Source organism: Ursus americanus, chromosome 18 (genome assembly GCF_024610735.1).
Source record: "Ursus americanus isolate L20-20 chromosome 18, mUrsAme1.1.p, whole genome shotgun sequence".
Classification (NCBI taxonomy): domain Eukaryota; kingdom Metazoa; phylum Chordata; class Mammalia; order Carnivora; family Ursidae; genus Ursus; species Ursus americanus.
Window position 1 is genome coordinate 51,321,246 of NC_142144.1, and position 288,358 is coordinate 51,609,603.

The following is a 288,358-nucleotide window of genomic DNA, read 5'->3' on the forward strand; positions in this document are numbered from 1 at the left end:
GATTTAATGTAACAGGAGAATGGTGAATAAAACTAAGCCTTTCTTAAAAAAAAAGATTTTATTTATTTGTCATAGCACAAGCAGGAGGATTGGCAGGCAGAGGCAGAGGGAGAAGCAGGCTCCCCGGTGAGCAAGGAGCCCGATGTGGGCTCAGTCCCAGGACCGTGGTATCATGACCTGAGCTGAAGGCAGACGCCTCACTGACTGAGCCACCCAGGTGTCCCAGAACTAAGGCTTTAATACTGAAAAGGAGTTGTTCTAATAACTGAAAGTGGCCAGGAAGGTATGGAATCTGTCCCGGATGTCACTGAGGGATCTACTACTCCGTGGAAAAGGGGCTCAACAAAATCAGGGGCCATCCGCTGAAAGACATTAATCTCTTGCCTGCTTATACTGCGAGAGATTTAAAACCCCTAGATAAACTGGGTGTAGCTGGGGAGGGTCATGGGGACTGTCTTGGCAATTGCAATCCAGCATCCATTCTCCTTCTCCTGGCAACAGGTCCCTGAATTTGCTTTGGAGAGCTCTCTCCCTTGTCATATATTCCTGTGGGACGGTCAGTGGAGGCACCAACTCTCTGTTCGCCAGAAACGGGGCATGTGGTGTGAGTAAGGCCAGAAGGCCAGTCCGTCATGGGAAATTTAACCTCGAGAAGAGAGACCCCAAACTTAAAAGTGTGGAGCTCCTTCAGTGTGGGTCCCACCCTGAAGAGACTGTCCCTTAGTTTCGGTTCCAGATCCCAGGTGGCATTTGTTCCTGTCTCTCCTGAAGCCTGATGCATTTAAGTCACCGATCATCTATTCAGTCAGTATTTATTGTATATTATTTGAGGTCCTGGGGATTTGGGGTTGAACTAGACAGGTAAGTCCCCACTGTCATGGGGCTGACGTTCTGTGCTGGTTCTTCAGCTCTTCCTCACTCTTGGAGCTAGCCCGTATTCTTCCAAGAAATTCCTTCTCTGCTTATCTTAGCCAAGCTGGTTTCTATTGCTCGTAGCCACAACCCTAGCCGACCTTCCAGATCTGGTCCAGCCCATGCTCATCTCACCGCATTGCCAGGCACACCCAAAAGCCCAGAGATACCACATTGTAGCAGACCCTTGGCATTTGCTGGTTGTTTTCAGATTTGACTATTTGACAAGGACACAATGGAATCCAAGTCACAGGTATTTTCCCGGGATTTAGCTCTGGGTACTTTCTCCTGCCTCTGTGTTCTTTCATAGTAGAATGCTCTTCCCGTTCTACAGTTGTCTGCCCAAACAAAATTCTGTCCTTTAAGATTTAGTTCAGACATCAGTGGCATCTCTACAAACCATAAGAGACTCTTAATCATAGGAAACAAAGTTTCCTATGAAGGTTGCTGGAAGAGAGGGGGGTGAGAGGATGGGGTAACTGGGTGATGGGCATTAAGGAGGGCATGAGGTAATGAGCACTGTGTGTTATATAAGACTGATGAATCACTGACCTCTATCTCTGAAACCAATAATACATTATATGGTAATTAATTGAATTTAAATTAAAAACAAAAAACAAAAACCCGAAACAACAACAACAACCAAACATCGGTGGCATCTCCAACCTCTACCTTGCAAATTTATTCGGTAACAGAGGCAAGATCACGGGCTTTAGAACCTGTCTAATTCATTCACTAGTTCTGCATCCTTGGGCAAGTTACTTACACTCTTTGAGCCTCTATTTTCTCACACGTAAAATGGAAATAATAATAGCTGTTTCATTGGGCTCTTAAGAAGATGGAATGAGATGACATACGTAACATGCCCAGCTCAATGCTTGAGACAGAGGCACTGCTTAAAATATTTTTGTTCCCAGGGCACCTGCGTGGCTCAGTCTGTTGAGGATCTGCCTCTGGGTTTTGGCTCAGGTCATGATCTTGTGGTTGTGGGATTGAGCCCCACGTCGGGATCTGTGCTCAGTGCAGAGTCTGCTTCAGATTCTCAATCTGTCTCTCTTAAATAGGTAAATAAAATCTTAAAAAATATTTTAGTTCCCTTTTGTATCAGTTAGGTCCCAGCAGAAGCAGATGACCCACTGAAATTAGGATAATTTACAAAGCCGGGCAGCGTATAAGGGAAGTACAAGGAGCGGGTGCAGTGGTCCGGGACCAATAACAGTGGAGAGGCAGCTGATGCCAGGCTGAAGGGTTGAGGGGAGGGGGAGGGTTCAAAGCAGAGAGTCTTGGAGAGAATGTGGGAGGAGCAGTGACCTACGGTGGAGGGACATAGCTATGTGACCTTGCAGAGAGGGAGATGGGAATACATAGTGTCACTCTGTTCTCCTCCGTGCTCCTGTAGGTGTTCCCAATGGGAGGCTGGAGGGCCAGGAGACTGTTGATAAAACCCACAGAGGACAGCTTTCCAGGCTATAGAACAGGGGGAGAAGAAAGGAAGACTGATTGGGAGAAGTAGACCGACGATCTCCTCTGTGCCCGGCCTTTACGTAGCAAGGTTAATCATTGAATCTTACTATACTCATGTACAGAGAACTGAAACGTTGTCTAACTGATCTGATCTTCCTTAGGAACCCCTACTCCATTCTTTCAGGTAGAACCATACAAAATTGCTGTTTTGTCAGTCAAAACGTGTTGAATATTGATACTTTCTCATGGTCAACCCGGTAGTAAATTCGTCTAGGTATAATAATTTAAACAGTCTCTTTATGCCTGGGTCTGTTTGTAAGCTCCCACTGACACCCCAGCCCAGCCCCCCCTTTCTCGTACACTACATTGAATATTATGCATAGCTGAAGGCTAAGGTTCATCTCTGGACCACGATACGATGCTTGAATAAGGTGGGCCACCAGCTCCAATGTTCTGGATGTTTCTGAACTCACCTCATCTTCGAGGTAGCTGGTGGAAAACGAAAGATATCTGGAGCTTAACTGTCTCGCTTTACCTCAGTTTCCCCTTCTGTTCTAGCCGTTCATCAAGGAAGCCTGGTGTTTCTGTACCTCTCTTCCCTGACTGGCTGGGACTTCGCCTCTGTCATTTTCTCCTCCTTCCCCACCTCATGGTTTATTTACCCTTTATGATAAAAAGGAATCAGGAAGAAAAACTGGCTTCTCCATTAAGGAACAAAACCAGGAGGCAATTAAAAGTATTTGCTATATTTGTCCCTGCCTATGAGGCAGGAGCCCCTAGAATAGGTAACATATTGGGTCACATCATTAATTTTCACCTTAGTGGAACAAATGATCAAAAATCCTTTTTTTTTTTTTTTTGAGAGTCCTTTTTGATGGAAGGAGGGGAAAAGAAACATTGAAGTCAAAAGTATCTCTGACCAAGAAGAATGCAAGTGTGAGGGGTTACGGAGATAAACTTGGCCCACTTCCTGTTGAAGATACAGAACGGGCGTGACGTACTGGTAAAAGTCCTGTTTTCTCCTTTAGATTCAGACACAGTGTGGGACCAGCCCTACTCATTTATCTGTTTGTAACCATGCCCCATTCTGCTGTTTGGAGCTAAGTCAGGAGTTTTTAATTCATCCCCTAGCATGCCATTGATAAGAACACTCTATTTTCCTGACACTGGTTTTGACAGACATTTCCAGTCTGTGCATTGCCTGGTCTGGCTTTTGTCAAGAAAAGACAGCCCATTCCGGCTCTTGCCAAACATCAGATACCGATGGCTGACCTTCTTTATGCTCCCTTGGGGGTAGCACTTTGAGAAGAACTCACGGGGGAGGCATTGTGTGTGTGTGTGTGTGAGAGAGAGAGAGAGAGAGAGAGAGAGAGAGCATGTGCACACACGCACGTGCGGTCACGCACATGACGTCTTTGGTTTCTTTACATCTCATTTTAATACTTGGTTGGGGAATGAGTATGGGAATTACCTGGTCATCCACAGGAAGGGTGAGGAGGCTAGAAAAGTGGTCTTCATGTGTTTGGGCATAAATGAAATCCTGACAGCTCTTCATGCACTTAGTGGTGGCTTATTTTTTCTGATCAGGAACACCCCTACTAGTGGAAAAAGCCATCTTTCGTCTTACCAGTGGGTAAAAGCCATCTTTCTGTGGGAGTGAAAGGGAATAATGCATTGCTTTAAAAAATGTGGGCTCATGGCTATTACTTGTTGGATGAGAAAGGCATAGATAGTCTTTGGGGTCAGACCTGGATTTCAGTCCAGGCTCCATTCCACACTAGCTGAATGATTTTGGGCAAGTAACTCACCTCCTCTGAGTTTTAATTTCTTCATGAGTACAAAGGCAAAATAACACATACCTCACAGAGTCATAAAAGAGGGCTAGTTACAAAGCCTGGGACCTAGAAGGGGTTCGGCGAACTCCCTGTCTACCATCGGTGTTGCTTTTCTTTGCAAAGAAAAAGCAGCTGTTGTAAAAATCCGGAAGAATCAGCTCTTGTAAAGACAACCCACGAGAGCTGATTTTTCTGTTACTAATTACCCACAGTAAATGGCAGGTGACTATTTTCTCAAAGCAGGAGCTTCATTTTATGAACTCCCTTTCTAAATAATCTTAAAGTGCTCTCCAAAAATTCGGTGAGACACTTCACAACTCGTTGAAGCTGGTTTTAGCAAAATGCAAGTTGCAGCTGGTGTTGAAAAGGAAGAGAGTGAGAAAGAGCGGCCTACACATAAAAATGGCGTCTTAGCTCAGACTGCTCTAACAAGGCACTATAGACTGGGTGGCTTATAAACAGCGGAAATTATTTTCTCACGGTTTTGGAAGCTAGAAATCTGCGATGAGAGTGCCAGCATGGTTGGGGTGTGGTGAGACCCCTTTTCCAGGTTGCAGACTTCCATATTCTGGTTGTATCTTTACATGGTAGGAACAGCAAAAGAGCTCTCTGGGGCACCTCTTCTAAGAGCACGAATCCCATTCACGAGGGGTCTGCCTTCATGACCTCATTACCTCCAAAATGCTCTACCTCCTAGTACCGCCACACTGGGTGATGATCGGGTTAGGATTTCCATACATGGATTTGGGGGTGGGGTGCAACATTCAGTCCATAGCAAATGGTGATTTCATAACAAACTTGTCCAAATGTAGTAGTTTCTCCTTGGAAAGGAAATCACCAATAGCAGAACATCTACTCCATGCTGCGTATTTTCCTATACATACCCTCTTTCTAATCTATATGAAATACGTACGAGAATTGGTTTTTAACTTAGCCTGTGATCCTTAGCAAGAAATACGTTTTAATTACGTCTGTGTATACGTGTATATGTAATGTACATATATATCATAATTATACACATAGATAAAATGGAAGAAAGATTTCATGAAACGGTACTTACCTTATGAAACATGTAATGCACCCTTGATATTGTCTAGTCTATATATCTTCCATTTTGTGAAAATGTTGAGTGTGCCTCGACATCATGTTATGACCTGCTAATGGACAGCAACTGGCATTTTGAAACATTCTGCCCTACATTCTATGTACTAGAATCTACATTTTGTGTTTTACATCAGAATTGGACATTCAGAGATTATGTGGCCACAAGCAGGAAGTGTCAGTTTAGGGATTTGAATGCAGAGTTTCGATTCTGAAATCTGTACTGCTTCCATCACACTATGTGGTTTTTTGTGAAACTTTCCTCTTACTTTTGTGTGTGTTTATCTGTGTCCCAAATAATCTTAGCTGTTCAGAGGCCATGAAACCATTTGTTAAGCCAGTCCTGGGAGCAATTAAAACAAAACATGCACTAGACATGAAAGGCATAGCTTCTAGAACTCTCTTCTTTGCTGTGGTCTCACTGAGTGTGCTCTACATGCAGAAAACCTGGTCTCTTTATTCAGATGTTTTAAAATAATAGTTTTGTTTTTCTTTTCCAAAGGAGGCACAAGCTGCTGGCCGACACTGAGGAGAAAAATATCTACGTAGTGTTTGCCTTTTCATTTTGCACTCATTTGGCCCAGAGAGTGAACAAAATCAAGGCAACGTAAAGAAGGCAAAGTTGTACCCCTGGATTCATTTTGTTGATTTTTTACTCACACCTTAAAGCAGACCAGAGAATACTTCACAACCACACGTCTGTCATGTTTTTCCAGTGGCATGTTGCTTTCTGGAATTCTTAAAAATAATAAGCTTTGTGAATCCAATGTAAAGAATTGCTAATGTGTTTATTTTAAAAAACCTTGTATTCAGCAAGTCTGGAAAGACTGTTATGTGGCCTTGCCCCCACTTGTAGTTAAATGGAGGGACTTACCTTATCTGGGAGATTTTTCACTAAAGAGCTCCAGGAGTCTGACAAACCAAAGCCTCCAATGCCTCACAGAGAGTAACTCCCCAGAAGCTCAGTTATGTCCAGCCCGAGGTAAGCCTGCTGAAGGCAGGCATCGATTCTGACATTCTGAGACTAAGCCTTCTTACTCAAATTGCCAGAATGTAGAAGTGATTACTGTAAAATTCTGTAGTTTGTTTTTTTTTTTTAAAGATTTTATTTATTTATTCAACAGAGAAGAGACAGCCAGCGAGAGAGGGAACACAAGCCGGGGGAGTGGGAGAGGAAGAAGCAGGCTCCTAGCGGAGGAGCCTGATGTGGGGCTCGATCCCACAATGCCGGGATCACGCCCTGAGCCGAAGGCAGACGCTTAACCGCTGTGCCACCCAGGCGCCCCTGTAGTTTGTTTTTTTTAAAAAAGGAACAACAACAACAACAAAATGAAGAGAGATTGCAGGCTTTGATATAACTCAACAGCCACTAAGGATTGGACGCCTGCCCAGAACACCAGAAAAATCTCCATTTTGACAGGTCATGCATTCAATCAGTCAATAAATATCAGGTATGTGCTGTGCGCTGGATACAAAGGCAAGCCGTTGACCCTATTCTCTAGAAGTGCACCCATTGCAAAGTTTATTTCTTTATATGTCCTCTGTTCCAGAAAGAGTTTGGGTGACTGGGAGCTCCCTCTGAGTTGAGTTTCTGGTTCTGATACACTAGGCAATGGCATGTCATGGAAGGTCACTGGAGGCAGAGTTGTGGGGATGGCAGACGTGGAGGTGAGCAGTCTCGTGGCTTTTTGTTTAAAGGGTACGTCTTGAGATATGGAGAAATAGACCTCGTTCCCTTTCTTCATGTGGCTGAGAACAGTGACTTTGACATTTACTTGGTTCTGTAGAGTAAGAACCAACCTTTTCTTAGACTTTTAGAACCCAGAGAAGGTTTGGGATTATGGTTATAAACTAAAGGGGATCCTAATTATTTACAGTCTGTGTGTGTGTGTGTGTGTGCGCGCGCACACGCGTGCGTGTGCATTCTTTTATTTTTTTAAAAAACATAAAACTAAAACCAAAACCAAACATCCCTGCCTTCAAGGAGCATCCGTTCACGTTTGACGCAGTAGTGCCGAGTCCAGGGGCTATGTTCCTTGGGAAAACTGTTTCATAGGCTTCTTTACAGTTTTGGTTTCTCTGGAATGAAGGATTCCAGAAAAGTGTGGGCTGTGTACAAGAGCCCAACAGACCTTCAAGGTCCCCTGGACAAGCCATTGTGTTGCAACTGAGTTTTAGGGCCAGGATCAAGAGCTCTTCTTTTAAATAAAAAAAAGTTTTTGAGCACCTGCTTTGTCTGAAATAGACACTACAAGGGCATAGTACCTGGAATACAGTAGAAGTTCAATGAATATCTTTTGAAAAAAAATACAGGGATGGTTAATTCATGGTCCTAATCTCAATGAAACTTGAAATCTAGTGTTGTAAGCAGATGTCGACTTTCAGCGAATCATTTATTCAACAAATATTTATTAGGTGTCTGGTACCGACAGGCACTTTCCTGGATTCTAGGCAACAAGGTTATGGTAACAGTGAGAAAAGATCGCCAAGTTGAAATCTCAGTGTCATAGTAACGATAGTCATAAATAACTATTGTTCCGTGCTCATTATGTTCTAGCTGCCATGCTAAGGGTTTTACGTAATTATCTTGCCGAATCCCCGTCACTCCTGGGTGGTGTTGTTATACTATTTTAACTATTACTCTATTTGAGAAAACCGAGGCTTGGAGAGGTGAAGTAACTTACCCAGAGGCATAAAGCAAAGAAGTCGTACAGCCAGGATTTCAGTCTTTGTGGAACTTGCTCGTTCCTAATGGCTTTCAACCTAAAGGTTCACAGTAACCCTTTGTCATTAAAAAGTCACCTAATATTCTTTCACTGAAATGATTCTGTAGGAGGAATGAACGACACATCGGTTGGTGCTTATCTTGCTCAGGCTTATTAATATGGGAGTGCTGGTCAGGCCGGTGCCTACGTCGGAGACCTTAGGTGATACTAATGACTGCTCTTCAGTTAAACCTTGGCCGTCTGTGTAAATCTCATCCTAAATGAGACTGAGACATGTTTTGAAATATTCCTTGTTTTTTCAAGTTCTTAAAGGCTTTTCCTGCCAAATCTAGAGCTTTTAATTAAAAGTGCGGTGCCCTGGAAGGATGAATGCTCTCCCGGGCCCTGCTCAGACCTGCTGTTTACCCTCTGGGCAGAGGAGAGGGCGGCCTTGCAGCTGGGACAGGAGCCAGTGCTGGTGAGAGAGAAGTGAGGTTTCCTTCCCTTCCTACTCCTCTAGTCCTCAAGCACCCGGTCCCACTGCTGTGGTGGCTAGAAAGCACTGCTGGGGTCGAATTTACTGGATGGCGAGAGGCTGAGGAGGGAGACTGGTCTGATGACTGGGGACAGTATTTGGGACCTGCAGTGGTCTTGCTTCTCACAGAGGGGGTGGATTATTGATATTTATCATCCTCTCTGCTGGGCTGATAATTACTTCCTTGGGTTAAACTCTCTGAAGCCATCTACTCTATCTCAATGTGGCTTTTCCCTCTGAAGGTCAAAGAAAGGTCCAGCTGAGTTTTCATTTGGGATGGGCCAGCGTGGCTCGGCACCTCTGCCTCTCGTCTCCATCTTCTGTCTCATGCCCATCAGCCCCTTTCCCCCATTCAGTTAGAGCAAAGCCTTTCTTTGTTTGCTGCTCAAATGTCTCTTCTGTAGAAGTATCTACCTCAGACAGCTGCCATGAGAATGAAATGAAATAAATTAAATGATTGAAGAATTTCTTAAGAGTCCTGCAGATGTCAGTGGCAGGACTGAGGTGGTGGGTGTATGACCTGTGCCTTTCTCCAGGGACCTGTGCCTGGAAGAGCCTGTGCTTAATTTAATGCCCTGCTGTCACTCTCTGGAAAAAGTTTTTTTATGCTTTTTAAAAAATTTATTGGTCAGAGAGGGAGTGCACAAGCAGGGGGGAGCAGCAGGCAGCGGGAGAAGCAGGCTTCCCCTGAGCGAGGAGCCCAACGTGGGACTCGATCCCAGAACCCCAGGATCATGACCTGAGCCAAAGGCAGATGCTTAACCAACTGAGCCACTCAGGCCCCCGACTTTCTGGAAATTCTTAATAATTCCTGAAGCGGGGGCCCCTCATGTTCATTTTGCACTGGGTCCCACATATCCTGTATTGGTTCCTGCTTAGCTGTAGGGAAGCCAGACCATGCTCTTCCCTAGCACTGTCCTTCAACACGATCTTGGTTGCTGATGACACTATGACACATCATGTCCTAAACATTTACCTTTGTGACAGTGTGTTAGGACACCAGCCTTTCTTTCCCTCTGTTGCCACTACAAGAAAGCTAAGGATTAGTTGCTGGGTGGTGGGCTTCAGACATAGCTGGCTTTCACATACCACAAACAAATTTGAGCTCCTTCAACGTCAAAGGATCAACATTACTAGGGGATTTACTGCATTTTCAGAAAGCACGCCACCAGCTTTCACCTGCTTTTCTGATTTCCTAGGACGAAGGAAATTCTGGGGAGAAGCAGTGAGACCCTGTTCTTATGTTACAAAAAGAACCGTTGTGGGTGTCATCTTTATATGAATCCATAAATCCCACAACTACGTCCATGGTGTCTATGAGGCGCAAGACACTCTCTTACTCACCATGCGCATGACAGACCTGGCCTTTGTCCTCCCCGAGCTCCCAGTCTAGTGGGAGAGATCAGATTTATAGGAAGAGCTGTGTATCGAGTACGTGAGGAGCCTAAAGCAAGCTGGAAGTCAGGGGGAGTTCTGGAAGAGGGGACTGCTTAGTTGATACCGGAAGGATGAAAGGACAGGTGGAATATGATCCCTTTAGAGCTGACTTTAGTGATAGGTAGCCCGGGGGTGTGAGAGAACTTGGGTAGAGCTACCGGAGGGATGACTTTCAGGTCCAGTTGACCTGAGTGTGAGCATTCTTTCTGTGGCTAACTAGTTATGTCACCTCAGAAAAGTTACTTGGCTTCTCTGAGCCTCTCTTTCTCGTCTGTGAAATGGGGATAATTATGGTACCTAGTTCCCCGGGCTGTGATAAAGATTAAGGGGCTCATTTCTCCCAAATCTAGCACAGTGCTTGGCAAGGCTAAGTGTTAAATGAATATTGGCTGTGTTATTGCAAGACACGTTAGCTGCTTTCCCATTTCAGACGTGAATTTCTGAAGCAACACTGCAGAGACTGGTTGAATAATAAGCGTGGTTTCTTGCCGTTTATAGCGTAGCCACGTACTCAGTGCTCTCTCGTGCTCACTGTACCTGACCAGCCTTTCCCCTTGGGAGGGGAAGGAGTTTTCACTTGTCAGTGTGGAAATGCAACAGGCAGGAACCTGGATGAGAGGGTCGGTCAAGACCTGAGATTTGCTGTGGTGGGGAAGAGATCCCAGAGAGAAAGCCAGCGATTGTGTTCCGCCGAGCGGCCAACGGGAAATGATGTGGTCAGTCTCATAGGATTAAAACCAGGGATCCTTATTAATATGGATATCCGAGATGCTGAAGTCATAGCCCGAGGAAGGAACTGGGAACTCTCGTAATTGCTTAGACGCTGTGTGTTTGTGGTTCTAGCAGATAGCATCGGGAGGAGGCTGACACATGAACCTCGGTGCTCACCCCTCTTGCTCGTCTCCTAATTATTGCCATCTGTTCTTACCCCGGAGATCCCCGTGCCCGAGTCGTGCTCGCTCCGCGGTGCCCTGAGCAGGTCAGCCTGAACAACAGCAAAAACCGTGACTGTTGTCTGTGGCACTTGGCCTAACAGTCTGCTCATCAGAGAGTCAATTTCCTCTCAGAAACAGGACGCAGGACTGTTTGGTTTTTCTGGCCTGAGGTTTAAAGATGTTCTGAGCATGGGGCCAGGGGCCTTTGGCTCTGATTCGGATCATCTACTTTGCAGAATTCATTCTGAAATACCAGCTTTCTTAAAGCCCTTTGGATTTCCTGTCTTAGCTTTTTTTTTTTTTTTTTAATACTTCGCATTCATCCACTGATACATAATCAAAGCCTCTGCCCAAAGCACTCTGGAAAGAGGCGGCTCTAGTCTGCGATGGAGGAGGTGCAGTCTGACTGCAGAGGAGCACGCTTCTAGGAAAGGAGCGTGCCTGCTATGTGGGGTGTTAAATCTCTCAGTTAGGGGCGCCTGGGTAGCGCAGTCGTTAAGCGTCTGCCTTCGGCTCAGGCCGTGATCCCGGCGTTCTGGGATCGAGCCCCACATCGGGCTCCTCCGCTATGAGCCTGCTTCTTCCTCTCCCACTCCCCCTGCTTGTGTTCCCTCTCTCGCTGGCTGTCTCTCTGTCACATAAATAAATAAAATCTTAAAAAAAAATAAATCTCTCAGTTAATAAAATGGAGGATGGGGGGGCGCCTCGGTGGGTGGCTCAGTCAGGCCTCTGCCTTCAGCTTGGGTCGTGATCTTGGGGTCCTGGATTCAGCCTCGTGTTGGGCTCCATGCTCAGCGGGGAGTCTGCTCGTCCCCCACTCTCCCCCCACTCATGCTCACCCTCTCTCTCAAATAAATAAATAAAATCTGCAAAAATGTAAATAAAATGGAGGGTGGCATTCATGCCCTAGCCTTGATTAACATATGTAATCCTAGGGTATCAGTGGTCTAGAATCCAAGGCTCTTATGTAAAAGCCTGATTCACCACGTTGCTGAGTAAAAGTGAGTATTTAGCAATGTTGATGGTGATGATGGTGATGACACGTAGGCTACCTGCTCTTTATCCAGCGCACGTCTCAGTTTTGGTACATGTAATCTTCCCAGCAGCACACACGTTATTATTCCTTTTCACTGATGAAGCAACTGTCTCCGAGACATTGAGGTCACACAGCAAAAAAGTGGCAAATCCAGTGTTGGAACTCCCGTCGAGCAGTCAGTGATTCGTGAATTGTGCTGCTTCTTCTCTGTGTGGTGTTCTGCGTGTTGCAGACACCTTGAAGCCCTCATTTCCTTTTCTGTAAGATGAGATAAAAAGATAACTGGGTTGTTGTAAGGATTAAAAGAATCAATAGATCTAAAAGGGCTTAGAAAGGATCACCTGGGTGGCTCAGTCAGTGAAGCGTCGCCTTCGGCTCAGGTCATGATCTCAGGGTCCTGGGATCAAGTCCCGCATCGGGTTCCCTGCTCAGTGAGGAGTCTGCTTCCCCCTCTCCGTGCCGCTCCCCCTGCTTGTGCCCTTGCACGCTCTCTCTGACAAATAAATAAAATCTTTAAAGAAAAAAAAGGGCTTGGAAAACTGTGGAGTGCTTATTAATGTGTATCTTAATATGATAAAACTTACAGGTAGTTTCCCAGACTCATGTTGGGCTGCTTTATGCCAAACCAGGCCTGGGCTCCCTATATTAGAACTCTCTGGTGACCTAGCTCTCCACAGGTTCAGCAATTTTTGTTGCATCTGCTGCCAGTTGACGGGGTCACTCATTTAAGAAACACTTCCTGAGCCCATTTGTGTGTCAAGCAAAATGCTGGGTCCTGCCTATATGACAGGACATACATAGTCATGACTGCCACCTTCATGGAAGTCATAGCTCCATGGGGGAGAATCGGATTAAAAACATAGAAACATAAACAAAAAATGTATATAACTGGAAGTTTTGTTGCATGCTCTAAGAGGGAAAAATGTTCTGAGAGAAAACCAAGAGGGTAGGCGTAATTAAAATGGGCCAGGAAGTAACTTTTGAGGAAACGATTTGTAAACTGGAAGATGAGTGGGGGAATTAATTGGGTGTGGAGCAGGCAGAGTGCTCCAGGCATAAGAAAGAGCAAATTTTAAGGCCCAGAGTGAGGAAATAATGATACTTAATTATAGTGATTATAAAAGCTAACATTTCGTGAACTCTCATTATGTGCCAACAACTATACCAAGGGTTTTTCTAGTATTACCCCATTTTATCCTCAGATGCCCTCTGGGTAGATGCTGTTTTTATTCCTAATCTACAAATGAGACCATTGGGGCTGGGGAGATTAAGTGATTTAACTAAGGTCATGGAGCATGGAAGTGCCGGAACGCGGGTTCAAATTCAGCCAGGGTGATTAACCACTCCCATTCTAAACTGCAATCGTGGTTCAGCTAAATAACTAAACGTTGGTCAGTCCATCTGTTAGGGTTCAGTTGCCAACAACAGAAACCTCCTTAGCTAGTTTAAGGGAGAAGAGACTTATCAGGTACTCAGCAACATACAGAGTGCTGTAGGAACTGGAAGAAAGACTCTTGGGCATACAGTCCAGGCAGACCTTCCAGAGACAACGTCCTGCTCCCAGAACCACGTGTTTCTTCTATGACTGGGAAACTACTGTTGGCTGCAGGAAGCCACCCAGTCTGGCACTTCAGAACTGGGCTGATTCTGGCTCAGTCTACACCAGCAAAATAGATGCCTCATCCCCTGCCTCTCCCCTGCTTAACTGAGCCCCAAAGTCAAGTGCTTGTGATTGGCAGGATGAAACCAGATACTGGTCTCTAGCTGCAAGGGGAGTCTGGGAAATGTAGTTCTTAGGTTTCCCACGATGCGAGGCATGGGTAGATGGCCCACAGGCTCCGAGCGACCCAGTGGGGCTGGAGTGCAAGGAGTGATAGGGAGGGGAGAGATGTAGTCAGGACCACATCAGGAAGGCCTTTGGGCCATGTTAAGGGATTTATAGTCTATCTGCAATACAACGGGAAGCAGGGCACTAGCATAATCAGATGTTTTTAAAAGAAGATCAGCCTGGCTGATGTGTGGGAAGTCGGTTGGAGAAGACAGGAATGGATGCAGGAAGACCATTTACAGCCCATAAGATGTAAAGAATTTGACAGATTTTTTTTTCTCAAAGATTTATTTATTTGAGAGAGAGAGAGAGACAGAGCAAGTGAACTAGTGGGGAGAGGGGCAGAGGGAGAGAATCCTCAAGCAGATGCCCTGCCGAGCACTGAGCTGGCCACGGGGCTTGATCTCATGACCGGTGAGATTGCAACCTGAGCCGAAACCAAGAGCTGGACATTGAACCCACTGAGCCACCCAGGTGCCCCAAGAATTTGACAGATTTTAAATGTTTTGGATGTTGAATCAATATGATATGGTGTTGAGTTATGGGAAATTGTGGAAGAAAGATGTCAAGGATGACAAGTTTCAGGCTTGAGAAACTGGGAAGATGGAGAAGCATTTACCGAGGCAGAAAAGACTGGGGAGTGACTTGGTTGCCTGGGAATCGGAGGAAGAAGTGGAAAATCAAGAGTTCCGTCTTGTAGATCTCAAGTTTGAGATGTGTCTTAGACAAGCTAGTGGGCGTGTTAGGTGGGCAGTTGTGGATGACCCTGGAGTGCGGAGAATCGGGACCAGAGATAGAAATGCAGGAGTCATCAGCAGGTCTCTTTGAAGTCGAGAGACTGGGTGGGATCACATCTGCACGTGGTGCAGTGGAGGGAGAGAAGGGGCGTGGACGGAGCTCTGAGGCACTCCGAGAAGCAGAATTTGGGTAGAGCAAGTGCGACCAGGAAAGGAGACTGAGCAAGAACAAGAAAGGCAGGACAGAAACACATGGGAGTTCAACCAGGCGAAAGAGAATATTTCGTGAAGGAGAGTGTGGTCTTTTTAAGATGATGGTTTACTGGACTAGACAGGATGGATGCTTTGGTGACAGTGTTCTGGAGAGGGCTGAGACAAAAGGTCTGTAGGGAACGTTTCTGAGTCTTGGCAGAGGAAGAGAACAGCTGACGGCCATAGGGGACTGTGACATCAGGGGGCTTTGTTTTGTGTGTTTTCGACTGGATGATAGGAGAGCCTCTAGAATGCTCCTGGGAATGGTCCTGTGGAAAGGAAAGGGGAGGGTTCTGCCAGATGAGGGTCAGCAAAGTGAAGGACTAAAGTTCCTGAAAGGGGCGGAGGGGACAGGATCCTGGCCCGGCATGCGAACTCTCTTACTGGGAAGGAGTTAACAAAGGGGAGCCACAGCCACAGCCTGCCCAGACATTTGGTGGCCAAAGCATGTCGGAAGGCTTGTCTGTTGGTTTCTGTTTTCCCACTGAAGCACGAGGCAAGGCTGGGGTGTCAGTAACCACAGGAAAACCTCATGGTCTGTCTGTCCGAAGAGTCAGAGCCTGGGGCTGCTTACACCCTCCCAGCCAGAATAATGTGCATCCTTTTGTTTAACGTTTTAGTAACTAACGGACCATTCTGGAGCCTGACCCTGATAAAAGGCTTTCTATATCGACAGGAGTTATCCTTTCCATCTCTAGAAACCAGAATCACCCAGCAAAACCCAAACAGCCATTTCCTTGCTATAATAAAAGAATTGAAGTTCTCCTTACCGGGCACACCAGTCCCCACGTAACATGTATTTACTGCGGACGCTGAGGGCTCCCACTGGAGCAGGGACAAATAGGAATACAGAGAACAGTACAATACTGAGCGAGATGGGAAGTCCTGGGGCGGGAGGGGGTGAACGTCAGGCATCTAGAGAACAAGGAGGACACCCAGCCCATTTATTCACAGGCATATTTTGGCCCCCCTCTTTCGGCATTCTTTCTAAAATCTCCAGCTGCGTTAGTCACAGCTTCCTTCTTCTTTCCTGCTGGGTAGAGATACTCGCTAATGAGAAATATGAGAATATTCAGAGCAGAAGGCAAGCGTCACAGAGACTCTTCTGGCAGTGGGTCCTAATAGGATGGCGTGCAATGTCTCAAAGTGGAGAATAAAAATATCCCATCGTTGGAGGCACTGGAAAGGAAACGGAGCAAGTAGCTAGACTCCGTAGATGGGGTGGGGGCACCCTGCCTGGGGCCCCACACAAGAAGTCCGAATGACTGTTTCCAATTGGAACTTTCCAAGATACTGTGATTTAAGTGCTTGGTAAAAGGCCCGTGTGAGCTGTGATTGAATATGAAATGGGACACATGGTTTGCTTTATAATCCATCTGAAGCCCTTACAAAGGCCAAATGTTTTGGCCGATGTTAAACGTTCTGGCAAAGGTCATAAAGTTCTAATGGGCAGGAAGCTCAGGCAAACTTATGAAAATATCTGTTCTTATTTCATTCCCTGAACTAAAAGAAACCATGGGAGCAAGAATGGGAGGAACCCAGGTAATTATATTTCATTGCTTTTTCCATTCTCTTTCTTTGATTTAGTGGTCAGTCCTTTGTAGAAACTGCTTCTGCTATTATGTTAGCAGTTGGCTTGTTCGCTTAGCAATGGGTGGTGGGAAGACACCTTACTAAAGCTGTCTCACTTGGATGGTTTCATGGGTGGTTTTCCTCCCTCCACTCCCCCCCTGCAATATTAAGCATCAACTTTTCTGCTACTTTTCAGATTTGTCATTGTTTGGTATGTGAATTTGAAAAAAAAATCCTTTTTTTTTTTTTTTTAGTGTTTCCTTCCGTTTTTCTCTCTAATTCTTCTTGTTGGACGTCTCTCTGGGATTCCTATTTTTGCATTTTCCCCCTTCATAAATCACTTTGCATAGGTTTCTGTTGAGCTGAAATCCCCAGAAACTGGAGTAGAGGAAGATTACTTTTTTTACTCTTCTTTTCAAGGCCACTACTTAGTCCTTCTTTCAGCTTTTTCTAATAGGTCCAACTTTATTTAAAATACTCTGAACATTTCTCTGAGGGTATATCGGCCACTTTTTGCCATCAACTGAATTCGTTTTAGCAATAAGAACCAAGGAGGTCTGATTATCAAGGTGCTATCCATCAGTATAGATATTGCCTTTTGTGAGCCAAAGAATTTTCTAGAGTCCTCCTAGAAGGTTAATCAGGACTTTAACTTGGCACAGTGTACCTCGTAGAGTCTCCATGGAGAGAGGATTCCCTTTTCCAAGGTACCCCCTCAGCAGGGAGAATTCACGGTTGAGTTCAGAGTTTCCTTCATGTGTTCCCAGACCATGCCATGTCCATCCCAGGGTCCTGCTCAACAATATCCCTCAAACCCCTTTCTTGCAAAAGCTCACCCAGCTCTGTGTCCATTGGAAAATGGCTAGGTTTTGTAACATGCAGAAAGGTACTATTGTAAGGAAACCGTTCTTTCCCATAATCCTTACAGATAGGGGCCGTCTCCTGGCAGATGGGAGGAGGGGCAAGGTGACTCAGGCCATAAGGCATGTTTCTGTCCCTGTCTTTGAATTCAGTTCTCTTGTAGTGTCAGGAGAGTAGCCTGAGTGCTACTTGAAGGTCTCTGGAGACTTCCTTGCCAAGCTGTAGATAGCATGTGCCCCTTCTACTCCAGGCTTATTCTGCCTTCCCTTGGGCCTCCTCCTCTCCCTGGTGTGAAACACAAACAGAGGCAGGAGTTTTTCATTCCCTGCTACTGCAGAACTTGTCACATGGAGAGAGGACGGTGAGGTAACAGTCAGCTCTACCTTTCCATTAAGGCTAAACGAAGAACTGGGGAGCAGTGCTCATTTCCCAGCCTAAAGCAGGAATGGAAGGGGGTCTTGCAGGCAGGTGGAAGCTCTCCACCACCAAGCTCAGGGTCGTTGGAAGTTTCTCCTCACTCTTCTGAACTTAGGCCCTCATAACCCCCAAACGTCCAGTTTCGTTTTTAGGGTATGTGAGGTTTTCTGTGGGCTGAGGGGTCATTCTTGGGCCCTTTGATGCCTGTATAACCACACCCACTCCTCCCCACAGCTGTGTAGGGTTCAGGACAATGAGGGAGCAGAGGAAGGACTGAGTGATCAAGATCCTGGGGTCTGGTCTTTATTGATTTTTCCCATTGCGTACAACTGTGCATGTGTATTAGGTAGGATCTTTGTGCATGTGTGTATGTTTTTATAATAGCAGTATTATAATAATTACACACTTTGGAAATGGGTTATCCTCACAGATACGTGTGAAGGAACGGGGTGGATATGCAATGCCACCGTCAGACTTCCTCCCTGGCCCTGGTCACCTTTGAGAAGCCAAAGCTGCCTCCCAGTAGGAGCTGAAGCAGAACCCTTGTTTCCTCTTGGCCTGAGCTCCTGGAATTCCCTAAACCTCCCCCCAAACACACCACAGACAGAAGAAACAAGAAGACAATTAATAGCATGAGAGTAAACATTTCTGGTTAGGGGAGACCGAGACCATCCTCTTCAGAGGATGTGGTAATGCGAGAACGAATTTATTTTCTCTAATTGCATTTCTCAGAAATTTTGCTGGAGGTGGAGGGTGGAGGACAGTTTTCTGGCTGAACAGAGGAAGCACACCCCCCGACCCAGAGTCTGGGGCTCTGGTGAACATGGCCTGATGGCTGGGGTGTCCTTGGCCTGGGCCTTCAAGGCCAGGCTGGGGGCCTCAAACACAGTTGCTGTGGAATTGTGCCGTCGTTCTGGGTTTTCTGACTTTCTCTGTGACCTGCATAGTAATGCTTAGGGCCTTCAGAGCCTCCGGTTCTGTTCAAAGGCAGTGGGATATGGTCCTCAGCCCTGCCTTTACTCGGGGAAGAAAGCAGCGCTGTCACTATAGGAATGTGTGGATTGGGCTCTGCCGGGTCCTTGAGTTTCTCCTCGAGTAGACTCCCTGTCTTTGCATGAGCGCCACACCCAAGCCCGTTTCTTCCTTAGCATCGGGCCAGTGATGGACTCGTTCTTCATGACCTTCAGTATTCCCTCTGCCCGCAGAGGCAGCTCTACTGTCTAGTGGGCCTGGGCTCTGCGCAGAGGCGGACACTGGGGAGGCTTTGAGCTGTAGATCTTTTTGTCCCTTCGCTCTTTGCCAGGGATGAAGCCTCTGCTGCAGATGCCGCTGCTATTTTAAAATTTGATCCTCTGGCAGGACCTGGGCCTCAGGTTGGGCTTTCCTTGTTACGTGCCTCTCCTTGAGGGCCTCTGCTTTCTGAGGACCAGCTCTAGGAACTGCCATCCTGGGGGCCCTGGGACCTCACGGAGGGGAGAGATGAAAGTTAACCTTTTGGAACTGGGGGTTGAATAGCAGAACCTTTCCTTTTCTTTCTTTTTTTTTTTTTAACAAGCTTTTATTTTATTTTTTTATTTTATTTTTTAATAATATTTATTTTGTTATATTAGTCACCATACAGTACATCCCCAGTTCTTGATGCAATGTTCCATGATTCATTACTTGCATATAACACCCAGTGCACCATGCAATACGTGCCCTCCTTAATACCCATCACCTGCCTATCCCAATCCCCCACCCTCCTCCCCTCTGAAGCCCTCAGTTTGTTTCCCAGAGTCCACAGTCTCTCATGGTTCATTCCCCCTTCTGTTTACCCCCCCTTCATTCTTCCCTTCCTTCTCCTACCGATCTTCCTATTTCTTATGTTCCATAAATGAGTGAAACCATATGATAATTGTCTTTCTCTGCTTGACTTATTTCACTTAGCATAATCTCCTCCAGTCCCGTCCATGTTGCTGCAAATGTTGGGTAATCGTTCTTTCTGATGGCTGAGTAATATTCCATTGTATAAATGGACCACATCTTCTTAATCCAGTCATCTGTTGAAGGGCATCTTGGCTCCTTCCACGATTTAGCTATTGTGGACAATGCTGCTATGAACACTGGGGTGCATATGGCCCTTCTCTTCACTACGTCTGTAACTTTGGGTTAAATACCCAGTAGTGCAATTGCTGGATCATAGGGTAGCTCAATTTTTAACTTTTTAAGGGACCTCCACACTGTTTTCCAAAGTGGCTGTACCAACTTGCATTCCCACCAACAATGTAGGAGGGATCCCCTTTCTCCACATCCTCTCCAACAATTGTTTCTTGCCTTGTCAAATTTTGCCATTCTAACTGGCGTAAGGTGGTATCTCAAGGTGGTTTTGATTTGAATTTCCCTGATGGCTAATGATTTTGAACATTTTTTCATGTGTCTGTTAGCCATTTGTATGTCTTCATTGGAAAAGTGTCTGTTCATATCTTCTGCCCATTTATTGATTTGATTATTTGTTTCACGTGTATTGAGTTTGAGAAGTTCTTTGTAGATCTTGGATACAAGTCTTTTATCTGTAGTGTCATTTGCAAATATCTTCTCCCATTCCGTGGGCTGCCTCTTAGTTTTTTTGACTGTTTCCTTGACTGTGCTGAAGATTTTATCTTGATGAAGTCCCACAAGTTCATTTTTTCTTTTGTTTCATTTGCCTTTGGAGATGTGTCATGAAAAAAGTTGCTGTGGCCGATGTCAAAGAGGTTGCAGCCTATGTTCTCCTCTAGGATTTTGATGGATTCCTATCTCACATCAAGGTCTTTCAACCATTGGAGTTTATCTTTGTGTATGGTGTGAGAGGGTGGTCAAGTTTCATTCTTTTTGCATGTAGCTGTCCAATTTTCCCAGCACCATTTATTGAAGAGACTGTCTTTTTTCCACTGGATGTTTTTTCCTGCTTTGTCAAAGATTAGTTGCCCACAGAGCTGAGGGTCCATGTCCGGGTTGTCTATTCTGTTCCATTGGTCTATGTGTCTGTTTTTGTGCCAGTACCATGCTGTCTTTGTGATCACAGCTTTGTAGTACAGCTCGAAATCTGGCATTGTGATGCCCCCAGCTTTGTTTTTCCTTTTCAACAATTCTTTGGCGATTCGTGGCCTTTTCTGGTTCGACACAAATTTAAGGGCTGTTTGTTCCAGTTCTTTGAAAAATGTCATTGGTATTTTGATTGGGGTGGCATTGAAAGTGTAGATTGTTCTGGGTAGCATAGACATTTTAACTATGTTTAATCTTCCGATCCATGAGCATGGAATATTTTTCCATCTTTTTGTGTCTTCTTCAATGTCTTTCAAGAGTGATTTGTAGTTTCTAGAATATAGATCCTTTACGTCTCTGGTTAAGTTAATTCCTAGATAACGTATGATTTTTGGTGCTATTGTAAATGGAATGGATTCCCTAATTTCTCTTTCTTCAGTCTCATTGTTCGTGTATAGAAATGCAGCTGATTTCTGAGCATTGATTTTGTATCCCGCCACATTACTGAATTTTTCTATAAGTTCTGGTAGTTTGAGGGTGGAGTCTTTGGGTTTTCTATATAGAGTATCATGTCATCTGTGAAGAGAGACAGTTTGACTTCTTCTTTGCCAATTTGGATACATTTTATCCCTTTTTGTTGTCTGATTGCTGTTGCAAGGACTTCTAGTACTATGTTGAATAATAATGGCAAGAGTGGGCATCCTTTTCGTGTTCCTGATCTTAAGGGAAAGGCTTTCAGCTTTTCCCCGTTGAGAATGATATTCACTATAGGCTTTTCATAGATGGTTTTTATGAAATTGAAGAATGTACCCTCTATCGCTGCACTCTGAAGCGTTTTAATCAGGAAAGGATGCTGTATTTTGTCAAATGCTTTTTCTGCATCAATTGAGAGGATCATATGATTTTTGGCTTTTTTCTTGTTGATAAAATCTATCACACTGATAGATTTGCGAATGTTGAACCACCCTTGTGTCCCAGGGATGAATCCCACTTGGTCTTGATGGATAATCCTTTTAATGTACTTTTGGATCCTATTAGCTAGGATCTTGTTGAGAATCTTGGCATCCATATTCATCAGGGAAATCGGTCTGTAATTCTCCTTTTTGATGAGGTCTTTGCCTGGTTTGGGGATCAAAGTAATACTGGCCTCATAGAATGAGTTTGGTAGTTTTCCTTCTGTTTCTATTTTTTGAAACAGCTTCAGGAGAATAGGTATTATTTCTTCTTTGAATGTTTGGTAGAATTCCCCGGGGAATCCGTCAGGCCTTGGACTTTTGTTTTTGGGGAGGTTTTTGATCACTGCTTCAGTCCCTTCATAGTTAATCGGTCTGTTTAAGTCATCAATTTCTTCCTGTTTCAGTCTTGGTAGTTTATAGGTTTCTAGGAAGGCATCCATTTCTTCCAGGCTGTTGATAAAAGTTTCTAATGATCCTTCCTATTTCATTGGCATTGGTTGTGATCTCTCCCCTTTCATTCATAATTTTATTAATTTGGGTCCTTTCTCTATTCTTTTGAATAAGTCTGGCCAGTGGCTTATCAATCTTATTGATTCTTTCAAAGAACCAGCTTCTAGTTCTGTTGATCTGCTCTGCTGTGCTCCTGGTTTCTAATTCATTGATCTCTGCTCTAATCTTGATCAGCTGCCTTCTTGTGCATGGGTTAGGCCTATTCTTCTGTTCCAGCTCCAGCTTCTTGAGGTGAGAATATAAAAACTGCATTTTAGATTTTTCCATTCTTTTGAGTGAGGCTTCGATGGCTATGTATTTTCCCCTTAGGACCGCCTTTGCAGTGTCCCACAGGTTTTGAACTGATGTGTTTTCATTCTCATTGGTCTCCAGAAATTGTTTAAACTGATTTTTAATTTCCTGGTTTACCCAATCATTTTTGAGCATGATGGTTCTTAGTTTCCAAGTGTTTGAGTTTCTTCCAAATTTTTCCTTGTGATTACGTTTCAGTTTCAAAGCACTGTGGTCTGAGAATATGCAGGGAATAATCTCAGTCTTTTGGTATCGGTTAAGACCTGTTTTGTGACCCAGTATATGGTCTATTCTGGAGAAAGTTCCATGTGCATTTGAAAAGAATGAGTATTCTGTTGTTCTGGGGTATAGTGTTCTATATATATCTATGAGGTCCATCTCTTCCAGTATGTCATTCAAAACTCTTGTTTCTTTGTTGATTTTCTGCTTAGGTGATCTGTCTATTGCTGAGAGCAGAGTGTTGAGGTCCCCTACTATTAATGTATTATTATCTATATGTTTCTTTATTCTGGTTAAGAGTTGGCTTATGTATCTAGCTGCTCCCCTGTTGGGGGCATAGATATTTATAATTGTCATGTCCACTTGTTGGATACATTCTTTAAGAATAATATAGTGTCCTTCTGTATCTCTCACTGCAGTCTTTAGTTTAAAATCTAATCTGTCTGATATGAGAATTGCTACCCCAGCTTTCTTTTGAGGTCCATTGGCATGAAAAATGGTTTTCCATCCCTTCACTTTCAGTCTGGATGTATCTTTAGGTTCAAAATGAGTCTCTTGCAGACAGCAAATGGATGGGTCATGTCTTTTTATCCAATCTGCAACCCTGTGGCGTTTATGGGATCATTTAGGCCATTCACATTGAGAGTGATTATTGAGAGATATGATTTTAATGATGTCATGTTTCCTGTGTAGTCTTTGTTTCTATAGATTGTAAATTTCTGTTCTGTCTCACTCTTGGGGCCTTTTTACTTTTATAGAACCCCCCCTTAGTATCTCCTGCAGGGCTGGTTTGGTGGTTACAAATTCCTTGAGTTTCTGCTGATCCTGGAAGGTCCTTATCTCTCCATCAATTCTGAACGACGGCCTTGCTGGATAAAGGATCCTTGGCTGCATGTTCTTCTCAGATAGAGCTTTGAAAATACACTGCCAACCCTTCCTAGCCTGCCAGGTCTCTGTAGACAGGTCTGACGTTATTCTGATATTTTTCCCTCTGTACGTAAGGATTTTCTTCCCTCTGGCCACTTTCAATACTGTATCCTTGGATCTAATATTTGCGAATTGTACTATGACGTGACGTGGTGTAGGTCTGTTCTCATTGACCTTGGGAGGGGTCCTCTCTGCTTCCTGGACACGAATGCTTGTTTCCTTTGCCAGATTAGGGAAGTTCTCAGCTACAATTTGTTCAAATATCTCTTCTAGACCTCTCCCTTTCTCCACCCCCTCGGGGATGCCAATGATTCTGACATTGGAACGTTTCATTGAGTCAGTAATCTCCCATAATATACATTCTTGAGATTGGATTTTTTTGAGGCAAGATTCTGTTTCACCTTTCTCTTCTACCATCCCATCCTCCAATTCACTAATTTGTTCTTCTGCCTCATTTACCCTGGCTGTCAGAGTGTCTAGTTTAGACTGCATTTGATTCATAGCATTTTTAATTTCTGCCAGACTTGCTCTCATTTCTGCCCTTAGAGATTCTATATTCTCGTTAATATTTTCATTAATAGTTTTTTCAAGCCTGCACATCATCTTGACCACTGTTACTCTGAACTCCATTTCTGACAATTTGATTATATCCATATCCATCAGTTCTGTGGCAGAGGCCACAGGCTCATTATCTTTTCTTTGCTGGGGGGGATTTCTCCTTCTTGTCATTCTGTTGAGGAGAGGTTGTGGGGATGCCCAGAGCCCAAGTTATTGACCAGGACACAGGCAGTGCGCACTTGTTTTATAGGGATCTTAGGGATGTCGGCTTCCTGATTTTTCAGCCTGCCTTCTGGGTGAGGGGCCTGCCACACTGATATTCAGGAAACCCTGTTTGGGTAGAGTTGCCCTGTCCCCTGCGAGGGGGGATGGGGATGGGCACAATGTGAGCGGGTATTTCCAGGCTTTTGTTCTCTGGCTGCTTTCCCTGGCGGCTTTCTGTGCCTCTTCTGAGAGTCAGAGCAGCAGTGGCCCTATGCTAGCGTCTGTCTCAGAACAGAGAGATCACAGTCTGCTCTCCACTGAGCTCTCTTGGCCACTTTAACTCTGTTACTATCAGTGCTGCTAAAAACCCTGCAGCGACCGGGGATGTGTGGCCCACAGCCTGTGTCCCAGCCCTCACTTCCAGGTGCGGCGTGTCTCTGTCCTTTGAGCTTCTAACACCGCCCGACGCCCCCGGTTCCCACGCGCGCTCCCGAGCTCCCTGTTTCAGTGTGGTTCGCGTGCACTCTGGAGCGCCAATTTTCAGTGTGGTTGCGTGCACTCCCAAGCTCTCGGTTTCAGTCTAGTTCGAGTGTGCGGTCTGGAGCTCCTGTTTTCAGTTTGGACACGCGCACACTCCCGAGCTCCCAGATTTAATCTGGTTCCAGTGAGCACTCCGGAGCTCCGGTTTTCAGTCTGGTCACGTGCGTTCCCAGGCTCAGGGTCTCAGTCCGCTCTCTCGCGGGTGCCGGTCCACGAGTCTGCCCGCTTCCTGGCACCTGAGCATGGAGGCTCCCTCCGCCTTCCATTTATCTTCCTGTATCTGTGCACGGATTCACAGCTCCCCGTTTCGTACCTCAATATTCGGCGCTGGAGATGTTCGTTTGTAGAGATCCAGATCTATCTTCCTACGTCTCAGGCTGATTCCATGGGTGTTCAGGATGGTCTGGTAGGTATCCAGCTCGACTCAGGACCAGTTGAGAAAGGGTCTCCTACTCCTCCTCCATCTTTTCTCCTCCTTGCAGAAAGTGGTCGCTTTTCTATTCATAGAGTTTCTGCTACTCTTTTCTTCATTCTCCAGTTGTGTTCATAGGTATTCAGAATGGTTTGGTAGCTCTCTCGCTGAATTCCTGGGACCAGACGAACTTTAGGGCTCCTGCTCCTCTGCCATCTTGGAGCACCGAGCTGGAGCTCAACTCCTGGTTTTAAACTGGGTTCCTTGCAGAAAGTGGTCGCTTTTCTGTTCATAGAGTTGCTGCTATTCTTTTATTCATTCTCCAGTTGAGTTTGTAGGTGTTCAGAATGGTCTGATAGCTATCTAGCTGAATTCCTGGGACCAGACGAATTTTAAGCCTCCTGCTCCTCCGCCATCTTGGACTCCTCCCCCCGAACCTTTCCTTTTCCAGCTCCCATTTTGTTCTTTCTGCCTCTACATTGATGCTGAGAGACAAGAAGAATGAGAGTCTGAGACCCACTTTTCACTCTCCTCTTTCTAAGCAAGTTGAAATTCTTCATTCTTGAGTGTATTATGTGACTTTGTGCATTGATTTAATTTTGATCTGTATTCTTTCCATGTTATTCATTGTTAAGGTAGATGAATGTATTTTCTACTAATCCTTCCTGGAAAACTCAAAGGAGCATTTTCTGTATGTGATCCTCATTGATAGTTCAGAGAGAGGTCCTCTACTGAAGAAAGACCCAGAATCTCAAATCTCCAGGAACATCTGTGCTCCATTTTGTAGGCTTCTGCTTTCTTAGGAGAGATGGGGTGGTATCTGATCAGAGGCTTTCAGGGGCTCAGCATGGCTCCTAGATCAGTTCTAACAACATGGGGAGGCTGGGCCGAGTGACACTGACGTGGGAAGACAGCTGCTGTGCCAGGCTGAGGACCTGTTTATTTCATGTGTTCTGAAGTCTCCTAAGAAGCCGCACTGAAGCATGGTGTTTGGGATTACTCTGGAGCCCTCTACCAGGTACCCTCTTACAGGCAGGTGGTCTCTGAACTTTGGAAAGAAGCCCAGGTCCCCCTTGCCCTGCCCAAATTGTTCTCTTAGCCTAGATGTCCTAATCTTTCCCTGGAGTTCCCATTCCTGATTATGTCTGTTTCAATAATTGATTTAGAGAACAGGAAGGCAAAGAAAAAGAAAAAAACAAGCATCAAACTCTTCTGTGAGCTGGACCTAGAGCTCCCCTACCTGATTGGTATCATGGTCTTTTTTAAATATTGGATTCCACTTGAGGCAGTAACAAGATGGAAAGAAGACCCCAACCCCACACACGTTATATAAGATAGAACCAAAGCCCCAGGACCCATGAAGAGACAGAAGAAGTCAGCCAACATGCTCCACCATCGGCAGCACACCCCCATCTCGGGCAATGGGGCCACAGCGAGTGCATGCTCTAGTCTGAGCTCCCAGGCTCCCATCTGAGGGTTATGGGGCAGCCACAAAGGGCCCTTGAGTACAGATGAGGGACAAAAAGAGGACCGTGAACCCACAATCTCTCTCCCACCATCCAGCCAAGCAGGATCAACCACGAGCTCACGGCCACTAGATTTCTCCCCTCCCCTAGTCTTCCGTATTTTCCTCAGTATATCATATATATGCATTTACCTAAGTGTAATTTTCTCCTTCCCTCCCAATAACCCAGATATTAGCTGGTTCCCCTTTACTTCTTAGAGATACAGACTTGGACACCACCACTTCCAGAGCCTTTGGTGGTCTGAAGATCTCTCAGGAATTTTTACCAATTCCCAGGGACTATTTTTTTTTTTTTTAATTTCTCTCTCTCTCTCTCTTTTTTTTTTTTGGAAGTACAATATAGTTGTGATGTAATCATGTGTAGAATATGCAGTGTGTTTACTTGGAAATCAATCCTACCTGTTAAATTTGTAAGGGTCTTGTATCCATCTTAATAATGGCCCTTTTAAATTTCCCCATTTCTTCAAAGTGTTTTTCTTCTACCATAACCAGCATCTCCAACATTCCCCACCTCTCCAGACTTTTCCATTATATGCCTTTCTTTAATGAGAAAAACAAAAGATTTTCTTCCAAGAGAGTAAATTTCCAGAAGATTTAGATATTATTGTTACATTTCCCTGGGTTGGGGGATAGAAGTAAATATTTGCAGGTTGTGGAAATGAACTAGGAACGAATCGCTTTGTGCAGATGGAGAAATGTCAAGGATGCATTCAGTTCTTTCTGGAAGAAGGTGGACGTGCATATGCACATACATAAATACATATTGAGTGAAGTGGGGATATCTGGCAAGTCGACATTTTCCTTTCCATGTTTTCTAACTCCGTTAGTTCACAGACTCTGTTTTGTAATGACAAGTATCCACCCAGATCCCATCAGAAATGAGCAGTTCTGAGTGCTCCCCAAACTCCAGTTACTCCATGAGATTCTATGGGATGGGAAAGACTGGATAGCTCTCATTCAGGTGTTCAGTTGGTGTACCCTAGTTAAGTCTTTTTTTCTTTTCTTTTCTTTTTTTTTAGATGGTATCCTTTATCACTGAGTGACAAAACAATTAGGAGAATAGAAGCTCTTAGAGGCAGTGAAAGCCTGTATGTCATGAAGAAGACTGTGAGCCAGCATCACATCCGTCATCATGGGTAAAAGGTCTTTGATACTGCCTGTGTAATTACGTACATGGCTCGAGTTTATGATATATAGAGATCAAATTACAGTCCTTGGCTACACACTTAATAGAGTTTTTGCTGTTGTCTGCATCAGAAAGAAATGTTAAAGTTTGTGACTTGAATACTATGTATGTCATAAATTCCACTGGGTTTTTTTTTTTTTCAGTTTGTTTGTGTGCAGAACCAGCTCTAGCGACCGAACAGTTTGTGCTTCTATTTCTTTGTATTTGCTGGAATAGGCAGTTGTTACTCGCTTAACTCCAAGAATAAGAATTTCATTTGTATTGCAGGAAAAATACTGACTGGTGTCTAGTTTTATTATGGTGTGTTTTTCAGTAAAAATTATTAAAACATGTCGATGATGCTTGCCAGTGGTAGTTGGGAAAGTGAGAAGTCACTGTTAGGATTATCATTGAACCAGGGATCTCTTAGTTTCCTGAGCAGTTTTGGAGGCTGCAGCACTATTCCAGAAGCTCTCTAGCCAGTCGTGGGTGTTGTAACGGACTGGTGATGGAGAAAAGAGTTTGTGCAAAATTGTGTGAAAGAATAACGTCAAGGGCAGGTGAAAGCTCAGGAAGTCAGCAGGACTCTGATGAACCCACAGAAATTGTGTTGGCTTTTTCAGGGATTCTTCTATTGATGACATTTAAAAAAGAAAAAAAGAAACAAGTAAACAAGACAAACAAACCACCAAAATTCCCCCAAGAAAAAACAAAAATAATAAAACAAGAACCTTCCCATACATCTGCACCCCCACAGGAGATGAGGCGCTCCTTGGCTTGTGGCTGCTCAATTCCAGTGTCCGTCTCTGTGGTTACGCTGCCTGCTCCTCTTCTTGTCTCGTCTCCCTTTGCCTCCTTTTTATAAGAGCATTTGTCATTGAATTTAGGACCCACCTGGATGATCCAGGTAATCTCTCTATTTTCAGAGTTCGTAATGACACTTGCAAAGCCCCTGTTCCCGTATCAGGCCATATTCACGGGTTCCAGGAATTAGGACCTGGATGTCTTTGTGGGTCAGCATTCAGTCCATCCTTCTATCTCTGTTCTCTCTTTCTCAAATAGGATTTGGATCAACTCTCTTCTTTTCCTTACTTTAAAACAATTTTTTTTTTTAGATTTTATTTATTTGAGAGAGAGAGAGAGGGAGAGAGGGAGCAGGAGCAGGGGGAGGGGCAGAGGGAGAAGAAGGACAAGCAGACTTCCTGATGAGCGAGGAGCTTGATGTGGGGCTCGATCCCAGGACCCTGAGCTCCTGACATGAGCCGAAGTCAGACACTTAATGGACTGAGCCACCCAGGCGTCCCTCTACTTTTCTTCTCTCTCCTATTTTCCTCATGTGTCTTTGTCTATTTTTTTTTCTCAATTATGTTTTCTAAACCTTCTTTTGAAATTTTATTTTTTAAAAGATTGATTTATTTTAGAGAGATGGAGACAGAGTGAGCAAGAGCGAGCGAGTGAGAGCAAGGGGGGGGCTGTTTTCAGTTCTGTTGAGTCACTGTGATGCTTGAATGGGGGCAGGTAATGCACAGGGGGAAATGGCCCTATTAAAGATCATAGGCTTTGTCTCAGACAAGCCTGGGGTCTGTTGTGGTGGCTCAACCACAAGCTTTGTGGCCTTGAGTGAGCTTCCATTTATTTATTTATTTATTTACTCACTTACTATACTTGGTCGTGATTTCTTTTACATGTAATAAGATATACAGATCTCTGGTACCTGGGTGGCTCAGTCATTTAAGCATCTGCCTTTGGCTCAGGTCATGATCCCAGAGTCCCAGAATCGAGCCCCACATTGGGCTCCCCACTGAATGGGGAGTCTGCTTTTCCCTCTGCCCCTCCCCCTACTCATGCTTGCTCTCTCTCTCAAATGAATAAATAAAAAATCTTAAAAAGTAAATAAAATAGCATGCTCAGATCTCAATGCATGACCATGGATTTTACATACGGTATACATCCATGTGACCAGATACGTGCCCCTCCCCCTCAGGTATAACAACTATTCTGATTTATGGCACAGGGGATTAATTTTATCTTTCAAAATTAATATAAATGGAATCGTACAGTAGGGGCTCTTTTGTGTCCGTCTTGTCTTGTTCAATGAAATGTCTTTGAAATTCATCCATGCTGTTGTGTGTATCAGTTTGGGAGTTTGTCCTTTTTAACAGCTGAGTAGTATTGCATGGTGTGGATATCTCACTGTTTATCCTTTGTGTTGTTTCTACTTTGGGGCTATTATGAATAGAATTGCTACAGTTGCTGTAAATATTTTTGTACACGTCTTTTTTTAGACGTCGGCCCTTAATTCTCTTGGGAGCATATCTAGGAGTAGAGTTGCCGTACTGTGAAGTAAGTGTAATTGGTGAAGTTGATAAATGTGAGCAATGTGGTGCATTCACAGTACCGACTGAGATGGGAAGTATGTTAAGACCTGACTTGAGTAAATCTTTTAATCTTTGTGAACCAAGTCACGAATCTAAAGTAAAAATAATACCAGGCACCTGGGTGGCTCAGTTGGTTAAGCGTCTGCCTTCCACTCAGGTCATGATCTCAGGGTCCCAGGATTGAGCCCACATTGGGCTCTCTGCTCAGTGGGGAGTCTGCTTCTCCCTCTCCCCCTCCCCCCTGCTTGTGCTCTCTCTCTCTCTTAAATAAATAAAATCTTAAAAAAAAAAAACCAAAACAATAATACCCACCCTGAAAAGTTGCTGTAAAGATTAGAATATGTAAAAAGCATACAGTGCCTGGCATAATATCTGGGGCCTAGTAGGGTATTCACTAAATCAGAACTGTGGTGGTGGTGGTGATGAAGATGATGATGGTAATATAATCTCTTCATATGCACTGATGGGTTGACTTGTTGAGTTGAAATATAAACCTAACCTCTTTCTTTTATCCTTGAAAAAATATTTGAAAACTTCCAGCAAGGTCCCTCTTGTACAGTGGGTAGACCGCTGCTTCCCACAGGATTCCAGCATCGTGCCCCTGAAATCCTGATTTAATTTCAGATGGGGCGCGGGCATCTATTTACTTTAAATGTGCCTCCGGTGAGGTGAATCTGTCGGGCCGAGGGCCCGTGCTTTCAGATGAACCCATTCACCTCCCGTCTCCTCAGACTTGGCCGCTCTTCTGTTCTCTGAGGTAGCTGACTGGTTGCATTCCTTCTACATCCTTCTCCATGCCGAGAACTTCACCTTAGACCCTGAAACCACCTCTGAGATTTCTGTCTTCCTGGGGAGCGTCCTCTCTTCCTTTCCTCTTGTTTCCCTAATGGATCGCAAGCCATTGACAGTAGAGGGTGTGCCTACACTCCCCCTTTGCTGCTGGGTTTCAGTATGCAGTCTCAGTCTTCTCAAATGTCACCTTATCAATATTTTCTTCTTGTGTCTCCCTCTGTTGTTACTTTTTTATTTAAAATAAACACAAATACGGCAAACTCCTACAGCCTCTGACAGCTGGCAGCCCACACGCTTGGCTGCTTCCACCTTCGACGTGCCGATCACTCTGGCAGACTGTTGAAAGTTGTTGTGACTTAGGGAGCAGCTGGTTTTTCTTCTCGTTCTTTCTTCCTTTTTTTTTTTTAAACTTTAGTGCATTTTCTCTCTTAATTATCAAGGTAATATATGTTTACGGTGGCAGAAGATTTGAAGAGTTTAAGTCTAAAGATCCAAAAGCACGACCAAACATCTTTCATGCAATTTTCTCCATATATGGTCAGTAGCCAATTTCAGCTCCAGCAATTCCTGCATGTGTAACCTTGGGACACTCCTTTTCTCTGGGTCTGTTACCTCATATGTTAAAGAGGGATGATAACAAAAATTCGATAGGACAATTGGCAAAAGACATGAAACGTAACTCACCAGGAAGAGATTTAAAATAGTCATTAAACATATAGAAAAACATTCAAGTTCACTCGTAAGAAAAATGCAAATTAATGGCAAAAATTTTAAAGCTGGACAACATGCTTTGTTGGTGAGGCAGAAGAAAAACCAGGCATTCCCATACACTGCCAGGGAAAGTGTAGGATGGCACCCCCTTATAGAGGGGAATTTGGCAATTTCCAGACTACTTATGTTTATATTTTGATCCAGTAATCCCACTTCAAGGAATTTACTCTGAAGATGTATCTCAACAGTCTGAAAATACATATACATGGGATTACTCATAATAATGCTTCAGTGTTATTCATAATTGCAAAATACTGGAGATAACCTTAATCTCTAAACATAGGAAATGTTTATGGAAGAAACTATGGAATATTCATATCAAGGAGAATTATGCAATTGTAAGACAGAAGGAAAAAATAGCTCCATAAATCAAAATGGAGTAATTTTCTGTGAAAAAAGTGAAAGTCAGAGGAGTATGTATAGTCCGTTATCTTGTGTAAGAGGCAAAGTCAATAACAAAGTATTTATTGCAAACACACACACAAAACAAAAAAACCAGAACTTTGGTTTTTAAATATCATACCATATTAAAAATAGGTAGTGCTGCTTGAATTTATGGTAATGGCTGATTTCAGGTCCAGGGAAGAGAAAAACCAAGATGAGCCTGGAACATCTTGGATAAAAGGAAGAATGTACTTTAAAAATAATGGGAAGAGTGACTAGGTGACTCAATTGGTTAGGGGTCCAACTCTTGATTTTGGCTCAGGTAATGATCTCAGGGTCATGGGATCAAGTCCCTTGGACTCTGCTTGAGGTTCTTGTTCTCCTTCTGCCCCTCCTCCTACTTTCTCTCTCTCTCCTTAAATACATAAAATCTTAAAAAAACATAACGGGAAACTGCATTACTTAGGGTTTTCTAGAGAAACGAACAGTAGGAGATAGAGATATCTAGGACACATATCACATATATAATGTTCTTGCCAAAATGAAGACAAACACAAGGAGAAATCAAGTAAATATTTATATATTTGTATATAATATAAAAATTGTATATTATAAGGAATCTAAGAATGTATTTATTATACATGATTGGTTCATGTGATTATGACCACTTGAGCAAGTCCCAAGATCTGCAAGGTGAATCAGGGAGCTGGATATCCAGAGAACAAATGTTGTAGTTCCAGTCTGAGTCTGAAGGCTTGAGAACCAGGAAAGCTGATTGTGTTCCAGGCCAAAGGCTAGCAGGCTTGAGACCCAGGATGTGCCAATGTTTCAGTTCAAATCCAAAGGGAGAAAAAAGCTGATACTGCAGTTTGAAGACTATCAGGCAAGAATAATTCTCCTTACTGGGAGAGGGTCAGCATTTTTGTTCTGTTCAGGCCTTCAACTGATTGGATACGACCCACCTATATGGAGGGCAATCTGCTTCACTCAGTCCGCTGATTTAAATGTTAACTTCATCCAAAACACCCTCACAGAAACATGCAGAATAATGTTTGACCAAATATGTGGGCACCCCGTGGCACAGTCAAGGTGACATGTAAAGTTGACCATCATAGGGCCTATGAATAAAATAGGAATTGTGTGTCCATAGAAATAATAAATAAAGAAATGATAAATAAGTAAAAGAAAATCTCTTCCTTAAAGGAGAAAGTCAGGAATGATAAAGGTAGTCCACCATTTTATGACCATACAGTAATAGCTGATTCAGACAGTTATCTATAAATAGTACAATAGTAGATGAAAGTTTGATGAAGTGATGCGTTTATACACACTTATAAGTGTGTAAAATAAAAAAAAAGAAAGGTAACTTCACAGTAGAGAAACTTGACACTACCTAATGGCTTGGGCCGCATTTAACACACCAATAACGTGATCAGCTGACATCCTGTATCTACTGGTGTGATTCGCCGAAAAGGACATGATATCACCTACATCGTGTTCTTGCCAAAATGAAAACAAACACTGAGGGGAAATCTGCAAAATGCATGGCATATTCACTTAAAAATGTCAATGTCATGAAAAACAAATGCTGAGGAACTGTTTCAGATTAAAGGAAAATAAAGAGACATAACATCTGAATGCAATGAATGATCCTGGACTGGATCCTGGATCTGAAAAAAAGTTGCTCTGTAGGACATTATTGGGGCAATATAATCTATAAAATATTAGTGCAGAAGCATGAACTTTCCTGATTTGATTATTATACTGTGGTTATATAACAGAATGCCCTCATTCCAAGGAAACACACAGTGAAGTATTTAGGAGTAAAGGGTCATGATGTATGTAGTTTACTCAAATTGCCCAGAAAATGTATGTGCCTGCATCAAGAGAGAGACTGACAAAATGATACAAAGAGAGAAAGGTACAGTAAATGTGGCAAAATGTTAATTGGTAAGTCCAAGTGATGGTAGAGGAGAATTTTTTGTAGTGTTCTTGTAAATTTTCTATAGTGAGAAGTTACATCAAAACTGTTTTAAAAATTAAAATAAAAGGGGCATGTGGGTGGCTCAGTCAGTGAAGCATCTGTCTTTGGCTCAGATCATGATTCCAGGGTCCTGGAATTGAGCCCCACATCGGGCTCCCTGCTCAGCGGTGTGTCTGCTTCTCCCAATCCCTCTGCCTCTCCTCCAGCTTGTGCATTCTCTCTCTCTTGTTTACTCTCTCAAATAAATTAAAAAATCTTTAAAAAATCATAAATTTCTGTCCCATTTCCTGATAGTGTAAGGATAGGGTCCTTGAAGTATATTGCAAAGTCAAAGGGACAGACTTTTAAAAACTCTTAGTTGACAGGTGCCTTTCCAGAAAGACTTCCCTATTTTCTTTTGTGCTAGCAGGATATGAATGTGTCTGCCTTATCTCTCCTCACCAACATTGCATATTATCAATTATTTTACTCTTTAGGAGCTGATTTTCAGGAACTAAACTGGGTGGTAGAATTTTGCTATATTTAAAACTTTGTGCTTTTGTCTATTGCTTGACATTTTTCTAAGATGAATTATAAAGAAAAACAATGAAATAGTTTTCTAAAAAAAGATGATTTTGTGGGCCAAAGTAATAAAGGAACCAACGTAGGCTGTATGGTTTCCATATATACAAAGAAAATCTTGCTGTCACACAGGCAAATTAGTTTCTTTGGGTGACTGTCCCATGAGGACAACTGGTTTTTGGCATCAGATAGACCTGGGTTCAAGTCCTGGTTCTTTCATATCTTAGCTTCTGACCTTGGATAGGTTATTGGACCTTTCTAAGCCTTTATTTTCTACTGGAAAAATAAGGATAAACGTACTCTCCTCTCGGTGTTGTTGGGAGGCTTAAGTGAGATAATGCTGGAAAGGTGCTTGCTTGGTAACTTACTAGGCGCTTTATAAATATTAGTTTTAAAAATTCATTATGCAATTGTTGTCAGCTCTGATCTTATTATAAATAGAATAATGGGTATTGTATACGGATACAGTGTCCTTTTATCTAAGTCAGGAGGAAAATACTGCCAAAGAGCAACCCACAGAAAGTAAATTATCTGAGAGATTAGAAGTTGTCCTGGGATTTGGATCTATGACTACTGTGACTGTAGCGTAGTAATGAACTGAACTAAGGGTGTGCAAGTCAAATGACCACATCCTAAATTCTTGATTATGTTCCAGAAGCCCACCACAGAACAGCTTCCTGCTGATTAGATGTCAAGCCAAGACTTTTAGATGGGAGAGCTCGGTTTGATTCTGAAAGTTACAAAACCAAGCTTTGTTTGTATATAAAAATGCTGTAAAATGATATTTAGATTACTGAGGAATCAGACATGTTTGAAAAGCTGTGGCCATTTCAAATTTCTTTAAATCTGTTTTGCCTTGGGGGCAGATTGAAAAAAATATGTAATATATCCCGTCACGAAAAGACCTCCTAATAGGGCAATCCACTACTTGTAAGTGGCTATAAAGGAAATACATGTCCCCCAGTACTAGGTCATGATTGTAAAACCAGACCATTAATTGGAAAAGTTCTGTTAATTTAAGGTTTAAAGGAGTGGATATTGAAAAATTAAGGGTTTTTTTTGTTTTTTGTTTTTGCCCCTGTTTATCTCTCTGGAAACAGTCATCATAAAATACATCCCCTTGCCTCCTGATAGTTATCAGATGCTACTGTATCCTCACAAACCAGAGCCCTGTGGGGGCAGAATCTGCCATAAATGTCTAAGTTATTTACTGGGCCAAGAATTTATGTTACACATTGAAATAAAGTCTAATCTTAAAAGAAATAATCCATGTAATGAATACTTTGGCACACCCGTGGATAATTTGAAAGCATATGCTACAAATTTCTAAGGTAGAGTTGGAAGGCCATGTGCTAACGTTATGCATTGATGCACTGAAGTGAGCTCAGAGGGAAGAGAGCAGAAATTCCTACCCTCTTTGGATGGTGCCTGTTTTCTAAATTCCCATTTCAGTCTGTGGAGCGGGGGCCATTAATTTACACTGATGGTAACTTTTTAATTCCGAGATAAACTTGGGGCTGCGTGAAAATAACCAGTGTGAAGGGTCTTTCTTTGCAGGAGGCTATGAAAAGGGATGGGGAATTTCTTCAGCCACTCTGGTGAAATGGTTTTCTCTCACTCTCCAGCTCTCCAGGACTGCTTTATTGTGGCAGGAGTTTGGGGAGTGTGCAAAAACACCGTAAATAGCATTTTCAAAGCTTGCTTTCTCTTTGAATTCTTTGACAACCAAATGGCTGGGTCTGTGACTGTGATGGTTGGCCTTTCGAGAAAGGGGATGTCTGATTATTTTGACTAAAGCTAAATGGCTGCTGACCTGTCATGACTTGCTTAAGAGAAAGTCCAATGTAGTGTTGACTTGCCATTCCCTTGCCATCCAAGGGCACTTCATTGAGAGGTTGAGGGATTTTCCCCTTTCTAATCTCTTGTTTTGTTCCATCATTCACTTACAAAAACAGCTCCAAAGCATCAGCATCTGGCCAGTTTATATTCTTCTATTTTAATCATGATGGGGTGGCTTAGGATTCCCTAGTCAGATTTAAGAAAGTTGTTTCAGAAGAAAAATTCTTACCTTGCTCTCTATTCCAGCTCTCAGACCCCGCCTCTTCTCTCTAATTCCACATAGTTTTAATTATAATAACAAAATGACTAATAACCATCTGAATTTTTTCAAATATAAAAGTCGGAAACTCACACTTCAAACGTCTGATATTTATTTGGAGATGTCAAAAAAGCTCCTTGTTAGTCCAAGGCATTGATGTATTTTAAAAGTGTTTGATTATTCATGAATAAATATTAAAATTCTTTCATATTTATGAATATTTGCAGTCTTCCTAAGAACCATGCTGTTTATCTATGTTAAAGATGCTTCTAATTACCTGGTTCAATCACTTCAATTTATTGGCACTCCTGTGAATATAGAAATAACAGAACTTGTCTTCATGATTTAAGTCTCTCATTTAGCTACCCCCAAATTGAAACTAAGATTCTTCTCTCCTTAAAACCAGATCACTTTATTTGTCAAAGAGAATTAAAGTTTTACATTTAAATGTCATTTTTAAGTGATTTCTGAAATTAAAAGTTAGCATGCCATTAGTCTCAAGCAGAAATGGAAATGTCAGGCATCACTTAATCATCAGTTTAAGAAATTAATCAACTTGTGGGGAAAGCCCATCATACTGTGCGGAGCTTTAAAGAAAAACATGAAATTATCAGTAAATCACAAAACAACATCTGATCTTAGGAAACAGTGACAAAATCTGTTTTTCTTTTTTTAATTTAATTACTGTTTTTTAAAAAAAATTTATTTATTCATTAGAGAGAGAGAGATTGCAAGCGAGCACAAGCAGGGGGAACAGCAGGCAGAGGGAGAAGCAGGCTCCCTGCTGAGCCCGATGTGGGACTCGATCCTGGGACTCTGGGATCATGACCTGAGCCGAAGCCGACTCTCAACAGACTGAGCCACCCAGGCGCCCCCCCTTTTTTTAATTTAAAAACTCACTTGGTTCTCATAAGATATTTATGATCAGTTTGCTGTGTTAAAGACAGCTTCCAGTCCTTTCATGGGTTATATAAGCTTACCTCTTAGTTCTGTCCCAGCAGATATATTTGCTTCTAATGCATATTAGACCATGTTTTATCCTTGAAAGATAAAGGTATTTCCAGAAAGTTAGCCTCTCTTAAGTTACTTTCAGGTTTGGTGAAAGTAGGTTTTAGAGAAAAGATGATCTTGACTTTTTGGAAGGAAAAAAATGTCAGGGGAATAATATTAAGAATCATGGGTTTAGGGGTGCCTGGGTGGCTCAGTGGGTTAATCACCTGACTTGCGATTTCGGCCCAGGTCATGATCTCGTGGGTTGTGAGATCAAGCCCCGAGTTGGGCTCTGTGCTTAGTGGGGAGTCTGCTTGAGCTTCTTTCCCTCTCCCTCGGCCCACCCCCTTAAATAAATAAATAAACCTTAAAAAAAAGAGAGAGAATCATGGGGTTAGGGGCTCCTGGGTGGCTTAGTCGGTTGGGTGTGGGACTCTTGTTTTCGGCTCAGGTCATGATATCAGGGTCGTGAGATCCAGCCCCAGATGTGCTTGAGATTCTTTTCCCCTCCTTCCCCCCACTTGCTCCTCCCCTGCTCCCACACTCTCTTGCTCTCTCAAATAAATAAATAAATAAATAAATAAATAAATAAATAAGATATTTTAAAAAAGGAATCATGGGGTTATAAAATATTTCAGATTCAAAGTTTATTTGGAGAATACCTAGATACAATACTTTTATTCTTCTACATGGAAAGCACACTAGACAGGGAGTTATAAACATCCCAGTCCAGCCAGTTGAACTTGTGGTCATGGATCAATCATGTAATTTCTTTAGGTCACTTTCTTCATCTGTAAAATCTGAAGAATAATGCCTTTTCTATGTAAGGATTAAATAAAAAACATGAATGTAAATATGGAGTCATGAATTGTGACACTACCTGTGGAGACATAAAAAAATATATGCCCAATATTCTTTGAGGAGAAAGTGTTCTTTACACTCTTTAATTCTTTAATTCAGTTTTTGGCTTTCATTAGCCTTATTTTCTTTGATTCAATCTTGGACTAATATTACTATGGCTAAGGCCAGACTGTTGATCTGGGATTTGTTACGTAAGAAGATTGAGAAGGTTTGCAAGACATTTGCTTAGATCAGTAGTTCTCAAAGTTTTTGGTTTCAGAGTTGCTTTACACTCTCAAAAAAATTACTGAAGACCCTAAAAAGCTTTTGTGTATTTGAGTTACATTTATCTATATTTAGAGTACTAGAAATTAAAATGGAGAAATAGTAAAATATTTGTTTATTTCAAAGGAGCAACAACGAATTCATACAAGTTAACATAAATATGTTGGTGAAAAATAACCATAATTTTGAAAACAAAAAAATAATTTAAAAAGTGGTGGTTTACATTTTTGCAAATCTCTTTAATGTCTGACTAAATGGAAAACAGCTGGATTTTCACATCTGCTTCTGCATTCAGTCTCTTGCAATACCACATGTCAATTAGCCTCTGAAAAACTATGTTCTATACTCAGGAGAGGATATGGATGAATAAGAGAAAAAAAATCTTATTATTGTAAAAATAATTTGATGTCCTGGGACCCCTGAAATGGTCTTGGAGCCCCCATATTCCTGATACTTCGAGGACTGCTGGCTTAGAAGATACTAAGACATACATTGCATCCTGTGTTTTGATGAGGGTACATCCTATCAGAATGATACCTGAATCTGATTTAGCAATCGTAAAAATGTTTCTAGGCTGTTGTTTAAAGATCTGGCGAGTTAATGATAATCTCCTATGACCTTAACAATTATTCTGTTTTTTAAAGAATTGAGGTATAATTGAGATATAACATCGTGTAAGTTTAAGGCATACTATGTGTTGATCTGATATATGTTGTGACATGATTACACCACAGTGTTAGCTAACACTTAACAACTATTCTTAGAGCTAAGCATGCTGATTTGTTTTCAGGGGAACTGAGTTTCCTCTACTTCCCTTGTATAGGAAGGGATTAAAAATATCTTTTTATAGTCAAAAAAAGTAACAGGACACCTCTGACTTATTTCTCTATTGGCTTATTTGTATAATTGATGAATAGATTACAAACTTCTTTCTTCAGACAACTTAAGAGGAACAATTTAGTTTGACACAAGTGTAAGATGGTACTACCGTGCAAGCAGGGGGAGGCGCAGAGGGAGAGAATCTCAAGCAGACTGCCCACTGAGCGCAGAGCCAGACTCGGGGCTCAGTCTCATGACCATGAGATCATGACCTGAGTGAAATCAAGAGTTGGACACTTAACCGACTGAGCCAGATGCCCCTCAGAATATGTGTTTAAAATATCCTAAAGCTAGTACTTTTTCCAGAAAACATTTTGAGTCTGTATTGTGGGAGAAAATTTACTACACTAAGTTTTTCAAAAGTGTCCTGTTTTCTACATAAATTGATTGTTAACGTTTATGGCGAATTTCTTAGGCTGTACTTATCACATGAGTACTTTGCACACATTAGCTAATCAAATAGCATTTGTTCGTCGCTCCAGAGATTACAGGAGGACTTTTTGAGCATATTGTTTCAAAAATTCATGTTAGCTCCTAGAGGTGTCTGAGGGGTTAATCCTCATTGTATACACCAGGTAACTGAGATTCTGAAAGATAAGGACACTTCTCCACAGTCACACTACTTGTAAATGCCAAAGCTTTCCAGCTATCTGTGATTCCATGCATGGCTAAATCACTCTGTTGTTCTTTTATAGATTGATTTTATAACACTAATCTGGTGAATTCAGAATCTCAGGCTTCTTGCAGGTGCTTCAGTTGTGAACAAGTGACATTTTATGTTGAAGGTAGAGCTTTGAATGTGGGAGTCAACAGCGGGAGTAGTTAGAGCTGGGCTGTGGTATACAGCCCATTTTTCAGCAGGATGGAGCAGTAGGGACCCCCGCACACTAAAGACTGCTTGAAACCACTCCAGATGGAAATGCTGAGATTGGCGAGCCACTCCTGCTTGTCTTATCTTACGGAAATTAAAAGTCATGGACTATATCGCAAAGGCACAAGCTACAGAATATGGAACCCTGGCTAGGATTCAAAGGACCTGAATCCATGCTTCACTTCCATCATGAGTTTTGGGAACTTGGGCATATCTCTGGGTTTTGAATTTCTCTTTTGTAAAATCAAGACATACCACCGGTTCATCTCTATCATCCCTTGAAACGCTGTGAATACATTCTGGACCAGAAGCCTTAGAGACAGCCTCTTGGTACAGAAGCACAGCGGAAAGTCATTGATTTTTCTATCTGTGAGATGGACAGAAGAGTAATGTCAGAGTTAGAGTGTTTATAGTGATCAAACAAGTTAATGTCTATGAATTAGCTTTGGAACTGGAAGAAGCCTCCAAAACATTGTATCATGTATTATTTGCAATATTCAGTTAGAATAATGAATGCTTATCTGAAGTCAGATACATTGGAATAAGTTAGAGCAGTCACATTTTTTTCCTCTTCACGTGCTAAAAGTGATGCCCATTGGATGCCGCATGTCTCCCGAGCTGCAGTTTATGCATCTATAACCCTAAGTGAGGGTCACTGTAAGAACCCGGGGTTACAGTACACTCGATACCATGCACTTTCTGTTAAAGATGGTGAAGAATCAATTCTAGAGATGTCTACTATTTAAGAAGATGAAAACATTTGACGAATACCCCTTTGGTTCTAAGGTGCCTTTGCAGAAGTCGAGCAGGATAAGTGATCAATGGAAAAGCATGGACCAGATAGGTAATAAATTCCTACTCCAGTCACTGTGGCCATGAGCACTGGGTTTGCTGACACGTGGCTGGTCAGACGTTTCATGAAAAGTGTGCATTGAGGAGTAAATTTAGGTTTTGAGTTTTTTTTCTGGGATGGAATTTCTGGGATCCATTCAGGTCTTTTTGATCCCTGGTAATCATAATTGTGACAGATTTTGGGGGCCATTTGCAGCATTTGGAGATGATAAAGTATCTAGAGTATGTTTTCTGTTCAACAGCTGGTGATGTGTAGCTAAGTGTCCCACTAGATCCAAGTTCAAGAATTCTAGAAAGACTTACATTCCCATTCCTCATAAATAAATGATTAAACATTTTAGCATGAAAATAAATGGTAAGTTATTTTTCATCCACGATTAGAAACTAGCGTTTGTACTTATCCCAGGCATCCAGTGCCTCTGTCAACAACACTTACGCTAAAAATGCTCTGGAGGGACCATAATAAGAGAAACAGAAGGCGTCAGGAAATGCACTGCTATTTTTCAGTGCTAGCATTTGTCAGAGGAGGAAATCAGATGATAGGAAGACACTGAACTGGATACCTTTATCATTGACTGTTACAACCCCAGGGAATGAGATCAAACTAATCTGAAGACAGCGGCTTGGAAAGAATGCGGCAGGAAACACTCAGGGTGCCTGCTGGAGACTGGGGCTGCATGTGCAGGGACAGCACATTTACCAGGGCTGAGAAGAGCAAGGAGCCCTGCTGGATTATCCCCGACACATCTGTGAGGCTGGTTGATGGTAACCACATATACTCATGTTGGCCGTGCGTCACCAGGGATTGGAGGGGACTAGTGAGGACCTGCCATATCATACCCAAATCACAACAATAAGCCAGAGACATGGGCCCCTTCTGCTTGAGAGTGATCCAGCAAATGCAAATCCAAGATTTGTTTAAACCCTCCAGCAGCTCTTCAGTGCTGGCAGCGCAAAGCCCACGCTCCTTGGCAAGACATAAAAGGCTCTCCAAACTCTAGGCCTTGCCTGCCTATCTCACTTCAGCTTCCATTACCCTCAGCCTCATGCTTAAGCTGCCCTGATGTCCAGCTTCTTTTAGTTTTCTCCTTGCAGCGCACTGCTCTCATCACCATGCCTTTGGTCTTGAGGAGACTTCTTGTTAAAATGATCTCTACTTCTTTCTCTATCTGCCCCGTCCTTTTCATCCTTTGAGAGTCAGCCCCGGCGTTTAGGTCCTTTGACAAGTCTTCTCTGAATGTTCTTCTGCCACATCTTGGTTCAGAGCATGTCGTTGATTCTCCCGTAGTATCTTGTAGACGTGCTATCATTTTACCTTCCATCTTCAATTATCACTATTATTATTTTTACATTGGTAGTCCCTCTTTTAGATTTGAAGCTTGAGATTAGGGACTGTACTTTGGGGAGATAATTCTCCGTGAGTGTCTTGTGTTTCTGCATGTCTCAAGAGCAAAGGTACTGACTGCTTTTATTTTGTAGTACCCTTTCGAGGTGGTTTGAGCAAATAACCTTTCAAGGTAGACATAGTGCTGAGCACTCTGGGCCGGTCTGTTTATTGTCCAGTATAATAAAGGTACTGTCTTCTTCCAGGACAAAGGGAAGGCAGGCTTACTGCTCATAATAAAATATTTTTATTGATATGAAGGTTCCTCTTTCGTAATGTACATCACCGCAGATGCAAGTATCATATGACCCTCTTTACATTGTCTTGTGGGTGCAAATGTTCATACACTGGCTATAGCTATTATTGTAAGTAATAGATGACCCATTTCCTCAGACCCATGAGTCTTCTGTCTTCCACCAGCATCCATGAAATTGTGGCAGGCTAACTTGCTAGCTTTCAAGGAGGCTAAAATCCCAGGCTCTTCATAATTCTTTACATGTATTATATTCATCACTATACTTCCAGCACTGAGATAGTGCCCAGCATATGGTAAGTGCTTAATGAGTGTTTAGATGAATGCATGAACTGACCTCATGCTAGAGAAAAAAAGCAAAAAAGGGTAGCACAAGGTAATCGTTCCACTCAGACCCTATCTTTGTAACTACATGTCTGCTTTCTGCTTAGCCATCTCATCTCCATTATGTCTACAATGGACTTCCGAGATGGTTCCCAGAATCTGTTGCTTTCCTAACTACAGCTAATGCCAGGAGAGAGGGTGCAGACCCTTCTGTGGTTTTGTCTTGGAGCATGCACCCAAGTCATCATTGTCATCAATGCCATTTCTTACATGCTTACCGGGGCAAGATACAGTGATAAGTGTCATATCATTGAAGTTAAATAATTTACATAATTCCTTTGAATTATTGGTCTTAAAAATAGACAGTATCAAAAACATTGTATATTAAACATGCTCTACAAACCACAGAATTGTACAGCACAGCGATTCAACTAGGGAAAGGCCATAACTAAATACTCGTAGCTTCTGGTGAACAAGTCTTGATGTATGTCATATATGTGGGGTATGCTGGAATGGCTCTCTGAAATTGCGTATTTTTACTTCATTTCCACATAGTATGGAAAATTTAGTCAAGAGTTTAGAAGGTGAAAGGAGATGAGAAAGCATCGGTAGACTTCAGAAAGTCTGACTTGTAATTTTTTATCTCTTATTTGAAGCCAAGTTTATCCTGTGCACTTGAATATCACATTTGCTCTTAAATATTCCATGCTATCAGGTTACCACTTTTGTACAAAAATTTTGAGAAGTGTGTTGATCTTATTTCAGAGAAGACCCCCAAAAGGTTCCTAGACATGGGGAAATGTTTCTAATTTTTAAAAAAGTTAATTTTAGAAAAAGTTTAAATAAGGGCTATTAGTCCTGAAAGTCAGAAGAGATAGTTTGAAACTTTGAACAAAGGAAACTTTAGGAAAAACAACTTTTGATTATATTTTTCCCCCATCTAAAACAGATTTGGTTGGGTGAGTTGATTGTAAGCAGGTTGGGAACCTGTAATTGTACTTGTCAGTAAAGACATGAGGTTTTTTCCTAAACAATAGTAGAGAATGCTCACTGCATGATTAGCCAGTCTTCAGATTATGCCAGATCCTTAGTGATTTCAGGCTTGTGGGTAAGAGTTCCCAGTGGATTTTTTTTTTAAATCTACAAATATTGTTATTCTTTTTAAAAACCATTTTAACCATCATTGAGTATACAGCTCAGTAGTGTTACGTATATTCACATTGCTGTGAAACATATCTCCAGAACTTTTTCATCTTACATGTGTGAATTTCTTTACCCATTAAATTGCAACTCCTCTCTTTCCCCCTTCCCCCAGCTCCTGGCTACCACCATTCTACTTTCTCCTTTTATGAATTTGACTACTTTAGATAACCTCATGTAAGTAGAATCATACAGTATTTGTCTTTTTATGTCTGGCTTATTTCACTTAACCTAATGTCCTCAAGTTTCATTTATGTTTTGGTATCTGACAAGATTCCCTTCCTTTTTAAGGCTGAATAATATTCCCTTGTATGCATATATCACATTTTATTTTTCCTTTCATTTGCTGATGAACATTTTGGTTGTTTCTACCTTCTGGCAACTGTGATATGAAATGTATGTGTGCAGGTATATTTTTAAGACCTTGCATTCAATTCTTTTGGATATATACCTTGAAGTGGGATTGCTGGATCATATGTTAATTCTGTATTTAATTTTTTTTCTTGAGGAAACTTCATGCTGTTTTCTACAGTGGTTGCACCATTTTCTGATCCCACCAACAGTACATAAGGGTCCCAGTTTCTCCATGTGGAATTCTTAAAGACTGTCTTTCCTCCCTGAAAGATTCTCTGGGAATCATGACCAGAGGTAACAATCCTTTTTCTTTTTTTAGCTTTTGAACTAAAAAAAAAAAAAAAAAAAACAAAAACCCAAAACATTTATTTGACTTTATTTTTCAGAGCAGTTTTAGGTTCACAGCAAAACTGAGTGGAAGGATAAAAAGTTTTCCCTTATACCCCCTACCTCCAGACATGCATAGCCTCGCCATTATCAATATCCCCCTTCAGAGTGGTACCTGTGTTAAAATTGATGAACCTATGTTGACACGTCAGTATCACCCAGAGTCTATAGTATACTTTATTTTTTAAAAGATTTTATGTATTTATTTATTTGAGAGAGAGAGAGAGAGAGTAGGGGGAGGAGTAGAGGGAGAGGGACAAGCAGACTCTGTGTTGAGCTTGGAACCCAATGCGGGGCTTAGTCTCATGACCCTGAGATCATGACCTGAGCCGAAATCAAGAGTCGGATGCTTAACCGACTGAGCCACCCGGGCACCCCATCTATAGCCTGTTTTCTTTTTATTAAAGATTTTATTTTTATTTTTTATTTATTTGAACAGATAGAGACAGCCAGCGAGAGAGGGAACACAAACAGGGGGAGTGGGAGAGGAAGAAGCAGGCTCCCAGCGGAGGAGCCTGATGTGGGGCTCGATCCCATAACGCTGGGATCACACCCTGAGCCGAAGGCAGATGCTTAACGACTGCACCACCCAGGCACCCCTATAGCCTATTTTTAAGTTCACTCTTGGTGTTGTATGTTCTGGGGATTTGAACAAATTTATGAAGACAGGTATCTACATTAAAGTATCACACCGAGTAGTTTTATTGCCCTAAAAATTCTCTGTGCTCTATCTATTCATCTCTCCGTACCTCCAACTTCTGATATTTTACTGTTTCCATAGTTCTGCCTTTTCCAGAATGTCATATAGTTGTATTAGTATAGTATGTAGCCTTTTCAGAATAGCTTCTTTAACTTATTAATATGTACTTAAATTTCCTCCATGTCTTTTCATTTCTTGATTGCTCACTTCTTTTTTAAGCCCTAGAGATCTAATGTGCAATATAGGGAGTATAGACAATATTATAATCATCGAGGCTGCTAAGAGACTAAAACTTATTATTATTCCAAACACTAAAAAAGAAAGGATAATTATGTAACATGATAGAGGTGCTAATTATCACTACAATGGCAATCATATTGCAATATATAAACATATCAAATCAACCCGTTGTACACCTTAAATTTACACAATGTTTTATGTCAAATAGATTTCAGTTAAAACACAACCTCCAGTGACTCCTACCGCTTCAGAGACTGAGATAGACATCTCTCACTGTGCCTGACTGTCCTGCCCAGCTCCTCTCCCATCTCTTTCCCCCTGTTCTCATTTGGAAAATGTTTCCCCACTCCACATTGTCCTGATGTGTCAACCATCTAAAACTGCTACTTCTTCCTCAGTAGCCCTTAGGTTTTTCTGCTAAAACTGATATGGAAAATTACACTCTTCCTTCTGGATTGCAAGCCATAGGAATGTAGTTCTGGGCTACTGGCTATCTTCTTTCCCATGAAAAAGCCTATGCAAATACACTGATCATGGTGGGCATTTCATAAAATATATATACATGTTGGATCACTGCTTCAAACACCTGAAACACATATCATATCATATCATATCATATCATATCATATCATATGCCAACTATACCTCAGTAAAAAAACCAAATAAATAAACATTGAAAAAAGAAAAAGGAAAAGCTTGTATATGCCAGGAGAAAATAAGGTTAATATACAGAGTGAAACAAAGCAGTGCTTGTCAGTAGAAGGTGAAACAATTGATGGCATGGTTTGAGCCCCTAGATCGACTCAAGGTATTAGAGTTGTCGGGATTAAATGAGTTAATAAATGCGGGTAGGTGAACATGTACAGAAGTTCAATAATTGTTAACTATCCTTAATCACATCTCAGTATACGATATTTCTCTATATACTCTTCTCTGATTGTATTGTAAGATTTTTGAGAGCAGGCCCTAGGTCTTACCCATCTCTGCCCCTCCTCCCATGGGCTGTGCAGAGCCTAGCTTACACTACGGTTCAGAACCCTCGTTGCAGAGAATTTAATAGATCAGCTCATTCCGATTCCTGCAAGAAATGTACAGTGTGTGATTCAGCCTCATATTTCTTTTCTTTTTTCTTTTTTTTTTTTTTTTAAAGATTTTTTATTTATTTATTCGACAGAGATAGAGACAGCCAGCGAGAGAGGGAACACAAGCAGGGGGAGTGGGAGAGGAAGAAGCAGGCTCATAGAGGAGGAGCCTGACGTGGGGCTCGAACCCGGAACGCCGGGATCACGCCCTGAGCCGAAGGCAGACGCTTTAACCGCTGTGCCACCCAGGCGCCCCCAGCCTCATATTTCTAAACAAGTCTGGGATTTTGTGAGTAGATTTGTGCCATTTACTTCTAAGATGTGAAAAGTATCTTTTGCCTGTGGGTTTGTTGTTACTTTCAGAGTACAGTATTCTGACTTGGCCTAAGTTGCCATGATTTCTTTTTTTAAAGGTAACAACTGTTTTTATTTTGCTTCTTTAAGATCTAAAATTCATCATCTTTTGAGCGAGCTGGAATTGGGATATTTTTCCGGAGTCAATAAGTGAAAATGCCTAACTCCTTATGTTATGCTTGGAAAGATAAAATTGTTCCTGGTGCTAAGATTTGAAAGACAAAATCACTCCCAAATCTCAGACAGTTGAAATGCAAAACATCGTAAAATTAAGTGGTTTATGTTGCCTTTGGTGCATTTTCCCTTGTCCTATAAAAGATGGACATAAAAAGGATTCCTGATGATTTTTTCATGTTTTTAACGCGTGTACAGAAATCCAAATTTCTGTTTACTTTAGCGCTAGCGTTTGAAGCTGTGTTTAAGTTAATTATTAATGAGAAAAATGCATTGCCTATTTAATTTTCAATTGTGAGGGCACAGTGGAATGGAATGAGTCAGTTTATTCTGATTTCCTGCTGCAATTTAGTGGACAAATGTAGATATGATAATGTGATAAGTAGAATTTTTAGTCTGTAGTTTCCATTTCCACAAGCAATAGCCTTGAAATGGAGGATGGGAAACATTTGCTCTAGTAGATTCAGTGAAGCACATGGTTTGAGTATCAGCCATCATAAAATGAAAAGGACCCACATCATTAATTCTTTCAGATCTCCAGCTGGACCATTGGCTCCTGACATAAAGTGCTGGGAGCAGGATTCCTTTGTTAACAGGTGTATTACTTAGTGGTTGTTTGGGAAAGTCTGTCCCTTCCGTGTCTCTCCCAACAGGAGCACCTTTTTTCAGCATCCTCATTGAGAAGGTATTTTTATTAAAAGATATTTTATAGAGAGACTCATATCTTTTACTAATAATAGGGTTATTTTCTTCCTTTCCGATTCTCATGCCTTATTCTTTATTCTGACTTATTGTATTGGCTGGGATCTCCTATCCCATGTTGAATTGTGGGGAATGTTGCAGGCATTTTTGTCCTGTTCCTTCTTTAGTAGTTACTAAAATTTTACCATTAAGTGTAGTAAGATTTCTGATAGATGTCTCTGATCATGTAAAAAGACTTCCATTCTATTCCTAGTTGACTAATAATGGTTTTTGTTGTTGTTTTTAGTGAATGGGTGTTGAATTTTACTGAAGAGCGCTCGTCTGCATTTATTAAGACAATCGTGTGGCCTTTTTTTTTTTTCTCCTTTAAAATACAATACTACTAGATGTGTTCATTTTGAACCATCCTTGCCATCCTGAAATAAATCATATTGGTCACGGTATCTTTCAGAATAGATTCGACTTGTAAATATGTTAGTTAGAATTTTGCACTTACGTTTAAGAGTGCTCTCCGTCTACACTCTTCTGATTTCCAGCAGAGCATACAACTCTTCTTCCTGCCTTGCTGGGCGGGTGGGTGGTGGAGGGGAGGAGGGTATGCAGGTGGGGGTGGGAGGTGGAGGGGGGTTGATTCATTCCCTGGCCACCCTGGCAACTCCCAACCCTGAGCTCAGCAAGCCTCTGCCTCCAACATTCTTGCTGGCTTGTTCTTTTCTGCTGTACAAGGTGTTTTACTTTGCTTTTATTTTACTTAACTTTTTGTTTGTTTGTTTGAAGTTGACCTATTTAGAGTGTGACCCTTCCGCTCCTTGTTGCAGCATTGCTCCCTGTAGTCATCGGGTTTTCTAGCCTCAGGGGAAGACCATTTTCACAGGGCAGTGTGCTCGGTGCCATCAGCAATATTTAGTAGGCACACTCCTAATTCACTTATGGGAGTTGTCGGTGAGGATGTTGGCTGTGCTTCTCAGAGACTACTAGATTCTATAACAGTTCAGCAAAAATTATACATGTTACAATCCAAAAGAGAATTCTCATCTCCAAAACATTTTATGTTTTTCACATCACTCCAACCCTAAGGTTAGAAATAGAATGATTTCTTTAAAATGCATTTTGGTTCCAGCATAATAGCACATGCTTTTAGGGGAGAAATTCTTTGTTTTCCTTTGTTTGTTCTTTTTAAACATTTGGCTTTGCATTTCAGCATGTTCAAGGAGTCTTTTATTGAAGTTGATAATTGTATTATTTTAACAGCCCCTATCCATTTGCGAAGAATTTAAGAGAGAGAGTGACTTATTTGTATAAGCAGGCACTTCGGATTTCTAGATATTTTGGCTAGCCTAACTCTATCTCTGTATGTTCTAGAATGTGTTTAGCAAAACATTAGGCCAAGTATCATACGTATGCTAATTAACTTAAAGAAAATTACATTTCCTGCAGATATTCTGAAATACGTTTCAATCTAAGTTTGTTTGTTATTTTTTGCTGAGAATGCTGAAGGTATTTTTTCCCCCATAGAAGTGATGTAAAACACTTATTTCTGTTTCTCGACTAATCCATAAATGTTATTTAGCCCAGATGTTAGGAGAAGCATATTGATGCAACTACCTACCATCATTCCTTTATCAAATGGATTTTGGGTCTCAACTAATAGGGTCTGCGATCATTTCTTTGCGGTTAAGATAGTCACGATTTGGTAAATTTTTAAATTCAGTCTGAGAACAAAATTGTCTATCACACTGTGTTTCCCAACTGTTATTATTACGGGTTTATGTCTTGCCCTTTTGAGATTAGTACACGAGTAATACGTTGTCACTATATTTTGTTTACTAATAATTGTTAGCGAACAATGTTTGTTTACTTATGGAGAGCCTCATGTTTCTTCAAGAAGTTTCATCCATTTATTATCAGAGCAAATGGGGTGAATTGAGAAATTCTTTTTTTTTTTAAAGATTTTATTTATTCATTTGTCAGAGAGAAGAAACAGACTCCTGGCATGGAGCTCGATCCCAGCACCCTGGGATCATGACCTGAGCAGAAGGCAGACACTTAACCAACTGAGCCACTCAGACGTCCTGAATCAAGAGATTCTTGAAAACTTTAAAGTTCTGGTGATTTTGAGTAAGTGTATAGGCACCCCTCCTTCCTAAAGTATCCATAAAGCATGTTGTAAAATAAAATAATTTGTTTTTCTCTCTTAAGCGTTTTCTTTCTTTCTTTCTTTCTCTTTCTTTTCTTTTATCTTCTTTTCTTTTCTTTTTCTTCCTTCCTTCCTTCCTTCCTTCCTTCCTTCCTTCTTTTCCCTTTCTTTCTTTCTTTCTTTCTTTCTTTCTTTCTTTCTTTCTTTCTTTCTTTCTTTCTTTCTTTCTCTCCTCATACAAATTTCTTTCTTTTCTTTTCACTTCTCTCTTCTCATTGTTTCCAAGGAAGAGGGTATGGCTTGTCACCTTGTGAAGGGGAACCACAGTCTAGGGTGAATTGGATTTACAGTGGCTTGTGCTTTTGGCTAAAGTTTAGAACAGCCAGACGTGTCTCAATATAAACATTTCCCCCAAAGTGAGATAATACTTCAACTTCTCTATTTATGGTCAATTTAAAAGTTGGGACAGATGGCATGCCATTACTTTTTTTTTTTTCTGGTGGAGATGAGATACAGGAAGGCATTTTATTATGCAGTTGTTAGGGAGCAAGGCTTTCACCCGCCCACTGAACCCTGACAAGTTTAACGAAATGAATTTCTGAGGGGCCCTTTCTTGACCTGTGATGTATCTCACTCGGTGGGGTCATGCACTCTATGTAAAGGAGATGAGATGGCTGGAATTTTTGTGACTTTTTTAAAACGAATCAAACACGTGACAAGCCTTGTAGACTGAACAAGTAAGGTGGGGCTTACAAACCGAAGCTCCTCTTTTTCATTAAAGGCTGTGACAAAGTTAAAAGCGGCCAGTTCCCCTTCCTCCTCCTTTTTCAGTGGTGAGCATCTTGTCTGAATTTGAATAAAAACCTTTCTGGGGAGGAATTTGGTTGAAGAAAAGAGGTTCAGGGGGAAAAAAAAGTGTTTGAAGAGTTTGAAGGTCCAGGAAAAAAGTGTGTGAGTATGCATGTGGCGGGTGTTAGCGTGTGTGTGTGTGTCTGTGTGTGTGTGTCTGTGTGTGGGTGTTAGTGCGTGAGTGTGCACACGCACACGCGTGAGGGGGTGTGACTGTGTGCACGCCTGTGAGTGTGGGTCTGTGTGTGGTGTGTTTGGATGACTGTATATGCCGCGTGCGTGCGTGTGGCCATGTGTGTGCTGTGTGTGCGCGCGAGTGTGTGAGCGTGTGTGCGCGTGTGCCGCGGGCGGGAGCGGCAGCTTGGGCTCAGCCAGTGGCAGAGCGGTTGGTCGCGGACTAATAGTGCAGGGGGAGCTGGGGAGAGGCTAGGAGGACGCTCAAGCCACCTTGTTAACAAAAGCTCGGTTTGGTCCCTGCGGGCCCCACCAGCAGAAGGGACTGGGGAGCCCTGGCTCCCCGCCAGGGAGGTCGGGCTCCCGCGAGCTCGGCACGCATCCTTTATCATGCCCTCCGCAGGGGGGTCCTGAGGCTTGGCCGTCGGGAAGTTTCCAAAGCCGCCGCCACAGCCGCCGCCGCCTTGGAGGGGACCAGCAAGGAGCGTGGAGTGAGTATGTGAACTTCAGGTCTCTCTTCCTGTCGGGTGGGCTGAGGGATTTCTAGTACAAAGAAAGCTAACACTCAGTGACCTGAAAGACTGGAATTTCAGCTCTCTTTCCTTTCCTGGGTCCTTGTTCCTCCCCCTTCCTCTCAAAGCCCTTTAAACCAGAGATTACCAGGTCAGCGACTCTTGCCCGCCCGCCCAGGACACGGGGGTTCTAGCTTTTTAGCTTGGAAAGGAAACCCACTACCTGTGAGTGTCTGCTTTCTGTACTTCCTCTCATCCTGACCGCGAACGTTCTGTTAGCAGAACGCCCCAGAGGTGGTTTGCGTGGTAGCGTTCGCTTCACATGTCGGCGCAAGAAGTGTGCAGAGCTGACTGCAAAAGTTTAATCCTCCTGTCAACTCAGAAGGGTGGCAGTTGGCACCGTTAAAACGCGTATGCCCACAGTTATGTAACACAGTTTATAACTTCGGAATCCATCCCCGTGGCACTCACCAGTGAAATCACCATTTTACATTGTGTAATCCACCCTCGCCACCCCAGATCACAGTGTTTCTTCTCAGTTACATGAAATGGCAAAGGGAAAGGATAAAAAAAATTAACATGATGGATAATATCCTCATGGTATAAAGAGATAGAAATTTGCATGAGATGAGTTTGGATACCTGGTTTTGGTTTAATTCTATTTGGAGATATATTTTTAAATGCATGGTGTCAGTTTTTATGAGGATGAGAGGGAATGTTGGAGAGGCAAAGAAATCATTTTGTTCTGAAGTTTTGGACTGATTTTTAAGTTCTTTCTGTTCATTACCCGGATTCGGTCCAGAGACTTTGGTGCTGTAGTGAGTAGTTTCTTTTAGTTTTCATCTGGATCACAGAAATAATTTTCAAGGCATTCAATTTTCCTTTCTGCTTTTTTTTTTTTTTTTTTTTTTTTTTTTTTACTCTTGTGCTCAGTCTTGTTGCCTGGTGTGAATTACAAAGCTTAAAAAGAGCATTTCCGGGGGCTGGTTGGAGTTTATGGCCTGGGAATCTTGCTGGAGAGATTAACCTCTTCACGGCTGCTTCTCAGACAAGACCTAGTGACCCAATTCTCCTCAGGTTTCTGCTCCAGAAAACTGACACCACCAGTCCTGGCTCTAGTTAAAGCTTGAAGAATTGCTTCCCAGTCTCCTGTCTATACTTGATAAAAGTGCCTTCAGTATGATTCTAGCAAAATGTTAATTCCCTTTGCTCTTTCTCTCTATCAGGGCTTCTCAAAACTCAGTGTGCATAGGAGCCACTTGGGTGCTTGTTGAAAGGCAGGTGACTGCCCTCCCCCCCCAAAGGATTTTAGATCTGGGGAGGGGCTGAGAATTTACCCAGGTGATTCTGAAGCAGGTGAGATCACATTTGGATAAGCAATGCTTTACGTTGTCTTTGGCAATTAAATTCTTGTCATGTACTTGGTTAATATTAAACCTCATGTCGAAATGATAAACTTGAATTTCAGCTGATGTTGAACATAAGTTATATGCAACATGACTTTGCATGCTTGGCTGATAAACCAGGGCTTCTGACAAGCTTTCCCACCAACCTCATCTTTGTTTCCTTGCTCTTCTTTCCATCTTCACCTTTCCATTCCCACGAGTGAAAAAGGGAGTTGGGCAAAGGTGTTTACACGCCACAGTCCCCCTTCCATGTGTTGGGGATGTATGGTCTGACCCGACCGAACATGGCCAAACAATGTTCGTCTTAGAAACTTTCAACCCAGGGCTGTTCTCAATTCTTTAACAGCCTCTCAGGGATACTCTGCTTCTGGGGATGGGCTAGGCTGAGTGGGGCTGAACTGAGCTGGATTATTTCTTGGGACTGCTCGGGAGCAGTATAATTCCTAGAAACTGAGTTTAGGTTAGACCAATGCACAGGGACTGGGAGAAACAGGCAGTGATTCCTCCATTATGCTGAGGTCCTCATTTGACAACATATGAAGGTGAGAACTCAGCCTCCATCCCCATCCCCAGTGATGTTTGATGCCATTGGATATTTACAGGAAAAAGAAAATAGGATGTGGTCATCAGTGTCCCTCCCTTTTCCCCCCTCTCCTCACTCCAAATGTTTGCTGGTGCCTGCTATGTGCCAGGCTCCATGCTACTTTCCAAGGACTCTGGAAAGATCAGTGTGTGTAGTGTGGACAGAGCCCTCGTCCTCATGCGGTTTCAAGTCTTAGCTGTTGCTAACCAGTCTTGATGAGCCAGCTAATCTCTCTAAACTTCACGTCCTCCGTCAATAAAATGAAAGGGTTGAGTTAAATGAATTTGAGTATCTTTCCAGCTCTGATGTTCTGACATTGGCAAACATGGCCCAGTCTTCTAAACACGAACAAGGGGGAATGGGAGCTTTTTAGCATTTGCTTTGAAAATAGGCTCAAAGATTTAGTTTCCTGCTTTTTTAAAAATTTTTCAAAAATATCTTTCAACTTTTCTTTCTCTTGTCAGAAACCAGGACCACCGGTAGAGTGAGTTAGACGAATTCTACCTTTGCAGAGCACACAGTCATTCCTCACAATGGGTTCCTGTAACTCTCTGGAAAGGCTGTCTCCCTGGGCCGGGTTACCGAGGACAGCAGCCTCTTATCTTGTCTGAATCTGGTGTTGCTCCGCCCTTGGAGAGCTGGGTGGTCTGACAGGGCTTGCTGGCTTCATAGTTGCACAGCTGCCACCTGACCCTTTCATTCAAGCGATTTAATAGCTTTTGTGCTACCAGGTGAGAGGCTCCAACAGAGACCTGTGAGGGTCTGGAGGAAAAAACCAACTCCCTAATGAAATCCGCGTTTTGTCCGTACTATAGTTTCTCTTACTGCCATGACTGCGTCATTTCAAAGGGTTCTAAAACTTGGCCATCAAGATAAGAAAACATAGCCGTGCTCTGGGCACTTTTCTGACAAACGTAGATTCCAGCTGTCTGCAGATATTATGTTTGAGTGGGGAACTACTCACTGGAGGATGTACAGGGATACTGCAGAGTTAGGATATTTTTGACCAAAGATTCTTGGCCTCTTATTGGTAGGTTTAAAGGAGGTGGCAAAATAGTCTTTGGTTTCACTCTTATCCCTCTCTGTTTACGGGGTTGCTGATACGATGTCAGAAATACTTCTTTTATGCATCATGCAAAGGCTTCTAAGATTGTATGTCACTCTTCACTGTCAGTTTTATCCTTAAGACTTTCATATCCGGCTTCTTTAGAGACCAGGGCAGATAACACCCCAGGACCCACTGAGCTCCATGTCCCACCTCCCTGGGATCCCCTCTCTGCCTTCTGTCAAGTGTTATCAGCTGCTCAGGGCTTCCAAATGCTCCCTAAATTCTTCATATAATAAATGAGCCAGGACTTTATCTCATGAGGTTGCACTCAATGTCATGTGATTTTCATTCCAGGGTCCACATTTCCTGTCAAATTCTTCGTTTTGTCAATTATAAGCCAAAAGCTTTGTGAAGTTAGGAGAATTTCAGAAAGGATTGACATTCCCAGATGAGAATTCATCGATATGTTTAAAAGTTATTGGGTGTTTCCTATCAAATCCCAGTTATAGCCCAGATTTGCTTTTCCTGTTAAAGTGATTCCGCTTCTGGGAAAGGCAACACAGCAACACACAACAGCAATACCCTAATTCTGTTTTATGTATATCTTCCTCTTTGTTATAACATGGTGGAATAATTCTATTTCGTCCAACAAGCATTAGTGATTGTTTTGAAACCAAAGGGTAGTATTAATAGGAGATCTCAAATATTAAATTGGAGTGTGTAATAGAAAAAAAAAAAAAAGAATGATCTTTGAATAAATTTCAGCTGGGTTCCAGTTCTGGGCTGCAGTATTCTTTGGTTCTGTAATTCTGGCCCAGTTACTTACCCAGTTTCCTCTGAGTCAAATGAGGGTATGAACATTTATCAGATGTTCATGAGGGCTAAAGGACATTTGGAAAGCACCTAGCATGATCCATGATGTATGATAAGTATCAATTGAGTATTTCTTCTCTGGAAGAGGGCTAACACAGGTGTGAAGGCTGGAAAGAATCACACATGTGGCAAGCCGCTCAATTCATAGGTGAAGAGAAAAGAGAAATGGGAAATCAAGCTTTCTTCCAGATTTCACTGACGAGGCAGAGTAGATATTAGCCCATCACTTCTCTGGCTTTGGTCCCACTTGATTTCTTCTCCCAATGGAACAGATCCATGAGCTCCTGGGCCATCAAAGCGATTAGTACCGAGAGAGCAAGGGCACTGTGAAAATCATTCTGTCCTCATTTCTTCTTGACCCTCCAGACTTGAAGACTTTTATAGCCGTTTCAGGAAAGAAATCATTTTAATTTTTTTGGCGGGGAGGATTTTGCTCCATCGTAGCCAGGGGCCCAACTTCTGGGAGAAATGTTTGAGAATTTGAAATGAGCAGCCTGTGAACTATCACTGAAAAGAAAACGAAAAGCCTTAGCCATTCAGACATGTGGTACTCCCCCTGCTCTCCCTCCTGGTCTTCTCTCTCTTCCCACTAGTGTTTTCTTATAGGCCCGGTGTTTGCACTGTGATAAGTCAGTCACTCAACTAATCTTTCCTGAGCTTCTCTGTGCCAGAGAAGATGACCAGGACAGGAGAGACTTGAGTGAGCAGAACAGTCATGGTTGTTATCTTCAAGAAGCTTACCGATGAGGGTGAAAAGGTAGACTTTTAATAAAATGACTGCAAACAAACAAAGAAATGCCACAGGTGGTGAGAGTATCGCAGGATTCTGTGCAAGCAGATGATACCGGTCTGGGAGGTGGAGACCTGAAGGATGGCTAGAATTTAGCCGGGGAAACGGGGGTTTGCTGGAAGTGGGGGAAGGGCATTCACGGCAGATGGAAAAGCACGGATAAAACACACAAAGGCTCAGAGTGGGCAGTGCAGTGAGTTTAAGAAGGGAAGAAGAAGAACTGTGTGACTATGGGGCACCTGGGTGGCTCAGTCGTTAAGCGTCTGCCTTCGGCTCAGGTCATGATCCCAGGGTCCTGGGATCGAGCCCTGCATCAGCCTCCTTGCTTGGCGGGAAGCCTGCTTCTCCCTCTCCCACACCCCTGCTGGTGTTCCCTCTCTTGTTGTGTCTCTCTCTGTCCAATAAATGAATAAAATCTTAAAAAAAAAAAAAAAGAACTGTGTGACTAGTGTGTCAGGGGAAGGAGGCTGGATAGACGGGCAGAGGACAATCACACAGGGAAATCCGGTCTCACAGTTAAAAGGGACCCCAGAAGGCACTGAATCCCCACTTCCTCTCTGGGACAAGAATCCCTTCCTCTGTCTATATCTCAGCCCTTGCCATTATTGGACAACTTTGAAGGAAAGTTCTTTCTAAAAGTAGGGTTCAGGTCACCTGGGTGGCCCAGTTGGCTGAAGGTCTGACTCTTCGTTTCAGCTCAGGTTGTGATCTCAGGGTCATGAGGCGGAGCCCTGTGTGGGGCTCCACGCTCGTCGCAGAGTCTGCTTGACATTCTCTCTGTCTTCCCCTGCCCCTCCCGCTCATGCTTTGTCTCAAATAAGTAAATAAATCTTAGAACAATGAAATAAAAGTAGGGTGCAACTCCCCCTATCCTCCCTGAGTCTGCACCCTGGACCCAGAGAGTAAAAGTCACTCCTCTTTCAAATAATTCGAGGGCAGACTATTTTTTCCACAAATTACTGCCAAAGCTGGTCTGTGCTTTCCCGTTCGTGTGCAGTCGATTCTGGAGGAATACAGTTTCACATTTGTGCCGCGGACAGTGAACTTGCTGGCTTCAGTCCATTATTCCAGCCTCCAGTTATTGAGACCGTGGATCTTGAGTGCGTCCTCACTGATAACAGTGAACATTTTTAGATTTGTGCTGTTTGTGAATTGGATACGCTTGTCTTCTGTATCTTTGCTTAGGAATCTGGAAATTTATTTAACTGGAGGAAGCCAAAAATGGAGCTGTGGGCACCACTCAAGACGTTTCTCTTAAGAGAAAGGGTGCCCCAACCTCTTTCTATTTTCTTTTTCGAGAGGAAACTAGACACAACATCTCTATAACCCAGACTCACAGAAATGTTCAAGTTTAAATGAGAAGAGTTCAAAGACATCAGTGTGTGAAGGCATGGTTCACCTGTATTTGCTGATGTCATTTACCGAGACATGTGTTGAATGCATATTATAGGCAATGGCCAGTTTGTCCTTCTGCCTTCAAAACACATGGATAAGTAGCTACACCATCAGGTAGGATGTGATAAATGCCCTGTGATGGGTTTAAATAAAATGTGATTCTTCTGCAATAGCAGGAAGGAAATCTTTCCAAATGGAATGATTATGTCTTAGGACATTTTGAAGGAAGCATTTCACAAGGCCTTAATACTTTAAGGATTTTAATAAAGATGGAAGCAAAGACATTCCAGGCAGGTGGCAGACATGAACAGGGGCAAGGAGATGGGAAGGGTGCAGCAGATCATTGTGACCGTGTGACTGGAGGCTACGGGAGAGGGTAAGGCTGTGGTTTGGAAACACATAGGCTAGAGGTGTTAGCCAAAGGCTGTGGGAGTGGATATGAAGTGAGAAACTAGCTGAGGTTAAAATTTTAAGAAATGCCATATTATTTTTAGCAGTGCAGTGTGACCCAGAGAAGATAGAGGTAAAGAGAAGGAAGAGTGAATAAAAGAGAAAAAGGCAATGGTTAGGTAGAAAGAGAACCAGGAGTATACTGAGGTGTAGAAGCCAGGAGAGAAGCAGTTATGCAGAAAGTGGGTGGAGGGCACTGTTGGATACTGTCAAGATCAGAGGATTGTTGGAGAAAAGTTCAAGTTGATGTGTCAATTAGCAGGTCACTGGCAGCCTTTGAGACAGCTATTTCAGCGGACTGGTGGCAATCAAAATCAAGTGGTCCTCTTAGGGAATGCAAGGGGGTGAGGAGCAAGTAGAGACCCCTTTTCAAGGATGTAGGCTAGTTGGTCAAGATGAGGCATATGGTGGGAGAGGAGAAAAGAAGATGTTTGATGAGTTGTAGGAGTAATAGTCACAGTAGCAGTAGTGGTAGTAGCAGTGGTCAGAACACTAGCATTTATTTAGCACCCACTGTGTTCTAGATACATCTACACATGTATTTCTGCATTTGATTCTCACAACACAACTATGGCTTAGTGTTTCAGCCCCTTTTTACCAGAAAGACAACTGAGACTAAGAGAACTTAATTTGGCCAAGATGATGTCACCAATAGACGGCAGGACTAAGAGAACTTAATTTGGCCAAGATAAGGTCACCGTGTCCTCAGGACTCACTGGTGTGGCCGCTTTTCTGTTTCGGGCTTGGCTTCTCCCATGGGGAGGGCCGCAGGCCTGCTGATTAAAGCCCGTTTATCAGAGTGATAATAACAACAAGAAGCACACAGGGATGGGGGTGCACCCAAAGAACTGATTTCTGCCGAGTATGGGATAAATCTCTGGCTCATTTCTAAAGTACAGTAAAACATTTTGTAGCATAAAGTCATTGTCGTGGAATGTGCAGGACGTGGCTGTGGTGTGGTGGCTTGGTGTTCTGCCGCAGTCCGGGTACCCGCAGTTCATTGCAAATTCCAGACACAAGGGCCTTTAATCCCCTTTTCCTCTCCTGTCACTCTCCTTACTTCCTTCTCCTTTTCTTTCAATAATTGCCTCGTCTTAAGAAAATCAGACTCTGGGACGCCCGGGTGGCTCAGTCAGTTAAGCGTCTGCCTTCGGCTCAGGTCATGATCCCAAGGTCCTGGGATTGAGTTCCGCATCAGGCTCCTTCCTCAGCGGGGAGCCTGCTTCTCCCTCAGCCTGCCACTCTCCCTGCTTGTGCTCCCCCTATCTCTCTCTCTCTGACAAATAAATAAAATCTTTAAGAAAAAAAAATCAGGCTCCTGCTACCCACCTGTCACAGCTGGGTAACTTTGAGCTCCTCCCAGACTGTGGCCTCTGCTAAGATCCACTGACTTTCCCACGGTAGATCGGCATGGAACACCACAGCATTTAAAAAAAAACAAAACATTTAGCTCCAATATTGGAAAATAGTTGATGCCTTAAGCCCTTAGAATTCTTGGAATAATTAAATATAGGCACCGCTGGGTGTGTTGATTGGTGATTAAGAGGTCACTGGAAGTGACTTGTCAGTGGAAAGGAGCAAGAGTTGAGTGGCCATTGGACTACATTAAATGGCTACCCAAAGACTTTCACACTAGTTTTTATATCCTCCTCATACCTTGTGTACCGTATGTATGAATTTGCTACGGCTTCCATAACAATGAAGTACAGACTTGGTGGCTTAAACAACAGAAATTTATTTTCTCATAATTCTAGAGTCTACAAGGCCAAGATCAAGGTGTCAATAGGGTTGATTCCTCCTGAGGCCTCTCTCCTTGGCTTGTAGAACTGATTTCTTCTCCCTGTGTCTTCACATGGTCTTCCCTCTGTACCCATCTGTGTCCTAATTTTTTCTTTTTATAAGGACACTAATTATATTGGATTAAGGGCCACCCTAATGACCTCATTTTAATTTAATTACCTCTTTAAAGACTCTGTCTCTAAATGTAGTCACATTCTGAGGTACTGGAGGTTAGGACTTCAATATATGTATTTGGGGGGAACAAAATTCAACCCATAAATACCATGCCACCATATCAAGCCTCTGCTTGGTGTTAGTAACTGATCTTCCAAATTCTGAGGACATTACTACAGCAGAAGGAATAAAATGAAACCTGTGGACCTATAAATTCACGTTTAGAAATCCATTTGTAAGACACTCTGGATTTAGAGCTTGGCTTCAGGATGAGGTGACAGGGAAACTTCCTCAGGCAGGACTAGCTTTGCACTTTTAAAAATTCCAGATGTAACCCATTTTATTTTTCTCATTTGGCTAAAAAGCCTGCACAATGCTGGCTTAACTCTTCAGGTTAGGAGGAAGTAATGTGCTGTGTGTCCTATTTTGCATTGCAGATGCTAGGAGGCCTCCTATGTTGATTGTTGCTGGATTGCTTTATTGGAAACTACTGGCCTTTATTTACTCCCTGATACAGAGACATTTCCTGGTCTGTAACTTTGTAAGTTGCTTTGGTGCTAGGCCCCTTGTAGTGCATGGAAATCACAGGCTATGAGACTCGGGTCTTCATACATCCCTCCCCCCACTGAAGTGTTTGTCTGCATTAAGAATGGCAACTTATGGAGGTGCCTCTGTGGCTCAGTCAGTTAAGCGTCCGACTCTTGATTTCAGCTCAGGTCATGATCTCAGGGTTGTGAGACTGAGCCCTGCATTGGGCTTTGCGCTCAGCTCTTTAGGATTCTCTCTCTCCTCTCCCTCTGCCCCGCCCCTCCCCCCTCTCTCCCGCTATCTAAAAAAAATATGGCAAATGATGACAACCACTTGAGCTAAAAGAGATGTAGTCGGAGATCACATGGTATTGCACAGCAGGCTTGCTGTCCCTGCTGTTCCGGACAGCCCAGGGCTTGTAGGCATCACGTCTGAATTGTTAGCTCTGTGGCCAGAGAGATTCGACATCAGAACTTTAAGATCTAAGACCTAGACTTTTCAGACTTTTTAAGACTAAGACTCAAAACCTTAGATGATGACATGGTAAGGAGCACGTGTGCCCATGATGTGAGGGCAGTTGAATTTGTCTGTTAATTAAGAACAACAGCAACAAACACCATCTTTACAACAACCTTGTGAAACCAGTGTTACGGATCCTCACTGTACAGATGATGAAAAGAAGTCGGAGAAGGTTTAAGGAACATACTTATTTTGTAGGTTGAGGTTCTTTTGAACCTCTAAAGTGTTCAGAAAGCAAATGGCTTAGTCAAAGTGCTTATCCTGAGTTCAAAGGCTTAATTGAGGTCTGCCTATGAAAAGATGTGTGAGCTAGAGAACGTGATGTAAACATCATGCGTTATTACCTGGCTTTCTATTAATATAAAAAGAAAAAACAGTTTTATTTCCTTCAAAGGATTAATTTTTTTCTAAAATTGAGTAGAAAAAGCCGAATTGTTAATCCTAAGCAGATGGCTGGAGGTAGTGAGATGGGCTCCAGTGGACAAGATGGAGGTTCACGACCGTGGTAACAAATGTTAGAAGAGGCATGAAATCATGGCCGCTGTTTCACTGAAGAACTGACAAGAAGAAACTGGTGCACTAGGAACACAAAGGGGAGTTAGACTTTGGAGTCACATGGGAGATTTTTAATTTACAGACCAGAGGTTGGAATGTTTGTGCTTTGCAGCAGATGATTAAGCAGACAGCCTCAAATCTCCTTCTAATCTGATCAACAGTGACTGCAAGTAATAACCTATTACTTCCTGCCTAAACCCAAATGATTATTTCTATCACAATATGAACTATCATACCATGAAAAAAAAACATGGAGAAATATTAGCCTTGTGGGTAATAAAATTTGTTGCTATATATGTATTTAACTCTGTCTTTACAGATTCACAGCAAGGGAAAAGTTGGAATACAAGGGAAACTAGTCCTAGCACAAAATTTCCCTGGCTAAACTTGATGTTAATTTCTTTTATTTTAGACTGTTTCCTTTCTAACGAGTTTGCTAATTTGGGAAACCACTGCCTCATGTCTGTACTTGTCACGCATATGACTAGCTTCCTAGGAATGGCCTTCATTTCCTCTGTCTGGGCCCATCCTGTCTTCCTCCTTCTTCCGCACTGCTCCCCAATCACCTTCAAACCGATCTTGCTTTCAGCCTCTTCCTGGTGCTGGTCTTCTAGGTGGTACCCCAGTGCTAGACCCACCACTTCACTCCACCCTGATGGTTTTCAGATACACCTTCAGTCTTTGGGCACTAAAGCCCGTTTACCTCTTCTACTCGGAGGAGAAGAAAAGTAAGTGCTGGTGTTTATAGCAGCGATTCTCAAACCTGGTGGCTCATTAGAATCACCAGAGAACTTTTGATTTCAGATGGCTGGACCCCACCCAGGAGAATTAAATCTGAAATTTGAGATGATGCATGAGTCAGCTTGATATGAAGCCAGAGGTGGGGCCCTGCTGGTTTAGGAGTGACATTAGGGAAACTCACCTTGGTGTGTTTCTGGAATGTTGTCAATGATGAAGACCATCGTCAGCCCTCCAAAGGCTGTTTACTCCCTTCCAGCAGTGAAGTAGGGCTGGAGCAATGAGAGTGAAGTCTCTTTTGTAGCCACTACACTTTACCTCGGGCCTCAGGAGACATTGGGGTCAACCATCACACTAGGGTTGACTGAGCATAACTCTGGGGGCACCATTTATTTTTTGGACTGTGAAAACAGCACCGTTGGCACCCCTGGAGCATGGTTACAACATGAATTGTGCCCCAGAATTTGGTGTACTGAACTGAGAAAAACCCAATGATGGGATCTCAACTCCTTTGGCCCATACTTTGAAGGACAGGTGTGTTAGTGTGGTTTCCCCAGAAGTATCCTCTGCCATGATGAGTTTATGTAGTGCTCAGTGACATCACGGTGTGAACTACCTTCCTCAGCTAGTCTGGACTCTATGCCTACAGCAAATATGTTCTCACTTCTAGACAAATGATTTGCAAACCCACTTTTATAAATAGTCTATTTGTGTCTTGGAAACTCTAAGAAAGTGTTTAAGCCAAGACCACTTGCGTGCACCATATTTGTCTCTCTCTTTAAAGATTTTATTTATTTATTTGAGAGAGAGCACGCGCTCCAGCGAGCAGGGGGAGGGGCAGAGGGAGAGAGAGAGGGAGAGAAGCAGACTCTGAGCTGAGGGTGGAGCCCCTTGAAAGGCTTCATCTCAGGATCTTGAGATCATGACCTGAACTGGAACCAAGAGGTGGCCGCTTAATTGACTGAGCCATGCAGGCGCCCCTGTCTCTCTTTTAAAACATTTCCCTGGCTTGGTGGTGTTTGTAATTGTTACATGAGGCCATTCTTATACGTTGCACACATCTTATTCTTGTGCACACATGGATTCAACAATAAGTCATCTCATCAGACATTCAGATATTTTTTTTGCAGCCTGTGGTGTTTACAGAGATTTTGTTTTTGAACTAGTACTGCAGCATTTTTAATCTCAGTGCCTGAGAGCACTCTCACACCCTCCCACCCTCCCACTTATCACAGCCCACCCCAAATTCTGCCAAAGTAAGCAGATTAAGTTTCCACTCTTCTTAATGCAATTAAACTCAGCGGGCCACAGAGGCATTGGGGACTCCTGCCTCTGCAGGAGAACGAGTACTGGCGCTGGGTTCACAAGTGGGCCTTCAATGTGGGGGTGTCATGTGGCCAGCACTGCTGGTGCTTGAGTAGTGGGATGTATGCAGATCCTGAGGAAGGACAGAGCTCTACAGCGTGGGTAAAATCACACTCAGTTCTGAACGCCAGGAAGTGCGAGGAGCCAGAAGTCCATGTGGTTTGCCTTGCTTCTATTTTGTTTGTAATGGCCCTGCACGGCTCTATAGAAAATTTCCTAGCTCTGTTGGGTGTTACTCGAGAGTCAAGTCAACCTAAGTCATGGAGCGTGTCCAAGGATGGCTCAACTAATACTTATCTTTTAATTGATAAACTTCAGTTTCGGAGCGTATTTCGGTTTATAGAAGAATTGGACAGAGTTCTTGCTCTGTCCTAATCCCCCCAGTTTCCCCAGTTACTAACATCTCGTGTGAGTGTGGGGTACTACAAGCAATGAGCCCAGTTTTGAGCCAGTTATGATTATTACAATTAATGAACCAGTTAATGATTATCTAAAGCCCATAGGTTCATTAGGATTCACTTGTGGTGGTGTACATTCTCTGGGTTTTGATGGAGGTTTAATGACCTGTATCCATTACATTGGCAATGTTTTTAATAAGTTTTAGAAAAAACTCTGATTGGCCTGGGCCAGAAAGGGGACTGAGTTTCCTGGAGCCTTGGTCTGTCTGTGGGTGCACGTGCGCCTGCGTGCTGGGGACTTGGAGGGAGCCATAATACATTTACACACATTATCACAGTTAACTATTCTAATGGCCCTGAAAGGTATCACTTATTGTATAGGTGAGGAAACAGGGGCCAAGGAAGAACAAGGACCTTGTTCAAGGAAATAGTGGAACGGGGAGAAATCTGATTTATAGTCCATGCGTATTACTGCTGTATTTCCTTTCACTTCAGCTGTAATCCTAGAGCAGAGCATTAAGCCCTCCCCACTGCCTTCCTCCTCCTCCTTCTCTTGTACTGATTTTACAAAATTATTTCTAAAAAACAAACATTGTAAAACAAATATTTGTTAAATAAAGGGATGTGTAGGTGGCGGCTGAACATCAGAATTGTGCTAAGATCCTCAGCAGAGAAGAAAGGCAAGACTCTCTCTCATTAGAGTTCTGTTATGTTTAATTATTTGTTGGTTTTAAGAACTGCCTTTTTTTTTTTTTAAGGATTCAATGTTTGTTTTCTTGTAATGACCCCATCGCCCTGAAGGGCAGGTACAGGCAGCGAGGCCATGGCAAGAGATGTTGACTTGGCAGATCTTGCCCTGACTGAGGGCTTTGCCCATGTGCTGGAAGGCCCGCTCCCAGGAAAACTACTCTCAAACCAGTGTCTGCCTCTCCTCACTGCCAGGATCCATGCATATGACTTGTAGTTTTTCTTACTTTACTCTATCCCTGTATTTGATACTGTGGTGTGCTTGCTGTGCTCTGCTTGCATAAGCGAATAAAGCAGCAGGCCAACCAGTTCTTTAACCTTTGGCAAATCACTTAGCCCCTTAGGGCCGCTGCTTCCTCACCTTGACCTCTGTGTGTGTGCTGGCATGTGTAGAGCATGGGGTTCAGGAACATGGGCCATGGAGCCTATTCGCTGGGGTTGGAATGTCAGCTCAATCATTTATTAGCATTTGCCTTGGACAAATTAGTTACCTTAGAATCCTTAGAATCGAATCTACTCCATAAGTGGTTGTGAAACAGGGCCGGATGCAAAGTAAATGCATCACACCTAATGATGAGAATGTTGGTTTAAGTAAAATTTGGAGGAGAAGCTCCTTCCAGCCCTAGAATTCTGTGACTTTTGATGTACTGTGACTTAGTCTCAAACAACATTACAGTTTTTATCACTTACCACCTAGTCTAAGCCATCAAAAGCATTTCCAATACAAATCAAAACCACAATGAAACACCACTTCACACCAGTTAGAATGGTTAGCTGGTGTTACCCCAGAGATACAAATGTAGTGCTCCAAAGGGACACCTGGACCCCAGTGTTCATAGCAGCAGTGTCCACAATAGCCAAACTGGGGAAGGAACAAAGATGTCCTTCAACAGATGAATGGATAAAGAAGATGTGCTTCATATATACAATGGAGTACTACATAGCCATCAAAAAATAAAATCTTGTCATTTGCAACAACGTGGATGGAACTAGAGGGTATTATGCTAAGCTAAATAAGTTAGAGAAAGACAATTATCATATGATCTCACTCATATGTGGAATTTAAGAAACAAAACAGAGGAACATAGGAGAAGAGAGGGAAAAATAAGATGAAATCAGAGAGGGAGATAAACAGTAAGAGACTTAATCACAGGAAACAAATTGAGGGTTGCTAGAGGAGAGGGGGATGGGGGAATGGGATAACTGGGTGATGGGCATTAAGGAGGGCACGTGATGTAATGAGCACTGGGTGTTATATAAGACTGATGAATCACTGACCTCTACCGCTGAAACTAATAATACACTATATGTTGATTAATTGAATTTAAATAAAAAAAGTAATCTATAACTATTCCTAGAAGAAAGCAGACTGAGTAGTAACAATAATTATCTCCACATGTTAGAATTTTAGATAGTTTTTGTTTCTTCTTTATAATTGTTTATTTCTCAAATTTTCTACAATGAATTTATACTATTTTAAAAATTGGGAAAATATTTTTTTAAACTTCAGATGTACTATATGTTTACTTAGTTATTTCCTTATTGTTAGACATTTGGGTTTTCCAGTTTGGGGCCATGAATATCTTTGTTCATAAAGTATATTCCAAATTCATACTTGTTTCTTTAAAAATACTGCTTTAAAAAAAGATTTCTATTTCAGCAGATCTTTTAATAGGACTATTTGTGATGGCTGGCCTCTTTTCTCCACCAGACATCTGTGAGTTTGGATTTTATCATTAGCTATGGCATGCAAGTAAGATGCTCAAGGTTATTGGAGTGTAGCTCAAGCACCAATGCTGGGTAGTTTTGTTTTGTTTGTTTGTTTGTTTTCAATATTTATTTATTTATTTGAGAGAGAGAAAGAGCAGTGGGGAGGGGGCAGAGGGAGAGTGAGAGAGAATCTCAAGCAGACTCTGCACTGAGTGTGGAGTCTGTCTCAGGGCCTGATCCCACAAACCTGAGATCACAACCTGAGCTGAAATCAAGAATCAGACCCTTAACCCACTGCATCACTCGGGCACCATGCTGGGTAGTTTTCTGAATGTTGAGCAATCGTTTTGACCATGAAGTATCTCATCTCGAATAGTACGAGTTCTTTAAGTGAAAACTGCTGAGTTTGATGAACTCCTTAGAGTATTTTGCTCATATGCTATTGTAGCAATACCATTTTGTATTGTATAGATTTTATTTTAAAGATTTTATTTATTTATTTGACAGAGAGAGAGAGGGAGAGACAGCGAGAGAGGGAACACAAGCAGGGGGAGTGGGAGAGGGAGAAGCAGGCTTTCCGCTGAGCAGGGAGCCCACTGTGGGGCTTGATCCCGGGACCTTGGGATCATGACCCAAGCCGAAGGCAGACACTTAACGGCGGAGCCACCTGGGTGCCCCATCATTTTGTATTGTAAAGTACTTGATGATAAATCTCTCTCCCGCAGACCTCAGTTCTCAAAGGTAGGGGTTATACCTTAGTGAACTGTTACAAGTCAGCTGCCTCTCCACTCATTTACAAAAACACTGTACTTCTGACATAACATCTACTGTTGATTCTCTCACTCGGCCACATTCTTTCTCTTCATCTTCAGATATGCCCCTTTCACCTTTCTAAATAAATCCTATTTGTTCTAATTTAGCTCTCTCCCGTTGTAGGAGACCTCAGTCTGAGCCAAATGCCCAGTCTGAGCCAAATGCCACCCACCTATTTATTCCTGTAGTATGCAATGCATTCCACCATTAGAACACCTAACACTCTTTTTGAATTCGGAGTTTATACGTCTGTCCTTCTCCATTACACTATAAACTCTCTAAGAGCAAGAATTATTATTATTTTTTGGTCTTCATAATCCTAGCACTTATTATAGTCCTTGTCACAAAGTGGGAATTCTACAATTGCTTGTATCTTAAATGAACAAATGAATTTGTCCTATTCAAACAGAGAACCAGGATGTATTTTTAAAAGGGAATTGTTTTGGTATAATGAATTTCTGAACATGATTTCACGTGAATTTAAACAGAATCTCACTTCTGGACAACTTGGTGTTTGGTGAATTAGAAGATGCAGAATTCACTCAAGAAAAGGAAGGCCAATTTCAATAGGGTGACTGTGGTTGGGAAGGTCCTTAGTGTGTTTGGGTGTGGACACATGGTTAAGTCCCAGGTACAGTCAACCATAGTGAATGTGAATGTTTTTCATTCTGTTTAAGTTATTCAATTAAAACAAGCTGTCGTGAAAATTTGTTTGATACAACCCTCTGGCTAAAAGCAAAGTGAATGTAAATTATGGCCACTTCCTAATCTTCAAGGAAATGCCTTTGATGGTTTAAGAAACTTCAGTAGTCGTTAAAAACAACTGTAAATCGAGGGCACGAAACCTTTTTCCCTCGGCGCTCTGTTTTCTCTACCTTTGAAGGTAGTTTTAGTGGAAGGTCTTTGTAGAGAAAGGTCAGATGTCTGGTTTCCAAAGAATGGCCTGGAATTTGGATTTCTGATGTAGATTCATTAAGTATGGATTTATCAGGTGTGGCCAGAGATTTTGGAGATACCATGTGGCCATTCTATATTTCCATTATTTTTAACTCTCTAACCTAGTGTTTCTTGAGTGATTTCTCAAAGAACCTGGATTTTGTATGGGGGTGGAGAGGGTTTTCTATAAGTTTGCAAACTTCCAGCTGAAAGTTTTTTCTTTCCTCAGGACTTTTTAGAGCTTCTGATATGCTCATATTGCATTGTGAATCTTAAAAAAAACAAGACAAAACAAAACAACTCCCCCCCCCAAAACCTTAGCATTCTGTGCTCCAGATATATTTGGATATGGAAGACTTTTTTTGTGTGTGAAAAAAATTTAATATCCCCAAAATGTGTATTTTAAGAAACACAGTTTGCAAAATGTGGCCTTTATCAGTGGGATAAACATTGAACTGTTGAAAAATCTGAGAATGGAAACCTTCTAATGAGTTCATGTGGTGGTCAAAGATTAATCTTTACAACCTTGGTCTTCACAGCAGAGCCTGAGGGAAGGCTTTCTCTCCATAGTTCTGGGAGTCTGTCAGGACTTGCTGAATCGGGGGAAGAAAATATTGAAAGGGTTGTTTCTGCACAGAGCATCTATGACTTAAGTGAGCTGCAGGGATAGTGGACATTGCTGTGATCCGGATGTTAGGAGAACGAAGTTTCCAGACCAGACTTCGTCTCCGGATACGTGTGTAATCTTGGTGCTGAGAAACTGATTAAAGGAGACAATTTAGGTGACAAACTTTATTTAACACTTTATGAGGTGGACAGTCTCAGAGAACTGCAAAATGGGGTGGAGGGCAAGAAGCTTTTATAAGACAAAGAATAAAAAACAAGGAAGAAAGAACTAGAGAATATCTCACTGGTTGGGGCCACATCATCAATCTCGTTTGGGGTGAGAAGGCAGAGAGTTGGCTTGGCGTTTGGGGATTGGCTGATTGAATAGACTGTGTTTCTGGTCAAGCAGAGCATTTGCGGGGACACGAAAATTATCTAAGTTTTCGTTTGCTGATGCGGCATCCTGGGCAGGAGTGGCACCATCTTGTGCCTAGAAATTTATGTCAACATGAGTAAAGTTAAGTCACTTAACTGCCATGGGACTTTCTTTCCTCTGTAAGATGAAGGGGCTTCTAAGAGAAAGTGCACACGCTTAATGGTCATTAAAAATAAATAAAAAGCTAAATCTCAAGTAAACAAAGGAATGCAAGTTAAAATAGTGACGGGATACAGCATTTCACTTGGGGAGTGAGTAAAGATTAAAGGGATGATGTGGAATGTGAGCAAGACTGGTAAGGGTGTCATATTAGCGCCATCTTTCTAGAAAGCATGCATATCAGCGCCTCAAAATAAATTGACACCCTTTGATCTAATAATTCCACTGCTAGAAAACTATCAAAAGGAAAGAACTAGAAAAATAAACTAATGTATAATTAAGGAGTTTTCATCACAACCTACTGAGATTTGCTACTTCAAAATAGCAATGGAATGATGGCAGAAATCATAGTACAGCCATGTCTTGGATAGCGTGCACAAATGAGAAGTAAGATCACAAGCAATGTTTAATAACACGGAAAATGCTCAGACTAGAATGTTATGTTAATAGGAAAGGATGGTCCACGCTCTTTTTATAGTATGATTTTAATTAAGTTTAAAAATTGTATATACATATGCATACATTTGAAAACCTAAGGATGTTTTCTTTGGGCATTGGGAAAGTGTATTTTTTCCTTTTCCTTGTGTTTCTATATTTTTATCCTTTAGTTAAGGAGCATGCATTTCTTTTATACACATAAAAGGGGGTTATTTTCAAAAGAAGCAAGGACATTGATAAAAAAAAATGAAGGATATGGACTATTTGATTTCTAAAGTTTCTCCTAAACGATACATTCTGTGATTTAGATTGCATTTTAGAAAAAAAATTGCAGCATGGAGGAAGCACAATGCTATAAACAGAATCAACACATATTTTATTGATTTAATAGACTGGAATTTCGAGGAGGCCTGTTTGCCTCGAGGCCTTCAAATTGTGCTGCTAGTGTGGTGAGTTGGAGCAGTGAGATGCGGTTAGACAGGGCCTCTGCCTTAATTATCTGCTCTTAAAGTAACAGCTACTTCTTTGAGAGAACATCGCCTCCAGTGAAACTTTAACTCGGACAACAGTCATCAATTGCTGTCCGGAACCGTAAAGAAAATTGTTAAGCATTTGCGTGCTGTAAGAAAACGACCCCGAGGGGGTCGTGAAGTAATTGCAAGGAGTGTAAGATTTTGCTGTGATGTGAAGCAGTGTAATGTAGTGTGGTTAGGCACATGGGTCCTGGAGTCAGGCAAAACTAGGTTACAGTAACAAGGACACAGACCCCGGAGTCAAGCTGATGACCTTGGGCAAGTTACTTAACCTCTTTGTACCTCATTTTCCAAACCTGTAAAATCATTCTCTACCTCCTAAAACCATTGCTGGAATTAAACAAGATAATACATGTAAAGTACTTTGAACACTGCCTAGCCCTTGGTAAGCACTTAGTAAATGTTAGTTTGTATTATAATTCTTCTGTTACTTCTCCAAGTCATTATTTACCTGTAAAATCCGAATAATAGTAGAAAATTCTTCATAGTGTTTGTTGTGAGAAATAAATGAAAACATACATATAGACAATAGAGCTCAGTGCCTGTATATAGTACGTAATCAAAAAATGAGGAAAGAAAGACACGAACAATTATTTGTCAAAGAAAAAAGTCTTAGAAGTCACAAGCTATTTTTTCTGCATGATTCTGTTCTCCCTGTTTGAGAGAAATCTTTCTGGAAATCCTGTGTTGGGCGAGATTGCCAAAGACTTTTCACTCTCATGGGGTCATTGAACAATTAAAACTCCATAAGAGGTTATGAGCTTCTTAAAAAGAAAAACTTTTTTATGACTGTGTCTTCCCAGCCCTTCTTTTGTGGTCTATATGGTTCAACTGCTCTCTGTCGGAAAGAATAGAATGAGATTGCCAGCCTATAGGAGGAAAGAGCCCTATACCAGGACTCCAAGACCTGCTTCCCCCAGGCTCTCCTGCTCCTGGCTATGACTTCTTAGAATGTTGACTCCCTGTTGCCTATAACAAGGAGCAATTAGACTTCTCTTTCTCTCTCTCTCTCTCCAGGGTGTGAGAGTTCAGAGGAGGCATTGCATTTGAAGTCCTGGGTAAAGTCTGCCTAAGTCTTAATTTCCTCCACTAAAACACAGAGAAGAGCACCTTTGCCTAAGTTTGGACAGCTAGTTGTCCTCTGTGGCTACAGTTCCCCTGATTGTCCGTTCATTTGGAGCAGTTCATGTCACATACGATTTGGATTTGATTCAGTTGTCCTATGGATAATTATATTCAGCTACATGTTTACGCTTTAAGTTTTTACACTTGATATATATGAGCTCCTTTGGAAATTCGTTTGGGTGAAAATAATGATGATTTAAAAATCCACCAGAAAAATTCCATGATGGCTTCTAAGTTCATTCTGACTGGTATTTTTAAGATTTTTAATGTGAAGTAGAAGTTAGAAAAATCTCACTGGCTTTCTTCACCATCCTAGGCAAGGATATGGAAATCTCTCTATGTTTGGGTGGGTGGAAATGGGTTGATTCTGAGTTGGCTGTTTTTAACTTAAACCCACTTTATTAATTTTCATCCCCCCCAGTTTTGTTATTTATTTTTTTATATTTATATTTAAATTTAAGTATAGTTAGCATACAGCATTGTATTAGTTCCGGATGTACAGTATAATGATTCAACATTTCTATATATTACTCAGTGCTCATCACAATAAGTATACTCTTAATCCCCTTTACCTCTTTTACCACTCCCCCACTGATCTCCCCTCTGGCAACCACCAGTTTGTTCTCTGTATTTAGGAGTCTGTTTTTTTGTTTATCTTTTTTTTTTTTCCTTTGTTCATTTGTTTTGTTTCTTAAATTCCACATATGAGTGAAATCATATGGTATTTGTCTTCCCTGACTATTTCACTTAGCACAATACTCTCTAGCTTCATCCATGTTGTCATAAATGGCAAGATCTCATTCTTTTTTATAGCTGAGTAATATTCCATTGTGGATATATACCACATCTTTATCCCTCCATCCATCAGTCGATCTGTGGATTGCTTCCATATCTTGGTTATTGTAAATAATGCTGCAGTAAACATAGGGGTGCACAGACCTTTCTGAATTAGTGTTTTCATTTTCTTTGGGCTTATTGGGTTCCGGTCTTTAGGTTTATTTTCATTTTTAAAGACTTAAGGGTACTTGTGAAATAGGGAAGACATTCCATTGTTTACATCATCTTCCCTTAATTGGTACCAGTTAATTTGGACCACTGAGAAGAGTATCAGGCTACATATGAGAGTCCTGAGCACAGCGAAGCAAGCAAACAAAAAGCTGTGATAGATTATTGTGCTGGCTATAAGAGGGGGAAGGTACATCCCTGGCATTGCATAGCTACCACTGCAATATTTTAAAGAAGAATAGTAGTAAATATTGTCAGGGCACATCATTATCATTGACCATTGAAAATTTCCATTGCAGAGAGAGCCTGGGATGTACAGTTAGGATCCAGTCTTTTCCTGATGTGTGCGCAGAATATCCTAGATAAATGACAGGAGTATCATGTTTTTATTAACATAAAGAATACATGCTCCTAAGGTTAAACCAAATGTATAATTATGAAATAAATACTAGCTCATATTCCTTACCCCCCATCCACCAGGATATGTTACTAAATTACTTTCTTCTGTTCAGGAAATTTACCAAGAAAGAAAGGTTGATTACAGAAACATTTTTGAATTTTCGTGAGAAAGAACTCAAAGCAGAGTGGTTTACCACTTTTCAGAACATGTTTTCCTTAGAATACCTGATTTCTACAAGAAGGAAAAAGACAATGGTGAGAACATGGTCTGTAGGAACAGAAGTGCTTTGGAGATGTGACATGAGGATTTTGAAATGCCGAGAAGCAGCTGAACCATGTAGGCAAGCAGAGACAGGATTTGTTTCTACTGCAGGGTCAAATTAATTTTAAAGTGGCTAAAAGTCAGTTTGCAAGCTCCCTTGAAGAATTTAGCCACCTTTCTGCTTCCACGTCTGTGTGCTCCCACTGACCCCGCTCATCCCAGGGATGCCCACATGGATGGATTCCAAGCATCTGACTTGGCCTGATGTTGGGACCAGAAAATGGACTTCTCAAGATGAGCTCTATCAGGGTGTTGTCAAGTAAATGTTGGTTCCCTCTGGACGTCATAATTTTGTATCAGAGACAAGACAATTACTATCATTTAATTTGGGGGGGGGAGATAAAAGACCCATCAACATCTACAAAACCTTGTGTGATTCAGAGCCCTGATTTCCTTGGCTGTTGTTCTGTTTGTTTTCTCTTTTCTTCTCCGTCTGTTCATCCCAATCCTTCTCTCTCTCCCTCTCCTGCTACCATCTTCAAGTGAAAAATCAGAGCAATATTTTCCATGGAATGTCCACATACTTGGTGTTCCTCAACACCAAGAGAAAAATACAAGAGCAAAAATTTGAATGTAAATAGAACATAAATACAACAGATTCTTTTTGATCTTCATGGAGCCTAATTTTGCACATTTCATCCAGGCCCCATTGATTGAAGGATGTTTGGTTTTGAGTTTGGAAATTGTTACTGTCCTACCCTTCCTTTCCTCCCAGTTGTGTTGCTTCAGGTTGTTTCTGAAATACTGGAATTCAGTTTCTGCTACTACAGCCTGTCTTAAGATCATGAGGAAGAAAGAGTGAATGAGAATGTAAATAGAACATACTCTGTTTGACTTGTACTGAACCCGATGCTGCTGCCTTCACCAAGGCCCAAGTCCTGCCATTCACTTTTTCTCAAGACAAGCTTTCCTCTTATTCCTTTGATGTATTTTGTAATAATAATGCTACATTTGTATGGGGCTTTATAATTAGAATATTTCCACATGGATTATTTCATTTGGTCTCACAGGGAAACTGGGAGCGGGAGGATGGATAGCTCTGCTTTTAAAAGAGGAAACCAATGTTCATAAGAATCAAGTCAAATCTAGATTTTCAGAATTCAGGTCCACTCTTTCTACATCATTGCGGCTCAGGGAGCCACAGAAGTAGATTTCCTCCTCTTTCTCTCTCATCTCTTCCTTGTGGATAAGCATTAGGGTCTTGGTCTGTGTACTTATCTTCTAATTGAGAACTTCTTATGATATGATTAGAGCATGAGCTATTGCCCCATATGCTATTAGGCAAGAAGGTACCCTCACTATTTAGCTGATTAGTGAGTAAATTAAATTAATAGAAAAACTTGAAGAATAAAGTGATGATTAAAATTATAGTTTCAGTTCAATCATGAGTACCAAAATAAGCCCTAAATAACAGTACATTAAACAAGAAAGAAGGTTCCATTCTCTGCCATGTAAAATTCTGGAAGAATGGGCTGGTATGGTGACCACACTCTGCAAATGTCCCAGAGACTGAGGCCCCTTCTAGCTCACGGCTCTGCCAGCCTATGGTGTGGTCCTGGGCAATAAGATGGAGGGAATCATAAAGATAAATCCATGAATAAAAAAGATAAAAGTTCTCACCTCTGTGAGGGAGATGGTCACAAACAATATAAACAAGCAAATGTATTATTAGGTGGTTATAAGGGCTAAGGTTGAAAACGAAGCAGAAAAGGATGCTGGAGTTGGGAGTGTCATAGTTTTGAGGGGGTGCTTAGGTGTGGTTGGTACACTGCAGATGTGACATTTGATGGAAAGCTGGGAGCCAGTGAGGTAGGAAGAAGGATATCTGAGGGAAGAATGTGCCAGAGGGAACAGCAAGTGGGAAAGTTCGGGGTGGGAGTAAGAGGAGAAGGCTAATCTTGATACGTTTGAGGAAAAGCAGAGGTGCTAGTGGGCCTAGAGCAGAGGAAGCAAAGGGAAGACAAACAAGAGGAGATGAGAGAAGTGAGGGAGAAACACATTACATACACGGTTGCCTTATGACTTTTACACTAAGGTGAGAGGCCATTGGAGGTTTGGGGCACGGAAGTGACTTAAGTGATATTTAATAGGACCCTTGGCTGCCATGCTGAAGAATGCCTATAAGGGAGGCAAGAGGAGAAGGAGGGAAGTCAAATTGGTTGCTGTTTGCAGTCACCCAACAAAGAGTTGATGGTATGGCTTGCACCCTCATAACAACAACGGAAGTAAGAAGTGGTTGGAGTCTGGATATGTTTTGAAGAAGAGTGCATTCAATTTATATTGCCATGTAAGCAAATTTAGTGGCTGGAAACAACACAAATTTCTTATCTCACAGTTGACATTGGTCCAGATTCTGGTCACAGCTTACTTGGGTTCCTTGCTTCAGGCTGCAATCAAGGTATCAACTGTATGCCAGGCTTATCTGGAGGCTTGATTTAGGATGAATCTTCTTCCGAGCTCATTCAGGCTGTCAGCAGAATTCATTTCCTTGTGACACTGGACCTCAGGGAAGCTTGCTTCTTCAAATTCAGCAGGAGAGCCTGGAGCCCCAGTCTGCTAAGAGAGATTCGTATATTACACAGTGTAACCATGGGAACTACATCCCATTACCTGTGCCTCATTCTGTCTGTTGGAAGCCTCACAGGTTCTGCTGTCGCTCGAGGGGAGAGCAGTTCCAGATGCTACGGGGTCATGATTATTGGAGGTCACCCTAAGATGTGTCCACGGCAATGAACAAACAGGATTTTGTTGCTGTTTAGCTGTAGACCAAACACTGAGAGAGACAAGGGAGAGAACAACTGAAAAGTTGGATGCCATTAACTGAGATCGGGGAGAGGGAGGGAGGGAAGACCAAGAGCTCAAATTTGGCCACATGAAGAATGAGATGCCCATTAAACACCCCCAGGGACATGTCACATAGACAGTGGCATATGGAATCCAGAGTTAAGGGAGGAGGTTAGAGATATAAATTTGGGACACTTTGTCATATAAGGAGTATTTGAAGCCAAGAAATGAGATCACTAGGGAATGCGGGTACATAAAAACCAGGTCCAAGGACTGTACCCTAGGCTCCCCATGTTAAAAAGTCAGGGGATCTAGGAAGAAGCAGTAAAGGAGAAGGGAGGGGTAAGATATCTCACTGGTTGAAAGTGAGATAAGAGGGGTTCACGAGAGCGGGCCATCCTTACGGCCTTTATGATGATTTAATTCTTTAAATAATCTCAGAAAGCAAAGTTTTTCTCCTTATCCCTCCATTTTACAAAACACTTAGCCGCCCTCTTCTCTCCGAATGGGCTGTTTTTTGGGATGGTCTTAGATGCCAAACATGAATGGAAACCAGGTTTGACTTTGTTGTGAAGGTTCAACAACCAAGTTTGCATTTCTGCCCAAATAAGCCAACCTAATTCAGCCGGAGTGTGGACAACACCGTCAGTGGGAGTGTGGGAACTGTTTTAGTTTGAGGCTGACACCATAAAAAAAAAGGCTGCTCTGTAAAGTGTACCCCCCCCCCAGATACCAGTGACGTGTGTTGTGGACTACCTCAAAAGTGAATGGTTTCAAACAATGACAAGGGAAAGAGTCTTCCCTTGGTGTATTAGATGTGGATAAATTTTTGTGTACGCTCTTTAGTCAGACATTTATTTGAGTATCCATTGGTTATGTACAGAAATTTGTTGAAATCATTAAAATGTAAAGACTTCCTACGGGCATAGTAAACCACCACTGGTTCACCCAACCATACCCTGAACCCCAGGTTTTATTGCAATACGTTTTACTTTGCAGAATCATTTCTGGTTGTTATGGAACACAGAAATATTCTTGAAATTCTAAGTGATTAAAGTAGAAACAAAGACCCCGTTTGTGCAGATTCAGTGCATTATAATGTAATTAGTGTCATAGACAATGTGAGTACGTACGCATACACCGAATCAACAGCTGTGTCTATTGAAGCTTTGTGACTTGATTCCTAGTCCCTTTGACATGTGAACAAAACCCCCAAATGTTCACTTAGAAAAATATCTGTTCTCCAATTTCCACTCAAGTGTTTCTCAGGTGTCTTCATTGCCCAGCAATGTCAGAGCTGTGCTCATGGGACAAATTACGAAGCTCATTTCTTATTTGTCGTGATGATTTAGAATTAATCAGCTTTTGAAATAGTGTGCAAATAATTCTCTTTACAAATTAGGCTACGGTCCTCATTTAACAGACGAGGAAACAGAAGCAGAGCTCAACTCCCTCTGAACGCAGGCGACCAAACGCTGCACTTGGGCAGTGAGAGTGGGCTCCTGTGGGACCACACAAGTGACAGGCCCATGGGGGGCACGCTGAGTCCGGAAGCAGGAGTTACAAGCAGTGTAATGAAATGGCTTCACTGCCTTTCACATGGGCCTGGAGGTCAAGTTAGTTTATTTGTTTTTAATTTAGCTGAAATTATAGGCTGGTTGAAAGATTCCTTTGCCGGCAGGGATCTTTTGAATAGCCGCACAAACCTTTTGGTCTCTCTCTCTTTCTCTCTCGCTTTCCTCCAACCTCTCCTCTCATTTGCAGGATTAGAAAAGCACTTGGGAGGCACATTCATCTTGCCGGCGTTGTCAGGAGTGATCAGCGAGTTTTATTAAAAGCCCTGGGATTGCCTGAAAAGCCTCCTTGTCTGGGTTTGAAATGAAAGGGACATGTTAAGATCTTGGGGCATGTTGTCAGGACCCCTCGCCCTGCCCCTTGGGCTATGAGCTAACATCTCTGGAGGAAGCACAGAAGCCCTCCTTTGTGGACGGGATTTTGCTGGTGGACAAACAGACGTGGCCCCTGACAGCATGAGCTCTCCGAACTGGGGTGTGCCCAGTGCTTTGCTGCTGCTGCTGCTGCTCCCAGGCTGGGCCAGTCCCACCTTCCTCAGCCTTAACCACGGGCTCAGGGTGATGAAGGGCAGCTCTGCCTTCCTGTCGGGAGATGACCTGAAGTTTGCCATCCCCAAAGAGAAAGATGCTTGCAAAGTGGAAGTTGTGATGAACGAACCAATGACCCAAAGGGTTGGGAAACTCACTCCGCAGGTAGGTCCTACCGGAGATTTTTCTATTCTGTCATGTGTATGAATGTGAGTGAGTTAGTATGAGTGTGTGTGTGTGAGAGAGAGAGAGAGAGAGAGAGAGAGAGAGAGAGGAAACAAAACAGGGACAGCCTTCCAAGGACTGGCATGGGCCATCTCCTGTGTGATGTGATATGGTCAGTCTTTATGGAATTATTCTTGCCCCAAATGATCTCATCCATTGCTAGTCAGGGTGCCTTTGAATAAGATATTAGGACTTCAAGATATGTGTTAGGCCACACTTGTGAGACAGAATAGCACAAGTAAAACGTTGAAGACATTTTTATCTGTTTCCATCACTAGAACAGTCCGTTGAGTGGGAGGAGAGACGTGGAAAAGAGAGGTGAAAATACTTCACTTTAAATATTCATTGTTCCTCAAAAATGTCTGTTAGAAAAATGTTTTCCTTTAGTCAAAATCTTGGCGACCTCGTTGTTTAAGAGTATTCTAGGCATAATCTTTTTGTAGGATGAAGGTTTACCTTCTAAGTCATTGGGCAAAAAGGACTGTATTATCATTTATTGTATTTGCTTGAAGTAGGAGTTTACCTCTCTACAAAACAGGAAATTGCTTCTGGTTTTATGACTTTTCCCTACTGTGGTTTAACTTCCTCCCAATGGAGGCAATTTTGAGAATGTTCAGCCCTGGCTGCTGCTGCTGCTTCTGGACACACGCACCATTATTTGTGAACTGTGAACATTAGGTTTCTTCTCCATTTAGCTAAAGAATTTTATTCTAGGAAGTTACTCAAGAGTGGTACTAGACAATGTAGACACAAACTAAGGAGACTTAGATAGATACTAACTCAAGTGGTTATCTCAAGCCATTCCATTTACCGCACTCAGAGGACAGTCCAATTCCGAAACACATCACAACTCCATGGCGGGCTCTCACTTAAGGAGTATTCCTGATGTGGTAGCAACCAAATGTCTCTCTCCAGTTTACCGTGAGATTTCCTTTTGTCAGTCAGAGCTTCCGATGGGCACCTGCAAACTGTCCAAGTACAGTAATGGCCCCAGCTCCCGAGGGGTTGTGTTCCCAAGTGTTTGGGAATTGAAACATCTTCACCCTTTCTCCCAACACTATTTGCACTGCAAAAGTGTATGTGCGTGCGTGCGTGTGTGTATGTGTGTTTTAAGATTTTGTTTATTTGAGAGAGAGTGAGCACGAACAGGGGGAAGGGCAAGCAGACTCTCTGCTAAGCTTGGAGCCCGACGTGGGGCTCCATCCCGGGATCCCAAGATTATGACCTGAGCCTAAGTCAGATGCTTACGCGGCTGAGCCACCCAGGTGCCCAGTGAAAGTTTGGTTGGTTGGAACTTATCGGTCAGGGAAAGAGGAGAGAGAGACCAAGGATAGCTCCGACTTAGGGCCCAGATGCACTAAATGCAATGTGTAGGTGACATGAATAAGATCAGCTTCAGAAAACGGAGTCCTAACTACAGGGACTCGGTTTGTTAAAAGCAAATCCTTGGCGTTTGGAGAGCAATAGAGGACCCTAATCCTAGCACACCGGGGTCCATGGCTGCACGGATATATGTGGGTGCTTTATAAAGTAATGAACTCATAATTTGGTACCCCTTCCAATCAATATATTTTAAAAAATTGTTCAACATTTATTTAGAAGTGAGGCTCAATATTGGGGGAAGAGAAAAAATTCCTCCTGGTGTATTCTGGGGCAACCTATGGGCCTGCTGTATTCTCTCTGGCCCTAAGCATGCGAAACAAAAGCCCTATTCTTCACCAGATTCTCCCTCCTTAGAAAGTAATTTGGGGAGAATATACTGTTCCTTAAGTCAGCCTCTGAGGAGTATCCTCTCCCTATCCCAAATAGCCTATGACTTATATCTATAGTACTTTCTCTGCAAGTAACAAATTGTCTGCATCGTATATTATTGGTGATGTTTTAATGGTCTTCGCCATCTGGCCGGCTCTGAGATATTAGAGAGCAAAAGGGGATCTGAGTGACTACAATCAGGTAAAACACTTATTTGCAGGTCAAGGGTTGTGAGAGATCTCCAAGTCATCTCCGTTCCAAACTTTCTCTGATTTTAACGCAAAAATCCAGTTACTAGAAAGAATATGGAGCAGAAACAGCATGCCTGCCTGATTTAGGGAAGTCTGGACGGGTAGGCCAGGGACGGGGCTCCAGAAAGTCCCAACTTGTCCCCTCGTGGGCTGTGGCTCAGTGAGTGCATTTCCGGAGGTAAATGTGGCATCTCAAATGGATTTATGTGGTCTAAAGTAAATATGTGACTTGTATCTGCTAAAATTTATTGTGTGGAAAAGGAGGCCATTGAACTGTGGAGTTTCATTATCTTTCTGCCAGATATTTGTACCATAAGGAAATCTATGTATCCAGAAAACTTTGTTTCTCAAACTGCCAGATGATCTCCCGACTATATTATGATAATTTCAACAGATTCCTAAGTGAAGTCTGTTTTTTGGGGAATGTGTGCCTATTTTTAATGCAGCGCTCTCAAGGATTTATTTCTTATGGCGTTTTTGAAATTAAGCATAGCCGAATGCGCACGCATACACACAAAGCCTAAACATTATTCTTTAATAGCACTTACCAGTAAGTTGAAAGCAGGCTTATGTGAACCCATTTCTAGCGAGATGACTGTATTAACAACACCCTGCTGTGTAATGAACAGTTTTGTTTGATTTGCACAGAAAATGTTTTGTTTAACATCTGTTCAATTAGTGTTTTCATTTCATTACTGAAGTTTGTCTTAGGACCAACAGGTTCATTTTCCTATTGGATATTTGGAAAGGGATTTCAATTGGCGCACACCAGTACCTTCTGTTTGGATAACCCTCTTGATATAGTCAATTAGATAAGGTCGGTGGCAATATGTTTTCCTCATGTTTTAGGACAAGACTTCCTCACACACAGCACTTCTCACACCTGTTTCCAAGCAAGAAATTTCCTGGGTGGAAAAGCACCTCAGTTTAGAGCTGAGTTTGCTTTTTTGAATCAGAAATTCAGCCATAAGAAAACATCTCTAGCTTGAACCAGTTTATTGTCATTAAAGTGAGTAATGAGTTAGGCACGTGTGACAATTTAATTATAAATTGTAATTGAAAAGCAGTTGAAGTGGAAAAAACCAAGGCTAGACAGTGATTAGAAAAGGATTTAGCTCTCCTTTGTTTTAGTTAGTAAATTTATGGACAATTATGGTTGTCGCCTTTTATAAAAGGAAAACATATTACGAAACATGAAACAGATGTTTCTTTTAACAAAGCAGATTGTCTCTTTATCACCACGACTATTTGTCAATGATATGGGGAAGGTCTTTCCTTTATCTCCTTCCTTGTTGTCAGTTAAAAAGAGGAACCAATGATGTCTGTGGGAAAAGAAGATCATTTGTATTAGTAATAACGTCTTCTCAGAGAGGACGATGTTGCCTGTGAATGATTGAGCCTGTGATAAAGTATGGGCTAAACACCATGAACTCCACGGCGGTTGTGTGCGAATACTCAAGGTTATTTCTTAACCCTCTGCCAAGTCAGGTTGGGCAGAACGAGAGTCACAGTGTGGTTGGGAGAAAAAAGTCGTCTTTTAAGAATTAGGGTTCCCAAAACACAACAGTTAGCAATTCCCTTAATAGTTCTGAGTGAGGTGATTCAGTTAATTATAATTTTATTTGAATGGAAGAAATTACCTTTAGCTTGCTATTTGTCTCATCAACCATTTTTTAAAAGATTTTATTTATTCGAGAGTGAGAGAGAGAGCAAGGGGGGTGGGGAGGGGCAGAGGGGGTGGGAGAATCAGGCTCCCCACTGAGCAGGGAGCCCTACGTGGGACTTGATCCCAGGACCCAGGGATCACGACCTGGGCTGAAGGCAGATGCTTAACCGACTGAGCCACCCATGTACCCCTCATCAACCATTTCTGCTATCAGTAACCAGTAAAACAGTCTTTCGCAAGTATATGAGAAGCAACTCTGGGTCACGTTTGGCTCTGATCAACCACAGCAGTGTCCATAGCTAGTGGCTTCATTTTTTAATATAAAAATATTATTTGGAAAAGAAAGAAAAGGAATAGAAAAGGATATATAAGTAATACAGTGTGTTTATGTGAGGGGTAATGCATGCCTTTTCATGCATACACATAAGTAGACCTCTAACGCAATTGCTATGAACCCCTGAAGGGTGTGGGTGTATTACATTTTGATAAATGGAACCATTGTTTAAATGTACTATAGACTGTAAACAAAGAATCATTTCAAGAGATAATTACTCCTAGATATATCTGCTTGATCTGCTTGGATTTTCCTAGTTTAGATATTCTCAAAATAAGACACACCTATATAAGCAGGATGGGAGTGGGCACGGGGGTGGGTAGAGGTGGTGGTGGTTATAACAAGCACATGTGCACACACACGCATACACACATAGACACAACCCCCTAACAGACCATAATTTCCCCAGGCAGTACTCTACTGCCAGAAAAATCAAATCTTGTACCAGTTTTTTTCACAGATATTTATCCATTTCTTCACTTGAACTAGGTCTTTGACTGCCATTTTCTTCCCAATGAAGTAAAGTATATTCACAATGGTTGCCCGATTCTTGATGAAGACACAGTGAAGCTTAGACTTTACAGGTAAGTAACCCACATAACCATTCTGTGTACTTTTTAAGGCTTTTTCTATAGATAGATATTATCATGAGGCTAGTTACTAGATTCCAAACAAGAAAGTAATCAGTAGAAATTGGGAACCTAAGTAGGCAAGGCAAGAATTGTTGTCTACTTTCAATTATATTTATTTGTATCATCTTCCTGGGGACTTTTCTGTGGCAAATTTCTGTCCTGTTCCCCTTTAGAGTTCTTGTACAGGTATCTCTGGTGATCCACTCTCCCACTTATGATAGGAAATGAAAATTACAAAATGCAAATTCTTAATGAGAACTAGGAAAATATATTCCAAAATTGATTGATATTCTTTATTTTGATTATCAGCTGCTTAGTTAGTAAGTTGAGTATCTTCTAATTGTAAACATGTTAAATGATAAAAATGTTTAAAAAATCAATTATAAAGTTAAGTACAGAGTGACTGTGTGAGCCAGCAATTCTACTCTTAAATATATATGTGAGAGAAATAAAAACCTATGTTTCCCCCAAAACTTGCACACGAATCTTCATTGCAGCATTATTAATAATAGCTAAAAAGTTGAAACAACCCAGCTGATGAGTGTGTGAACACAATGTGGTGTATCCATACAATGGAATATTATTCAGCCATAAAACGGGATGAAGTACTGATGCATGCTAGAACAGGGATGAACCTTGAAACCACCGTGTGAAATGAAAGACACCAGACACAAAAGGCCACTTTTCTAGAAAAGGCAAATCCATAAAACACAGAAAGCAGATTAGTGATTGCCAGGGGCTGTGGGAAGGGCGAATGAGGAGTGATTGCTAATGGATATGGATTTCTTTTTGGGGGGATAAAAATGTTCTGGAATTAGGTAGTTGTGATGGTTGCACAACCTTGTGAATATACTAAAAACCACTGAGTTGTATACTTTAAAAAGGTTAATTTTATGGTATGTGAATTATATTTCAACAAAAATTAATTTAAAAATTAAGCTCATGGTTGTGGTATTGCTCACTTCATAGAGGCAACTGACAATGTGATAGGTGGAGTAGGATTTTTTTTTTAAGATTTTATTTATTTATTTGATAGAGAACACAAGCAGTGGAGAGGAGCAGAGGGAGAGGGAGAAGCAGGCTCCCGACTGAGCAGAGAGCCTGACATGGGGCTCGATCCCAGGACCCTGGGATCATGACCTGAGCCAAAGGCAGACGCTTAACTGACTGAGTCACCCAGGCTCCCCTGGAGTAGGCTTTTAGATAGATTTTTAGTTAGTTTCATTGATGTTATGAATATTCGGCTAAAATATCTTAGTGTGAATTTCCCTTAAGTACTACACTACTAATTGCACAGAGTTTTGTAGAAGAAACTAGGACATTGAATCATTCTTTAGACATTTATAATCACCTACTGTAACTCAAGGCCCTCTGCTGAGCATAGGAAGCACAAGGATGAGGATACATGGATTTTTGGTGCTCATAATCTGTTGCAAAATATGGGTAGATAATTGTAATGTGAACGAGAGCTGAAAGAGAGGCTTGAACAAAGTGCTGTGCTCAAAAAATGAAATAGTACCCAACGATTTCTTATCACCAGCATACAGGGCTGTTTGCTCTTTCTAAGATTTTAGAGTTAAAAAACTAACTTTGCACAGCTTGCCAGAAAGGGCTGGAAAAGCTGGTGGATTCTGGCTTCTTCCACTTCTTCCTTGAGTTTCAAAGGGATGGAAAGGGTGAAGGAGAAGGGAAGAAGGGTTGAGTTAGAGGAGCTGCTGTTCCTCTTGGTCTTGAGGACATTTGAAATAGAATATTCAGAGGAGCTGGAAGCAGAAAATCAGAGAACATGCTTATTCCCCCCTCACCACCTCTTCAGCCCCTTTGGTGAGCTACTTGGCCTATCTATGCCTCAGTTTCCCCCTCTGTATAATGGAATTAACAATGTCTCTCATAGGTTTCTGAAGAGCAAAAAGGTGTTGATGCTTCAGAAACTCCTCACCCTTTCACCCTTGTATCAAAACTCAATCCATAAATTACACAGGCTTGGTACTCTTAAATTATAGATGTGCTAGCAGTGAGACTCTGAGCGCCCAGCTGTCCTCACGCATCAGCATGGATGATGAGTTTGAGAGGAGGTGTTGAAAGAAAGGTCATTGGTGAGGGAGATGGCAGAAAAAGGAGTTGACACCAAGATAAGGAGAAGAAAGGAAATGAACACAGATTTGAAGTGGTGTATACAACAAAATCCAAACTCTACCCCATAGGCTCATTTTGTAAAGGTCAATCTTTAGATACCAGAAGTACCTGAGCACTAGTAAACATTGCCTTCGCTCTGTTCTCTTCACAGATTTACTGAGACAGATACCTTCATGGAAACCTTTATCCTGCGGGTCTATCTCCTGGAACCAGACTGTAACATCATCCGTAGGAGTAACAATGTCCTGGAGGTGTCTGAATTCTATGGACTGTCCCGGGCCATTGATAAGAACCTGCTCAGATTTGATTATGAGAGGACAGCTGGTCTGGAGTGTACGGTCAGGCTGGATCCTGCGGGAAGCCGGCTGCCAGCCCACGGTCAGGTGGTCCTGTTGGAGCCTCGGCCAGAAAAACCTCGTGGAGATCAGCCACACAGTTTTTTCCCTGAGTCTCGTATGTATGGTGTTCTTTGTTGTTGTTGTTGTTGTTGTTGTTTTTAAAGATTTATTTATGGGGGGGAGGGAGGGAGGGAGAGGGAGAGAGAGAATGGTGGAAGGGGTAGAAGGAGAGGGGGAGAGAGAATCTCAAGCAGACTCCCTGCTGAGCATGGAGCCTGACGTGGGGCTCGATCTCACGACCCTGAGATCATGACCTGAGCCGAAACCAAGAGGTGGATGCTTAACTGACTGAGCCACCCAGGAGCTCCTCAAATGTTTGTTTTAATATGTATCTGAATGTTATTAGAACTGACAAAAACATCTGTTAATAGTCATCTTCCGCTGCAACAAAAAATTTTACTTGACATAATAATTAGTTGCTGGTTGAAAATGTAGGCTAGTGGTTAAGAGTATGGACTTTGGAATCAGTGAGACCTGGGTTTGAAACTGCCTCTGCTCTTCATTTCCTGTGTGATTTTGGTAAGTTACTTAACCTGGGTAAGCCTCCATAAAATGGGCAAGGATAGCAGCTGCTCCACAAGTTTGAGGCAAGATGGAGTAAATGAGATCAATTAAATATTAAATATTTATTAAAAATTTTTTGATTACAAATAAGTTTGATGTAAAGCAGGTGGCCAGTAGCCATGGTTTAAATCAAGAGGAGTCGATCCATCTAATCAGTATATTTTGGGCACCTCCTCTGTGCATGATAATAGACACTATGGGAAGACCAATAATCACAATCATAGTAATACCTTGAATTTGGGCAACAATTTACAGCTAAAGGGATGCTTGCACATGAGTCCTCCCATTTAGTGTTCATGACCATCTGGTTAAGAAGTAGAATACTCATTTTATACATCAGGGAAATGTACAAAAGGCCACTTGAAAAATAAGTGGCCTGTGGGTATCACCCCCACAAGAGTATAAAATGAAGTTGGGCAGAGAGAGAGAGAGACTATTGCAGAGATGATGGTGGTTTTTAGTGGGAGAGAGCAGGTTGGTTCAGGCGGTCAAAGAGTACTTAATGGAGGGTTTAGTAAAAGGACTAAAGGGACCTGGAAAGGCGTCAGGACTCAGGGGTGTGATGAACACAGTGGGGAGAGAATTTCAGCGAGTAGAACAGCCTTGGAGAGAGTGCAGGATGGAGCCATGGACGTGGATGCTGTGAAGGAAGACTGGCACTGGCCTACGGAAGGCCAGTCGTGACCCAGTGGCCTATTCATCAGGGATGTTCAATCATCAGAACATGTATTTTATTATTTTTTCTCTCAGTGTAATTTTGGTAGGCAAGGGTCTCAGGAGACAACTGGTCAACCGTTCTTTTCAGGAGAAGAAATTACAGGGCTGTAGAATAATACCAACCCCCTCTGTGAATGATTAGAGGGTATGCATGGGTATTCCTGAGGCAGTGAGAGGGAGTCAGTATCCACGGGAGGGAGGATTGGTTTTTTAGTTTTAGTCATGCTCAAGTGACCATCTTAATTCAGTGCTATACATTCTAGAGCTGGGAACAGAACTGCGGTGTCCAGGTGGAAGCTGTGCCCTGGGACTGAAGAAAATGGGAAGTGTCAACATGAGCTGTGAGGAGTTCCTGCTAATGGGGCTTCGTTATCAACACACAGATCCCCCTTCTCCCAACATCGACTACATCTCCATCCAGCTGGATCTCACAGATAGCAGGAGCAAAATCATATACAAGGTAGAGTTGGGGGTTATGTGTCTGGTCCCCGGCTGATCTGCAGCAAGAAAGGCCATTTTCCTGGGGGTGCTCATGCCAGCTGCCACGCCAGGGAGAGCTCCTGCACTACCGTGGGTGGGACTTCCCGGTGACTCATTAGAACTGCAGAACATCAGTGTATAATTTCCCTTCCCTGGCTCTCTTTTAGCTCTGCCACCACTAAGGCAATGGAGGAAGGCCTGGGGCCAGTTATATGCTACCCTTCTTCCTCCTCTCCCTTCAGTTTTCTTTAGCTTGTCATTTGGTCTTTTGTAGCACTCTCTCTTCGAGACTTCATTCCCCGCTTCTTTGTTAGAACCTCTTTTCACCTCTTAGAGGAAATTAGGGGGTCCACACATCAACTAGGCAAGGCCGTGGGAAGCTAAGAGCAAGGGGAAACTCAGTCCCAGTATTATGGGTGTAGTAGATTATATCCTATTCACTCTTTTAGACTCTGAGATGGAAGACCAGGTCATCAAGGAGACAGGCCCCCCAAGGTGGCCTCCATCTTTCAGTCTCTTTCAAAGCCTCCTGCCCTTTCCTCCTATTGATCTCCTCACATTGAAATGAAGGTAGAAGATGAAATCAATTTATATGAAATATTTAACATGGTACTCACCTGATTCATATACTCTATAATTTGTTTTATTTGGGGCAACTGCATACCAGCTGATACAGCTTGGATTTTGTGCTGATATAAGATGATCCAAGATTACATTCATGAAAGACCTCCATCTTTCAAAATTTGACTTCTCACAGGATTTCTCCCAAGAAACTCAGATATTGAACATTTTCACTCGCAAGGAATGACAAGATAAAAAATGATAAGAACATGACAGAACAGGATCAGAGAATTTCAGAATTGAGATAAAAAAAAACCACAACTTTGAGATGGTCTGGTCAAATTGATTAGGCAAATCACCTGGTGAATATTAGAGGATAGACTTCTGAGTCTAACATTAATAGCTAAGAGTGTGAATGCTGGGCCCAGTTTGCCTGGGTTCAGATGTCTGTTTAACCAGCTATTTGACTTTGGATTTTATGCCTCAGTTTTAAAAATCTTAAAATGGGGTTAGTAGAGCCTACTTCTTAGAGTAATTGAAAAAATAAATGAGATAATACTTATAAAGCACTTGGCACAAAGCCTGGTACATAGGAAGCACTGTGCATATTTTGCTAGTTAAAAAAGCTACCTGGGAAAAAATGGATCATCAGCTAGGTTTGGAAACAACTGGCTTAGCCCAAACAGACATCTTGTTGTATAGTGGTGGTCAGTGAAATGGCATACCTTGCTCATACATACACAGCCATTTTATTGAGCCAAGACTAAATTCTAGGTCTCCTAACTATTAGTAGATGTCTTCTCATCTTTCTGACACAAAAAGATTTTTTACTTTTATTTACTTTTATTTTATTTTGAGAGAGATGGGGAGGGGAGGAGCACAGGGAGAAGGAGGGAGAATCTCAAGCAGGCTCCATGCTCAGTGCAGAGCCTGATGCAGGGCTCAATCTCAGGCACGGCATAAGCCAAAATCAAAAATTGGAGGCTTAAGTGATTGAGCCACCCAGGTACCCCAAAACATTCACTTTTATTAATTTTTAAATCTCCATTAAAGAAAATTAGACCCATTTTTCTTCCTGACTGATTTTTCTTTTTTACCTCTCTCTATTGAATTAGGGCTTTATTTGTTTATATTTTTAGATCAGTTCGATTGGGATTTTACCCCTTAAAATGTCCTTCTTGTTTTCACTAATTAACCTACTCCATAGTCAATTTGGCATGTCATTAAACACATTCTTTCATGAATATCAAAGTAATATGTTCACTGCAGAGAATATTTTTTGAAAAACACAGAAGGCAAAATAAGAAAGCCAAACTAGTTATATTTCTCCCACTTTATACACACACACACACACACACACACACACACACACACTCATGGTAAGGAGACATGCACACCAATGTTGGTTTTGTTTTATGAAATGAATTTATACTATGTTTGAAGGTTTTGAATCTTGTTATTTTATTATTTTTATACTTGTGCAGTCCATCCTCATCAAGCAACTAAATGACTATTTCATCCATAGTTTTTTCTAGAGTCTTAAGGTTTTCTTGTTTATATTTGCCTTTTTAATCCATCTGAAATGAATTTTATCATATTGTGAAACACAGGAACAGTTTTTTTTCTCAAGTAGCCAAAATTTTCAGCACTATTTGTTGAATAATGAACCTGTTTCTTTGATTGATTTTTGGTGCTTCTCTATTGAATAGAAAGATGTTATGCATACTATTTCAAAGCTAGCTCTTTTGTTTCTTAGATATACCTCCTTATTCCTGTGCCAGCATCAGTTATTCTAAATATAAAAGGTCAATAATACACTTCAGTATTTTACCGGCAAGTTCTTTCTTATCACTTATCTTCAAAATTTTCTTATCCATTCTCACCTAATCTTAGTTCTCAATAAAGAATTAAATCATTTATGTTCATTAGAGGAAAGGCTTTTATCAGGATTGGATTAAAACTATCGAGTATTTTGGAGATAATTGGAATATTAGAACACTTACCATATTGAGCCTTCTCATCCGGAAATGAGGGACCTCATTTCATCTAGGCAAATGTTCTTTGATGTGTTTCTGTAAAATTTGCAATTTTCTTCATGTAAGTTGAGCACACTTATTAAGTCCAGTCCTAGGCAGTTTGCTTTGGGGAAATTACTGTGAATAGACACTTTCCCCTCCATTGTATCTTCTCATTGCTTACCGATGATAAATAGGAAAGCTATTTTTTGGTATAATTTTCTTTTATCTGGCTTCTTTCTTGAATTCAATTATTCTAAGAATTTTTCAGTTCTTTGGGCTTTTGAAGACCATAATTATATCTTTCACTAATGATGATAATTTTGTTCTTTCTTTTTCAGTAATTATTCCTCTTATTTTTGCTCTGCTCCCCACTGGTTTGGCCAGAATAATATTAAATATAATGATGCTTGTAAGAATCCTTGTCTTGTATATTTTTATCAGTATCAACTGCCCACACTATCCTTTTTTTTTGAATTTTAAAATTTAAATTCAATTAATTAACATATAATGTATTATTAGTTTCAGAGGTAGAGGTCAGCGATTCATCAGTCTTATATAACACCCAGTGCTCATTCCAACAAGTGCCCTCCTTAATGTCCATCACCCAGTTACCCCACGCCCCTCCCCTCCAGCAACCCTCAGTTTGTTTTCTATGATTAACAGTCTCTTATGATTTGTCTCCTTTTCTGATTTCATCTTGTTTTATTTTTTCCTCTCTTCCCCTATGATCCTGTTTTGTTTCTTAAATTCCACATATGAGTGGGATCATATGATAATTGTCTTTCTCTGATCGACTTATTTCACTTAGCATAATACCTTCTAGTTCCATCCACACTGATGTAAATGGTAGGTATTCATCCTTTCTGATGGCTGAGTAATATTCCATTGTATATATGAACCACATCTTCTTTATCCAGTCATCTGTTGAAGGATATCTTGGCTCCTTCCACAGATGGGCTACTGTGGACATTGCTGCTATGAACATTGGGGTGCAGGTGCCCCTTCTTTTCACTACATCTGTATCTTTGGGGTAAATACCCAGTAGTGCAATTGCTGGGTCACAGGGTAGCTCTATTTTCAACTTTTTTGAGGAACCTCCACCCTGTTTTCTAGAGTGGCTGCACCAGCTTGCATTCCTACCAACAGTGTGGGAGAGTTCCCTTTCTCTGCATCCTCACCAACATCTGTCATTTCTTGAATTGTTAATTTTAGCCTGACTGATGTGAGGTGGTATCTCATTGTGGTTTTGATTTGTATTTCCCTGATGCCGAGTGATGTTGAGTACTTTTTCATGTGTCTGTTGGCCATTAGGATGTCTTCTTTGGAGAAATGTCTGTTCATGTCTTCTGCCCAGTTCTTGATTGAATTATTTGTTCTTTGGGTATTGAGTTTGATAAGTTCTTTATAGATTTTGGATACTAGCCCTTTATCTGATATATCATTTGCAAATATCATCTCCCATTATCTTGGTTGTCTTCTGGTTTTATTGACTGTTTCCTTTGCTGTGCAAAAGCTTTTTATCTTGATGAAGTCCCAATAGTTCATTTTCCCCCCAATAGTTAATTTTTTTTTAATAATGATTTTTTATTATATTATGTTAGTCACCATACAGTACATCCCCGGTTTTCGATGTAAGGCTCGATGATTCATTAGTTGTGTATAACACCCAGTGCACCATGTAATATGTGCCCTCCTTACTACCCATCACCGGTCTATCCCATTCCCCCACCCCCCTCCCCTCTGTAGCCCTCAGTTTGTTTCTCATAGTCCATAGTCTCTCATGTTTCATTCCCCCTTCTGATTACCCCCCCTTTCTTTATCCCTTTCTTCCCCTACTGATCATTCTAGTTCTTATGTTCCATAGATGAGAGAAATCATATGATAGTTGTCTTTCTCTGCTTGACTTATTTCACTAAGCATTATCTCCTCCAGTGCCGTCCATGTTGTAGCAAATGTTGAGAACTCGCTCTTTCTGATTGCTGAGTAATATTCCATTGTATATATGGACCACAACTTCTTAATCCAGTCATCTGTTGCAGGGCATCTCGGCTCCTTCCACGATTTAGCTATTGTGGACATTGCTGCTATGAACATTGGGGTGCATATGGCCCTTCTCTTCACTACGTCTGTATCTTTGGGGTAAACACCCAGTAGTGCAATGGCTGGATCATAGGGTAGCTCAATTTTTAACTTTTTAAGGGACCTCCACACGGTTTTCCAGAGTGGCTGTACCAACTTGCATTCCCACCAACAATGTAGGAGGGATCCCCTTTCTCCACATCCTCTCCAACAATTGTTGTTTCTTGCCTTGTCTATTTTTGCCATTCTAACTGGCGTAAGGTGGTATCTCAGTGTGGTTTTGATTTGAATTTCCTTGATGGCTAATGATTTTGAACATTTTTTCATGTGTCTGTTAGCCATTTGTATGTCTTCATTGGAAAACTGTCTGTTCATATCTTCTGCACATTTTTTGATTTGTTTATTTGTTTCTCGTGTATTGAATTCGAGAAGTTCTTTGTAGATCTTGGATACCAGTCCTTTATCTGTAGTGTCATTTGCAAATATCTTCTCCCATTCCGTGGGCTGCCTCTTAGTTTTTCTGACTGTTTCCTTGGCTGTGAAGAAACTTTTAATCTTGATGAAGTCCCATAAATTCATTTTGTCTTTTGTTTCTCTTGCCTTTGGGGATGTATCATGAAAAAGTTTGCTTTGGCCAATGTCGTAGAGGTTGCTGCCTATGTTCTCCTCTAGAATTTTGATGGATTCCTGTCTCACATCGAGGTCTTTCATCCATTTGGAGTTTATTTTTGTGTATGGTGTGAGATAGTGGTCAAGTTTCATTCTTTTGCATGTAGCTGTCCAATTTTCCCAGCACCATTTATTGAAGAGACTGTCTTTTTCCCACCAGATGTTTTTTCCTGCTTTATCAAATATTAGTTGCCCAAAGAGCTGAGGGTCCATTTCTGGGCTCTCTATTCTGTTCCATTGGTCTATGTGTCTCTTTTTGTGCCAGTACCATGCTGTCTTTGTGATCACAGCTTTGTAGTACAGCTCGAAATCCGGCATTGTGATGCCCCCAGCTTTGTTTTTCCTTTTCAACAGTTCCTTGGAGATTCAGGGTCTTTTCTGGTTCCATACAAATTTAAGGACTATTTGTTCCAGTTCTTTGAAAAACGTTCTCGGTATTTTGATCGGGATAGCATTGAAAGTGTAGATTGCTCTGGGTAGCATGGACATTTTAACTATGTTAATTCTTCCGATCCATGAGCGTGGAATATCTTTCCATCTTTTTATGTCTTCCTCAATGTCTTTTAAGAGTGATTTATAGTTTCTAGAATAAAGGTCCTTTATGTCTCTGGTTAAGTTAATTCCAAGGTAACGTATGGTTTTTGGTGCTATTTTAAATGGGATGGATTCCCTGATTTCTCTTTCTTCGTTCTCGTTATTCGTGTACAGAAATGCAACTGATTTCTGAGCATTGATTTTGTATCCCGCCACATTACTGAATTGCTCTATAACTTCTAATAGTTTGGGAGTGGCTTCTTTTGGGTTTTCCATATAGAGTATCATGTCGTCTGCGAAGAGAGACATTTTGACTTCTTCTTTGCCAATTTGAATACCTTTGATCCCTTTTTGTTGTCTGATTGCTGTTGCAAGGACTTCTAGTACTATGTTGAATAATAGTGGCGAGAATGGGCATCCTTGTCGTGTTCCTGATCTTAAGGGAAAGGCTTCCAGCTTTTCCCCATTGAGAATAATATTTGCAGTAGGCTTTTCATAGATGGCTTTTATGAGATTGAGAAATGTACCTTCTATTCCTACACTCTGAAGGGTTTTAATCAGGAAAGGATGCTGTATTTTGTCAAATGCTTTTTTGGCATCGATTGAGAGGATCATATGGTTCTTGAGTCTTTTCTTGTTGATATGATGTATCACGCTGATTGATTTGCGAATATTGAACCACGCTTGCATCCCAGGTATGAATCCCACTTGATCGTGGTGGATAATCCTTTTAATGAACTGTTGGATTCTATTAGCAAGTATCTTGTTGAGGATTTTGGCGTCCATATTCATTAGGGAAATCGGTCTGTAATTCTCCTTTTTGAGGGGGTCTTTGCCTGGTTTGGGGATCAAGGTAATATTGGCCTCATAGAATGAGTTTGGTAGCTTTCCTTCTGTTTCTATTTTTTGAAATAGCTTTAGGAGAATAGGTATTATTTCTTCTTTGAATGTTTGGTAGAATTCCCCAGGAAAACCGTCCGGGCCTGGAGTTTTGTTCTTTGGAAGGTTGTTTATCACTGACTCAATTTCTTCATAATTAATTGGCCTGTTTAAGAAATCAATTTCTTCCTGTTTCAATCTTGGTAGTTTATAGGTTTCCAGGAAGGATTCCATCTCTTCCAGATTGCTTAGCTTATTGGCATATAGCTGTTGATAAAAATTTCTAATAATCCTTCCAATTTCAATGGTGTTCGTCGTGACCTCTCCTTTTTCATTCATAATTTTAATAATCTGGGTCTTTTCTCTTTTCTTTTGGATAAGTGTTGCCAGTGGTCTGTCAATTTTATTGATTCTCTCCAAGAACCAGCTTCTAGTCCTGTTGATCTGCTCTACTGTACTTCTGGTTTCTGCTTGATTGATTTCAGCTTTAATTTTGGTCAACTGCTTCCTTGTGCGTGGATTAGGCCTGTCCCTCTGTTGCTGTTCCAGCTTCTTGAGGTGAGAATATAAAAACTGCATTTTAGATTTTTCTATTCTTTTGAGTGAGGCTTGGATGGCTATGTATTTCCCCCTTAGGACTGCCTTTGCAGGATCCCATAGGTTTTGGACTGTTGTATTTTCATTCTCATCAGTCTCCATAAATTGTTTAATTTGATTTTTGATTTCCTGGTTTATCGAGTCATTCCTGAGCAGGATGGTTCTTAGTCTCCAAGTGTTTGAGTTTCTTCCAAATTTTTCCTTGTGGTTGAGTTCCAATTTCAGAGCGTTGTGGTCTGAGAATATGCAGGGGATAATTTCAATCTTTTGGTATCGGCTGAGACCTGTTTTGTGTCCCAGAACATGGTCTATTCTTGAAAATGTTCCATGGGCATTAGAATAGAATGAGTATTCTTTGGTTCTGGGGTGTAGTGTTCTATATATATCTAAGAGGTCCAACTCATCGAGTATGGCGTTCAAAGCCTTTGATTCTTTGCTTAGTTTTTGCCAGGGTGTTCTGTCTATTTCTGAGAGTGGAGTGTTGAGGTCCCCTACTATTAATGTATTTTTATCTATATGTCTCTTTATTCTGGTTAAGAGTTGGCTTGTGTATCTTGCTGCTCCCCTGTTGGGGGCATATATATTTATAATTGTCATATCCACTTGTTGAATACTTCCTTTAAGAATAATATAGTGCCCTTCTGCATCTCTAACTATAGTCTGTAGTTTAAAATCCAATTTATCTGATATGAGAATTGCTACCCCAGCTTTCTTTTGAGGTCCATTTGCGTGAAAGATGGTACTCCATCCCCTTACTCTCAGTCTGAATGCATCTTTGGGTTCGAAATGAGTCTCTTGTAGACAGCAAATGGATGGGTCATTTCTTTTTATCCAATCTGCAACCCTGTGGCGTTTTAAGCAAGAATTTAAACCATTAATGTTAAGGCTGAGTACTGAGAGATATGCTTTTAATTCTGCCATGTTGTCAGTAAAGTCTTTGTTTGTATTGGCTGTGACTTTCTGTTTTGTATCACTCTTGGGGCCTTTTTACTTTTATAGAACCCCCCGTAATACCTCCTGTAGGGCTGGTTTTGTGGTTACGAAATTGGCTAGTGACTGTCTATTCTGAAATGTCTTTATTTCTCCATCAATTCTGAATGACAGCCTTGCTGGATAAAGGATCCTTGGCTGCATGTTTTTCTCTGAAAGAGCTTTAAAAATGCTCCCCCAACCCTTTCTCTCATTCCAGGTCTGTGTAGACAGGTCTGACATAATTCTGATGCCTTTGCCTTGGTACGTGAGAAATTTCTTTGCCCTGGCCGCTTTCAATACTGTATCCTTGGATCTCATATTTGCGAATTGCACTATGACGTGACGTGGTGTAGGTCTGTCATGGTTGAGCTTGGGAGGGGTCCTCTCTGCCTCTTGGACACGAATTTTTGTTTCCCTTGCTAGATTAGGGAAGTTTTTAGCTACAATTTGTTCAAATATCTCTTCTAGACCTCTGTTTTTCTCCACCCCCTCGGGGATGCCGATGATTCTAACATTGGATCGTTTCGTTGAGTCAGTAATCTCCCGTAGCCAACATTCGTGGGCGTGGATTTTTTTAAGACCATCTTCTATTTTTATTTTTTCCTCTATTAACCCATCCTCCAATTCACTAACCCTTTCCTCCGCTTCGGTGACCCTGGCCGTCAGAGCCTCTAGTTTTGCCTGCATTTGGCTCATAGAATTTTTAATTTCTGTCAAATTCGCTCTCATTTCTGCCCTTAGGGATTCTATATTCTCAGTAATATTTTCCTGAATACTTTTTTCAAGTCTACTCATTATCTTGACCATTGTTACTCTGAATTCCATTTCTGATAATTTGGTTACATCCATATCCGTTACTTCTGTGGCAGAGGCCACTGACTCACTGTCTTTTCTTTGCTGGGGGGGGCTTCTCCTTCTTGTCATTTTAATGAGGGGAGGTTGCGGGGTTGTCCAGAGCCCAAAATTATTGACTGGGTCCCAGGCCGTGCCCCTTGTTTTATAGGGATCTTAGAGATGTGGGCTTCTTCTTTAAAGATTTTATTTATTTACTTATCTGAGAGAGGGAGACAGACAGTCAGCAAGAACGGAACAGAAGCAGGGGAGTGAGAGAGGAAGACGCAGGCTCCCAGCGGAGGAGCCCGATGAGGGACTCCTTTCCGGAACGCTGGGATCACGCCCTAAGCCGGAGACAGGCGCTCAATGACGGCACCACCCAGGCGCCCGGGTTGTGGGCTTCTTGATTTTTCAGCCTGCCTTCTGTGTTCTGGGGGAGGGGCCTGCCGCGCCGATACTCAGGCAACCCTGTTTGGGTAGAGTCTCCGTGTCCCCTGCGAGGGAGGATGGGGATGGGCACTCTCTGAGCCGGTATTTCCAGGCTTTTGTTCTCTGGCGGCTTTCCCTGGCGGCCGGCTATGCCTCTTCTGAGGGTCAGAGCAGCAGAGGCTGCATTGTCGCAGAACAGAGGGATTGCGGCCCGTTCTCCACTGATGTTCTGGCCACTTTAACTCTATTACTGTTGGTGCTGCTCAACCCTGCGGCGTCCCGGGATGTGCGCCCCACACCCGGAGTCCCTGCCCTCACTTCCAGGGCCGGCGCGTCTCTGTCCTTTGTGTTTCTAATGCCGCCAGCCACCGGACAGCACATCTCTGTCCTTTGTGTTTCTAATGCCGCCAGCCACCGGCCGCCCCGCGTGCTCCCGGGTCTCCCGGTCTCAGTCTATGCCCGGTGAGCACACCTCGATTCCGGAGTTCCGTGAGAAGCCCGGTGGCGCGCACACCCGGTTCAGGGTCTCAGTCTGCTGTTTCGCGGGTGCCGACCACGAGTCCGCCCGCTCCCCCGTGCAGGTGGCCCGCCAGCCGCCAGCCGCCCCGAGCGCGCTCCGGGAGTTCCCGGTCTCAGTCTGGATCCCGTGAGCACACCGGGATTCCGGGGTTCCGGGAGATGCCTGGTGGCGCGTGCGTTCATGGCTCACCGGTCTCAGTCCGCTCTCTCGCGGGTGCCCTCTGTGAGTCCGCCTGCTCCCCCGTGCAGGTGGCTGCCGCTTCCCAGCGCCCAAACGCGGCGGCTCCCTCCCCCTTCCGTTTATCTTCCGATATCCGTGCCCGGTTTACAGCTCCCCTCTTCGTACCTCAATACTCAGCGCTGGAGATGTTCATTTGTAGAGATCCAGATGCATCATCCTGCGTCTCAGGCTGATTCCGTGGTTATTTAGGCTGGTCTCCCCAATAGTTCATTTTTGCCTTTGTTTTCCTTGCCTTTGGAGACAAGTCGAGCAAGAAGGTGCTATGGCTGCGGTCAAAGAGTTTGCTGCCTGTGTTCTCCTCTGGGATTTTGATGGATTCCTATCTCACATTTAGGTCTTTCATCCATTTTGAGTCTATTTTTGTGTATGGTGTAAGGAAATGGTCCAGTTTCACATGGCTGTCCAATTTTCCCAACACCATTTGTTGAAAAGACTGTCTTTTTCTATTGGAGATTCTTTCCCGTTTTGTCAAAGATTAGTTGACCATAGAGTTGAGGGTCCATTTCTGGGTTCTCTATTCTGTTCCGTTGATCTGTGTGTCTGTTTTTGTGCCAGTACCATACTGTCCTGATGGTTACAGCTTTGTAATAGAGCTTGAAGTCTGGAATTGTGATGCCACCAACTTTGGTTTTCTTTTTCAATATTCTTTTGTTTATTCAGGGTCTTTTCTGGTTCCATACAAATTTTAGGATTATTTGTTCCGGCTCTGTGAAAAAAGTTGACAGTATTTTAATAGGGATTGCATGGAATGTATAGATTGCTCTAGGTAACATATACATTTTAACAATATTTATTCTCCCAATCCATGAGCATGGAACATTTTTTCATTTCTTTATGTCTTCCTCAATTTCTTTCATGAGTGTTCTATGGTTTTCTGAGTATAGATCCTTTGACTCTTTGGGTTAGTTTTATTCCTAGGTATCTTATGGTTTTGGGTGCAGTTGTAAATGGGATTGACTCCTTAATTTCTCTTTCTTCTGTCTCATTGTTAATGTATAGAAATGCAACTGATTTCTGTGCATTGATTTTATATCCTGCCACTTTGCTGAATTCCTGTATGAGTTCTAGCAATTTTGGGGTGGACTCGTTTGGATTTTCCACATAGTGTTATCTGTGAAGAGTGAGAGTTTGACTTCTTCTTTGCCCATTCAGATCCCTTTCATTTCTTCTTGTCTGATTGGTGATGCTAGGACTTCTAGTACTAGAACAACAGTGGTGATAGTAGATATTCCTGCTGAAAAGCTCTCAGTTTTTTCCCCATTGAGAATGATATTTGCTGTGGGTTTTTTACAAATGGCCTTTATGATATTGAGTTATGTTCCCTCTATCCCTACACTGTGAAGAGTTTTTATTGGGAAGGGTGCCATACTTTGTCAAATGCTATTTCTGCATCTATTGAGAGGATCATATGGTTCTTATCCTTTCTTTTATTAATGTAGTATATCACATTGATTGATTTGTGGTTGTTGAACCACCCTTGCAGCCCCGGAATAAATCCCACTTGGTTGTGATGAGTAATCCTTTTAATGCACTGTTGGATCCTATTGGCTAGTATCTTGATGAGAATTTTTGCATCCATGTTCATCACAGATATTGGTCTGTAATTCTCCTTTTTGGTGGGGTCTTTGGTTTTGGGATCAAGGTGATGCTGGCCTCACAGAAAGAGTTTGGAAGTTTTCCTTTCATTTCTATTTTGAAACAGCTTCAGAAGAACATGTATTAGCTTTTCTTTAAATGTTTGGTAGGATACCGCTAGGAAGTCACCTCTCCCTGCACTCTTGTTTGTTGGGAGATTTTTGATTACTGCTTCAATTTTCTTGCTGGTTAGGGGTCTGTTCAGGTTTTCTCTTTCTTCCTGTTTTAGTTTTGGTAGTTTATACATCCTTAGGAATGCATCCATTTCCTCCAGATTTCCTAATTTGTTGGCACATAGTTGCTCATAATATGTTTTTATAATTGTTTGTATTTCTTCAGTGTTGTTTGTGATCTCTCCTCTTTCATTCATGATTTTATTTATTTGGGTTCTTTCTTTTTTCTTTTTGATAAGTCTGGCCAGGGATATCAAACTTATTAATTCTTTCAAAGAACTAGCTCCTAGTTTCGTTGATGTGTTCTGTTCTTTTGATTTCTATTTCATTGATTTCTGCTCTAATCTTTATTAATTCTCTTCTCCTTCTGGGGTAACACTATACTTGCTGTTCTTTCTCCAGCTCCTTTAGGTGTAAGGTTAGGTTGTGTATTTGAGACCTTTTTTGTTTCTTGAGAAAGGCTTGTACTGCTATATACTTCTGTCTTAGAACCACCTTTGCTGCATCCCAAAGGTTTTGAACAGTTGTGTTTTCATTTTCATTTGTTTCCCTGAATTTTAAAAATTCTTTTATTTTCTGGTTGACCCATTCATTCTTTAGTAGAATTCTCTTTAGCCTCCATGTATTTAGTTCCTTCCAAATTTCCTCTTGTGATTGAGTTCCCATTTAAAAGCATTGTTGTCTGAAAATATGCAGGGAGTTATCCCAGTCTTTTGGTACTGGTTGAGACCTGATTTGTGACCCAGTATGTGATCTTTTCTGGAGAATGTTCCATGTACACTCGAGAAGAATGCGTATTCTGTTGCTTTAGGATGGAATGCTCTGAATATATCTGTGAAGTTCATCTGGTCCAATGTGTCATTCAAAGCCCTTATTTCCTTGTTGATCTTCTGCTTAGATGATCTGTCCATTGCAGTGAGTGGGGTATTAAGGTCCCCTACTATTACTGTATTATCATCAATGAATTTCTTTATGTTTGTTATTAATTGATTTATGTATTTGGGTGCTCCCAAGTTGGGGGCATAAATATTTACAATTTTTAGCTCTTTTTGTTGGATGGATCCTTTAATTATGATATAGTGTCCTTCCTCATCTCTTATTACAGTCTTTGGTTTAAAATCTATTTTGTCTGATATAAGTATTGCCACCCCAGCTTTCTTTTGATGTCCATCGACATGATAAATAGTTTTCCACCCCCTCAGTTTAAATCTGGAGGTGTCTTTGGGTCTAAAACGAGTCTCTTACAAACAGCATATCGATGGGTCTTGCTTTTTTATCCAATCTGATACCCTGTGTCTTTTGATTGGGGCATTTAGCCCATTTACATTCAGAGTAACTGTTGAAAGATATGAATTTAGTGCCATTGTATTACCTGTAAAGTCACTGTTTCTGTGTATTGTCTCTGTTCCTTTCTGGTCTATGTTACTTTTGGGCTCTCTCTTTGCTTAAAGGATCCCTTTTAATATTTCTTTCGGGGCTGGTTTAGTGATCACAGATTCTTTTAGTTTCTGTTTGTCCTGGAAGCTTTTTATCTGTCCCTCTATTTTGAGTGAGAACTAGCTCAATAAAGTATTCTTGGCTGCATATTTTTCTCATTTAGCACCCTGAATATATGATGCCTGTCCCTTCTGGCCTGCCAGGTCTCTGTGGATAGGTCTGCTGCCAATCTAATGTTTCTACCCTTGTAGGTTATGGACCTCTTGTCCTGAGCAGCTTTCAGGATTTTCTCTTCATTTCTGAGATTTGCAAGTTTCACTATTATATGTTGGGTGTTGACCTTTTTTTTATTAATTCCGACGGGGGCTCTCTGTGCCTCCTGGACTTGAATGCGTGTTTCCTCCCCCAGATTAGGCAACTTCTCTGCTATAATTTGCTCCAATATACCTTCTGCTCCTCTCTTTGTCTTTCCTCTTCTTCTGGGATCCCAATTATTCTAATATTGTTTTGCTTTATGGTATCACTTATCTCTCGAATTTTCCCCTCATGATCTAGTAGTTGTTTACCTCTCTTTTTCTCAGCTTCTTTATTCTGCATCATTTTGTCTTCTAATTCACTTTTCTGCCTCTTTATCCTAGCAGTTAGAACCTCCATTTTTAATTACATCTCATTAATAGCCTTTTTGATTTCAACTGGATTCGATTTTGTTTTTTTATTTCTCCAGAAGGAGATTCTCTAGTGTCCTCTGTGCTTTCTCCATACACTAGATTTTGGTTGTATTTTGGTGTGTTTATTAGAGAAACTGTATCCCACAATTGTAAAGAAAGAAAAACTTAAATATTTACAAAAATAAAATTAAATACAACAGGGGCGCCTCAGTAGCGCAGTCGTTAAGCGTCTGCCTTCCGCTCAGGGCGTGATCCCGGCGTTCCGGGATTGAGTCCCACATCGGGCTCCTCCGTGGGAGCCTGCTTCTTCCTCTCCCACTCCCCCTTCTGTGTTCCCTCTCTCGCTGGCTGTCTCTCTGTCACATAAATAAATAAAATCTTTAAAAAATAATAAAATTAAATACAATGAAAGTATAGAATGTAACTGTAAAAATGAAAAAAGGTTTTAAAAGGTTGATAAAATAAGAAATTGGTTGAAAAAGGAAAGAGAAAAAAATTAAAATTGAAAAACTAAAGAATCATGGGGAAAAAACCATGAATCCTATATACTGTTTTCCCCTAGTGCTGGAGTTGTACAGTTCTCAGTGATCTGTAAACTTGGTCTTAGCTGGATGTTCTTGCTGATCTTCTGGCAGAGGGGACTGTTGCTCTGATTCTCAAGTGTATTTGGCCCTGGGCAGAATTGCATCACCCTTGGCAGGGACCAGGCTAAGTTAGCGGCTCCAGATTGCTCTCTGTGGCTTTTGTTCCCCGAAGGCTTTCTGCACAGTTTAAGGATGAGAATGAAAATGGCGACCTCCCAATCTCTGGCCCTGGAGCCAAAAGCTCAGGGCCCCACTCCTCAGTGCGCCTTCAGGGAAAAGCAGTCCATCACTCCTGTCTCCCTAGTCTCTGTCTGCATTCCATGCTCACTTAGCCTGTGCCTGAGTTTTTCTGTCTCAGGCTCGTAGACCTGTTTCGATTCTCCAAACCCTGCAGAGTCCTGTGGCGTGCTCCCAAGCTGCTCCTCCCAGGGGAGGAAGGGGAGGGTCTCAGATTCTACTGCTTGTTGGACCCCTCCTCGAAGAGCAGTCACGGACCGCCGCTTCTGGTTTATGGCAACATGGAGCTGAGAGCCCTCTCCTGGCTTGCTCGTTGCAGTTGGCTTCCCCGCTCTGATGCCTGGGAACTCTGCCGCACTCAGGCACCTGTGATCTTCCTGTGACCCCGGGGACCCTGAGACCACACTGTCCCACCTAAGATTGCGCCCTGTTTTGCCACCTGAGCGCTTTTCAGGCAGGAAAGTTCCTCACTGGAGCAGACGTCTAAAAGTTCTGATTTTGCCTCTGCTGCTCTGTCACTTTCCGGTGCCAGCTGATGGAGACTCCCTCCCCCCTCGGTCTATCTTCTCTTATATCTCCCAGATTCACTTCTCCGCTTGTCCTATCTTGCAGACAGAGGTTGCTGTTCTATTGGTAGAGTTGCAGCTATTTTCTTAGATCTGCGTTTGAGTTTGCAGCTGTTCAGAATGATTTGATAGCTATCTTGCTGAATTCCTGGGACTAGACGAAACTAAGGTCTCCCACTCCTCTACCATCTTGGACTATGCTCACTGTCCTTTTTTAATGCTGTTTGCCTTGATTTATCTTTCTTTGAAGATAGTGTGGTCACTTCTGCTTTTTTCCTTACATGATAACTTTTGATCATGCTTTTACTTTTTATTTGTATGTAATTTTATTTTAATGTCTCCCTTATAAGGCACATGTAATTAGATATTTAATTTCAGAATATTTGTCTTGAACATGGGAATACAAGCTATAGTTTTATAGGATATGTATTTCTATCATTTTGCTTTATGCTTTCTGGCTAATTAAAAAATTTGTCTTGCAATAGAGATATTTTCTGTGTCTTTTTCTTCATTTATTTGAAAGTCCTTTATCCCATTTTATGTTTTACTGGGATTTAATTCCAAACTTTAAAGCATTGTTTTACTTATATTTTTAATATTTAAGACAAAAAATGGAATGAGGTCCTTTAGGTCTTTCCTATATATGATGAGGATTGATCCTATTTATCCTTTCTCCTGATGATCGCCCATCTCCCAGGCTGTATTTATACAATCTGCAGTTTTAGTTCTAGCATCCAGTTGTTACACCTCTTACTTCTTAAATCATCTACTTTTATTTCATGTAAGCTCTTTTGACATTTACATCCATTTTGTTAACATGTTTAAAATAACATATTATTTAGGCTTAACCCTGGGCTTAAATGTTCTGACTGTTCAGCGCCAGTTCTTTTATACCATGATTTTCCCATTCCTAATTTTCAACATTATGAGGTTTTAAATAAATTTTTTTAAAGTAGGCTCCATGTCCAGTATGGAGCTCAATGCAGGGCTTGAACTCACAACCCTGAAATCAAGATTTGAACTGAGATCAAGACCTGAGCTGGGATCAAGAGTCAGATGCCTAACCGACTGAGCCACTAAGGCTCCCCTTTAAATAATTTTTTTTAAATGACATGTGAAGAATAGATTCTCTAAATCCTGAGATATCTCAGCATATCATTAATTTGTCTTCATTAAGCATGCAGCGGGAAGGGAGAGGGGTCGATTGTCTTCTCTTTCTCTGTTGCACTTCTCTCTTGAGTTTTGCTGGCTAGTTTTGGAACTTCTGGTCTTAAGGGGCTTGATTTGTGGGGAGCATTGGGAAGAGAGGCCTTATTTGATCAGACACTGATGGAATATAACTTCATGCTCTGTAACTCTGGCAAGTGTTTCCAGCTTATTCTTTGTCTCCAGGGCAATTTTGTAGTATCTCTGGGGATCTCCCAACCTGGAGGTCTTCATGTGAATCTCCAGAGGAGTCATTTCTAGCCGAGTATTCCCTTGCAATTCCTTCCACAGCTCCTAGGATTATTTCCACCCCTGCTGCCTGCTTCTGCCATTCTTTGGCTTCTCACAGATGCATGCAAAAGGTTAGGGTCCAGGATGACCCCAGACTAACCCTCTGTCCCACTCAGCCCATATGTGGGAGCCCCCATATGTTTTTTCCTGCCACAAACAAGGGCTAGGCAGATCTGAGAAGAGGCACCAGTATTCTTCTGCATCTGGCCCCTTAGCTTCCTCCCGTATAAGCCCAGCATCAGTCCTCTGTATTTCACTTGTAAAAGAGACATTTAAGGCTGGCCTCAGGGAAACTTCTCTCCTGAGACCTAACACAAATGTAGCATTGCCCACCTTTCCTCTTCATGGTGTTGTGTGGGGTTGGGGATTGAGGGAGTGACTCAGCACAGCAAAGCACTCTTCTCTACAGATAAATCTTTCTCTTACCCCTCTCAACGCTTTTCTATTCTTGTAGTGGATGAGAGGGTTCTAGACCAATTCCAGACCATCTGCTTTGTAAATACTGCCTATAGTATCGGTGTCACATTCACTTTGAAATCTGATATCTCTTTCATTGGAACTTCAGTTGAGACTGAGCCAAAAAGAATTCTGTTTTGAACATTTCATTACATACAGATTATGACTTCTAGTCCAATATCCAGTGTTGGGCATATTGAATGTGACTCTTATCATTAGGAGTCGTTCTTAACAATGCGAAACACCAAATGCCGCGATAACCAGCATCTCCTGCTTTGTGGATTCTTCTCATAGTCCCTGTTGATACCTCAGATCCCAAGACGCAATTTCCTAGTTTCTCTGGAGATCCCCATTGTTGGGGCCTCTTGCTCAAGCTCTCTCATTTGAGGGTGCATTTCTAGCCTGATTGGTAACTTTCAGTTTTAATTATCTACTTGTCACCTGGGGACTCAGGGTCTTAACTAACTAGACAGCTGAGCCACCATCCTTCAGTTGCATGAGTACTGAAGGCATTTTCCTTCGTCCTGCCCTTGCCCTCCTTAAAACCACATAGCCGGAAGTGCAGGGTGGCCAGAGGAGGTTGGCGGTGTGTGCCAGACACTGCTAAGTGCTCTCGTCTGGCTATGTCATTTAATCCTCACTTAATACTTGGGGGTCCAGTATTTGCGTTTTACAAATGGGGGGGGGAAAGGTTTAGGAGTTAGCTTGTTTAAAACCACACAAATCGTAAGTGCTGGAAATAGAATCGAAGGACAGTTCCTTCTGATGCCAAAACGAATGTCCCCTTTCAATTCTGGCTACATAGTAGAGTCACCAGAGGGCTTTAACAATACCCGTTTTCTGGTCTCTTTTTTGGAACAATTAAATTAGAACCTGCGGAGATGGAGCTTGGGCATCAGTATGTGTTTAAAACTCTCCAGTGATTCTCATGTGCAGCCACCTTTCAAGTCACTGCCAGACATACCGTCTACACACGATTAACCATGTATGTGATAATTTCATTCATTTTGTTTCCCCTTCATATTTTCTTTCCCCTTCAAAAGTCAGAGAGCGCGTGGTTGCCCGTCTATATCAGAGCTGGCTTTCCTAATCAGATTCCAAGGGCTGCGTTCATGGCCATGTTTATTCTGGAAGTGGATCAGTTCATCCTGACCTCCTTGACTACATCCGTTCTGGACTGTGAAGAGGATGAGACCCCAAAGCCCTTGCTGGTGTTCAACATTACCAAAGCCCCGCTCCAGGGCTACGTGACTCATCTGTGGGATCACACCAGACCGGTCTCCTCGTTCACCTGGAAAGATCTAAGTGACATGCAGATAGCCTATCAGCCACCGAACAGCAGCCATCCTGTGCGGAGACATTACGAGGTGAGAAGAAAGGGAGACAAAGCGTCTAGCCTGTTTGGTGTCCTCAGGGTTCCTGAAGAGGCAGGCCACTTCCCCTCACCTTTAGATCACTTTGTACCCTCAGCGCCTCAGAAGAGAATCAGTCATTGTAAATCTGGATGCGGATTCAAATACCTATAGGAGCCAGGCAGGCGATGCCAATGAGCAAACCTGCCTGGGGGGAGACTGTGGGGAGCGGAAGAAAAGAGCTGGCCATTTCGGAGGCCGCTGTTCCCGAGCTCCGGTGATTGCTGCCCTGTGTGAATACACACCCAGGGTAGTCCTAGATCTCGTTCTTCAGAGCACCTGGAGATCTGGAAGTTTTTTTGTAAAAATGTTTCAATTTTTAAATACAGAATACATATTAAAAGTTCTAAAACATATTGTGCCAGCTACAAAATATTTTGGGGGCCACATTTGGCCCAGAGCTCACTGGTTTGAGAACTCCAGTGTCCTTGACGGTCTTTCTGTGTTACATAGACCATGGAAGTTAGAGATGACTTTGTCTATGATCCTTTCATTAACAAATTCTTTCTATTTTAAAGATTTATTCATTTGAGAGGGAGAAAAAGAGAGAAAGCACACAAGCGGGAGGGGCGGGCGGAGGAAAAGGGAATCTCGAGTACAACTCGTGCTGAGTGTGGAGCCCCATGTGGGGCTCGATCCCGTGACCCTGAAATTACCACTTGAGCTGAAATCAAGAGTCGGATGCTCAACCCACTGTGCGACCAGGGCACCCCTCATTAATAAATTCCATTATTCCTTGTTTGGAGGTGTCTTACTGTGATCCTTAATTTTAATGAATAACACTGAATAATAGGCGATTCCGTAACTGATTGGATGACTAATTTCTCTATCAAACACTTTCCTGTCAGAAAAGTCCCCTTCCTGTCTAATCTGACTACCTTCTGCTGCTATTCTAGCCTCTTTTCTCTTACTTTGTTTTGGATGGGAGTTGAGAACAGCTGGTGACAGTCTTGCACATAATAACCCTTCACAGACTTACAGACCTACCAGGAAGTTGATTCAAACAGGATGGAACGTTTAAATGAGCAGATGGATACAGACTTGACTTCAGGTTTATTAAAGAAAATGAGTGTGCCTGGGGTTCCAAATTGTCCTCCATCTAATTTAGGCATTTTCAGCATTTAGCCTCCAGGGCAGACAAAAGGCTTCAGACTGTCAATGCCATGCTTTTGCCCTTTGCTTTGCTTTTCTTCACTTCATAATAGGAAGTGGCAGCTTCCTCTTCGCCTCCCATTCCTTCCACATTAGAAAGTAATTTCTCATTAGACGCCCAGTTTTACCTTGAACTCATAAATAAAGCACAGCTACTCTGGCTGCTTCCTGTGTGTCTTTTCTGGCATCGTATAATGTAATCTTAAAGCAGAACCTGTCCAAATGAGTGACATTGTCGTTGTTGTTAGGCATTTTGCAGGTGACATGAGCTGGAAGCCCTGGGCTCATTCAGCCGTCTGGGGTGGGACCCCGAGGGCAGAGCAATGACCAGTGCTCCTGAAGCTAGCTGAGCCTTCCCTGGACTGTAATGCCAAGGCAGTCCTTTCTTTCAGCCACGAAAATTCAAACTCATTTTACTAGGTACTCTTGTGGTTTGAGAATGTTTCTTTTGTGAGGTTCTATTTGCTGATATGTTGCCATTTGATAATTTATTTTCTCTAATGGACCAAATGGACATTCAATGTCAAAAGGACATTCTTCAAAAGTCAGCACGTGCCTTGCATTTCTGTCTTATACATCATCCTTTCCCGTCAGCCCCTGGTGCAATGTGGGCATAATACATAATAAGGTTCAAAACTTAACAGGGCGCCTGGGTGGCTCAGTTGGTTAAGCATCTGCCTTCGGCTCAGTCATGATCCCGGGGCCTGGGACAGAGCCCCGTGTTGGAATCCCTGCTCAGCAGGGTGTCTGCTTCTCCCTCTCCCTCTCTCTGTCTCAAATAAATTAATAAAATCTTTAAAAAATATATCATATAGCCCCATTTATTAGCTATAGATTTCATGGAAGCCAATAAAATCTGGATATTTAAAAATATGTTTGGAGAGATAGATGCCTGTAGACCAGGGTCTCTTCAAAGCAGGACCTTTGGCAGTTTGCACTGGATAATTCTTTGTCGGGGGGTCTGTCCTTTGCGTGGTAGTATGGAAGAGCATCCCTGGCCTCTATCCACTATTTAGTGGCCAGTAGGACTGCCCATCATGCATACCCATTTGTGAGAAGAAAAATGTCTCTGGACATTCCCAGATGTTCCCTGGGGGGACAAAGTCTCCCTCCGTTAAGATCCGCTGCTCTAGACCCTATACCTTTGAGAGAGGTTCGAGTGGTCTGATGCTGGTCTCCTGAGCAGTCGCAGGGACCCTTCTTCAGCGTATTTGCTTATTTCAGGTTAAAAGCTGCTTTTATGGAGAGGAAAATTTAAAAATACTGTTAACTAAGGAACAAAATCTAAAGCCTGAAAACGTGAGATCAGGTTGTCCAAAATGAGATCAGACAGGGCGCCTGGGTGGCTTAGTCAGTTAAGCGTCTGACTCTTGATTTTGGCTCAGGTCGTGATCTCTGGGTCATGAGACTGAGCTCCAAGTTGGGCTCCATGCTCAGCAGGGAACCTGTCTTTCTCCCTCTGCCCCTCCCCTGTGCCTTCTCTCTCTCTCTGTCTCTAAAATAAATAAATCAGTCTTTAAGAAAAGTGAGATCAGGCAACAGCAGACACCTAAATCTGTTTCGTCTCCGTCTGTGGTGTCCGCCCCAGGAATAATAAGGGTGTTTTATGCTATAAACTGTCAACGTGTGATTCATATGCAACTGCTTGTTTACAGGTAGAGGTGGAGGCTTATGACTTCTTCTTCGAAAGGAGTGCACCTATCACAGTGCTCATCTCCATCAGAACAGCGGATACGAATGCCCCACGAGTGTCCTGGAACACAGGTGAAGCTCCGTGTAGGGCGTCAAGCCACAGAGCCCGGAAGAGAATCCTGGAAAGTAGATGGGTCGGGAAAGAAAGGTGGTTTTCCTCCCATTTCACACACGAGGCAACTGAAACCCAGACCAGTGAAGGCAATCAGATCGTTGTTTCTGTTTTGGTTTGTTTTTCCTATCAGCAGGGTGAGAAACTTAAATCCAGGATTCCTGTGTGGTGAAGCCAAGTTTTTCCTCTGGAAGAAATAAGCCAGAAGGGACACCTTTCAACTGAATGAGGCAAAAAAAGTGACTATTTATGATATTGAGCTGTAATTGGACAGAGAGAGAAAAGGCCTCCAACTCTGAAGGAGGGAAGGAAGATGTAGACATTCATTATCCTGTTTTTAGGACAATGTGCAAGGAAGCCACAACACATGAATAAAGAGCTTAAACTGCTTTATTTATTTTAAAGAAGGTCACTTCTGAGTGGTCTTATTAAAGACCATATTAAATATATGCAGTGTATATATTTAGATCAGATGTTAATGTGGAGTGTGAACGAAGATTTTTTCCTTTCCCACTGATCCCATTTAAAGCATTCAGAACATACTTACAAGTGGTGGCGGTCGGTTCTGTTAGGGGGGAAAATATCTCTGATTTAAATGCTCAGGTGGTGGCGTAAACTTGTCGCTGTGTGTCTGTGTCTGTGTGTGTGTACACACGCGCCCTTGCATGTGGGTACACACACGTGCCCGAGTTTCAGTTGTGAGGAGAACATTGGTTGAGCAGTCTTGCTGCTTTTGTGTCCCACTCTACCTCTGTTAGAGGGATAATGAAAGAAAAGGAATTGATAACCTGAAGTTTAGTAATAATCACATATTAAGCAGAGTATTGCTTGAGCATAGCGATTTAATAGTCTGTGTGATCTGTGAAACTCAAGCTTGTTAAGAGAGCTCCAAATCTGGTTTTGGCTACTTTGGACATAAGAATCTTTTTTAAAATGAGTTTTTACTTATTATGAATTTAATATATGTACATCATGGAGAACTTGGAAAGTACATTAAACAATAAACAGAATGAATGGATAATTATGATAATAATGAATGGATAGTAATGAATAAATGAAACAGTAATGAATAAAATCATTTATTACTCCACCATGAAGACAGAATGAATGTTAATATTTTTCTATCTATCCTAGTCTTCTTGCTTGCTCTTCTGCTGTGTCCCATGATGCCTTGCACTATGCTGTACCGTGCACTCATGGCTTCAAAATTCTTAGTACCAGTCACAGAGATTTTTTTTTTAAGTAGTCTCCACACCCAGCATGGAGCCCACATGGGGCTTGAACTCACGACCCTGAGGTCAAGACCTGAGCCAAACCAAGAGTTGAACACTTACCCAACTGAGCTACCTAGGCGCGCCTCACAGAGATATGTGCTTGTCCTCCCTCTCTTCTTTCCTTCCTTCTTTCTTTCCTTTCTTCTACCCTCCTTCCCTCTTTTCTTCCTTCCTCTCTGTCTCTGTCTCTGTCTCTGTCTCTCTCTCTCTTTCTCTCTCCTTCTTTCCTTCTTTTCAGACTGTATGTCTTATCCCAGGTTCCTAGCCAACACCCCTTGAGGCAGGTCAAGTGCACTAACCCTATACTGTAAACAAGAATGAGAGGGAAAGGAAGTTGTGGGGAACAAATAAAAAGGTGGCATGACCAAGTTGATGAGAAAGTGAAGTTGACTGTTCCATTGTACTGGTGTCTCCAGGAGGAGACGGAGCCACTGTGTGTGGGAAGAGTCAGAGTTTGGGTGGAGAAAGGGTGAATCGTCTCTCTCTTAGCTCCTTCACATCTCCTGTCTCACTGTGGTCAGTTTGCCTCACTGGATGTCAGCTCCTCACATGCCCATGATGTGCTGCGTGGCCCCTCTTTGTGGCTACTGCACAAACTCCCTGGGTCCCCTGGTGTAGGACCTAGCTATGGTCACAAGGGTAGGTCATGCCATAACCTGGCCCTTGCCCAAGAGGACGGTTGTGGTAACCAGCCACATCAGAAGGTGAGGCAATGGTGGCAACTGGTACTTTACAATCGGGGGGACTGTGGGGACCCTCATGGGGCTGCTGCTGTGAGAAAGCAGGCACACGTCATGGCCACGGGGGCAGGGGAAGCTGGGCAGGTTTGAAAGGGTGCGTCATCGGGTCCACCAGTACACTGCCTTTAAGTTTTATCAACTTGTTCCTTAAAAAGCTTTGCTACCATTTAAGATTCTTTGCAATCTGTCACCTCCTGGATCTCCTGAATATTGGGAATGGTTGGTGATGCTCAGCTCCCTGTTTTTCACTGGAATGTTAGGTCCAGGATCTGTATTCTTGCAGCTCTGAGCAGCACTTACCCTCTCTCCCCAGATTTCCTCCAGCATGCTGGGTCCAAGGAGGTGCTATTTCATTTCCTTTAGTTACAAAAGTCCCTTCTTTATTAGAGTCTAGAATAAAATTCAGCCCTCATTGCAAAGTGTCAGACACTTCATGTCTAATACCGTTAAACGCTCCCCTCGTGTAGCAGCTCCGTATTTGCACAGTTACCCACTTTACACCCTCTGTCCTGTGAGCTACTCTTGAGCTCATAACTTATATGGTAAAGCTCTTCTGATTCTTTTGCCCAATTAAAATATCTAGACGTCATCTTTGAAAAGTTCCTTGTGGACATTTTTGAACTAGAGATCACTGTGAACATAGCCTCTATTCTTTCCTTTAGTATTTATTTTCTGGACCATCATGCCTCCAATGGATGTATAAGGAACTGGTTGTCAGATTGGGGTTAATCGTATTAAAAGTAGAAATATTATGGGGCACCTGGGTGGCTCAGTCAGTTAGGTGTCTGCCTTTGACTCCAGTCATGGTCCCAGGGTCCTGGGGCCGAGCCCTGAGTTGGGCTTGCTGCTCAGTGAGGAGCCTGTTTCTCCCTCTCCTGCTCCCCTTGCTTCTGCTCTCTCCTTCTGTCAAATAAATAAAATCTTTAAAAAAGTAGAAATATTAATAAAATATGGGGTGCCTGGGTGGTACAATCAGTTAAGCATCTGACTCTTGGTTTCAGCTCAGGTCATGATCTCAGGGTCATAAGATCAAGCCCCGCATCAGGCTCCACACTGAGTGTGGAGCCTGCTTGAGTTTTTCCCTCTCCCTCTCTCCCTCCCCTCTGCATTCTCTCTCTCTCTCTCAAAAAAATAAATCTTTAAAAAAGAAATATTACTAAAAATAAAAGCTAAATTTCAATTTCTTGAAAAACTTTCAAAGATAAAATTTTGGCTAGTTTGTGAGTGAAAATTCATTAATCTTGCCTTAAAGTAGGCTTGTTGGCATGTCATAGAACTATCCAGGACATTTTCTGTTTTCTCTTGTAGGTCTGAGTCTTCTAGAGGGGCAGTCTCGGGCCATCACTTGGGAACAGTTTCAGATTGTCGACAATGATGACATCCATGCTGTCCAGTTGGTCACCGTGGGCGGCCTGCAGCATGGACGGCTTACACTAAGAGGTGAAAGATCAGTCTCTTCGACCTAGAAGAGAACCTGAGAAGTATTTTCTCCAAAGGCAGATCATGTTTAACAGGATGTACATAGCCATCTCTTGGGACTCATTTCTTTCTCTTTTTTTCCCCAAGTTTTTATTTAAATTCTAGTTGGTGAACATATAGTGTAATATTGGTTTTAGAAGTAGAATTTAATGATTCATCACTTACATATAACACCCAGTGCTCATCACGAGTGCCCTCCTTAATGGCCATCACCCATTTATCCCATCCCCCCCCACACACCTGCCCTCCGTTAACCCGCAGTTTGTTCTCTGTAGTTAAGAGTCTCTTATTATTTGCTTCCCTCTCTCTTTTCTTTCTTTTTTCCCCTCCCCGTATGTTCATCTGTTTTGTTTCTTAAATTCCACATGTGAGTGAAATCATGTGGTATCTGTCTTTCTCTGACTGACTCATTTGCTTAGCGTAATACCTTCTAGTTCCAGCCACATCATTGCAAATGGCAAGATTTCGTTTTTTTGATGGCTGAGTAGTATTCCATTGTATATATATATACCACATCTCTATTCATTCATCTGTCAATGGACATCTGGGTTCTTTCCATAATTTAGCTATTGTTGCTAATGCTGCTATAAACATTGGGGTGCATGTACCCTTTCCAATCAGTATTTTTGTATTCATTGGGTAAATACCTAGTAGTGCAGTTACTTATGGGGTAGTTCTATTTTTAACTTTTTGAGGAACCTCCATATTGTTTTTCAAAGTGGCCACACCAGTTTGCATTCCCACTGACAGTGCAAGATGGTTCCCCTTTCTCTAATCCTTGCCAACACCTGTTGTTTCCTGTGTTGTTAATTTTAGCCATTCTGACAGGTGTGAGGTGATATCTCATTGGAGTTTTGATTTCTATTTCCCTGGTGATGAGTGATGTTGAATATCTTTTCATGTGTCTGTTGGGCCATTTGTATGTCTTCTTTGGAAAAATGTCTATTGATGTCTTCTGCCCATTTCTTAAGTGGATTATTTGTTTCTTGGGTTTCAAGTTTGCTAAGTTCTTTATAGATATTGGATACTAACCCCTTATCTGATATATCATTTGCAGATCTCTTCTCCCTTTCTGTAGGGTGGCTTTTAGTTTTGTTGATTATTTCCTTCACTATGCAGAAGGTTTTTATCTCTATGAAGTCTCAGTAGTTCATTTTTGCCTTTGTTTCCCTTGCCTGTGGTGACATATGTAGTAAGAAGTGCTGCAACCTTGGTCAAAGAGGTTGCTGCCTGCGTTCTCCTCTAGGGTTTTGATTGTTTCCTGTCATTTAGGGATTTCATCCATTTTGAATTCATTTTGGTGTATGGTGTAAGAAAGCACTCCAGTTTCATTCTTTTGCATGTTACTGTCCAGTTTTCCCAACAGTATTTGTTGAAGAGGCTGTCTTTTTTCCATTGGAAACTCTTTCCTGCTTTGTTGAAGATTAGTTGACCATAGAGTTGAGGGTCCATTTCTGGGTTCTCTGTTCTGTTCCATTGATCTGTGTGTCTATTTTTGTGCCAGTACCATACTGTCTTGATTACAGCTTTCTTTTTTTTTAAATTTAAAAAATTTTTTTTACTTTTTTTAATAATAATATTTTTTATTATGTTAGTCACCATACAGTACATCCCTAGTTTTTGATGCAAAGTTCCATGATTCATTACTTGATTACAGCTTTCTAATAGAACTTAAAGTCTGGAATTGTGATGCCTCCAGCTTTGCTTTTCTTTTTCAAGATTGCTTTGGCTATTCAAGGTCTTTTGTGATTCCATACAAATTTTAAGATTGTTTGTTCTAGCTCTGTGAAAAATGTTGGCAGTATTTTGATGGCGATTGCATTAAATATGTTGATTGCTTTGGGTAGCATAGACATTTTAACAATATTTGTTCTTCCAATCCATGAGAATGGAATGTTTTTCCATTTCTTTGTGTTATCTTCAATTTCTTTCATAAGTGTTCTACAGTTTTCAGAGTACAGGTCTTTTACCTCTTTCATTAGGTTTATTCCTAGGTATCTTATGGTTTTTGTTGCAATTGTAAATGGGATTGATTCCTTGATTTCTCTTTCTGTTACTTCATTATTGGTGTATAGAAATGCAACAGATTTCTGTACATTGATTTTGTATCCTGTGACTTTGTTGAATTCATCTATCAGGTCTAGCAATACTTTTGGTGGAATCTTTCAGGTTTTCTACATAGATTATCATGTCATCTGCAAATGCTTGATTTCTTCCTTGCCAATTTGGATGCCTTTTATTTTGTCTGAGTGCTGAGGCTAGGACTTTTAGTACTGTGTTAAATAACAGTGGTGAGAGTGGACATCCTTGTCTTGTTCCTGCCTGTAGAGGAGAAGCTCTGTTTTTCCCCTTTGAGGATGAGATTAGCTGTGGGTTTTTCGTATATGATCTTTATTATGGTGAGGTATGTTCCCTCTATCCCTACTTTATAGAGGATTTTTATCAAGAAAGGACACTGTACTTTGTCAAATACTTTTTCTGCATCTATTGAGAGGACAATATGGTTCTTATCCTTTCTTTTATTAATGTGGTGGATCACATTTGATTTTTAAATGTTGAACCACCCTTGCAGCCAAGGAATAAATCCCACTTAATCATGGTGAATGGATCTTTTAATGTACTGTTGGATTTGATTCACTGGTATCTTGTTGAGAATTTTTATATCCATTTTCATCAGGGCTATTGGCCTGTCATTCTCTTTTTCAGTGGGGTCTTTGTCTGGTTTTGGAATCAAGGTAGTGCTAGTCTTGTAGAAGGAGTTTGGAAGTTTCCCTTCCAATTCTATGTCTTGGAACAGTTTGAAAAAAATAGATATTAACTCTTCTTTAAAAGTCTGGTAGAATTCCCCTGGGAAGCCATCTGGCCCTGGACTTTTGTTTGTTGGGAGATTTTTGATTACTAATTCAGTGTCTTTGCAGGTTATGGGTCTGTTGGAATTTTCTATTTCTTTCTGTTTCAATTTTGGCAGTTTGTATGTTTCTAGGAATTTGTCCATTTCTTCCAGATTGCTCAGTTTGTTGGCATATAGTTTTTCATAATATTCTGTTATGATTACTTGCATATTTGTGGTGTTGGTTGTGATCTCTCCTCTTTAGTTTGTGATTTTTTAAAAAAATATTTTATTTATTTCAGAGAGAGAGCATGAGTGGGGAGAGGGGCAGAGGGAGAGGGAGAAGCAGACTCCTTGCTGAGCAGGAAGCCCGATGTGGGGCTCAATCTTAGGACCGTGGAATCATGACCTGAGCTGAAGGCAGATGCTTAATGACTGAGCTGCCCAGGCACCCTTAATTTGTGATTTTATTTATTTGTGTCCTTTGTCTTTTCTTTTTGATAAATCTGGCTAGAGGTTATCAATTTTATTACTTCTTTCAAAGAACAAGTTCCTAGTTTCATTGATCTGTTTTACTGTGTTTTTGTTTGTTTCTATATCATTTTATTTCCCTTCTTCTGCTGGCTTTCGTAGCTGTTCCTTTTCTAGTTCCTTTAGGGTATGTATTTGAGACTTTTCTTGCTTCTTGAGGTAAGCCTGTATTGCTATATATTTTCCTCTTTTGGCCACTCTTGCTGCATCCCACTGTCGTGTTTTCATTTTCATTTGCTTCCATATATTTCTTACTTTTTAAATTTCCTTATTAACCCATTCATTCTTCAGTAGGATGTTCTTTAACCTCCATGTATTCGTGGTTTTTCCAAATTTTTTCTTGTGGTTGACTTCAAATTTCAGTGTTGTGGTCTGAAAATATACATGGTATGATCTCAATCTTTTTGTAATTGTTGAGGGTTGATTTTGACCCAGTATGTGATCTATTCTGGAGAACGTTCCATATGCACTCAAAAAGAATGTGTATTCTGCTGTTTTAGGATGAAATGTTCTGAATATATCTGTTAAGTCCATCTGGTCCAATGTGTCATTCAAAGCCAGTTTTTGCTTGTTGATTTTCTGCTTAGATGATCTGTCCATTGCTGTAAGTGGGGTGTTAAAGTCCCCTACTCTTATTGTATTACTATCAATGATTTTCTTTATGTTTGTTATTAATTGATTTATGTATTTGGGTGCTACCAAGTTGTGGGCACAAATATTTACAATTGTTAGATCTTCTTGTTGGATAGAGCCCTTAAGTATGATATAGCACCCTTTGTCATCTCTTTTTACACTTTTTGGTTTAAAATGTAGTTTGTCTGATATAAATATGGCTGCTCTGGCTTTCTTTTGACATCCATGAGCATGATAGATGGTTCTCCAAGTCCTCACTTTCAGTCTACAGGTGTCTTTAGGTCTAAAATGAGTCTCTTGTAGGTAGCATATAGGTAGATCTTGTTTTTTGTTTGTTTGTTTGTTTGTTTGTTTTGTTTTGTTTTAATCCATTCTGATGCCCTATGTCTTTTGATTGGAGCGTTTCGTTCATTTACATTCAGAGTGATTATTGATAGATATGAATTTATTCATATTTGTATTGTATTACAAATCCACTGTATTACCTGTAAAGTTGGTGTTTCTGGAGATTTTCTGTATATCTTTCTAGTCTTTGTTGCTTTTGGTCTTTCTTTCCAACTCAAAGAGTCTCCTTTATTTCTTGCAGGGCTGGTTTAGTGGTCATGAACTTCTTTAGTTTTTGTTTGTCTGGGAAACTCTTTATCTCTCCTTCTATTCTCAGTGACAGCCTTCCTGGATAAAGTATTCTTGGCTGCATATTTTTCCTATTCAGCATGTTGAATATATCATGCCACTTTCTTCCTGCCAGATTTCTGTGGAGAGATCTTCTGTGAACCTGATTTGTCTTCCCTTCTAGGCTTGGGAATTTTTTTTCCCTTGCTGCTTCTAGGTTCTTTCCTTATTTCTGTATTTTGCAAATTTTACTAAGATATGTCTTGGTGTTGGCCTGCTTTTGTTGATTTTGATGGGAGTTCTCTGTGCCTCCTGGATTTGGATGTCTCTTTCCTTCCCCAGATTAGGGAAGTTTTCAGCTGTAATTTGTTCAAATAAACCTTTTGTCTTAGGTGTCATTTCTAAATGAATTGTCATATCCAGAAAATCTGGAGGTCTTGAAACCATTAGCTTTTGTGTTAGGGTGCTCATATCAATGGATAACCATTTATTTATCTACTTATTTATTTATTTATTGAAGAGGGAGGGGCAGAGGAAAAGGGAGAGAGAGAGAATCTTAAGCAGGCACCATGCCCAGCATGTAGCCTAATGTGGGTCTCAATCGATCTCACGACCCTGAGATCATGACTTGAGCCGAAATCAAGAGTCGGACACTTGACTGAGCCACCTAGGCACACCTGGATGACCATTTATGAGTAGCATCTTGGACTTGGCTCATTATTTAAATCTCAGATGCCATGTAATACTCCTTCTAAATATACTCTTTAACTGATGATCTTATCCCAGTTGGAAGACAAAATATTTCCCTCTTATTTCTCTGATTCAGAAAAATGTATTGAAAAACAGAAAAACTTACTTTTTTAAATACTTGATAATCATTATGTTATTATTAGTAGCACTATTATGTTAATTATGTTATAATTAAGAATAGTAGTTAACAAGGTGATAATCCTAATAAAAATAATATTCATATCATATGATAATACAGTCCATTCCTTTCAATGAGCTCAGAAGATTGAATTCAATTATCCTCCTGGTATTCCTAACTATAAAGCAGAAAGGGAGCTCTTATTTGTTATCATTTGTGATTAAGAATTCTGAAATTAAAAATGAAATGATAAATTCTTTTGCCTAATCCCAGGAGAGTAGGAGATCACCTTAAGCCTGGGTATGTCAATCAGAGTGGATGTTTGGCTGCGTGTAAGGGAAACCCAGCTACAGTGACTTAAAAATTCAAGAGTTATTTTTCTCATGTGACAAGTTGCCCAAAGGTAGGCATTCTAGATCCATGATGCCAGGAGCTCTTTCTGCTCTGACAGTGGTTGCAAGATGGTGCCTATACTTCCAGACTTTGAGTCTGCATTCCAGGAAGGAAGGAAGAGAAAGGACAATGAAAAAAGTTATGTCAATTAATTTGCTCTCTTTAACAACTTTTCTCAGGAACCTGATACAGTGGGTTCCACTTAAATCTACCAATTCATATACTACCCCCCTAGATGCAATGGCATCTGGGAACCTGAGTGTTTTTAAATGGTCATATTGCCATTCCAAATAAAACTAGGATTCTGTTACTGGTGAAGAAGCAGAAAGTGGCTACTGGGTGAAGTAATCTATAGTGTCTATTATACAAATGTTTAATCACATATTCCAGTGAGGGCTTTAAAACAACCGTACAGTGTAGGGAGACTACTGGGGCACTTGCCATCAACAATTGTAATTGTTTATGTAGAGTGAATCATGTTTATTAATACTGTAGAAATGAAGAATAGAGTGGTAGACCATGATGATGTTGTGGTTCAGAGGAGGTAGAAAATAGTACTAAAATTTATTAAGTATTTTCTTTGTGCCAGATACTGTACAAAGTGTTATACATACTTTATCTTATATCAGCTTTATGAAATTAGGTAGTATTATTATTCCCACTTTACAATAGGAGAACCTTAGAAAAGTTGACTTGTCTAAGGTCATGTACTTAGAAAGTGGCTGAACTGGGCTTTGAATCCAGGCCATTTGATAACAGAGCTCTAGCTCTTGGGTAGTAAGCCAGTGACTCATGAATTTTAGCATGTTTAGCATGTTTAGCAAGATTCCTGGGGCTCACCTCCAGAACTTGCATTTCTAACAACTTCCCAGGTGGTACTAATGGTCCTGGTTCAAGATGGCCCCTCTAAGAAGTGCTGCCTTGTAGGATGATAGCAACGAGTTTAATAATAAACATATTTTGTAGGCTTACTGTTCTTTAAGTTCTCTCATCCTTTCTAGGGAATATGAGGTAGGTATTATTATCCCTGTTTTATAGATGAGTCTGAAACGAATTAAGTACCTTGCCCAAGTCCACACAGCTAATTAGCGTACAGCCAGTATTCAAAACCAGGTCTGTGGAGGCCCAGAGCTGACTAAACAAGATTGTTTGTTTAAGTGAGGCAAGTATTGGCTGGTCCACTTTTCTTAACACCCTCTCCTCTAGGGCTGCTTTCACTACAGCTGCTCCATTGGCACCCCTCATTCAGAGCTCCATCTCTGCTCTCTTCTTCAGGTGGGAAAGGATTTCTCTTCACTGTGGCTGACCTTCAGGCTGGAGTTGTTCGCTATCATCATGATGACAGTGACTCCACCAAAGACTTTGTGATCTTCAGGATATTCGATGGCCATCACAGCATCCGCCATAAGTTTCCCATCAACATTTTGCCCAAAGATGACAGTCCCCCGTTCCTCATAAGCAATGTTGTGATTGAACTGGAGGAGGAGCAGACGATACTGATCCAGGGTTCCATGCTGAGGGCATCAGACATGGACTCCAGTGATGACTACATCTTCTTTAATATCACGAAACCTCCTCAGGCTGGAGAGATCATGAAGAAACCAGGGCCAGGGCTGATAGGTAAGTTCTGAACAGTTATGATTGTTGGTGTCAGAATTTCTACAAGGGTGGACATCAAGTTTATGAGGTAAGATACGATTATCATTCCCATTTTATGGATGGGAAACCTGGCACCTAGAAAAGTTATATTGATCTATTCAAGTTTGTGCATCTGGGAAGTTCCAGAGCTGGGCCTCAAGCTAACTATTACACCATGAAAAATTATGTCTGCCAAGCAAGATGATAGAATAAATAAGAAGTGTTTGGCCTATTCTATATTATTGATAAAGTAATTTCATGAATAACATTTGTTTATGCTTTATTAGTATAATTTCATAACTACTTCTTGAAGTAGTCAGGAGTAACAAAATAGGGATCAAGTAGTTGGTGTTAGTTAAGACTATGTTTCTTAAAAATATTTTTTGTAATGCTAATTTTTCTATATATTTTAAGACAGGTGCAGCAACTTTAATTTTTCTGATTATTGTTTATAAGCTTTGATAAAAGTATTTAATGAAAATTCCTTGGATGCATACACTGCACTAGGCAGAGAATACTTTGGAGATAAGTCCAATATCTTTATACCCCAACATCTGGAAGATTGTTACAAAAGCATGTGGTGTTTTGTGGCCCCAATAGGCTATCCTGTCCCTGGCTTCCTTCAGAGAGATCTATTTAATGGCATCATTTACTATCGTCACTTTGGTGGAGAGATCTTTGAAGACTCTTTTGAATTTGTCCTGTGGGACAGCCATGAACCTCCAAATCTCTCAGTGCCAGAGGTAAGAAGCCATCTCTGAATACTGTCCTCAAGTCTTGTCCGCAGATATCCATTCTGGGAGGTGTTATTAGAAACTACACACAAGCAGGTTTTAAGGTTCAAAGTTTGAGAAGCAATGGGTTAGCAAAATTAAGTCAATTTCTTTGCAACATGACTTCTCCACCATTTACTTTCCTAGTAAGTTTTGTAAATGATTGTATTTATAAATATTGTATTTGTAAATTACTTGTAAAAACTCTGTGTATGCAGTGTTTTCAAGATCGTTTAACCATGGGGACCCTTTATACAGAACACCTCCCAAAATATGCTGGTTTTGTAACACTCAAGAAAACACTGGCATTTTATGTGTAGTGGTTGAAGTATAGTCTCTGAAGTTATACTGCCCATGTTTCTCTCCTCTCCTTGACCCTAACTAACTGATTGACCTGTGCCTCCTCAGGTCAGATTGACCAGTTTCCTCATCTGTAAAATAGGTAATAATACAACTTCCTTACAGAGCAATTGTGAAGGTAAGTGAGATAATTATGTATAAAGTACTGAGAACTTTCTGCCACATGATAAGTACTCAATAGATAAGTTAGCTCTTATTTATTGTTGCTTTTGAAGAACTATGAGTTTCACCATCACTCAAGTATATCATTTAAGTATACAGGATATGGAAATAAGTTTATGGAGGCATTCTCATATAGAAATTACAGAAAATGGAGTTAGTGTCGGATCTGGACAATTATAAAAGGGTAGACTCCATGCAAAGAGAGGATGGCTGGTGGTAGGGGTGGAAAAGACAGCTGAAAATAAGTGATCACTTATTATACATGGTTCTTTTTGCTAGGCATTTTATACCTATGATCATGGAAGGTAGCATGTGTAGGGATCAAAGCAAATCTAGAACCAGCTCTAGAATGATTATTCTAAAAGATTTTATGTATTTTGTTTAGAGGGTAGTAGGGACAGAGGGAGAGGGAGGAGGAAACAGACTCCCCGCTGAGGATGGAGCCCAGATACAGGGATTGGTCTCATGACCCTGAGATCATGACCTGAGCTGAAATCAAGAGTCAGATGCTTAACAGACAGAGCTACTGAGGCACCCTCTCTAGAATGATTTCTTAAAGCATGTGTCCTTATTAGTTATATGATGCTTCTCTTAATGTCACAGTCACTTACATTAGCCACTGCATGGGTGATTGAGCTATTCATCTGTTTGCTAGGACAAAAGTAACAAAAAGGGATGATCAGGAAGAATGACGTCAGAGAGCCCAGAAACTGAAGGAACTAGGTGATCCCTGTTAAGAGGGAATAGAGAATGAATGAGAAAATTCTTAATTCATCTGCATATTGAATAACAAATCAATTCCTTTACAAATAACAACTCCCTCCTTTCATCAATGTATTATATGCCATTTCTAGATTGCATTTTTGCTTGAGACCTTGGTTGACTTGATGATGCAAAATGGCAACTACTAATAGGATTTATTTTAAAATCTTCTATTGTATCTATCCAAACTGACCTGTTTCTGACTAGAATACATATCATTATTAGCAGATTATGTGTTTTATTAAAAATTGACTTCTTTTTCCTCTTCTGCTATTACATATTTTATACATAATAGGTATAGATTTATTTATGTTTATCTCATATTTATAGATCAAATGGAGATGTGAGATCTCTCTATAGTAAGGTAATGAAAACTTTATTGAAGCAGAATTATTTCTAAATCTTGGCAAATAACTCAAACCAAACTCTGTAGATCCAGTTATAAGTTTATTCCCTATGATGGATGGATTTCTGAAGAAGAGGTCATAATTATGCTTTTCTTTGCTTTTGTCTTCTTAATCTGTGCTGAGAAAGAGAGAGATAGAGACAGAATCTATGAATTTGCTGTGTCTCTGGCTCCTAAATATTCTCCAGCTCATTCTTATGTACCCGCCTCTGTACCTGACATCATTACACGTGTGTCTCGCCAGCATTTTAAATTCACCATGTCCACAATCCATAAGATACTTGGAATATTTCCCCCCAAAACTTGCACAAAACCACTGTAACTAAAATCCCTGAAGTCCTCCCTAGCCCTTTTCTCTGTCTAATAACAGATCAGTCAGCAGGTCTTACTAAATCTACTTGATAAATTTCTCTCATCCGTCTCTAGCTCTCCACCCCACTGCCAGTGCTTTGGTTCCCATCTTCATCTTTTGAGGGCTAGATTATCATCAGAATTCCTCACATGGGCTCTTAAGAATAGAGGAGATCAGCCACATCCTTGTAATTGAGGACAATTAAAACCCATTAATACAGTGGCAAAGTGTTTGGTAGCATTCCTATGGCATCCATTTCCCCCCACTTCTGATCAGTGGCTGTTTTAGCTTAGTCCTTCTTCAAACTATGGACCTACTCTCAGCTATAACATCACCTGCTCTAGGAAACCTCTGATGCCCCCCATTTCATAACTCCCCCAGGCTGGCTCAGCTTGTCCTTTTATATGATCTGATATTAAATAACTATAATGTGAGGCCATTATTTGTTTTATTGGATCAACTGTGAGCTCGCTGATGGCAGGAATCACAAATTATTTATCTCTGTGTCTTCAGGCTTTGGTTCAAGACTCAGAGCAGAACCTCAAGAACTGCTTTTTTTGTGCCCAAATGAACTCTGGCTCTTCCCATTTTTATTGAAAGTAGAAAATAGGAAGACTGAAACATTTGGTGGGAACTGGGGAGGGAGTGACATAGGGAGGAGTAAGCATAAATCTTTATTCTTCAGAGTGTCTAGGAATTAGTGTGTGCCAAACAACAAAACAAGTATTGTGTTTATGTGTTCTGATTAAGTGCTTTTGTGTTATAAACCCCCGATATCATCATTGAAACTCTACTTTTTAAGGGACTTGCATGATCATTAGTCTACTTGATGATTGCGTCTTCAATTTGGACAGGTATCTAGTCATGTCTTACACATAAAAATTCAGCAAAATCTGTAAAATAGTCAAGAATATCTGCAACTTTCTGCCATTAACTGGAAGTCCAGATAAAAAGGCTGCTTGACAGGAGCTTTTTTGATCAGAAGCTTCCCTGGTCACCAAAATTTAAAGCAAGGCACAGGATTGCTTAGGCCAAAATGTTGGGAAACTTCCTTTCATAGAGACAGAAAGCAAGGATCTCCTCAGATGAGACACAATGCACATAAAGCAAGAAAGAAGTTACATAAGCAGGAATACCCCTTCCCTCTTCTCGACCTTCTCTACTGAATGCTCCTTGAGAGGTTGACTGACACACCAGCCAACAGTGTATCTACACACCAGCAAGAAAACCCCTCTCTTTCTATCTTGGTTGTCCTTACTGTCATCAAATAAAGCCTCACCTGCTCAATTTGTTTTTGAAAAATATTTCCTCCTTCATCCTTCTCAGTAGAGGGTTTTATAGAGCTTAAGCTGTAAGAGGTCTTAAAACAGGAGAAAGTGATATAGAAGTAAAATGGGGTGGGTGGGAGGATGGGTGAAATAGGTGATGGGGACTAAGGCATGCACTTGTCGTGATGAGCACCGGGTGATTAAAATAAAAACTTAAAAAAAAAAAAAGTAAAGTAGAGAATGAAAAATAAGGATAGATGAGAGAAACAGGAAGAGGACTAAGAAATGGAGAAAGAAAGGAAGCAGGTACCACAAAGACCTGTGGGTCAAGTGGAAGGAAGCAACTGGACATGACTGGATGAGAGAACAGGTACCCTGGGCATGGGCATTTGTCTGAAGTCAGACTGGGAAGTGGGATGGGCAAAGCTAACATTGATAGTAGTTCCTGGGGCTGAGAAGTAGCACTGGATAATCTCAAACAGAAGATGCAAGGTAAAGAATCAGGCAAAAGTCAAAGCTGAGGCAGAGAAAGGATCAAGAACCCAGGCTTGTAAGAAACTCAGATATTAGCTGTCAGAGTATCATATATGGAGCCTGATTCTGAGGGTCAAGGTCAGGCTTTGTCATTTTGTGTACTGATTTATCACATTATATTCAGATTCTCTCCAAGTCTGTTTGCAGGTGCCTGTGGCCATAAGTAGACTGGAGGGATGTAGGGAGAGTCAGCAGCGAGAACCCAGTGATTGGACACTAGTTTTTCACTGTCTGGGAATGGGTGTTCAATAATGTCTTTTTTACAACCAAATTTCAGTACAATGAGAATTCTTTATTTCTCTATGGAGCTTGTTAAAATAGGATTTTTCTTACCCACAGACACACATACAATAATTGTTTAAACATGCATAAATATGTAAAGATACATCAATTTAAGTGATCATAAAGCATGTTGAAAAATGTGCCCACCAAGAATTACTACAGGGGTATAAAAAAGCATGCTTGTACATTCTTTTTACACAAAGAACACATTAGAGAATAAATTAGCATGGAAAATGGTCTCTTTGAAGGCACAATAACTATTGTTTCCATATTAAATCCAGTTTTTCAATTAAGTGGAGCCTTGCTGATGTGCTCTATGGCTGGGAGGTCCCATAGAGAATTTCTGAACTTTGTAGATTAGCAAAAAACTGTAATTGGAAAAAAAAATTGTGACACAGACTCCAGGAGACCGGAGAAATGACTGTCATTGTGTTCTTTTATTTTGATAACTGGCTTTAGTTTTTAATTATTGAAATGTTTCATAATGGAGTAGTAAATACGTTGTATGCTTTTGTAAAAGTAATCAAGGATGGAGACAGGGAATTAATTAATTGAGCACCTACTACCAGGTACTCACTGTGCTACTAGAGAGAAAAACAGAGCCCCAAAGGAGTTAAATTTTTTGCCCCAGGGAGTGTAGCTTGTAGGTTACCCAGCTGATGTCCCAGGCTTTATCATAGAAAAGCTTAACCATGTTTTAGTTTTTGCTTTGTAATTTAAAAAGGAATTTTCTTCATTTTCAAATTAAGTATTGTGAACACCATTATTGTAGACAAAACTGGCATTGCTGATCTGTGCTTTGGTAACAATATTAAAATAATTAGAACCAGGGTAAGAATATTCTCATGCATCAAGCCGTGCAAAGATCCATGGTGCCAAACAAATGTCCCATTTCGAGAGAGAATTAGTAATTGCTTTCTCGCAGCCAGTCATGGTTTATTAGAAAAAAAAAATGTGATGATAAAAGCTGTTTGGCAAAGCTGCCTTGTCCTCTTGCATGATCCCAAACCTGTGAGTATGATTGTAAGAATTTGAAAAATCACAAATAGGGCATGTTGACTGAGTTAGCAAACACCGATGAAGTATCTCCTACCTACAAAATACTATGCCAGTTGTTGTGGAGCAACCAGAATGAACATAGTATTTATTGAGCACCTACTATGTGCCAGACTTTTATCTATGTAACGATATTTGATCCTCATAACAACTCCATGAGGTGGTGATTGTTCTACTTAACTAACCAATAAAACTGACACCCAAAAAAGTTGAGTGACTTGTTCAAGATTAATAGCTACTGAGTGGTATACTCTGCGTTTTAACTGTCTTTCCACTGACAAATTCCACAGGGTTTGCACTATGCTATGATACTCCCCTTGGGGACCTTTCAGTCTAGGAGAGACTGGCATGTGAACTACTAACTAATAATATAAGGCAATGAAATAATAATGTTTGTGGAGGGATAAGCAAAATTCAGAAACAATTCCAACTGAGAAATTGGGCAAAGTTTTTTTTTTTTTAAGATTGGTTTATTTGTTTTAGAGAGAGAGTGTGTGAGTGAGCAAGTGAGGGGCGTGGGGAGGGGGCAGAGGGCAAGGGAAAGAATCTTAGGCAGACTCCCCATTGAGTGGGCAGCCCGACGCAGGGCTCAATCTCACAACCCTGAGACCATGACCGGAGCTGAAATCAAGAGTTGGACCTGCAACCGACTGAGCCACTCAGGAGCCCCCAAGAAATTGGGCTAAGTTTTAAGAAGAGACCTCAAGGGTAAGAAAGCCTCAAGTTGCTGGAGAAAGCAGGAGAAAAGCATTGCAGATTGAAGGAACAGCATGATCCAGAGCATAGAAGCTTGCTTGAGAACTAAAGCCTCGAATCTTGTGCTCATCCAGAGTCCTCGGTTAATGTTGAAAGGTGGTAAAAGATAAAGTTGAAAAATAGAGTGTGTCTAAACTGTGGAGGTCTTGGGTGCTATGTAGAGGAGCTTGAATGATTTAATCCCTCCTGAGTGGTGGTTTATTTTTTTTGGGAGAGGAATAACTGATTTCACTTGCATTTTTTTTTTTTTAAAGAGAACACTGGAGATACATAAAGTCTAGATTAGGTTTTGGAGTTAGGGCTCATAGGAAGCTGTTGCAATAATGTAGGGAAGAAAGGATGAGAGCTGGAGCTAGACCAGTAAGAGTGGGAATGACAGTTGGGGTGGGGGCGGGGTGTGGTCATGGCATAAGAAATTTGGTAAGCAGAAACTCTGGGACTTGGAGATGAGTTATGTGTCAGCGGAGAAGGAGGAAACAAGTCATGACAAGGTTTCTAGGATCAATGACTGAGTGGAGGGTAGTAGTGAAAGAAAGCACAGGTTGTTGGTGGAAGGGAGAAGTAGAAATAAAATCAGGAACATATTTTGGTATTATGTGCCTGTTCTGTAGCATTCATGACTGCATTAACTATAATTGTGGTAATTCTATTCTTAAAATATAGCATTAAATGGGTAAGAATGTTCCATTTTTGGCCCACATTCTTAATAGCTCCTGAATCGTTTCAATGGAAGTATATTACAAATGGGAGTTTTTGAAAAGCATCTTAACCATGAGTGGGTGATTGTGGGGCGTTTTCTTTGGTGTCCTTTGGTATTTCAAATTAATGGCACAGATAATTTCTTTCCAGGTGGTGACCATCCATATCACTCCAGTGGATGACCAGCTTCCAAAAGAGGCTCCTGGAGTTTCTCGGCATTTGGTTGTCAAGGAAACTGAGGTGGCCTACATAACTAAGAAACATCTACATTTTATAGATACAGAATATGACAGGGAGCTTCTCTACACGATAACAACACCTCCATTTTTCTCTTTCGGCCACAGGTATCTCTTGAGAAGTCATCACCTGGGCTATTTGTTGAGGGTTGTGTCCAAGGACTGAGTAGCAGGTGTCCATATACAGTACTGTGGTTCAGTTGCTCTGTTGGTCAGGCATGAACTTGTATTCAATTCCACATTTACTGTAATCTCAAACTTATCTCATACCTCCCTTGAAAAGCTGTATTAATTTGTAAGTGACCTGCCGCTTGTATTGTCTTCAGCTTAGGTAAGCTTAAAATGGTCCTTAATCTTTTTTTCATACAACATTTCTTTTTTCCTAAAGAGAACATATTTTTGTTTTTTAAATAAAATTTATTGAGTCTTCACAATACTGTTTTCAGTTATTGCAGGTCACAAAATTGTCATATTCTATGATCCCAATCAGAAAAATGACATGAATATATCTGAGGCTTGTGTCATGTATGTGATAGCAAGGAAACATTTTTTAGGATGGGAAGAACGATTCCCTTTCACGAGAGCCAAGTAGAAAATTCTGTACATTGTTTCTGCAGTCATAAGAATGGCATTGATGATTCTGGACTGAAGGCTAGAACCACCCTCCCTACCCCAACAGAAGGAGAGAATATAAAGATGGAATATTTTATTTCTTCTTACAATGAGCATTTGTAGCTTTAGAAAATTTGGTTGCAGGCTCTTTGACTTAATGTTTCTTGCCTGGAAAATTAGCTGATGTGTTCTCCTGTATCTCTCTTTAGACATCTGGATGCTGGGAAATTATTTATGGCAGATAGCATTCCAAAGCTGATCAAAAATCCTGCAGCCTCAGGGCTGAGATCATTCACTCAGGTATGATGCTCTGCTAAAATGTTGACAAACGTGATGGGGGTGTCTTCTGGGAGAAGGGATTACACTCCTAGTGTTCCACTTGAGAATGTTGGCCTTTGGCATCTGCCAGGAGCATCAAATGCTTGATGTCTACATTCTTTCTGGTTGCATACTTTTATTAAGCATGTGCTATCTATTTGACAATGCTTCATTGAGCTGGATGCAATTTCAAAATCTTGTTATAATTCAGCACAGCCTTTTGCATTATTTTACCAGTAGTCGGGCTCTGATTTATAGACCTGGTTCCTATGGTTTTATTCCAACACATTCAAGTCATTCAGGATCCTACTGTATTAATTTCCTAGGGCTGCCAAAGGGACCACATACTGGGTGGCTTAAAATAACAGAGACTTACTGTCTCAGAGTTCTGGAGGCTGAAGTCTGAAATCAAGGTGTTGGCAGGGTCAAGGTTTTCTCTGAAAACCTGTAGAGGAAGACTTCCTTGCCTCTTCCTCAGACTCTCTGACGTTCTTTGGCTTGTGGATCAACACTCCCGTCTGCCTCTGTCATCCTATGGCCATCTTCTCTCTGTGTGTCTCTCTCTTCTTATGAGGACACAAGTTATATTCCTTCCCCCATTCCCAAGTAACGTCATATTCTGAGGTACTAGAGGTTAGGACTTCAACATACCTTTTTTGGGGGGAACGCATTCAACTCATAATATCTACCACCTTCCCAAATCCTTCACCAACCTTCTCCCCCTTCCTGTGGACTCTACCCTGAATACTCTCCTGAAAGTCACCGTGATGGTGATGACTACTTAGGCAGCAGCTACCCCTGACTGTAGGGCTTCTTCTGCCTAATCTCACTGTAGTTAGATGTTGCAAATGAGTATGTAAACCCCATGTGCTCAGTACTACTATTTTTTTAATTTTATTTATTTTACTGATAAGGACACAGAGGCCTCACAAGTTTAAGTAACTTGACCAATATCACACAGCTAATTTGTGGTGGACCTGGGTTGAAATTCTCATCTCCTGTCTTTTATAGAGTTGACTGGCTTCAAGCACTTGACATATTTACTTAATTTCTTTGTTCTTATCCATCCTGGTGTTAGAAAAAGTGATTTATAAAATAAAGCTTTTTGGACTCTTCAAAATGTTGATGTTGGCATTTCCAATGTTGGATGTCAACATGATGGTTCTCGGAAAACTAGCTCTCTGAAAGGCTCTGATCCTTGCAGATGGGCACCCATGTATCCATCTTCATTTGCTTTGCAGCATGCTGTGAACCACATGAAGGTGGCCTACATGCCACCCATGCAAGATATAGGCATCCATCCAAGACATGTCCAGTTTGCCTTTTCCATCAGTAACCAGCATGGTGGCACTTTACATGGAATCTGCTTTAACATCACAATTCTTCCAGTGGACAATCAAGTTCCTGAGGTATGTACAATGTTCGATATGAAAGATGAAGAGGAGGGAAGACCTAAGGAAAGAAAGGAAAGACTTGAAGACTCACTGGAAATGCTAACTTTTCTATAGGCTATTTTCCAGAACTTTCTAATTTTTCAGCTACAGTGTAGGAAAAAAGCTTGGGGGAAGGGAGTCTTTCACCTCCTATGAGACTTTCTGTCTAAAAGGTGAGATTTTCCAGTTGCTGAATTTGGCATTATATTTAAAGCTTTATCAAAACCTCTTTCATTTCCTTTCCTTTCTGCTGAGTCTCACATGCTGATCAGGGAAAGGGGATTAAGTTATGGGTTTCTTAGCAACCGGAAGGACTTATTTGCTCTCGTTGCGGGCCAACTCTATGCTCACTAATCTAAATAAGCTTTTTAATTTTTCAAATGAATTAAGATGGATTCTTCCATCCTCTCCCATCCCAGCCCCATGTTGACATAAACAGTCAAGCACTTGGGTCTCTTATTAAAACTGAACTACAAAGGCGATGCTACCTTGTGCATCTTATCTGTGAGGCTGGACTTCATTTGTTCCAAACCCCATCTGAGGGCTAGACTTAACTCGTGTGGCTATTTCTGGGCTCATTTTCCCCCAGAAGTGGAAAGACAAGGTAGGATTACCTTTTCATCAGGAACCAGAGGGATGAGAACCCACATATGTCTCATCCCCAAGGAAAGAGGTCACCTTCCAGGTACCTACCTGGAAGACAGCCAGGAGCCCTGAGGCTCCCTCTTCCCCATCTCTACATCTGCCCAAAGTTGAAGGGCAGAGGTCTCCCTCTGAGGGACCAAGGGGCTTACCCAACCCACACAAGTATTCTGACTGAGCCAAACAATACTTTTAATTAATGAGTTGCCAACATTTAAACATCAGGAAGTTCCATATCAAGTCTGGATTTCTGGCTTCTCTTGAAAATTTGGGAAGTCTAGGAGCATTGAACTCACTTACCCCTAGCAGCAGTTGCCTGGGCTTGTTCTCCAGTGTCCAGAGACCCCACCCTGCTCAGTACACTCATTTACATCGCTGGCCTGCCCCTCAGGTCTCTGAACTTGCCATTTTGGGCAGAAGATGCGCCAAAGAGCTCACACAAAAGACAAAAGAATCTGAACCATGTTCTTCGATTTCTTCCCTGTCAGGGACCCGATCTCATTCCCTGGGGACAAAATAGTTTAGAATGTCTGTTAATTTGATTAATTTTATTTAGACCATTCTTTTCTCTGTATGAGATACATGCCCTGAACTAGCCCAGCATCTAAAGAAACCAGAGCTTTTTATAGAACAATCATGGGGAGAAATGGTGTTTTATGCAAAGCAATCCAAACCTCTTGCTAGAGAAAAATGATCTGTGGAGAAAGCTAGAAACGGTGAAGTGAACAGCTACCTCCCTCTGAGTTATGAGGACTCAGGGCTAACAGGACACAGTGGCTTCTTTTTCCTGTGGTGTATGGAACAAATGAAATCATACCTTAGAGAATTGACAACATTAGAAATAAAATTAAATGAGTAGCTCCAGTGAAACCAGTCCCACGAGTGGTTTCCTGGCATTACATACCCACAGATAGCTGAGTTGAGTGATAACCACTAGGTGATCTTAATATGATGCTAATGGGAAGGCCCCAAAACCTAAGCACTGGGTTTGGGCAGAGACTGAAAAGTTAGTGATGAATGAGTTGGGGCAAATTAGCCTTATGCTTTTATTTTTTGAAAGTTGCCCTAAAATACATATATATTTTAAAGCCATAGAGTATAGCACAGTATATCCCTTGAAACATTAACATCTTGGGGTATTAATTGATGGAATTCAGGAATCAATGAGGCTGACATACATGGACCTTGTTTCAAAAATAATGCTTCTCTTTTAATAACAGGAGTATTCTTTCTTTCTTTCTCCTAAAAATAGTAAAAATGTAGGAGTGAGGCATGTGGGAAGGTTGTTGTTGAGAGTTGTTGTAGGGAGAGAGGGCCCTTGTTTTATGTTTTCCTTTGCTAGTAGAGGTAGTTCATTGAAGAATAGAAGGCAACTGTCTCAGGGTGGTTGGTCTCATAATTTCCATGATCCAGGGGGCTGCCTTGGGGCAGCTGTGCCCTGGTGGGCAGGAGGATAGAGCAGGGCTCTGAGTGAAGGCTCTGACTTCTTGTTCACTTCTCTTTCCTCTGCCCATCCCCCCCCACCCCCTACTGCTCCCTTTACCAATTTTTTCCTCAGGAACATTCTCCTTTCTGGGAGCAGCAGCTGGTATGAAGAGAGCGGCTTCTTCCTTGAAGAATGCTGTATCCTCACATGGCAGGGCACTCACCTCAGACCTTTTGCAGGGGACCTTCAGAGCCCATGATTGGTACCCCAACTCTATCTGCTTGCTTTTACTTCTGTGTGGTAATATAAATTTGGGAGAATGATAGACTAAACAAAGTTCACTGATGTTTCTATTGCAGGATCTCAGAACGTTGCATATACTTACATGCCTTATAAATCTCCAAGGTGAAGATATTGTATGTGGCTGTTCTGAAGCCTTATTTGACCAGAGAACACTTCTTGCCAAGTCCCAAATGTAGTGATAAAGCATCTCAAACCCTTCTAACTTGCTTTTTACTTTCAAATGAATTGTTGGTTGAGTAGTGGGTTTTTCTATCATCAGAAGTTATCTTTATGGCTTAATTATTTGTCTAATGTTTAAATAGAGATATTTCTTGTGGATCTTCAATCACCAATCTTCTGCTCTATTTCCATCTCTAAAATACTTATTACAGTTGACACTTAAAAGCTCCAACCAATATCCGAAATCTTTAAGAATTTTTAGGGTGAGGAAAGAGATGGATTCTTTCCTCTAGGGGAATTCGATATAATTGTTGTTCATTGTCTGGATGCAGGTATCTATGTATCCAGCAACAGCGGGTGTCGACATGAAGGATAGTACTATTTTCTCTATTTAGCACCACTGATAGTAGCCAGTTTGGTTGCTGCTTCCATTATAAGGGGGTCTGAGGTAAATAAAATGCAGATACGTTGAAGGCCTTGCTTCTTTGTATACCTCAATGCTTAGAATTGGAAATGTTTAGTAAAAAATATTTTTCAGCCAAGATGTTCAGCTATGAACTTGTCCCCTTTACCACATCCTTGAAAAATTAATCGACATGCAAAGGTGGTACTAGAAGTTTTCTATTTATTTAATGAGCTCGGTCTTCAGGGATAGTTCATGGAACAAGACTTTGAATGTTTTCTTCCTTCTTTTTAGGTGTTTACCAACCCCCTGAAAGTGACTGAGGGAGGTCAATGTGTCATCAGCACAGAGAACATTCTGGTTTCTGATGTGGATACCAAACTGGACAACATCTACCTCTCCCTACAAAGGCTGCCTCAGTGTGGAAGGGTAGAGCTGGATGGATTTCCTCTAAACCCAGGAGGCACATTTTCTTGGGGAGACCTCCATGCTTTAAAAGTTAGGTTAGAACATTTCCTGGATTTCTTTTTTGATATGCTTTGGCCTTCCTCTGGATCAGTTGTGAGGCAGAGTAAAAGAAAGAAGTTTGTTCCATTTTTTCAGGGGTACCAGCATGTCAATTAATACTTTCAAGGGTCAGTTGAAAATTGGAAATGACAGGGGTGCCTGGGTGGCACAGCGGTTAAGCGTCTGCCTTCAGCTCAGGGCGTGATCCTGGCGTTATGGGATCAAGCCCCACATCAGGCTCCTCCTCTGCGAGCCTGCTTCTTCCTCTCCCACTCCCCCTGCTTGTGTTCCCTCTCTCCCTGGCTGTCTCTGTCTCTGTCGAATAAATAAATAAAATCTTTAAAAAAAAAGAAAAGAAAAGAAAATTGGAAATGACAAACTTTTAATTTCCCTCCAGACATTTTCTTTCCATCTGGCTTGCTTGTACCAGTGGCAATGACTTTTTGGATATTTGAACAACAAAAATTAATCACCATGAATATTACATTTACTGCAACTGTACATATCACAAGAGGTAATAGCCAAACTAGATGAATATAGACTGAAATGATCTATATGGCTAACCTATATAGTTGAACTTGGCTTTAAGGAAAGTCAGTTTCACAACCGTGGAAACCCTGGGATAAAATTCTGTTGATCAGTATCTTTAGCATAAATGTGTATTCCCTTCTACTGGGAAGAGACTTGCAGGCAAACATGTAGGGTAGGCTGGGGAGGTAGGGCATGGAGTAGTACTTGGGTTTCTGATAGAGAAAGAGCAATTCATTTCTCAAGGTCCTACAGCAGTTCCCCTCACCTTGAGGTCTTTCATTTCTTCTACCTACTGCAGTTCTGTAAGAAACTTTCCTACAAAATTTCATAAAATACATTCTCTGTAAAGCAATGCAAGATACTCAATAGCACGGATCAGGTAAACAGATATACTAGTTGACTTATCATTTATAAGTTCAAATTGTACATGGGAATTTTGACCTTTAAGAAGGTATTAGGCATCAAATGCTTAATTCCACACTTGGAAGTTGACTAGGAGCTCAGATTTGTGCATAGGAAGATCAATTTCATCTGAAATTTAGTTTAGTTACATTATTTATTCACGGTCTCTAACATCTTGACCTCTTTTCACTACTCATTCCTATCTTCCATTAAATTTCCTTTTTTTCGAGATTTCAGCTCTTAGCTACATGTTAGAACAAGAGCTCTGTTTAGGTAATTCTTACTAGAGAGTGAATGATGGATAGAAAAAAAAGTACTAGTATCTGCATGCACATATAATTCAAGGACTCGTCTATAGACTTGCAATTATGTTTTTTCCCCCATTTAATCTTTACAGTAGTCAAGCCTGACAAGGTAGACGGTTGTATTCTCATATTATAGTTGAAGAAACTAGGAGGTTGAGGTCACTCAGCTAGTATATGGAAGAGTCTGGTTTTAGAAATTCTGTTTGATTCCATAGCCATGCCTTTGGATGTGTATTCCTAGATCCACCTGGCCCTTTTAGGGATATTAGTATGGTAAGATAGGATTAGTACATTATCACATATCTATTTTTGATGAAAATATCAAGGGGTGTGAGAGGCAGTGTGTGGGAGGGATACTGGGGAGGGGGGAAGTGGACTTTCTTCACCATTGCAATGGAATCCCAAACCTGAGTCCCTACGCAGTATATGAATGAGACTAGTTCTGAGTAAAATACCTTTTAGCCCTGGGATTTATCATATGTAAGTGTTATATATGTTTGATTTACTATTTCTTTAGATTTATTTATTTGAGAGAGAGAGAGTGAGAGTGAGCAATCATGTAAGAGGAGGAGGGGCAAAGGGAGAGGGAGAGAAAGAATCTCAAGCAGACTCCCCCACTGAGTGTGAGCCTAAGGCAGGTCTCGATCCCAGGACCCTGAGATCATGACCAGAGCCAAAATCAAGAGTTGGACGCTCAACCAACTGAGCCACCCAGGTGCCTCTCTATATACTATTTTTATGTAACTTTTAATTTTATTTCCCAAGGCTTATTTATTATCTTGAACAAATCATTGATAAGCTAAAAATTTGGCTCAATTCAATAGCTGTTTAGAACTTACCACATATCACTACAGTGGTTGGAGAGTAGATGGAAAGTCTTGGATTAGACAATTCTGTTATAAAACTTGACTGAAAATTAAAGGAAAGTCGGGCCAAGGCTAAATCAAGGAAAAATATTTTTAAGTCTGGAGAGATTTGAAAATCTTTATAGGTTGAGTGGAAGAGAGCTAGTAAATACAAAAGGGAAAATGGCAGGAGAGAGGCAATAAATAATTCATAGATCAGCGTTTTAGAGAAGAACTGAATAGATCAAAAGCACAGGCAGAAAGATTAGGCTTCAAAGTAGGGGAGGAGGGGGCTCATTAAGATTCACAATGTCCCCCTTTTACCTACTGTCTGTCTCAGTAACCCTCTGGCCCCAGCCTTTTTTTATGTAAGTAAGCAGAACTACACCAACTGGTTCCCATTGCCACAGTGGCAACTTGAAGGGCTGATTTTAGATTGGGGAACAAATCATGAATGCATACAACACATTTTTCCAGGGCGGAGTAAATTTTTACATTCAGGGACACTTGAGTAGTTAACTATGTAACTTCATGATTCTGTTATGTTTCTTGTTATTCATTTATTGACCATGTGGCCAAAGCCACGGAAGGGCTTTTGTGTCAGACGTCTCCTACTGTCACAGTGGCCTTGAGGGGCTAGTGGCAAATATCATCCCCACAGGTATCAGCATGATGGATCTGAGAGACTTCGGGATGACATATTCTTGGAGGTCACAGATGGCACGAATTCAGCAGAATTTGTTCTACATGTTGAGGTGGGTAGAAGGTTTCCTCCCTTGTTCATATAGAAATGAAGCATCTGGTTTGGAAGCCCTTTTTTTTTTTTTTTTTTATGTGAGAGAGTGAGAGAGAGAGAGCGTGCGCATGTGAGTGGGTTGGGGATGGGCAGAGGGAGAGGGAGAGAATCAGCAGGCTCCACTCTCAGTGCAGAGCCTGATGTGGGGCTCCTGACCTGAGCCAAAATGAAGAGTCGGGTGCCCAACTGACTGAGCCACCCAGGCCCCTGGTTTGGAAGCCTCTTAAGAGTTCCTGATAGAACTTGAAACATGTGGACTTCAAATAAAGCGTACCTGCTTATGTCTGAATGTCTCAGGACAGGCAGTAGACAGCAAAGTTATATTGGTGAAATGGACATGCTGCTTTCTCTCTCTAATCCATTTAAGGATTAAACCACTCGGACCTCAAACCCAGATACTTAATTTAAAAACCAATTGGCTCTGTGTATAACTTGATTCTAATATTTTTGAGCTGGAACACTCTGAAATATTTATTTAGCAGCTAGTATCACTGGGCTTTTCCCTCTTGTGTGGAAGAAGCCATGTTTTTATGTGTGCACTGCCCCTTTATGAATTCCTGTTCTGTATACTCCTTTCTGAGATCTATTTGAAATGGTTATTTTCTCCCTTTTGACAAATGATGAAAATTCTGCACATAAAGATTGATGGGAACCCCTGAGTTTCTCTGTTGCGTGACCACTTAAGTCCCTAAACAAAACTCATAAGATTTGCAGGTATTTATAGTTAGTGACACAGGAAGGTCTGCAGAATTATCCTGTCCCTCTTACTTTTATCTGCCAAATTCTATTTCTGCTTGAATTTTGTCAGATCTTTGTGATATGAAATTATAATTAGTGGTAATAATGTGTTTGTGTGATATTTTTATGGTTAGTAATTAAGAATGATTACATCCATCTAGTATTTTAAAGAAGTAGAAGGAATTATCTCTGGCACAGGGCAGTAGAAGGGGAAGGAATTGACTCCATTTTATAGGCAAGAAAACTTAGGTTCAAGAAGTTTCCATGACTTGCCCCAAATCATTCATTTGACTGTATAAACAGTCTGTTTATTATCACTTTTTAGACAAAAGGGCATGGCCCTTGGAAGACGAACAGAAGTACAGGTAATTTTTGGACAATTATGTGTGATTGTTTTCTACCCAGGAAGAATGTTTTAAATTCTGTTGCCTTTGGGCTTTATTATCTATTTGTAAGCTGAGACTATTTTATATTTTGTAAGGTGGTCATCATGGATGTATTGGTGACATTCATCAGATAGAGTCAAGAACAGTTATAAAGAGGGTCTTTAATGAATCCACTCAGAGGACTTGAACAAAGATATTGTTCCCTAATAAGCCAATAGAAAATAGAATAAAGTATTGCATACTTTTCTTTTTACCTTTGATTAAATAAATAAATCTGAGTTTCTATTACTCCATCCCTCTACCTTTTAAAGGAAAATACGAAAATAATTTCATGTATATTTGTTCTAGAGTTGTTAGCCTGTATAAATAGCAGGGTATCCAGAACATATATAATATTTATCTTCATTCATTTATTTACTCCATAAATATTTAAAAAGTGCCTTCTATTGGCCCGTTCCTATGCTAGATGCTTGGGATATGATAATGAACATGACAAAGTCTCTGTTCTGTTAGAGATTATAGGCAGAGGATGAAGGCAGACATTAAACAGGTTATCATTGAAATAACTAATGAGTTAAAATGTGGCTGTGTTCTACAAATAAATGGGGTGCTAAAAGAGAGTAAATGGTAGAAGTCCCTAAGTGAGTCTGGGTTGTCAAGTAAGTTTTCCCTGAAGAATCCACATGTAATCTGAAGGAGAGGGTAGCCAAGCCAAGAGCTGAGGCCAAGCCTTCCGAGCCACAGGGCAGAGAGAGTGTGCAGAGGTGGTGCAAAGACCCGAGATGGAAAGAACTCAGTGTCTTCCAGTGAAAAGGCAGTTGGGTGGCAGAGGCACCTGATTGCATGAAATGAGGCCTAAGACATCCTTGGAGCAGTGCTAGGAAGCCACTGAATGTCCGCATAAGGCAGTGACTTGATGAAAGCCACATTTAAAAGATCAAAGATTGACATGATCTGAAGAGCAACCAGAGTTATGAAAGCCACATTTTAAAAAGATCCCCATGGCTGAAACGAGGGGGCAGGAAATGCGGGCTTGAGAGTGTCCGCAGGCCAGACTTGAAAGTTAAATGTTCACACACACCAAGTTGTGACTATGAACTCAGAGGCAAAATGTCCTTCATCCTAATTTAAAAGATTTGCCTTTTCAGGGTGCCTGGGTGGCTCAGTTGGTTCAGCCTCCACTCTTGATTTCAGCTCAGGTCATGATCTCAGGGTGTGAGATTGAGTCCCGAGTCGGGCTCTGCACTCAGTGCGGAGTCTGTATGAGATTCTCTCTCCCTCTGCCCTTCCCCCTGCTCACACGCTCTCTCTCTTTCTCAAATAAATAAATAAATCTTTTTTAAAAAATAAAAAACAATAAAAGACTTGCCTTTTCAAGTGTCTGCATCATCCTATTAGATTCAGAGAGCCGGAGTGGACCCATATTGCTCTTTTTTTCCTTTCTTCTTAGAGCTTTATTTTCATGACAGTGAGAGAAAAATGTTTTGTCAAGTTGAAGCCTGGGATTGATTTAATGGTTATGGAGTTTCAGAGTTAACTCAAAATGTTCGAAATAAGCCATTGCTTATTGTGAGTTTGGAGAAACTTCCTGGGTGGCAGGAAGTTGAGGGTAGACGAAAACTCTGTAATTGCCAAATAATTTGAAATATAAATAACTCTGATGTGGTAAATGTAAATGCATCAGACCACAAGGACCAGATTTCCTCTGGAATATGTGTGAATTTAACAAAGGAGGATAGGGACTTTAGTGAAGACTGCTCTGTGTTACATTTATATTTTGTGTCTCTAGAAACAAATGAGAGCTTTGAGTCCCACACCATAACCATACTCTTCCATTCCTACCTCAAATGTCTCTCACATTGGCCATTTCTCACGAGATGGTTCATATGGGGAAAAGATACAGCCTACTTGGCCAAATTCCCCGGCTATTGTTTCTTGTGTCTGGAAGATCGAAAATGCCTGTCATTTCGACTATGAGCTATGGTTTACCAGTTGGGCAATTTGTCATCGCTTTCTTTTTTCTTGAAAACATGCATTCCCCCCCCCCGTAGGTATTCCCTGTAAATGATGAGCCACCAATCCTAAAGGCTGACCTCATCCCCATGATGCATTGCTCAGAGGGCGAAGAGGTGGTCATCACCTCTGAATACATTTTCGCTACTGATGTGGACAGTGATGACTTGAGACTGACATTTGTGATTGTTCGAGAGCCTCAGCATGGGGTGGTGAGGAAAGCTGGAGTCACAGTGGATCGGTTCTCTCAGAGAGATGTCATCGCCGGGGCCGTGACATACAAACACACGGGTGAGTGACCACATGGCGACCAGTGTGAGTGAGTGGCTGCAAGTACCACAACGGAGTCATAACCCCATTCCTTGGTGGGGGCTCTGGTAATCTAAGTCTTAAAGCTTGCTTCTATTAAGAAAGAAGCAGCAGTAGCCGCTGCCTGATCCCATTCTGTATGTATAAGCACCGTATTTAGAAGGGTTTCTGATCTCAGTAATATAATGAGTTTCAGAGTGGAGAGGAGCACGTATTATTGCTGCTTTGTTCTCGATGCTTCTACTTAGACCTTTAATTCACCGCGGGTTGTCTGCCTTCCCTTATTGGTCAATTTGAAGAAGACTTCGTTTGACCATCACAGCTTTGGGATCGTGAATCATAGCAGAAATGCCTGAAGTAAGCACCCTAAGATAATTATAATATTAACTTTAAGGGGCACCTGGCTGGCTCAGTTGGTAGAACCTGCGACTCTTGATCTTGGGGTCGTAAGTTGGAGTCCCATGTTGGGCACAGAGTACTTAAGAATAAAAAAAGTCTATTCGATCACCAGCTATCTCCTAAAAAGTAACTTGTCTGACTTTGAGCTCCTGAAAAGCAAAGGTGGTATCTTCTGTTTCGTGTAATGCCCACAGCAATAGAAAGCGGTGGACACCGATGAGCTGTGCGGTAAACGCTTGTTTATCAGCCTGGCCCTTTCATATCTGACATCCCATTGTATTGTTACCCAGATGGCCTTTGTTTCCCATGTAAAATGTTCAATTAAAGAAAATAGTAATTCAACATTGTCATCTGCAAGACACAGTAGTGGGCATTGCGGGCTGCAAGGGAGAATAATCCAGATTCAGCTGTGGAGTTTTGATTTCAGTGGGTAGACGGACCCACTCAGGCAAAGAGGACAGTGTCCCGTATCAGTACCTCATCAGTCACTGCCCCTTGCACATCTTCTGATCTCTGGTTTGAGTGCACTTCCTCATGAATAATACTGTATACTTCCCCTAACCCCCTTTTATTGCTGCTCGGTTACAATTTCATGTGTCCTCATCCGTATGCCGCTCTCATCTCTAGATTCCGTGGGAAGAAGGGTGGGGTATAGAAGGCCAGGTGAAGGTGCGGGGAATAAGAGATAACAGAATGCAGATCACTTTCTTATTTGCAAACACATGGAGAATACAAGCAGTGAGTGGGAGAGGGATCCCCTGGTGGGGGGACTGAGATGAATTTGGAAACGGGGGTGGGGAATATTGAGAAATAGTATTTTTATATGTACTTTGGAAAACAGTGATTTATTAGGATGCCAGTTGTTGGATGGCTCATTAGTAGGGCACATTTTAATCATGTTGCCGGACATCTTTTTAAAAAAAATGGTATCTCCTTATCTTCTTAAGTGTGTTTAGCCTTAGGAAGGGTTTCACTGCTCATTTTCCTGGCCTGGGGAGCAGAATCGACCTTCTCAGTGTCCCTCTAGAGTCCACAGCGAGGTGCTTCATTTTCATTCCCCCAGTAGATTTTAGATAGACTAGCAGAAAAGGGGCCAAAGCCCAATGACTGTTGGTCTGTGGGTTTTTACATAATTTTTACATCTGTGGCAGGCTAATGCAGCATAGATAAATTAGGGCTGAGATGAAGCTGTCTTCTCTGCTGGGGCCTTGCTCCAAGTGCTAAACAACAGGTGCACATCTTTATAAATCCCTTTGGTGTGATGGCCATGTAAGGAAGTGTGAACTCTTTTTTTTTTTCATAAGACCTACTACCTACTAGGACACGAGGCAAATTACTTCAGATAGACGGGTATTTTGTTGTTGTTGTGTTACTAAATTTGCAGAAACACTGCCAATTCGAAAGGTGATTTGTTAGTTGAATGAAATGTTTCCTTGTAACATTCTCCCAATGACTCATTGGTAGTTCCTTAGCTCCGTGCGGGAGAGAGGGTAAAGAACCGCAGTACCACAGGTCCCGAGGTTTCAGTGGCTCTGCTCTTGCCTCTGTATGTTGATTATAAAGGCCACCTGAAGGTAATTTTGTCTCCATTATTTTAGTTGCTTTCCATGATGATAAAAATAACACTACATGCCCATTTCAAGCAAAAACTTGGAAGGTGTGGAAAAGCATAATGAAATTTTGAAAAATCACCTATTTACCTCTCAAAAATGGTCACTGTTAACATTTCAGTATTACAGTAATTTTTCTTCTTTTTTTTTTAAAAAAAGATTTATTTATTTATTTATTTATTTATTTGAGAGAGTGAAGGAGAGAGAGAGAACATGAGCGAGGTGGGGGTTGGAGAGAAAAGGGAGAGGAACAAGCAGACTCTCTGCTGAGCAGGGAGCCCGACGTGGGGCTTGATCCCGCGACTCCAGGATCGTGACCTGAGCCGAAGGCAGACACTTTACCGACTGAGCCACCCAGGCGCCCCTCTTCTTTCTCCTGATCATAATTTTTTACAGAGTTGCTGATCATGTTGTATGTGCCGTTTTGTTGATTACTTTTGTCATTGAGATTATCAGCTAAAATGTTGATTAAATATTTATTAAATGTTATGAAATTATCATAAATATAAGTTTTAATCATCAAATAATATTTTATGATGCAAAAAGACATTATTAACCTGTTCTCCCAACATTAAGCATGAAGTCATTCAAAAAAATTTTTTAAGTTAATGCTGTGGTTAACAGTTTTAAGTATAAATCGTGTCCTTAGACTATACTCCATTGAAGGTAGAGAATTCTCCACCCTTGTTGTAGCCTTTTTTGAGAGTAGGTGCTCAGCCTGGTTTTCCAGCTTTTCTGTGAATGTGTTCTATGCTTTCACTACATTGAAATTACAGTTACAGAAGGTACTATGTTTGCTTTTTTTTTTTCCCTTTAAAAAAGCTGTCTACTCTTCCTGAAATGATTTTTCCACTTCTCTTCTTGGCTCCCTCTTCCTCCATCGCAATTCCCTGCCTCATCTGCCTGGTAAACTACTCATCATTTAATGCTCAGTAAAAGCCAGCAGAGCCATCTGGAAAGACTTCTCTGACTTTCTCTGCCATGTGTGCCCTGCCCCCACACCCGTCTGCCAAAACTTTCATCTTTCTTCACCCTCAGCCCCTCGGACATACTCAGGCTGAGATATATGAATTTTCCATTTAACTGGTTAAAAAATGACTTAATGGTGGCAGTTTCACCTGGTTCCTCTTCATACATACACACACCTGTGATATTCTAGCCAAACTGCATTTCTTTCTTGACCATTAGATTGTGTCAGTGCTGGACACATGATAGGTCTTTTGGCCTTTGACTTACTTTTTTTTTTTTTAAAGATTTTATTTTATTTATTTGACAGAGAGAGACAGCCAGCGAGAGAGGGAACACAAGCAGGGGGAGTGGGAGAGAAAGAAGCAGGCTCCCAGCAGAGGAGCCTGATGCGGGGCTCGATCCCAGAAAGCCAGGATCACTCCCTGAGCCGAAGGCAGACGCTTAACGACTGTGCCACCCAGGCGCCCCCGTTTGACTTACTTTTGAACTATCTTTTGACGCTTTCAAAATGTCTGCCTGATTCTCTGCTGGAGCACCCAGAACACTAATTATCACATAGGAGCCATTAAATAATATATATTTATCAAGTAAATGAGGAATAAATGAGCTTTGTGCCAATTTATTTTTTTATAAATATGAATAAATGGGAGGCATCTTATTTTTTTACTGCTCTTAAAGGCTGATTATTTAATTCTAATTCTCTCCACATTAACATCAGTTTTTCTTACGAGCCCTGTTTTCTCATTCTTCAATCATTTGGTTGCTCAGTAATATCATCTCTTGATTTTCCTTGTCATTAAGTGGGTAGACTAATGCCAAGCGCAGTACTGTGTAGGTTTGACCAAGGTGTCTTGTGAAAAGAGATGACATCCCTGATCTTTGGTACCCTTGTCTCATCAAAACTCAAACAAAATTACTTCCCTCTTGGCACTTTCAACGTGATGCATGAGAATTACCAAAAGGACCTCTGCAGAACTCTTGTGTCCTCTGGGCAGTGAGCGCTTCTACCTGTGTGCTGTTAGTAACCCAACGGCAGATCGGCTGGTTTGCTGATAAACTGTCTCAGTCTCACATTGTTTTCCTTCTTCCTCTCACTGCTTCCGTTGAGGCCATATTATATCCCGTACACATAGCCCTAAAGAGTAAAAGGAAAACAAAAATAAACACCACTTTTCCCCCATGTCCTGTTGCTATTCTGCTCAAGTCTTGGCTATTATATAACTAGGAAAATACTGAAACGAATGACAAAAATGTGGCTCGTCTTTCTATTTCACCTTCCCAGCTTCTTCTGTTTCTCCTGACTGCGGTGGCATGGTTGATGGTTGGTCATTTAAGGTAGTTAATGTAAATGGGAAGACAATGCAGTTGTAAGGACAAGGGTGCCTTCTGCTCTCCCTGAAGTTGGTCCTAACACTAAACAATTAGGCAGGAAGAATGAAACCATCGCTGGTCAAGCTTCATGCCTCTCACGTGTTCATTTGTGAACTGTCAGACCCTTGTTAGCCCCTTTTGCCCCACCATATGGTGAGAGATAGCTGTCAAGAATTTCACCAGAGGCAACAGATGGGCAAGCATTTTTTCATTATTTTCACGACTATTTCCTTTCATAGTGATAAAATTGACTTTTACACGTTAGCCAACCTAAGATCCTTTCCTTGCCATTCTATGCTTGTAGAAGAGGTAGATTTCGTCTTAGTATTCTGTATTTTTAAAAAGTCAGGTTTCAGCTGTAGTCGTGTCTTCCAGGTGGTGAGATTGGCCTGGTGCCTTGTTTTGATACCATTACGTTGGTGGTTTCGGATGGAGAAGCTGGCCCTTTTGTGAATGGCTGTTGCTACAATGGGCCTCATCCATCTGTTCCTCTTCATGAGTCCTTTCCAGTGTATGACCTCAACATCACAGTACATCCAGTGGACAACCAATCACCTTCAATCGCAAGAGGTGACAATGTTTTTTTTTCTATTAAAGTTCCATTATCTCATCTCGTGTCGTATCTGTGGTTTAGTGAAATAATGCATTTGAATTATAGTTAAAACGGAAAACTACCATACAGAATTGCCTGTGAGAATTGCCTCCACACAAATTTGTGGGAAACTCCGTATTTACAAAAGATTACAAGGCAAAAGAATTTATTTGTTTAAAAATGTGGGTAATTCTGTATGGAGAGAGAAGGCAAGTGTGTTTGCGAGTGAGGGAGGGAGGGAGGGAGTGTGTGTGTGTGTGTGTGTGTGTTGGGATGAGGACAACATTGGAATCCTCTGATATTCTGGTTTTATTTCACGTGGGAAAATATCATTTGCCTGCTGGAGAGAGAGTAATTTATTTTATGCATAATAATTTCTATTAGAGCAGAATGAAAATACCAGAGAGACCATTTATATACATTTAACCTTATTTGCTTTTTAGAAAGTCATCGCTTCATAGGCATTATGTATATGTTCTGTCTCTTAGAAAAAAAAATACAAGCATATGTATGGATGTTATTGTAATTTGCAAACTATCTCCCAAGCAATGTTCTGGAAAGGAAGCATTATCCCCGCAGAATAATTAAGCACCAAGGCATGAAAAAATGTTCATTGTGAGCAATTCATAATAGCTCGCAGGCAATTAACGCTCTGACAAACAGAGGTAACAACTGATCTTGAAGAGTACATAAACTACATTTAGTGGCTTATCATTAAAACAGTTTGGCAATTCTTATTTTCATTTGTCACTTCTATAGAGACACGAGGGAAATCAGAGTTCCTTGAGAATGACTAAAGGGCTGTACTAGAGCATTTAGTATTTCTGCTGTCTTTCCATTATTGTCTGGCTTGCTTGTACAAGGAAAAACAATGTAATTCCACAAGTCAAATTAAATTCCACCCATTACCCCTGAATATTTTCACTGTAAGGAGAAATTATGCCAAAGGAAATGAACATCTCCCATGGAAGTATATTTGCATATGGAAGGCTTCTGTGAATTGGAATTGCAATCACTCCCTTTTGTCTTCACTATTCTGATTAGAGGATTTCACGCTAAGTCGTAATTGCGTTGTTATTTGCATGCAGGTACCATGTTTGCCGTAGATGAGGGTTTCTCTGCAGCCATTACCATTAACCATTTGTCCGCCACTGATCCTGACACTGCAGCAGATGACTTGGAATTTGTTTTGGTTTCTCCTCCCCAGTTTGGCTACCTTGAAAACACACTTCCTTCTGCAGGTTTTGAAAAAAGCAATATGGGCATAAGCATAGGTAAGTCATGGCTTCATGACTGGCGATAAGTCGCCTGTGTCCATGTTTCTGACCGGCCAGATCATGCTTAATGACTGGGTAGGAACTTCAAAAATGTTCAAAGAACTGTGTACACTCAAGGAATTATTATAATAGTGGATACTTTCGAATGTTATTGTTTTTCATTTTAACTTTCTATTTTGAATTGCCCCACATATGGGAGTTAACTTCAAACGAAATGGAAACTTCACTTATAAAAACTATAGGAGTAAATATGGAAGAAAGAATGTTTTAAAAGACCTTCAGATCAACACAGAATACTGTGGTAGAATAAATCTGGTGGGAGTTTATTGGTCTCCTTCTCTCAATCTTTTAGCACTTTTAATAGACATTGGCAGAAAAGATTAGGACATGTAACATGGGTGTAACAGAGAGAGACACTGAAATGTTGAAGGTGATGACTTTAATTTTGGAGCCAAAGTGTATCTCAGATGTTTAAATAGCTCTTGTATCTCAGGCAATAACAACTAAAACAAAAACAGACACCAAACTCAAAATTATTCAAATATAACACTTTATTTATTTATTCAAAGATAATGCCTTAGAAATAAATGACCTAAATGATTATTTAAGCACATGTTGGGGCATATCCAGTTTAACTATGAGAGAGGTTGGGTTTAAGATTAATTGCATTAATAGTGTGACTGATTACATAGAAAAAAAAAACAAGACCCAACTACATGCTGCCTACAAGAGACTAACTTCAGCTTCAAGGACACACATAGGCTCAAAATGAAGCCATGCAAATGGAAACCAAAAGAGAGAAGGACTACTTATACTTATAACAGATAAAATAGATTTTAAGTCAAAACTGTAACAAGAGACATAAGTCACTGTAAAATGATAAAGGGGTCAATGTATCAAGAGAATATAACAATTGTAAATTTGTATGCATACAACGTTGGAGCACCTTAAAATGTTAAACATATGCTAACAGATCTGAAGGAAGTAATGGCAACAATGCAATAATAGTAGGGAACTTCGGTACTCCACTTTCAACAATGGCTAGATCATCTGCCAGAAAATCAACAAGGAAACAGTGGACTTAAACTGTATATTAGACCAAATGAGCCCAGTAGACATATACAGTACATTCCATCCAACAAAAGCAGAATACACATTTTTCTCAGGCATATGTGGAACATTCTCCAGGATAGATCATATGATGCATCACAAAACAAGTCTTAGCAAATTTTAAAAGAATGAAGTCATACCAAGTATCTTTTTTGACCACAATGATATGAAATTAAAATCAATAATAGGAGGAAAAGTAGAAAATTCACAAATATATGTAAATTAAAATACTCCTAATCAACCAATGGGTCAAAGATGAAATTTTTTAAAAATCCTGAGTTCTTATAACAGGAAAAATTTTTTCCTTTTTTTTCTTTTTTTTTTTAATCACATCTATGTGAGAAGATGCATGTTAGCTGAACCTATTGTAATCATTTCATGATATATGTAAATCGGACCATCATGCTCTACACCTTAAATTTACACAGTGATGTATGTCAATTATTTTTAATAAAACTGGAAAAAGAAATAAAATCTTGCAATAAAAATGGAAACACAACATACCAAAATATCTGAGATGTAGCAAAAGCTGTGCTAAGAAGGCAGTTGGTAGTGATAAGCCCTTCTACTAAAAAGAAAGAAAGAAAGAAAGAAAGAAAGAAAGAAAGAAAGAAAGAAAGAAAGAAAGAAAGAAAGAAAGAAAGAGAAAGGAAAGGAAAGAAAAGAAAAGAAAAGAAAAGAAAGGAAAAGAAAAAAGAAAAGGAAGGGAAGGGAAGGGAAGAGAAAGGAAAAGAAAAGAAAGGAAAAGAAAGATCTCAAATAAACGACCTAACTTTACAACTCAAGGAACTAGAAAAATAAGAACAAAATAAGCTCAAAGTTAACAGAAAGAAAGAAACAAAAAGATCATGGTAAAAATAAGTGAAATAGAGATTAGAAAAACAATGGAAAAGGTTAATGAAACTACAACATGGTCTTCCAAAAGGATAAATAATTGGCAAACCTTCACCTAGACTTATCTTGAAAAAGAGAGGACTCAGGTAAATAAAACTTGAAATGAAAGAAGAGATATTACAACTGATATTACAGATATACAGAGGATCATAAAAGACTACTGTGAACAATTATACATCACCAAATTAGACAGCCTAAAAGAAATGGATAGATTCCTAGAAGCATACAACCTACCAATTTTTTAAAAAAGATTTTATTTATTTATTTGACAGAGATAGAGACAGCCAGCGAGAGAGGGAACACAAGCAGGGGGAGTGGGAGAGGAAGAAGCAGGCTCATAGCGGAGGAGCCTGATGTGGGGCTCTATCCCAGAACGCCGGGATCACGCCCTGAGCTGAAGGCAGACGCTTAACGACTGCGCCACCCAGGCGCCCCACAACCTACCAATTTTGAATCATGAACTAGAAACCTGAATAGACCAATAACAAGTTAAGGAGATTTAATCAGTAATCCAAAACCTGTAACAAAGAAAAGCCCGGGACCAGATGTCTTTACTGATTCCATCAAAATTTTAAAGAAGAATTAACACTATTCTTAAACTCTTGCAAAAAAAAAATTGAATAGGAGGAAAAACTCCCAAGCTCATTTTATAAGACCAGAATTACTCTGATACCAAAGATAGGTAAAGATATATTAAAAAAAACCCACAGACCAATATCCCTGAAGAATATAGATGCAAAAATTCCCCACAAAATATTAACAAACTGAATTCAGTAGCGCGTTAAGGGAATCCTACACCATGATCAAAAGGAAATTATACCTGGGATGCAAGGATGGTCAACATATGCAAATCAATAAATGTGATACACTACATGGATAGAAAAGACAAAAATTCTATGATCATCTCTATAGATACTAAAAAAGCATTTGACAAAATTCAACAGTGTTTTATGATAAAAACTCTCAACAAATTGGGTATAGAAGGAACATACCTCAATATAATAAAGGCCATATATGACAAATTCACAACTGACTTCATACTCAACAGTGAAAGATTAAAAACTTTCTCTCCAAGATGAGAACCAAAACAAGTGTGCCCACTCTTACCATTCCTATTCAACATAGTACTGAAAGTCCCAGCCAGAGTAATTAGGCAAGAAAAAGAAATAAAAGGCATCAAAATAAAAGGAAGAAATAAAATTGGCTCTGTTTGTGGGATGATATTATATGTAAAAAATTTTAAAGATGTCACCAAAAAACTGTTAGAACAAGTCAACAAATTAAGTACTTTTAGGATACAAAATCAAAATAAAAAGATCAGTTGTATTTCTATACCCCAATGATGAACTATCTGAAAAAGAAATAAAACAATTTCATTTACAATAGCATCAAAAACAATAAAATACTTAGGAATAAGGTTAACCAAGGAAGTGAAAGATTTATACACCAAAAACTGTAAGACATAGAATTGGTGTCTTGATGGGAGAAATTGAAAAAGACACAAACAAATGGAAAGATATATTCATGAATCAAAAGTGTCAATGTTGTTGTTAATGTTATTAAAATATCAATACTACCCAAAACCGTCTACAGATTCAAGTCAATCACAATCAAAATTCAAATGACATTTTTCACAGAAATAGAACAATCAATCCTAAAATTTCTATGGAACCACAAAAGATCTTGAATTGCCAAAACAATCTTGAGAAAGCACAAAGCTGGAGTCATCATGTTTTCTGATTTCAAACTATATTACAAAGCTTTAGTAATCAAAACAGTATGGCGTTGACATAAAGACAGGCATATAGATCAAAAGAACAGTATAGTGGGGCGCCTGGGTGGCTCAGTCCTTAAGCGTCTGCCTTTGGCTCAGGGCGTGATCCTGGCATTCTGGGATCGAGTCCCGCATCAGGCTCCTTGGTTGGGAGCCTGCTTCTTCCTCTCCCACTGCCCCTGCTTGTGTTCCCTCTCTCACTGGCTGTCTCTCTGTCTATCAAATAAATAAATAAAATCTTTAAAAAAAAAAAAGAACAGTATAGAGAGCTCAGACGTAAATCTACTCATATATGGTCATTTAATTTATGACAAAGGAGCCAAGAACATACAATGGGAAAAGGACAATAAATGGTGTTGGGAAAACTGGACAGCCATATGCAAAAGAATGAAAATGGACCACTGACTTAATGCCATGTGAAAAAATGAACTCAAAATAGATTAAAGATTTGAATGCAAAACCCGAGATCATAAAACTCCTAGAAGAAAATATAGGTGGTAAGCTCCTTGACATAAGTCTTGACAAAGGTTTTTTGGATTTGACACCAAAAGCAAAGGCAACAAGTGCAAAAATCAACAAGGTAAGACTATATCAAATGAAAAAACTTCTGCAGAGCAAAAGAAATAATCAACAAACTGGAAAGGTAACCTGCAGAATGGGAGAAAATATTTGTAAACCATATATCTGATAGAGGATTAATACCTGAAATGTGTAAAGTACTGTTACAGCTCAATAGCAAAGGAGCCCAAATAATCTGATTTAAAAAATGGTGGAATACTTGAGTAGACAGTTCTCCAAAGAAGATAAACAAATGGCAAACAGGTACATGAAAAGGTGCTCAACATCATTCATCATCAGGAAAATGCCAACCTAAACCACAATGAGGTATCTCTTTCCACCTGTTGGAATAGCTCTTATCAAAAAGACAAGAGAAAACAAATGCTGGTGAGGATGTGAAGAAAATATAACCCTTGTGCACTGTTGGTGGGCATGTGAATTGGCACAGCCACTATGGAGATTCCTCAAAAAATTAAAAGTAGAACTACCATGTGATCCAGCAATTCTACTTCTGGGTATATATCCGAAGGAAATGAAAACAGGATGTCAAAGAAATATCTATACTCCCATGTTCATTGCACCATTATTCACAATAGCCAACACATGGAAACAACCTAAGTGTCCATTGATGGATAAATGGATAAAGTAAATGTGATACAAATACATAATATAGAATATTATTCAGCCATGACAAGAAAGAAATCCTGCCATTTGCAACAACATATATGGACCTTGATGGTATTATGCTAAGTGAAATACATTAGGGAAGCAAAAATACCATATGATCTCACTTACATGTGGAATCTAAGACCATTGAACTCATAGAAACCAAGTAGAATAGTGGTTACCAGAGGCTGATGGGTGGGGGAAATGGAGAGATGTTGGTTGAGGGGTACAAACTTTTAGTTATAAAATGAATAATTTCCAGGAAGTTAAGGTACAGCATGGTGACTATAATTAATACTATATTATTTACATGAAAGTTGATATGAGAGTAGAATTTTAATGTTCTCACTCTAACACCCACAAAATGGTAATCACGTGAGGTGAATAATGTGTTAACTAACCTTACTGTGGTAACATTTTACAATATACGTGTATCAAATCGTGACATTGTAAAACTTAAATTTATAATGTGATATGTCAGTTATATCTCAATAAAGCTGGGGGGGGGGAGATTTACTGCAATAAGGTACACAGTTTGGCCTGTGACTTAATGCTCAACATAGAGCATTTTTCTCTTTTGATTTAAGGCAATGCCAAAATACCAAAACAGCAGGTCACCTAATTCTGCTCAATCCAACTTGTTGCTTGATGTGTATGTCAAGTAGGCAGATGATTGACTGACTCTTGCTTTGCCTTTGTATGAAAGAGATGGTCTCTTTCTTATCCAAGCATGACAAGAACTATTTATATGGGAGCAGTGGTTTTAATCAAGAGAAGGTCTCTCTTACATTCATTCCAACTATATAAAGAACAGTTGTGAAGTCCCTACATATCCTGGTTAGCAGTTATCATGTTCTCCATGCAAACTTTAATCCTTCCTTATGATTTATGGATATCTGTTTTTATGTTGATGGCTGACAGACATTATAGCAGCCCCCGATAGCTGATTCTTAGGTCAACTGCAATGATCTCTTATTTGCTTTTCTGAGAAATAAGCTATTGGGTTATGTACTAAGAACCAGTAGCTTGGGGGAAAAAAAGTTTTTCTTATTTACCTGCTCCATGTTGGTGTGCTCTCAGCTTCGTTCCGGTGGAAAGACATGAAGGCTTTGCACATTAACTATGTGCAGGCCAGGCATCTGAGGATGGAACCAGCGGCTGACCAGTTCATGGTGTATGCCACAGATGGGATGCGACGCTCCTTGGAGATACCGTTTTACATTATCATCAACCCCACGAATGATGAAGCTCCTGACTTTGTAGTGCAGAATATTACTGTAAGAAAGATAACGGGATTTTCAGTTTCTTTTTTTTTTTTTATCATTTTCTGATTTTATTTTCACCTAGTTCATTTACATTGATCCAGGTTCACCTAATACATTAAGTTGATAAGGAATGGGGAGAACAGTAACCTATATTATAGAATGCAATTACTTGAAAAATATTATTCTAATAATAATGATAGTAATGATTATAATTGCAAACATATAGAATTGCATGGATATAGGATGGGGTTCTTACTAGGTTTTAGGTAATATTTCCAGTCCTTTATATGTGCTCATGTAAAGGCTTACAAGGCTTTTAGGGTGATGGTATTATTATTGCCTTTTAGTAACTGAAAAAATGAGGCACAGGGAGGTTAACTCGGTGGCCCAAGATCAGAGAGCTTGGAAAGAAGTGCCACATAGGGAATGGTACATAGGGGATTTGCACCCAGGCAGTTTGATTCCATAACATGCCCTCTTAACCTATGCTATAATGACAAGCACTCTTAATTCACATATATAAGGCATCTTTTTATACAGCTATTTTTTAAAATTTATTTATTTTGAGAGAGAGAGAGAGCACATGAGCAGGAGGGGAAGAGGGAGAGGCAGAGAGAGAATCCTCAAGCAGACTCTGAGCTGAGTGCAGAGCCTGCAGGCGGCTTGATCTCACTATCCTGAGATCACGACTGAGCTGAAACCAAGAGTCAGACACTTAACCGACTGAGCCACCCGGGCACACCTTTATATGGCTATTTCATAAAGATAGATGAAATGAAAAAAATACAATTTAAATCATTCTTTTTATGTAGTTTTAAAACTATTTTTATGTGATGTTTGTTAGTTTTATTTAACAATTCAGATAGTTAAAATGGCCATAATATCACTCCTCAGATAACACCTGTTGTCTTTAAAAATATAATAATAAAAATATGTAGTTATACAAGTTAGAATATTGAGAAACATACACAATGAAATACGAAATATGACAGTCTCCGTCTTAATAAATAGGTCCCATTTGTATTACTATGTTTGCCATCTTTTTTTCTGACACTTACCAAAGCAAATATTATCTATTTTGAAGCCATTATCTAGCCTTATTTGTCACTGAAAATTATCAAATTCTAAATATAAAAGTCTTTATTTGATTTGAATTGCCTACTGACTCTTAATGGGACCTCACAAAGAGATTTAAGAGCCACTCCTGCCCTTTCTCTTCTGTTGGCACATGGGTTTCTCTGGAGAGCACGTCAGTAATTATGAGGGAGAGGAGAAACTCTACAAATGATTCCTTCTGTACCTACCTCTATTGTCTTGTATCTATCCAGGGCCGGAGTTTCTGAAATAATTAGGCCACTGGGAAATTGTCCCTTGCTCTTCTCTGAAAGTAATCATGCTTTTAGCTGTGCACTCCTTAGAGAAGCTGTTGAAAAGTAACAGATATGGAGCCCCGTGTGTTACTGGCAGAGCTGGCTTTAAGTTTCAAGAGATTTTTAAAAATAGTCATGTTTATTTTGCTTTCTTGTGGAAAAGTGTATTTATCTTGTAGACAGTCAAGCTTCCATCAAGTTGGGCTGCAACTTGCAAAAACAATGAGGTTTTAGTTTGAGATATTCTAATCCATTTCAAACTGCTCTACTAGTGAGCTTTTGCATTTTGTGTATATTGATCTAAACCTTTTATTTATGATCTCAATAAATGAAATGTGCAAAAAAATCCCCATTTTTTCAATGAAATTTCCCAGTCATGTTGTGAAGTAAATTACCATTTTATAAATGAGAAACGTTGTCCTATAGTGATTCCAGGAGTCCTAAGCTTTATGAAGAAGGGTAATTAGAACATATTTTAGGTTGCTTTATTAAAATTCTTGGAGAAAAAGGCAAGTTACCATCAAAGATGATTTCATAATTATATCATTGCACATTAAATTATGATGCCATTTTAGTCTTGAATAAGTAAGGCCAGCTACAAGAAAACTGGCATCACTTTAGCCCAAATATCAGAATGGCAAGTGATTCTTCTTCACACAGGTGCAGTAGACGCTAGTGGCAGGAAGCCTCTCTCAGTAAAAGACGCTGAAGAGAAAGGGCGTTTTCACAAATCTAAACCATATGTATTCTTCAAGGCTGACGTGCCCACTCTGCCATGAAGACACTCCTCGTCTCCTCCACCCGTTTGTACTTACTGTTTGTCCATATTAGTAGCACTAGATAATTTTCTTCCTTGCATTATAGTTACTGATGGACAGGCCTTCATGGTCTCATCTGACTTTGATTCTTTAGAATATTCGTATTCCCCACAGCATGAGGCCCAATGCACTGCATATTACCAATAAGCATCTGTTCAATGTGTACACTCTGATTATTTAGGTCTTGCTTTGTTTCAAAAGAGGAAACAAATATTTCTTTGTTCTCTTGATTCTTGTGAGAAAAAGATCAAGACAGCTAAGTACCATGTCAAGTTCTAAATGGCTAGATCCTACCTGAGATGAAAAACAGTCAGTCTTTGTGCTTAAAGGATTATGAAACGAAGTTGGGGATGGGGATGGGAGGAGGTAGTTCTGGAAAATTTGAGGCATGAGGATTGAGGAGAGGTGAGGGACCCAGAATTAAAATAAATACTATTATGTATCCAGAAGTATCCTTCTCAAGTGTTGTTGATTGCAATTGAAATACAGGTTTTCCTGGGGCACCTGGGTGGCTCAGTTGGTTAAGCGACTGCCTTTGGCTCAGGTCATGATTCTGGAGTCCCATAATCGAGTCCCACATCGGGCTCCCTGCCCAGCAGGGAGTCAGCTTCTCCCTCTGACCCTTCCCCCCTCATGCTCCCTCCCTTTCTCTCAAATAAATAAAATAAAATAAAATAAAAAGAAATATAGGTTTTCCTGCAATAACAAAAATTAGAAACATAAAATACCCCCAGTGCATATAGCAGACATTCGTATCATTTCTAAAGGAGAAACATAAGAACTGTGAAAGCAACACGGCTCAGGAGGTTAAAATAACAGATTAGGATCTGAAGGTGAAGGGTCTACACTTAGTTTTACAGTTGAACTCTGTGAATTCCAGAAAGCAAGCATTCTTTTGATTGCTTTCCCTTGACCTTTGAATTATGGGGGGAAAAGTGTGTGTGTGTGTGTGTGTGTGTGTGTACGCGCGCGTGTATCTTTTGTTCTTTAGGGAAATGAATAAACTGCTTTGAAGTCTTCAGAGAAAACCTAAGAGAGATTAATAGATTTATTCTTTTCTTCTAAGCTCATGTTAAACCAGCCATTTCTTTTTAGGACTCATTATACACAAATTTCATAGAAAATTTGCAATAGGATATCTTAAAATTACTTCTTTTGAGTAATTTGCTAAAAGAAAGACAATTTTATTTCTACACAGCTGACTTTCCGACTTGTTTTCACTTAGGTGTGTGAGGGTCAGACGAAAGAACTGGATACCTCCATCATCAGTGCTGCTGATCTGGACGTTCCCAAGGACCCCTTGCTGTTCAGCCTCACTCATAAACCACGCCACGGCCTCCTCAGCAGTGGGGTGCTCAGCAAAGACTTTCCTCGGAATAAGCAGCCGGTCAACCCTGGCCAGAAACATGACCTTGTTCAGAACTTCTCCTTGGAACGTCTCAAGAATGGTAGATCATGTTCTTCTATTCATTTATTGCTGTTGATTTAATAATTTAGCCCAGAAAATGCAGGAAGTGAAGAAATGGGATTCAACTACTTTATTCGTTTATCCCTCAAGGGTTTTCTCTGGGCTCTGGATGAATGTAGGGCCTGAAGCCTCAGTTACAGATAGTGGGCAGAGGAAAAAGAAATAATATGTTTTCTTTCACTTTGGGAGCATCACTAAAAATGATTATTTGTGGGGCACCTGGGTGTGGTTTAGTCAGTTAAGTGTCTGACTTTCCATTTTGTCTTAGGTCACGATCTCATGGTTGTGGGATTGAGCTCTGCGTTGGGCTCTGCACCCAGCAGGGAGTCTGCTTGAGATTCTCTGTCTTTTCTCCCCCTGCCCCTCCCCCAGCTCATGCTCTCTCTCTCTCTCTCTCTCTCAAATAAATAAATAAATCTTTAAAGAAAATAATATTTGTGATTTTGGGTATTTTAGCTCCAACTTTTTTGATGTCATAAAAAAAAATTCTTTTTTAAAACTACTGATATCATGGACCTAAATTTGAAGAGATTTGTCGGCCAAAATTTCTATGTTTGAAACAAATATAGAACCACATATAATAGCTCATTATTCTCTGTGGAGATAACTTGTTCTTTAAGGATATGACATATGGGAATAGCAGCCTGAATTATTTTTTAATTACTCTTTTAAAAAAATCAATTTTATCCCATTTTCTAAATAAAAACATACTTTCAAATATCGGAGAAAAGGGTAGTTCTCGAATCACTGCCTACTCTCACTCTCCTTCCTGCCTTCACATATGGTTTCCGCAACCTGAACCCCCTTTGCTGGGTTAGCCAACACCGTGCCTTCAGAACCAGGTAACCTCTGACCTCCCGGTGGAGCCTTCCCAACCCCCACCCACCCACCTGGCAGTCTCTAGACCATCCCTTTCCTGTGCTGGTTCCGTCCAGCGCTGGTTTAGCATTTTTGCGGCTGTCTACATTTTTCCATTCCCCAACCAGAGTAAGCGCTCTGTCCCAAAGTGTATTTTTCGATAGTTGTGCAGCATCATGTCACGTTTGGGTTTGAAAAGTTAACTCATATATTTCTCAGTTTTTGTCAGTTGCAAAGAAAGAATCTCTGGGGCTTAAGTGATGATATTACCAAATCAGTAACCGAGTGTATCAAATAATACAATATGTTGTTACAGTGTTTTTCTTTTCAAATTTAAGACAACGGAAAAGAAATAGTAATTCAAATTTTACTCTCAAGGAAGTCTGTTTATTAATTCGTCTAAATATTATCATTTATTATATTATTAGGTTAAAAAGCATGCATATTGTGTAAAGTTTGCACTATACAATGATTTTGAAGAAAAAAATGGTTTACATAAATTAATACTTTGGTCAATAACTTGGTAACATTCTCAGAGATGAGATTTTCATCCTCATTTTATTTTTGACTCGTTTATGGCTATATTTTTAAAAATCTTTCGTATATTCTCACATACATCCCCCTACCCCAAACATACAGGACTTATAAAACTGCAACCACATTATGTAATCTGTTTTTTTCCTTCTCAACTATAAGAAACTTCTTACTTTTTTTTTTTTTAAGATTTTATTTATTTATTCGACAGAGATAGAGACAGCCAGCGAGAGAGGGAACACAAGCAGGGGGAGTGGGAGAGGAAGAAGCAGGCTCACAGCAGAAGAGCCTGATGTGGGGCTCGATCCCATCACGCCGGGATCATGCCCTGAGCCAAAGGCAGACGCTTAACTGCTGTGCCACCCAGGCGCCCCAGAAACTTCTTACTTTTTAAGTGCTGATTGAAAACATGGTTTGCAGTAACTCCAGCTTTTCATTGTATAGGCGTACCGTGCTGTAATTTTATACAACTATCTTCTGTTTTTAAATATGCAGACAGCTTTTCATTTCTTGACATTACAGGTTACACATAAACATATTTTATGTATATTTTTGTAACATAAATCTTAGTCCACATCTCTTAGAATTTTTTTGGTATAAATTTTTATCATGAAATTACTTGGTAAAAAAGGTGAACATTTATAACACTTTTAGGGAAAAAATTGCCATTCCATGATATGCATGAGCGTGCCTATTTTCCTAGTCAAGAATGGGTATTTTTTGAAACTTTTGTGAATTTGGTAGTCAATAGCAGCATCTCATTGTTATCTTAATTTGATATCCTTAAATTATGAGTAAGATTTACCATCCTTTCATGTGTATTGACCATCTATGTTTCACCTCTTGTAAATTGCTTGATAATGTCCTTTGCTCATTTTTCCATTGATTTATATTAACTTAGACTAAATATGGATATTTCACATTTGTGTCACATGTTAACAGATAAGTTTTTCTCTATTTTATTTGCTTTTTAATTCATGTTCTTAAGTACAGAAATTACAAATTGTAAGTGGTGAAATTTATCTTATTTTTCTTTACATTTTTTTCTTTTGTTTTTGTATTAGGAAGATGTTCTACATTCAGAAATAAGATATTTACTTGTATTTTCTTCCAAATCTTTTAAAACAGTTTTATTGAGATATAATTCACGTGCCATAATATCCACCCCTTTAAAGCCTACCATTCAGAGGTTTTTAGTATGTTCATCATCATGATTAATTTTGGAACACTTTCATTATCCCCAAAAAGAAATACCACACTCATTAGCAGACATTCTTATCCCTTTCTTCCTCAATCCTTGGCAACCAGTAAGCTATTTTTTGTCTCCATAGGTTTGTCTATTCTGACAGTGTAGAATCATATAAATAGAATATATGACCTTTTGTAAATGGTCTCTTATTTAACATAATGTTTTCAAGATTTGCCTGTATTGTAGCATGAGTCAGTACTATGCCATTCCTTGTTATTGCCAAATAATATTCTATTCTTTGGACATATCACATTTATTTAATCCGTTCATGAGTTGATGGATATTTGGGTCACTTCCACTTTTTTTTTGAAAGATTTTATTTATTTATCAGAGAGAAAGAGAGCACAAGCAGGGGAGCAGCAGGCAGAGGGAGAAGCAGGCTCCCCGCTGAGCGGGGAACCCAATGCAGGACTTGATCCCAGGACCCTGGGATCATGACCTGAGCCGAAGGCAGATGCTTAACCGACTGAGCCACCCAGGCGTCCTGTCCTTCCACTTTTGACTGTGGACATTCATGTATACGTTTTTGTATGGATAAATACTTTCATTTCTCTCGGGTCTGTATCTAAGAGTGGAATTGCTGGGTCATATGATGACTCTATGTTTAACATTTTGAGGAACTGCCAAACTGTTTTCCAAAGTAGAGACATCAGTTTACGTTCCTACCAGTAATGTATGAGAGTTCCAATTTCTCTGCATCCTCACCAAAGTTTGTTACTGTCTATCTTTTTACGATAGCCATCCTAGTGGGTGAGAGCTAGTATCTCATTTTGATTTTGATTTCATTTCCCTAATAGCTAACAGTGTTGAGTATCTTTTCATGAGTTCATTGGCTATTTGTCTATGTTCTTACATCTTATTTGGAAAAATGTCTACTCAGACCTTTTGCCAATTTTGTAATTAGGTTGTCATTTATTATTGAGCTATGAGAGTTCTTAATATATTTGGAATACTAGACCCTCCCTTATCAAGTATCTGATTTGTAAATATTTTCTCCAGTTCTGTGAGCTGTTCTTTTACTTCCTTGCTAGTATCATTTGCAGCCCCAAATTTTTAATTTTGATGAGATCTAAATTATCTGCCTTATTTTGTTTTGTTTTGTTGTGGTCACTTGTGCTTTCGGTATCTTATCTAGAAACTGTTGCCTAACTCAAAGTCATAAAAATTTACTCATGTTTTCGGGGCGCCTGGGTGGCACAGCGGTTAAGCGCCTGCCTTCGGCTCAGGGCATGATCCCGGCGTTATGGGATCGAGCCCCACATCAGGCTCCTCTGCTGGGAGCCTGCTCTTCCTCTCCCACTCCCCCTGCTTGTAACCCTCTCTCGCTGGCTGTCTCTATCTCTGTCAAATAAATAAATAAAATCTTTAAAAAAAAATTTACTCATGTTTTCTTCTAACAGTTTTACTAGGTTAGCTCTCACATTTAGGTCTATTATCTCACTGATTTCTAAATAAGATCCTTATCAAATACTTAAATATTTAAATATGAATTTTTAACAAATTAAAAGGGCAGTCTTACTTCATAAAACAGTTTAAATTTACCCTATTGCACTGATGAATGAACTCTTGCTGATACCAGTACCTTGGAAATTTAAAAAGATCATGTGTGTTTTGAAATGGCTTAATCATAAGAAAGATTTATTTTCTCTCTCTTTTTTCTCCCCCTTCTTCCAGGAATGAAGTTGATGTATGTGCATGATGACTCAGAGAGCCTTGCTGATGACTTCACAATCCAGTTGTCGGATGGGAAACATAAGATATTAAAAACCATTTCAGTGGAGATCATCCCAGTTAATGATGAGAAACCAATGCTGAGCAAGTAAGCTACCTGAAAGGAGACCCTTTCAGATATTCGAGAAAGTTCTGAGGTCTGGAAGACTAGGTACAAATGTCATGTGTGTCTTCCAAGGGAGAAACAAGTCCTTGACAGCCCCTGTTTATCACAACTTGTCCCACCTACTCAGGCACCTAGAACTTTTAGTGCAAATGTTATTGTAACATCTCCCTTACAGTTCTTAAATTCACCCTTTAATTATTTGGTTTTCCTCTGAAAGTTCTAGGTAGTTGTAAATACTTAAGAATGTCTGAACCTACCGTATGGAATGAACAGTGTACTGGGTATTTAAACACAGTATACACATGTGAGAGTGCAACAGATGTATAGACTTAACCAAAGTGATCATATTAACAGCAGAAAGTCCTCCCTGTTGATTTGACCAAACTTTTAACTAAGAGTGACTAAGGAAAATGTATAAATGCCATTGCTTTCATCATCTGGGTATTTCATGATCCACCAGTCCTCTGTGTTCCGTCGGGTTCAATACTCCCTTGCCACCTGATATCAAAATGATCACTTAAACGGTTGTTTAAAAATTCTGAGCTGATATTAATTGCAGACCATCTTGGTATCTCCCTTTGTAGTTGATCAGTTTGATCATAGGGTACAGAGTCTTTATCAGTTACATTTCTGTTACTCCAGCCCCTTCTCTTAGTACTGGCCACCATACACAACTGTACGAGGGTAAAGCTTGAGGAGGCCCAGCTGTCTGGTGCTGGGCACAGAGAAGCGTCTGCTTCTTCTGATGATAGTTTTTTGGAGGGTTACACCTCAGATATCAGTTCCACTAAAAGTCCACAGCAGAACTTTCTGTTTTCTATGATCTAGCTGGGCGGTTGGACTGGAATGACCTTGACTTATAAAAATGAAAATAGGAAGGGTATCCTGGTATTAGGAAACCTCTTTCCGATGACCTCACTGTATCTAAGAGGAAAGGAGGGAGGTGCAAACGGGTGTTTTTTAAGTGCTTACTCTGTGACAGACACAGTATTGGATCTTTTAAAACAGACATTTCCTTAAATCGTCTCCACAATTATGGGAAGTAAGTATTATTATCCTTGCTGAAAAAACTGAGACCAGACAGGTCAAATAATGGGGCAGTCACTCAACTCTGATTTCCTGTTTCTTGCTGCCTTCTTGCTATTTCATCATAGTTTCATCAGCAGAATCACCAAATCCCCTTCAGCTCTGCTTCCAGATCCGTCCTTTTTCTTTTTCTTTTTTTTTCCCTCTCTCTTCTTTGGAGCAGAAGTTATATTCCCTCTACTTTCCTTTCTGTGTGTGTCCTTGGGTCGATCACCTCTTGTCTCTCCCAGAATGTGCTCCATGATTTTCTTTTCTTGCATCTCCAGTCTCTCCCTTCTCCTTCCTTCTGCTAACAAGACACAGGGATATAGTTTGTGGTGAAGAGGGCAGATTTTGGAACCAGATTGCCTTGGTTCAGCCACTAACCAGTTGTGTGGCCTTGAACATGTCACCTCACCTCTCTCTACCTCTTTGTCAACCTCTTTGAAAGTGGGGATAGTAATAGTATCCTCTTCATAGGGTGGTCGTGAGGACTGAATGGATTAAAATACGTGAGAGTGCATGAAAGACTGGCTAGTCCCCAGCAAGTGCTCCTACGTGCTAGTTACGATTGTTACTAGCAGCTATTCTCATCCTAAAACCACAAAGATGACCCAGTTCCTCATTTATTTCAGTGCCAAACTCTTTGGAGGAATAGCTTGCGCTTTGTGCATTTCGGCCCAACCTCCCCCACTTTGTTAAAGCTACTCCCTTAGAAGTTGCCCTTGGCCTTCTGACCGAATTGAGTGGCTCGTCTTCCCTTGCTGGACCTTGTTACAGCATTTGACACCATTTCTTTGGAATTCCTTTTAGATGCTGCAGTAGATACTTTCGGTTCTCTGAGTGATGCTCCCTCAGTCCCCCCGTGACTGTAATTACTCTTGTGGTGGAACACGCCAGGCTCACGGACAGGGTCGCATTACCAGTGCCTCGGTGCGTCGCTCCGCTTGCCGTGTGGCTCAGGGCTTTCTGCGAAATAGCGTGGGCTCATTTGGACTGTGGCAGACACAGCAGAAAACACTCTGATGGTAGCTCTCAACCTAGGGAGCTAGTGCGTAAATAAATGTCCCACATCCCATCCTTCAGAAGCACAATTTGAAGAGTATTCTATATGATTCTTCAAAGGATCCCCAGCAGCACTGAGCTGGTAAAAGCACCTTTGGGGCATTATTCCTTCTGCCCTGTCTCGCTCCTCACTTCTCTCTCTTACTTCCTGGGATCATTTCCCAAATAAATTACCTGCACCACAGTCCTTGTCCCATGGTCCCTTTCAGGGTAACTCAGACTAAGACATACTTTTTTCCCCTTTGGCCTCTCTGATATTGAATTCTGACACTTTTCTTCCTACCAAACTCCTTATCTTCTTCATCACATTGGCTTCCTTCCTGTTTTGATTAATCTATTTCTATTAATGGCACCACTCATCTCCAGAATCAACCAGTCAACTGAGTCGTTAGCCTTCTAGAGTAACGGGATTCATACTCTCTAGGAAAGAGGTGGGCCAAAATCACCTCCTACTGCGAGGGAGGATGTCTGTCCTGGAGAGACAAGAAAGTCACCAAGTAAAAGAGGTTAGAATTGAGGCGTCGGGGCTCTGGCTTGTCAGCAGGAGCATGGAAGGCTATTGGAATGCCAGGTGATGCCACTGAAATGTCCTTTATCTGCATCCTGAGGAAACTTCACCATTTTTTATCAGAAACCAAGCTGTCAAGTTGGACAGCGTTTGGCCATGTGTGGTGACCAAACCAAAAGCTAGAAACACGGGTGGAAAGAAATCCCTCCTCACTTTGGTGAGACCAGGGTAAATGGCTATATCGGCTGGGAGAGGAATAGCATGAGAGGGGACGTGCAAAGCCACAGTAGCAGTTTTTATGGTAGAAGCAGCAGCTGCCCACCCCAGCCCCGTCTTCAGGATGCCAGGGGCTAACCTGGCAGCTGTAGCACTTGGAAAAAATCAATCACTGTGAAGAGAATGCTTGCTACCCGGAACGTTACCAGGGAAAGGGAGGGTAATGTAGAGGGCCATGGATTGCCTGAGAATCACCAAACTCATAATGGTATTTCATAAAGGGTACCAGAACCCCGGTGGCTAAGCCATTTGATCTCTTTAAGTAAGTTTTTATCTGTAAAATTTGGATGATAATACCTTGCTTACTTATGTCACGGGACTGTTGTTGTAGCAAGTGAAATATGGAAATAAAATCATTCTATAAAATAAATTACAACATAAAATGGTGAGTTCAATGCACGGAAACAATCAGTATTTAATTACTTCACACCATCTTCATTTTTGCCGACTAATTGTCTTCTAGGACTTTCATGTGTAAAGTGAAATGAGAGCTTGTTTCATGAGTCTGACTCACCATTTGCAGTACTTTGGATAGGGAATAGCATTCCCGAATTGTTGAAGATTGGGAACTGTAATAGTCATTGTGAATGACCCCTGTGAAAGCAGTGCCTTCCATGTTTCCTATCAACCTAGACATCTTCCTCTTTACAGGAAGGCTGAAATTACAATGAAAATGGGTGAAACTCGTATTATTTCTAGTGCCATTCTTTCAGCCATAGATGAAGACTCACCCAGGGAGAAGATTTACTATTTGTTTGAAAGACTTCCCCAAAATGGGCAGCTTCAACTTAAGGTTAGTGTCTGTTTTACTTTTATTTTTCAAAACTAATGTAGCAGGTATAAATTTTCTTAGTACACAGATTTCTATAACTGAATTTATTCTCTAATAGCCACATTTTGCCCAGAGGTAGAAAATTTGATTCTCTTAGTTAGGGGTAAACTCACACCATGCTAAATTTTCTTACTCAACTCGGGATAAATTCAATCAATATTAAAGTTCTTCATTGTTCCCTCTCCCCTGGGATCATATCTAAATTTTGGGAGAGGGGGTGACTGGGATAAAGCAAGTTGTCTAATTGCTGCTGCGAACCAGGCATCCTTTGAGATATCTTAATTACCCCAGATTTAACAAAATTTTTATTTTTATTTTTTTTTAAAGATTTTATTTATTTATTTGACAGAGAGAGACAGCCAGCAAGAGAGGGAACACAAGCAGGGGGAGAGGGAGAGGAAGAAGCAGGCTCCCAGCAGAGGAGCCTGATGCAGGGATCGATCCCAGAACGGTGGGATCATGCCCTGAGCCAAAGGCAGATGCTTAACAACTGCACCACCCAGGCACCCCTAAAATTTTTAAATAGACTTTGTAGAGCGCTTGTGGTGGCTATTAACAACCTGATTCTGAAGTTTGTATGGAGAGGCAAAGTGCACAAAATAGTGAACAAAAAGAAGAACAGAGTTAAAGGAATAGGACTACCTGGCTTTAGGACTCACTATAAAGCTGCATTAAATCAGGTAGTGTGGGTTTGATGAAAGGACGGATGAATAGATCAGTGGAACAGAATAGATAGCCCAGAAGTAGACCCTCACAAAAATAGAGTCAACTGATCTTTGGCAAAGGAGCAGAGGCAGTACAGTGGAGGAAAGACAGCCTTTTAACAAATGGTGCTCACCAGTCTCATTCAGACTGTGTGCCTGATGCCCGAGGAGTAACCCAACACACATAAGAGATCAGTCACTTGAAAAGGTCCCACGAGTAATCCATCAAAATGTTTGCTTGGATGATGGATGAAGGCTAGCAACAAACCACCACCAGCCATCCCCAATGTGATTATTTGACCGAATGCTGAACTTTAACTGCTGTGTCGACACAGTCCTAGAAAGAACAGCGAGGATGCATTCTGCGCGGAACAGCTCGATTATCTTAGATCGTAGGCACCATAGAGAATCAGAGTGAAGAGCAATCACTGGTTTAAATTAAGGTACAGCTGTGTCCCTATTTCATTTCAAAGAGTAATGAAGCAGAAATGCAGTGAGAGCTGACACATTTGGGTAGCATGGGAAGCGAAGTGTCTTGGGTATGTGAAAATCCAGCTGGGTTCAGGTTGCTGGTGTGGTACCACATAGTTCTCTCCCAGCTCCCTTGGGCTTTGCCATGTCTCTCCAAGACCAGGCACTGGGACCTTAGGACTCCTGGACTTTCTCAAGGGCTCTTGTGTTCTTGTTGACTTGCCTTAGGTTGCCCCCCTTTGAGTCTAGCTCTCATTTTCTTCCTCTCTGGGGGCTCACAAATGATTCCGTCAAGTAAGAGCTGGCATTTGGGAATGCATGTGGGGAATTGCGTGGAGATGATTTACTTACTCAGAAAGGTTACAAAAGAAAAAAAATTAACTAGAATTGCAGGCTGTCCAGTTTAAAACCCGAAAGAGACTGCTTTAAAAACTAAATCTGCAAATAGATGTTAGGATGGAAACACATAATGACCTTAAATATTACAACATAACTAACTTTCACCCAGTGAGCACTGGGGCTGAACATGTGTACAAACATCAGATGAGCAGAAATTTTAAAGAGGAGGAAACTTTATCAAATAGGCCACAAAGAGAAGTGGTAACACAATGAGGGGAGGGGAGGGTGAAGCATTTTTGACAGGAACTGGAGTTTGTGGAATAATGTGTCAAAGGAAAAAAAAACACACCAAGAATTTAAATTTCTATTTTAGTCTCAAAACAGACAAGGAAAAGTAGAAGATAATATTATACAGTAAATTTGAAAGTTAACATTTTTCTTGAATTATGTCAAGTGACTTTCATGAGCTCTTCTTAGGGAAAGTTATGTATCTTCAGAGAATAACAAGAAAATTATTGTAAATCAGGTACAGATTTTTTATTATTATGTTTCTAATACTCTCAGTTGTCAGTTCCCCCTAGCATAAGAACCTCTTTCAATTGAGAAGACCACAATTTCTGCACTGAGTTCGGTACAGAATATATGCTTGACTGATGTTAGCTTGTTTTTAGAAGATTCTGATAAAAAAATAATATATGATATTTGCAGTTATATATCAAGATATATATATCTTGCTGACTCAAGATATAAACAGAGGGAATGATTGAGATCTTGATAATTTTCTTTGGGCTTAAGTAAGGCTGGAAAAGGTACTGGGAGTAAATACATCCATTCTGTTTTGTTTTATCTATTTCAGATAAGTCCGGTGATAAACCAGTTTAAAAAAATAGGTTTGATTAATTGTGTAATGATAGGAACTGGAAAAAAAAAAAAGGAACCCTCAAATGAAACATATTTAATTTTTAAAGAATCAATTTCAGGAGCTCGATTACCCACCTGCTCTCATTAATTGGAATATTTAATCAGCTATGATTGCTCATGATAAATGCCTTGGAAGTAGCACGGCTGTTGAATTGCCACACGACTGTCAAAAATCTCTTGGTTGAAGGTAGTTTTTTTCCCAAGGTCTTAATTTATTTTAATGTATTTCTTTGAAAGGAAAAAAATAAGGTAAAATGGCAAAAAAAATTGCATCTGGAGTTTCCCTGAAATATAATTTCTATTGGAGGTTTACAGCGGGTATGGCAAATGTCCACTAACATAGCTTGGAAAGAAAAAAAAACATGGACAGCTGACTAACTCTGGCACCTTTCAGATAGGGAGGGACTGGGTCCCTCTCTACCCTGGCATGAAATGCACTCAGGAGGAAGTGGATCTAAACTTGCTGAGATACACACACACCGGGGCGATGGATTCCCAGGACCGAGACAGCTTTACCTTCTACCTCTGGGATGGCGACAACAGATCACCGGCATTTGACTGTCATATCACCATCAAGGATATGGGAAAAGGTAAAAGCATCTCTCTCAAGGTTTATTGGGATCAAGTTTTATAACCAGAAGTGAGCTGTTATAAGCACTCAAAGGTTTTCAACTAACTCCCCCTCCCCTCCCTTCCTTCCCTTCCTTCCTTCCTTCTGTCCCCCCCCCTCCACCTCCCTCTCTTTTTGACTTTCTTTCTTCCACCCTTTGTACCTGAAATTCCATCATTTATGATTTGCTTCCCTGACTCCTCACCTGCTCTGCCTGGTTCATGAGAGTAGCCCATCTATTTGTTGTTTTTAGAATTTCAGAAAGCCTATTGGAAATCCAGCCTTGCCCACAACATGGCGGCACAGGCTGCTTTAAGAGTCAGGGTTTTCTGCTATAAGTAACATTTTACCAAACCAATGTGATAACTCCAATTTTATCTTCAGGAAGAGAGTTGTTACTTGAAAACGAAGTTTCAGGGGAAAAACATTTCCAATATAATAAAAAGAAATAAAAATATATTTTAAAATTTAAAAATCATAACAAGGGACTTTGTTATTGAAAAGTTTAGACTGTTGCTCTTTTCACTGTGAAAGTGCTAATACCAACTCTTTGAGGGACAAGGGAGAACACGTTGAGATACTAAGCTGCTCTTGAATTAAGTAGACCCATTTGTATAATAGGACTCGGCAGCATATAAATGGTAGAAGGAAGAGGGTGAAAAAAATACTAGGAAGGAATCTCAATAAGGCAAAGTGTAAGCCCTTGTTACCCAACTGTCACTACCCCATAATGTTGCTTAGAGTTTATGTGAAGAAGGTACATTCATTTCTTATTGGTCTGTATTGTCCCAGAATCTCTATATTCCTAGGACCAAGCATATTCTTGGATCTTCAGTGCATTCTTGATTGACAGAATGCTTCCCTTTTTGCCTGGCTGCCAGGAAGCTCGGAGGGCAGTACAAATCTTGTATCACGTGTGTGATAGAATTACAATTGTCCTGGATCTTTCTCTTTTTAGTTTCAGTCAGCTTGATCGATTTTGACATGTTTATTTTGGGTTCTAAAATAATGTTTTTTGTTTGCTTGTTTCCCAGTTGTAGAATATGTTCCTTGAAGATGGCCAATAAGTGGCCCTCAGAGAAGCTAGATATTACCGTATGCATTTCTTTCTTTCCGCCAAAGTAGAACTACTATGTTCACCATCAATATGTGTCCAAGCAAAATGTAATGCAAGTCCTATATCGTGCAGACAGCTAATGTATTAGGACAGACTGCCCTTGGCTAAGCACAGTGCATTCACTGGGGTGGAAGAGAGGTCTGCTCTACACAGCCATCTGGGGATTATTTTCCCCCTAGAGGATCCTTCATCTCTGAAGGCCTTGGAGTCACTCCGGAAGTGAAAGTGAAACGTGGAGGAAAATGAGAGGATGCCTGGCCTGGGCTTGCACGCACCTGTCTTTTGCACCTTCCAGTGGCTGAGTCGTAGTCACACGCCACATTAAGGGAGGCTGGGCAGTGGAAAGTCTAGTGGTGTGCCCAGGAAGAAAAGAAAATGAGGCTGGGGAGTGCCTGGCCAGTCTCTGTCACAACTGACGTGGGATCCTTTTCTGGAAGGATTTGTGAACACTTACATCCAACAGATACATTAACCTAGCATTTTCAGAAGCTCCAAATTCCTTCCCTTTGCTTGTTTTTACATCGTGGTGCGTTTTATACTTATATGGTGTTATATTTTTTTAAAACGTAGTGTGAGTTTTCTCAGGTCGTAACATAACTTGATAACTGTCATTATTCATCTCTGAACAAAACTACACTGACTAATTAGACTAAACCATAACCCTAGCATCGAGCGTTTGAGAGATCTCCATTCGAGAGCGATTATAAATAACATCCAATTGTTCCGTGTCTTGTGATGTGCACACTGGCAAAAATGATGTGGAGATCTTTGAGAGAAGCTTAAAGGGCCATCGTCTCGTTTGACCTTGAACGGTACTCTGCTGTGACAGTGCTGAGAAACTGCATCGAGGGAAAGCCCAGATGCTCTTCCTCCCCTTGGATCCGTCTTCTGCTCCTGGCAAAACATCCTGTGGGTGATTTTTGTGTCCCAGGCCTTGTTCATTTTTCTCACTCCCTTGATGTATTCATCTGGACTTCCAGGAGGCAAGCCCCATCTGGGGCTCAGGTTTTGATTTAAAGTTGGAATGCTCTTTGATTTTCCATTGCACCTAAGTTGGACAGCATTTTGAGTTAAAAGCACCAATAATCTATCAAAATGACCAATTTAATCATCTGAAACAGAGTTTCTCAGTCTTAGCACTGTTGACATTTTGGGATAGATAATTCTTTGTTGTAATGGATTTTCTTATGCATTGTAGGATGTTTAGACGCATCTCTGGCCTCTACCTATTAGAAGACTATAGAAACCCCCAGTTATAACCCCCCCAAAATGTCTAAAGACATTGCCACATGTCCCCCGGGGGCCAAAGTTGCCACTCATTGAGAACCACTGGTCTAGTTGTACCTCCCTGATATTTTATTTTTTTGTTTCCTCATGGGACTGAATGTCTTTTCAAATTTTATCGACAATTTGTATTTTTATATTTAGAAATGGCTTGGCATTTACTTCACACATATTTCCTCTTGGATATTCGTTCTTTTAGTATTGATATTTAAGAGCTCTGTTATAAAGCAACAAAATAATCTAGTGCTTGAGTTTGTGCTCTTGAGTCAGATGGCTAGAGTATGAATTCTAGCTCCATTTTTAATTTTTTTAAGAATGTTTACTTATTTATTTATTTACTTATTTGACAGAGAGAGAGGCAGAGAGAGAGAGAGCACAAGTAGGGGAAGGGGCAGAGGGTGAGGGAGAAGCAGACTCCCTGCTGAGCAGGGAGCACAATGCAGGGCTCGATCCCAGGACTCCAAGATTATGACCTGAGCCAAAGGCAGACGCTTGACAGACAGAGCCACCCAGGTGTCCCTAGCTCTACCTTTTATTCATCGTATCATCATTAGCAAGTTAGTTAGCATTTTTCTGTATCTTTGTTTCCTCATTTGTAACCTGGGAAATATATACAATACCCTACCTCACAGTGCGAAGGTGACAAAGAGCCTAAATCCTGTGCCTGGCACAAAGTGGATGCTCAGTATTGGAGTTATGGTCATTTTTTTAAATGAATGAGGTGAACAAAATTGGATTATAATCCTTAGTTTGTAAAACTGCACCATCCATCCACATGTGACCCACTTCTCCTTCGCTCATTTATGCATTTCATACACTCCTTCGTTTCTTCTCTTCCAAATACGTAGTACAAACCTTTGCAAACAACATACAATTCAAGGACTGGAATATTTTCAGTAATAAGCATCTATGCATGTGCTTTTCCCGTCCTTCAGAGAGAACCATCATCCTGAATTCTGTGTTCGTATTCTTACTTTTGTTTATGGTTTTCTGGGACTTGCTCATGCAAGGAACAAATGGGAATAAGCTACCTCTGTGTTGTCCTATGTGGCTCTGGTTCATTCATTGTGCTACTGTATACAATTCAGTTTTACGATTAGACCACAGTTTGCTTTACACATTTACCTCTTGAAAAGGTATTTGGGTGGTCTCTGGCAATTTTGTTGACGACAGGGCTGCAGTGGCCATTCTGGTCCCCATCTCCTGGGGACCAGCGTATGTTTCTCTCCAGCACACAGCTGGAGCGGAAACGCTGGCTCAAGATGCATGTGAATATTCTGCTCCTTACAGCATAATGCCAAATCGTGTGCCCATTTACATTCCTACCAGAAGTGTACGTGAGCTTCTGCATCCCTCAACACTTGGTGTCATCAGAATTCTAAACTTCTGCAAATCAAAGCTTTACGAGATGGTTCTAAGTTCTTGTGATCTCGATTTGTGTTTCCACGATGATTAATGGGATTGAGCATCTTTTTGTGTCTTTGTTGGCCGTATGTGTTTCACTGGCTGTGTCATGTCTGCTCTTGTCTTTTGCCTAATTCCTTTATTATCCTATAATTATATCAACCTTTTTATATCATATTACTTTTGATTTCTGCAGTTTGGCCTTTGGTTTCTACTGTTACCTTGTGTGTGTGTGTGTGTGTGTGTGTGTGTGTGTGTGTGTATTTTTTTTAATTTGGGTCTTGACCGCAAGCTCTTCTGCTATGCAGGTGATATTGTCATCTTTGGGAAACCACTTGTGGTGCCTAAAGGTGACCGAGGTTTCTTGACGACCACCACTCTCCTTGCTGTGGATGGAACAGACAAACCCGAGGATCTGCTCTATGTCATCACCTCCCCTCCGCGGTATGGCCAGGTCGAGTATGTCCGCTATCCTGGAGTCCCCATTACAAGTTTCAGCCAAATGGACATAGCAGGACAGACAGTCTGCTATGTACATAAGAGCAAGGCAGCTGTCTCCAGTGATACCTTCAGGTGAGTCCCAAAGAAACTTTTCAGAGCCCCTTCCCCGGATGAATGCTTAGATAGACCACAGGTGGTAGAAAATGAGTTCTGTTCCCACTCTGATATAGCAATGGTCTTCTACTGCCTAGATGTATGAAAGGTGGAAGTACAATTAATTGGACAACAGCAAAGCAATAAATTAGAACCTGTTGTTTAAAAATAAAGCCCATCTAAATGCCAGCTGTTCTAGGGGGAGGAACGTAAACACCCTTGAGTCCCAGCTGAGGAGAGGCATAGAAAACCAATATTCTGCTTTTGGGGGGTATCTTTCTCTATCTGAGGAAAGGTATTTATTGGTAAATATTTGGCACAAGCAGATGCAGCCTTTTGACACGATGTTGTTCCAGGAACTGTATCATGAATCATGTTGTCATCAAGTTTCCCCGTAGAAACAATGTTATAATTGGGGGCTGTGTACCTGTTTAAGAATTCTATATCAAATAAATCATTGGGATGAATAACAACCTGGCGAAAAGATGAAGATACAACATTAATGAAAGTCCACGTTCATTTAAAATGTTGAAATCTATTTCCAGTCACATAAAGCAAGACCAACTCTAGAGGAGCTATCATTTAGCAGTTCTCAGAGCTGGCTGATCTCAAGGCCCTTGATAGAAACCCAGATCCCCAGGCTAGGATGAGAGTCTAGAAATCTTGGGGCACCTGGGTGGCTCAATCGGTTGAGCACCCTACTCTTACTTCAGCTCAGGTCATGATCTTAGGTTCGTGAGACCCGGCTTCGCACTGGGCTCCACACTGGGCATGGAGCCTGCTTAAGATTCTCCCTCTCTCTCTCTCCCTCTGCCCCTCCCTGTTACCCACCTCCCCTTGCACTCACCCACTCTCTCTTTGTCGAAAAATAAAAAGAATCTAGAAATCTTGGTTGGACTAGACTTTGGGGCAGTCACTGTACATATGCAATCCTGAGTTTTACCAATTAACATGGAGGCCCTGAGACCGCTGGTTCATTGGCCATACTTGAAGAGCTTCTGACCACAGTCCAGTTTTCAACTTGTCAGAATACAACTTCCAATAGGGTGCCTGGCTGGCTCAGCCAGAAGAATGTGCAACTCTTTATCTTGGGGTTGTGAGCTTGAGCCCCACATTGGGTGTAGAAATTACCTAAAAATAAAATCTTAAAAAAAAAAAGGAATACGACCTTCAAAAGATCACTATAAACTAATGTAAATGTAACATACTCCTATATTATTCACTGGGTTCCCATAAATTATTATGTGCACTGCTACACCCATGTTCAAATACCAGTCTCCTCTATCATATATTTTATATCTCTAAATCCAATATGTCTGCTATGATAAACATTGTTTAAATGTCAGTAAAGATGATTTTGCTTGCCTTTTTGGAATTAGGATTTGGAAAGATGATTGGGACAGTCAACTGTTAAAGAATTGGGGGAAGTTTGAACTAATATTTTCTTTTTTTTTTTTCCTCTTGACAAAATGTCCTTAAGAAGCAGATAATCATTTGGTTGATCAATATCTAAATAACAATTCAATGCTGGAGTGTTGCTAGGCATTAACTAAAACATCAGATGTATAGATTCCCTTTCATGCTGGTTCTTTTGCTCCAGAAGTGGTAGAGTCGAGTCGTTAAGACACAGGCTTGGGGTCAGTTATCATCCCTATTATTGACCGCTCTGCGGTCAAATCACACCTCCTCCTGTGCTCTTGTGTCCTCTTTGTGAAAAGAAATGATGCTCATACTACTTGTTTCACAGGGGTGGTGGGAGGTGTAAATGAGTTTATGCATGTAAAGTACTTATAAAAATATGTGGCACATAGGAAGAATGAAATAAATCTTAGCTGCTTATTGCTATTATTATTATTGTTGTTGTTCTTATTGTTATTTATTATTTTTTTTTCCTTGGCCCCCTTTTTCTGCCAGTGTTTACAATACCAAGATTAATCTTGAAGGAGGAAAGAAATTACAAAGAAGAGCGATGAGTGTTCTTTTTTCCCCTGGTTACTTATGGAGGTTGGGTGCTTCTTGGCTTAATCAATGTATATCAGATTCAGGACTTTTAATTTTACACCCGTTTCTGGAACTGTTTACTCCTGTCCATTCCCACTTTCCCCAGTCGGTGCCCATTGGAGAGTCTATGGAAGACGTTAATGACTGACCAGTGACCCTGCTGGAGAAGCCAGTCAATGAATGCATACAGATGTTAAGAAATCAAGCTTAGACATTAATCAGATGGTGGTGACGAACAGGGAATGAAATACAAAATCTCTGTATGTGAAGATTGATGATACTCTAAAAATTTCCTAATCCACATCTGTAGGAAGTCATACGAGATGACATTTTAGAAATCATTTATCCTAGGAATTTTAAATTTTTATTTATTATTTTTTTAGAGGGGAGAGGGGCAGAGGCAGAAGGAGAGAGAGAATCTTCAGCAGACTCCACGCCCAGTGTGGAGCTGGGTGCGGGGCTTGACCCTACGACCCTGAGATCGTGATGTGAGCCAAAACCAAGAGTCGGGTGGGTAATTGACTGAGCCACCCAAGCACCCCAGGAATTTTTTAAATATTTAGGTCTGCAAGAGATTTACTGGGAAGTTTGATGAAAATGCATTCTTGACTCTCACTCCAACGTGGTGACTCTTGGGCCACAAATCTGTAGTTTTCAAAGCTCTCCCAGGGATTCTGATGCAGTCAGGACTAGCAATCACTGGTCTGGTCCAGTCCATTGTTCCAAGTATATTCTAAGGAGCTTTGAGGATTTACAGAAGCCCTCTTGCGGCCTCCTGGAGACAGAACATGAAGGAATTGAATTGGTGAGGCTCTGGGACCCTCACCCCAGTTTACTGACAGAGCTTTGTTTTGGTTCTTTCATTGTTTTTTAGTTTGCTTTGCACACCGGGCCCCTGGGCAGGATTTTCTTTGAGCAAAAAGGCTGTGGCTCTATTTCCCAAAGTGAATAATTTGCACCACTGATGATACAAAGATGCAAAATGATGTGGCTTGGTAAAATACCCAGCTAGAATTAAAATGATGTGGGTTGATACAATACCTAGCTAGAATTAAAAACACCGTTTTCTTGTATTTATTTTTGCAGTATTTATAGTGATTACGTTTTTAGTAGTAAACATTTTCAGCTTTTCTAATTAAAAGCTTTCCTTTTAAATACATTTATTTAAGTACAAGAGGGAGTTGATCTAAAGCAAAATAGTAATAAGAGTACAGGTCGCACAAGAATATGGCAAAAATTATGAAGGTGTCGTTTGAATGACTCAGGACTAGGGAACAGGGGTCGAAAAACATTTAGTCCAATCCCTTCACTTATGCATAGGAAAGCTAGTATTGCTTGAATACCTGTGATGCATCAGGCCGTGTACTAGACTCTTTTTTGTCTATCATTTCCCTTAAGCCTCATGCCACTACCTTGAGAGAGATGATTTGTTCCCATTTTATGCATGAGAAAACCAAGGTTCCAAGAGGCACAGAAAGTCATCTACATTGACGTAACTGCGTATCAGAGCTGAACTGGGGAGAAGATCTCATTTTTAAAAGATTTTTCCACTGTACCAGAAATTCATGGAGAAAATGCACCTGTGGGAAGAAACCTCCTCAATGTGCCATTCTGATGTTTGGCCAGCAGTTTTACATATTTATAATGGAAAAGCCTAACATCTGCCCAAGACCCTTGTTTTAATCTTGTCATTTCACTCCCCCAATCATGGGCTGCAGTGTTGTTTGTTAAGTGAAGCTAAACCAAAGCTGAAAGTCGGTTTTAATGAAAGTGTGTGATCGTGGTGCTTTTTAAAAATTAAATATATGCAACCAATCTAATCACCTAAATTTATGTTGCTTGCTGTTAAATCTGGCAAGGAATTTGGCCGGGTAGAAGAGAGAAATTCGGTGGCAAAGGATTGTCTCCCCCTTCTCTTTTTAACGTAAGATATGGCAGCATTAATTAAACGGGGGAGTTTAATGGTCAGATTTTACCTTCTGCAAAAATATTTTGTGAATCATAAATTTCTCCTACATTGTTTGGTGCTGCTGGCCTGGAAGAAAGGTTTGGCAGCACATGCGAGGACAGATGACACCGAGTGATTAGCAAGCTGACTTCAGCTGCTGGCAGCCGGGTACTAAAAGAACATGCTAATGTCCTCCATTTTGACATGCTGGCTGGACTTTTTTTTTTTTTTTCCTGAGGAACTGGCTCTATTTATGATTCCATTTTTATCTTTTAAATGCCATGACAGATGGCAGATTCTTCAGCCAACTCTATTGCCAGGAAATGCAGAAAGCCTGAAAACACCATGGTAATGGTGAAATCAGACCAGGCAGGCACCCCAGACAAATCTGACAGTCATTCCCCAAATTTCATGAGGACAGTGGTCATCCTGGCTGTGTCTCTTTTCTGGGGGCTTAATGAGGGAAATGAAACAAAAACGGATCTCCAGAAGAAGCTGCTACCTCGATACCACCAGCTTCCTAACCTTGGAATGGGTGCCATCATAGCAATGGCACTATTGTTTTAAAACTTGATCTTTGGGGGTGGCAGGGGAGAGCATTTGGGAGATCATCTGGTCAACCTTGGCGGCCTCGAACAGCACTGACCTTGATGCCCTTGTTCTGCTACGCTTATTTTGACTGGGAAGCCAACCATGACCGTTCACCCTGTCTCCCTCTGATAATGTTTCTCTGCCGTGACTAGTTTGCATTGTTACTCGTATAAAGTGGAATGAGGTGTTTGATCTGGTCATGTTTAGAAATTTCATCCTTTTCACCACTGGCTTATTAGCTTTCGGTCAGCACAGACAGCTGCCTCGGTGTCCCAGCTGGTAACACTGGCCTCAGTAAACATATTTCTTACTCTTATATGGTCTCTGGCTTCCCTTGCCCTCGGTCCCATCTGTCTGATGGCAGGCTGCCGATTTCCGACATGGTCAGGTCCCCATCATCAGGCAGGGAGGAGTCTGAGACGGACAGCTTGAATCGTAAGACAACTTCAGTGTCCTCACGCAGGTCATGCTTTGGTAGACAAGATGCATACATTGGTGGATGAGACTGAGCTTCGAGGTGTTTTCAGAATTCAGTCTCCATAGGGGAAAGTCGGAATGCCCCCTGGGACTCACTCAAGCCCCCCTGAAGCTCCTTGCTCCTGATCCCCATCTCTCCCCTCCTTTCCCCTTTCTTCTCCACCTATATTCTACATGCTTTTCATGGGGCACAAATTCTTTAATTTCCATGATTAATACTAATACTAAAAATACATGTCCTTTGGCTTAAATTTGTGCTAAACTATAAACAGCTGATTTGAAACTTTCCACAAGAGCGCATTGTGAGATAGGGATCCGATAGGGAGTAGAGAGCCACTGTATTTGAAATGGGAGGCGTGAAACATGTTTTTGGAGGGGCGAAGTGGACAAAAGAGAAATTGGAGACACCGAGGGAATGCCTAGTCTCCTTTTTTTTACTTCAGGTTAGACGATAGGCTCTAGGGAGGGAGACCTGAAAAAGTAACAGGAAAACAACAGAACGAAAGCATGATTTCACAAAAAGCTCTCCCTGAGAAATAGACCATGATTTTCATCTTAAAAATGCATGTCACTTGACATTTGAAACTGCCAAAGTGACTAATAAGTACAAAGCTGAGGAACACACAGATGTTTTTCTGGGTGCATTTCTTCTTGTTTTTTCAAAAATAACTAATTTTGTAAACACTCATGATCCAGCAATGAAATTGTCCTATTTGCTTCAAACATACTTAATAAATGTTTAGCTTTACAAAAGAAAAACTGATTGTTTTGTTTTAAGGAAACTATGTGATTTCGTTTAGTGTATAATACTAAAGCTAGTATGTTTATTCGGACTGTAAAAATAATGCTGTGGAGGAAAAAAAAACAGGTTATAGTCTTTACAAGTCAAGGTGTGTGAAATGTCAAACATTTGCTTTATTTGTAATATTCCACTTAGCAAGTTCACATAGCAAACAGGAATGGATTCATTTTTCTATGCATCACGTCGTGTTTTCCTTGTAGGCAGTCTTATCAACTAGGTAATTAGAAAGCTCAAGAATTGTAGCTTAGCCTTCAAAGTAAAGTCTGTGCTCAGCCAAACTCCTGTTCCTTTCCTTTCTGTCCAGCTGCTCCTTTCTCTGAGCCCTCTGCCTCAGGCAGACTGCTCGACCGTTTGTGCTCATACAACCTGGTTCCAGGTTCTCTCGTGTTCAAAAGCAAAGCATCAACCCTTAAACCCTGAAGGACACGACACATATTACAAAGAACTTGTTAGTCAAATTTGTTAGGTTAGTAAAATAAATATAAACCTCATATCTTTTCTAGTTAAAAAAAAAAAAGAACCTCCAAAGAAAGTTCTTATATAACTTCAGGTTCTATTCTACTAAAACATTCTTTTCAGAGATTTTTTTTTTTTTACATCTGTGGAATATAAGAGTATCCCCTCCACGAATATTTCTAGAAAAACTAGCAGTTACAACTCCATGATTATTTCGAAGTACACCTCTTTGGTCTATGGTGAATTCATCAACTCCACTTGAGAGTAGTGATTTACTAACTTTTCAGTTTCAATAGAGCACTTGGTTTGCTTAATTTCACAATACTCTCAATTGCCCTTCAAGTCAAATTTACACATCGACACATTCTAAAGATCGTTTTGATTGGTTTTGTGTTGACATTGGCAGTGGTGGGTGGACTGTGATTTAGTGATCAATAAAATCAAAAGCACGTGATGGTATCACAAGTGCCAGGGTGTGTGAGAGGCTTTGCGTAGGGTCAGGCGATACCATCGGAGCTTTGTCTTTATCATTCTGCAGGGCCGCTCGGGTACCACAAGTCTGTCTTTGTGGTTTGTTAAACTGGCCTGTACTAAAAACTCTGTAAGAGCAGGACGTATGGGGTCTAGAAACCTGGTTCCAATCCCAGCTCTGTCTCCTACCTGCCTTATGATCTCCCACTTCATTCTGTATCTTTCTGCTATAATTTTTTTTCTTTAAATGATGTAAGTAATCCCTGGTTAGCGTAACTCCCATATAAGGGGGCAAATGTAGAAACACAAGAACAATATAAGGAATTAGAGCATCACACGATGTTTTAAAGTTAGATGGTCCTTAGCGATCTTTTACTTTAGTTCAATCTTACTTTTCAGAAGGGAGAAAAAGAGACCCAGGGCGGGGAGATGATTTAGGCATGATTACGTAGCTGAGTAATGTGATTTGCTCTTGAGAAATTTACCACAAAGGGATGCCTGGGTGGCTCAGTTGGTTAAGCATCTGCCTTCAGCTCAGGTCATGATCCCGGGGTCCTGGGATGGAATTCTTCATTGGGCTCCTTGCTCAGCGGGGAGCCTGCTTCTCCCTCTCCCTGCCCCTCCCCCTGCTTGTGCTCCCTCTCTCTGACAAATAAATAAAATCTTAAAAAAAAAAAGAAAAGAAATTTACCACAGAATACACGAATAAAATGAAATAGCCAAAATCATTCGTTGGATTGGCCCCCAAGTTTCAGTCTTAAAAGCTTACCTTCTTAAAAGCCTACAAAGAAAACACAGTTGCAAAATTATAAACATATAAAATGAGTGTGCTCTTCAAACTCACGCAGGGGGTCTACTTGTATGTGAAATTCCTATTTGGGGCAAGGATTCTACCAAATGCTGACGAGCCTGAGAAATACCACTGGCAGAATCAGCCCGCTCTGTCACATGAGTCTGCCGCCAGTGTTGTTGAGAAAATACTTCTGGGCGTGGAATGTTGCAGGTAATTTGTGTGTTACCTAGTGGCTGGTTTAACGGATAGAATGGTGTCCTTCTGCAGGATCTGCCCTTGGGTTTTCATTTGAGTCCCAACAGGACATGTCCTTTAGTAAAAGGTGTGTATTGTTATTTCATTCCAGTAGATGGTGACACAAGATTCCATGCTGAAGGCTGCCCTTGCCTCTCTTTGCCAGATTCATCATCAGCAATGGCCTGCAGACCAAGCACGGGGTGTTTGAGATCATACTGGAGACCGTGGACAGAGCCTTACCCATGGTGACAAGGAACAGGGGGCTGAGACTGGCCGAAGGGTCCACGGGCCTGCTCTCGCCTGACCTCCTGCAGCTGACCGACCCTGACACTCCAGTGGAGAACCTCACCTTTGTGTTGGCCCGGCTCCCACAATACGGTCAGCTTTACCTGCGGGGAACAGTGCCGCTTCAACATAACTTCACGCAGCGGGATGTGGACCGCAGGGATGTGGCCTACAGGCACCTGGGAGGGGGCTCTCAGGTTGACTGCTTTACCTTTGTGGCCACGGATAGGACAAACCAAGGCTTTGTTGTGGATGGGAGAGTGAGCCAAGAACCTATTTCATTCACCATCCAGGCAAGTATGACAAACCCATGGGTCATTGCCACAGATGTAGAGAAAACAGCCTCCCTCCTTCCCTCCCTCCCTCCCTCCTTTTCTTTTCTTCTTTTCTTTTCTTTTCTTTTCTTTTCTTTTCTTTTCTTTTCTTTTCTTTTCTTTTCTTCCTCTCTTCCTTCCCCTCTTCCTTCTTTTCTTTTCTTTTCTTTTCTTTTCTTTTCTCCTTCCTTCCTTCCTTTTTTTTTTTTTTAAAGTTTTTATTTATTTATTTGACAGAGATAGAGACAGCCAGAGAGAGAGGGAACACAAGCAGGGGGAGTGGGAGAGGAAGAAGCAGGCTCCCAGCGGAGGAGCCTGATGTGGGGCTCGATCCCAGAACGCTGGGATCACGCCCTGAGCCGAAGGCAGACGCTTAACCACTGTGCCACCCAGGCGCCCCTCCTTCCTTTCTTTTTACAGATTTATTTGTTTATTTGTCAGAAAGAGAGAGGGACAAGCAGGGGGAGAGGCAGGCAGAGGGAGAAGCAAGCTCCCCCCTGAGCAAGGAACCTGATGTGGGACTTGATCCCAGGACCTTGGGATCACAACCTGAGCAGAAGGCAGACGCTTAACTGACTGAGCCACCCAGGTGTCCTGACCTTCCTTCTTTCATTCAAATATGTGCTGTGCGGTGGGTCAACAGCATGCCAGCCATATTAATATGGACATAATAACAGAAGGCATCAGGCATCTTCATACGGACAAGACAGATGTGGTCCCTGCATGCAGGCTATGACTAAGAATCCATGGTAAGACAGAAAGAAAGAGAAAACATGGGCTTTGGAGTCAGACTTGACTAGGTTGGAATTTATTGACTAGGTTTGCCACTTATTAGTGTGAGAGAGTCCTTTAACTCTTCTGATTTGACCTTTCCTCCTTTGAAAACCATGCCTTACAGCATTGGGGTGAGAATAAAATCAGATTAGGTATGGCAGGCACTAGTATATTGCCTGAAATATATTAGATATTCGATATCTTGTTCCTACTGTTCTAATATCTAAGTGTACTTTATGACGATACCTATTGGTTCGCATCACCTACTGGCATTTTAACGGTTTCCGATTCAACACCTGGAAACGTACAAGGCAGCATCAGTATTACACATGAGATAATGATGAGAAAACAACTGTAGCAGCTATGAGCATTGGAGCGTTAGCTGTGGGTCAGACCCATTTCATGTAAAGCTCATTTCCTTCTCAGGAAGAGGGGAGTTTTATTATCTGGATTTAATAGGTGTTCAGGAGTTCACAAGGTCAATAATTTGATCAAAACCATACGAAGACCCCCGGTCTTTCTGATCCCCAGTTCTGTGCCCTTCCTCTGGCACTGCTCTGCCACAGTTGTGTTGACTATTAGGATGATTTGGGGAAGGCATAGTGTGTTTTTGTTTTTTTAGTCAAAACACATCAAGCATGTTCTGTTTCTTACACCCTTGAATCCACTCTCCTTGGATGTATTTTATCCTGTTGTACACACTTCTACCAACTGTAGAAGAGATAAAGCGGCGTGTCATTGCAGGATACCTTCTGATTATGTAAAATAATCACACTTTTCCGTTGCTCTTTTGTCTCTGTGTTGGTCAGGGTGTTCCAGGGGAACAGCACAAATGGGATTTATAGAGAGACAGAGAAAGAAAAAAGAAAGAGATTTATTTTCAGGAATTGGCTCACCATTGTAGGGTCTGACATGTCCAAAATCTGCAAGGCAGGCCAGCAGGATGGAAATTCCAGCAGAAATTGATGTTGCAGTCTCGATCCCAAAGGCAGTCTGGATGCAGAATTGCTTCCTATCTAGCGGACCTCTGTCTTTGCTCTTAAGGTCGTCAACTGATTGGATGAGGCCCGCGTACATTATGGAGGGTAATCTGCGTTACTTAAAGTCAACTGACTGAAATGTTAATAATAACCAAAAAATACCTTCACAGCAACATCCATCCTGCTGTTTGACCAAACAACAAGCATCATAGCCAGCAAAGTTGACACATAAAATTAGCCATCACAGTCTCTAAGGTGGAATCTGAGTAGAAAGGTGGGGAGTCATGGTAACATAGAGTGGATGCTGGATGAGTCTTTGGCTCTAGGAAGGTCCAGAAAAATGTCATAAAATTATGATGCACTGGAAGAAGGGAGAAGGTACTGATATTATTGATGCAGTATGAAAGAAGTACTTTGTACGTTGTAAAATTATTTTTTTAATTGTATGTTTTAATTGTTATTTGTCTCATCCCACTCTTCAACCTATTAAAGTATTTTTCCCTGACTCCTGACTGCCCACATTCGGTAGAGAAATGTCAGTGTACTATCCAACCAGTAATACTTCTCTCAGTCTGTTTGGCTGCAAATTTGTAGGAGTTCTACATTCTAAGTACAGGCATGAGAGTTCCTTCCTACCCTGCAGAGTAGACAAGGAAAAGGGAGTAGAATTTAGAAGAAGTATCAGAACTTAAATCAGGCCTGTATCAACACCAACACTCATCTTACAGAGCACAGTTATTGTAAGAGAGTGATCTCTTGGTGGTTGCAGAATTTACTGATAGAAATGTTGGATATTTGTTGTAAAGATTCCTTTTCATTCAAAGTACAAGGTGTGTTTTGCCATAAAATACAATTATGTGTAGACAAGGAAAGTCTCAAACTTTCTCCCATAATTCCCCTGAATTTTCTGGTCTTTCGGAGCAGAGAGGTCAGGCAGTTTAGGAATTAAGTAACGGATGCCCCTCCGTCTCTTGCCTTCAAGAGCTGTTTTGGTAAGACAGTACAATGTCTACCACCGCTGAGTCACAACGTGTTCCAAATAAATCTCCTAAGTGTGGGTGTATTACTCTTATGGTCCCATCCTGAGTGCAACTGAGGGCAAAGTCGCCGGACTTCACAAATATAAAACACAGCTGCATTTTGCTGATACCAGCATGCACAACCTGACGTGCATGTTGTAGGAAATCACGTCTGTCTGACCAGGACACTGCAATCTTGCTGCAGTGAGCCTTGTACTCTTCTCTAAATGGGGACGGGTCTGGCGACGAGGGAGAAAGGACCAGTGCTGATGCTTTCTATGGTTTACACGTGTCTGAGGTGATTTTCAGTGAATCCAACACAAGTTCTCAAAGGATATAGCCTTCTTTTCTTTTAAAAAATGCCTTCTACTCCAATATTTTTAAATGCTTCTGATATACTAAGCCAGAAGACCTGTTTCTGAAGAAGTTTAATGAGATTAAGGGCAAATGTGACCAAAGACACAATAGGAGACCATGTAACCAGAGTTTTTATTTTTAAAATATTTAAAAAATATATTTTAAATATGTTAAAATTTTAATTTAATAATATATAATAAAATTTAAATATAAAATAAATTTATATAAAAATTTATATGTTTATATAAAAATTTATGTTTATATAAAAATTTAAATATAAAGAAATTTAAATATATATAATAATATATATATTTAAAAATATTTTTAAAACAAATGATCACAACAGGCATTTATTCCTTTTGGATCACTTTTTGTTTTTAAGGAAAATACAACATAAAAAACCCCCATACCTGCACCCAGCTGGTTATAGCATTGAGGATTTCTTTCATGGCTCTGAGTATTTTTATTTTTCTCACCTGCCATTCACCATCCCTCCTACTGGCCTACTGGCCATCAGGGTTGAAGGAGCCTCTCTCCCAAAAGGCCATGATAACTATTTGACTCCCCGCCTCCCACCCAATTGCACAGCTCTGAAGTTGTCATGCACATTTTTTAGGAGAGGAGAATGACAGTTTTGAAAATTTTTGTTGCTTTTTTCATTTGTAAAATAATTGTTTATTGTAAAGAATTCATAAGCTACAGAAAGGGACAAGAAAAAAAATCCTTCACAATCACACCACTCAAAGGTAGCTACTCTTGGGGCACCTGGGTGGCTCAGTCGGTTAAGCATCTGCTTTTGGCTCAGGTCATGATCCCCGGGGTCAGGATCCCTGCTCAGCGGGTAGTCTGCTTCTCTCTCTCCCTCTGCCCCTCCCCCAGCTTGTGCTCTCTCTCTGGCTCTCTCTTAAATACGTAAAATCTTAACAAAAAGCGAACAAAACAAAGATAACTACTTTTGGTGGCTTCCTTTCATTTATTCTGTCCAATTAAAAAAATGGGAGGATATTATATGTACTACCAAGCATATTGCCTGTTTCTACTCTTTATTATGAAAATTTCCTAGTGTCATTAGATCTTTCTTGAAAACATAATTTTTAAAGGCTGAATAGCACACAGTGTCAGGTGGAGAAGGTTTTTAAATCCCCTTTTGGACTTCTGGTTTTATGGATTTTTTTTTTGTTAATTGCTATTATAAATTATTTATTTAGTGAACATAAATATGTATATGTTGATATATATGTATGATGTACGTATATATGTGTACCCACACACATTTTGTGTACCCATCTAATAATCTCCACAGGACGTACTCAGAAAAGTAAGCTTTGGGTCAGAGTATATACACATTTTTAATATATATGTATGCCAAATTTCTCTCCCAAAAATTATCACTAATTTGCACGCCTACCAGCAAAAGATAAAAATGCCCGCTCCTCCAAACAGTTACCACATGATGTATGATTGTTTTTGTAAGTAAAAAAGGGACCTTGACAACCTAAGAGGGAAAAAAATATTTGATTGTTAGAAAATCCCATATAGAAATACATAGTGAAGTCTGATATTTCCCCCACTCCACAGCAACTGAACAGGTTTGTGTAAATGCTCCCAGAATTTTGTCTGAACATATAGATGAATAAAAATGGTACTATAGTCATCTCCTATTCTACAACTTACTTGTTTTTTGTTTTTTGTTTTTATTTTTATTTTTTACCAGTTCACACTAAGTTGTGGAAATTATTTTCAGTTCCTCCTACCTCAGTTTTTAAAATAGCTGAATAATAGTTTGTTATATCATCCTATACAAGATGATACAAGTCTGATCATGGCACTTACTTTTTCTTAGCTAGGGTGAACCAAGGTTTATAACAGTATCATTTTGGGGTACATGAAGTGAACAACTGAATGGTTAAGAGTAAGAGGAATGGAGACCATGGTCCTATACCTGTTTTCCAGTATGAGTGGTGAACTGTGCTTATCCATTCAAACCTGCTCCTTCTCTAGCTTCCCACAGTCATTTGCAGGATGGGCCAAGCTTCATACCAGACCTGAATGAGGCCCTTTGCAGTGTTTGAACCTCTATGCCTCTTGCACTCATGAGTAATTTCCCATCCACTCAATATCTTCACGAACTGAGTCTACCTGTTTAGTTACCTGGTTCTCATCCTCAGTGAAACAAATACACAAATGTGTATAAATGATCACCTTTCATTTTTTTCTTACCAACATATTTCTGGGTTTTTTGTTTGTTTTGTTTTTAAGAGAGAGTGCACGAGCAGGAGGGGAGGGACAGAGAGAGGGAGAGAAAGAATCTTAAGCAGGCTCCATGTTCAGCCCAGAGCCAACTCAGGGCTCAGTCTCACAACTCTGAGATCAAGAGTCGGATGTTTAACCAGCTGAGCTATCCAGATGCCCCCGTGTTTCTGTTTTTTATTCAACATTTATGCCATTTGAGCAAAGATGTGCCCCCAAAATGTTCAATGCGTTCGTGATGCATATCCTTATGTATATCTTTATAAGCTTTTTTCTGTATATCACCAAACACTGGGAAAATGGAAGAATCCTCCTCTGGAGCTAACGTTAAGTTTGCATTACAATTCTTGGGTCAGTTTTAATATATTCATTCAACAAATATCCGTTGAGCTGCTCTTACAGTTCAGGCACTGTGCCAGGTGCAGGGAATAAAGGGAGGGGTAGGGTGGAGACATGATGTCTACCGTCAGGGAGCTTATGTCCTAATAGGAGAGTCAGACAATGGACAATTAACAAAGCTGAGTCAAAGTTTACAATAGAAAGTTAGCCTCTGTTCCAGGCATTATGATATTTACTGAGGATACTGTGAACAAGCCAGCTGTTAGCAGAAATGAACAAATGAGGAGGATAAGGAATCTGAAGTTTGGGATAGATTATCATTGTTAACCATTAAGACCCTGTGTTGCTTGGAGATGAGAAACCTTTGTATAAGATTGTATGTAATTATTGACTACCCAGGTTGACCGGTTGGACAAAACAGCCCCCTACATCACACACTTGCATTCCGCTTCTCAAGTGGGGCTCCTGAAAAATGGCTGTTATGGAATTTACCTCACTTCCCGTGTGTTGAAGGCATCAGACCCTGACACCGATGACAATCTGATCATCTTTAAGATTTTACGAGGCCCCCAGCACGGACATCTGGAGAACACAACAACAGGTACTGCCTTCCTTAATCCTTGTAATTGCTCATCTTAAAATACCCCCGTAGCTGGCAAGGCTAGAGAGTAATTTAATTAAGTGTAAGCCCATTTGGTAAACACTCCCCAGGGCTTACTGATAGATGCAGTTTATAAATCAATATTGGTGCTAAAGAGGGTTTGAAGCTGAGCTTTCCTAAATTCGTCTTGAGTGGGAGAATCAAATACTGATACACAGCTGTTCATTGTTCACAATTCTTTTTAACACCCAGATCGTAATATATTCAGAGGAACACAGTGTCAGGACCGGTTTCATATTTGTGACTAATTTTTTTTCTATCAGCAATTCTAAATGATGTCAGTTCATTAAACAACAAAAAATAATTGGGAGGGGTATAAAGCTTTCTTTGGATTGTATATTATTTCTTCTTTAGGAAGACAATGATCAAAGTATGCCACTAAAAAGGGTGGCACAGAATTAGAGATTTATTACTGTATCTTCCTACTCTCCCTCTATTTTTATATTTTCTTTAAGGCACAATATTTCTGAGCCAAAGTAAATTTTAAAGCCTAATTTAAGCTTATTGCATATGAATTTTAAGATACTTGCAATAATGTTAATTTCTTTAAAAATATATACTTTGGCTGTTTTTAAAGCTGTGCTTAAAATAAAATAGCCATAAAATTTATCAGCTTTTATTTAATTTTTTGTTTGATTCCCCGTGAAATTCATTTATTTCTTTCTTGTAGGTGAATTTATCCATGAGAAATTTATTCAAAAGGACTTAAACAGTAAGACCATTCTTTACATCATAAACCCATCTTTGGAAGTGAATTCAGATATCATGGAATTTCAAATCATGGACCCCACAGGGAACTCTGCCACTCCTCAAATGTAAATTATTTTGCTTATTCAGTGGTCCTGTACACAATGTCCATAATATATCTGATTATGAATGTGAAATAGTCTTTTTCAAAAAAATCCAAAGATTAATTGGTAGGCCATTTTAGAAGCTTATAGAATTTATTTTGGAGAAAGAATTTTCTTTCTAATTTGTGATAATGGGAAAGCCAGTAGCCTTGTAAGGTATGGGAATATTAAAAAGTTAACGTATAGAGGTGCTGATCACTCATATCACTCATGGCAATGCATACGCTCAAGCCCGCAGAGTGGTTTCTTTCTTGATAAGTCACTCACATCCAGGACTGAGCTTGCAGGCTCACGGGCAAATCGTGCAGCAAGAGGTCACTCTAGGACTGCGTTAGTAACCAGTCTTTGAAAATACCTACAGCAGGAAGAATGGGGTAGTCAGGAAGGGTCCACAAAACATCTCTTTCCTCCAAAGAAAACAAAAAAACCCTCCCAAATGATTACTTGTGACTGCTTCTATAAGTTAATAAACTGATCACAGATAAGATGAAGACAGTGTAAAGGGGAAAATAGACTTGAAGAAATACTAAGTGACACTTCGAAATTGTATGAAATGTACAACAAGGGTAACAAATCCTCACGATGAACAAGATGAACAGACCATCCTAATATTTCTGACTGGGCCCCTGTTCTAAATTTCTCTTCACTGTAGAGCTTGGATAACTCACCAATCATCAGATAATCACAGAAAGGCTAATGAGAGTCCGATTCTCCTTATGCTGTGTTTTTCTTCTGAAATTTGACACCCTTCCCAGTCCCCTCATAGAAAAGTTGTTCATTTATCCTAATTTCAGTGTTTGCCATAACCTTGTCATACCACACATCGTCAGTGAGTACAACCCCTTTATGGGCCTTTTATGACAGAATACGGACAAAGGAAGAAAACAAATTCACCTCTGTTCTCGCCATTCTTACTTTTTCTGACTCTGAATTGTAGTTCCAACAATTGCCAGCAGAGGTCTCTATAGTCATTGTTAGAAAAATGCATCCTCGCAGCAAAATTCATTCCCAGAGTCCCACCTCCAGTTGACCTCCTAAAGGTTAGTACCTGGCCCAGATTCATAACCTTAACAGATTTTTATTAAGTAGCTATTATATGCCAGGTTCACAGTACTAGATGTTGGGGAAATAGGCATGAATAAGGAAGACCTGGGCTTTGACATTAAAATATAATCATGAGGTTGTAAAACTATAATGGAGGACCACCACCCAATAAACCGGTCTTGTCCAAGAGAAATGATTCCTTGGCATTGCAATCTTTATAGAAAATACATTACCTAACTGCAATTTCAGACAAGTGTCTTCTAATTCTCAAGAAAATGGAAAAAAAAATCCTGCTCCGAAATCATTAATAAATTGATTACATTTGCTTTTTAATAATTCAACTAAAGAACGGGACTCTTGACCAGACTTGCTGGTGACCTAATGCTGACCGCTGCTCCTCCACATGTGAACGTAGCATGGCTGACAGGATATTTTTCTTCCGCAGTGGGGCTAGATGGATATTGCTTCAACTGCACACCCTTTTCATTCCTCGTTGTTTACCAAGGACGTTGCTTTTGAAGATGATTTATGTTGTTAAAGAATTCTCAGATTCATAGGAGAAACACAGAAGAATTTATAACCTTAATTGAGGCTATTTTAAATAGACTCCTGCTTCCGTGATATCAATTTTCATGTCCCTTGCTGAAGAAATTTCTAGATCAACTTGAAATGATTGGAACCAGTGGAATAAGACGATATGAAATATGCCTACCAGGGGTTAACCCAGAAGTCATTTCAATTTGATTCTGAGATCTTTTGTTTTCTTTAGGGTGGGTAGGGAGAGATAGAAATTATTCAGCACTTACCTTTGTAATTTGGGAATGGTATAGTTGTCCCTAACCTCATTTGTAAATAGATCATTTTTGGAACAAGAAGCCCGTTATTCCAGTAAGAACCAATGTTGTGAAGAGTCGGCTTTCCAAAACAGCCCACAAGAACCTAGTTACAGGTACAATATATGTTACAGGTATTTGCAGTACAATTGTTTCTACTCCGTTTTTCTTTTTTTTAAGATTTTGTTTATTTGGGGGGGGAGAGAGAGAGCACGCGAGTGTGCGCACACACACACACACACACAAGTGGGGTGAGGGGCAGTGGGAGAGGGAGAAGCAGACTCTGATGCAGGGCTCAATCCCAGGACCCTGGGATCATGACCTGAGCTGAAGGGAGACGCTTAACCGACTGAGCCACCCAGGCGTCCTCTACTCTGTTTCATTGCTCTTGAATCATCACAAACTCCCAATGAGTTAGGTACCATCATAATCCAGAGTTTATACACAAGAAAACTGAAACACAGAGATAGGAGGTGACTCTTCTAAGCTCATGCAACTAATTAGTGGAGGAGCTGGGATTCAGGCCCAGAAGGGTGGCTCTCAAGTCCATGGTTTTCCTTATTGCACTAGAGACCTTCTTGCCCACTCTCAACAAGTCAGCTAAACCAGCCTACCGGGAAAGGAGCAGCAGACTTATCTCCCTGCTTTATCTCCAGTCATTGGCCACCCAGGCAGCAAGGAAGGAGGATTACATACTCTTCAAGGACTTTAAGTTTTAGGTTTTTTTTTTTTTTAAGTAAATCACAGCTATTAATATTAATGTGCGCCCCATCTCCAACACACTGGGAATTATGGTATAGATAACAAAAAGCCACTGGACTTAGAGCCGAAGAACAGGGCTCGAGCTTTGGGTCTGCCATTGACCTAGGTGATTTTGCAAGCCTTAGTTATCTCCTCTGTCAGATGAGGGCTATCCCACAATTTGTTTAGAGAAACAAATGAGATAAAACATGTGAGAACATCTTGTACATTTAAAGTCCTTGACAAATGTAACTTGTGGTGGTGATAACTGTTGCTCATTCATATAAGTACAAGACTGACTATTTGAAGAAGTACCCCGGAGACATCTGGTGACCGATCTCTAATTAGAAATCAATGCTGGGATGATTCACAAAGTAAACAGTCAATATGCTTATTAATCAATAAGCTAAGTCTTGTGTAATTTCATGTTCTTGTTTGTCTTCAACAGGATTAATAGATTAATATTCCATGTACTTGGAGGGGTGATAACCTTCTGTAACAAAGCTAAAGGGACCATCAGGTACAATCTGGAGCAGAAAGGAAGCTCTTTTCAAAACCAAGAAGGACCCGTGTTCAGAATCTTGATTGCTAGCAAGTTTTTGCTATTGCAACATTTCTATAGAATATCAGTTCTGAAGGGTCAATAGAGATTCCATTAGAAAAAGTGTTAGGAAATCTCGATTTAATCGAGCTTCTGTGGGCACCTGGGTGGCTCAGTCGGTTAAGCATTTGCCTTCTGCTCAGGTCATGATCCCAGGGTCCTAGGATCGAGCCTCCCCATTGGGCTCCCTGCTCAGTGGAGTATCTGCTTCTCCCTTACCCTTTCCCTCTGTGTGCGTGAGCTCTCTCTCACACACATAAATAAATAAATAAATAAATAAATAAATAAATAAATCTTAAAAAAAAAATTAAGTTGCTGCTAGCTAGCTAGCTTGCATGCTGTTTAACTGCATTACCTCCCAGAATCATGGAGATGCTTGTATGGAGTGGGAATCTCTGAGACAGGGATATATAGTATGTAACAGATCTCAACTCGATTTGACTGTAGAACTACCACCACCCTGCCCCAGAATAGCTCATGGAACAAATTTTTCATGGAATACATTTGGGAGGCATTTTATCGTAAATAGAAATTATTTTATAACACTGAGATTCATGGAAATTTGCATAAAGATTTAGATTTGGCCAAGTGCCTAAATTTCAGGCACTGTGCTAGGTGCTTTCACATATGTTGTCTAATTTAATCTGCAAAATACAATCCTCTGAGGGTGATAAGGAAATCAGGCTCAAAGCATTTAAGTAATTGGCCAGAAGTCGCGAAATGAATGAATGGCAGAGCCGAAAGTGACCCCTGACCTCGCGACCTCAAAGTGAGCGCTCATCTTATTGGCTCGTGCCTTGGTGTGACTCAGTCACACGCAGATCTATTCTCTAGCCCTGCACCCATCTCAAGATGGTCCGCAGAGCTCCCAAACTCAGCTACACAGGACTCACACTGTTCGAAAATGCCTTTGCAGACCACAGAATGCAGCCAACTTCTGACCGAGGCAGTTTCTTCACACATCTCCTGTCCTGACCTCTTTCATGTGCCTACTGGGGGAGAAAAGTGAACTTCAAAGGAAAAGTTGACTCACGCTGAAGTTCCTCATCACTCTGGGTCGCTTCTCCAGCTGCTGCACGATTCCAAGGACTGATTCTTCTCCTCCCTCTGGCTACCCTTATTCATTCCTGGCTTTGAAAGAGAAGGGACAAAAAGATATCAAACAGCAAAGAAATTTCTAACAGGCGCACCCTGCGATGTTTCAGCAACTTTTATGAAACAGCTTGCAGGGGAAGAGGTTGAAAGTCTCGGCGAGGTAAAGTTTTCACGTAACCTGCAAGCCAGAAGTTGAAGTGTTTGTCTCTGGATAGACTGAAGACAGTGCAAAGGAAGGGAAGGGAAATGGCACTTATTAAGCACCCACTGTGTACAGGTGCTCTATACATATTAACAAATTTCAATTTTCATCTTTTAACATGAGTATAATAATTCTGCTCATTTTAAAGCTAATGAAAACTGAGACCTCGAGAGACTGCATAACTGACCAGAATCACACTAATAAGTGGTTGCAAGATGTGTCTGACTCCAAAGCTCTTGTTTTGGGTACTCAGTGTGCTGCCTCCTGGCTAAACACTGTTTTCCCATTACCACGAGAGAAAGACAAAATGGAAAACACAGGTGTTCATAGCATGAGATTATGGAGATTGATAACATCCTCTCTGAATTGATAAATCTTAGAATACTCGGAAAAATATTTTTTAGCCTTTCAATTTTCTTAAGTCATATGCTACTTGATTATACATGAAGATCTAGTTGGAAGAATAATTTAATCACAATTTTAGCTTCTATAAAACCTTTCACCGAGAAACTCGAAATACTTAATGAGTATTCATTAAGGCTCATTTAAGCCCTTTGAAGTACAGACTCCTCATTATTTACACTTGGGGAAGTGAGGAAACTGAGGCATAGAGCAGCTAAGTGCCTTTTCTACACGCTCTTGTTAACCTAGATTAATGTTCCAAATCCCAAACTGGGGTTTTAATCCCAAGTCTTTCTTTCAGTTAATTGTTTCTTCATATAAATGACTCAAGTAGCCACAAAATGAAATATCAGAAAGTGTGTGTGTGTGTGTGTTTTTACAACAACACTACTGACAGTTTGGGCCAGGTAATTCTTTGTCATGGGCTGGGGGTGAGCTGGGGGCAGGCAGGGTGTCCTGCGCATTGCACGATGTTTATAGCGTCCTTGGTCTCTACCACGAAATGCCACTGTCACCCTCCTCCCGGCTGTGACAATCAAAGCTGTCCCTAGACATTGCCAAATGTTGAGAATCATGCACATACCTTAGAAAATACCATAGCCGTGTGTTAAGCAATCATGCTTTACGGTCCAATGCTCTTTTGTCAACGCCATCCTTCCCGACACTCTAATAAAGTACAGTCACAGAGAAAGAATCCAGAGTAAGGGTTAGAAAGAACATTTGAGGGTCACCTCTCTTAGCATTTTTTCAAATTTTGTGAAATATGATGTTAATAGGGCTGGGGAGACAAAAGTTTCGGCGATCAACTTAGCTCCAGAAACAGTGGGTGAACAAGATCCCTTCAGTCGTTGCACAAATATCTATTGAGCACTTACTGTTTTCCAGCCACTCACCAGGGGACTTGGGAATACATCAGTGAAGCGAAGACCCCTGTTTACTTGGGAGCATAGTTCATATCTAAATGAATGAAATAGTATGTTCCACATGATACTACTTTGGGAAATGAAAAAGTTGGTCAGGGTAAGGGGGAGCACAGATGCTGGGCTTTAGGGACAGATTGCAATTTTAAATTGGGTGTTTAAATGGCTTTTCTTATGCTCATCAGCAAAAGTTAGAGAAACGTCAACAAAAATGTTATCTGAGAATCAACTATGTGAAATCTACAATAGAAGTGTAGTGTTAATATTATTGTGTCTAATATTATTACTTATAAATTATGTCCTATACATCCTTAAATCACACACGTGTACACACACACACACACACACACACACATCTCTTCCCTCGGGGGTCCATTGTTAAAATATTTATAACAATATCACTGCTTATATGAATATATAAAATATAACAAGGCAATATGTAAATTTTAAATATGTGCTAAAGTTAAACAAAAGAAGAGGCATTAAACGGAGACAGGAAACAAAGCAAAGCAAGACAGATTCCTTGTGCTGCACTTTGAGCTCATTTTGTGCGTGGCAGGAGGACCAGAAGCCTCATGACTTCTAATCCGATTTAATCTCCACTGATCAATCCTATGTCTTCCATTCACAGTAGTGGTTGTTGGGAATTCAAATTCAGTTTCCCTATTAAATCAAATTTCCTGTTGTGGTCAGTACCTCACAGTCACTGAGGGAAGTGTTTCTCAACTGAGGATGACTTACTCCTCAGGGACATTTGGAAATTTCTGGAAGCAGTTTTGTTTGGAGAGGCTGATGTGACTGTGTCGAGTGGGCAGAGATCAGGGATGACACTGTCTTACAATGCACCAGACAGCTCCGCATCAAAGACTCATCTGGTCCCAATGTCAATAGTGTCCAGGTTGAGAAACCACGACCTAGGGGTTTAAGGAGTTCCCACTTCTTGCTAAATGACTTGAAATGATCGCCATGTGGGTTTCACATAAAGAGTGTCTGTAAACTTCATTTCTGACCTTAGATTGAGCTTTGCCCAATGGCAATAGGACAAGGGAGGGATCATTAAAACGTGAAGATTCTATCCAAGCCTCGTGTACATGACCCCTACACGTCCAGAGCTTTCCAAACTTCTCTCGTGGGTGCCTGCATCTGGTCGTTTACAGGATGCCCAGCATACAGCTGTGTGACTTCTTGCAGGCGGAATTTCTCGTTTCTTTCAGGTGTTTGTGTAGAATTTCAGCAACAAGCCTCAGCAAGAGAAAGATCTCAAATTCAGTACTGCAAAACCCAAACACATTCAAAACGTGTGTCACGCCTATCCTACAGGTGTGCATATGCTTTGTGATTTAAATATTTTTCTCGAAAGTAGATAGCATGACTTAATTTCGTGGCTTTTCAATAGATCTTGATTATTCGTCGTGAGGAGTTTTAAGAAAAGACACTAGAGCGTTGTGTAATGACAACCTTATCCTGTAGGCAGTATGCAGCATTCTAATCGTGCATCAGGGAAATGCACGCACTTTCCCAAACACCAGAGCCCTTTATGCTTTGAAGCTGAACAGCACTCTGTGTGGTCCCTTTACGGATTTAGATCAGCAATCAAATTGCATTTAGCTTTAGGCCTTGAGGTCACCTGGATCTGCAGTGACACTGATGAATTTTTGCTTGTCCTGGTTCCCATTAGCGGCGGATGGATGGATGGATTCTCAGAAGACTGGACATTGAAACTCATTTAAACCTTATTGAGACTTAGCTGAAATCCACCCATCTTCATCTATTTCGCTCATTCCCACTGCTCTTCCGTCCTTCCTGTTTCATCTTGCTGTCCTTTCTCCCAATCCATCTTGTTGATTTTTCTTCCCCTTCTCACTTAGCAGGGTCCTTTAGGAATTCTTTGCCACATGTTATTTTTATTGGCATTTATACTAGCCTCGTTGCTTGTTATCTTGTGATTCTTTAAGCGTAGACGTTTATTTCTTTATTTTTTGACTGTTCCGTGCCAGATTTGAATTCCGTCACATTGAAGACCCATGAGGATCCCAATATTTCTAATACAAGGATTCTGTTTTCATGTCAAAATTTTATGAAACCCAGCATGCCAGTAACGATAAATTTCATATGATAAACATGTATGTTCATATAGGTTCCTGAAGCTCTGCCGTAATTACATACTCCCACACTATGTTGCTGCCCTGGCCCATGGTCCTTGGAGTAACAGTGCGGTTAAGTTTATCTTGCTGGCGAACTTAGAGTATGTGACTGCGACACGTGATTGGTGCAAAGACATGAAGTGGATATTCGGGGATAAACTTATTCTCTAATTATGGTCTCCAGCAAAGCCTGGAGAACCCTGTGAAACCCGTACTCTGCATGGCGGCGCCCAGAATTTCTAGTTGTGAGAAAAAAACTGTAAATAAAAATGCATTAGGAAGTCTAGAAGAAAGAGTCTACATCCAATTGGAAGATTGGGAACCACTGAGGGGTTTGCAAATGCAGAATGAAAGGAACATGAGAGAAACAAAAGCAACGGAAGTGTGTTAAGTGATCATTGTGAAGATTGCTTGTGTCCTATACACTCGTGCCTCTGATTTTCTCCAGTTTTCTGAAAAAAAAGAAAAGAAAAGAAACAGAAGAGAAAGAAAGTTTCTATATTATAAGGAGTAAAGTAGACAGTTTCCATCCAATGTTGGGCTCACTAAATCTGTGGGAAAAAGACCACCCCCTATTTTTCAGGCTTATTCAGTTGTATTGCTTTATCCAAACTCCGTGTCAGTCAGCCCTTTTAAATGCACGGAAGAAGGAACAGATAATGGTTATAAAACCCATGCACATTGTAATTCCAAGGCACATCCTGAAAGATAACTAGTTATTAAATTGAACCCAAGTTCACAGAAGGTCTGTGTCCGGAGCAGTCCTTGATGTACCAGTGAAGGCCAAAACATAAGAGAGAAGATTTCCTATCAAGGTACTTTCCATCAATAAATGTCTCCTTGAACTTCACTGCTCCTGGTTCCTTTCCCTTCAGAGGGCTCACGTTTGAGTCCCTCTGACAGCCTTTCAACCTTAGTTTGTGCACTTGTAAAGTCGAACTCTAATACTCCTCCTAACTCACGGCATTGTTGTAAGCATTGGATGAGATTGTTAGTAAAAGTTGTTTTTGAGCTAAAACGTACCAAATAAGCATAAGGCATTTTTAGCCCTGGTGTAGGTTGATGAACCACACCTGTCACCAGGATATGAGCCAGTGGTTCAATCTCCTGTCAAGCAGAGAATCCCTACAGGCATTTACTGTGCATTTTTAAAAAAATGATTTTCCCTTTTCTTTTCCTGTCACGCACAGTTTGGAGCTGAAGTGGTCTCATATTGAATGGTCACAGACTGAATATGAGGTCTGCGAGAATGTGGGCGTGTTGCCCTTGGAAATTACCAGAAGGGGATATTCCGTGGACTCAGCCTTCGTGAGTGTGAAGGTAACAACTCTAGCATGCAGACTGTCAGGCTAAAGCTTGGGTTGCTGGTTGGTGCCTTTGATTATTTTCTGAAAAAGAAAACCAGAGTAGCCAAGGAAATTTCAAATTGCAGGATTACCACATTATTTTAGAGTTTCTACATCCAACATTTCCTTGTCCTTCCACCCTTTATCTAGCTTCATTAGCTCTTAGATAAGATATTTCAACCCCGTTTTTAGTTTTTAAATCTAGTCATTAAGTCTTGAAGTTTGACTTTACAGGGAGATATATCCAACCTGGTGAACTAGGGCCAAACTGCCTTGGAAGAGAAAGTTTGTATGCAAGACCTTCTGTGCGGTCTCCAGAGCAAATTTCAACCCCCAGATGGCTTTCTCTTAGTATACCCCCAAGATCACTTCCTAGGGCCTCGGTGCATAAGGGAAATCAAGGACAAACTTATCTTAAGAGTCGCCCAAGTTGAAATTAAGAGTGCACATATCAATCCAGGCTTCCGAAATACAAAGAATATTCAGTAATCACTCTTAGATTAGTCAGCTCGTTATTCCTTTCCATTGGCATGGATCATGGAGTACAACTTACAGCTTCTAGAATTGAAGGATCTTGTTAGGAGTCACTATCACAGTAACACTTCAAGAAAATGACGGCTTGAAAAGCTTTCACCAACTAAAAATGGTGGACGAGCCTTGGAGACTCTGCTCCTCAATCTCATGAAAGAGGCAGTGATATTAGCTTCTGGAAAAAAATGGCCATCTCCGTTTAGTCTCCATTACAATAATACATTCAAATCACCTTCAGAACACTGTGCACCTAGATTCTGCCATGTCCACACTTGGCATGTATCTTTCCAGTGGGCATAGACTCTCTTTCCCGGATCCGTGGGTGCCTTATTGTTATTGAAACATCAGACAACTTGGTATGCCCTATAATTTCCCAGCAGATTGTCCGTGCAAAAAGAAATCTGCCTGAACAGTTTTTAAATAATGCTTTGGTCGTCTATAGAAAGCACCATATGTTTGAGTCAAGAGTTTTGGGGCCATGCATCATTCACCTGGCCAGGTAGAAAGAACATATGTGGTGTGACATGGAACCTTTTGTCTGCTTCAGCTGAATGTGCACCGCGAACTTGCCTGCTGAGCGTGCAGGCCTTCGTCAAACACGGCCCTGCGCCTCCAGGGACAGCTCCGCCCAGAGCACAGGTAGCACTCTAGACCAGAGCACATTGGCTGCTCAACCAGAAGCAGAGGAAGAGAAAACACTTTTCCCTGTGTTGTCTGCCCTGGTTTGAATCGTGCACCTTCACGGGGCTGATTGCTCCCACCAGCTTGCCTCAGACCATTCCTTTTCCCACATAGGATTCTGTCAACTCAGCGGTGGTAAAATACTAAGTAATGGCATGTGCAAGAGCCATGCGGGGAAGTGTAACTTCCAGCATATGGTGGGTACAGGTGTACGATGGGCTGCCTCGTCACAATGCAGGGCTGTCCAGGAGCAGCCTTGGCATGGGAGGCGAAGAGCAAATGGGAGCTTAGGAGGAAGTCCCCTCTTCAACACGGTGTTGCCCCTGCTGACCCATTTGCAGGTCTCAGGGCCTTTGATGATGAACGGAGGGAATGTCGAAAGCCCTACGGATAGGAACTTCGTCGTTTTCCGTGGTGCGCTCCATGTCTTTGTATGAAAGTGAAGAAATAGAGGAACCCACGTTCTCGACCACCTTAAATGTCTAAAGAAGGGCAAAGTAACAGCTGCCTCTTGTGCTTACACTGGTTCTCATCTGATGACTTGTTTTTCACCCTAGCCAAGGACACTATTCTTAACACGGATTTAGGCTCCCTCCGGGGAAGATAAGGCCATGGCTTGAGAGCCCTAAGTCGCCTCTGGTCTTCAGCCCTGGGAGTGCGGAACAGGAAATCAGTAAATAGTCTCTGCAGACTAGCACAACTTTTGTTGTTGTTGTTAACGACTTACTTGATGGAGCCTCGAAAGCCCTCCGTTGTGTGTGTGCATTGATTTTGTGTGGCCGTTCACCGGGTCGGCCATCCCCATGGAGCTCTCATTCATTTCTGTGAAGAAGTGTGGTTTTGTCCTGACAGGAAAATGGACCAGACTCATTTCACATCAGCTTGTCTAAAGTGCCCTGAAACTCGTAGGATACCCCAGAGCTACTTGTCGGGAGCGCCGGCTGGTGTTTCTCCTCCTTCCCCCTTTCCTCCGAGGCACGATTTCAAAGCCAGTTTGGGGTAGAAGGAAGTTGATGAAATAAATGGATACTCATAATGAAGAGAAAAATATTGCTTAAAATTCATGTTGCTTTCTCCAGTGACTGAATCATTTATAAAGAAGTGAAAAGAAAAAGAGAGGAAAAAAGCTTTACTTTCACTTCCATTCATGTTAAACTAAGAAAAAAGTTAAGTTTAAGGAAGATCCATGTAGCCTAGATCTAAAATGGCTTATTGTAATTAAAAAAAAAAACCGTTTATGTTAAAAACAGATTTAAGAGCATGAGTTTGGGGTGCCTGGCTGGCTCAGTCAGTAGAGCATGCGACTCTTGATCTTGTGGTCATGAGTCAAGCCCCATATTGGGTTGTTGGGTGTAGAACCTCCTTAAAAAAAAAAAAAGGAGCACGAGTTTAATCTATTATACTAGACTAGATGTTTCTCTATAAAAATAATATTTATTTTTATTAAAAAAGGATATTTTGTCCCTCTTAAGGTCAACCAAGGGTCAGCTACAGTTGGAAAAGACTTCACTCTGACTCCATCTAAACTGATTCAGTTTGACCCAGGTACGTTTCGTGTCTACAGTTTGTTTCCTGTCTTTATAAGAATGTGTGGAGATCATGGGGACCTACTTCAGTCACTCTGAGAGAGATCAGTTTGGACTTGAGGTTTTGTTCCTCATTTTCCACTTTATCACAAGTGAATATTTATTTAAAATGATACGAAAGCTCATAACAAATAAATATAAAATATCAAAGCAAGCACCCAAAAAATCCAGAAAAGGGTGTCATCTAAAAAATTATTTGGGGACACCTGGGTGGTTCAGTCAATTAAGTGTCCGACTTTTGATTTTGGCTCAGGTCATTGTCTCAGGGTTGTGAGATCGAGCCCCAAGTTGGGCTCTGTGTTGGGTGTGGAGCCTGCTTAAGATTCTCTCTCTGTCCATCTCCCTCTCCCCCTCCCCCTCCTAAGCCCCCCCAAATCAAATCAAAAAATTATTTGTAATCCTAACATAAAGCTGAGCTAATTTGATTGCCTCATACTTTGATGGAAATTTTCAGAATGATATTCGCATGAGGCCATTTCGAAATGATTTCTCTTGGAACAGGTTGAAATGAGGAGATTCCAGGGAAGAGTAATTAGATAACACATATTTTGCTTTAAATCTGTGGAAAACATTTTGCCAGGTGCAAAAGGGAATATAAATGTATGGTGCCTCCTCTCAAAGGTGTTCTATCATGTGGGAAATAGAGACATGAAAACAACTCACTAAGAGTGCATCAGGACCCAAAGATGAGCCATGGTTCTGGCTAAGGGGAATCCTGGAAAACTTCCCAGAGGAGATGGTATTCTGAGCAAGTGGAAGAAGGAGGAGGAGGGGATTCAGGGTGAAGAACCAACACACTTTTGGGGAACTGTGCTGGATGCCCTGAGCGGGCGCCACACCTTCCTTCCCTGGCTTCGGGAGAAGGGACAGGTAGCTCTTCACTGCATGCTTGGTTCTCTCTTTCCCTCCGGTCTGGGATGGACATTGATCACCCGTCCAGGGGCAAATAGAAGAGGCCTTGCGAAGCAGCCAGGGCTTGTGGCTTTGTGCTCTCCTGCAGAGGAGGTGTTCTGCAGTCTGAGAACATTCCACCAGGTCACAGCTCTTGCCATTATCTGCCACTGACACATGGTGGTTCAAGCAAAGGCAAAACGAAGTGGCCTAAGTATCCTCACCACTCCGAAACCGACAGCCTTATGAGTAAACATAGAAAAGAAAGGCCTTTCTGCCATTCACCACAAGCAGCATGATGCTTTGTCACTAGTTTAGTTTGCTAACGGGCCCTCACAAACTATCACAAACCCAGTAGCTTAAAAACAGGAATTTATTTCCTCACAGTTCTGGAGGCTACAGGTTCAAGATCCAGGGCTCAGCACAGGGTTGATTCCTTCCGGGGGCCGTGAGAGAGAATCTGTTCCATGCCCGTCTTCCATGCTCTGGTGATTGGCTGGACTCTTTGGCATTCCTTGGTTTCTGCTCTATCTACACCAGTCTCTGCCCTTGTCCCCACATGGCTTTCTTGTGTATGCGTCTGTGTCCACACTTTCCCTTTAGAAGGACACCAGTCGTAATGGATTAGAGGCTCACTCTAGTATGAGTTTATCTTAACCAGCTACATGTGTAATAACCTTATTTCCAAATAAAGTCACGTTCTGAAGTACTAGGAATTAGGATTTCAACATAAAGATTTTGAGTACCCAATTCAACCTATAACAATGAACCTTAAATTTGACACAAAACTACCCAAATGTTCTGATTGGCCTCCTTCCTGTGATATTTACGTTTCCTGACTCATGTAAGTTGGTTCCCCAAGTGACCATAATGTATTGGTGTGTTTACCCACAAGTTGCTGCAGGCTCTTGTGTTCTGGTCAACCCGAAGATGAAAGATTTGGGCGCATTTGCACTGTGTATGCCCCTTTTGTATTTCATGTCAAGGCGGTTCAAACCTTTCCACTTTGGAAAGCCAAGAGTCTTGGTCATATGTCGTCTTTATTATTTGAGGCCTGTTTGTCACAAGATCTGGAGTGATTGGGACTTTCGGTAGATTTCGAGCAGCCCGCCAGGTGCTCCGTTTGGATTGATAGCAACTAGGAAGTATCACACTTAGAGGAGGCTCTGAAATCCACCTCTCGAAGGTTCCACCTGATAAGATAAAGGCCGATTTGTCTAGAAGAGTCTACGTGCTGTTTCGAGTAGATACTGATGACTCCTGGAGTCTCTAACTGGTCATGATTTCAGGGATTATTTAGACTTTTTAAGAAAAAAAAGCTTACAAGCTTATTGTTTTAGAATTGATAGACAGAAATGGTTTCATAAGCTGAAGCCTCATTTTAGAATATTTTAAAGTTCCCTGTGTTCACAGGTCCTGTAAATGTTTATTTACTCCCATAATCCTTGCCTCTTCTGCGTCTGGTGTCCACACCCCCACCCCCACCACTTTTGCCCAAAGCGATCTGTTTGTTTCTTCCAAAACAGAGCCTCGGCGATGGGCAAAGAAAGAGTGAGAAATCAAAGACAGTGGGATATTATAAGGTTTGAGAACTTTGGGGAGGGTGCTGGAGAGAAATGAGTAACTTTTCAGTCTAGTCTAATGAGCTACGCCCTGCTGCCAGTGTACTGAACCCCAAACTAATCCTGCCTACTTTGCATTCAGCTATTGTGACTGATTGAGTCGAAGTGTAAATATTCTTAAGAAAATGATTGTTTTCCTTTTAAATATGTGTTCTTGAAAGGTTTGCTGCTTTCTTAACTGAGACTAAATCATTCCGAAGAGTCAAAATGTTTTCCAAAGGAACAGATCTCTAACATGGCATTTACTAAAAAAACATTGAGGAAATGTCTTTCAATAGTGAAATCTGCTTTGCAGGAAAATATTCAGTAATTGACCCACTCTGTAAAGTGGGGTATGTCTGCATAAAGTGACACCTTTTCTTCAGCACCTTTTGTTTTATGGGAGCCGAAGGCTAGTTCAAGCCTTCTGAAAATTGCTTATAATCTCAGTGATTTAACAACTACTTTGCACCTTGAAAATGGGAGAGGAAGGAAAAAGAAAAACCCAGAAAGTTCTTACTTCCAATCTCATTAACCTAGAAAAGTTGGTTCTATATGCACACCTGGTAGGCATAGAAACAAAATCGAAATGCAAGCAGACCAATCAGAAAATACTTAAATGAAATTTGGAAGAGATTTGCTCTAACCATCTGGTTCTATTCCACGAGGTCTTGGAAAAACTTAAATTTGGGGGGTGGTGGGAGGAAGAAGGGGTACTATATTTTTAAAAAATGAATCTTACAATAAGAGGGCAATTGGTTGGGACTTGGAATTGTGTGTGTGTGTGTGTGTGTGTTGGAGTTTTATTTGAATAATGGTTAACTTTTTGGGCTCTGAGAGTCAAAACAGTTCTTTGAACATTAAACTTCTTAGTATTCATGTACTTTCTTCACTGTCTGGTCTCTTATCCCTTCCTGCCAAATTTATTACAGCAGCTGCCTATGTGGTCCCCCTACTTCTAGCCTCTTTGCCCATCTTCCTGGGCCCCTAAATCTTCCTGCATAACACTGAGATTGATTTTTCTAAGACCTCCATTTTCGAGAGTCTTCTCTGTTGCCTATGGTTTAAAGTCTGAATCCAGCCACCTGGTGTCCAGGGCTTTCTGCAGCCTGGCCACAAACTGCCTTTGCTTTCTTAACATCTCCTGTTCTCTGGTGTGAGCTCTGTTCCAGCCAGCTCATTCGCTCAACCTTCCCTGTTCAAGGCCTTTGCTCCGCTACCTTCCTGCCTTTGCTTATGCTGTCTTCCCACTCCCTTCCTCCAAAACCTCCCAACTCTGGAGCCCACAGACATATAGCATTTACCATCTAGTCTGTATCTTTAGGCAGCTAGTCATACATAGCCTTGTATAGTGGCCGTTTCTGGTATTTACATCTTGTCTCTTCAAAGAGGTTTTAAATTCCTTTATGTCAGGGCATGCTGCTGTTACACCCCTGGTGTTCTCCATCCCATCTAAAGCAAAGGTAAGTACGTAATAGATACAAAATGTATATTTTGGTAGGTCGATTCAGCCATCCACGAGGTGGGAATTATATGGCATTTTATAAAGTTAGGTGTTTCAACTTCTGATTTTGCGAAGACTAAGAAAGTAATTGATTTATAGATTCAGTTGATACTGAAAGCTTCACAAACCAGCTGTCAGCCTGTTTTTTTTTTTTAAATAAAATTATTTCAACTACACTTAATTTTTTTCCCTGCAGCCAGGAGTAGGATAAGTGAACAGTTTCATCTTTCCAATGCATTCTGTGGGGGCTTGAGGAAACGTTGATTAGAACATGAAGTCTGTATGTGACATATCTTGAAAAAAGAGCCTGTCATATAGATGGCACGGCACGATTGAGAGGCATAAATCTGCCGCAAACAATGTGCAGGGAGAAAGGAATCCAGATCTGCAGAAGAGAAGGCTAGAAAAAAAATGCATGACTGCTTCTCTAGATGGGTTTATGGGAATAAAAGCCCTCAAAGAGCCAGGGAGTAAAAGTTTTCAAAACAGTCCTAGCAAGCTAAACCATACATTTGTTATCTTTTTTTCCCCCTAAACTTGAGCCTTCTTTCTCCACTACACAGACTGTTTTCCCCCCACCACATTCTCTTCTAAACAAACTAAGGAGCATACCCTGTAATCCGCATCATGGAAACAGGTCAGGATCAGACAATCTCACAAGTTTCTTCCAGCTTTAATATTTTGTGTTTTGGGGGTTGCTTTGCGTCCCATCTTTGAGGTGACGGTTGGCTGGGGCTATGTCTGTAACTTCAAAACGGTTGGGTATTAAGTTCACAAAGTTGCTGTGAATGAAGCTTGATTGTAACTCCGTGAGCAGAGCAGACAGAAAGAGAAAAAAAAAGATGGGCTCGGTCTATTTCTAAAACCCCCAGCCCATAAATTCTCTCGAGGAGGATATCAAATATGGAGTATTACATCATTAGAAAAAGCATTTGTGGGCTAGGAGGATCTCAGGAAGTCGAGCAGCCGATGGAGGCAGCTGTCTTTAGAAAGCAATCATTTCAAGGGTTCCATGAATAGCATGAAGTACCATCCAATAATCACTTTTAACTGTCTGTACCAACCTCTTAAGATTTTTGAAGCGATTAAGATTTTAAGATTGCTGTACTTGTTTATTCTTAAGGAGAGAAGGGGCAGGTCTGGGGGGTGGGGGGTTGGAATAAGTCTTGGATCTCATCTCCTAACCATTTTTTTTGTTCATCCCGTGCATAATGCAGCTTACTTTTTTGTTACAGTGTTTGCATTGAAACGGAATCATCATTGTCCAGGAACAAATGTGGTCTTTTAATATTATTTGGGAGAACAGCAGGACTTGAGTGAGTTGCTAACAGTACAATAGCTCGCTCAGGCTATTGCAGCCTAGCTGTAGACATGTTAATTAATATATTTCTCTGACACCTAGGTGATTGAAATAGCAATTAAAGAGTAATTAAAATGTTTACTTCTTGTAGGAATGTCAACTAAGATGTGGAATATAGCAATTACCTATGACGGATTAGAGGAAGACGATGAGGCCTTTGAAGTAATTCTGAACTCCCCTGTGAATGCAGTTCTTGGCACAAAGACAAAAGCTGCAGTGAAAATTTTGGACTCAAAAGGAGGTATTCTTTTGATCCTCATCTTGAAATCAGGAGCGGTCCTGGCGCTCTAGCTGCTTGCTTTCAACAGCCAATGTGCTTGATAACGCCTTCAAATCAAAATGCTTAATTTCTTGTCAAGAAAGCAACCTCAGTCATGTTGTAGGCCCTTTATTCTGGTTTCTGCTTCATGTGGTTTTCCTCCTGCTAAGAACTAGCGTTTGGGAAAAGCAACAAGTCAGTGGCATGGTTGTGTTTTTTTTTTCCTACCCGTTTGTTGTTCTCACCAAGGGGGAAGCAATGTTGGTGAGAATCTATCGGCAATTATTTTCCCCCAGAGTTTGGAGGGCTGTAATTATCTTCCTCTGTTAAAGAGAGCTCTTAATGCCGCAAATCTGAGCCCCCACTGTAGTGTGACCAGGGAAATTCTAAGAGAGGAAGGAATGGGAGAAAAATAGATGTGAAAGGTACAGCTGGCTAGGGGAGTCAGGAGCAGCTGGGGAATATTAATGAATAACCTTGGGTTGCAGAGCCAAGTAGGTCCTGGATAGTATATGCAAAAGAGCAACCTGCGAGCTGAATAAGATAAAAACCGAGCACAGTCCTTGGTGCTCTGATTTTTTTTTTTTCTGTCAAATACTTTCAACTTAGGTGTTTATTTAGGGTTTGACAAGTGGCCAGTTACCATGCGCGGACCGAGACCTCTGCTTTTACACATGTCACGCCCCGTGGTACGTTTTCCCTACCTGAAATCCACTCTCACCTCTTCTCCTTCCTACAGTGAAAATAAACACTATCCCCTTGCCTTTGTGATACGCATGTTTCCACAACATCTTTCCCTACGGCATTTGCCGCCAAGTTCATTTCTTTTTCAGTAGAATTTTCTGGTCACGGTAAGTACATAAAATACATGAAATGCCCACTTTACACATGAAGTACAAAATAGCCAGGTGAGGCTCGTGGGTTTAGATTTTTGTCTTACTGATTGGAAATGTTTCCAATAGAAGTAGCTGCATTAAGATTTACTGGCTCTTTGTTTTGTAACCGTTGAATGCTAATTTTTATGACTGTTACTGGATTTCACTTCTTAGAACAATTCCAGTGTCTACCTCTAGGAGACCGGGGTGGGGGGGAGCACTTTGCCGTGTTTACGGAATGACACTTGTTCAGTGAATAAACCTGAGGAATGCTAGTCCACGAAGAGAAGTGAGCCAGTTTCCCCAGTGCATGGTCTGACTATAAAATTATGACAACGGTTTTCATTTGTGGTTTGTGAAATCAATTTTGTGACTTTATAACCACCCCGTGGAGGTGCAGAAGGAGAGCTCTCCTGCATGGAAACGAATGAAGAGTAAAGGAGTTTCTGGCAAATGGCAAAGAGGCAACATCTGGGGGGAACCATCCATCTAAGTTTAATGACAAGCTGCTGCAGGGGCTGTGTCAATGTGATCACTTACCGTTGGTGTACAATGAACGGACCTGCCATCTTTCATGCCCCCAGGACAGTGCCATCCTTCATATTCCTTCAGCCCCAACAAGCACAACGCACGGGAGAAGGCCATTTGGCACCCGCTGTCCCCAGGGTCTTCCTCACCCACCACTGCCGGTTCCTTTCATCTGCAAAGAAGACTCTTTCCGTCTTCCAAGCGGCCGGCGGTCACTAGGGGAGACACCCAACAGGGCTTTGAGTCTCCAGATCTTTCTCGCATGAAGCTTAGGACCCAGGGGAATGGCAAAAAGGTAAGGATGGGGAACTTCTGCCATCTGATTGGAGTACACTGTAAAAGAATAAAAAAAATATTAATAAGTTTTCTGAAACACTGAAGAAGCTGATTCGCATAGTGAATGGGAGCCATGGTTCCTTGCACAAGCGTGCAATCCCCGCCCCTTTTTTTAAAGATTTTATTTTTAAATAATCTCTACACCCAACATGGGGCTTGAACTCGGGATCCTGAGATCAAGAGTCCCATGCTCCACCAGCTAAGCCAGCCAGGCGCCCCCATGCAGTGCCTTTTGTATACAGATATCATAATACTGCCTACTTCCTTAATTTGTACTAATTGAGGTGATGGGTGTAATGACTCACCCACATGATTTCTGCTTTACTTCCTTTTGTGATCAAAACAGGTAGGGGATAACCAGTGACCCTAGAACAGAATGAGATTAAGTGATCTACTTGGGTGTGGAAACTGTGGCTTTGACCTTTTTAGCATAGGATTCTAATTAGGCATACTCTCATGAGTGTGTGTGTGTGTGTGTGTGTGTGTGTGTATGTTTTCTTGGACCTCTTGCACTATAGATATACCAAGAAAATAAGGATGTCTTTTCTCCGTAACTGAAACTATGAATGTATGAATCAACACTGGTAAGCTGTGATTAGGTCCAGTGATTTTAAAAATTGTAATTATTTGAACATGGAAAGTCTTAAGTAACATATGTTTTAACATTATTTCGACACTAACAAGATCTTACTGAAAGGGTTTTACCCTGTTGCTAGTTACTACTCAAGCCAATTTTGTTCATATTTTGTCCTTTGTTGATTTCAGGTTCTTCCATCATCTGTTTATAGAAATGGAACCGACATCATCTACAACGTAAGCATAGTCTGAGAGAATCACTAAACTTCTTGTATTTATGGATGCAATATATTTAGTGAAACAGTTTTTTTAAATTTCTTCAGTATTTTTGTATTTCTCTTAAAAGACTGTTTTGGCATTTGTTTTTGAGGCTTGGGTGGTCAGGGGGAAAAAAAACAACCTTTTATCTTTTACCTTTAACCCCATTTTTGAATGGCTCATTTTTCCAGCAAACGTTTTTGTTTGCTATCTGGGTGTTCGCTTTCTCTTTATTGCTATTTTCTGGTTTCCTGCAGTATCACGGAATGGTTTCCCTAAAGCTGGAGGAAGAGGACGGTTCTCCGTCTCGCAAAAGGAAGGCCAAAGCATCCGTTATTAGTCAGCCACAAAAGCCAAGCAAAGCGGCAGAACTGCCTCAGGCTGATAAGGTGGAATCCACAACCAGCTCACACTTCCCCAGACAGGTGGGAAAATCTTTTTACATGCTATTCGTCTTACAACAAGCTGTTTGCTGGGCCATAAAACAGCCTGCAAGCTTGGGGATCGTTCGCTGAACACAAATGCTACCTAACAAATGAAGATCTGAAGGGGGTGATTGTGCGATCAGCTTCCTAAGTTAAGTCAGAAGTCAAATCTGCATTACCTCTTCTTCCCCTAGGACCCGCTGCCCTCATTTCCGAAGAACTGCACACTGGAATTAAAGGGACTTTTCCACTTCCAAGAAAGCCTCCGAAAGCTGTATAAGTGTGATGGGATTACGTGGAAAGCGTGGAGCCCCCAAACCGAGGTGGGACACAGGACGAGCAGCGAGGTGTCTCTGCTTGCGCTATGCGCTGTGATAAGCGGATAGACAGGAAATGATCTGGCAGTTGGTGCTACAGCCGCCTGCCCTCCTTACACTTTGAAGGCAAAGAGGAAAATATGGCCCAAGGGGTGTTTTACAAATCACAAAACACGTTCGTGAATCGATACAATTTAAGGTGTTTACTCATTTTGTTTAATCATCAGAATGTCGAAAGTATAAAATTGAAACAGTGCTGACTTCAGTAGTGTTTTCTGTAAAAAGCCATCACATTCCTCAAGGTGGAGAACTGGGGTGAGGGCTGACGTGCTTTCTGGTGACAGAACTACTCGAGTCAGGTGAGGGGACTCACGGGACTCTCTAGGCTGACAGCAGACTCTAGATGGGAAAGCCCATTGTGATGTGGACATGGACAACTGTATTTCAGGAGGCGGAAGGTATTCCCTGCCCAGCCGGGTGGCACCATCACTCAGGCTACTGCCACTCCCTGATCACAGAGCGGAAAGGCACCTGGAACAGAGCTGCGCGAGCTTGCAAGGAACAGTAAGAAGCCCTCTTTCATATTGAGTCATGTTTTCTTTCATACTGTTCCTCCCTTTTCTCATGCAACTGCACGGTCACTTCGTTCATCGGAGCCTTGAGGGTCTAATATCTACTTGGCTTTGTTTCAGGAACCCCAGGAGAGTTCTGTAGTTCAGAATGGATTTGAGATCAACCTTGATAATGTATTTTGACATAGCTCTTTCTGTGAAGACTGTTCCGTTGCTGAAATTCTGTGTTATAGCTTCTCTCGGTCTTTTAGAGAAAGTCAGAGGAGCTTTTCTGAGTCAGCAGCCTTGCAGGTTCTATCATTTTTTTTTTTTAACTAAGTAGGGATTCCTGCCCGCTAATTTGAAAATACATAGCAATGAAAGGTCTTATAGTATCAGTCCTACAGCAATGTCAGAGACAGTGATGATTATGGAACCAGACAAGTTGGATAAAGGGTCGGTGGTTAATGGAACACTTAGTGAAGGATGACTTGTGGTCAAATCATGACAACAAAATTTATCTAGCCCAGAAGGACTCTCAAAATGCGTATGTATCTATCCCTGACCACCCCCCCTTTTTGACCACCTGGATATTATCCAGAACAATGCAATTAGACTAATATGCCCCATGGCTGGAAATGGAGACTAGAGAAATCCCTGGTGAATAGCAGTCAGATCTTACACTTCATCAAATTCAAAAGGTTATGCTCACCTAAAAACACTGTTAGGAAAGTGAAAGGGCGAACCACATTTGGCAAAGCTCATCTCCAATTGTCCATCTGATCCAGGTCTTAAATCCAGAAAATACAAACAATTCCTATCAGTCAATAACAAAAAGACGACCTGATTAAAAACATAGCAAATGACTTGGAGACTTCACGGGAAAAGGTACATAACTGGTCGATCAGTGCACCACCGTTAGGCATCAGGGAAGTGCAGATGAAAACCATAAGGAAACACTGCTTCACACCCACTGTAAAATCACAGAGACCGACAACACCAAATGGAGTCCTCGTATATGTTGGTAGAGTGTAAAATGGTACAACCACTTTGTAGAGCTGTCGTACATTTACCCTGTGACCTTACCTCTCTACTCCTAGGTATTTACCTGAAAGAGATGAAAATATATGCTAAAGGCGCGCCTGGCTGGCTCGGGCGGGAGAGCATGTGACTCTTGATCTTGGGGTCACGAGTTCAAGCCCCACGTTGGGTATAGAGCTTACTTAAATATATAAAACTTTAAAAATATATGCTAAAAAAGACATTCACAAGAATTTCATAGCACCTTTTTTTTATATATATAATAATAATAGCTTGCGTATGGGGCACCTAGGTGGCTCAGTCTGTTAAGCAGTTAAGCGTCTGCCTTCAGCTCAGGTCATGATTCCAGGGTCCTGGGATTGAGCTCAGCAGGGAGTCTTCTTCTCCCTCTCCCTCCCCCTGCTCATGCTCTCTCTCTCTCTCTTTCACTCAAATAAATAAATAAAATCTTTAAAAAAAATAATAGTTTAGGTCATTTGTCTTATTCTTGTTGATTTATAAGGGTTCTTTATATTTTCTCTATCAACAAAAAAGTAGATAAATATTCTTTTTCTGATAAATTATTTTATGAATGATAAAATGGAATGAACTACTAAAACCTCCAACAATGTGAATAAATCTCAAAAACACATAGAGAGGAAGCAACTCAACACAAAAGAGTGCATATTATATGATTTCATTTCTATGAATAGGAAAAACTAATTTATTAGTTGGTGTTAGAAAAACAAAAACAAAAACAAAAAGTTATCCATGGCAGGGATTGTAGGGACTAAAAAGTAGCATGAGGTAAGGTTCTAGAGTGATGGAGATGTTCTTTGTCTTGCCCTGGGTGGTTGTTACATGGGTATATAAAATTGTCAAAATTCATTGAATTGAATACTTAAAATTTATGCATTTTACTGTATGTAAATTATAACTAGATTTTTATTTCTTCTAAGATTTATTTATTTTAGAGACAGAGGGTGGGGTGGGGAGGAGCAGAGGGAGAGGGAGAGAAAATCTTGATCCCACAACCCCGAGACCACGAGCTGTGCCACAACCAAGAGTTAGACACTCAACTGACTGTACCACCCAGGCGCCCCATAACTAGATTTTTAAAGAGCTAATAAAATATTTTAAAAGTCTGTGGCACCTGGGTGGCTCAGTCGGTTAAGTGTCTGCCTTCAGCTCGGGTCATGATCCCAGGGTCCTGGGACCAGATTGAGCTCCATGCTCAACGGGGAACCTCCTTCTCCCTCTGCCTCCTCCCCTCTCTCTGGCTTGTGCTCACTCGCTCGCTCTCTCAAATGAATAAACAAAATCTTTAAAAATATATATGTTTTACGTCTTTTAAAAAACTGGTCAAATCAACCACCCTTTTTCACTGATGCATTTCATGTCTTAAGTATAAAGAGTACTATAGAGGTTTATCAGTGGCTTTCAGGTTTTCGTTGACGAGTGGGTAGAATAAGTAAGTTTAACTAGTTTTTTAAATTTTATAAATAATTATTGTTTAAATACATATGTTTCCATATTGCTGTATGGTAAGGGACAATGAAGACATTCTTCCACCCAAATAACTGGGTGTCCTACTTATTATTTAAAGTTTGTCTTAATGCATTGATATCAGGTAGGAAAAGTGGTTTCGGTCTTTTTTACCTCTTGAGGAAAGAGTTCTGGTGCGGAACGAAAAGCTCTCTGATTTAGCAAGAAGATTGCAACATGTTTCGAAGAGGAGGGTGTGGTGTCTAGACTGACAAAAACGAGGGAGAGTACGGAAGTGCAGTTACACTCTAGCCAAGGTTACCAGATCAAATTGCTGCTGGGATGTGTTGGTAAATACAGGTGCACAGAGCGACAGAACCCCAAACCTCAAGTTTGAAGGCACCCTTGTTGTTCATCTTCCAGTGGTCCTCAAATGACAATGCAGATAACTCTGCTGGCCTATAATGAAGCTCTAGCAGGTTCTTCGTGTTATGAGAGAAGTAAAGACAACGTGTATTGAGCGATGTCTTTCCATCTCTTCGTCAATGTCGGCACCAGGTCACCAAGTATCTTTTCTTAGAAGGACTGTTCTTTACTCTGATATTTTGATCTTTTCACTCTTTGGTGTCAAAATTCATTTCTTTTGAAATAATGGCAATTTGTAATAATATTGATATCCTCATGGTGACCAACCTACATTAGTCCCCCAGTGTATTTTTATTTTATTCATCTGTCTAATTGCAGCTGGGTTTTAATGAGTACAAGGAGTAGGAAGACTAGTTATGTATCTATTAATCTTGTCATAAATCTATTAATGTTATACAATTCCCTCACCCCAGTAATAAACTTGAGGCCCAAATTAATTTGAAGGTCTAGCTACTGCCTCATGCATTGGACCTAAGATCTCATCTGCGACCTGGGGTTAAGCACGTTTACACCCTGACCCTTTTACAGTAGCTTGACCTAGTTCCACACGCCTCCTTGCCAATAACGCCTTCCTTTTATATCACGCTGTATAGTTTACAGAATTCTTTCACCTACACTAGCTTATTTGATCCTCCCATCACTTCTGTGAGGGAAGCACGTATTATTATCTACATTCTACAGATAAAACAAGAGAGATTTGGGGAAGCAAAATCACTCAGTTGTGGACTTCACTTCTATTATACTCTCTAAAAGAGCTCCATAAGGATCGGGGCTATCTCGTGTTAGGTGAATTGCCAAGCACACCTATTGTTAACTTTGTGTTGAACTAACCTAAAGTAGGTTCCAAAACTATGTATTAGTATTTTGTATCTTTCACAGCAAAGACCTACTATGATTTTTACTAAATTATGGACCCTAAGTTTCTTTCGGATTGGAATCAAAGTAACCTTTCAGAGCAAACGTATAATCAGATTCTCAGTTTATAAATTCATTCATTCAGCAAGAATTTGAGCACTTACTGTACTGGAAATGTCTAGACCGGGCTGCATCTTGAAGTCTTACCTCCTGGTATTGGCTCAATAACCCAATAACTAAACCATTCTTCATTCATCAATGAGCTTCAGAGAAATTGACACCATCTCTCTCCAGATACAGCTGTCCTGTAGAGCAAGTCTTTATTAAAGATTTTTTAAAATTTATTTGAGAGGCAGAGTGACAGAGAGAGAGAGCATGAGCAGGGCGAGAGGGAGAAGCAGGCTCCCCACTGAGCAGGGAGCCTGATGTGGGGCTCCATCCTAAGACCCTGGAATCATGACCTGAGACAAAGGCAGACACTTAACCGACTGAGCCACCCAGGCATCCCTATGGCTCAAGTCTTTAAACCCTGCATTTTATATCAGTAAGGTGTCATACAATCCTGACAATTCCTTCCCACATCTCCTTCTCACAAAGCTCTATCAAGAATGTGAAAGTCAGTGGGGCACCTGGGTGGCTCAGTGGGTTGAGTATTGGACTCTTGGTTTCAGCTTAGGTTGTAATTTCAGGGTCGTGATCTCAGGGTCATGAGATCGGGCCCGGCATCAGGCTCCCACTCAGTGGGGAGTGTCCTTGAGATTCTCCTTCTCCCTCCGCCCCCGCCCCCGCTCTCTCTCTCAAAGTAAATAAATAAATCTTAAAAAAAAAAAAAAGCGTGTGAAAGTCTCTAAATTTAAATGGCAGCATTTAGCTTTCATTGAGTTGATGTCTCTGGACCCAAATGTGAATCATGTGAGTTACAAGCTCTATTTGTTGATTGCATACGGGAGAACATAAATGGTATTTAGAAATATTATAAATAGAAGAATATTTTGTGCTAGAATAACTATTACGAAATCTATTATAGGAGTGACGGAAAATTTCCATCTCCCCAATCAATTCAAGGGTATTAAAGATCGTATCTAGCAGATGAAAACATGGTATTATAAGCAGGCTCAGAAGTAAGTTGTTCATATTATTTTGAAGTCATTTTGGTAAACTCTAGTCTCAGAGAATTATTTTAAGCTCTAGAACTGTGATTTCTTTTGAGATATAAAACTGAGAAAATGTTCAGAACAAAAAAAGTTTTTAGGGACAACTGGAGTTTTTCCATCTTATTTTAGAAAGAGACGAATTATGTATCTATCAGTAATAAAACGCTTTCAAATTACACATTACTTGTTTACCAGATTGGTGCAGAACTAGGAACATCTATCAAATACCATTTCGGATGGTATTCCAGGATGTGTAAGAGAGGTAAAGAAAATATATATGGTGTGAGATTTTTAAAAATATCATAAAAAGCTTTTAATTTCCAAATTTTATTTAGAAAAAATGAGTATGAACATTTGATCTGATTGTATTTGTGTGATACTTCAGTGTACTGTGTTTTGAAAGGACGAGAATGATTACCCCAAGAACAGTTAGCACTAGTTACAGACATTTCCAAAAATGACTAGCGGCAAGTTAAAAGCAAACTAAAAGGAGAAAGAAAAGATCTCCATTTTCCTTTAGTTCAGTAATTCTAAAAGAAATATTTTTGGGCATCAGGGTCACCTCTTCGGTATAATTTTTCTCGGAACCCCGAGACCTCCTCTACCAGTAAACATGTTTTTACCATCAGATGGGCCTCCCTGCCTTCCTGGACCTTTCAGGTTTATTGTGTTTTTTTCTTCTCCACCCTCTTTGTCTTAAAAACAGATACTCTTCATCTATATCATACACCTGAATCTAATATAGCCCTGTATGTTAACAATACTGGAATTAAAATAAAAAACTTAATTTAAGAAAGATATATATATAAGGAAGAAAAATGGGTATTCTATGAATTATCAATTCTTTCTATGATAGAACATTTATAGTTTCAACATTTTACAAACTGGATATTTACCTTCTCATGAATTAATTTTAGGAGATGGTTTTAGATTTTTCTAATTAGAATTAATATTAATATTAGTATGTTTTTTATCTGGTATCAGGGATCATTATTCAATTCTGGGCTGTGTTTCCTGGGACTCTCTTCCCTGACGATTCCTTACAGAGGGTCATTTGCAGCACCAATGTTTCAAGAACAGCAAATTTTGCTTTCCTCCTTGTCCCTAATCAGATTGCTAACTCAACTCAATCTTTATCTCCAATCTCCTTTCCTCTCCATTGGTGTTTTATTATTTTTCCAACCAGAGGAGCTAGACTCCTAGATTAGGTATTTCTTGAATTTACATATTGTAATCTCATCTGCTCATTTCCTTAGGCAGTCATTGTACATTTGGTAATTCTATTATTATAAATCATTATCTATAAAACCATTTTGTTTTCCCACAGGAGTGTCTGGAACCCCTGCTGGCCTGTCCTTAAAGAGTTACTCTGAAATAGATCTATACTTAATCAAAACATTTCAAAGAAGTAGATGTTTATTTCTTTAACTAGAAAAATTAAAGTTTCTGTTTTTATTACTACATTTTGAATGCCTTCAAATTTCAGAGCTGTCCAAAGATTTTTATTTATGTGTTTCTGTATTTTATTTTTATCTCTCTCTATATATAATCTACATCTAACATTCACACTATTTGGTGTATATATGGGCATAAAAAAAGGAATATTTTTGTACAAGGATCAATACACCAGTGCCTAAATGTTTCTTTTATAAATAACTGTGGTCTAACATGTTACCTATCCTAAACACAGCTATCTTCCCATCTTGCTCTTTTGGGACTTTTTGCTTCTTGGAGAGACAAGAAAAGAAATCAAACTTGTACTTGACCAGCTAAAATGGATTTTACAAAGTCTGCTTTCACGATAGTTTCAAGAATCTTAAAGTGGGAGAGGTGTTAAATAACCCTGTTGTTTCCTAATGATGAAGGTGAGGCTGCAGTTATAGCCATAAGGGAATTAGGGGCAGAGCAGGAAGGGAACTCAGATCTCTTATGCTCTGTTCAATGCACCATATTGACTGAGACAGCCCCTCGAGCCTTCCCTCAGCCTACATATAACACACATTTGGTATTCTGAGTTCTAAACCCTCAGCACTTTAGAATTACCATATCGAATGGAAGAGGAAGGGAAGAAGTTGTGCTGTCCATCTACTGTGACTGTCAGATAGGAGATGACAGTAAATAATGAGGTCAGAGCCAAGTCACAAAACCCAAATCCAGCAGCCTGAGGACATTCAGAGAAAGGTAAAGAGACTTATGTATCTCAGAAGTCCTAGAAGTCAGCACTGCATGATAGAACAATAAAGTACTGGTTTTAGTGGGGAAAAAATCATTACGAAATGGATAAATTATATTCACCATATGTGATCTGGAAAAGCAGAGAAATGGATCTGAAGTTTGGAAAGACGTAGGTGAAATGAATAAAATATCAATGGATATTAACCAGGCAAGGTCATGATGACTCCGTTTCTTGTTTGAAACTTTCTGTATTAAAAAAGAAGAAGAAAAGAAAAAAATAATCATTAGCTTCTTACTTAAAGCATTTTTAAAGAGCTTTTAATGGGCACCGTTGGGGAATTAGAAATAATTAAACAATCACTTGTGTATAGTGATGGGATTGCAAATTGGTGCAGCCACTGTGGAAAACAGTATGGAGGATCCTCAAAAGATTAAAAATAGAGCTACCAAATGATCCAGCAGTTCCACTTCTGGGAATATATCTGAAGGAAGCGAAACAGTATGTTGAAGGGCTATTGGCACCCCCATGTTAATAGCATGTTTATTATTTAGAGTAACCAAGTGTCCTTCAATGGGTGAATGAATAAAGAAGTTGTCATACACGCACACGCACACAGAGAGGAATATTATTTAGCTGCAAAAAAGAAGGAAATCCTGCCGTTTGTAACAACATAATACTCGTTGAGTTTATGCTAAGTAAAATAACACAGATAGAGAAAGACAAACACTATACGATCTCGCTTATATGTAGAGTCTTAAAACAAAACAAAAACACAAACTCATAGAAGAAAAGATCAGATGTGATTAGCAGAGGCCAGGAATATGGGGTGGGATAGTTGGATGAAAGTGGTTAAAAGGTACAAACCTTTGGTTATAAGACGATTAAGTACCGGGATCTAACGTACAGCATAAGGAGTACAGCCAACACAGCTCTGTGGTATATTTGAAAGTTATTGAGAGAGTGAATCCCAAGAGTTCTCATCACAAGGAAAACAATTGTCTTTCTTTCTTTCTTTTTTTTTTTGGATATTTAAATGAAATGATGGATTCTAACTAAACTCATTGTGGTAATCATTTCACAACATGTGTAAGTGATGTCATTATGCTATGCACCTTAAACATCAAAGCAATTCTATTTGGGGGGGTATTTTTATATATATTTATAGGAACATGTGCTTTAACTTCTACACCACTTACGAAGTTTTGACAGCGAGACTATGCTCATTTCACCGAGGGCAATCAAAGGGTTGCAATTATTGGTGTATTTGATTAAATACACCAAGCGCAAAATGTAGGCCTCCAGTAATTTTACGTGAATAATTTGGGTTACTTTACTGATCAAATTAACTGGATGTTTGTCAAATGTATGCCATTTAGAGGTAGACTCCCTGTGAGAGGAGTAATATTTTGGCATTAATTTTTATAAATAGGTAGTTGCTGATGTTTCCAATAAGATGTTTAAAACCAATTGAATTTGTGCTTTAAAGCTCAGATAGTATTAAAAAATCTCACTTTGTTTGCTGTCACTGATCCCACCCTACAGATAGTCATTAAAGTCAAAAAAATAGAGTATTCAAATCCTGGAAAGTTCTTTCTATATGTATGCTTTTTTTCTATTTCAAACCGATTTGATTTCTGTTATGAATTTCCTACCAACAGGAATGTGGGACTCCTTGTCACTGACACTGTCCTTTTTGTTTGTTTGCTTGTAGTCACCTGGGCAGCCTTGTAACGGTTCTCTCCAGGCAGCATATGCGATGGCTCTGGGACATCAGTGGAAGAAAACCCTTTTGGATAGGCAAGTGTGTGCGCTGTATTGGGGAGGGAGACGAGAATATTAAGAGGGCATCACCCTCCATGGGCCAAATAATTGTGGCTCGCGGTAGCAAGCAACAGTTAGGTGGTCGGACAGTCTGTTTTTTCTTTTTTGGAGGGGGTGCCCGGCAGACAGTCTAGTCTGTCTTTTAAAACTCATCTTGAGGCGACTGGGTGGCTCAGTCGGTTAAGCGTCTGCCTTTGGCTCCAGTCATGATCCCAGAGTCCTGGGATCCAGCCCTGCATTGGGCTCCCCGCTCAGCGGGGAGTCTGCTTCTCCCTCTCCCTTGGTCCCTCTCCTGCTCGTTCTCTCTCTCTCCAATAAAGAAATAAAATCTTTAAAAAAATAAAAAAATACTTAAAAAAATACTAAGGGATGTGGTTTGGTTTAGAGGTAAGAGAATTCAACAAATGCTATTTCTTTTTTTTTCTTCTTTTTTAAAGATTTTATTTATATACTTGAGAGAGAGAGCACACAAGAGAGAGAGCACAAGTAGGGGTAACAGCAGAGGGAGAGGGAGAAGCAGACTCCCAGTCACTGAGCAGGGAGCCTGATGTGGGGCTTGATCTCATGACCCTTAGATCATGACCTGAGCCAAAGGCAGCCGCTTAACCAACTGAGCCACCCAGGTGCCCCTATTTCTGAAAGTAAAAAATTAGAAATAGCTGTAAATAGGGGATAGTTAAATAAACTATGGTATAGCCATATGAAGGAATATTTAATATTTAATGCTTTTGTAAGGCATTGAATATTAAAGACATTAAAGTGCTTTATGTTTATTATTTCATCCAAGAAATATATGTTAGAGGCATATTATATATAAAATGTGTAATGTATTTGTGACAGGGTGCTGAGTAAAAAAGCAGAGTCCACAGCCATATGAAGCACAAAATAATTTAGAATAAAATATTTATATACATGTGATATATACATATATGCATATGATATACACATAGACATATATAAAGAACTATGCCAAAGAATTAGAAATGTTTACCTCTATTGACAATTATAGGTGGATCGTAATTTTATCCCTTGTTTTCTGACGTTTTAATATCTTCTTCAGTTTTAACAATAATACAAATCTCTTCAGATTCCATTTTTAGGAGAATTCTCAGGGCACATCAAAGTCAGTATTTTCACCATCTGTCCCGGAAAGTATTGGATTTCGGGGAACGATAGTAAACCCAATGTTGGCTTCTCAAAATCTCTATAATACTTAGTACATCCCTAAATTCTGAAATTTTTTGAGAGTATTAAGTTAAAGCTGGAGGAGATGTTTTCTCTGCTCCCACAGTGACCGATTTCAAGGCTCTATTCCCTGAGTCCTCTTAGGCATAACATCTCCTGACTAATAATGCAGGGAAACAATCCAGAAGGGGATAGTAGTTAATTTTATTCTACTCCAAAATATTGAGGGAGAATCACGGGGAAGGTTATAGGCTATGCAACTAAGCCTCTTTTCCTGGTTAAACATGGTTGGGAGATGTCAGATCATGCTCTCTCCTCATTGTATTGTTTTGTTTCTACTATGAAGGAGAGTGAGGAGGAGGAATGTTTCTTTAAGAAAGTTTACAAAAGCTTTGCAACACTAAAGTGCAATTTGTAAAATAGCCAGTGGGAGTAGCGAGGCAAGTTGAGAAAAGCTGCTTTTTGTTGGAATTATAGCAGGCTGAAAAAATCTTACGTTCCAGACTAAAAATAATACCTAGTTAAGCTACTTTCAAATATGAAAACCAAGACATTTAAATAGCGAGGTAGAGCAACAAGAGACAAGAGTGTGCCGGTTTCCCTGGGATAGGAGTTCTGTCTGTAAAAATAACGTGAGTATTAATTACTGCTTGCGACACATGTATATATGCCATGCACTTGACAGGCATTCTCTTATTTACTACTTAAAACAGCCCTTGATATACTATTTTTATTCCCATTTCTTAGATGAGGAAACTTGAACTGGGAGTGGTTAAGCAAAGATGCTTAACTAGTAAGTGGTAGATCGAGGATTTGATTTGCATCGGCCTGACTCCAAAGCCATATGTTGTTGTTGTTGTTTTAATTTTTTAATTCTAATTTTTAAAAATATTTTATTTATCTGAGAGACAGAGTGAGAGAAAGAGAGAGAGGATGAGTGAGGGGGAGGGCGAGAGGGAGAAGCAGGCTCCCCGCTGAGCAGGGAGACTGATGATGAGGGACTGGATCCAGGATCCTGGGATCATGACCTGAGCCGAACGAAGGCAGACACTTAACTGACTGAGCCACCCAGGCGTCCCTCAAAGCTATATGTTCTTAACTGCGTTTTAGGATTCCCAGGTCCTATTCTGTGTTTTAAAATGTAGGCTCGTGTTTATATGTGATTACTGAACTTAGAGCTATAGACCATAAGCTCTTCCAGCATAAATGTAATATTGGCACATTCTTTGGTTCCTGTTAGGTTTGAATGACCAAGTGCGTGCTGGCCACTGGAAGTGGATCGGCGGGGAACCTGTCACCTTCACCAACTGGAGGAAAGGGCCCCCTCAACGTTTAAAGCCTGGCAAGAACTGTGTTTTGGCTCAAAAACAAGGGAAATGGCAAACACAGGACTGTAGGAAGGGCAAACCTCACAATTATGTGTGCTCCAGGAAACTCTAAATGTAACTGGCCTTACAAGTGCCCACTTGGGATTTCTCATCTATTTATTTACAGGATTTGTGCATATTGTTCCATACAAAACAAGGTGTCATGACTGACTTAGTACGTTTTTTTATCATAGTATATGAGTGATTCTATCTAGTAAAAAAGGAACATTGAAGAATACTTCCAGGAAGATTGATCAATGAGTATTTGTATCAGGAAGAGATACAATTCTTACTTCTCAGTGCCTTTCAAAATAAATGCCTAAAGCATTATATGGTACAAGATTTGCTTATCCTAGGATACTCCCACCCTGACCCCACTCTATATCTGAGTCCAGACCAAGTTCATGGTCCTTGGATTTTGGGGTCCCAAGACCTCTAATGAGTCCATTCTGGAATCTGTTCTGCAGGGGCTTGTGCCAACTCCATCTGAGGAGAGCCAGCCCTGCCAGCTCACTAAATCACAGGGGACTGCAGAGGGTCCCTTTGTCCTTTGGAGCCCTTTCGAATGTGAAACCTCAGATAAGAGGCTTGTGGATGAAAAAAGGAGAATTCTCTGTGGTGGAAAAGGAAGGCTTTTAGATGGGAGAAACTTGCAGACGGAGGCTCGTTTGCAAAGCTCTAGTTCAGGTAAGAATTCAGAGGCTACCTGTATGTCAGGGGTCTACCTATCCCCACTCATGAGACAGATCTCTTTTTCCAGTAAAAATGTTGGCATTGTATCTTCCCAGAGCTGATGATTACATTTCCCCCGGCCGTACAGATTCATGAGAAATTTGAAGTAACGTGAACCTCTCTTTTCATTTGGGTATATGGTGCTGACTAACGTTTCTCAAGGACATTTGGAATAGAGTATATGTGAGTGATGGTTAGCACCTGGAAGAAAAATACTGCTTCCTCACAAGCGTCTCAATGAACTATGTTGATGAACAAAGAAAAATAATGCTGAAAGCAGAGCCCTTGAAAACCTATATTCTCAGAATGGATTTTGAGATAACTGAGCCCTTACATCTCTAATATTTCTAGAAATGGCATGCTAACCTGATTCTCTAACATAAAGGTCCCTTATTAATTTATAATAGCAGCTGAATGAAACATTTTTGTACCAGTGAAGCGTGTTGCAGCCTTCCAAGAACTCCCTTCTGAAATCAGGGTTTAATTACAGGAAATTAGAAATTTTTTTCTGAAGCATTTGCTCAAAAATTTCCTCTTTTCATAATCACTGAAAAATACGGTTGTGCCAAATGTAACTTGCTCTATGAGTAATTCAGAGTAATTTCAGAGTCAAAATGGGGTTACCAAGTAGACTAAAGCTTTGGTGCACGCTTTATTAGAATAACACATTCTGTAAAACTAAAATAAACGGAAGAAATTCAGTCCAGTTTCTGGATATAAAACATGACAAGCTTGTTTGATTTCTGCCCATTTATCAGGATTTTCGGTATTAGAAGTATTCACAAAGAGAAGTGGGGATAACATTTAGGCATTCCTACCTCTTACTTAAATTTAAAAGACATCGTGGCATTGGGAGTCTCACGTAGGTGTCACAAGTAGGCTCTGGACTGATACAACATACAGGTCTCTCATACAACACAAGCACTCTCTGGTATTTAACCAAAAGATGCAAACCCACCCTCCATACCAGCTCCAATCCTTTCTGATCCACTAGTCCCTCCTGCGTGGGAAGGTGAGTTGCCAGATAATGTGGCGAAGAGCTGTTTACCTATGGAGTGATATCCTAGGACGGAAAGTAAAGGTTCAAGAAGTGAAGAGTTCAGGAGCCACTCCCTGCTAGAACTCCAGAGCTATGGTAACTATTTAAAACTGGGAATCCAGCACCAGGGCTGTTATGAGAACCTGGTCAGCATGGTAGATTTCATTATACTCGTCGACAATGACAATGGTGTTTAAGTGTAATTGCAAATGCTAGCACGAAGGGAGAATGTTGTGATTCTTGTAGCAACTAGATATACTAGGATAATATTTTTAAATATTCCTGATCATAAAAGCACCAATCAGGTTCTAAAATGCAAGTAATTGAATGAGGATACAAACAAAAATTCAGACAAGTTGGGGTCCTGGACAATATTCATCAAAACTTTTATTTCTTATGAATGGGCTTTGACTCAGGGAGAAAAAGAAGTAAATGATTGTCATCTAAAATAAAAGACAGGGGTGCCTGGCTGGCTCAGTCAGTGGAGCATGCAACTCTTGATCTCAGGGTAGTGGGTTCAAGAACCATATGGTGTAGAGATTACTTAAAAATAAAATCTTAAAAAAAAAAAAAGGAAATGATGGTCGTGGTTCTCTCCCTAGATTGGTTACTGTCACCTGTCAGTTTCCGGTGGGAGCAGGAAGGAAGGAAATGGAATGATGGTACAATGGGAATGGGTGATTAAAGGAGAGGAGAGGGGAGAGAGGAGAGAAGGGTTGAGCAGGGAGAGATGGGACAGATGGTAGCTAAGAACAAGAGCATCAGAAAGAAAGACCTAAATGACACCCAGCTCTTCTCCCCAGATTTGAATATCGACTCAGGAAAAGCCCCCTCTATCCAAGGGCATCAACTCGGCTGAGTAGCATGTAGCTTTTCAGAATCCTGTGATTTTTGCTCTTTAACCAAAACATACATATGTATCTAGCATTTATTTTGCTGAACGTAAACTTAAAAACATATGATAATTATTTCATCTCCTTCCAAGGAGTGGTAAAAACGAACCAGGTGACATTTATTTACGTGTCTGTTTTTGTTTATTTTTAATACAGCCAAAAAGAACATGCACATATTTTCATTAACACTATGGTTTGTATAATTCAAACCAGGAACTGGTGCTGATTAATTTTTGCAACAAGGCAGCCTATTAAATGTACTGTCTGTAGCATTGTATCAAAATTAATAAAATAAACTTATTTCTACTTCTGAACTACTGTTGCTTTAGTTTTTCACATTTTATATTTGTTCTATCCATTGTAAGAAGGGATGGAAAAGGAAACTCAGAGCGTCTTTTTTATCCTTGCTGTTTAAATCAACCTTTACACGGCTTTCATCCATCTACCCAGCCACCCAGCCAGCCAGCGAGCCATCCATCCATCCGCCATTCATTCGACGAATATTATTGAATCTCAAGTGCCAGCCCCTCACCTATTCTAGATATTGGAGATATTATTGTGAACGAGATAGGAAAATAGAAGTATAAAAGCATAGTGTATACATGCAAATTTCTAATAATTTTTTTTTTGAGCGTGAAACTTTTTATCAGGGAGGAAGTCACAGTGGAAATCACTGATTACATTATCCCTTTTCAGAGTCAATGGGAAACACACCCTACTACAAACAGCTCAGGCTGTCTTTGGTTTTTTTTCTCTCCTGATTAAGGAATTGGTATTACTTCCTGTGTTCATGATCAGGTCAAAGTGTTATGGATAGCAGCTGTCCCAAATCTCCTGTCTCCAGATCAAGTGAGGAACTAAAGTTTTCTAATCCAGCTGACTGATTTTTTGTGACAGGACCAGCAGTAGGTGTCTCTGTGTCTTTGAGATCCCTGGAGTAACAGGAATAAAAAAAGAGAACAATGATATCGTCTCACCTGATGTCCTTATTGTAGAGCAGGGGACACTGAAGTCTTGAGAAGGTAAAGTGAGAAGGGATCAGTACCAGAACTAGAGACCTCCAAATCGTGGGCTGAATCTCTTCGAATTCTTCTACATACTCTCATTCTTACCACTCGGAGCAAATAGTTTGCTTATATTCCAACAAAATATCTTTGAATGATGAGTGTGATAAAATTGACATATGCTTGACAACATTATTGTAAGTAAAAGAAGATGGACGGGGAAGGCCATGTACTGCGTGGTCCATTCATATGAAATGTCCAAAATGGGCAAATCTATGAAGATAGAAAGTAGATTCATGGTTGCCCAGGGGGTGGGGGACGAGGAGATGGAAACTAACTGCTAGTGGGTACAGGATTTCTTCCTGAGGGTATGGAAAGGATGTGGAATTAGATAGTGGGGATGGTTGTACCACATGGTGAATACACTGAAAAGCACTGAAGTGTGCACTTTAAAATGGTGAATATGATGTTATAGGGAGTATATCTCCATAAAAATGCTATTAAAAATCACCGTATAAAAATTTATTTTAGAAAGCTGTAAGTGGGTGGATATATTTGCTGTGTGTTTATCTGACTCATCCAAGATACATTTTCCAGTCTTTGCCTCATGTCTCACCCAGGTTTTTGTTTGTTTATTTATATGGTTGGTTAAGGGGAAGAGAATGTTAATTGGACGTACTGTTTAACTTACAGGACGGCTTTATTGATCTTCCTCCTTTCTCCCCATTAATCATGAGAGGGCTGTTACGGATGGCAGAGTGTGTCTGGATATGTGTAATGTCCAGAATGCCATGATTTTCTAAAATTAATTCTACAAGTCTTTAGAACAGGATCATGCAGGAAATGAATATACCCTCCTCATAACTTACACATATAACTGTTCATTTTGAACAGTTTTTATAGGTCTTATATTCTGCTAGGCAATAAAGTCTAGTTTATCTTAAGACAGAAAGGGACAAAAATGAACCGACACTTCCATTAAGGGCCTTATGGTAACCCGCAATACTTCTTCCAAGCAATGAAGTATGAGTTCACCTTTTGCTTCTATCCCCATCTGTATTTTTGCTTCCCAAAGGCAATCAATCCCAACTTACTCTACAGAAGAAAAATGGAAAAATATATGCCATCCCAAAACTAGTCAAAAGCAAGCTGAAGCAGCTAAATTAATATCAGAGTAGATTTTAGAGCAAAGAATACTACCAAGGTTAAAGGTGCTTATTTTATAATTTAAATGGGTCAATACATCAAGAGGACACAATCATTCTAACATTTGTGCACATAATAACAATGTTTAGAAATACATGAAGCAAAAACTGATAGAAATAAATCTAGAATTATATTCAGAAATGCTAATACCCTCTCAATAATTGATTGAACAAGTAGGCAGAGAACATCAGTAAGGATTTAAAAGTGTGAACATTGTTAGCCAAATTAACCTAACTGCCATTGCTAGAACATTCCACCCAACAACAGCAGAATAGACATCTTTTCAGGTGCACGGGAAACATTTGCTGGAGTGAGCCATTTTCCGGGACATAAAATGAGTCTCAATAAATTTAAACGGATTTAAGTTATACAAAATACGTTCTCTGACCATAATGGAGGTAAATTAGAAATCAATAACAGAAGTATCTCTGGAAAACTAAACTTTAAACTTGATTCAATTCATGGGTTAAAGAAGTCAACAGGCAAAGTAAAAAGTGTGGTGAACTGCATAAAAATGAAAACAATAGGAGCACCTGGGAGGTTGAGTCGGGTAAGCATTCCACTCTCGATTTCAGCTCAGGTTGTGGTCTCTGGATTGTGGGATGGAGCCCCACGCTCAGTGCAGAGTCTGCTTGAAATTCTCTCTCACTCCCTCTGCCTCTCCCCCTGCTCATGTTCTAAAATAAATAAATAAATAAATAAATAAATAAATAAATAAATAAATAAAATCTTTTTAAAAAATGAAAACATCTCAAAGTTTGTGGGATGCCATTAAAGCATTATGCAGGGAAGATTTTATAGCTCTTAATGTCTATATTTGAAAGAAGAAAGGTTTTAACTTCAGCTCCACCTTAAGAAACTAGAAAAAGAAGACAACAGAAATAAGCATATAGAAAATATCAGAACAGAAATCAATGAAACCAGAAGCTGGTTCTTTGAGAATGTCAATAAAAATGGTAAACCTCTAACAGGACGAGTCAGGAAAAATATGAGAGAACACAGATTACTAAGTCCCAGATAGGTTCGCTATTGAATTTTACAAATACTTAAAGAAGAAATAGTACCAATTCTACAAAACTCACTCAGAAAATCTCAAAAGAATATTTTCTGACTTATTCTATGAGGCAAAGTATTACTCTGATACCAAACTATATAAAAATATAAGAGCACAACAGACCAATATCCCTCATGAATATAGATAGAAAAATCCGAACAAAAATCTACCAATTCAAAGCCAATGATATGTACAAAAGGATAATACATCTTGATCAAGCCACTGTTATGAAAATGACAGGTACTACACATTTCTCTGATATCCAGACTATATAAAAGAAACCCTCAAAAATCAATAATAAGAAATTTTTTAAATGGGCAGATTTGAATGGATACATCACTACCGAAGATATATAGATAGCAAATAAGTAAATGAAAATATGTCAATGTATCAGTCATTAGAAATTATAAATTAAAGCCACAATGAGATAGTATTACACACCTATTAGAATGGCTCAAATTATAAAGACTGACCGACCATACCAAGTGTTGGTGAGGATATGAAGGAATCAGTACTCTTATACACTGCTGGTGAAATATAAAATAGTCCAACCACTCTGGAAAACAATTTGGTGGTTTCTTTATTAAACATATACCTACCATGTGATCCAGCCATTTCACTCCTAGGTATTTACACAAGAGAAAATAATGCTTATTTCCATTTGAAGACTTATATTTGAATGTTCATAGCAGCTTTATTTGTGACGGTCAAAACTATAAACGACCAAATGTCCATTGTCATGTGAGTGGATAAACAAATTATAGTATATCCTTGCAATGAAATCTATTCGGAAATAAAAACAAGTGAGATTGCTACAACCATATGAACGATTCTCAAAATAATTGTGCTGAATCAAAGAGCCTGACAAGAAAGAACACATAGTATATTTGTATTCTATTTATAGAAAATTCTAGAAGGTACAAACTTTATAATAACAGAAAGCAAGTTACCCGGGAATGAGAGAGGAGAATAGGAAAAGGCAGAGGAAAGGATTGAAAAGGGACACAAGTAAACTTTTAGGGGTGATGGATATATTCACTATCTTGATTGTGGTAATAGTTTCACAGGTATACAGATATATGTCTACTTTTTAAAAAAATTTATTTATTTGGCACACAGAGAGAGCACAAGCAGGGAGAGTGGCAGGCAGGGGAGAGGGAGAAACAGACTCCCTGCTGAGCAGAGAGCGGGACGTGGGGTTTGATCCCAGGACCCTGGAATCATGACCTGAGCAGAACGAAGGCAGATGCTTAACCAACTGAGCCACCCAGACGCCCCTATTTGTCTACATCTATCAAATTATACACTTTAAACACATGTTTATTGTATGTCAACTGTATTTCAATAAAGCTGTTTGAAGAAAGAAAGAATGATTTCTACAACATGGAAATTTTTCAAAAGAAAAGAGAGCTCTAAGTATAACAATATCCTTAGCTCAGGGCAGTAAAATACTGGAGTAAAGTTATGTGATTTAAATATCCAAAGACAGAAGAACGCTTAGTGGAAAATTATATTGTCTCCATTAAAGTGATAGTTCTATACATAATGTTATTTTAAAATAGCAGAGTATAAAATAACATATGCATCATTTTAATAGCTACCTTGCAAAAAGCAAACTGACAGGGGAGACAAACATGAGGTGGGTTTCTGTCACGATTCCACCATTTACTGGCTATGTACCTTAAATTCTTTAAGCCTCGGTTTCTTATCTATAACATGGGGATAACAATAATGTCCTGGAAAGATTGTCGTGAAAACGTAATATGAAACTACAAAGAACATGCCCAGAACTTAGTAGGTACTCAATAAAAGATACCTTTTTAAAAGCCATTGTGTGTGAGAGAGAGAAAGAGAGAGAGATGTAAAGTACCTGGAAGAGAGTGACAAGTTTTTTTTAAGATTTTATTTTTTGAGAGAGAGCACGAGGAGGGGGAGGAGGTGGTGGGGGGAGGGAGAGAAGTAGAGGGAGAGGGGCAGCGGCAGAGGGACAAGCAGAATCCACGCTGAGGGCGGAGCACGATTCGGGGCTCGATCCCAAGACCCTGAGATCATGACCTGAGCTGAAGTCAGATGCTTGACCGACTGAGCCACCCAGGTGTCCCAAGAGAGTGACAATTTTAAACAGTGCCTGTGCTCACCAGTAAACAGGGAAGGAGGATCTGGGGGTGGGAGAATCAGGGTTTTAAAGTTCCGTGTGACAAGTGAGAACATTCCCACACGTTAGGACATTTGTGTTGAACATGGAAATGGTTCCAGTTTTTGGAGAAATCCAGATGACCAAGAAGGCCTTTTTAAACCCCACTGTGCCTTGCTTTCAGACGTGATCTATGAGACACAGATCTCATTATAAAGAGAGACGCTAGCAGATGGTTTTTCACATGATGGAAAAGAATTGTTTGTTGCTAAGGACTTGAAGGATAGTTCTTTTCTAAGAATGGCTCCTCCATGGAGCCATGTTTTCAAAATCTCCCTTTGCATTCAGTGTTTAAGGAACACGCTTGTCCTGTGTCTTGAGGATTCATCCTGCCCCCGGATGAACACGTGAAGAATTAAATGGTGCTAAATGAAGAGAAAGACGGTTCAGGTTGTACGGGCGTCAGGAAGGATTCAGGCCAGAAGTGAAAGGACAGAAAAAAACAGCAGAATGTGGCTCCCAGGAAATCTCCTTGCTCACAGATTTCCTACCCGCCAGAATCCTTGGGTCATTTTAGTGACTAGCCTCAAATAACCAGCTTCCTAGAGTTTCAGATTTGAACCAAGAATTGAACTTTTGCAAATGTGACAAAGACCTGCCCACCTTTATGGCCAACTTGGGCCCAGGGTCAGGTACGCAACAGAAGGCAGGTCTGACTGGAAAGTTCTGCTTTGCTTTTGCATTTTATTGTCATGATTTTTCACAGTTTGTCTCGTGTCACCTTGTTACTTAATTCCCACACCTCCAAGGGAAAAGGAAAAATGTGTAATATTTTAATATTTATGTTACAGATACTTAACATTATGTTTCTGCATAGGTGTTGCCAAGATAGTCAAGCCAACCTTTATTTATGGAGGGTAGAAAATATAAATCTGTCTGAAATCTTTCACAAAATGAAGGTCTTAATATTTCCAGAGTTGATTTTGGTGCCTACTCTTGGAGAGTCTTAGGAAAGGGTTGTCAATACAAGGTGTCATTGTTTTAGGTTTCCTATCCACGAGTTGCTTTTTTTCCCCGCAACTTCCCTCTCTTTTGGCAACTTCTCCTCGCATTCTGTCCCACATTTGGCCCCGAGTCAGTTGAAAGCTTTGCAAGTTGATTTTCCATTCCCATCTGAATTTTAGCTTAGCTGTGGAACTGTTTTCCATGTGTTTTTAATCATTTGTCCATGTGTTATGAGCTTATAGGGACAATATGGTTCCCCCAAGCTGCCTGCATTGTATAAGCAGAAACTGGCAAGGTAGCCAGTAGGGAAATGGTTTTCAGACAGATGCCCCCTATACTCATTTCTGTTGGTGATACACCACCCCCATCTTCCAACTGGAGGAAAACAATTTACAAGCTGTGTAAGTCACCTAACACAGATAGAGTCTTCTGGCAGGAGCTACCTTTTCCAGGAGTGTAATTATCCTCGAGGAGAAACTTGCCTGGGGACTGTGGCTGGTATGACAAAGTTCAAAGCCCTACTCTGAGGCTGTGGCCAGGCTGGGAAATAAAGAAAGGTTTATTCTGAGTCTTCCCAGGTTCCGTGGAAATTTGATTTTAAAATAGAGTCTGAACACAGAGAACTCAGGATAAGTTCTCCAGGACAAAGAGATATCTCTTAGAAAGTAAAGCCCAACAAGGCCCTGTGTCAGAAGTTTCCATGCACATTTTTATTGGATTCAGTATGTTAAAATAAACATTCATTAACCTCCTAAGTATCGAGCAAGGGACCAGGAACAGAAAAGAAACAGAAAAACGCATTGAACAAAATCCCTGTTCTCAGGGGCTGATAATCCCATCTCCAGCAAACACCGACCTTACTCTGGGGAGTGTCCTCTCCCTAGTTAGGAGGACACACATGCACCCAAAGTAAGCCGAGTCTGAGGAATCGCTAAATGGCCGAGTGAAGAAGGGATCTGGCTTCCAGAATCCCAGAGAAACTCTGGTGTTCCGCGTGAGACAGCTCCTTGTAAATCCTCCACTACCCAGGGAGCTGGCCAGATGGCAGTTCTGCTCTTACAGCTGAAAGCTTCAGGATTTTCATAGCTGCTTTGCCCACTCTGACCTTCCAAGAGCGGACTGGAAAGGAGGAATGAATCAGTATGGTGGGATGGTCAGATAGGAGGGAACTCTCGCATCTGCTGGCTTCCATCTTTCTCTGTGGAAGAAGGGATGAGATCATTTGCCGAAGATCATAGAAGAGGAAGAACGGTCAAAGGCTGGGCATAGTTAGAGAAGACTTAAAAATAATCTACAGAGAAAATGCAGACAGAGTTGACTAAAGTAATAGGAAAGATTGCTGGGCAGGATTGAGAGCTCTGTTAAGAAGGGGGGTATTTAATGTATAAGGAACAAATATCTGCCACCTTGTCATTGTCCCTGCCAGCATTCCACAACCCAGATGTGGCCCAGAGAAGGTGACAGCTGGGTGTTTCCAGACTTGGAAATTCCTGGATGGGGGCAAGAGAAGGACAAAGGGGCAAGGGAGTTGGGAATATTGCAAACGCGTGAAGCGATGGGCCCTGAATCCAACCCAGATAGGGAAGGAAGTGAAGACGAGAGCTTAGAGAGAGTCATTCCTTCATTTTTACAACCAGTATTTTGGGCACCTCCGTGTGGAAGGAACTGTTCTAAGGCCTCAGATGGTGATTCCAGAAGACATGGTCCTACTTTCATGGGCTTTAAAATCTAAAGTGGAGATAGATGTTAAACCAATGTTCACACAAATCACTCTGTAGCTACGACTGTGGTAGGACCATTACAAGGATAACGGAGAGCGCAGGGAAGGACTACAGACCTGAAACGACAGAAAGTGATCGCGAGACAGTGGAATGTGAAACCCACCATGTAGAGGTGGAGGCTTTCCTGGTAAGAACAGGAGTCGAAGTGGAGGGGGGATGGGGAGGCCTGGGGAACAGGAGTCATCAGACTTCAGTTAGGGCATTGAATGGGGCGTCATGTCATACTGATGGCCTGTTGTTGGGCAGGCCCATCCGTGTGGACACTGACGTCACCCAGGGTGATAGCAGGATTAGGGGTGAAAAGAAAGGCAATGAGCCCGATGAGGAAGGCAGGGTGGGTGGTATTGTCCCTGGCAAGGTTTAGGGACCTGGAGCGCCTGTGATCCTATGGCTTCCATGCTGGAAGCCGGAGTCGGGAATCAGATAAAGGTTTTCTGGCTTCCAGTCCAGAGTTACTTGCACTTACTTTTCTGAGAGCAGCCCTCTGCAGAATGAGAAGCGATCAAGGTGAATTTTAAGGATGGGGAAGAGGCACAGGGCAGACGCTTAGCATCAGTGATGGCATCCTGGCGTGACTGTAAGTCAAGGCTGTGGGCAGCGGGGACAGGTGGGTGGCGGGATGGTGGGGCGCAGGGTGACGTTGCCTCAGCTGCCTGGACCTTCTTTGAGATTTGCAGGAGCCCTCGCTACCATCTGGGTAAGTAGCGGATTAGTCACATTGTCAGTGGCGTGTGCACAGTGATAGATACATCCCCAGTTGCAAAAAAATGGAACGTTTCTCCATGGTGCGGGAGTGTTTGGGACAGAGAGCAGACGATCCCTGAAACTGCAAATAGAATACTCTGACCCTTAAAGGTAACTTGGGGACCAGTGCCTGACAGTGAAAAGGGAAATTTTTTGTGTGACATGCTCCACCATTTGACATATATCCTTTTCCGTTGGCTCCCCGTTCGGTTCTCTTTGAGCGGCGTATTAGTGTGCTAGGGCGGCCATACTGAAGGGTCCCAGGCTGGGTGGCTTGAACAACAGAAATTTATTTTCCTACTGTTCTGGAGGCTGGGAGTTCGAAATTGGATGCTGGTAAGCCTGTTTCCTTCTGGAAGTTCTCTCCTTGGCGTGCAGACTGCCATCCTTCCTGATGTCTCCATATAGTCTCTCCTCTTTCTTCTTCTTATGAGGATACCGGTCTTACTGGATTAGGGCCCACTGTAATGGCTTCATTTTAACTTCATTACCTCTTTAAAAGCCTTCTCTTCCAATATGGTCATATTCTGAAGGACTGAGGGTTGAATCTGCAACACGTAAACCCTAGGGGGACACAATTCAGCCCATAACAGGTGACAATTTTAAAAGCTTGAATATAAATAAGTTGGTAACAGTGATTGCCTCCGTGACAGGACAGGAAGCCTGGGAGGTCACAGGAAGATTTACCTTTAATTGCATACTTTTTCGTATTATTTGACGTTTGTTACTGCAAGTGTTCATTATGTCATCAAAAATAAGAGAAAAATTATTGCATTGATTGTACATCCTTGAACTCAACACCTTTCTTTCTTTCTTTCTTTCTTTCTTTCTTTCTTTCTTTCTTTCTTTCTTTCTTTCAGAAAGAGAGAAAGAGCAGGGGTGGGGTGGTGAGGGGCAGAGGGAAAGGTAAAGAGAATCTCAAGCAGACTCCACACTCAGTGCAGAACCCGACTAGACATGGGGCTTGATCTCACGACCCTGAGATCATGACCTGAGCTGAAATCAAGAGTCGGATGCTTCACCGACTAAGCCACCCAGGCGCCCCTCAACACCTATTTACTGAATAAAATTAACACGAGCACAGTGTGGCAGTCCGCTGTGCCTTTGGAGTTTGGATTTGCTTGGAAGTCCTTGATGAGTACAGGAATGATGCCGGCCAAGGTTTTGCTCATGTCACTTACCCTGAAGAAACTAGTCTCCCCCCATAGACTGCAAACTCCAGTGGGCCGGGTGAGGACAACCTCACCATTTTATCCCCGGGACCACGCACAGAGTTGGCACTCACATGTGCTGTGTGAATGAATGCATCCGTGAGTCCAATAAGCAGAGAAGCTTCGGGGAATGAGGTTCTTCCTAATGTGTCAGTTCCATAGAAAGTGGCAGGGAGGAGAGTGCAGAGGGGAGAGTTCATGTTTTGAATAATTTACTAAACTAAATCAAGATAAAAGGTTGAAGGGGAAACTACTCACCCTAATTTGCCCTAGTCCTTGTTCTGTGCGGAAGAAAAATTGGAAGATTCTGCCTTCTTTGGGGTTCCTTTAAACCAATCTAGCCCCCTACAACCCTACTGCTTTTCCATATTTTGTAAAGAGAGGTAGCTGGGAAGCAGTGGCATGCACCCTAAGCAGATTTCTTTCACAAATCATTCACCCAAATTCCCTTTTCTGCCTCCCAATTTACCTCCAATGCTCACCTCTGACCCTAACTCTGCCTCTCACCTTTTGTTGTTGTAGGTCCGGGGTTTCCAGGGAAGAACTTAGCTTCCTTGTTTCCCCTCAGAGAGCACTAGACATTTTACAGCTCCCTTCTCAGAGTCTGTAACAGAGGTGCAGAGAAACATGGCTGCTAGGTCCTCTCAGGCACACTGGGAGCTCCACCTGGTCCTCAAGACACTGTAGGGCCCAGGAGAACCAGGTCAAGTTGAAAACAGAGTTCAGATGAAGCTGAGCATGAGTTGTCAATTGGAATGAATGCATGAGAAGATTAGCCCCTCTGGCTCTCATGCAGGCTTGAGGTCGTCCCAGGACGGGACTTCGCCTATGTAAGTCCAGGCCTGCCTCTCATCCTGGCATTTGGTACCACGTACACCAAGAATCCCGAGGTGCTCTCCCCACACTTCCACCTCCTGCGGAGTCTGGAGGCCCCCTCCTCACCTCCCTCCATTTGGCTTCATCCAAACTGGGGGTAACTAGATGCGTGTATCACTGAAGACCCACAAAGGCAGCATATTTTTGTTAAAAGCTGCAAACTGTTCGTGCTCGTAAGAGTAAGCTACAACGTGGGGCGCCTGGGTGGCACAGCGGTTAAGCGTCTGCCTCCGGCTCAGGGCGTGATCCCGGTGTTGTGGGATCGAGCCCCACATCAGGCTCCTCCGCTATGAGCCTGCTTCTTCCTCTCCCACTCCCCTGCTTGTGTTCCCTCTCTCGCTGGCTGTCTCTCTCTCTGTCGAATAAATAAATAAAATCCTAAAAAAGAAAAAAAAAGTAAGCTACAACGTATCGCGTACATAGTTTCAGATTTAAGGACACCGTGGTGAAAGGTGAACGCCATCTGCCTTTCGCTGTCAAAGACAAGGGTTGAAGCCAGACTTACGTTCTCAGCACAGAGGGCTTTCCTTTGCTAGCTTTATCCTTCAAGATACTGGTACATCTTCTCAACGGGAACGACAGAACAGCAAAAGCAAATTCTGCGTGAGTAATTTTTATTTATTTTGTAAGATTTTATTTATTTGAGAAAGCAAGCGAGACAGCATGAGCAGGGGGAGGGGCAGAGGCAGAGGGAGAAGCAGGCTCCCCACTGAGCAGGACCTGAGCTGAAGGTGCTTAACCGACTCAGCCACCCAGGCACCCCTGCATGAGTAATTTTTAAATGACCAAACACCAAAATTAGGATCAGAAGAAGGGGAGTTGAGGACAGCTAATATAATTAAATGACAAAATGTGCAATGCCACTGGACTTTGCAAACTGCTTGAGCGTAGGAGCCAAGTTCTTATCACTTTCTGTCATCTGCTGGTGCCTAACATGATGTCTCTCCCACAAAGGGAGTCCTCCACAAATTTTAATTCAATAGAGGTTATTTAAATTGTGTCCTATGTGCAGAGCTGGGCAACCTGAGATCCTGAGTAGAATCTCTGGGGCAGTCTTTGGTTTGGGGAAATGCTAGCCACTGGGATTGATGGCAATGGAACCTCAGGCACTGAAAAGTAAGGTTTAAAAGAAATGGGGAGGGGCGCCTGGGTGGCACAGCGGTTAAGCGTCTGTCTTCGGCTCAGGGCATGATCCCGGCGTTATGGGATCGAGCCCCACATCAGGCTCCAGCGCTGGGAGCCTGCTTCTTCCTCTCCCACTCCCCCTGCTTGTGTTCCCTCTCTTGCTGGCTGTCTCTATCTCTGTCAAATAAATAAAATCTTAAAAAAAAAAAAAAGAAATGGGGAAACATAGCTGGCGTCCAGACCATATTTATAATCAGGGCAGAGGGGCCAACTCTGGAAAACCTATTTATTTGGATAGTTGAGGGGAATCAAGAAATTCAAATAGAAAGCAACTTAAAAAAATACTTTAAAGAAATGGCAAATACTAATGCTCATTTAGTATAGATCAAGTGTATCTTAATGCATACTAGCCCAGGTCCTGTGGGTATTTGGTACAGGCAAGAGATGTGTCTTCTGAGAGAATTCTGGAAAACGATGGTCCATTTAAAAATAGTTCATTATTGTAAATAAAGGAACTCATTTCAGGCTTTATGTCGCAGCAATCAGGCATGAGTATTAAAGGGAACACAAATGTCTGGAAAAAAGATTCCAGTGGGTCAATTCTTGGAAAGAGAGCTTAATCAGTATGAAAATGGGGACAGTGTTCCAGGATTATGTGTGTTACTAGAAGCAAAGAATATGGTAATTAAATTAAAAGGGAAGAAATAGAAGCAGTATGGGATTAATTTCCAATGGAAATGCTATTCAAATGGTGTGGAGGGTCAACTGCATTCAATTCTGGGGTTTTAGTTTTGTGGATCTCTTTCTTTCTCATACCCTTGCATGATATAGAACCTTTTTGAATGATAGTCTTGCCATCTAACAAATTTTCCTTTGATTCCTGAAGAACCACGTCTGTCTCCATCTTTAGTTAACCTGGCCATCGATTACTGTGGAATAAGGAAGATGATGTGGATTCTGGGAGGTAAAGAATGGACCAGCCAGTTTCAGGTCCTGAGCTATCAAATCCGTTCTTAGAATCCACGTTCTCCAGTCTGGCTCTTTGTTTAGAGAAAGAAAAAAACCAATAGGGTGGCTTGAGGGAGACATTTCCCCGTCTTCACTGAAGGCGGAGGAGAGATCTATTACCGAGGATCCTGTGGAGAAATTTGTGAACAATTGAGTTTATCTGATGGCTGACCGGTTGTGAAATTTAGCGTCCAGTATTTGATTCTGAAAGTGAGGGGATTAATTTGGGAATTGTGAGTCTCCTTGTGTGGAAAAGGAGAATGTATTCCCTTTATTCTGTTGGCCTACAAAAACCAACACCACCAACCACATCTAAGTGAGAGGGAGGGTCCTCTGCTCACCAAAGTTCACATTCTTCTGTTTCTTCCTTTTCTGTCCTTACAGTTTTGATATAGTTATTTGGCTGCCTCTGTGTGTGTGTGTCTGTGTGGAAAGCCTAAAGGCCTGGGCTCTTGCTAAATGTATGCCCTTAATTTTTACCTGATATACTTCCGTCGTAACAACATCTTGTTTTTTCGATCCCAATACAAAGCAGAAGCACCACAAATGTTTGTTGACTCTGGTCCTTCTTCTAATAACAGTGATGGGAAATCCGGGGAAAAGAATGTGTTGTTTTCTCAAATACTGCTCTGTAAATCTCAGACGATAAACTGCCAGCTAATTACCCCCTGGGTCCCAGGCTTTCACTGGGGCTTCTAAAATACACAAACTCAAGCGAAGGCATGACACCATTAGCACTACATAATTCAAGCAAACAATAAATGTGTTTACTCCGCCTGGCTGCTGACCACCTGCCTTTCCATCCCACAAGGCAGGTATCTATATATAGGATCTCCTTGTTTGCCTTCCTGCAGAGAGTGAGCCTTTCTTTCCTTCAGGCCTCACCATCTGTGAATCCGAAAGAAGCCTGGGCCCCCGACAGCATGTGTCTTCTCTTACTTCAGCTGCTGGTGCTGCTGGCTTTAGGGAAGGCTGCACAGGCGTGGGATGGCCGCCCAAGGCAGCGTTCGGTCTCCCCTGTGCTCCTAGAAAGGGATCGCAGAGAGCTCCCCCTCGGCAACCACGAGGACGCTGAGGAGAAGCCAGATCTTTTTGTCGCGGTGCCCCACCTCATAGGTGCAGGAGAAGGCCAGGGGCAGCGAGAGAAGATGCTGTCCAGGTTTGGCAGGTTCTGGAAGAAACCCGAGAGAGACCTGCACCCACCCCAGGACTTGGTCCGTGAGCGCTTCCCACCTGGGACCCAGGCCGTCACTACTCAGCTGAAAGATGGGATGCAGATGGAGAAATCTCCTCTTCGGGAAGAGGCCAAGAAATTCTGGCACCACTTCATGTTCAGGATGAGTCCAGCTTCTCAGGGGATCATCCTGCCGATCAAAAGCCACGAAGTCCATCAGGAGACCTGTAGGACAGTGCCCTTCGGCCAGGTATCTGCTCTGGAGGGGGAGGGGATCAGAGTGGACAAGAAAGGGGCAGACAACTGGGACAGGTGGAGAGGAGGGGAGGGGGGTGCCAGGAGCCTGAGTCTCGCCTAGCTTCCAGATTGGACCCTTGGGCGTTCATCATAACATGTGGCAAAGTATGCTATCCTCCCCAAATTTCCTTCTAACTTTCCACTGTTTCTTGGTATGCTGGAAGTGCTGTCAGAATGGTATGATGGTACCGCTCAGATTAGTAATCATTCATACTGATGGCACAGACCTCTGTTTTAGGGGGCTTTACCGATCTGTATGCTGGAGGTGTTCTGTCCGGAGAGAGAGAAGTAAGACCGCGCCCTCGGTTAGGAGAAGTGGGAGCTTAGAGCAATAACCAGAACATCTCTCTAGCTACACCTCTACACTCTGTTGGGATGTGGACGAGCAGGTCGACTCCCCCTGCAGATAAGGTGGGATACATTGGACTCCTCACTGAACACTCCCATACACACACATCTCGGTCCTAATCTCTGCATTTCCCACCCAACTATTTCATAGGCTGCCAGACAGAAGTTGCTGCATCGTTTCTAACATGACCGCAGCAAGAAAACAAAAAGATTTTTTTTAATGTTTTTTTATTATATTATGTTAGTCACCATAGAGTACATCCCCGGTTTCCAATGTAAAGCTCGATGATTCATCAGTTGCATATAACACCCAGTGCACCATGCAATACGTGCCCTCCTTACTACCCATCACCAGCCTATCCCATTCCCCCACCCCCCTCCCGAAAACAAAAAGATTTAATTTATTTCTCATAAGCTTTCAAAAAATAATATCAGTGTGAAATCACATTTTCTCCCCTCAGAAACACCTCCTACTTCATGTCGTGTTGGCTGATTTGTGGTTATTATGCTTGATTCTGGACTATTAAGACAAAGGGGCATTTTCTACTAGCCCCTTCCTCCAGTCAGTCCTGGCAAGCCCCTCACTCCAAATGTTAAATTAAATTGAGAAACTGTATCAGGTCCTTAAACACGAATATACTGAACCCAAAGCAACGCAAGGGAGAGTAAAATTTTACAGTCCAATAACGCTGCCCAATTATGCAGGCAGTATTATAAGGTAATTGACTGTGTAAGGCAGTTAAGTATTCTGCCTGAAAAGGCAAGGATATGTAGCAATAAGTCCATTATCAAATAATAATGACCGCTTTGTTGGCCACGTGCAATTAGAAAATTGCTCCCAAGAATCGTGCAATTGAATTTCCTTTGAAACTCTTATTTTGAATTCTATTGCTAATTAAATTAAAATTAAGGTGTTTGACTCATATATCTTGAAGGGTACGTAAGGCTGGGTGAAGGGGGGATGGAAGGGGCAAAGGTGATGCAATGCATGATGATTTGCGGACGTATGCGCTATCACTTTGCCCCATGCAACTTCATCGATTTGAACGTACGATAGGCCCTGCAAAATAGAATAGAATTCATCTTGATGTTCTGATCTATTCTATGAGCAGTTGAACAAACATGTACGGAGAATCTATTATGCATAATGCGCTGGGGGGCGTAGAAAGATAAGGCACGCTACTTGTATAGGCAGTTAGCCATTCGAATTTTTTCAACTGGTAATATCTAATTAGACAAAATTTCTTGAAGTTTGGCATTTAAGCTGTAAAGCATGTTCTCATTAACTTAGGATTTCCTAAAGGCTAATTTATTAATCTACTCAATAAAAGAAATTCAGTTGAGGTGGCTCTATGCCCTTAGAGATTAACTATCACTTGGATATTGTAAAATATCCAAAATTGGAGAGCTTTTGACATTTTAGTCTGAATTGTCTTCAGACTTACAGTCTACAGCTTCTGCCTCACGTGTGCTAATGACTCAGGATAACTGAGCGGAGATGTCTTTGCCTTATAGATGATCACCCATGAAGACTGTGAGAAAGTAGTTGTACAGAACAACCTTTGCTTTGGGAAATGTGGGTCCGCTCGTTTCCCTGGAGCTGTGCAGCACCCCCACACGTTCTGCTCCCACTGCTCGCCTGCCAAGTTCACCACGATGCACTTGCAGCTGAACTGTACTGGCCTTGCCCCTGTGGTCAAGGTGGTGATGCTGGTGGAGGAGTGCCAGTGCAAGATGAAGACCGAGCATGAGCATGGACACCTCCTCCAGGCAGGCTCCCAGGCAGAATTTCATGGCCAGGATCCCTTCATCCCAGGATTTTCCACTTAAAAAGAGATCCCACTATTACCTTTGAAAAGCAAAACTACAATAGCAAAGGTGCTGGATTATTCAGCTTGGAAGTATTAGTGGGTGCACACCATTTTAAGGGAAAGGTCGTTCCAAAGTAGTAAGATAGAGCAATTTAGAGGCAATGGTGTTCATCTAGTTTTGGGTACATATTTGGGTTCTAGTCTTGGCTCTGCCCCCCTGGCAGGTCGATGTTAAGGAGTTGTGGAAGCTTTCTCCATCTCGAGGGCTCCATCTCTACGTGAGGAACTGGGATCAGATGACTGCTAATGTCCTTTCCACTACGAATGTTCCATGATCTAGGGTCTCCGCGCTCTGGTAAAAGTGCTCCATCTGAAGCTGGAAAAGAAATAAAGTGGACCCTAAAAATTGCCTTTTTTACTAGCCTGTCAAAGCACCACCAAAAGCGCGTATCCAGTATTCGTAGGAAGGGTTCTTTGCATCTCAGGCAGCGTTTTATTTGTCTTCCATCAGATGATTGTTTGACTTCCACAGATGAAAGGAGTAGCTTGCTTGGTTGCCTCTTCATTTTCTTGATACTCCCCATAGAACGTTCGTAATGTCAGGTCCTTGGCTTTGAAGAAGGAACAGTAGTTACCTTTAGCAGTTTACATAGGGACAGGGAACAATCGTTGGTAGCCACACAAGTATCTCCACGATGGGGAAATAAAAATATATGACCAGTACCAGACTTAAAGTTCAATCCAGAGATGCCAGTGAAAGTACCCGAGGAATTCCAGTGGACGTCAGATTAAATAAAGTGCAAACGCTTAAAAATTGAAACAATTTACAGGTGAAATTCTTTATCCACGTGCATTTTGGATTAGGTAGTAAGTTAGAGTTCTGTGTTGGGATGACTGGTTTTTTTTTGCTGCAGTCTAAAAACTTCATATTACAGATTTTTTATTCTGTAAATGCCGTAATTGCGAGTTCTGAAAATATTCTGAATATTTTAATGTATTAAATTTTAGTGTATGAAGCGTCCTGGGAAATGTCATGGCATTCAATTGTCTTAAATTTCGTCTTAATGGTTTTTTCTGTCCCATAACTTAAACGTGCTATCGGGAGACTACCTACCTGGAGCATATCTCAGATGGCTTCAGAGGCTAATGATCGTGCCCAAATGTTTCTTCTGACACTTCCAGCAGTTTTCTGTTAACAGAAAAGTCACTGTCCTCAGTGATTCCATTTCTCTTTCTGTATTTATTTGTATTCGTACATCGTACAGACTGGCTTTCCCTCACCCTATTTCTTTTTCTATAATCATTCTTTAAAAAATTCATCTTAAAATTATTTTAATTCTTTGAATCCTATTCCTTACAGGATACACAAAAAGGCATTGCCCAGAATATTGATTTATTTTAAAGGCATCGATGTGTATTTAATTCTATTTCTCTTCAATCACACCATGTAATGTGGCATTCCGAAGAAGCAGATGCATTTATATTTAGTGTATAATCTACATCAAAGTAACAGAATATGTGATATACAGCTACACATGTGGCATTTACATCAGAATATATTATACCCTTCGGTGGTCAGAGACAACCTAATTGGCCAGGATATGGTCATAAGGATGAAACTGTTCAGCATTAATGATATCCCAGCTGGTCAATCTCTTTTGGTGCCAAAAGCTATTGGGCAGCCGTCTCGTTTGCAGTTGCCTAGCCCTGATTATGTAAACCTATCTCGGCCAATTGGACTGTCCTTCTCCTTCTTACATGCTTGCAAATCCGTTTTATTTATTCTTGCAAATAGACTCTCAGGCCCAAGCCCCAAACAGTCATCAGTCTTATTCAAACTCTGCTCTTCCCTCATGTGCATTCGAGATGAGACAGTGGACACTGGTATCAGAGCTTACTTCACGGTGAAACCTCATGAAATTGCCCACGTTCATCCACTTTTACTGAAAAAAAAAATAGGCAGTTCTCAGTGGTTCAACGTAATACGTGGGAGCCTAGGCACCTGAGAGGAAACTCACAAAGGTCGAACATCTACTAAGTGCCGGATATCATGCTGCGTCTCTTAAATAAGTTATAAAGTATATAGCTTATATAATACATAAATACGTATATTATACAATCTTCACAAAAGTTTTTTTAAATTTTATTTAAATTCAATTTATTAACATATTGTGTATTATTAGTTTCAGAGGTAGAGTTCAGTGATTCATCAGTTGCACATAACACCCAGTGCTCATCTGATCACGTGTCCTCCTTAATGCCCATCACCCAATTACCCCATTCCCCCACACCCCTCCAGCCCAGCAACCCTCAGTTTGTTTCCTAGAGTTGAGTCTCTTATGGTTTGTCTCCCTCTCTGATTTCATCTTATTTTATTTTCCCCTCCCTTCCCCTATGACCCTCTGTTACTTAAATTTCACATATGAGTACAGTCTTCACAAAAATCTTAAGAGGTGGGTAAATACCCTATTTTACAGGTAAGGGAAATAAGCCTTAAAAAGTTTAAGCAACCAGCCTAAAGTCATTTGGAGCATTTTTTCTTTTTCTTTTTTTTTTTAAACATTTTATTTATTTATTTGACAGAGAGACAGCCAGCGAGAGAGGGAACACAGCAGGGGGAGTGGGAGAGGAAGAAGCAGGCTCATAGCGGAGGAGCCCTGATGTGGGGCTCGATCCCACAACGCCGGGATCATGCCCTGAGCCGAAGGCAGACGCTTAACGACTGAGCCACCCAGGCGCCCCTTGGAGCATTTTTTCTATTTCTATTAAAATATTTGCTCATTCATTGCCCATCAGTTTGGATTGATCTCTTTGAGATCTGTTGCCTATAGGCCTCAAAGCTAATTTCTTTTACCCCTTGCTCAGCAATTGTATTTGAAGGACATCGATGTTACCTCTTCAAAGAGAAATCATCCCTTGGTCAGGTTCTCAGCCAAGCATTGCCCTAACTTGAGAGGCAGTCATGGCAATTCCCTCATCAATCTTGGTCTCATTTTCTGCCCAGATAGGATGAGGGTGATAAATAATTACTTCAAAATTATTGTGGGGGCGCCTGGGTGACTCAGTCAGTTAAGCATCCGAGTCTTGATTTTGATTCAGGTCATGAACTCAGGGTTGTGAGATCGAGCCCCATGTGGGGCTCCACGCTCAGTGGGGAGTGTGCTTGAGATTCTCTCCTTCTCCCTCTCTCTGCCCCCCCTCTGCTCGTGCTCTCTCTTTCGTTCTCTCTAAAATAAATAAATCTTTTAAAAAATGGTTTTGATGATCAAGTGTAGAAAGCAGCACATCAGAGAGCTTTATATACTGTAAAATCACAAGGGCTTAGTTCACTCTTTTCCATTCAGATGTTCTTTCTTTTTAAAAAATGTTTTGAGAAATTTAAAACGCATAGAAAAGTGCAAAGGATATTATAGCAAACTCTCAAATTCTTACCACCAGAATATTTGACATTTTGTCATCTTGTGTTTCTTGTTGATTTTTGTTAGAGAAATAAACCATTTCACATATAAGTAAAGTCCCCTCCAACCACCATGCTGAGTCCCATTCCCCACTCCAGGATTCCTATTTTTACTTTCAATATCCTTTTATATTTCTTGCAAAGGTATGTATACATCCATAAATAAGAATAGCATTATTTTTCTATCTGTGTTCCTTCATGCAGCACATATTTACGTATCTACCAAGTATGTGCAAGATACAGCCCTAGGCACTGTGAATATAGCAAGAAAACAAGTCAGACAAGCTCCCTGCTCCCATAGAGCTTACATTCTAGTGGGGGAGACAAGCAACTTGAGAATCAGTCAATTGTTAATCAATCCACCAAAAAGGAGAAATATCAGGTGGCCGTAAGTGATATGCAAAGAACCGAGATCGGGAATTGTGCTAGAGGTTAGTTCCCTTGGCTTGAGTAGTCCCCGAAAGGGTGACAGGAAGGCTATGAGTTCTTAATTACAGCTATGATGTTCTGTATGAAATGTTCTACAGTGATTTTTTTTTCTCCACTCAGGGTTCTGCTTCGTGTTTGTAACAGTTTTTAAAGTTTTTTTAAAAATGTATATTTTATCTCGATTCTAGAAACTTGACATTAAGTATTCCCTACAGAGAGTGGTTAGCTTAGCTGTGATCATTTATTTTTTCAATGTACACAGTCTCTTTAAACTGTCAATTTAATTCCTCATTAAGAATGTCATGCATCTTCTTAATTTTTATAAAGAACCTATTCTATGCAAGGCACTGTGCTGAGAACACAGAAATAAGCAAAGATAAATAAGACACATTTCCCTTTGCCCTGGAGCTTGCAACATTGTAGCAGAGATAATATGTGCAAATTATAAAGCAATAATGATAGTAATAATAATAAGAGCTACCAATTATTGAGCCCTTACTATGTGTTCAAGTTCTTTCTTTTCCTCATCTCCTAGAAATAGACATTTTATACCTTTTTTTTTTTTTGACAACAAAAGTGAGAATCAGAAAGCTTCATTCATTCAGTCCACAGATATTTATGGTGGTGATGAGCCTGGTCACTGTGCTGGGTACAGAGAACATAAATAAAGGAATGCATGATTATTTGAATATAATTCCTGTTCTTAAAAAGTTTACAGTCCGGGAACAAGTAAATAAATGTATCTGTTTCTGTAAAGCTAGAATGATGATCTTCCTACCATGCCCACCCCCCCAACCCCAAATTGAAATTCCACTTTCTCAGTGAAGCCTTCCTTAAGCCTTACACAAGGTCGGGTTAGCCTCTTGCATGATTTCACGGTGCTGTATGATTTCACTTCTCGGCACTTGTTTCCGTTTATAATTATACCATCATTTGTGTCATCGTTACTCAAACCAGACGCTCCGTGAGAGCAGGAATCATATTGGATTTCTTTCACCGTCGTAACCAATGCCTAGGAAAGTGTCCAGCACATGGTATGTACTCAATGCCTATTTTTTGTCCGCATGAAAGAAACAGTATCAATAGATACCATATGTTGAAGGTATATCACGCATCAGGCACCGTGCCAACCACTTCATATACGTCATTTCATTTAATTCTCAGGACACTCTACAAGGTAGGGAGGACTGTATTGTTTTGTAGACGAAGATGCTCACGTGCGCTAAATAACCGTCCCAAAGCAGCACTGCTCAAGAGCAGAAGCCGAATGACTCCAAAGTCCCAGATCTTTCCTGCTATGCTACATTGCCTCAAGATAATAAATATGTGTATTTATATATGCACATATACAAGTATATTTCCATGCATATATGTATACATATATATACACACATAAACATAATATATACACACAGATATAGAGTTAAGCTCCTGACTTACCCACTACTCTATTCCTTCTCTGATTCCCAGAGCCCATTATCCATGCCTGTCTTAAGTTACTTAATCAATGAGGATGCTTTTAACTCAAGTACCGGAAAACACAACTCAGAATAAATTAAATTATAAAGGGATTTAGTATTCCATTAACAAGAAGTATGGAAGGTAGCTAGTTTCCTGGTTGGTCAAGTCGGAAGCTCTACCATTCTTTCCAGGACTCAAATTCCTTCCATCTTTCTTGCTCCACAAGCTAAAACTCCCCTCAGTCACAACGTGGCTGCTGCACTTCCAGACATCATGTGTCACCATTCTCACACTAATGTCTATAGTAGAAAAGAGGGATTCTCTCCCACTTTGCATCCCTTTTATTTATTTTTTTTGCACCCCTTTTAAAGAGCTGAATACAATCAGTTAAACTGAAGGTAGACAATGGAACAAAACCTTTGCTCTGACAGCAAGGAATAAAAAGGAAATGATGGTTGAGTAGGCAAATAACAGTGTCTGCCACAGCCCTTTGCCACTTTTTAACTTATGTTATCATTATTTATTTACTTATCTTTACTTCTAAATTGTAAACTCCTGAACAACAAGTTCCTTATATTTTAGATCTTTGTTACCCCTCTGGTTCTAAGATAATGCTCAATGTTTTATAGAGTATATTATTTTAATATATTTTAAATACATTAGAGATACTGTTTTAGATATCATATTATATACTTGTATTTTAATATTTGTATCTTTGCATATGTACAGAAACATAAGCATATACATATACATAAGATGGATAATTTTAATGTTTTATGTGAGATAAATGCTCAGTACTCATTAGCTTAATGAATGAATTTTGGGAGCTGCTCTTGGAAGAATAGGTGGTGTAGATAGTGTGCGGAGTTTTGAATGACAGCCAACAGGTTTTAAGGACGTACTTGGGAGGCAATAGGGAGTTTTTGAAGGTCTGCAAGCAGATTCGGATGGCATGGGTTTCTAAGTCACTCCAGAGGGGCTCATGAACCCCCTGAAATGTGCACATATGTTGCAGGTATGGGCATCCTTCAGGGGAGAAGGTCCAGAATTCTAATGAGCTTCCCAAAGATTTCCATGAGCCAAAAATCTTAACAGTGGGTATGATAAATTGGAATGGAAAGAAAGCACAGGGGCCAGAAGAGCTGGAAGAAACCATGGAAATTGTGTGCTCCAACCCCATCCGACCAGAACTCAGGAAAGTCAGGTTTCCGATTTCGGAACAGAGGATGAATCGGAAATATACATCGGTGGGTCCTATTCGCCTTGTTTCATCCAGCGCTCACATCCAGGAGCTTGCAGTGGTGAAATGTGTGAGTAATAATTCCCTGAGCAATGGAATGGACTTTCCTGTCATACTTGTTCTCCAAAGCCAGGCCCCAATTATCCACCCACATTTCTGGGGGACAGCTCAGATTTTCGCTTAGTGCCTGCCTCCCTCTTACCTCTGTTTTGTTCCTCTCCCTTTCCTCCAAAAGAAACAATCACCAGTGACCCACCTGTGGGTGGGGACTCGGGTTAATATTTTACAAAGAAAATTATCACAAGTTCCTCTTGTCTACCAGCTAAGGGAAACACACCTCTTTATGTCCAATATTTGAAGAACCAGAATTTCCAGTAAGCGCTTTTTCATAAGTCACAATTCTATTACTAAAAGGAAACCTGCATCTTGCCCAAACCTCAGGCAAGAAATAGGTGAAAACTTAAGTGGATAGACAGATTTCACATCTTGCACCAGCTCAAGTAAGACGCTCAAATGATGCCCTCCCTCTTCAGGGGGCCTGGGATCCATGGGATTTAGTCGGTGCCTTTGCGTGTAAGCAGATAATATCCTACGGCTTTTCAGGAGCATGGGAACAGAGTGTGGACCTATGCATGAAGCAGTTCCCAAATGTGCAGATATCACAAAAAAAAAAAAAGACTTTCTGCCCCCATTCTGCTGCTTGCCTGGAAAGCGGTGCCTATGAGCCCTGGCACAGCTCTGAGAAAAATTGCATAACAGGTGAAATTTTTCTTTGGCGTCTACTTTTCCTTCTTTCTGCCTGGGACCTCACTCTCCAGCTTTCCCCTCTCTCTTACCTTCCCTTCTGGATATTTAAATTATCTACAATGGCCCAGAGCTCCTAATTCACGTCCATTTATCTATCTAGCCTGTCAATGGATTCAGCCAATTAGCATCTATTTAGAACCTATTAAGCGTCGGACACTGTGCTGATCCACTGGGGTATCAAGATGGTTATGACAGGTTCCTGCTCTTGGGACAGAATTTACGGGCTGGAGAGTTCGGGTTTCAGCTTCTTAAATTTGGTTGTGTGTTAGAATTACCTATGTGCTTGTAAAATAAAGAAATTGTGTTCCAGAGGGTGGTGGTAGGGGGTTGGGGACAGCAAGCGATCGTCCATATATTTTTAAAACGCCACAGGTGATTTTGCCCCTGGGCCAGATCACGAGGAGGTGGAAGTCACTGAAGAGATCTGAGCAAAAACACTTGCTCAGGTCTCTTCCAGACCGAGAACATGACACTGTTCTCCCAGCCCTTCTGGGTCTTCCTGGTATGCTCCATACAAACCGTCTTCTAAGTTCTTCAAATTTCATTTCTATGCAATTCATGAGTAACGTGACTCTTGCCCAGTTAACAAAAGTGGGTGTTTTGCTCAGAGGAAATGGAGGTGTTTAATTGAATTTTTTCACCCCAAATAAATTGCTCTTTTTATCACATACCTCCTGCACTTACTCCTTCATTGGCATTTAGCTCTATAACTCAGTAACTCCCCAATATCAGTGTGCCTGAAGCTTACTCGGGGTGCTCGCAAGCAATGCTTTCTTGGTTCCACACCTAGGGAGTATGATTCACTGAATTCGAGATTTTCTTGGGAATCTGCGTTTTTCTACCTTTTCCTTATAGCAATTTCCAAAACTACAAACAAGTTGAAAAAAAAAATAGCACCAAGAATACCTCCACAACCTCCACTTTTATTCAACAGTTGTGGACATTTCGCCGTATTTGCTTTATCTTTCAGTGTGTATAGACGTGTGTGCATGTGTATTCGCTCCATAGTTTCAGACCATTGAACCATTTGAAAGTAAATTGCCGGTCTCGTGACACTTCACCCTGAGTCCTCGAATGAGGATATTCTTACTTAGTAAGGACCATATCATCATCCGTGCTAGGAAAATTAAAAGTATTTTTTTTAAAGATTTTATTTTATTTTATTTTATTCGACAGAGATAGAGACAGCCAGCGAGAGAGGGAACACAAGCAGGGGGAGTGGGAGAGGAAGAAGCAGGCTCATAGCGGAGGAGCCTGATGTGGGGCTCGATCCCAGAACGCCGGGATCACGCCCTGAGCCGAAGGCAGACGCTTAACTGCTGTGCCACCCAGGTGCCCCTAAAAGTATTTTCAAAATCTCATCTAGGCATTTGTATTTTAACAGATGCCTTCTGGATCTCGTACTCTCTGTCAAAATTACAGAGGTGGGAGTTTCAGACATTATGTTGGGCTGAAAGAGGAGGTCTTTGGGGAGTAAGCAGGACTTATGGGACAACCCCAATAAGTCTTGGGTTAGCGCTGCGATTTCGTCAATCAGGGCAGACAAGAGTCCCATCTTGCCAGAATGTTTATTCTGCTTGATACAGATTCTAAGAAAAGCTGGACAGGTCATGGAGCTGCTAGAATGCACTCCCACACACTGTTTTAACTATAAGAAAGCTGAAATATTCTTTCCTGCCCTGGGAAACTTCAAAAATAATTCTCCTGCCCTCGTTCTTATAGTACAAGTTGAGTGGCCAGTGCACCAAAGGGCACCTGCAGCGTTAAGGACACACCTAGTTTAAAGGGTAAGATGTGCCTCAGGGGAAATGATCGGTTGAATGATTCCCTGCTGTGACTAAAGGGTTAAAATTGTGGCCCAGCGTCCTGCCCCAGGGAGCTGTAAGAAATAGGGATCATGGGAGTTGTAGTGTGAGACTTCCTTGCTCTCTAATACTGTCTCCATAAAACAGCATCAGCGGCTGCTGCACACGGTGTAATTTTAACACGCTCTTTTAATATTTACAGGGTGCCTGTAAAAGACTTCATGATGACAGTCGGTGATTCCGGTGGCAATTAATGAATGACAGCACAACCGTGATCAGATTGCTTTAGGAAAGAGTCACTCAGAATGCTGGCTTTCACAGATCCGGGCCTGGGCATGATTCTTGGGTGCAAGATTTTCTAAACCTAAGGTTGACCCCGTTTGATTATTGCCTCCATGGCTCTGTAGGGTCGTATCTCCAGGTTCTTCCCAAACAGCAAAGGTGGAATAGGAAAAGGTGGAGTGGACAAGGAGGTTGCTTGCTAGAACAGGTATGAGCTTGGGGATGACTTCTTTTTTTTTTTTTTTTTTTTGGTAGTACAGTTACAGTGAAAGCTACTCCTTGACTAAGAGAGCAAAGAACAAGGTTATCAATAGAAATTAAGTGTGTGTGTGTGTGTCTTTGAGTTTGGCAGGTATCGTTACCCAAAGCAGCTCAGGTATTTAATTAACCCAAGATATGGTTAGTGCAGTCTAAGTCATTGGTCAATTTTTCATCATTGCTGACACTGAATTCTTCAATTATGTGTTTGCTGCCCCCATGCCTTTCATCATGACACTCTGAGCCTGAATTGTCTATGGAATTTTCTCAGCCGTCTTTATATACCGTTGGCAGCCAAGCCTGAGGCTTCCTGCTGTGGCACTGCAGGGTGTCCGAGGATGAAATGTCAGGTGGCCTCATTCTTTTTCATCTACTACCCCAAAGCAGATCGGTTGCGTTAGCATATTTAAACCAACAGAAGTTAATTCTCGAAAGTGTTTTAGAGCCATAATGTATAGCAGAAAGTGCTATTTTTATTACCCTGGCACCTAGGTTTTTCTAAAAGGACTCAGATTATTTTATTCCACTGGTCAACATTATCTCCACACAGGCCATGTGGACTGTCTCTTTTAGAGTCTTCATCTCCTTTCCTGGAGCTGAACGTGCCCCTCTTTTCTTTCCCTTTCTGGGGGCTCAGCATGTCTTGCTCTGGTGTCTACGTGAAGATGGAGGCCGTTGAATTTTCCCTTTTTCTCCCCTTCAAAATATCCCACCTGCTCACCCTTTCTGACTTTGAGAATGAAGTAACTTTTTCTTCTCCTACCAAAGATAACTCTCCTATTTGGATTCTTGATTCTATTGGTGCCCCTGTCCCACACTTTGTTTAAGCTCTGAATTCTTTTTTTTTTTTTAAGTTAATTTATTTAAGTAATCTTTGTACTCTATGTAGGGCTTGAACTCATGACCCCGGGATCAAGAGTCACATGCTCTTACAACTGAGCCAATCAGGTGTCCCTAAGGTCTGTATTCTAACTTGTCTTCCTCTTCTATTTTTTAAAAAGGATTTATTTACTAATTTGAGGAGAGGGGAGCACAGCGGGGGAGAGAATCCAGAGCAGACTCCCCGCCGAACACAGAGCCTCACATCAGGCTCGATCTCACCACCCCGAGACCATGACCTGAGCCAAAACCAAGAATCAGATGCTTAACCGACTGAGCTACCCAGACACCCCTTCCTCTTCTCTATTTTTATGTCCTGGAGACAGACCCAGTCCCCCACCCCCAACTCTTTAGCTATTGTTTTTATGATAAAATCTTTCAATGAAAATCTCAATCTCTTTCCTTCATGCAATGAGGTCAACATCATCAAAATTACTCTATTTTTAATATGCTCTTTACATTGAACCAGGGCAGGGCTTGTCGTCATCTTTCTAGACCCATTTTACTTCTGTCTTGGATCTCTATTAATCCCATTTACTTAAGTTAAGCTATCTTCTAAAAACACTGCTCACAAAAATTGTTTCTAGAAACACATTTTCAATAAAAATAAATAAAAAAGAAAAGTACGTTTTCCTTCTGCTTTCTAACTCAATCCACATTTCTCCAAAAGACGAGGGATCAGGGTGACCCCCGCAGAGCATCACTTCCTCCTATGCTGGAAAAATCCACGTATGAAACGGCCGAGTCTCATTGCCGAGAATGGCAGCTACTTTATTGTGCCATTGACAGAGAAAAGGAGACCTCTTTCCTGAAGAGCCCTGACTTTTGAGTCCTGACAACGGGCGGCTTTCATGATCAAATGGGTTGCTAAATTGTAATCAGCTAACGACTGTCAGGGACAGGGCTGTAGCCTGACAAAACTTAGATTTCTTGCCCTTCAAGGAGGGAGGGCTCTTCAGAGAGGTACCGAGAGACAAGTAGGGGCGGCGAGCCCAAGGTCAATTGGGCTTTCACTGAAGGATTTTGAAGACGGTCTAAGGGAAGCAGGGATCAGTTTTGGATCGGTTGTTGTTTTGAGGCGGGATTAGGAAAAAAGGGAATTCATTAGGACTTGGGTGCTGTGGTGAGGTGAAGTTGACCACGCATTTGGGTATCCCTAGTAACAAATGAAAATAGCAAGTGGTCTGAGGCATCACTGGTCAGTAATCACCCAAACAGGGGGTCATTCTAGTAATTTACATCTGTCGCATGACCTTGGCAGAAACAGTGTTTGCTATTAACTTGGCAGCTGGCTTGACCTATGTCTCTCCTCCCAGCCTGATTAGTGATGGGGCTTCTTTTCTCTTTTCAGTCCCAGTTGATTTTCATTCTTTCAATTCCAAATAAATTTTAACTCTTTCAGTGTCCTGGATTCTAAATTCACCTGAACATTCACCAGAATATGTTTTCTCACCGACACTTAACGAACTGTAAGGATTTCGAGTTCATCTTGATTTACTTTAATAGAAACCTTTAGAGCAAACACCAAGCAACCCTAAAAAGTTGAGATGAAGCCCTGTGGCTTCATTAATAGGTTCCGATTTAGCATATGGAGAACTTTTTAAAATGTTCTACAGCTCTGCATTTTGATGATGCCACGGCACTCACTAATAAGGTCTTTCCAGGTTACCTTCCTCCAAAAGCTTATTGGCTCCTCATTGAAAACAGCACTGAATTTGAGGCTTACTGTGATTTGACTCTGTTCTACCTTCTGACTCTCTTCTCTATCTTTCCATGTATTTTACTTTTGAGCCACACCAAATGGACCACTGCACTTTCGTGTCTCTATGCCTTGGCATACTCTTTCCCTTATGCTGGAGGGATCCTTTGTCCCAAAGTCCTGTTCTTATTCGCCTGATACAAGACCCTTTCCCCACGAAGCCACTCCTGAACCACTCTGTTGGCACTATTGGCTGCTTCCTTAGCACTCCCAAATGTAACTCTGCTGAACGTTGCTTTTGTTCTGTCTCCTAAGCACACGGTGGTTTTTCGAGTTATCTTTGATATTTGAAAAAAAAAGAAGTTTATTTTACCTACTCTCCGTATCTTAAAGCAGATTCTTAACCTGATGTTCGTGACTTCATTGTGGTCCTCTGGAGGCATGAGAAGGCGGGGCAGCTTCTGAAATTTTATTTATAAATATATATGTACATGTTTATATAATTGTGTGTATACACACACGCTTTGTTGGGAAAGGGGGTCCCTAACTTTCATTAGATGCTCAAAGAGATGTGTAACCCAAAAGAGGTTAAGAACAACTATTAGAATGTTAGACTGTTCTGGAATGGGCACTCTGCCACTCAAACAGATGGAGGAGATGACTATAAGCAACCAAGAAATCATGAATGTGCATCAAATGTGGGTGCTTAGGGCATGGTACCCAGCTGGGCAGGTGGAGAACGCCATCCACCCAAAGCTGCCAAGGGCTATTAGCCAGTGTTGATTAAACTCTGGACTGCACTTGCACTGACTTTTGGAAATTGCAGTCAAATCCAGTCCTCCCCAGTCACGGCACAGAAGCACAGTAGTTGGCGGAGTTTATCCACATAAATGCCCCGACCGTGCCTTTGTTGAGAAGCTAAGTCGGCAGTGGCAGTAATGCTGCTTGTTCTTGTCTACTTTTTCAATTCCCAGATAAATATTTGTTTGATTAATAATCATGTTTCAGTTAGTCACAGGAAGGATGAAGTAGACTAGAATTCTGGAGGGAGAATATAGTGTAGGACATATATCTTGTCTCCATCCTTACCGTAAATAGACGAGCTTCTCAAAAAGATTACATGATGCCATATCTCCCTCACCCTCTCATTAGGACACAGGAGTCAAGTAGATGGGTCGCAATATAGTACAGTCATGTTTATGACTTGACCTTCAGTGTAAGGGATATATAAGCCCTTGATTAGACTTCTTAAGTGCCCATGCTAAACAGATCACAATTCTGAGAATGTTTTTCCTGCCACTTCTCTCCTTCCATGTCTTATTTAGAAAATTCTCTGTGAAATGGATTTGGCTGATGAGACATGTTAGCTCATGACAAAATGCATGAAAAATACATATACTTCCAATTGTCACAGCATTCACGTGTCACTCAACTAATTCTCATTTTGGTACTTGTTGAAATCATTTGCCACAAATTATTCCTTCTCACAATAGTATACTAAAAAAGAGCAAAATAACATGCAATTCAGGTACTCAAATTCTGGAAGTAAAACTCCATGTTTCTCCTTCTTCCAAAGTGACTAGTTATGTTTTCTTGTTTCCTTCTTCCTCCCTCCTTCTCCCTTCCCTCCTTCCTTTCCTTCTCTCTCCCTCCCTCCCTCCCTTTTATTTATTTGAGAGAGAGAGAGAGAGAGAGAGTGTGTGAGAACTTCTGTGAGTGGGGAGAGAGGCAGAGGGAAAGAGAGAATTTCAAGCAGACTCAGCGCTGAGCCAGATACGGGGTCCATCCCACGACTCCAAGATCATGACCTGAGCAGAAATCAAGAGTCTGACACTTAATAGATTGAGCCAGGCACCCCCGTATTCTTTCTTTCCTTCATTCACTTTCTTTCTTTCCCTTTCTCTCTTTTTCTTTCTTTCTCTTTTTTTCCTTTCTTTCTTTCTCTCTCTTTTCTTTCTTCCTTTCTTTCTTCCTCTTTCCTTCTTTCTTTCTTTCTTTCTTTCTTTCTTTCTTTCTTTCTTTCTTTCTTTCTTTCTTCTTTTCTAGATTTTATTTGAGAGAGACAGAGAGTGAGTGAGAAGGGGAGGGAGAGAGAATCTGAAGCATACTCTGCACTGAGCACAGAGTCTGACATGGGGCTTGATCCCACAGCCTCAAGATCATGACCTGAGCCAAAACCAAGAGTTGGACGCAGGCGCCCCTTTATTTCTTCCTTTCCAACAAACCAAGTTACAAAATCCCTACTCCATAAAATGCATTATGAAAACCAAAGACAATTCTTTCAAAAGCAATTGCCACAGCCTCCCAACCTAGTTATGCATAAATGGAGGAGCTGATTTCTTAATCTGAAAGGCAATAAAACTTGCATATAGTCAAATCAATCCCAATCATTGAGTTCCTTTGGGGGTAAAAGATAATCTTGCAGGTCAGTGGTTCTAAAACTTGAGTGTGCATTAGAATCACCTGCTTATTAAAATAAACACTCATTGCCAGGCTTCACCTGTGAAGTTTCTTTTTTTTTTTAAATATTTATTTATTTATTTATTTATTTGACAGAGATAGAGACATCCAGCGAGAGAGGGAACACAAGCAGGGGGAGTGGGAGAGGAAGAAGTAGGCCCCCAGAGGAGGAGCCTGATGTGGGGCTCCAATGCTGGGATCACACCCTGAGCCGAAGGCAGCCGCTTAACCGCTGTGCCACCCAGGCGCCCCCACCCGCAAAGTTTCTAATACACTAGATCTGCGATGGAGCTGGAGAATGTGGATCTCTCCCTAGTTCCCAGGTGATGGTGATGCTGCTGGTGTGACGACTACACTTTGATAAACACTGACTAGGTCTTTAAGGTCCTAAGGTGTTTGTAATTGATTCATAAACCAGAACATAACCTTTAAAAATACCTAGCAATACAAGGTAACATAAGGGTCCAAGATAAGCTTCGTTTATGTGATATAAGTGCAGTGGTGGGAGAATACTCTGGGCTGGCAGGATTTGAGCTGACTCCCAAGTTTGGATAAAGATCGTCAGGGAGGATGACAAAGGGTATCCTAGGAAGGGTAAATGAACCAAGTTTATTTGAGCTAAGACTGGAGCAGTAAGGAGAGACAAGTTTGTGAAGGGCTTCCAATGCCATCCTGTAACAAGTTCAGATTTTATGCATCAAGTAAAATTCTTCCATCCACACATTATCTCCTCCTGTGGCAAGCAGGCACAAAGATTTGGCTCTACATTACTACAGACACTGTAGTACTGTAGCCAAAGTACTGCTCGGCTTAGGTGAGGGAAGAGAGGGGAGGTTTTGGTAGGTCCCTGGTGTTTGATAAGATACCAGCTTAGACCAGGAGGTGGTTTATAATGTTGAGTCAACTTATTTTTCCTAGGTTGCAGGGATGGGAAAGCTGACAACTTTTGGATGGCTCCTTAAATACCGAGTAAATCTTGTTCGGGTATGGATCGAGGTTGCCAACAGGAATGGGCGACATCTTAGATGGCTGGGGCAACCCTAGCTCCCGTTCCATAGAGGGTCTGAAGACGGCAAGACCACGCACTAGAATCCAGTGCCTTTCAATATTTAAGGTGCACACGTAGGAATCACCTGGCGATCTTGTTAAAATGCAGATACTGATTCAGCAGATCTGAGGTGGTGCATTTCTAACAAGTTCCCAGAGGATAAAGGTGCTGCGGGCACACTTTGAAACAAGGTACCAGGGGGCATCCCGAACGCATTAGGGGAAGACAGAGGCCTGTTGGCCATTATCCCTGAAGCAAGAGGGAACCTGCAATCCTTACAGGAAGGCACCTCTGCGGCCCCCCAGGGAAGGGGACGGTGAGGGTGTGGGGTCAAAGGGAAGGACGGCCCGGGCACAGCTGGGAAGGTGGCAGCGGGGGAGGGCGGAGGCGCCGAGGTGCGTCAGGTACGAGTGTTCCGGTGACGGCGGTCCCGTGCCGCACGCGGCCTGGGGCCGGGGCTCATCTCCCGCCGCCCGCGGCGCGATTTCTATTTTTTCGGCCCTCGGCGGCTCCCACTGCGGCTCCCGCTGCGGCTCCCGGGAGCGGAGACGGCGACGGCGGCGACCGGTGGCTCCGGCGCGCGGGCGGGCGCACACCCACCCCGCCGGCCCCGGCGCTCCGGCTCCCGGAAGCGGAAGGGGAGCGCGGCCCGGCCAGGGCGACGGCGGCGGCGCCGGAGGAGGAGGGGGAAGAGCGGCTGGCGGCCGCGAGAGCAGCGGCGGCGAGAGGCGAGCCCGCCGGCGCCGGTGAGTGTGTGCAGGCTCGGGGCCGACACGGCCGCCCCCTCCCCCCGGCCCCCGCGCTGCCGGGCCCCCGCCGCCGCTGCCCGGCGCCCGCCGCCCTCACCTGGCCGCGCTCCCGCCCCGCGCCCTGCCCCGCCCCGCACCTGCCCCCCCCCCGCCCCCGCTCCGAACGGGGCTCGCCGGGGGCCGGGCGGGTCCCAGAGCAGCTGCAGCCAGAGCCGCAGCCGCCCGCCAGCTCCCCCTCCCAGAACTGGGGGTGGGGGCGGGGGGGTGGGTGCCTGCCCTAGCCGAGGTGATTTGGGGTGGTTTTTTGGCTTTTGATTTTTAATTGATTACATCTGTGCCCCTAGTTTCTCGCCTGTGAACTACAGTTTCCTTCTCTGCACCCCCGCCCGGAGACCTGCGCAGGGATCCCCGATTTATCGATGTTATCGCAGCCTTTCATTCATTTCCAGATCACTGGTGTGAGGCTGCGGAGGACTAGCGGGAGCAGAAATAGTTTGCTCCTTTATTGACCTTCTGCCTCCCTCCCCCCAGATCCAAGAGTGATTTTGAGAAAATGGCTTACGGATGGCCGCAGTTTGCACTTGTTACCATTCACTATAATAAATAGGTCGCTGGATTTTAAGTGGAGAGTCCATTTAAAGTTGTGGTTTCTCAAGCTATATTTGGGTCACATTTTAAAATCCCTTGTGAGTCAGTAGAGTATGTCTGTATCTCTAGGGCTGAGAGAACCTGACCGGTTATTACTCGAAAATATTGCAGTTATAGCAGTCCATAAAAGTACAAGAGGAAAAAAAAAAATCAAGGTCATTGTGGGTGGGTCATAAATCGTAGTGTAAAGTTACAGCCTAAAAGACGACTAAGGATAATTAAGCGCAGGTTAAAAAAGATGATGTGTCAGATGGATCGTCAGCCTAGGATGCTAATATGTATGTATTCTTAAAAAAAATTCACTACCTTCCTTGTGGTAAAAATAATAATAATAATAACGAATAATAATAGTCATCATTTGATGACTTCTTGGGATGTGCCTTCCTTGGCTTCTTGTGCGATATCTTGTTAAATGCTTCCATTCTTTTAGATTTTACTTATTTTACAGGTGAGATCCAGAGCAGTGTTTTATGTTGCTTTAGTTGTTCAGCCTCTTAAGGGCGAAAAGAGTTTTGAGAAAGAGATGCCGTGAAAAATCAATGGGAAGGAAAGAACCAAAGGAGATTTAGTGTAGTGGGAAGAAAAACTAGATTCTAGTCCCATTGCTGTCACAATCTAGCTGTAGGGTCATGGATAGGTCGGTGACCCGCCCTGTTTTCTCATCTATACAACTAAGGAGTTAGGCTAAATTCTTTAAGGCTCATTTTAGCTTTTCCATACCTATTTGGCATATGCTACACTTGTAATTAATTTAAAGCCCTTTAACAGGTTAAGAGCACATTTGAAACATATACCGGAAGAAGGATGAGGAAAATGATATCAAAATATAACTAAAAAATGTGTATTTCTATACTTTTGGAATAGTACTTGGTGTAGAATTCCTCATTTTGAATTCTTTCAAACCGTGGTGATTTCTGTTAAATGTAAAATACTTTAGACGCTGTAGTTGGAATAAATGAAATAGAGCATATTTTAAATAAAATGCCGGTAACCGTGTCACACTGCCTATCTCTAGGGGGTTTTATTTAATACGAGAAATGTAGGTATTTTAAAATGCACACATGTAACCATCAGCCTAATAAGTAGATTCTAGAGAAGTGATCAGTGTGAATCATAAGATTTTTACTTATTTGCCCACTGCCTGATTTCTTAAATTCGTAGGGACTGATTCAGAACCTGTGGAAAAGTGCATGGATAGAATAATGCCACGTATTAGTGAAGAAACTAATTGAGAAGTCTAGTATTGTCTCCCTGGAGCTTTTTTTCTGGGATTGTAACTGAGCGTGAGTCAATACAGTCTTTTTCAGCGTAGAAGGCTACATCATGGTAGGATCAGTATTAATAGGTGTAACAGGGAAGGCAGAGGAAAAGCTGTTTTTATTACCAGGGAGTTTTCCCTAAGCTCAGTTTTACTTTTATATTAAGGCATGAAAGAATTTTATATTGCTTTATAAAACATTAGGGCTCAGATTCAATTTTTCAAGTGCACTAAATATAAATGGCATTTTAAGATCTAGGAGAATAATCAGTGCACTTACAGCTCTTATTAAAGTTGAAAATGTTTGAAATATTTGTATCAGTGAAAAATACAGGTAAAAGACAAGAATAAATGGGAAAAAAACCAGTTTCTTTTGATGTCGTCAGCATAGTGACTTTTTTGGTTAAGAATCATGGGTAAATTGAATAAACCTAGTTATTCACAAATGTGGAGTAGCACTGCTCTCATGGGTAGCTGCCTCGCCAAAAAGATCTTAGGGTGACGGTAGTTTATTTATTTCCCTCTTTTGATGTACCCTAGGGAAAAGACATGACATTTTCAAAGTTGCTCTTCTGCCTTTTAGGCCTCCCCTTGCCCCGTGCTTTATCTTGTAGGTGGACTAACCTCCTGCCATTTAAGAGGCTGGCTAGGTATCTGCTGTCTTCATCACCTGTTGCCGCTTCCACAAAAGGGCAGGTCAGGTAAACACAGTATTTTGCCACGCACCGATTAGTTTTATGTTAGGTCTAACTGTAACAGGCTCAAGTGTGATCTCAGCCAGGCTTCCGATTTGACGCCTTTTATCCATAATTATGGAACGAATAACTTTACCTACTGCAGGATTTTCAGTTTCAAGCAAGTAAGGAGTGATGGTTTCTTTTAGTATTACTGTTTCTAACTGCACCTGCTTTGGTAAAGCCGGTGTGAAGGGAATCTGATTTAGGTTTGGTTTTTTTCCAGTTTGTCTTGGTGGAGTGGGTAGTAGCGCTAGGTGGCTAGTTTCCTTTTCCCTTGGAGGAACGTGTCAGGTTCATGTCCAGGAAACACCAGAGCCTCTTCATTTCTGGCTTTTACTTTATCTGTGTGCTGTGTTTGAAGCAAAGGTTATCTTCTGTCCCTACTCTACATTCACCCTTAGTTCTTCTCGCCTTTCCTGACCCTCTTCCTGCCCTCCTAAGTGAAGATTCCCCCATAGACATTTTATACTGACTGAAGCAGTATTTGGTATCTTTAATTCATATCATACCACACCTTCCAAGCTATTTTTACTTTCTGTTAGGGAATTCCGATGAATTGTGTCACTGCAGGGCAATATTTTTAATAGAGGTATTAATTTACATTTATTTTTCACTCATGAAGCAGTTACACAGGAGCAATGGCTTATGTTCAGTTTTGCCTAGAATGTAGCGATTTAAGGACTCGTTCTAGAAGTGGCTTCTTGAAACCATTGCTGGTGCAGGTGTGTTCTGCTTTGACACTTCGCCCACCCACATTTTCAGAAAGTCTTCCTGGTGAACTCAGCATTGAGTCAAAATTCCCTACTTTAATTGTGCTTTCTTCATTAGTTTCTGAAATCAGGTCCTGATTTGCTCCCATGTTTTAGTCCTTAACTTACCAGCCCTTCTGCTTTTCCTTGAAAGATTTTGGTTTATAGGTTTTAGTTCAGTCCCTCTATTTTAGATCAAATCTCTATTTTTAGTTTTCTGCTTGAAGAGACCCCATGCCAACACGTGGAAATAAAACTTCCCTCTATGCTCATAGTATGATAGCAGCTGAAAGGCTGGGCTGTGGGAGGTTTCTCGGCCCTGACAAGTGTTCTCAGGCTTTAGTGTTAGAGGAAGTAGAGCTGGGGTATGGTTAAATTGTATCACGACTTTAAAGATAGGGACCCAGAAACATTGTTTGGTTCTGGAGGTTGCAGGACTAGAAGTAAAACTTTACCTTTGTCTCTCTTCCTCTTCTATCTCCCACTCCCCTTTAAAGTTACTATTTTGGGAGTTGCTTTTCATTTATCAGGCAGTTTCTCATTTAAGCATGACAACAATTCCATGAGTTATTTTTATCACCATTTTACAGATGGCTAAACGGAAGCCTGAAAAGAAACGGCAGCTTGGAGGCTGTGTCATAATTTGAATGTGGCTCTCTTTTTCATATCCCCACAGGATTAATTTCCTACTCTGTTGAAATAAAATGAATACCTATGTGATATTTTAAAAAATTGAATTAACCCCTTGGCTAATTATTAGAGACAGCTATAGCCTGATGTATTTTTTAATTTTTTATAATTTATATATATATGTATATATTTAATGATTTATTTACTTATTTTGGAGAGAGAGAGAGAGAAAGAGCAGGAGCAAGGGGAGGGGCAGAGAGAGCGCAGAACCAGACTTGGGGCCTGTCCTAGGACCCTGAGATCATGACCTGAGCCAAAAATCAAGAGTCATACTGCCTAACCGTCTGAGCCACCCAGGTGCCCCTGTAGCTTGATATTTTAGGTAGAATTATTTATCTTGGCCAATTTCCAAAGTAGATAACATCAGAAGTTAAATATCTATGTAAATATGTTTAAAAGCATATAGTTGTAACTTCATCTTACAATATCCGTATATTAACCCATTTTGGGAACTTTCTGTGGGAATTATTATTATTATTTTTTTTTGGTTTGCCTTGTGAATTTTTTATTGTATTCTTTCAGACATACCAATGTTAAAAATGTTTAATGACCTTTTGTAGTTATGAAACTTTGGGATATTCTTTGTTATCCCGAGATTACATGGACTTTTAAGCCTAGCATTGTTTCTGTACCTCACAGGTGAGATTTGATTCCATGATGTCGGTGATGCTGCTGACTTAGGTAAAATGGTCATCCCATTGTGAATGCTATGGTACAGTGTAGCTCTAATAGCTGAAAATGTGAAGTAGGAGTTTTCCATGAGTCTAAGCCAGTGAGTGACGGGGGTTTGACTCATAGAGGTTTGACTTGGGCTATTACCTAATAATACTGACAGGAAGTGCTGTTTTGCTGAAACCTTAGGAAGCCACCCTGGAGTCATAGCCGTAGAGGCATTATTGACTTTGGCCATGTCTCAGACATTTTGTTGTACCACATTTAATTCTGCTTGCGATTTTTTTCTAGAAGAAGATGAATTCATTCATTCGCTATTAGAGGAGCAGCTCCTCTACTTTGTCATTCCATATTTTGTCTCTAAAAAATCAAAGGTGCAGGCAAGGAAAGCACGCTAAATTGGCTTAGAAAGTTAGAGTAGAAACAAATCATATTTGACAAGCTAACAGTCCTGGCCATAGAAAAATTGATGCTAGGAGAAAATACAGTTTAAAAAGTCTATAGGGGGGGGGGGGCGCCTGGGTGGCACAGCGGTTGGGCGTCTGCCTTCGGCTCAGGGCGTGATCCCGGCGTTATGGGATCGAGCCCCACATCAGGCTCCTCTGCTATGAGCCTGCTTCTTCCTCTCCCACTCCCCCTGCTGTGTTCCCTCTCTCGCTGGCTGTCTCTATCTCTGTCGAATAAATAAATAAAGTCTTTAATAAAAAAAAGTCTATAAGGGGAATGGAAGTGTAATGCTAATGATTTTTATATATTTCTCACATCCTCCGTATGTAATACTTTCCTTTTGCTGTGGTAAGCAGTATGCTTAAGAAACTTGCAACTTGTCCTTCATTTCCTGTCTTGGAGAATGATACCACCCTTCACGTGGTCCGTAAGCCAAAAACCTATAGTCTGCCCTTTGCTTCCAATTGATCACCAAGTCCTGTCAGTTTTTCTCATCAAATTCTTAATCTGCCCCTTTCCAGCATGTGTCCTATCCTAAGTATTCCTTCTTTATGCCTGCTCCCCCACATTCCCCTTACAAGTCACCGCTGTTTTGGCCTTCCCACGTGCTCTCATTTCTCACCTGGGTAAGCAGTAAGCCTGGCTTATTTTATGTAGTCAGTTTTGGAGCTTTATCCATCCACCCAAGTCCATCCTTCACAGTGTTGCTGTTCTTTCCAAAATGTGAACTTCATCATGGCGTTCTTCTGCCTAAAATCCTGCAGTGGTTTCCCACTGTGTTCATTGCAAAGTCCAGACTCAGCGTGGTTTAACAGTGTTTTTTGCTCTTAGATCACTCATTTCTTGTGCGTCAAGAAATCCCTTTAGTGGGCTGTGACCAACATTATATAATTTTATTAAAATGAACTAGGTTAAAATAGAATAACAGTATCACGGTACATCCCACGTAGTAAGGGCAAATATTTCATTAAACTTTTTCAATTATATATTTCATTTAATGAGTATAAAGCATTCTCATGTCATGTATTTCTGTGCGTACTGGTAATGTTACGAAATATATTTCTTACAGGTAAGCTCAAAAGGGTTAAACATGTTTTACCCCATTCTTCCCTATGCAATGACTGTAGTCATCTTGGTCTACTTAGGTTTTCTCAGCCTGCTTCTATACTTTGGCTTCTTTCGGTCCCTTTTCAGAAGAGCCTACATTCTTTGACAAGCTATTTCACAGGTTTCACTCTTTCCAGAAACCTTTTCCCATTGGCAACTCACCACAGAAATAACCTTTTGTACTACAACCTAGTATGCACATAAATACTCCCAAAACTGAAAAAAGTTCCATGAGCCAATACCCTTCCAATATGAGATGTGTTCCTGCTGTCTTGCCCTCTGTGTCACCTTGTCTACAAAGTATTGATCTGGTCTGTTTACTAGTCTGTCTTCCCTGAGGATGGGGCCCATCTCTTTTTTATCTGTATCCTGTGCATAATAATTAACATAATAGATGTTAATTGAATTCATAAAATACTGAATAGGTGTATGTGTGTTATCTAGAACTCTTTACAGTATTATTGTTTAAGCTTGAACTGTAGAAACTAACTCTTATGGTTGATTCTCTTTATGGTTCATAACTCGAGGATAGCTTTTTTCCTTAAAACATTTTAAACTAAAACTTGCTTCTATTTTAAACTCTTTAGTTTATGTTTATCAGTTGTGATTGGATAGTTCCAGCCTCACATCTTGATAGACATTACATTGCATTTTGTTTCATCAGTGATCTCAGAATCTGTTGTCATTTTGTGATTTGTGGTCAGGAAGTTTGATGAAGCCCAAATGTTGGACACACAATACTAATTTGATTTTATGGGAACTGGGTGGTTTCAAAAGAGAGAACTTTCCTGTGTAATGATAATCAAATGCAGATTTTGGGGGGATGAGGTAGGATATGAAAACAAAATCAGGTAGAGTTGAGTCATCTTATTTTTGAATTTAAAACTTTTGTAATTGACATTTTCACAATATTTAGTGGCTTACAATTTTTATCTTTGTAAGAGATCATTATTTGTTAAACCATTAATAGATTCTCATGGAGAACTGTTATTGAGGAGAGATCCATTTGTTGGGATGTAATTAAAAAAGGAATGAATCAAGATAAAACCTCTAAATGCAAGCACCAGAAAAATTACAACACATCTTGGTGAATTTGCAAGTGGTAAGTCTACATTTAATTTTACGTGGGAATATGTTTCTGTATTATTTGGCATAGTGTCCTTAAAGTCTTATTTTTAGATGCACTAAACAATTATTCATTTGCAAGAAAAGGTAATTGTAGTTACACTATGTTTATTTAAAATTTTTCATATTAAATATTAACTAGATATTTTCTTAAATAAGAAATTTCTTTTTCCATAGAGAAAAGTAATCTGAGTAATATGAATTTCAGAAACACAAATCTGATATGACTTTACAGCTGATGCTGCTATACTGCATTTTAAAAAATATTAGTTTTAAAAGCACTTAATATTAGGGTAATAAATATAGTGATAAGGAGAGCTTAAATTAAATACCTTGTGTACAAGGTTGAAGTGTCTAATCAGAACCCCTGGGCAATCTTTATTTTTCAGTTGGTTGAAAAGAACTTGAAGTACATATGTTTATTAATAAAACTAGAAGAACACATAATCCATACATGAAATGTGAAAGCTTTCTTTCTCACTGCTCTGTCCTTCCTCAGCCCAGTGATAACCACTAGTGTTAACAGTTCGATCGATATGTTTTCTTCTATACTTTTTTCCTGTACATATATTGAAATTATTTATATGTATTTTTTAACAAAAAAAGGATCATGTTATACAAACTTTTCTGTAATTTGCTTTCCCCTCCAGCATTTAATTATGAAAAATTGTAAACAGAAGAGTTGAAAAAAATTTGATGGTGTAACATCTGAATACCTATCACCTAGATTCTACAACTAATATTTTAGTAAACTTCAGCACGTGCGCATCCATCTCTCTGTCCATCCGTCAGTCCACTTTATTTTTTTTGGATCCATTTCATAGTAAATTGCAGACATCAGTACATTTCCTCCTTCCGCCCCGCCCTAGTACTTCAGCCTACATATCATTAACTAGAGTTCAATGTTGGTTTATAGGGTTTTTTAAAAGGTCAATTTACATACCATGAAATGCACCATTCTTCAGTGTACATTTGCTGACTTTTGACAAATTCGCAACCTGTGTGTCTCAAACTCCCACCTAGATAGAGATCTTTATGAGGGAACCAGAGTGTTCCCTTATACCTTTTCCTAGTCTCTCATTATCTTCCTCTCCTCCAGGAAACCACTGTTAAGCTTTTTCTCATAACCTCCTTTCTTTCATTCAACACTATGTGTGGGTAGCCATATGCAGATCTAGATCTACCTACCTTCCCTTCCCTTCCTTCCCTTCCTTTCCTTCCTTCCCTTCCTTCCCTTCCTTCCCGTCCTTCCCTTCCTTCCCGTCCTTCCCTTCCTTCCTTCCTTCCTTCCTTCCTTCCTTCCTTCCTTCCTTCCTTCCTTCCTTCTTTTTAATTGCAGTAGCTTGGAAATAACTCTACACCTTGGATGTCTCATAATTTATTTGATCATTCCCCTCCCTCTTCATGAACATTGATGTTGTGCCCAGTTTTTACAATTACAAAAAGCACTGTGTGGAACACCATGAATGTATATGTACCTTTACGCTCTAATGAGTACTTTGGTAGCTCTTACTAGAGATAAAACTGCTGGGTCAAAGAGTTTGACTTTTTAATAGATACCGCTACGCTGTCCTCTAGAGATGATTGTATCAGTTTACATGCATAGCAGTAATGGTTGAGAGTGTCTTTTTCTCCATGCTTTCTCATCACTGGATAATCATCTGTCTTTCTAAAATTTTGTGAATATAAAGGATGAAAAAACATACCTAGTTATTTCACATTTTCCTAATCAGTAATGATTAGCCATTAATGTTTTTTTCTTTGTGAATTGCTTCTCTGTATTTACTTTGTATGCCTCTTACCATATGTCGTAATGTTTTTTAAAAGGGTTACTTTGTCTTTTAACTTTGGTGCGTTTTAGGCTTCAGAAATTTTAACCTTTTTACGGTCTTGTTTGTGAAGGTCTTCCTCATTTCGAGATAAAACCATTTGCTATTTTCTTGCACTGGTTTTGCTTTGTATTTGGAACGTTGAAGAGGAAAATCACTGTGAACTGAGGAGGCAGAAAAAATTTCATCTGGAGAGTGAGAATCAAATTGACCTTGAAGTATGAATTGAATTTAAATAGAGTAAGGAAAATGATAGGGGCATTTCAGATAGGAGGAATGAGAGAGGGAATATTTTTTTCATATTCATGGAGCATTCATAAGACCACTGGCTGAGGTGGAGAGGCATATAAAACTGTAAGTTTAGAGAGAACATTTGGCTAGATTTCTTGAGAATTATCTTGGCTAATTTTTATCATTTTCTAAAATCTGCATTTTGATGGTACAGTTTTCCGTCCTGTAATAGTTTTCATCCCTTTCTTTTCGTAGTGATTCGAGTATTCTTCCTGAGGAAAATACATGGTAAAATTTAGTGGCCTAAAAAGGCAAGAAAGGAAAGGTGGTTTCCTCCTAGAATAGTTTGGACATCATAAATATTTATGAGGTCTAGTTTATTAGAGTTGAATTATAATATCTTTAAAAAAAAAGTTGGTGCGGTAGTAATTTACATCGTTCATGAGGTTAGTCACAGCACTCTAGTAGTTACCGGATAGCAATCTTCAAAAATGTGGAAGTACCAGTATGTCCACTAGTCACATCAAAGTTTGAGCGATGAGCTCACCTTTAATATACAAATTAGCATGTTAGAATCTCTGGCTAATGAAAGTATTTTCCAAATGCCACCCTTAAGACCGAGTAGCAGCACTGTGTTCAGCTTGGTTGTGGTTCGGGATGTGTAATAGTTTCTGTTCCGCCGTAAGCCACGCCTGGCGGATATTAACTGAGTGGAGTGACCCTACAAGTTTACCAGTTACGTGTTTCTGGTTGTAATCTGATTTGGAGCGCGTAGAAGACTACTGTTGGCTTCTCTGCAATCTAGCTGTAAAGCTTATGTGGCACTAATTTTCACTCATCAGGTATTTAAAAAACAATTCAACATCTTATTTATTCATTGTTTTATTTTTCTACTCGCTGCTTGCTCTTCCTTGGGATGCTCGCTCTTTTAGAGCTTGTTGTCTGTGTATGCTTGCGTGCAGGAAAATCGGACACCCTTAACTGTACTTTGCAGTATCTAGTATTTTCCGTTGTCGGGCGTCTCCTGAGAAAAACTTGGTATTCTCCGGTGGAGGGGAAGACACACAGAGCTCAAAAACATGAACGAGTGTTTGATAATTCTGCTGCTTGTTTTGCTGGCTTGTATGCTCTTCTGTTTCTAATATTAATAAATTCAGAAATAAGTAATGAAATCACTCTGTTCTCTGTGATGATTGGAATTCATAGTCTGTTTTTCAGTCCTGACTGGAACGGAAACATTACAAGAAAGAAGGTACATGAAGTGAATAATATTGAACATGTTGAGAGACAGAGCCTTCTGTCATTCCTTTTGGCACTTGATGGTTGGCAAGAATGTAAAAATAAACATTCTTTTTAATGTTTCTCATTTTAGCTCTGTAGACAGCTTCTCATTTGTATTTGAGCTCCTTTAGTTTTTAAAACAATGATACCCAGTCAATTAAATGGCATACTTTATCCTCTGTGACTTTCCTCACTTTAATGATACTGATAGGTCTTTTAATTTTCTAATTAAAAGGTAATGAAGTTCAGCTTTTACTTTTTTAAAGGCCTAGGCGCTATTTAGACCATATCTGATTTAAACAGTTGGGTAGTGTTGCATTTGAGTTCGTGCCTTTTTTTTCCTGCTGCTCCAGTATTTGCATGTTCTAAGGATGATAGGATCAGGGTATTACTTTAAAATCAGCTAATCCTAAATCTTTGGTCCTTTTATCTTTGTTCCCGTAGCTTTGTAGCTTTAAAGAACATTGGCAAGGCCTCTAAAGGATGGGGACCCTGAGGCTCTCCAACTGATGATAGTAAGGAATAGAAGATGGAAATCTGGGAGTCATTCTTGACTCTTTCCTCTGTAACCCCTAATATCCAGTCAATTAGTAAAACCTCCTGGTTTGATTGTAACTATTTCCTCAGTTGATCTCCTCTCCAAACGTAATTTTGGCTTTTGTCTTTCCTTAGCCTAACTGATCTTTAATTTTGTCCTTGACACCAGAGCTTCAATACTTTATTTAAAGTATAAACCTCATTATGTTAACTTCCTGCGTCAGTAGCTTTCCAACGCCTAAGAATGAAGTCTTAGCATTCTAACATGGCATCTTTGGGTCTTTCATGACGTAGCCCCTTATTTCTCACCCCTCACTCTCCACTGCAAGCTTTATGACATGTGATGGCAATTTGTCATACCTCCTACAACTTTTACTCTTGTATACCTCCTTTTCTTCTTTCTGCTTGCAGTATTGTTGTCACTTTTCTTTGCTTGGATGACTTTTACCCTTCTTTTTTTTTTTTTTTTTTTTTTTTTTTTAAAGATTTTATTTATTTATACGACAGAGAGACAGCCAGCGAGGAGGGAACACAAGCAGGGGGAGTGGGAGAGGAAGAAGCAGGCTCATAGCAGAGGAGCCTGATGTGGGGCTCGATCCCATAACGCCGGGATCACGCCCTGAGCCGAAGGCAGACGCTTAACCGCTGTGCCACCCAGGCGCCCCATGACTTTTACCCTTCTTTTAAAGCTGAACTCAGATTTCACAATCTACAAGAAGTCTTGCCCTAATTAACTAGTCCCCATCCTCCATGCCTCTGGTGACATCTTGTCCACATCTCTGGAACTTAACATGTTGTATTAAACCCATTTTTCTGACTCTTTTCCTCAGTAGACTGTTAATTACTTTAAGCAAAGACCACATCTCATTCATCATTGTATCTGTAATAACTGGTATGTTGTGGTGGCTCCAAGAATAAATTTGTTGAACTGAGTTCAACTCATTGCACTAACATTGAAGTCTTAGGGAAGCTTTTGGATCAGTGGTTTCTAGATACCAGTCAGCTCTATCAGAGACACCTGGGGAACATTTTAAAACATTTTATTGGTTTTTGAGCTTTTACTCCATAAAGAGGTATGATTCAATAGATCTGAAATGGGGCCTGGGAATAAGTATTTTTAAAAAGCTCCTCAGTTGATTGTGGTTTGCTTACAGGTTTGAGAAACACTGTCCTAGTTTATTACTGTATAATTCCATTGTATTTTATGTAAAAGGTGCCCCCTTGACCTATAGAGTAATTTCCTGTTTAAGTCTTATAAATTTTATCTACTAAGGTAGGCATATATTTCAAATCACTTTTTTTGGTACTATAAATATAGATGTATCAACTTTAAGTGTCTCACTGGGAGGTCGATTGTCATTTTGTTAACACTCATATGAAAAAAGCCCCATTTAAACAGGAGTCTTCTTGAATTGATAGTAGTAAGATTAGCTGGGCTTCGTTCTGTGAATTTAAATATTTTTGGCAATTTGTGATTACTTTCTGCTTTGTATTATAATTTTTCAAAATGATTGTTGAGGCATCATATTGTGGTTTAAAATTAAAATAAATCACACAAATCTTAGTGCGCAGCGCAGTAATTTTTACATATGTGTCCACCCATGAAGCATCACCCAGGTCAAGATATAGAACAATTCTAGCCCCTCAAAGTTTCCCTTATGTCCTTTTGTAGTTAATAAGCACCCCTTCCACCACAAGAGGACAACTGTTTTGACTTGTATGACCATCAGTCTAATGATTAAAACTACTAAAAAATTTTGTACATATCTTTTGATATGTGTCTCATTTCTCTTGGGTTTACGCATGGAATTGCTAGGTTAAGGACAGACTTGTGTTTAGCTTCAGAAGCTATTGCCAGTTTATCCTCTGTGATAGCAATTCATAGTAAAAGTTGAAATTAAATTATTTGAAGCTTACGATGAAATTTGAATATCCTGAAACTTCTCTTTGTTTTCCAATGTGTTTCATTTTGTCAAAAATATACACAGAAAACTCGGTGTCATTTTATAGTTGCCAGCAATGTAGTTCTTAGTCAAATAATTTTTTCTATGTAAGTAATTTTTTTCTTTGTCACCTCTCCCTAGGACCGCCTTTCCTGTGGGTTGGCACGCAGTTGTAGGACTGCAAAATGGGTCTCCGGATTCACTTTGTTGTTGACCCACATGGTTGGTGCTGCATGGGTTTGATTGTCTTTGTCTGGTTATACAATATTGTTTTAATTCCCAAAATTGTCCTCTTTCCTCACTATGAAGAAGGACATATTCCAGGCATATTAATAATAAGTAAGTTTCTGATCTTTATTTCTTTATATAATTAGTTTTTTCATTGTGAATATTTTTGGAGTATAGTATCACTATGATAACCTTTCTTTTAATAGCGCTATTAATATTAAGTTACTTACCAAATTATGGAAGTTGTAAAAAAGACACTGGCTTTTGTAGATTTTGCAGGGTTGGGTAAATGTGATATCTCCATATCTAACTCTGCAAAATATATGCAGGTCATTTTGTTTAAATTGCAGCTGGCAGGGGAGTGCTATTTTGTGTGTGTCTGTGTGTATTTTTAATGTTTCTATTATGTACTCATTTCAAACACAGAGGGAGTTTTAAGAATGAAGATGATATCCATTACTGATAAATGAGAATTTCATGATACAGAAATTATTGATTATGATGTTGATTATGATAACACTTTGAGCTTCTGGATAATTATTTTCTGCTGTAATTCATTTGGTGATGGCTTGCTCATGATTAAAGAATGGGGTTGAAATGATACATTTTGCACTTACATGGCATTTATAGTTTCCTTGTACATTGTGTCACTTTGGCCTCATAGGTGCCATGGGAAATATAATCTCTGTTACACAAGTGATAAAACTGACCAGTACCATGGAGTCAGTCCTGGAGTTAGCACTCAAACTGAGTTTCCTACTACTGGTGCAGGGCCTTCCCCCTCCCCCGCCAAATGCCTATTTTTTTTATTCATTGAAAAGGTAGAATTGTAATGAAATCTATTTTTCCTTACTGTTATTTTTCTAGTTATTCTTTTAAAAACTCAAAATGTCTAGGTTATTTTCACATTACATCAATATCTTAAGATCTATTAAAAGGAGCAATTGAATATCTCTAACTCAAAGTAATTTTGAAGATAGCCAATTAGAGGTAATGAAAAAGTTTAATTGTAGGATGGGTTTTAAAATGCTGCTTTGATTCATCAAATATAGTACATGTAGTAATTAGAAGGGAGCCCATTCATTTATGCCATTATTGACAAGGAATCTCTGGTAATTAAAAAATCTGATTTATAACAAGCTTATCAGTTGTTATGCAGAAAAATATTTAAATTTAATATGTACAAGACAGTCCTCTTGGTAGTATTATTTGATGAATGAAATGAATATTATTTTATTTAATCATTTGATTTTTCCATTTTAGTTTTGAAAATTATTCTGATGGCATTAATTAAAACGTGCACTTAAACTTTCAGTATGCTTCTTGATAAAATGTTTCGAAGAATAAATGACTAACTTTATTTACTTAACTTTCTTATTTATTTCAAAGTATTCTATGGCATTGCCATATTTTGTCTGGTTGCTTTAGTGAGGGCCTCATTTACTGACCCAGGAAGACTCCCCGAGAACCCTAAGATTCCACATGGAGGTATGGCACTCTTCAGACTGATCGCTTTTGCTCTGCCGGCATTATTGCCTTTTTGAATGTGTTTTATAGCTGTTAGCGTGTATTCACTTCATATGTCCTCTAACACCACTCTCAAGTCTTTTTTCCAGCGTTTCCCATCTAAACTCCTTTATTTGAAATTGCAAATCCCAGCCGACTCCCGGTGTCCCCCACTCCCTGCGTCTTCTTTGTAGTTCTCTTATTTGTTTTTCTCGTCTCCCACTCTAGACCTATATAGCCTCTGAGCGTGTAGATTTTTTGTTTTGTTTTCTTTGTTTGTTCAGTGCTATGTCCTTAGTGCCCGTCTCTGTCACTTAGTAGATGCTGGGTAAATGCTTGGTGAATGATACATAATTTACCTGATATATTTTTATTTAATAAAGGAATCTTTTTGATGGTGTCCCTCTCTTCGCAATATTATAAATAGAATATTGCTTAGAGTAAATATTTGTAGTATAATGATACTGTTGCCTGTATTTTTCCTGGTTTTAACAGTTCAGTGAAAAATTGGAAAGCTTTTTATTCTAGTGTCAGTTGAAGGTAATTTGGTGTCACCTTGTTGTGTAATAACCATTTGAACCACACAAATGAATTGAAAACGAATTACTTGCTACATGCCAGGTATAATAAACCTCAGGAGCCCTCTTTCCTCAGTTTCACTTTTTGATCATTTGCTCTGTAAGCTTTGAGAACTCTCTGTACTTTCTTCTAAGGAGACATTTCTATGACTTTGTTGGACATTAGAGAACCAGAATATTTTCTATAGTCCTTCAGTGCTTTCCAGCCTTGCTGACAGTAGAGTCACAACGGAGCTTTTAAAAATCTCAGTGTCCTGATCCCGAGCTCGTATTAGTTAAATCATAATGTATGGAGGTAGGAGCCAGATATCAGCATTTTTCAAAGATCCCAGGTGATTGCAGTGCGTAAATAATTGGGGAACCTATTAATTCCTTCTGAAATTAGGTTAGTGGCAAGTCACTTAGGGAGCCTCCCTTGAGTTCCTGAATGTTGTTTTTTGAGACCCATCATTTAGGGACACACGTAGCCTTGCAAGCTTAATGATTAAACGGGAATGATATGACACTGATGTTTACGTGACTGTAGAAGTTTCTGAGAACTGTGTCGAGTATTTCATTTCTGTTCACTTAAAGAAGCGATATCGCTGTCAGTTTTTGTGTGTGTTTAGGCAGGGAGGGTGGCAGTCTGCAATTTGTACCGAATCTCTTTTCTCAACTAGCCTAACCCAAAGAAAGGCTCTCTAACACATTGATAAATAAATGTATTGCCTCCTTCAACGCTAAAGCCCGGTGTTTCCAGAAAATTAGAGAAGCAAGCTTTTCCTAACTCAGAGCCGCATTGTGATGAGCACTGGACGTCATATGCAACTAATGAATCATTGAACATCAAAAACTAATGATGTACACATTAAAAAGCAGGACCCATTTCTGGCAAAATCTTTAGTTTGTAGTGGTCAAACACTCAAATGCCTACGTGTATCAGATACTGCAGATCGGTGAAAGGGGCCAAGAAAGAACTACTTCGTATTGAAAATCTCATATCCAAAGGCAGCAGCTACAGTGAAATTGTCACGTAGGCCCGGTATTCATAAATTTTACATTTTTAAAGAGAAAACAGAGAATTGCAGTTTTTAAGAGAAATTTTATGATTTAAAAAAATGAACAACTAACTAGAAATTTTAAGAACATTGGTTTTAAATGAATACTAAACAAATTATGTCTGTAGGCCTAATTGAATCTACCATGTTACCTTTAGCTTATTAGACCCTAGTGATAGAGGACTCCATGCTGTCTTGCTGCTGTTTGCATGTCTACATTCTTTCTGATCTCAGTTTACATTTGGTCTAGTTTTCTTCACCGATCCTGAAGACTTACATTTTGCCCAATTGAAAAAAAAAATACATTCATGTATTGTATTTTAATGTTTCCAAAGTCTTTTACTGTGTCCTATCATTTGATCCTCATGGTAATTGCATGAAGTAGGTAGACTGAATAATCAAGTGTAGATTGTCCTCTGTAGGTCACAGAGCAGGTTGTTACAGAGCTGCTGTGACACCCAAATACCAGTCTCCGTCGTCTTTTTTACCACGTATCTATGTAGAGATTAATTATTTTAGCCCTTTATTCACCTTTGCTTTGATTCTGGGGAAGATTGAAGTCATCATATGCCTCGTGGTGCTGATTTCCTGGTTATTTTGTAAATATGCTTTTAACTTAGTAAAAAAAAAAAAATATTAACAGTGGAAAAAATAACATAGCATGACTAGAGAGTTGGGGCTATAAAAAATGACATTTATTCATCATTGTTTTAAGGTTGAGTAGTTTCATATAATTGAATTCTTTAGAAAAGGAAAGTTAAGCCCTAATACTTTTGATTTTAACTAAGTTTTAATTGAATTACTGTGAAGTATTTTACATGACTTTTAAAAAAATAGAATAAATTTAGTATCTATGTGACCTGCCAAATATATGAGGCAGTTTGACTGTAAGAGAATGTTCCATTGTCCCACACAAAGATCCCCAGAATGATTTTTATAAACTTTTTGGGGATGTAGATGAAATAGTCAAATGAAATCTTTAAATGTCTATTTATATTATTCAAATTAATCCCATGCATGTTTAAAATATAGAAATATTACTTTATGTCATTTTAAAGTTTTGTGAAATGATTTCGTTCAATCTCTTACCTTTAAAAAAAACAGCTTTATTGAGTATAATTCACATGCCATATGATTCACCCATTTCAGATGTACAATTTAGTGGCTTTTAGTATGGCCACAGAGTTGTGCAGCCATTACCACAATCAATTTTATGTATGTATGTATGTATGTAATCTCTAAGTCCATCGTGGGGCTCGACTCATAACCCAGAGATAAGAGTTGCATGCTCTACTGACTGAGCCAGCCAGGCGTCCCACCACAATCAGTTTTAGAACATTTTCTTTTTTTTTTTTTTAAAGATTTTATTTATTTATTAGAGAGAGAGAGAGCACAAGCAGGGGGACTGACAGGCAGAGGGAGAATCAGGCTCCCCACTGAGCTGAGAGCCCGATGTGACGCAGGACTGGATCCCAGGTCCCCGGGATGGGATCATGTATGACCCCGAGGCGAAGGCAGACGCTTAACTGACTGAGCCACCCAGGCGCCTCTAGAGCATTTTCATCATCAAGCTCTTAACTTACATGTTTGACTTCAGTGTTTTTGTCATCATCAGAGCCACTTTGAGTAGAGTCACCCTGTTGGAGAGCATTCCAAGTTTTAAAAAAATATAACATATTTAAAATTTGTGTGATAATGTCCCTTGAAATTGTACCCCAAGTGGTAGGGACATGTGCCATTCATGCTCAGGGTCATGTTTTCACTTGTAGTTTTGCTCCCCTCCCCATTTCTTATATTGCTTTTTAAAGGAGATCTGTCAGAGACTTACTGCCATTTATTTTCTACATTGGCAAGTGATTCTGCCGGGGAACCTCTGTGAAGAGCCAACCGTTGTATTGATTTTCATAGTTTCCAGTTATATTTTCCTCCCTAAAACATTATTTTGTGGTTTGAAATACAGTAATCGAGAGGGCCTAATACGTAAGTTTTTTAAAAGTCTTCAATAGAAGGTGATTCCTTTCTGACGGATAAATACAACAAAACCAAATCTTGCTTTATATTTACTCACGCATTTACAGCGTTGAGAGAATCCACGCTACGCAGTGCGATACTGTTTACGTAGGTTCTTTACTTAGGTTTACTCAGTCATTTATGGGGTTTGTCTTCTTTTCTTTGATTTGTTTTATGTTTTGATTTTTTTTTTAAAAAAGTCACTTTTCAATTTTTCTTTCCTTTAAAATTTTTCTTTCCTTTAAAAAAGGTCAGTTGTCGATTTTTCTATAGCTATCATAAATTAGCAATTGAATTCTCTCTCCCATGGGCTTTTTTTTTTTTTTTTAATTTAAAATTTTTATTTCCATCACTTACAGATGGTATTTTGCCTTCCAATTTTTTCCCCACGGGCTTTTATTTTATATTAGATGGCTAGTACAAAAGTCTTCAGATATCAGAATATGTCAGTCACCAAGGTCACATTTGGAATGAATAAACCTAAAGAAGGAAAGGGAGAAGAGCAGGAAATGGTTTCTAGATATGTAGGGTAGGTTAAGACGGATGGATTTTTTTTTCTTGCTGTATGAGGCAAAAACATAGATGATACTTTAATTAAATTTCTAGGTTTTTAAAATAGTGATTGTTTTCTTTGTTCTCTAAACGCATAGTGTGTGTGTGTGTGTGTGTGTGTGTGTGTGTGTGTGAAAATGTAAGTTTTCAAAGCCATTTTAGATACTTGTATAGTATCTTAAATTTAGCCAATGGAATGGCTCAAGCTCTTTCTTTAAAGAAATTTATCATCCAGACCATAGATTTGCAAACTCTTCTTTACTGTACAGGTCCAGATGGTAAATATTTTAAGTTTATAGACCATACAGTCTCTGCAACAGCCCCTTAGCTCTGCCATTGCAGCCCAAAAGCAGCCATAGATAAAACCTAAATGAATGGGTGTTCATTTGAACTGTGTTCAAATAAAACTTTATGTATGGACACTGGAATTTGAATTTCAAGATTTTTACATATCACGCATTCTTCTTATTTTCAGTCGTTGAAAATTGTAAAAACAATTCTTAGCTCGTGAAATCAGGTGGTGTCCTGGATTTGCCTGTGGACTGTAGTTTGCCACCCTGTGGTCTAGACTTCACAATTACAGGCTTTCTTTCACTATAGCCAATCTTTTCTGAAAACACAACCTTTCAAGTATGAAATAAAGAATTTTACTTTCTAGAATATCATATGCTGAGATGACCAATAATTAATATACCATATTTATATTTTAAGGCACTGGTTTAAAAACTAAAGTTTTTCTGTTGTCTTTTAATGAAAATTGGTTTATCAGGGGGAGTCTGCCTCCTGACTATATTCCTTGCACTATGTGAATTCAGAGTTTTAACCCTGGGATGTTTGGGAGCATCTAGCTAAGTGGGAAAAGAGTAATCGGCTTGTGACATTATATTGTGCTGCATATGAAGTGAATTTTCATTTCAGTTACAGTTAAATAATACTAGTTTAACTATCTAAATTAAACTTTAATGTTGCTTTCTCACATAAGTTTTTACTAAAATAAGAACTGTAAGTAAGAAATGAAAGAGGATCTTAACTCTAGGAAACAAGCAGGGTGGCTGGAGGGGTGGTGTGTGGGGGGATGGGGTAAATGGCTGATGGGCATTAAGGAGGGCACGTGATGTAATGAGCACTGGGTGTTATGTGCAACTGATGAATCACTAAATTCTACCCCTGCAACTAATAATATAGTATATGTTAACTAAATTGAATTTTAAAAAAGAATTAAAAATGAAGTTTTAAATGCAAAAGTTAATTTCTCAACTTTAGTATTGGAACAATTAATTTGATGATATTACTATCTTTTAGAAAATTGAATACTACCTACTGTTTTCTTCTTTTACTTATATCTAGAATCTTTCATTTTTAAAAATTCATACTTTATTTTATTTTTATTTTTTAAAGATTTTATTTATTTATTTGACGGAGAGACAGCCAGCGAGAGAGGGAACACAAGCAGGGGGGTGGGAGAGGAAGAAGCAGGCTCATAGCGGAGGAGCCTGATGTGGGGCTCGATGTGGGGCTCGATGCCAGCACCCTGGGATCACGCCCTGAGCCGAAGGCCGATGCTTAATGACTGAGCCACCCAGGCGCCCCTAAAAATTCATACTTTAGCAAGCATTTAGTGACCACCTACTGAGTGCTAGGGTCCTACTTTGCATATACGAATATTCACTCAAAGTGGGAGTTAAGTTACTATTATTATACCCGTGCTTTTAACGAGGTTAGAGTGTAGTTTAAATATAAGTGATGGAAGGTTTAAGAATTTTGTAAAAGTAAAATTCCATTTCAACAAATATTAAGTAGATACATTCTGTATAATAAAGCAGTTGTCTTGGTAGATGACTTTCATATAGTTCTTATAGATCTGATTAGAAAAATTTATAATGAAAATAAATGACTTTTTATTCCTGTAAACTTAATGTTTTTAGCACAAAACTTAAATGTGTGCTCTTTAATTACAAGGTAGAGGAAATTGCTAGTTGGTGGTAAGAGTTTTGTAAAGATCTCCCTTATTTCCATTAAATAATAATTTTCTTGTAATCTTCTTTACTTCTGAAATCATTCTAATACCTCCTAAACCCATCTGAAACCCTTTTCCAACCCTCCCATAAACACTCCCAAATGAATTCACGGATATTAAAAATATAAAATGGTTAGGGGGTGGGAATGCTATCTCTGTTTTTCTAATGAGTTTATAGGATTGATTTTTTTTAAAGCTTTTATTCATTTATTTGAGCAAGTGAGCGAGAGACAGGGAGCATGCGTGAGCACAAGCTGGAGGAGAGGGAGGGGAGGAGGAGAAGCAGACTCCCCGCTGAGCAGGGAGCCTGATGAGGGCTCAATCCCAGGACCCTGAGATCATGACCTGAGCTGAAGGCAGATGCTCAACCGACTGAGCCACCCAGTTGCCCTAAAGAATTGATTTTGGCTTCTTAATCAATGAAACTAGGATTCAGCATTATTTCTTCTTTAGAGTCTTTAATAAAATTTCTAGAAATTAATTTGTTTACATAAAATTCTGTTTTAATATAATAATTTGGTTGTGCTTTCGGGTTTTTCATTAAATTTTACTTATAGCAATTATGTCCATAACCCAAATACATTATTTTCTATCCCCTAGTTTGACTATTGTGTCTTACTACTATAGTGTTTAAAATTAGAAATGTAGAATAAGACATGCATAGAATAGAGAAGCAATGTTTATGGCAAACTCTTTTACAGTGAAGATGTAGAAGAAGAGAAATCTCTTGGACATATATAGAAGACTTCCTATAAAATCTAAACTGTTGCTAAATTTCAACATTACTCATTTGCCTTTATTAAATGGATTTTAATTTCCTTCTCTAGAACGGGAGTTCTGGGAATTATGTAACAAATGTAATTTGATGAGACCAAAGCGTTCCCATCACTGTAGCCGCTGTGGCCACTGTGTTAGGAGAATGGATCATCACTGTCCATGGTAAGAAATTTATGATTTACTTTTAGAAAAATAGTAAAAAATCAATCTTAGTACTTAGCAGATTTAAATAAGAGTTATATTAAAGTCATGCAGTTTTAAAAAATCCTTCACTAAGGATACCTTTATTCCATCAGGTTCTATTAACTGCCAAAGTCATTTTTGCGCAGAGATCCTATCTTTTCCAACAAAGAGATACTGGAGCAGAAAACTGACATTTCAGATGCACCCAAGTGTACAAGAGAACTAAGACGGTTGTGTTAAATGAGGCAATGTATGTAAAGCATTGTAGTGTGGTATCTGACACATAAAAAGTATTGAAATAGCAGCCGTTCCTGTCTCTAACTGTAGTAAACCATATACATCGCATTGTTTCTGAATCCCTTTCCAGGTGTTTAAAGAATAACGCATCGCAGATACCCTGATAACCTCCTTTCTCCCCCTGTAAGCTTTTTTCAATATTATGTATTGGACACAGGTATTAAGATTCCATGCAAGCTGGACGTGCTGTGTCAGGGGTAGTTAGCTGATTCTGCTGGCGTGCCAACATTTTTGGTCAATAGGGGGCTCTCTTGTAATATTTTTAAAAACAGTTCAGTTGGGAAATAGAATTTTGAAAACAAATGCTGTGAGAATTCTGCATTGTATCTCATTTCAAAGCTGTCACAAAAATCTGTGAACAAGATATTGTATTTAATTCTGTTTTCCTAGCATGGGATCTCTGTATAAATATTTAAACTAGTATAGTGTAGCACTTTGTAAATATATCTAAATACATATATATTTATGTTTGTGCACACATACATGCACATCTACAAAGTTAACAGCAAAATGGGCTGCTTAAATTTATAACTGCATTTATCTGTAGTTGACTCGGTGATGGAGTTTAGCTTTGCCGGATGAAGCTGACCGATTTAGAGTTTCCCATAATTTTGATAACTTACTCTGATAGCACAAGTTAGTATTTGCAAGCTTTTAGTGAAAATTTGATTTTTACCATAAACTGATTATTTAAACAGAAGGTAATTTCCCGAGATTAGGAAAAATAAAAGCATTTTAGATAAAAGCACTTTGTTACTATATTAAAAAAGTTTAAAATTGTCTAAGTCCATCAATGGAATAGTCTAGTATATAATGCTGATGTTTAAAAACTGTGCCTTGATTTTAAATAGATTAATTCTCAAGTGATTTTCTAAACCTCAGCGATCTGTTTACAATTACAACAGTAATACATCAAAAAACAAAAGACTAGGTAAAACACGTATCATTAGGCAAGTAGTAACCACACTGAAAAACTCAATTGTATACCTTTTTTAGAGTTATGTTTCTGATTAACTAAGAATATAATAAATGTTCATCTTATGGTTGGATATTGATACTTCCTTTTAAAAGAACTCAAGAGTTTAAGCTTAAAAAATAATCAACCAGGGGATGTTTTGGTCCTGTGGAGATTAGTGACATTCTTTATTTTTAAGGAATAAAGCTTAACTTGATTGGGGTGATCTCTTTGTTTGTCAGCCTCTTCCATGGTTTTCAACTTCTCAGAATACTTGTGGGAAGAACAGTGGAAGGAGAAAGAGTTGGAGGTAGGAAAGGAGCGTAGCCCAGAGGCCTTAAATAAATCGAGGGACTTTTGTGATTGAATTCCTTCATAGGGCATTGCTGAGGTAGTCAGAGGGTGAGGGAAATGGACGGTGTGAATTGGAAGCAAGGAAAATTTTTGATATTTTCAGAAACTGCAATATCTTAACTGCCTAACAGCTCTAGATTTGGGGGTCAGTTCTCAGATCACCTGGAGATCTTCTCTCTTTCTGGCTTCCTGAATAGTTTGTTACTAAAAGAACTCTTACATGTAGACCGAGTACCTTCGTGTTTCTCAAAGCTCTTTGGTTAAGAATGCCATCATTAAAGCAGGTGGGGTCAAGGAGGATGGGACGAGGATAAGTCATTGAAGCCACAGCTGTTGGAGAGTGTGTTTGAGTGCACACGTGAACAGATTTCTGTGAAGGCCCTGCTTGCAAGTCACAAAACACAGGAACTTTCATGTTTACAAAGCATGAGCTCTTGAGTTTAGGAAATGCCTCTGCGGGTTTTGCATTTAGTTCTGTATCTGATTTTAAAAAACAGTTTAACGATACACCTTTGAAACAACAGTTAGGAATTGAATCAGTTATATCTTTTCCCCCAAACAATGGCAGTATAATGCTATAGCGAAATGAAAACATTTGTGCAAGGTAAGTTATAGTTTTGAACTAGCGTTTTCTGCAGGAATTGTAAAATATTCTGAAAATTTGGAACAGTAAAATTTTCCGCCTGCATTAGCCTTGAAAATTGTAGGATTGTCATGTTAATTATTTTTCCTAGCTACGATCCACTGTTGTCATGGTGGAAGTGTAGCTCTAAGAGTTTGTAAATACTTGTGGATATAGATTTCTTTTCAGAGGCTAAGGATAGAATTGGAAAAGTAAGAAGAATTGAGAGTGCTTAGCGGCAAGGTCAGCGTGGCGGCCTTCAGTCCTCTTACTTGAATCATTCAAGTTGCTCTCCACAGCTGGGATGCTGTTGGAAGAGCAATATATAGAAGGTTCTTGTTCTCTTGGCTACTATCGCTTCCTCTGGCAAGTGTCTTCTCTCCTTTGTTCCTGTTTCCATACCAATGAAACGAGGAGACTGCCATCTGCTCTTCCTGCCACACTGGGTGGTTGTGAGTGGAAGGCAGATCGTATCCGTGGACTTCCTTTGTAAAGTAGAAAGTGCTTTCCAAATGTGAGGTGGCATATTTAGAGTATATCTGTTCCTGTGTACTGTTTGCTTGTAGGTTTAAGTGGCGTTAGCATGTCTCCCTGAAGTCAAGCAAATGTGAAGTTGTTTGCGTTTATTTTCAATTTTACCGGTCCTGAGGCGAACAGCTTATTAAAGTTTAAAATATTATTTCTATTTTCCTTTTTTCTTCAGGATTAACAACTGTGTTGGTGAAGATAATCATTGGCTTTTTCTGCAGTTGTGTTTCTACACGGAACTTCTTACTTCCTACGCACTGATGTTTTCTTTCTGCCACTATTATTACTTTCTTCCAGTAAAAAAGCGTAACTTGGTAAGAAATGTTTATATCCATTCATGTTAGAACGACTGTGGCACACAGTTATTAACATGTGGTTCCTTTAAGTGCAGAAGACTGAAAACAAAAAGCAACAAAAATAAACTCCAAACTTGGTGAATTTTAAAATATATTGGGATTGAGAAAATAGACCCTAATCTGACGTTCCCTTTTAACCAAATCTATTTATGATTATTTATTAGGGTTGAGTGACTTTCTTGAAAAAGCAATGTATTAGATCTTTCAGTATATATGTTTTGGTTTAAAAATACCTACAACAATGAGAGTAAGTGAAAAATGTTAACTTCTTGTTTCCTTTCAGGAGTAAAAATAGACTATAATTTTTTAAAGTTCTCAAAGGAATGTTCAGTTTTCAAGAAAAAGGACTTTTCCCACCTGACTTTTAACAATAACGAAAAGAATTTTCAAGATCCTTTAAAAAGTTGTTATATATATACCATTGGAAACAGTGCTTTTCCCATTTTGTACAGGAATAACAATAGGATCTTAGTAGGGCTTGCCCCAGATTGGTGATGTTAGGGTGGTTGTGGGAGTAAGAGCAGCAGCAAGTCTTAAGTACTTGACCACGTACGTATCAACGCCATGCTGGGGGCACGGTTCCATTCTCACTTTAATGCACACAACAGGCACGGTGGGTGGGTATGCTTTTCCCCCAGTTTTATAGATGAGCAAACAGACTAGCAGGTTAAATAGGTCGTTACTGAAGGCACAAAGCTAGGAAGTAATTATTCAGCTGGTTTTCGTTGTAGAGCTGGGATTTGAATCTGATCGTGTGTTCTTGAATCTTCCGTGCTGTGTGTACAGTTGATGTTCAGCCTGATCTTGTGCATTATTTGGACTTGGATTGTGTTTTTGAAGTTGTGTGTGTGTGTGTGTGTGTGTGTGTGTGTGTGTGTGTAAGTCAGAGAAAGAGGCAGACAGGCAGACAGAACAGAAAGAAAACATACACAAGGGTGTGCATGTGTGTGTGAGGACGGAAGGGAGGGAGGGAGCAGGGGAAGAAAGACCAGAATCCTTGATGGAGAAGGGGATTTTTCTTTCCTATTTATATCATTTTATACTGTTTAAATCTTAAAAACAATAATCTCAGTGGTGGCACATATAATTAAATTTTGGAATAAGGGAGCGAAGGGCCTTTCTAAAGAATAAGGTCTTTAAGTTCTGTGTCTTTAGATCATTTTTGTATATATGATCATTTTTTTAAAAGATTTATTTATTTATTTTAGAGAGAGAGAGAGTGAGAGAGAGGGAGAGAGGGAATGCATGAGGGGGAGGGGCAGAGGGGGGGAGTCCCAGGCAGACTCCTTGCTGAGCGCAGAGCCTGACACGAGGCTTGATCTCACGACCCTGACATCACGACTTGAGCTGAAACTAGGAGTAGCCAACTGCACCACCCAGGCGCCCCTATATATGATCATTTTGTATAATTAAAAGAGGATATTTGCTCTTGTTGCTTGGCTGTGTATATTAGTGGGGCCTTGTGGTGATTATGCTTATTAAATGTAGATTGAGCAATTAAAATTAGATACTAATAACTGAAAACAGTTCAAAAGGGAGAACTTTAAATATGGGTGTTTGACATTTTCACGCGGAGAGTTTAGTGCATGCTAGTACTGTGGTTTCAGAAATGTTTCATCTTGTTTCTAGATTAATTTCTGGTATAATTGGCATTACACTTAGAATATGTAAAAGGTTGAACGTATTCCCCCAAGAGTAACCTGTTTCAAATAATGGAGCCTAATAAAAGCATTAAAATTGCCCAGTAAGATTAAAGTCGTAATTTTTTAAGTAGAGAGGGAGAGATACAATTTGGTGATGTTAATGAAAACTTAATAGAGGTTCTCTAGGAGGAAATGCATTGTAGTATAGTGGAGGGATTGGCATTTGAACCCTCCACCTGTTTTTATTAATGAAGTTTTACCGAAACACAGCTACTCTCATTTGTTTCCATATCGTCTACAGTTGCTTTTGGGCTACAATAGCACCTGTGGTTGTGATGGGGTCGTATGGCCCGAAAAACCTAAAACATTGTTGACTCCCTAGCTCTCTAGATTGGGTTTGCCAACCCTGGTAGTAGAATGATCTTGGCTTTGTAAACAGACATACCTAGGATCAAAGCCTGAGTTTTGTTATTATACGTATAACCTTTGACACCATGTTTAACCATTCTGAATTACAATGTTCTCTTCTGGAAAATGTGAATAATAAGAGATTAAATGAGATAACACATGTAAAATATCTGATATATAATAGACGTTCAGTTTATGTTATGCTTGACTTTATAAAAGCTCTCAGAAGGAGGAAACAGGTTTTTTTTTGCCTATTAATTTTTTTAAAAAGATTATTTATCTGAGAGAGAGAGAGAGATTATGCATGTGCATGCAAGTGGTGAGGAGGGGTAGTGCGAGAGGGGGAGGAGCAGACTCTGAATGCGGAGCCTGACATGGAGCTCGATCCCAGGACCCCAGCATCATGACTTGAGCCGAAACCAAGAGTCGGATGCCCAGCCAAATGAGCCACCGAGGAGCCCCTGGCCTATTAATGTTATGAAAATTTACAGACTGTTTGATAATATTGCTGGGAGGCTGATGACAGACTAAAGAAATTTCAGTGCTCAAGAATATTATGGTCCTATTTCACTGAAGGATTAACACATTTGAAATTACAAATTGATTTCCCTTTCCAGATGAAAGGTGGAAACTTTGGAAAAATTCTACCAATTAGAGGAAGAATCACTTTTTTTTTTTTAAGTGGGAAAACAGATTATAGGTGATAACAATTGAATCCTTAGAAATATATATAAATATTATATGATTTTATTAAATGTATATTTACATGCATACTGAATGTTGACAAAACACCAGCAGAATAGTAAATGTTTATTAAGAGATTAGCGGCACCTGGGTGGCTCAGTTGGTTAAGGGTCTGCTTCAGCTCAGGTCATGATCCCAAGGTCCTGGGATCGAGCCCCACATTGGGCTTCCTGCTCATGGGAGCCTGCTTCTCCCTCTCCTCCCCGCTTGTGTTCTGTCTCGCTATCTCTGTCACTATCTGTCTCTCCCTCTCAAATAAATAAAGTCTAAAAAGGAAGAGATTAAAAATGTAGGAGAAAATACAAAAAGTGGGTAGAAGCTGATTTTGTATGGTATAAGATAGAGGTATATATATTTTCATTCTTGGCATGTGGCTGTCCAGTTTTCCCAACACTATTTACTGAGGAGACTGTCCTTTTCCCTTTGACTATTCTTGATTCCTTTGTCAAAATTAATTGACCAGATATGCATGGATTTATTTCTGGACTCTCTATTTTGTTCCATTGTTTTTTTTTGTGCCTGTTTTTACATCAGTATCATGCTGTTTTGATTACTAATGCTTTTTAATATAGTTTGAAGGCAAAAAGTGTGATGCCTACAGCCTTGTTCTTCTTTCTCAAGATTGGTTATTCGGGTTTTTTGTTATTCCATACAAATTTTAGGGTTGTTCTGTTTCTGTGAAGAAAATGTTGTTGGAATTTTGATAGGAATTGCATTCAAATCTGTAGGTTGCTTGGATAGTGTGGACATTTTAAGCATGTTTAATTCTTTCACTCCATGAGCATGGAATAGCTTTCCATTTATTAGTATTTTCTTCAGTTTCTTTCATCAGTGGCTTAGTTGTCAGATTTTTTCCTTCAATAGTTAAATTTATTCTAAGGTTTTTTTTTGATGCAATTATAAATGGGATTGTTTTGGGGGCCTGGGTGGCCTAGTCGGTTAAGCATCTGCCTTCAGCTCAGATCATGATCTCAGGGTCCTGGGATGGAGCCCCATGTCAGGATCCCTGCTTAGCAAGGAGTCTGTTTCCCCTTCTCCCTGTGTCCCTCCCCCTGCTCATGCTCTCTGTCTCTCTCTCCCTCTCTCTTTCTCAAACAAATAAATAAATAAAATCTTTAAAAAATAAATGGGATTGTTTTCTTAAATCTCTTTCTGATAGTTTGTTATTAGTGTATAGATACACAACTGATATTGTATGTTGATTTTGTATCCTGCACCTTTACTGAATTAATTCATTAGTTCCAACAGTTTTTGGTGGAGTCTTCAGGTTTTCTATATATATCATGTCATCTGCAAAGAAGGACAGTTTTACTTCTTTTCTAATTTGGATGCCTTTTATTATTTTTTTTTCTTGCCTTATTGCTCTGACTTGCAGTACTAAGTTGAAAAAAGTGGTGAAAATGAGCATTCTTGTCTTGTTCCTGATCCTACAGGAAAAGCTTTCAGCTTTTTATTATTGAATATGGTGTTCCTTTGGGCTTGTATATATGGCCTTTATTATGTTGAGATATGTTCCTTCTACACCTAATTTAAGACTTTTTATCATGAATGGATGTTGAATTTTGTAGAATGCTTTTTCTGCTCTATTGAGATGATCATGATTCTTTTTTTTTTTTCCATGCTACTAATGTGGTGTATCACGTTGATTGTTTTGCAGATGTTGAACCATTCTTGTATCCCTGGAACAAATCCTACTTGATCACGGTGTATGATTTTTTTAATGTATTGTTGAATTCAGTTTACTAATATTTTGTGGAGGATTTTTACATCTATGTTCATCAGGGATTTTGTCCTGTGATTTTCCTTTCTTATAATGTTGTTGTCTGATTTTGGTATCAGGTTAATGCAGGTCTTGTAAAATGATTTTGAAAGTGTTCCTCTTCAATTATTGTAATAGTTTGAGAAGGATTTGTATTCTTTGAGTGTTTGAAGCTATCTGGTCCTGGACTTTTCTTTGTTGGGTGGTTTTTTATTACTGATTCAATTTCCTTACTAGGAATTCGTCTATTCAGATTTTCTGTTTCTTCATGAATCAGTTCTGTTAGGTTGTATGTTTCTAGGAATTTATCCATTTTCTTCTAGGTTATTCCATTTGTTGCTATATAATTTTTTATAGTAGTCTCATACGATCCTTTGTGTTTGTGGGGTGTCAGTTATAATGTCTCCTCTTTCATTTCTGATTTGATTTGAGTCCTCATTTTTTTTTTTTGAAGTGAGCCTAGCTAAAGTTTTGTCTATTTTGTTTATCTTTTCAAAGAATCTGCTTTTAGTTTCTTTAATCTTTTCTGTTGTCTTTTTAGTCCCAATTTCATTTATTTTTGTTCTTATCTTTGTTATTTCTTTCCTTTTACCAACTTTTGGCTTGGTTCATCCTTTTTTTTTCCCCCTCGTTCCTTGAGGTATAAAGTGAGGTAGTTTGAGACCTTTCATTTTTCCTAAGGTAGTAGGCATTTGTTGCTGTGAACCTCTCTCAGAACTGCTTTTGCCGCATCTTCGAAGTTGTAGTGTGTTTAGTTTCCACTTTCATTTGCCTCATGATATTTTTTGATTTCTGTTTTGATTTCTTCTCTGACCCATTAGTTGTTCAGTAATATGTTGTTTAATCTCCACATATTTGTGAATTTTGAATTTTCCAGTCTTTTTTTTGTAATTGATTTCTAGTTTTCTACCATTGTTGTTAGAAAAGATGGTTGGTGTGATTTCAGTCATCTTAAATTTATTAAGACTTTTTTTGTGGC

At 40.7% G+C, this 288,358-nt stretch overlaps 3 protein-coding genes across 13 annotated transcripts in view; all 3 read left to right on the forward strand.

Moving 5' to 3' along the window:
• The first annotated feature begins 50,751 nt into the window (after positions 1 to 50,751).
• FREM1 (FRAS1 related extracellular matrix 1) lies at positions 50,752 to 224,525 on the forward strand. 6 transcript variants are annotated; one of them, XM_045780814.2, is made up of 38 exons: positions 50,752 to 50,894; positions 52,340 to 52,427; positions 78,827 to 79,329; positions 83,882 to 83,976; positions 86,312 to 86,613; positions 88,103 to 88,299; positions 106,948 to 107,271; positions 110,124 to 110,232; positions 113,595 to 113,726; positions 120,908 to 121,252; positions 121,871 to 122,013; positions 128,831 to 129,024; positions 129,738 to 129,828; positions 131,088 to 131,255; positions 134,507 to 134,715; positions 137,464 to 137,557; positions 140,774 to 141,026; positions 145,769 to 145,963; positions 147,074 to 147,259; positions 153,345 to 153,541; positions 156,943 to 157,165; positions 161,501 to 161,645; positions 165,229 to 165,370; positions 168,239 to 168,434; positions 172,568 to 172,832; positions 180,793 to 181,207; positions 187,347 to 187,548; positions 188,279 to 188,423; positions 197,632 to 197,761; positions 200,472 to 200,544; positions 206,033 to 206,182; positions 207,660 to 207,898; positions 208,705 to 208,752; positions 209,031 to 209,198; positions 209,393 to 209,521; positions 209,964 to 210,079; positions 218,894 to 218,979; positions 221,429 to 224,525. In XM_045780814.2, exons 3-38 carry the CDS (start codon positions 79,093 to 79,095, stop codon positions 221,626 to 221,628), a joined length of 6,543 nt encoding a protein of 2,180 aa, XP_045636770.2. In that variant the 5' UTR covers positions 50,752 to 50,894; positions 52,340 to 52,427; positions 78,827 to 79,092; the 3' UTR covers positions 221,629 to 224,525. The 6 variants fall into 6 exon arrangements, with proteins under 6 accessions (XP_045636770.2, XP_045636769.2, XP_087725756.1 ...); XM_045780813.2 differs by lacking the exon at positions 50,752 to 50,894 and adding an exon at positions 51,677 to 51,746; XM_045780812.2 differs by lacking the exon at positions 50,752 to 50,894 and having other exon boundaries at positions 51,786 to 52,431.
• A 13,765-nt stretch (positions 224,526 to 238,290) lies between these two features.
• CER1 (cerberus 1, DAN family BMP antagonist) lies at positions 238,291 to 241,155 on the forward strand. The gene is made up of 2 exons (XM_045780615.2): positions 238,291 to 238,791; positions 240,702 to 241,155. The coding sequence occupies exons 1-2, from the start codon at positions 238,291 to 238,293 to the stop codon at positions 241,014 to 241,016; spliced, it is 816 nt and encodes a 271-aa protein (XP_045636571.1). The 3' UTR covers positions 241,017 to 241,155.
• A 16,250-nt stretch (positions 241,156 to 257,405) lies between these two features.
• Positions 257,406 to 288,358, forward strand: part of ZDHHC21 (zDHHC palmitoyltransferase 21) — a 65,565-nt gene continuing 34,612 nt past the window's right edge. The window contains exons 1-6 of one of the 6 annotated variants that reach the window (XM_045780273.2): positions 257,406 to 257,568; positions 264,850 to 264,981; positions 270,967 to 271,164; positions 272,443 to 272,541; positions 279,581 to 279,692; positions 282,645 to 282,783. In XM_045780273.2, coding sequence (XP_045636229.1) covers positions 271,011 to 271,164; positions 272,443 to 272,541; positions 279,581 to 279,692; positions 282,645 to 282,783 — 504 coding nt within the window. In that variant the 5' untranslated portion in view covers positions 257,406 to 257,568; positions 264,850 to 264,981; positions 270,967 to 271,010. Of the gene's footprint in view, positions 257,569 to 257,808; positions 260,179 to 264,849; positions 264,982 to 270,966; positions 271,165 to 272,442; positions 272,542 to 279,580; positions 279,693 to 282,644; positions 282,784 to 288,358 lie in introns of those variants that run through there. The other 5 variants (XM_045780268.2, XM_087869632.1, XM_045780269.2 and 2 more) reach the window with 5 other exon arrangements.

Excerpts from the sequence above, each read along its gene's own strand:
- FREM1 (XM_045780814.2), top strand. The coding sequence starts at position 79,093 with ATGAGCTCTCCGAACTGGGGTGTGCCCAGTGCTTTGCTGCTGCTGCTG. Across the intron at positions 207,899-208,704 it reads CCCAGGGGAATGGCAAAAAG|GTTCTTCCATCATCTGTTTA; the intron begins GTAAGGATGGGG and ends TGTTGATTTCAG. Across the intron at positions 208,753-209,030 it reads GAACCGACATCATCTACAAC|TATCACGGAATGGTTTCCCT; the intron begins GTAAGCATAGTC and ends GGTTTCCTGCAG.
- CER1 (XM_045780615.2), top strand. The coding sequence starts at position 238,291 with ATGTGTCTTCTCTTACTTCAGCTGCTGGTGCTGCTGGCTTTAGGGAAG. Across the intron at positions 238,792-240,701 it reads GGACAGTGCCCTTCGGCCAG|ATGATCACCCATGAAGACTG; the intron begins GTATCTGCTCTG and ends TTTGCCTTATAG.